This window comes from Moschus berezovskii, chromosome 25, assembly GCF_049115385.1.
Source record: "Moschus berezovskii isolate FMDL1 chromosome 25, NW_MosBer_1.0, whole genome shotgun sequence".
Taxonomy (NCBI): domain Eukaryota; kingdom Metazoa; phylum Chordata; class Mammalia; order Artiodactyla; family Moschidae; genus Moschus; species Moschus berezovskii.
Genome location: NC_142484.1, coordinates 50,848,657 through 51,092,172, shown reverse-complemented (window position 1 = coordinate 51,092,172; position 243,516 = coordinate 50,848,657). Strand labels below are relative to the sequence as shown.

The following is a 243,516-nucleotide window of genomic DNA, read 5'->3' as shown; positions in this document are numbered from 1 at the left end:
GTCAAATTTCAGCTGCTGTCAGCATGAACCACTTAAAGGAACCTGGACCAAACTTGGAGCATCTCAAGCTTGTCAATGTCAAAGGCTACCCAAACTGAGACCAGTGCAGGGGCTATGGTAGGTATGGAATGCAAATTGCTCACCTGTTGGATTTCTCATGCCTCCTGGGGCATGTGCAGAACGGCTAGTCCTTTTTGTCCTCAGAACACCTTATTTAAAATTCTCTAAATCATAACCACAGGTTTGCTTAGAATGATTGGGGAATTAAACTTCCACTTAGGTGCATCCTTAATATGTACTTAATAAACATTTGCTGACCTGTGAATGAATGTCAACCTGCTTTTATTGAGAGAACTGAATGTTTGAATGCTAATTTATTGCTTTTGAAAGTTTTTTTGATGTAGACTAGTTTTAAAGTCTTTATTGGATTTGCTACAACATTGTTTCTGTTTTATGTTTTTGGTTTTTTGGCAGCAAGACACATGGGATCATAGTTCCCCAACCAGGAATAAAACTCATACCCCTTGCACTGGAAGGCAAATTGTTAATCACTGGACCATCAGGGAAGTCCCGCTAGTTTACTCTTAATTTTTAAGAATAATCATGGTTTTGATCCCTGTTTTGTGACTGTATCACTTTGCTGTACCTCTAAACAAACACAACACTGTAAATAAAATATAGTACAATATAAAATAAAAATAAGTAACAAAGATGCCTTTTTAATTTGAAAAAAAGAAAAAGTATCGTGGTTAATGCTCTAAGTACCATATTCTCTACTCAGTAATTCCGCAGTGGGTGGGAGCAAACATAAGCACCAGAACCTCATCTCGTTAGAAACTCCAAGAGTCTTTCTATACAGCATTGCAAAGAGCCACCAGAACTGGCCAACGTCTGGCACCAAACTACGGCTATACCAGTTCAGACTGGTAGTGAGAGCTCCGACATTTAACCTAAGAAGTCGTTTCTGCTGGCCCAGTCCCCCTCATTCAGCCCCTAGCGTAATGCGGTGAGTGGACCTAAGACACCTTAGAGTGGAGTATGCGAGTCGCTCAGTCATGTCCAGCTCTTTGCAACCCTGTGGCCAAGTTCCTCTGTCCATGAAATTCTCCAGGTAAGAATACTGGATCAGGTAGCCATTCCCTTCTCAAGGAGATCTTCCAGACCCAGGGACTGAACCCAGGTCTCCTGCCTTGTAGGTGAATTTTTTACCATTTGAGCCACCAGGGAAGCCCAAGGCACCTTGGTTGGTCACAGTGATTAGGTTCTTGACTGGCGGGTATTAGAGGCCTCCACTTGTTACATTTCACCACCAGCTGATATATTGAACCATTCTCAGGCAGTTCCTTCACATATACCTCTATTAGCAGGCATAAAATGATCACATGTCTGTTGTAGAGTTTGATGAAGTCTCTGAGCTTCTAGAGACCTTTCAGTCTCTGCAGCGTGTAAGTGACAGCATTCTGGCACTACATTTCAGCTGGCCTTCTTTTGGGGACAGAATTCCCCAAAATTACTCAAGATAAAATACATTATTCAAGATAAAATACAGCCCTTAGGTGCTGACTGCCCCCTCAGAGGCTGCTGGGTTCAACTGTTCATCCAGGGAGATGACTATGCAATAGTTTCTGTCAACCAGTGTGTCATCTCTGCTCGTTTCACCCATGAAACACACTTTACTATTACCCATTAAAGCAAGCAGCATGCCCTCGTGCTGACTGGAGATCAATATGGTTGAGACTGGTAAAGCTGTGCTCTCCCCACCGAATCCATCAGAAGGGCTTCTGATTACTCTTTCCAATGCTGTCTTAACCAAAAGCTCTATGCTAACTAAGAAGAAACTGCTTTTTAGTTTCTGCTGGTTAAAATATTTCTTAACCAGCTCTAGAGTGTGTTGTCTCAGGGTACTTCGAGTATTAAGCTATACTATTACTATTACTATTACTATTACCCTGCAGACTACATCTCACATCAGAGCACTCCACCTGGAGCCCACTCTTCCCTGAGTGATCATGTTGCTCCATCCCAGCCTCCTTGCCCACTTCTCGGGAAACCTGCCTTGCTTTCCTGGCAGCTGCTTTCCTTCCAGAAGTGGCACTAGTAGTAAAGAATCCACCTGTCAGTGCTGGAGACACAGGAGATCCAGGGTCAATTCCTGAGTCAGGAAGATCCCTCAGAGGAGGAAAGGGCAACTCACTCAAGTGTTCTTGCCTGGGAAATTCCACGGACAGAGGAGCCTGGTGGGCTCCAGTCTGCGGGTCACAATGAGTTAGGACAGAGCGTGTGCATGCGCGCTCACACACACACACACACACACACCCCAAAGATGGAATCGTCCAACAGGCACAAACCCCAAAGGAAGCACCCTGACTTCAAGATGCCAGTGTGCCCTCTGTCAGTGTCCAGGGCTCTAAAACGCTTCCTGCCCGGGCACCTGTGAGCCCATCTTCCCAGGCAAACAAGGAGGCTCTGCCGCTCCGCACGCCCTCCTTGGGGTGGTCTGCGCTTCCGTGAAGGGAGCTTGTTCTGGGCTGACACTCAGCTCCCACTGGGTCCCAGCCACTCCATGCTCCAGACTGCGGCTGGTAACCCCCGATTCTGAAGACTCTCTGTGGACACGCGGCCTCCTTCGTGGAGTGAGGCCAGGAAGACATGAGGTCACTGATTGCTTCACTCGTCCGACCCTCTTCCACCAGATGTTCACTGATGCCACATGGGATGGAACTGGAGTAAGCGCTTCATCCTGCTCGCCTCGATCTCACCTGTCTGGCAAGGGAGACAGACAAGTGACTAGAAAATTCTAACAGTGTAAGAAAGGCTGTGACAGGGCTCACCTCAGGAGGTTGTGGAGAACACAAGAAGGCCAACAACAGGGCTTGAGGAATCAGAGAAAACTTATTGGAAATATTGACCTCTTAAAAAAACACATGTGCCAGAGGGATGGGATGGGAAGGGAGGTGGGAGGGGGGTTCAAGATGGGGAACATATGTACACCCGGGGCGGATTCATGTCAATGTATGGCAAAACCAGTGCAATAATGTAAACTAATTAGCCTCCAATTAAAATAAATAAATTTTAAAAAATAAAAAAGAAAAGAAAAGAGAGAGAGAAAAACAAAACAAAACAACACATGTGTAACACAAAGGACTTCCTTGGCTACCAGGAGACTCTGCCTTTCCATGTAGGGGGTGTGAGTTCGATCCCTGGGCAGGGTGCTTAAGGTCCCACATGCCTCGTGGCCAAAAACCAAAACATGAAAAGCAGAAGCGATATTGTAGCAAATTCAATGAAGACTTTAGAAGTGGTCCATGTCGAAAAAAAAAAAAAGCACAAAAGTCCAGAGGGGAGTGGAAGCTGGGAGGGCAGGATGGTGGGTCTGTGGACTGGGTATGCCAAGAATAGTCAGGCCTTTGAAGAGCCTTGATGTCAAACTGGGGTGTCTGGACTGGGTGGTGAGCAGCCAAGCTCAGGGGCATAGTTTTTCTCTGAATGAGAGGTGCGGGCTTCGGGCTGACTCAGAAACTTATCTTAAGCCCTAGTGCAAAGAGAACACAGGCAGTAGATTTGACCTGACACTTCCCTCTACTGCTGGGCGGTCAGGGTACTCCTGCCCGCTTTCATCAAGCCTGAGCGGCCCAAGTAGTGAGGGCAACCAGCTCGTTGGCATGGAGATAAAGAAATACGACTCCACCAGACTCAGACGGTCCCTGCTCAGGGTGGAAGTGAAATTGGAATTCTGAAAAGACTCTCTCGTCATTTGTCTCAATACAATGGATTTCTTCTTGTTATATTAAACCAAGGCCCAGACTCCAGAAACAGAAAGCCAAGCTGCCATTGCCCGTTCACACACACGACTGGTATTTTGGCCTTGTCGGAAGGCACACCAGCTCATGTTTACATAGTTGCTTGCATTTAATGACGACAACATAACACAACTGAGAAAAGTCACCCTATGGAAAAATCTGTTTTCCTTCTGTTCTGAAAAGAAAAATCCCACCACATCGGAGAGAATAGACATATCCGGCTTTCACAGATAGACGAAGACCCTCAAAGAGAAATCTACCCCGTCCTGTTCACCTATAGGCCAACTGGGCATTGGGAGTATTTCCAGAGAAAAATTTCATACCTTACTCACTCACATTCCCATGTCCCATAATTAGCCGAGTTCTAATTATTCCCTGTATTGTCCCCGTCGCATTCCTTTTGTGAGACAATGGTGGGTAAGACAATGGTGCATAATTCAAACACAGGGCCAATCTAAATGAGAAACTGGCAGAGGGCTCACGGGACCATTGCATTATTCATGAAAAGACATCAGAACAATTGGAGGATAACATTAGATTTTAAATCACAGCGGCAATTACAAGACAATTATACCAAATGGTGTAATTGCCACAGCTACAGGGTGAGTGGCAGAACCTACACAGCATTCGTGCCACTTTCTTTTAATACCATGATGAAGACTGGTTTGTTTATTGTAAGAGGAAATTCTCCGGAAGGAAACATCTGTATTCCCTCCTTTTGTGCCCCGTAGACCTGGCAACCGGAGCCTGGGTGAGAAAAGGAACCAGAGGCCACCCTTGAGTCTTTCAGGCGCCCTGCCTTGCCTACTCCAAGACATGCAGCGCTCAGCGCCTCTACCTCGTCCTTGAACTTCAACCCAAGTACAGAACCTGGGTTCCACTCCTTCTAGATGATGTCCCTCAGCCAAGGACTCCCCATGTGCGGCAGTGGGGAGTTCACTTGCTTTTCAGGCAGCAAACTGGGCTTTACTCCCTGTCCCACTTCTTATTGACAGCACAGTTTAGTTGGCTCAGATGGTAAAGAATTTGCCTGCAATGCAGGAGACCCAGGTTCAGTCCCTGGGTCTAGAAGTCTCACTCCAGTATTCTTGCCAAAAAATTTCATGGACAGGGGAACCTGGTGGGCTACACTCCATCGGTGGCCAAAGTCAGACATGACTGAATGACTAACACTTTGCCTTTCATTATAAAGGCAGCTACAATGTACTGAGTACACATAATGAGCAACATGCTTCTCACATCTTTTATTTATTTATACTGAGGCAAAGCTGATTTACAATGTTGTGTTCAGTTCAGTTGTGCAACAACGTGATTCACATATATATATATATATGTATATACACACATACATACACACGCACACAGCACACATACAAATGTATTCTCTTTCAGATTATTTTTCATTATAGGTTATTATCAATTCAGTTCAGTCGCTTACTCATGTCCGACTCTTTGCGACCCCATGAATCACAGCCCACCAGGCCTCCCTGTCCATCACAAACTCCCAGAGTTTACCAAAACTCATGCCCATAGAGTTGGTGATGCCATCCAGCCATCTCATTCTCTGTTGTCCCCTTCTTCTCCTGCCATCAATCTTTCCTAGCATCAGGGTCTTTTCCAATGAGTCAATTCTTCGCATGAGGTGGCCAAAGTATTGGAGTTTCAGCCTCAGCATCAGTTCTTCCAAAGAACAGCCAGGACTGATCTCCTTTAGGATGGACTGGTTGGATCCCCTTGCAGTCCAAGGGACTCTCAAGAGTCTTCTCCAGCACCACAGTTCAAAAGCATCAATTCTTCAGTGCTCAGCTTTCTTCACAGTCCAAGACTCACATCCATACATGACCACTGAATAAACCATAGCCTTGACTAGACGGACCTTTGTTAGCAAAGTAATGTCTCTGCTTTTTATATGCTATCTAGGTTGGTCATAACTTTCCTTCCAATGAGTGTCTTTTAATTTCATGGCTGCAATCAGCATCTGCAGTGATTTTGGAACCCAAAAATATAAAGTCTGAGACTGTTTCCACTGTTTCCCAATCTATTTCCCATGAAGCAATGGGACAGGATGCAATGATCTTAGTTTTCTGAATGTTGAGCTTCAAGCCAACTTTTTCACTCTCCTCTTTCACTTTCATCAAGAGGCTTTTTAGTTCCTCTTCACTTTCTGCCATAAGGGTGGTGCCATCTGCGTATCTGAGGTTATTGATATTTCTCCCGGCAATCTTGAGTCCAGCTTGTGGTTCTTCCAGCCCATCATTTCTCATGATGTACTCTGCATAGAAGTTAAACAAGCAGAGTGACAATATACAGGCTTGCCCTACTCCCTTTCCTATTTGGAACCAGTTTGTTGTTCCATGTCCAGTTCTAACTGTTGCTTCCTGACCTGCATACAGTTTTCTCAAGAGGCAGGTCAGATGGTCTGGTATTCCCATCTCTTTCAGAATTTTCCACAGTTTATTGTGATCCACACAGTCAAAGACTTAGGCATAGTCAATAAAGCAGAAATGGATGTTTTTCTGGAACTCTCTTGCTTTTATGAAGATCCAGTGGATGTTGACAGTTAGATTGCTGGTTCTTCTGCCTTTTCTAAAATCAGCTTGAACATCTGGAAGTTCATGGTTCACACATTGTTGAAGCCTGGCTTGGAGAATTTTGAGCATGACTTTACTAGCATGTGAGATGAGTGCAATTGTGTAGTAGTTTGAGCATTCTTTGGCATTGCCTTTCTTTGGGATTGGAATGAAAATTGATCTTTTCCAGTCCTGTGGCCAGTGCTGAGTTTTCCAAATCTGCTGGCATATTGAGTGCAGCACTTTCACAGCATCATCTTTCAGGATCTGAAATAGCTCAACTGGAATTCCATCACCTCCCCTAGCTTTGTTCGTAGTGATGCTTTCTAAGGCCCCCTTGACTTCACATCCCAAGATGTCTGGCTCCAGGTGAGTGATCACACCCTCGTGTTATGTGGTTCGTGAATACAGTTTCCTGCATTATGGAGTAGGTCATTGTTACTTATCCGTGCTGCTGCTGCTGCTGCTGAGTCACTTCAGTCGTGTCTGACTCTGTGTGACCCCATAGACAGAAGCCCACCAGGCTCCCCAGTCCCTGGGATTCTCCAGGCAAGAACACTGGAGTGGGTTGCCATTTCCTTCTCCAAAGTGCTACTTATCCGTAGCAGCACTATTTACAATAGCCAAGATGTGGAAGCTATCTAAGTGTCCATTGATGGGTGAATGGAATATTACTCAGCCATATAAAAGGATGAAATAAAGCCATTTGCAGCAACATGGACCTAGAGATTATCATGCTAAATGAAGTAAAACAGAGAAAGACAAATATGGTATGATATGGCTTATATGTAGAATCTAAAAAAATTACAAAAAACTTATTTATAAAACAGACAGACCTAGAGACATGGAAAAGAAACTTATGGTTACAAAAGGGAGAAGAAGGGGTAAATTAGGAGTTCGGGATTAACAGTGTATATATATTAACAGATATACACTTCCACATATCTTTTCTTGTTTAACTTAACCTCAGAGGCTCTTGGTTTTCTTTGTATTATTTACTCAACAAGTATTTCTCTATCTAGTCTCTTCTTTTTGACTGAGATCTGTTTTAAGAGCCTGGGTTGCATCAGTGACAGAACAGAGCCCTCCCTTCTGGGAGCTTACCTTATGGGAGGCATTTTGCACAACCACGGGGCACAATGTTCTGCCTGAAGCACAGGCAGAACCAAATGAAGGTTGGTTGTCAAACACTCTCCACCTCTTCCCTAGCCTCCTTTCTTTCCTTTCCCTTCATTTTCTCTGTCCTTTCCTTCTAGGCTGAATTTGCTGCAGAACTCTGAGTCTTTTCAAACCAACTCAACAAACACTCCTTAAGCATCTGTTAATTCGATAAGATCTAGCAATATTTAAATGGCAACCCACTCCAGTGTTCTTGCCTGGAGAATCCCAGGGATGGGGGAGCCTGGTGGGCTTCCGTCTATGGGATCACACAGAGTCGGACACAACTGAAGTGACTTAGCAGCAGCAGCAGCAATATTTAAAATGAGTTCATCTTTTGATCTCATAATTTCACTATTAGTTCTTTATCATATAATATTCTTGCATAAGAGTGCTAGAATATATTCAATGATACGCATTGCTGTGTTGTTTGTGAGAGTTCCAAACTGGGAACAATGAAAAAATCCATCAGTAAGGGAACTGTTAAGTAAATTATGGTGCATCCATGTAGCAGGATATTATGCAGCTGCTAAAAGAATGTACTGATTATAGGAAGATGTCCAGGGACTCCCTTGAAGTGAAAAGGGCATGTTTCAGAACAGTGTGTACAGTTGGGTCCCAAATTTGTAAAACAAATTTCACACATTTACATTTCATTATTTAAAAAGACCAGAAGGATATGAATCAAATTATTATACGAGGTGCCTCCAGGGAGTAAGTTGAAAGTAGGAAAGATTTTACCTTTCTTCTTCACTTGTTTTCTGATTTAAAATCTGTGTAGATTACTTTTTAGTTAAAATAAAAACCCATGAAGAATGTGGATTATCTTCCTAGCTCTGAGCACTGGGTAATCAGAGATGACCAAGAGGGTATGGATTTCTGCCCTGGAGGACGTTAACATTATGCATCAACTTGGCTGGGCTACGGTGCCCAAACATTTGGTCAAATATTATTTATTATGTTTGGTTAAACATTGTTTTGGTCAAAGGGTATTCTCTGAAGCTGTTCTTTTTTTATGAGATCACTATTTAAATCAGTGGGCTTTGAGTTAAGCAGATTATCCTCCATAATATGAGTGGGTTGAATCAGTTGAAGACATTAAGAGACAAGGACTGATCTTCCCAGGTGGTCTAGTGATAAAGAACCCGCCCACCAACACAGGAGATGTAAGAGATGTGGGTTTGATCTCTGGATTAGGAAGATTCCCTGGAGGAGGAAGTGGTGACCCATTCCAGTATTCTTCCCTGGAGAAACCCCTGGACAGAAGAAGCTGTCAGGCTACTCCATCCATGGAGTCTCACACAAGTCTCTCAAGAGTCGGACACAACTAAAGGGACTTAGCACACCTAACCAGGTGAAGATAACAGAACAAAGACTGACCCTCCCAGAGCAAGAAAGAATTCTGCCAGCAGACTCTCTGGACTTGAACTTTAACCCTTGAGTCTCCAGACTGATTGTCTACCCCATCACATTTTTGGACCCACTAAATCACCATGATCACATGAGTCAATTCCTTAAATATCTCTATACCTCCTGTGTTCTGTTTTCTGGATAACCCTAATACAAGGCGAATATGGTTTAGTGAATTAATGACTCTCTCGGGGAGGGCTGGTTCCTCCTGGCAGTCATTAAGGTTAAACATGTAGTCAGCCTGAATACCAAGGGGTAACTTGGGTCGGGGGTTGCTTCTAAGTCATGTCAGTCATGTCCGACTCTGTGCGACCCCACAGACGGCAGCCCACCAGGCTCCCCCATCCCTGGGATTCTCCAGGCAAGAACACTGGTGTGGGTTGCCATTTCCTTCTCCAATGTGTGAAAGTGAAAAGTGAAAGTGAAGTCGCTCAGTCATGTCTGACTTGTAGCGATCCCATGGACTGCAGCCTAGCAGGCTCCTCTGTCCATGGGATTTTCTAGGCAAGAGTACTGGAGTGGCTTGCCATTGCCTTCTCTGCTAAGAGAAGGGGTTAGAACTCCATAATTGTCAGTCACCCCAAATAAATGTGAAAACTATGAGTGTGCTTGGCCTATAAAAGAAGCTTTCAGAATTGTAGTGATTTCCTCTGGAAAACAAGGCATGGAGCTTTAGAAAGCACTTAAACCCATTCCTCATGCCCATAAGGGCCCTGGGCTTTGGTCTTGAGGTCTCCCACGGCCTTGTGGAAGCATCCATGTTACCAAGGGGGCTCATTCTCAAACACAAGGCTCTCCCACCCCAGCGGACAAACCCCATGTCCAGAGGGAAGAGGGCTTCCTTCTTTCTGACACCAGCCTCAGAAGATTTGAGACGCTTCTCATTGCCCTCTCTCCTCAGCTTTCCCAGCTCAGAAGCTCCATCTTCCATGGATTCATCCATGACCCTCAACTACAAAGAAGGGAAATTATCAACACTTAATTATGATTAAGTAGAAACAAGAAAAATGCTTAAATATATAGAGTGAAAAAATAGAATCTGAGATGATGTCTATACTCTGATTACAATTATGAAACGTCTATGCAAATGAATGAAAAACTATAAAGTAATCATAGAAAATACAAACAGAAATTGCTAAGGAAGTGGAAGTGTGATGAGTCCTCCTCTCCTACAACAAAAGCTTGTTACATGTTGCTATTTTGGCCTAGGAGGACAGGGCTGGTTATCTCTGCTGGAAGCGTTTCTTACCTCCAGATCTCCTGGAACCAGAATTAGAATCTTAGCATGTGCCAAACATCTATCATATTTGTGCCTATAAGCAGCATCTCCTTTAACCGCCACCCTAATTCTGTACAGGAAAGGAAATGGCACCCCACTCCAGTGTTCATGTCTGGAAAATCCCATGGACAGAGGAGTTTGGCAGGCTACAGCGCACGGGGTCACAGAGTCAGACATGACTGATCGACTGAGCATGCATGCTAATTCTGTAAGGTGGATATCATTTTGTAACACCAGATTTCAAATCCACGTGTCAGCTGGGTTGGTTCCTTCCAGAGTTTCTGAGGGTTAATCTAGTCCGAGTCTCTTTCCTGTTTCTAGTGGTTCCTTGGTGTCTACTGGCTTGTAGTCATGCTACTTCAATCACTGTCCCTGTATTTTTATGGCATTCTCCATGTGTGTGTGTGTTCATGTATCTTATCTTCTTATGAGGAATATAGCCACACTGGCTTAGAGGCCACCCTAATCCAGGGTGACCTCATTTTAACTTGCTTACATCTACAATGACCCTATTTCCAAATGAGCTCATGTTCACAGGCACCAAGGGCTAGGACTTCAACATCTTTCCAGGAGACAAAATTCAACCCACAACCCAGGTCTCTGTGCAACCAAAGCTACGTTCTGGGGTGGGACACTCAGAAATCTTGATAGTACAATTAGAGATTTTTATTGGTACAAAATGAGGCAACACATAACAGAATATCATTGTAATCGTCTTGAAAATTCATGCTGGATAAATGGTGTATTAATAAAAAGCATCACAAATACCCCAGGAAATATTTAAATAGGCAATGACCAAAATAATGTAAAAAACGGACAATTTAAACACAGTAGGTTATAGCACATCTTCTGTGAATGCTGGGTTCATAAAAAGTGAATTTAGCATATTAAAAAGCAGAGACATTACTTTGCCAACAAAGGTCCGTCTAGTCAAGGCTATGGTTTTTCCAGTGGTCATGTATGGATGTGAGAGTTGGACTGTGAAGAAAGCTGATCACCAAAGAATTGATGCTTTTGAACTGTGGTGCTGGAGAAGACTCTTGAGAGCCCCTTGGACTACAAGGAGATCCAACCAGTCCATCCTAAAGGAGATCAGTCCTGGGTATTCATTGGAAGGACTGATGCTAAAGCTGAAACTGCAATGCTTTGGCCACCTCATGCAACGAGTTGACTCACTGGAAAAGACTGTGATGCTGGGAGAGATTGGGGGTGGGAGGAGAAGGGGACGACAGAGAATGAGATGGCTGGATGGCATCACCGACTCAATGGACATAAGTTTGAGTGAACTCTGGGAGTTGGTGATGGACAGGGAGGCCTGGCATGCTGTGATTCATGGGGTCGCAAAGAGTCGGACACGACTGAGCGACTGAACTGAACTGAACTGAAACTGATGACTAAAAGCTGTTGACAACCTCTTCCTGTTAAGGAAAGCAAGTTTAATTTGGTGGTAAGTAAACATAACCTCCATTATATATAAGAATAATGTATTCATCCCTTTTGTCCCAGGGAAAATCATGAAATAGATTTACACACACACACAGTAATTACAAAGAGAGCAACATGGGCAGCTGAGTGTTAGAGAAGATGCCAGTCAGTTGTAATTTGTACATTTTTTTTCAAATATTTTTCAGCTCCGACAACCATTTCCATGATTTAGATTCAATCACTTGATCCTAATTTTTGCTGGAAAATCAAAATCAAAAGAAATAATTTAATTTACTGACTGCACTATATGAACATTGCTCTTTACATTATCTAAATTCAAAATTTCTGCCACAAGACAAGAAAATTAAATTTTCTCATTGTTAAAAATGATCAGAATAATTCAGCAGAATGCCTCCAGGTTATGGTTTCTCTAATTACCTTGTATCCTGAATTCTTAATTAATTATATTCTGAGACATGAAAAAGTTCCATTGTGCTCAGAGCCCATCCTGAGCCTTTTTCCATGCTAGGTGAATTATTTACACAGTAAATCTTATCACTGCGTTTCAGTTTTGTGCCTGAAGTTGCTGCCTTTTTGGTCATTTTAATATCATTCCTCTCAGAGTCAATTTCCCACCGTTTAGAACAAGCATCCAGACCTTTAGCTTCCCCTACACGCCAAGACCTTGTCGCCTGTCACTGAATTCCTTTGTGACCTAGCAAAATGACACTTTTTTTCCTGGGTCACAGGAATGATACAGCCTTAAAATCTCTGCCTGGAGAAGGAGCTCCTGAAATTGGCCAGGGACTCGGCTTCATCAGAAAGTGGCCAAGATAGAGGACGAGCCTCCACACAGATGGGCAACCACATCAAAGTCCTGTACCTCCTATCTGTGCAAAACACATTTATTTAAATAAGATGATGGATAACGCTCCAAAGAGTTTTCCCGCAAAGCTAGACTCCAGAGACCACCTCAGCTTTAAACTCAAAGGATTTTTCTTTTGTTATTAATAGCTTTAATCATTATGAACCGAACTGTTCCTCCAGCAGCCACTAGTTGGAGCTCTTGGAAATGATGAAAGCTCCTTCTATACAAACGGACCTGGATGAAAATTAGGAAAAATCATCTGTGGCTGTGATCTCAGTACTTCGTATTTGTCACTCTTTGTATGTGTTACATCATTGTCTTCCTGTAACCTGCCTGTCTTACAGATGAAGCAACTGAAGCGCAGAGTGACTCAGTAACTCACCCAAGTTCACACAGCTGGTACATATCAGAGTCTGAATCAAAGGTCCAGCCAAGCTTCCCAGACATTCGTGTACAGATGTATGGATCACCTGGAGAACTTGTTAACAAGCAGATTCTGATTCAGTGTGCCGGGATTCTGTGTTTCTAGCAGGCTCCCTGGTGAGGTCAATCCTGCTGGTCCCTGGACCACTGTCTGAGGAGCAGGATGCGTGCATGCTAAGTTACATCAGTCATGACCGACTCCATGCGACCCCATGGGCTGTAGCCCGCCAGGCTCCTCTGTCCATGGGATTCTCCAGGCAGGAATACTGGAATGAGTTGCTATGCCCTTCTGCAGGGGATCTTCCAGCCCCAGGGATCGAACTCGCGTCTTCTGTATTGCTGGCAGATTCTTTACTGCTGAGCCACAGGGGAAGCCCAAGGAGCAGGGTAGTAAAGCCTAATTTCACAGCCTCTAAGGCAGTTAGCATAGTTTCTGTCAATGGTACGTTTTTGTTTCCAATGGAAAATCCACATTTTAAGACTTCCTTTGAGCATTTCTACATTGCAAATATAAACAATCTCAAAGAAGTTTGTGGAATCACAATGGCTCAGATGTGGCCTGATGTTATGAGAACCTCAGCATTCAAACTCTTTAGAACCTGCTTACATTTTTCTTGCTAAAATCTGTCTTGCCTGGACAAGATGCTCCTGTTGGAACATACGACCTGAGAGCTGGGCATTTAGCATTTCAGTGAGAATGAGTTCTGCTAGTCAGCTGTCTGGCCCTTCTCAGAGAGCCCTGCCCTGAACAGGCAGAGAAGAGTGGCACACGGGACAGTATTTATAGATGATATCGAGACTTGATGGGTCGGTTCCAATGGAGGCAGCGAGTTTGTTTGCTCAGTTGCCAAGTCGTGTCTGATTCTTGGCAACCCCATGGACTGCACGCCAGACTTCCCTATCCCTCATCACTTCCCAGAGTTTGTCCAAGTTGATGTCCATTGCATCAGTGATGCCATCCAACCATCTCATCCTCTGTCATCCCCTTCTCCTTCTGCCTTCAGTCTTTCCCAGCATCAGGGTCTTTTCCAATGAGTTGGCTGTTTGCATCAGGTGGCCAAAGGTCTAGAGCTTCAGCTTCAGCATTAGCAGTTGCCATAGCAGTGCCTAACCTGGATCTCCTGAGAATCTGGAGCAACAGTATGGCTTCCAGAACAGAGGCCAGCTCTGTGCACTTGGTGGAGAGAGTAAGTTATAAGTTGCTGCATGTTGGGTGTTACTGTTGGTGGAATGGGGCTTCCTAGGTGGCGCTGGTGGTAAAGAACCCACCTGCCAGTGTAGGAGACAGAAGAGACACAGGTTTAGTCCCTGGGTTGGGAAAATCCCGTGGCAACCCACTCCAGTATTCTTGCTTGGAGAATCCCATGGACAGAGAAGTCTGGCAGGCTGCAGTCCATAGGGTCTCAAAGAGTCGGACATGATTGAAGTGACTTAGCATGCATGAATTGGTGGGATTATTATTTGATGAAACCATTTTGAAATCAATTAAAATGGGAGAAAGGTTCAGACTTAAAAGTGGAGGTCTTCTTTGACTTAAAAATTGTGCTTGCAGAAATCCATCCTTCAGGAATCCTAACATGTGTACACATTTATACAGGAATATTCATGGGAGTCTTGTCTGTAATATCCAAACATTAAAGCATTCAGTCTAGAAGGGCATGATTGATTTATATGTGGAATCTAAAAAACACAAGGGATGAATGAATATAACAAAACAGAAAGACATTCACAGATACAGAGAACAAACTAGTAGGGAGGGGGAGGAACAAAGGGGCAAGGCAGGGTGTGGGACTGAGGGATAAAAACTGTTTGAAACAGGTGAGCGACAAGGGTGTATTGTAAAGCACAGGGAAATAGAGCCATTATTTTGTAAGTAACTTTAAATGGAGTATAATCCTTAAAAGCACTGAGTCACTATGTTGCACACCTGAAGCTAATATAATTTTATAAATCAATCATATTTCAATTTAAAAAGAAGGGCATGAGTAATAAAATTATGGAACTATCATGACATGGAAAACAATGTCATTAAGCAGAATACAGCACGGACCTGTGAAGGTGTCTAAGACAGACGGTTAAGAGAACATAGTAAGTTTCAGAGCAACTCAGAATCCCATCCTGTGACTCTTTCTCATCTACATGTGTGTATTTGTGCTGTGTGTGCTAAGTCGCTTCAGTCGTGTCTGACTCTTTGCAACGCTATGGACTGTAGCCCGCCAGCTCCTCTGTCCATGGGATTCTCCAGGCAAGAATACTGGAGTGGGTTGTCATGCCCTCCTTCAGGGGATCTTCCCCACCCAGGGATCGGACTTGTGTCTCTTCTGTCTCCTGCATTGGCAGGCAGGTTTTTCCCACTAGCACCATCTACACAGAAAGTCACCATTATCTGAACCCCTCACTGTTAGGAGGTTGAACGGTAGGGCATAAGTATTCATACTAAGAAAATATTCACCAGTGAACCGAAAATTTGTAAAAGTAGTGTCTGCTCCAACTTCCTGCTTTCTCCTGAAGTCAAGGTCTGTGCCGATCTGGCTCTAGCCGATCAAGGGCTCTGCACACTGTGTGTCAGTTCAAAGCAACTTGCTACCAAATGAAAGGGCACATCTGGGAAAATGGATGGAAGGAAGGACTTCAGAAAGCCTGGGAAAGTGACCTGGAAGGAGAGAGATTTGAATCTTGTGGAACCCGGTAGACCAATGAGGGACTCGTAGATCAGAAAACATCTAAAAGGGAAATCATTACAAAAGGTCACCAAAAAACACTTAATAGAGAATAATTTGAACATAAAGAGTTTTAAAAATTTCCCTTACATTTTAAAGAAATGATCCTGTTTGTTTTGGAGGGAACATCAGATGAAAAGTGCAGGGGAGACAGAGGTCCAAGGGGACATGTGTGTATCTACAGCTGATCCAACTGATTCATGGCAGAGACCAACACAGTATTGTACAGCAATTGTCCTTAAAATAATTTCTCAAAAAGAAAAAATGTTCAGGGGACCATTCACGCTTTGTTTTGGATGCCTTTATATTACATCTGTCTTTGTGTGGAAAGCACCTATCTACTACATGGGGCAATATTTCTTAAAATTCCAAAAAGTATATTCATAAAGATTCTCCTTTAAAAATATTAATCTATGTAGACAATGTCCTAAAACCATACACTCTGAAAAACAGATGACCATTTTTAGAGACATATGCAAGCATTCTATAAGCCCTTCTTTTGCCTGCCTTCCTTTTTCTCAGTTTTGTGATGAACCTGCACTGGTTTGGAAATAAGAAAAAGGAAAAGATAAAGAGAAGAATAAACGAAGCTAGACAGGAAGAAAGGAAGAAGAAAAGGCAGTACAAAAATTAAAGGAACATGAAAAAATGTTTTAGAGTTTTTTATTTTTAATCCCCTTATTCTTACTTGATTTATTCAGTTCAGTCCCTCAGTCGTGTCCAACTCTTTGTGACCCCATGGATCACAGCACAACAGGTCCCCCTGTCCATCACCAACTCCTGGAGTTAACTCAAACTCATGCCCATCGAGTCGGTGATGCCATCCAGCCATCTCATTCTCTGTCGTCCCCTTCTCCCCCTGCCCACAATCCCTCCCAGCATCAGACTCTTTTCCAGTGAGTCAACTCTTCATATGAGGTGGCCAAAGTATTGGAGTTTCAGCCTCAGCATCAGACCTTCCAATGAACACCCAGGACTGATCTCCTTTAGAATGGACTGGTTGGATCTCCTTGCAGTCCAAGGGACTCTCAAGAGTTTTCTCCAACACCACAGTTCAAAGCATCAATTCTTCAGCGATCAGCTTTCTTCACAGTCCAACTCTCACATCCATACATGACCACGGGAAAAACCATAGCTTTGACTAGATGGACCTTTGTTGGCAAAGTAATGTCTCTGCTTTTTAATATGCAATCTAGGTTGGTCATAACTTTCCTTCCAAGGAGTAAGCGTCTTTTAATTTCATGGCTGCAATCAGCATCCACAGTGATTTTGGAGCCCCCAAAATAAAGTCTGACACTGTTTCCACTGTTTCCCCATCTATTTCCCATGAAGGGATGGGACCGGATGCCATGATCTTCGTTTTCTGAATGTTGAGCTTCAAGCCAACTTTTAAACTCTCCTCTTTCACGTTCATCAAGAGGCTTTGAGTTCCTCTTCACTTTCTGCCATAAGGGTGGTGTCATCTGCATATCTGAGGTTACTGATATTTCTCCCGGCAATATTGAGTCCAGCTTGTGCTTCTTCCAGTCCAGCATTCCTCATGATGTACTCTGCATAGAAGTTAAATAAACAGGGTGACAATATACAGCTTTGACGTACTCCTTTTCCTATTTGGAACCAGTCTGTTGTTCCATGTCCAGTGCTAACTGTTGCTTTCTGACCTGCATACAGGTCTCTCAAGAGGCAGGTCAGGTGGTCTGGTATTCCCATCTCTTTCAGAATTTTCCACAGTTTATTGTGATACACACAGTCAAAGGCTTCAGTTCAGTTCAGTTGCTCAGTCGTGTCCGACTCTTTGCAACCCCATGAATCACAGCATGCCAGGCCTCCCTGTCCATCACCAACTCCCGGAGTTCACTCAAACTCATGTCCATTGAGTCGGTGATGCCATCCAGCCATCTCATTCTCTGTCGTCCCCTTCTCCTCCCACCCCCAATCCCTCCCAGCATCAGACTCTTTTCCAGTGAGTCAACACGTTGCATGAGGTGGCCAAAGTATTGGAGTTTCAGCTTTAGCATCAGTCTTTCCAAGGAATACCCAGGACTGATCTCCTTTAGAATGGACTGGTTGGATCTCCTTGCAGTCCAAGGGACTCTCAAGAGTCTTCTCCAGCACCACAGTTCAAAAGCATCAATTCTTTAGCAATCAGCTTTCTTCACAGTCCAACTCTCACATCCATATATGACCACGGGAAAAACCATAGCCTTGACTAGACGGACCTTGGTTGGCAAAGTAATGTCTCTGCTTTTTAATATGCTATCTAGGTTTAGGCATAGTCAATAAAGCAGAAATAGATGTTTTTTGGAACTCTCTTGCTTTTTCCATGATGTTGGCAATTTGACCTCTGGTTCCTCTGCCTTTTCTAAAACCAGCTTGAACATCTGGAAATTCATGGTTCACGTATTGCTGAAGCCTGGCTTGGAGAATTTTGAGCATGACTTTACTAGCGTGTGAGATGAATGCAATTGTGCGGTAGTTTGAGCATTTTTTGGCATTGCCTTTCTTTGGGATTGGAATGAAGACTGACCTTTTCCAGTCCTGTGGCCACTGCTGAGTTTTCCAAATTTGTTGGCATATTGAGTGCAGCACTTTCACAGCATCATCTTTCAGGATTTGAAATAGCTCAACTGTAATTCCATCACCTCCACTAGCTTTGTTAGTAGTGATGCTTTCTAAGGCCCCCTTGACTTCACATTCCAAGATGTCTGGCTGTAGGTCAGTGATCACACCATTGTGATTATCTTGGTTATGAAGATCTTTTTTGCACAGTTCTTTTGTGTATTCTTGCCACCTCTTCTTATTATCTTCTGCTTCTGTTAGGTCCATACCATTTCTGTCCTTTATCGAGCCCATCTTTGCATGACATGTTCCCTTGGTATCTCTAATTTTCTTGAAGAGATCTCTTGTCTTTCCTATTCTGTTGTTTTCCTCTATTTCTTTGCATTGATCGCTGAGGAAGGCTTTCTTATCTCTCTTTGCTATTCTTTGGAACTCTGCATTCAGATGCTTATATCTTTCCTTTTCTCCTTTGCTTTTTGCTTCTCTTTTTTTCACAGCTATTCGTAAGGCCTCCTCAGACAGCCATTTTGCTTTTTTGCATTTCTTTTCCATGGGGATGGTCTTGATCCCTGTCACCTGTATAATGTCACAAACCTCCGTCCATAGTTCATCAGGCACTCTATCTATCAGATCTAGACCCTTAAATCTATTTCTTACTTCCACTGTATAATCATAAGGGATTTGATTTAGGTCATATCTGAATGGTCTAGTGGTTTTCCCTACTTACCTCAATTTAAGTCTGAATTTGCCAATAAGGAGTTCATGATCTGAGCCACTGTCAGCTCCTGGTCTTGTTTTTGCTAACTGTATAGAGCTTCTCCATCTTTGGCTGCAAAGAATATAATCAATCTGATTTCAGTGTTGACCATCTGGTGATGTCCATGTGTAGAGTCTTCTCTTGTGTTGTTGAAAGAGGGTGTTTGCTGTGATTGGTGTGTTCTCTTGGCAAAACTCTATTAGCCTTTGCCCTGCTTCATTCCGTGCTCCAAGGCCAAATTTGCCTGTTACTCCAGGTGTTTCTTGACTTCCTACTTTTGCATTCCAGTCCCCTGTAATGAAAAGACATCTTTTTTGGGTGTTAGTTCTACAAGGTCTTGTAGGTCTTCATAGTACCATTCAACTTCGGCTTCTTCAGCGTTACTGGTTGGGGCACAGACTTGGATTACTGTAATATTGAATGGTTTGCCTTGGAAACAAACAGAGATCATTCTTTCATTTCTGAGATTGCATCCAAGTACTGCATTTCGGACTCTTTTGTTGACCATGATGGCTACTCGATTTCTTCTAAGGGATTCCTGCCCACAGTAGGAGATATAATGGTCATCTGAGTTAGATTCACCCATTCTAGTTCATTTTAGTTCACTGATTCCTAGAATGTTGACGTTCATTCTTGCCATCTCCTGTTTGACCGCTTCCAATTTGCCTTGATTCATGGACCTAACATTCCAGGTTCCTATGCAATATTGCTCTTTACAGCACTGGACCTTGCTTCTCTCACCAGTCACATCCACAACTGGGTACTATTTTTGCTTTGGCTCCATCCCCTCATTCTTTCTGGAGTTACTTCTCCACTGATCTCCAGTAGCATACTGGGCACCTACCGACCTGGGGAGTTCCTCATTCAGTATCCTATCATTTTGCCTTTTGATACTGTTCATGGGGTTCTCAAGGCAAGTATACTGAAGTGGTTTGCCATTCCCTTCTACAGCGGACCACATTCTGTCAGACCTCTCCACCATGACTTGCCTGTCTTGGGTGGTCCCACACAGCATGGCTTAGTTTCATTGAGTTAAACAAGGCTGTGTCCCATGTGATCAGATTGACTAATTGTCTGTGATTATGATTTCAGTGTGTCTGCCTTCTGATGTCCTCTCGCAACACCTACCATCTTATTTGGGTTTCTCTTACCTTGGTCGTGGGGTAGCTCTTCACCGCTGCTCCAGCAAAGTGCATTAGGCTGCTTTAATTTTGAGGCCAATTAGTTCCTAATTATCATTATTGTCAATTATTTAGGTTGTTCCAAATCTTTATTAAGAACAGTACAGAACAAGTATAAGTGGGTGAAAAGTAATTGGAAAGTAAAAGAATGGAAAGAAAAACGTAAGAATTTTGAGAAACAAGCCAAAGTGCTTCAAGATGAATATCTAGGTTGGGAAACTGCCCTGCTGTGCACCAAAAGAGAACTAGTGACCACAGATGAGAATTTTTACAGAAATCACAACTGAATAGTATCATCTGTTGACCAGCGTGATTTCACCCAGATGTTTTGGTGGAAGTGTTTTGTCTGGATCTTCTGTTCACACAGAGAAGGGCAGGTCAACGTGTGAAGAGCTGCAGGCTGCACGGAGGGGCCAGTGGAGACTGGAAGCTGCTAACTGGTAGGAGCTTGGACAAACAGGAGGGCATCAGTCTGATAGAAACTTCAGAGGGTCTGTGCAGAGACTCGCAGGCCTGACACTGTCCTCTGAAAGCCCTGCTCACGTCAGCGTTTGACGTGAGTTTGGAAAAGTGAATTGAAGGGTGAGTTCCTACCATTTTTGCATCATTTATGCTGAACTCTTACATTTCTTCTGGGAGTCTGGAATTGTGGTCCATCCCAGGCAAAGGTGCCAACAGGACCAGCCTTCAGTGAAACCCTAGATGTTGAATGTCTGTTGAGCTCCCCCCTGGTTGACTATTTTATAGCCATGAGTCGAACTCTGTGCTGAGTCTCCAGTTATCTCAGGGAATCACTGAACTCAGGTGTGCCTTGGGGATCCCTGACCCAGACAAATAAAGTGGCCTTTCCACAGAGACCTGTTTCCAAGCTAAGAACCAGTCCCATTATTTCAGAGGAACAGCAGAGAATGGAGATTGACATAAAAAAATCTCTTTCTTTTCCTCTTTCCCCAGCCAGCCCAATGTTATTTCTTAATTGACAACTCTGGGTGGCCCTACCATTTTGGAGGTATGGATGGAGATTTAAACACATTCTCTTTCTGCGAAGGGTGGCCACAGGAGAGTCATGAACACGAACATTTCCTTGGTGCTCAATTCATGAGCATATCTCTGTGTTGTTGGATTGAAAGGCAGGCCACTTCGAGCATTCTCAGTGCTTCCCTCTCTTGACATCTTTCTTATTGCAGTTACTAAATTCACCAAAATGATGAAGGATATATAAGATCAAGGGAATTGAGTTGGAGATGCCATTGATTTTTTCAATCAAGAATGTCTAGTGAGGGTCAGTACTGCACTGTGCATGTGTGCTAAGTTGCTTCAGTCATGTCTGACTCTTTGCGACCCCGTGGCTCCTCTGTCCATAGGATTCTCCAGGCAAGAATACTGCAGTGGGTCCCCACTTCCTCCTCCAGGGATTGAACCCTCATCGACTATCTCTCCTGCACTGGCAGGCAGCTGGTTTACCACTAGCACCATCTGGGAAGCCTGGTATTGTCCTGGGAACCCAGGAAACAAAGACAGTAAAGACTCAACTCTGTCCTCAGGTAGCTTCCGATCCAGTGGGGGAGCCAGGGCTCTACTGACATTGGCTCCGACTGGGTTTCCAGAGCCCAGCAGTTTGCGAGCTGGTTCACATTATCCTGGTGGTCTGAAGCCAGCCATGACACAAGTGGACAGAGCAGGACCTTGCAGGGCTCCTGGGCATGGAAGCCTCTCTGTGTCCCCTGTTCCTAGTTTGTAGGGAATGGATTTAGCCCCACGGCCTTCCCTGAGTGCCAAGGGTAGGTTCAGTTATTAATCTGGCAAGGGAAGGGATGCAGAGACAAAGGAGCAGCAGTCAAGAAATAGTCGCGTAGCCTTGGGGCAGGATCCTGGTTCCACCTGAAGGGAAGAACACACGGTCTCTGAGCTCTTCCAAGGAACTGAAGATGCTAACTACTTGATGAAGCAGTCTTCATTCCAGAGAGAAGGCCACAGATTGATAACTTGGGAATCACAGAAGCTCATCAACAGATCACCTGAGACCAGATTAAAGGAGGGCAGGCCCCGAACACACTCTGATCCTTATCAGCAACCCTATCCTTGAACCATTGCTGTAAAACTCCTCACCAAATCCCAGACATACAGTGTGGAGGGCATAAGCCCTCTGCGACCTCCTTTGCCTGGCAAAGCAATAAAGCTATTCTTTTCTACTTCACCCAGAACTGTGTCTCTGATTCAGCACCAATGCCCAGAGGTTAAGTTTTTGGCATCAGTACCACAGAAGTGGGCAAAGCTAGCAAATTGCTGCAGACGACCCCTAGTTTATCCGATTGTTTATCTGCCTACCGATGCGTGGATGAGTTAGGGGAAGCACACTGAAACCGCCCACCCTGGTGGGCACCATAGTAACTATTTGCAGGAGTCGTTTTACGACAGGAGGTTCTGGTTCGGAACATGGAACTGATAAGTCCCCACCAAACAGAAGCGTTCAGGAACGGTCAGAAGGAGATACTGTGTGTCCAACCACCTCCCAGAATCCTCACTGGCATCCACCTTGGCTGAGTGATGCCTGCGCCACCAGAAAGGACTCCGAGGCAGAACGATTGGCTAAATACAACCCAGAAACTAATAATAATACCCTAGACTGCAAGTCACGTGGCAGAGCAGTCCTCCCGGGTTGCCTCAGCCCTCCTGCTCTCCGCCTGGGCGCCCCTTCCCAGTAAAACCTCTTGGTTTGTTAGCACGTGTGTCTCCTCGGACAATTCATTTCTGAGTGTTAGACAAGAGCCACTTTCGGGCCCTGGAAGGGGGCCCCCTTCCTGCAAGAGATGGACAAGTAACTGGAGGATCACAGCATACCTAACACTGCCCCCTCGGTCAGGAGAGACTGAAAGCCCAGCCAGGGGAGCGTGGTGCAGGGGCTCCAGCGTCCTGGGCATGGAGGGGCCGGCGGAGCTGGGCTGCTGGTGTGGGCAGGGCCAGCCCTGGGGCCTCTAAGTGCCAGAGGAGACGCCTTTGTGCCACTGCTGCTCAGACAGGGATGCTCTCACAGCAGGCCTGGCCCTCCTGCACTGAGGCGGGGTGGGGACTGTCCCTCCCCTTTTGTAGTTTCTTCTGGTTTCAAGTTCAGTTCAGCCACTCAGTCGTGTCTGACTCTTTGTGACCCCATAAATCACAGCACGCCAGGCCTCCCTGTCCATCACCAACTCCCGGAGTTCACTCAAACTCATGTCCATCGAGTCGGTGATGCCATCCAGCCATCTCATTCTATGTCGTCCCCTTCTCCTCCTGCCCCCAATCCCTCCCAGCATCAGACTCTTTTCCAGTGAGTCAACTCTTCGCATGAGGTGGCCAAAGTATTGGAGTTTCAGCTTTAGCATCAGTCCTTCCAATGAACACCCAGGATTGATCTCTTTTAGAATGGACTGGTTGGATCTCCTTGCAGTCCAAGGGACTCTCAAGAGTCTTCTCCAGCACCACAGCTCAAAAGCATCAATTCTTCGGCAATCAGCTTTCTTCACAGTCCAACTCTCACATCCATACATGACCACTGGAAAAACCATAGCCTTGACTAGACAGACCTTTGTCGGCAAAGTAATTTCTCTGCTTTTTAATATACTATCTACGTTGGTCATAACTTTCCTTCCAAGGAACTTCCTGTAATGTTATTTCTTCAGAAGATCAATTTGGCACTCCTCCTCAACTTCTCTTCTATATATTTTGACTTTTAGTCTGTATACAAAATTGTCTACAGCTCTGCTTTTTGGAGGAAAATTCAGGTGCTAATTGTGCCCCCAATTTTTGGATTTATTTATTTAGGAAGAGGCTTGCTGGTAAAGCTGCCTAGAATGCATGGGGATGAATTTACAGAAGATTTCTGCAGAGATGAGGCTCAATGATCCAGCACTGCGTTCATCCCCATCAGGGATAAAACCCTACAGGCGATGGCGTCCGGTAAGAAGCTACATCAAATTTCAACGTAGGCGCGCACCAGAGCCCATGGAAGTCTTTATAGCAGAAAGAAGTTTCTGAGAAAACTAATATCCCTACAAATATAATTGCCACGTGAACAATTAACTGAAGACAAATGAAAGGCAACACTTAAAAAAAGCCAACACAACTGATAGTTTCATTTTTTTCTTTTTACTTGAAAATTTGTTTTAACCATCAAATTTTGGCAGTTACAAACCTGTACAGTTTGGGTTTTTTTGTGTGTTTTTTTTTTTGTCTTCTTTTTTGTTTTTCTTTCATTTTTTTAGAAAAAGAACACAAGACTGAATACTGCCAACAGCATTATATGCAGAAACAATTCATTTCCATAAGGGACAGGATCCACTTTAAGTGTTAGCTTTCCCTTTGCATAAGGTTTGGTGTGTGACGTGTGCGCAAGTTGAGGTGAGTGTATGTGAGTGTGAAGAAATGATGTTCTTCATTCTGAATCTGAAATGGCATACAAATCAGGACTGGGCAGAACACACTCGACTTTTAAAATGTCAATAAAAACATTTTCTTGGAAACAGAGAAAGTCAAATGAAAACAGTAGAACCAAAGAAAGGCTACAGTGTATTTGGAAATAATTCAAAAACACCATTTTCAAATCTAAAATGCTTTATGTGTGTGTGTGCAGTTACCTCAATAGTTTGCAGACCAACAGCATGGGTGACTTAGAATTATATTCAACCCCCAAATTAAAGAATCCTGATAGGCATCAAATACAGTATATCTACAAAAACCTGGAAAATTGAAACCATTATATACAATTTTATAAACATTTTAACACCGAAACATACATCTTTTACAAACCAGCCTGTTTGTATCAGGTAAATTTACATGACAATCTCTCTGATACAGTGCTTAAAAAGAACTGCTTCCATTTCTGAACACATCTGAACACACTTGTCACTTCCCGGAATGCAGTAGTATGGGCTCATAAAATTGTTCAATAGTAGCAATTCAGGTATTTGTTTGCCAGAAGGGTACTACAGTACATTCTGATGGGTCCAAACACACTCCAAGCGACTCTACGATTCCCGAGTGCATTCTAAACACTGGAAGAGACTAATTATGGCCTTTGTGTAATATTACATACCTGTAATTATTGCTTTTCATTATTACATAAGGAAAGAAAATCTTATTCTTTTCCTATCTCTTAGCCAGCTGGCTAAATATTAACTGATGCCAAATCCACATATGGCAACTTTAAACCCTAGAATTATACAACCAGAAGCTTAAAGACATTGTGGATTTCCACCAGAATAATGTGCAGTTGAATGCTGCAGGACAAACCCCAGCAAAAACACAGAACCCGCCTTCTCACAGACCACACAAAACGATGACGCTAAAAAATGCCTCTTCATATCTCCCTTGCTCATGATTGGAAGCTAAAAACAAAAAACGTAAAACCTAACCACTCTGCTAGCAATATCCATGCACTGGGACGGCAGCAGAGAGGAGAGACCAGATGATTATCTGGACAACCCATGCCAAAGGAACACCAGAGCGCCCTGAATTCTCCCATGGAGGTGTCCCTGGGTCCTAAATGATCTAGTTTGCTTATCTCTTGTCTCCCTGATGCTGATCATGTAGTCTCAGGCATTGGTGCCGCAGCGGGTGGGTGAGGGTGGGAAGCAAACAGGAATTGGCCGACAGTGTTTTCCTTGCTTTCTTTCCCCAGGCTCTGCTACTGATTCCCAAGAGTGGTTCCAGGTAAGTTCCAGGAACGCACCAATCCCCTTTCTAAGTTTTCACCCCAGTTGTCTGATGGGATAAATCTTAAATGCATGGACTTGACTTGTTCATATCACTAAGTCTTCTACAATGGCATTTCATGAACTGGCAGGATAGGAGTACATGGAAAGTTGGCATGGAATGAAACTCAGTAACAAAATCCTCACAGAAGAAAGCAAATAAATTAAACACCTACTTTCTTTATATTTTACAGCCCCAGAGCTTCTGCTGACTGTATGACAAGCATCACTAGTCCAGCTACTCTCAACCTAACCAGATTGTGTGCAATACAAGTAAAGTGCCTACAACGGGCTATGGAAAACAGCTTCCAGAGGCAGCACATACAGGTCAGGAAAACATTGTGGGAAAGACACTAATGGCTTAAATCTTTCCCATGTGGTTCATCGGGGTGAATGGGGTAGGAATAAATACCAGGGCTGGGAGGAAAGAAAAACAAATGGACCCGGTAGGTAATATAATCAGAGCTTTACTGTACTTATTGATCAGTTTGAGTTCCATTTTATAATTATCATTCCATCCTCATTTTAGAAAACATTCATTTGGTGAAAGCAGTTTTGATCCATGTCCAAAGAAATGTATGAATTCTGTAACTGCACCTTTTCTATGGGGTCTGCAAAATACATCTAAGATCATGAGGCTTCCAGAGAAATGCTCTCCATAAGTTCTCTCTTCTAGTATATTCCAAAGCAGGAATGGGGTGAAATCAAAAGCTCCAGCAGAAGCAGGCAGATACCATGCCCCAGGCAGGTTAGTGGTGAATAATAGTAATAGAAAGAATACTGGTCAAACGGATGAATTCTAGTTCTTGTTCAGCTACTTAACTTCCTGTGCGAGCTTGGTGAGTCCCTTCCCCTCTCTGGGTATGTTTCCTCTTTTATAAAATAATGGGATTGGATAATCAGATCTTAAAGACTCTTCCAGTTCTTGAATCATTGGTCACCCCACCTAGTTCCATCTTGGCCTGGCTGCAAACTATTTCAGAATCTACAGGAAAAGCTAATTATCCAGAAAGTGAAAAGATATCCTGTGTTTGTTTAAAGGTAATTGATCAAAACATAACACGCGCTTGTCTGGGATACATTAAGCTGCAGAGCTACTCTGCAGAAAACCAGGGGACGATATCCTGAAGAAAGAGGTATTTTATACAGGTCAGAGCCAAGAGTGGGCACAATTTTCTTGGGTGACTTCACAACAGCATTAGGATCTATTTATTCCTTCATTACTGGGTTCTGAGGGCACTCTGCCTGGAGGGTATGCTGTGCAAGCAGGAGTGACTCACCGGCATTAATCTCCTTCTAATATTTCCTGGGGCAAGAAATGAATTGTTGGTTTTACTTTGATTATTTTTTTATGCCACTGCATTATAGAAAGTGTAGCAGCGATTCTATTCTAGACCATTAGTTTTTCTTGCAAATGGGTTTCTTACATAAGAAAAATACCAAAGATTTCATTCTCCCAAGCAGCCTTAGTGAAATTCATTTATTTCAAGACCACGGTGCAGATAATGTTTCTATGAGTAGGTCTGACTAAGAGATAGGAAGAGGAGAAAAGCTGAAAATTCTGTGAAGTGTATGAGTGTACAGTTTACTCAGGAAGCTTGAGAATGAAAAGGAATTTTTGTTTGTTTTAACCACAAACTTTTGGAAACATTGACTCCTACAAAGAAGTGGATTGAACATACCTGAAACAACTGAAAAATACGTCTGAGTGGATGATACACAGATTCAGGACAGTATAGTGGATACACCAACGCCATATGTCACCAGAAACTGTGGACACAGAGATTCGCTCATATGCAGAGAGTGCAAATATGCATTTATTTGACCATGGCCTCTGTGCACGTGCCCATGATACAACTGAAGCACGAGAGTAAAGTTACTCAGCTCATCAACTTTAAGCTTCGAGTTACTGTATTCCCAGTCAGATGATTCTCCTGGCAAGTTTGGAAACTCAAGGTCAAAGCCCGCATATCGGAAGAGAGGAGAACCAAAAGGCAGGGTGTAATGAAACTTTATGCTTTTTTCAAATAAGAGTTTAGTTCTGAAAAATTATAACAAAATACTGTTTTGTCTTCTTCCTTAAAAAAGCTCAGTTTTGCTTCAAGTTAATATAAACGGCAATACCAAAATAAAGTTAACTGAATCGGAAAAAAATATGGCATTTGGTGTTTCTCTAATATCATCAAGATCAGAGAAACTGGAAGGTTGGCTTTGCTGGCAGGATTTTTAACATAGGTTGTATCCTAAACCTTCCTGTCACTTTTCCTCAAGAGCAGCCTTACTGAGTGCAAGCACATATCTGTACATAGGCCCAGATACACACACTATTATAATTTATACACAATAACTAATCTTTCTTCTCCTTTTTTAAAAAACAAAATCGCATCTATAGTGATGATGCTACCAATTTAAAACACACACCTTTTATCTGCATTATCAAGAACTGTGATTATCTAGCTGAAAACTTTGAAAGTATTTTCTTTTTTTCCTTGAATTTGTGAATTCTGCTTAAACCTCTCAATATCTCTCATTCTAGGGAACAATGTACTAAAATATTCCTTTTTTTGTTGTCTCTTTATTTCCTGATTCTCAGAACAAAGACCAATTTCTGCCGCAATGTTAAAACTGTAGTTACAGCCAAGAATATTTACTGGAAAACACAAAGACAGATAATCACATTCTTTCCAATGTTTGCACAATGTTAACTTTCCCCTCAACCTACAAAATGGGACCCAGATATCTCAAGTATTCCTCTTCATTGATATCTTTCTCAATGATCATAAAATATAACTATATTATTTCGGATGCTTAACACAAACAAACAAAAATAACTGAGTATACTAAACATTTTACCCAAACCTAACTTTATAGCTGAAAATTGGGTAGCTTATTTTAAAAAAAAAAAAGTTGATTTGAAAGGCTTCAGCCCATTTTCTTAATAATGGTTGTTCCTCTTTTCTTTTGCCTAAGAGACTAACTTTTCCAACAGTCATAACTACTATTTTCACTTCCCCCCATTGGCTCAAAATTACATGCAACAAAGCCTCTTGGCTTGCTGCCAGTTATTAATACTGCAAGGACCGGAACGACGCTGTAACACTTCCCAGGGCACAAGGCTGCACAAAGCAGACGGATGGGCCATCTAACGTCACAGCGGAGCTTGCTTCCCCTTGAAAAACTCGGTGCACCTTCTGGGTCATCTAGGCAGGCACGCGCTGCCCCGGGCGATGGGTCACCTCTCAGAAACCATTTCTGAGCCTTTCCTTTTCACTCAAGGGGAGTCGAGCTTGCTCGTGACAGTACGACTCGGGGAAGGAGTTTCCAGCCGAAAATACTGCGTTGCTGCTGCGCGGACCGAGCCGCGCCGGTCTCTGCGCGCTGTGCCAGCCGCGGGCTCCGCGCCTCCTCTACACCTGGGTCTGCTGCTGGGTCTCCAAAAAGGGCATGTGGAGGCCGGCGAGGCTGAGCTCCCCGACGCTCTCATAGTCACTCACGGCCGCCTCGGAGTCGTCGAAGCCGCAGCTGGCTGACACATCGGAGGACGAGGGGCCGCGGGAGTTGTGCAAGGAGAGGGCCACGCCGTCCGCGGGGCCCGCCGCGGCCGCCGCGCCCGCGCTCACGCTCACGCCGAAAGTACTGAGCTCGCCGGCGGCGGGCGGGCCCCCCGCGTCCGTCTCGTGGGGGAAGGGGTGCGGAGGGAGGTACTGGCTGGGGTGGAACTGCGGCCGCCTCCGGCAGCGCGGGCTCAGCGTGCCGCCCAGCGAGCCGGGCCGCGCGGGCGGCAGGCCGTCCAGCTGATCCGCGAAGTCCTCGGGCAGCGGCGGCGGCAGCGGGTCCTGCCCCAGGAAGTCGTCGTCGTGCGGCGGCGGGTACTCGCTGTCCACGTCGTAGCCCCCCAGGTAGTAGTCGCTCTCCAGCCCCCGCTCGCTGCCCGGCGGCGCCGCGCCCTCCTGGCTCTCGTAGGTGGGCACCTCTTCTATGTCGGACAGGCGGGCCCCGGGCATCCAGTCGGACGTGTCCCAGTGGTAGGCTGTGAGAGGGAAGCCGGGGCAGTTAGTTTCCTCCAGGGCGGTGCTGGGCACAGGGCGCAGACAGCCGCGGGCAGGGGACCTGGCATGCAACTCTCAATGCCCAGGAGACTGCTAAGAAGCCAGGCGCAGCCCCATGCGTTTTACAGGGCCCTTCTCAGGCCCAGCCGTGCTCTTGCCCGGGGGGTAGAGGCCTCGGCAGCTCTGAGGAGGAGGCCTGATTGCTGCCGCGTCTCCCACTCAGCCACGGCATAAGCCTTGGTGAGCAAGGGCACGCTGTGGAAACACAGTTCTAGAAGGCTCTCCCCTCCACTCCCTCTTTCTAGCTGCAGGCTAAGTGCAGAGCCAGGCTGGCAACATGCTCTAAGAGGGAAGATGCACCAGCCTTCCCGTGGGCCGCAGGAGGGCGGGAGGTACCCGTGCAGAGGAATGAATGACTGGGGCAAGGGAGAGGCTTGGGGAGGGAGATGTGGGCGGGGCTTTCACCCCTAGTGCCGAGCACACAAGACACCTGGAACATGCAAAGGTCAGGTCAAAGACGCTCGGAAACGATGGAGGGAGACGGACAGGGTAAGAGCAAACTCAAAATTTCTAATGCATAAGGAACATCTGGTGCTGGGGGCGTGGCAGCGTCACCTCGGTTGAAGTTCTGTCCTTGATCCATGACAGACACTGTTTAAATACAAAGTGAGAAGTGAAACTGACAGTCCAAGGCACGTGAAGAGGGTACAACAGGGCATTTAGGGTGACTTTTAACAATGCTCCTATTTCTCCCTGTTGTTATTTTCAAAACAAACAAACAAAAAAACCCATCTGTAGCAGGTCCTAACAGTTTAAAATCACTAATGAAAGTTACTTGATTGAAATCAATCCCCATAATATTGTAGCTTTGAATGATTTCTTAAATATCCCTAGCTCATGGTAGGTGCTTAATCATGTTGAATGTAAGAATAAACTTAGTATTAATCTGGATTTCAACTAAGTGGCTATTCTTCTCTGGGAAGGGATTTTGTAAAAAGAGTACCTCACATACTGGACTTTTTTTTTCAAAATTGTAAAATTCACTCTAATTCAGAGAGAGACATTCAGTGTCTCATTTGAAACCACCTTTTTACTATTGCCAGCTGATTAAAATCACCCTTAGTTCATAAAATAAAGAAGCTACAAGGATGTATTATACAGCCCAGGGAATATAGCCAATATTTTATAATAACTATAAATGGAGTATAACTTTCAAAAAGTATTAATCACTATGTTGTACATCTGAAACATATATAATACTGTACTACTTGAAAAAAAAATAAAATAAAATCATTCCTTTTTCAAAGTAACAAGGAAACAGTATTTCCTAAAAAGGTAGTTGCACAAAGAAATGCTATGGAAGAAAACAGTAAATACCTTCATTCTCTATAGTGTCAACTACATTGTTGACAAGCTGAATGACAGTCACTATGGATGCTTGTGGCCAGGAAAGAAGACAGGAGGGAGGAGAAGGACAGTCTCAGGTTAGTTATGTCTTCTGAACATACACTCTTAACAACAGCACAGCAACAACAAAGGTACAGCACGCAGATACCCAAAGTTTCCCATAGTCCATCTCCTAGACTACAGTGGACACTGTTATCCCCTGGGATTCTCGGAGGAAGGGAAACAGTAGCAAATCTAGGGCCAGTCCTCCTGAAAGCCATGGTCAGCAGGAATTGCCACTCCATAAATTCACACCTTGTGGCCCAGTGAAATCAATCTAGGAAGGCAGAGGCTCCTAAGCTCATGCTAATTTCTCATTAGTAACTCCCAAAGTCTCTGAGGAAGATCTCACTATTCCCAGGGATAATTAATAAGTTGTGCTGCTCTGAGCCGAATGCCAGTGATGGGTGATAACCTTTGCAGGACTGATGATTTCATACTCAGATGGTGCTATCAGCAGACTGGGACGACCTGAAGCCTGGCTCCCACCCGCAAAGTGTAGATGGGAGCTTGGCCTCTGAAACAGTCAGAAAATGGGGAGGAAATTTCTGTGCCCACCTGGGTTGCCTTAGCATCTGATACCAGAAGCTTTTGGAGAGGTGATCAGGCTTAAACCAATTGGTAGACGGCTAAGTCAGAGATCTCTTTTGGTAAATGTCACATTACTCTTGAAAATATATGGATTATTTTCAAGTGTCTTTTGATATTGATTTCTAACATCATTCCACAGTGATTAAGAGGACAGACTCTGTATGATTTCAATACCTTTAGACCTTGTTTTATGTCCCTGGATATATTCCAGTGTCTCCTAGTTTATAGTCCATGGGAACTTGAATAGAATTTGTATCCTCCTATTGTGTGAAAATTGTATAAATCTTAATTATGTTGAGTTGGTTCATGGTGCTTTTCAGGTCTACTTTGTGTGTGTTAGTTGCTCAGTTGTGTCTGACTCTTTGAGACCCTGTGGACTGTAGCCCGCCAGGCTCCTCTCTTCATGGAATGCTCCAGGCAAGAATACTGGAGTGGGTTGCCGTCTCCTACTGCAGGGGCTCTTCCTGACCCAGGGATCCAACCCAGGTCTCCTTCACTGCAGGCAGATTCTTTACCATCCAAGCTACCAAGGAAGCCCTCAGGTCCACTGTATCCTTCTGCTTTTCAGTATATTCATTCTATTAACTTTTGAGAGTTTGATATTGAAACTCCAACTAAAAATCTTAATTTACTTAACAAATTGTAATATATAGCGAAATTATCTGTAATTTTGTTCTGTATTTTCCAAGTCTCCTGTAAATGTGTTATCATACTTTATAATTTAAAAAACAAGAAAGAGGAAAAAAAAAACTAATTGGTAGAAAATTCCTACCACTTTAGGAAGCCTGCTAGAATGAACCAGCCTAGAATGCTAAGCGTGAAAGCCCAAGGGTGTGATGAAGCAGACACTGTGAAAGTAGTCAACCAGACATCATCACTGGAGTTGCTGTCGGGAGTATGGAAACACTATGTTCTTGGGTGCCTCTAGATAAAACACAAACCAGAAACAGCTTTTCTTCTGGTTAGGGATGAAGAAGGGGGTAAACAGCAAGGCAAACAGATCTGGAGACTTGCCTCTGACCTTCTGAGAAAGCTTGGAAGAAGTCTGCTGTCAATGAGGCTTGCTGCCCAATGGTTTCTGCACCTCTCAGGAGGGCCAGGGATTTGGGAAGGAAGTGGGAGGGATTGGGGGTAGTGACGGGGAAAGCAGACTGTTTTACTTCTGTGATTGATGTTATGGTCTTGGGGCTCCCCTGCTTCTATCTTTACCTGTGGGGTGGGAGTTGGGGGGGTGGCAAAGACTGTGTTGTTTTCATTTTGTACTTCATGGTACAGAACGCCCAGTGTAGGAGTCAGCGCTCAAGAAAAACTCTGCAAGGGTTTATGGGTTGAATGATGACATACATTAATACATATTCTGTTTTTAACAGTCAACAAATGGGAAAATGGCATTAGGTGTAGACTAAGATAAGGTTGCCTGTGTGGTGATGACTACTGGAAATTATTCTTGGTTCACCACCATGTGGTAAATTCTGTTTCACGACCATTTCTGCTCCCCTCCCCTTCCTGGGGCAATCAACCTAGTTTCCAAGCCTGGTTCCTCAGGTTGGAAGACTGAGGCCAGAATTAACGTCCTCTCCATAAGCAGGGGCTCATAAGCTGTGGAGGCAGCGGTCGTGGAGTCAGGGGTCTCATGAGCCACATGTTACTGGATGCACCATTTTGGGTGTGTGTGCATGTTTCAAAGGAGCGGGTTTATCATGTCTACTAGAGTCTCCAAAGGCTCATGACCCCACGCGATCATAAGGGGTCCTCAACTGAGTGAAGGCACCGCCTCTCTGGGAAGCAGGTTCTACTGGAAGGAGGTCTTGCCTCTGAACAAATTTCTAATGATGGGTAGGTTGGATGTAGAGTGAAGACATCATCACGAGTTAAAACAAAAAAGGAAATACGTCACAGTTTGCTGGAGAGTATTCTTTGGGAGAAGGTAGTTCCATCATGAGCCAAATCAAAGAGGACGCATCACTGGAGGTCTGGGGGAACCTTGTCTCCTTCTGTTCCTGCTCACAGCTGGGGCAGCTCAATGAGAGCTTTGCTTTTTCTGTGAAAACACCCAGCAGTGGAGTTCACCAAAAAGCTGTGAGCATGGGCAGAAGTCCAAGATCAGGTCAGGAAACGAAACAGGTCCCATCACCCTCCCCTCAACCAGTGGCTGCCAGCACAGGAAACACAGTCCTCCAGGGGAAACAAATCCCGGGACTTCTTACCATTGTCGTCGCCCGAATCTGACTGGAAGGAACTCAGGGACTGAACTTCTGAGTTGCTGCCTTTATTACTGCCTGCAAAGCAGGTCACTTCTCCTGGGTCATCAACCCCTTTGTCTTCATGGACAGCCAGAGAGAAAGCAGAAATGACACTGGTTACCTTGTGCATATTTCCAGCCCCGTCCCCTGCCAGAGTTCACTTCTTGGGGCGCTTTCATCTGCTTAGAGAAAAGAATTTAGCTACACAGTAGAAAATTGATTGTGCCATCGGGGGCAAAGGTCTGTCAATCAAGAGATTTACATTATGGACTCGAAACCCTTAACCCGTGGCAAATGAGCTTCCAAATAGCTGACAGCTGAAAGTCGCTGTTCTGCCTTCAAAGGGGAGCAATTGAGTGAGGAGTGAAGGGAGGATGGAGTGGGGTGGGTTTTGCATTCAGAGTTAATTTAAATCATTTGCATGGACCAACGTAGTGTCAACACCAGGTTAAGTGAGATTATTTTTAAAATAGGGGTATAAATATTTTATAGGCAAGAATATCATTACAGGTCTCCAAACTTCATCTCTGGGGAGTGAGTGAAGTTTTCCGCATTGCCTTCTAGAGGGCAGCGTCACACCATGTTTGGGAATGACAGCACGCGGCACTCTGGCAGGAGGGCAGTCAGTGGTGTGGATGTGCTGTTAGCCACACACTTCCCCTTCCTTTGCCGCACAAAGACAGTCTGCACACACACACCAACAGACACCCACACAGCCACACACACACTACAGTCTTATTTGATGGACTAAGGAAGCAATGGAAAACAACCCGTATCTCCAAGTTGTCAAGTGAAAAATGAATTAGTTGCCCAGAGACTCGCCAGCTAGCGCTGCCTTGCTTAACAAAGGAGGAAATGTATTCATAAAAACTCAACAATACTTTGGGGGGTCGTGTGAGTTTTGGCCTGAGGTGGAGTCTGGAAATAAAGCTGTCACATTCCGAAGTAGGGAGAGGGATCAGCAGGATCCTGATCAGCAGGAAAACTTCAAATCATTACAGAGTGTGATGGCTCCAAGAGAGGGGCCTCATGCTTCAGGAATGGCTGTTCTTCTCTGTGACTAGAGAGATCACCATTTCTTCCACACTGGATGGTGGTGGGAGCGGGCACTGCGGTGTGGCCTCTGCCACCAGATGCTGGAGCCACAGCAAAACAATCAGTTGATAAACAGCTGATCTAAGTGGAGAGAGACGCCAGGGAGAAATTCACCTGTCAGTAGCCACACCGCAGAAAACAAGATGTGCCTTGGAAAAGCACAAAGTGGGCACCAGGCTCATCTGTGAACACAGCTGACGGGAGGGAGGAGATGCCAGGTGACCCACCCTGGTGAGCACAGTGCTGGGCAGAAACTCCTCTCTGCACTCCTCCATTTATTTAAGCCCCTCACTTTTCATTGCTAAGTAATAGGAGGCTTTCCATTAACCAGAGGATTTAGCAAGGCTGCAGTGAAGTCTAACTCTATAGATAATTTGAGAGGGAATATATTTACAGGTAAAATCCAAGGGCGACTGCTGCAGCTGCTAAGTCGCGTCAGTCGTGTCCAACACTGTGCGACCCCATACACGGCAGCCCACCAGGCTCCCCCGTCCCTGGGATTCTCCAGGCAAGAACACTGGAGTGGGTTGCCATTTCCTTCTCCAATGCATGAAAGTGAAAAGGGAAAGTGAAGTCGCTCAATCGTGTCCGACTGTTAGTGACACCATGGACTTCAGCCTACCAGGCTCCTCTGTCCATGGGATTTTCCAGGCAAGAGTACTGGAGTGGGGTGCCATTGCCTTCTCCCAAGGGCAACTACTTGAAGTATAAGTGTGTCTCCTTAACGGTGGACTCAGCAGTGGGGGTGAACTAGAATGGCATGCGTAGAGGCTCTCTTCCATCGTCAGCAGACCCTCCCTCTCCTGCGCCTCTTCCTCCTCCCTGTAAAAGTTCCAGGAGTAGTCTTGGAAAAAGAACCTGATGCACCAGGTTTGAATCCCATCCCTCCCTTTCCTAGTTACTGCTTGTGATGTGAAGTGAAGTGAAAGTCGCTCAGTTGTGTCTGACTCTTTGTGACCCCACGGACTATACAGTCCATGGAATTCTCCAGGCCAGAATACTGCAGTGGGTAGCCTTTCCCTTCTCCAGGGAATCTTCCTGACCCAGGAATTGAACCCAGGTCTTCCGCATTGCAGGCGGATTCTTTACCAGCTGAGCCACCAGGGAAGTCCAAGAATACTGGAGTGGGTACCTATTCCTTCTCCAGAGGATCTCCTGACCCAGGAATCAAATGTAGGCAAGTTATTTCACTCATCCCTCCTCCAAATGGTGCCCATGTGGGGCAGCGTGGGATTTAAGGAAACGATTCAGCACACAGCAGGGGTGACTTTTCATGATCATTTGCTGCCTCTGTTTTCTCACCAATCTCTTCATCCTTAACCCTTGCACACTGGACTCTGTCTTGAAGACTCACTGAAACATTCTTGAGATCACTAAGAAACTTCCAGGTGGTAAGCATAGTATATCTATTTTTTTCTGTGTAAGACTGTATCCTCCTGGATGGCTTTATGGGACTGAACCCTGCTGCCCCTGCTGATACCCTTAACTTCTGCTCGCTGCCCTTTCCGCTTTTCCGGCTCTGTCTGTGTGGCCCGTGTGTGTTTCCCTTCCTGGCCCTAGTCCCTGCCTACCTCCCACATGCAGGCGTTTGCAAGTGGCCCAGATTGAGCATATTCTCTGCTCCTGCTCCCTTGGTGAGCTCACACTCTCAATCATCTTGAGTGTAGTTGGCATCCAAACTTTTACTTCAAGCCTTGCCTTCCTCCTAAACAACAGAGCCAGACCCCCGTCAGGAGACCCCTTCTGTGTCCCCTACACTAACTAAGCCGCTTCCTGTTTCTAGAAGGCCCTCTCAGACAGTTTCCTCCCAAATCTTACTCAAGCTTAAAGACACCAGGAGGCATGCCCCCTCCCTCCATGGAGGAACCGTTTATCTCCTTGACTACAGGTGCTTTCTAGCTTCATTTAAAACCTGCCTCCCCGCCCCCTTCAGCTCCAACATATATAAGAGTACTGTATCCCCAGCCTTTGGAAACCAGCCACCCAGGGTGTTACTGCTGCCTGAATATAAAGCCACTAGGCCTGATGAAAAGTCATAGGATACAACAGAGCTTGCCTGACTGAGCAAGGAAAGCAATCACCACCTCTCTCCTAGATGTTCGTAGAGGCCAACTAACTGCTTCCTTATCGCTTACTTTCTGCTTAGTCTCTTTTCCATGGATTGGTCTGAACCATCTTTTAAAAATGGAAATTATATTGTGCTACTTTCCTCTGACCTTCCAGAGCACACTTCCTGTATATTGCCTATGTGGCTACCCTGCTTGGTTTACTGCCAAGAGTATGTTGTTAAGAGAAAAGCATGGGTTTTAGTGGCTGGCAGCCCCAGGTTGGAATACCAACAGCCTCTTAGGAACTCCGTGATGGTGGGCACCTTATGTATGTTCTATAAGCCTCATTTTCCCCATCTGTAAATGGGAATAAGAACCAGAGCAAGACTTCAGGGCTGGTGTGAACCTTCAGTGTCAAGGCCTGTCCTCAGGGGAGCTCTGTGCCTCTGGGGTCGCTCTCCCTCCCAAAGTTCCACTAAAACACTCCTGGAAGCAACGCTGCTGAACTCCTCCCACGGACTCACTCTCAGTGCCCGCGTCCCAGCCGTTCTTGCGGATGGAGTCGCAGTTGGAGCGGCAGGGGGACACGGCGGGTAGGTTGGGGGCCACGCTGCACACCACCACGCCCCGCCGGGCCGTCAGGATGCGCGGGGACTCGGGGTGGAAGGTGGTCATCTCCTGCGGCTCGCCGCCCAGCCCGTCCCCGATCTTGTCCAGGTTGCTCCTGGAGTCGCCCTGGAAGCAGGGGGTGTAGGCCATGGGGCGCACGGGCACCTGCGGGGGCCCGGCCTCCTGGTACACGTGGCGGCCGTCCCCGGCGCGCAGGCTCCGGAAGGGCACGCCATTGCTCTTGCGGAGCAGGGCGGCCGTGGCGGGGTCCTGCACCAGCGTGATGTTGTTGCGGGAGTAGCTCTTGCGGAAGACCTTCTTGCGGAAGACGACGAAGAGGACGATGAGGGCGACGATGACCAGGAGCACCGCGGCGATCCCGATCAGCTCCTCCCTGCCCACGTAGGCGTGCCCGGCCTGGATGTTGGGCACGACCACCGGCCGCAGCCCGCAGTACTGGCCCACGTAGCCCGGCGTGCAGTTGCACACGAAGGAGCCGAACACGTTGACGCAGGCGCCGCCGTTCTCACACTCCTCCCGCTCGCACTCGTTGACGTCCTCCTCACACCTTTGCGACAGAAGACAAAAGGCCCCTCTTAAACAGCAGGGCCGGCGGGCGTCCGCCCTTACACGGACGTCTTTCAGAAAGGTAAAAAGCCCCTGAGCAGAAATGACGTGATGCAGGGTACACGGGAGATGCGTGGGCTTTATCTGCCCAGCCAGGACGTCCTCATCACCCGAAGGGCTTCCTACCAACCAGCCAATGCCATCTCTCCCATACCCTGAGCCTACCCGGCTGGGTGGGGAGGAAAGGGGTCTCCTGGGAGAGAAGAGAGAGCGTGGAAAAAGAAACCAGAGATGCTGTTGAAGACATACTGGTCTTCACATGCTCGGGGCCAGATGGATCTCAGAATGCAAAATTTAGCAATTTTCGAAATGACATACACTACGTGTCTTTCATATTATGTAAAATACCCACCCCATCCCACAAACTGGCATAGGACCTATCACCAAATATACCAGCGTTTCTATAGTGAAACATATGGATAGTCACGCTAAATGAGGGAAATAAAGACTAGAATAGCCTCGGGATGGTTTGCTTGGTTTTGCCAGCAAATGTTTGCCACGATTATGTTCTCAATCTTTTTACCTCTTAGAGCTTTGGGGATTGTAGACTTGCAGATAAAGACCTGTGAACCTAGACGCCCTATACAGAGCTTCCCAGGAGAAGAAAGGTTCTGATTCTGACATTTCCCTCTAATGAACACAGTAATTTTTGGTCGCTCTGGGAAGCAAGGGTAATGGGGCATATGTAGGCGGTGGGTGGAGGGATGCATAGCAGTGTTTATCTTCCAGATTCTGTGCTTAGGTTTTTTTAAAACTTCTTTTTATTTATTTTATGTGGGATCTAGTTCCCTCACCAGCGATGGAACCCCGGGCGCCTGCATGGGGACCGTGGTCTCTCAGTCACTGGACCACCAGGGAACTCCCTGTGTTTCTGTTAAAGGCTAACGCTAACTCAGATTACCAGGGGAAAAAATGATTAAAGCATTCTAATGAAAAAAAAATTAACTTTATTCTCTTTAAAGCAATCCATGACTTGCTTTGAGTTTAGTTAAAATAGGTAAACATGTAAGTCTTCCTGAGTTTAACATTATTTAAGAATATAGTCTTTCCTCTTCCTTGTCCTCTAATTCTGCAGTTGTTCCGACATGTTCATTTTAAAAGGTCCGATCACGTATATCTTTGGTAATCCACCTTTTAAAATGTAGTCAAACGTCCCTAATGTGAACAGATTGAGGCCAGGTCAGCTGGAAATTAGTCAGAATCACAGAGTATTTAAAAATAAATGCAGCTTTATTACTTTAAATTACATCCAACGATTCAAAGTCAGCTAAGTATTTCCTGGTAAAGTCCTCAGGAGATTTGCTTTAATGAATACATAAGACTGATCTGTAATTAGAATATCACTTTGCTTGAGATTTTATATATATATATATACTTCTAAAACCATCAAGGATGGTTAAAGTGGTGTTTTACTCAGAACTGAAAACATTCCCTTTCCATTTGGCTAACACTTTAATTTCCCTCATTCTTGGGGGAATAAAAGATTTTCATAGGAAAGGTAAGTCTTTAGTTTCTCAGGATGATCATAAAACGCTAGGCAGTAAAGTCCAGTTGATGAGTTCTGGGGAAATGCATAGCATATCTGTCTCAGAATTATACTGGAAACATTAGGGTCATAGATGACTTTCTTTAAAAGAATTGCTTCCAGATTATATAACACATAGTAATTATATAACTTTTTGAAAATATAGAGAAGAATAAAGTAAAAATGTAATTTGCCCATAACCGCACTCCCCAGAGATAATCCCTGATACCATTTTAGTCACTGGTAAGCACTCTTCATGTTCAGGTATTAACCCCTTGCCCATCCTATCAGTAGTGGATATTTTGCCCCAGTTAGTTTTGTTTATTTAGCAAGAAGAGGCAGTGTAGGAAAAGACTAACTGTACAATCACACTTACGTGACTCCAGTGAGCCCAGCTTTGCAATTGCAGATGAAAGTGTTTCCTATGGGGTCGCAGGAGCCTCCATTCCGGCAGGGGTTTGGGAAGCAGGCTGTGATCTCAGATTCACAGTTCCTCCCAGTGAACTGGGAGAGACAAGTACACTGATAACCTGGAGAAACAGAGCAGCTCGTGAGCCACGGATGCCGCTGCTGCTCAGCGTGCACAGACTCTGCCGCAACCTGGACTCCGGATTCCTCTGAACAGGGTCCACATTCCAAAGATCGTTGGCAAATTGGTTATTTTGAACTTGGAACACATCTTGCTGCAGAAATGCCATGTAATGGTTTGTAACTCCTGCTAGTCCACAAAAAATTCATCTAATTAACCACATACATGAAATAAGAATGGTAAAAAGACACCCAGGGACCAGATCCCAAGTACAGAGATCAGGATGCGAAGGAAGATGCTTTCCCCACCACACGGCTACTGTACAGACAGGCTGCCTCTCTGTAGGAGTTTATCATGGGTGCTGTGCTAATGTCATTCGAACTCTTCCAAGGCAGCTTCCTGAGAGGGGGTGTGAATGAGGTCAAGTGAGACCTCACACAGCTGAACATATTTTTACTCCATCATTATGCTTTTTTAAAAAATAATTAAGTCATGTATGGAATTCTAAGCAATTCCTTCTGTGTTACTTTTGAGAAATCCAAAGTCATTTTGGTTCCTGTGTGTGACCTGGTCTCTTTTCCTCTCTTAACAGTTTGGAAGATCTTCTCTTGCTCCCAGTTTTCTGAGCTTTCACAATGACGTACACTTTCATGTGGGTTTACCTCAACCAGTCCTGGGTAGTCAGTGGGCTCTCACAAGCTGTCAATGGTAACAACTTTGGGAAATTTACTTTATTTCATTGATTTCCTTTCCTTTATTTTCTCTGTTCTGTCTTTATGGAAGTTTTATGGTTTGGATGTCAGATCATTTGGATTTTCTTTAATTTTATTTTTCTCTCTTCTATTACACCTCTGTGGGGTTTTGCCTTACTTTCTGAGTTTATCATCTTTTGAAACTTTAATTGACATTTTCAAATATGTTGAATTTTTCCAGAGGCTCTTACTTTGTTTGCTGAGCTTTTATTTTCTTAAAACACATAACATCCGGCTCCTGTTTTGAGGTTATAATATCTTCTCCTATTTCTCTAAAGATATTAATAACATGTTAATGAAGCACTCTCCCTGTATAGTTTCTTCCAAGACACTTTTATCTGTTTCTGTGGTTTGGTCTCTGTGAAGGCAGACTTCCTATGTCCAGTTGACTAAGCTCTAGTGCCCAGTTACTGGTCAAACTCTAGTCTAGATGTTGCTTTGAAGGTATCTGTGGATGTGACTAATACTTACAATGAGTTGGCTTTAAGTAGAACAGACTGGGCTTCCCAGGTGGCGCTAGTGGTAAAGAAACACCTGCCAATGCAGGAAACATAATGAGACATGGGTTTGATCCCTGGGTGGGGAAGATCCCCTGGAGGAGGGCATAGCAACCTACTCCAGTATTCTTGCCTGGACAATCCCATGGACAGAGGAGCCTGGTGGGCTGCAGTCTATAGGGTCGCAAAGAGTCAGACATGACCGAAGCAACTTAGCATGCATGCACAAAGCAGATTATCTTATATAATGTGGGTTCAGTTCAGTTCAGTTCAGTTGCTCAGTCGTGTCCGACTCTTTGCAACCCCATGCACTGCAACGTGCCAGGCCTCCCTGTCCATCACCAATTCCCGGCATTTACTCAAACTCATGTCCATTGAGTCAGTGATGCCATCCAACCATCTCATCCTCTGTCATCCCCTTTTCCTCCTGCCCTCAATCTTTCCCAGCATCAGGGTCTTTTCAAATGAGTCAGCTCTTCACATCAGGTGGCCAAAGTACTAGAGTTTCAGCTTCAACATCAGTCCTTCCAATGAACACCCAGGACTGATCTCCTTTATAATGGACTGGTTGGATCTCCTTGCAGTCCAAGGGACTCTCAAGAGTCTTCTCCAGCACCACAGTTCAAAAGCATCAATTCTTCAGTGCTCAGCTTTCTTTATAGCCCAACTTTCACATCCATACATGATTATTAGAAAAATAATGTGGGTGGATTTTACCTATTCAAAAGAAAGACTTAAGAAGGAATTCTGCCTCAAGACTGCAACACAGAAATCTTGGCTGAATTTCCAGCTTTGAGGATTTCAAATCAAAGTCTGAAAAATCAACTCTTTATGAATTTCTAGCCTGCTGTCCTGCCCTATAAATTTCAGACTTGCCAGTCCCACAATCCTATGAGCAAATTTCTTAAAAATCAATCAGTCTCTCTTTCTCTGCTTGTTTCTCTCCCTCCATACCTATCTATAGTCTATCCATCAATCATCGATCTATCCGTTCATCTATCCTATAGTTTCTGTTTTTCTGGGGAACCTTAAGACAGTCCCTATCTTCCAAATGAGAGGATTTCATTCCTTCTCTGATAATTCTGGCTTATCAGTTCATACTGAAGAATGGGGTGGAAGAAAACTAGAAATCTGATAGGAAGCTCTAAGAGCATCAGTGGGGCTTGTCAACTGTGATACTGTGTCAGTATCCTTGGGTCAATTTCCACAGTAATGACCTTTATCCCCTGTTTAGAGGGCAGGTGAAGACCTGGTTTCTAACACTTGGGGGATTGAGCAGTAGTAGAAGTGTGTGGGTCTCGGCATGCAATGAGCACATCATGTTTACTATAGTCCACAAATAGCCATCCTCACTGTTATTAGAAGGGCTCTTGGGTTAATCTCTGCTTCCCCCAGTGGTCAGTGATTGATATTAGAATACTGTAGATTGATCTCTGCAGGTGTAAGATAATTAATAATCTGTAGATTGAAATAGTGTATGCTCTCTGTACACAGTGACTTGTGAGAAGGAACTCAGTTCCTTTTTAGACTAAAGGAAGGGGCGGGAGAACCAGGAATCCGCAGAGTGCAGCGGTGATGAGGATGGGGAGGGCGATCAGGAGGGGAATCTAAGGCAAGGGGGTCAGCGCAGGTGAGAGTCCTCCTCTCCAGCGCGTATTTAACAAGCTTCTGGCTGTTTCTCAAAGTATAGCGAAGTAAGTGGGGGCCAGGGAGAGGCACGGAGGGAGTCTGAAAATCAGGGGCATTCGACTCACTATCATGGAAACTGGATTCCAAGGAGGGACACGGGTTTGATTTCTTTGATTTGGCGTCTCTGACCTTGGGCAATCAGAATTTACAGTGAGGCCCGCCCTCCAGGGCACCGTTGTACTCCCACACATTTCCTCCTGCTTTTCTTCATCTAGCGCTACCTGATGCGGCCGCCAGCCTGACTGGTTAACCTCCTCACTGCCACTGCATGTCTAAGCCATTAGCAGTGGTGTGCTGAAGCTGGCTCATCTAAGGTTGGGAGGATTGACTTTAAGTGTTCAGGAAGTTGGCAGACAGTTATTAAATCACAGGGAGCCTGATGCCAGCCAGGCTGGGAAGAGTTACACCGCAGAAGTCAGCAAACACTCAGATCAGGGCTTTTGTGTTTAGAGACCTGGTTTACCAGCACAGCTGGGGACAGGGATACAAGGACAGAAAAAAACCAGCTACGAGCACAGAGATCACTACAAATCCTGCACAAGGAGAAGCCCTGTTCTATAGCTGAGAAAACGAGATGTCTCTTTTGAAGGTGAGGATGATGATGGGGGCAAACACTTGGTGACAGCTCTTATGGACCAAGGACAGTCGCTTTCTAACCGTGGTGCTGGAGAAGACTCTTGAGAACCCTTGGACAGTAAGGAGATCAAACCAGGTAATCCGAAAGGAAGTCAACCCTGAATGTCCATTGGAAGGACTGGTGCTGAAGCTGAAGCTCCAATACTTTGGCCACCTGATGCGAAAAGCCAACTCATTGGGAAAGATCCTGATGCTGGGAAGGATTGAAGGCAGGAGGAGAAGAGGAGGGCAGAGGATGAGACGGTTGGATGGCATCACCGACTCAATGGACGTGAGTCTGAGCAAACCCTAAGAGATAGTGATGGACAGGGGAGCCTGGCATGCTGCATGCAGTCCGTGGGGTCGCAAAGAGTCAGACGTGACTGAGCGACTGAACAGCAACTAAGGACAGTTCTAAGCACTTTACTTGTAGTAACTCATTTAGGTCTCAAAACAAGCCTACGGTAAAGGGACTATAGTTATTATTCCAATTTTGTAGATGGGGTACAGAGAAGTAGATTATGTAGTCATGAAACTAGAGCGGACTTGAACCCCAGCAGTCTGGCTCCAGAGTCCTGAGTTGTTCAGTTTTCTCCTGAATTGCATGGAGAAGGAAATGGCAACCCACTCCAGGGTTCTTGTCTGGAGAATCCCAGGGACAGAGGAGCCTGGTGGACTGTCATCCATGGGGCTGCACAGAGTTGGACATGGCTGAAGCGACTTAGCAGCAGCAGGTGTAACAATCACACTTCATCGCACTCTCTATCTGGATTTCTCTGTTTATTAAAGAGAGAAGCAAACTCTCCAGGATCTGCTCTCCTGATCTCAAACCCATGGGACAAGAGAGGCAGAGCCCTTCGGAAGGCATCTTGCTTTTGTGTGTTCATCACTCAGTCACGCCGGACTCTTTCTGATCCTGTGGACTATAGCCCACCAGGCTCCTCTGTCCATGAGATTTTCCCAGCAAGAATACTGGAGTGGGTAGTCAGTCCCTTCTCCAGGGGATCTGATTGACCCAGGTTGGAACCTGTGTCTCCTGCCTTGCAGGCAGATTCTTTACCATCTGAGCCACCAGGGAAGATTTCAGAACTTTAAATTTGGAGAGATTTTTACATTAACATGCTGAAAGGGAAAAGCAATTGGATTTTAAAAAGTAGTCGGTTTTTTTTTTTAATGAAAGAAAAGTTATATTTGCTATTAAGACTTTGTGAAAGTGGCTTGTTAATATAATTAACTCATTCTAACAAAGTATTATTTATGATCTCATTACCGTGGCCTGAGCCCTATTATTATTAATATTAATTTTTATAATATCAGTGAGTCTGCCATAATGATATTAAGTGATGTAATGTTTTAGTGGCTTAAAATCACTTTGTCATTCTATGAAGGATCGCAATAATTCCATGAAAGGAAATAAGAGGCTCCATTAACACCTTAACTCCCTGGGAGTGTTGGAGAGATGAGTAGCTTGTTCAAGTATGTACAGCTAGTAAGTGATGAATTTGAACTTGAATCCAGACTTTCAGATTCTCAGATATTTCTGTAAGACTGTATTGGCATTGGGACTTGTCAGTAAGCTAGAACTCGCCACTTACGAGGCTCCCCACAGCTCTCCAGGGAGCCAACCAGATGCAGGGAGATGGACAGCACCAGGCACCCTTCAGGGGGCCAGATAATCATAACAAAGACAACAGCATGTTAAAGCTTCTGCTTTTCCAAAGCATTACCGTATATTGATATAAAATACAAACAGAGGGAAGATAATTCAAAAGGTGGCTAGGAATTATTTGATCACAAATAATACTTTAACACTTTTATATACATAAAAGAAAACATTCAGAGGATTATCTCAAAGTTTTATTCAAAAGAGTGGATTCTTTTTCTTGGGTTGGAAAATATCAAATAAGGAAACTGTTAGCAAGAACGACAGCTTCTTACATGCTAGGAAAAATGCTAAGAGCTTCCCATGCATTATCTCACTTAATACTTGATAAGAACCCTATGCTGAAAGTACTATTATTTTTAAAAATGGGAAGTGAATCTTACATAGGATCATTTGCCCAAAGTTACATAGTCAACAAGTGGGAGATGCCACTTTATACCACTTTCCAGATTTAAAAAAGATAATTGAGTCTGCTTCTGTTTTGTAAGTAAATTCATTTGTATCATTTCTTTTTTAGATTCCACATATAAAAGAATGAGCTTCTGGCTGTAAGCGGGAAGGATGGGAGGAAGGGATAGGTAGGGAGTTTAGGAGGGGCATGTACTCTGCTGTATTTAAAACAGATAAACAACAAGGGGCTTCCCAGGTGGTGCTAGTGGTAAAGAACCCACCTCCCAACGCAGGAGACGTAAGAGATGTGGGTCTGATCCCTGGATCAGGAGGATCTCCTGGAGAAGGAAATAGCAACCCACTCGGTATTCTTGCCTGGGAAATCCCATGGACAGAGGAGCCTGGCAGGTGACGGTCCATGGGGTCGCAAAGTGTTGGACACGAATGAGCAACTAAATAACAACAAGAACCAACAAAGACCTACTACTGTATAGCACATGGAACTCTGCTCAATGTTATGTAGCAGCCTGAACAGTAGGGGAGTCTGGGGGAGAATGGACACACGTATATGTATGCCTGAGTCCCTCTGCTGTTCACCTGAAACTATTGCATTGTTTGTTAATTGGCTTCACGTCAATACAAAATAAAAAGTTAAAAAAAAATTAGGTAATTGTCCTGCTAGCACTGAGATACACATGTAAAAAAACAAACAAACAAACAGTTATCACCTCGCAAATCCTTATGAAATAAGAAGTGTATTTTAAAGCCTTGCCTCAAAGCTATGCTCTTGCTTGCAATACTAGTTACAGCTGATGCAGATGATTTTGAAATCTGCACCCAGAAAAACTTAAAATGCCCTCTCCTTTCCTTGCTCAAAGAAGAGCATGGCAAAACCTATTTCATGCAATACATAGAAATGGTTTGAGCAATTATAGAGTGAATATGGACTGTGTAGGCAAATAATCAAGATCATTTCCATCTTACTTGTTTGACTTAGTAGTTGTTTTCCGACCTGATTCATCCAAGTGATGACTTCCACCTTCTGCCCCACTCGGTTGGTGGAGGTGAACATTATCCTGATTTGGTTTTGCTTCCTTGATAAGGAAACATCTGCCTTCTGCACAAAGAGGGGAATAATGGCAAATGTGCACCTAGCACTTGGGACCTGAAGTCATGATTGACCACTGTGCTTGCTCAGTTATAGACTGCATTTAGACCCTCCAGGAACTTTATGATTCGGGGAGAGAGCTGTGATGTGGTGGGTATGCATCTAAGTTCTGGCTGTTTCCCATCAGCTGAGCTGCCTGACCTCTAGGAACCTCCGTTTTTATCTGATAATTAAGCCTCACTCAGTCCCACTCATAGAGGATAATGAGGTTTCTGGATTCATCAACCACAATGCAGCCCACAAACATTAGGTGCTTTTTTGTTGTAATTACTGTAATTAGAATGGATTCAGAAATCAGCTTCGTTTCTCTTGCTCATAATCAAACAATGGAAAGCCATGAGTTTTGTTTTTTTTTAACTCTGACTTGTAGGCAGTATCTGGAGAAGGGAATGGCACCCACTCCAGTATTCTTGCCTGGAGAATCCCATGGACAGAGGAGCCTGGTGGGCTACAGTCCATGGGGTCACAGAGTCAGACATGACTGAAGTGACTTAACATGCACGTAGGCTATTTATTGGGAAATATTGAAACTTCTGTCCATGTGAGTCTCAGTGAGCTTGAGAAAACTGCTGACCACATTATTAAGTGGGATGCCACCCAAAAGTCTACATGTGGCTTACGGACTCTGTCACTGCTTCACCCCCTCAACTTGAAGTCACTCAGACGTTCTTCTTCCACCAAGCAGGGCCCACACAATACCTTCAGACCTCATGAGATGAAAACCTTTGAAAGGGAGTTCTCTAACTTTCCCAAGGAAAGCTGGCTCACAGTTCCCACACTGTACATTGGGCTGAGCCTCTAACACTCTCCTCAAGGGTCCAGAACACTTACTGTGTTAACAACATTAAGCACACTGTAATATTTCACAGAAGCAGAAGATATTAAGAAGAGGTGGCAGGAATACACAGAAGAACTGTACAAAAAAGATCTTCACGACCAAGATAGTCACGATAACGTGATCACTGACATAGAGCCAGACATCTTGGAATGTGAAGTCAAGTGGGCCTTAGAAAGCATCACTACTAACAAAGCTAGTGGAGGTGATGGAATTCCAGTTGAGCTATTTCAAGTCTTGAAAGATGATGCTGTGAAAGTGCTGCACTCAATATGCCAGCAGATTTGGAAAACTCAGCGCTGGCCACAGGACTGGAAGAGGTCAGTCTTCATTCCAATCCCAAAGAAAGGCAATGCCAAAGAATGCTCAAACTACCGCACAATTGCACTCATCTCACACGCTAGTAAAGTCATGCTCAAAATTCTCCAAGCCAGGCTTCAGCAGTATGTAAACCGTGAACTCCCAGATGTTCAAGCAGGTTTTAGAAAAGGCAGAGGCACCAGAGATCAAATTGCCCACATCCGCTGGATCATGGAGAAAGCAAGGGAGTTCCAGAAAAACATCTATTTCTGCTTCATTGACTATGCCAAAGCCTTTGACTGTGTGGATCACAATAAACTGTGGAACATTCTGAAAGAGATGGGAATCCCAGACCACCTGACCTGCCTCTTGAGAAACCTGTATGCAGGTCAGGAAGCAACAGTTAGAACTGGACATGGAACAACAGACTGGTTCCAAATAGGAAAAGGTGTACGTCAAGGCTGTATATTGTCACCTTGCTTATTTAACTTATATGCAGAGTACATCATGAGGAACGCTGGGCTGGAAGAAGCACAAGCTGGAATCAAGATTGCTGGGAGAAATATCAATAACCTCAGATATGCAGATGACACTACCCTTATGGCAGAAAGTGAAGAGGAACTCAAAAGCCTCTTGATGAAAGTGAAAGAGGACAGTGAAAAAGTTGGCTTGAAGCTCAACATTCAGAAAACAAAGATCATGGCATCTGGTCCCATCACTTCATGGGAAATAGATGGAAAAACAGTGGAAACAGTGTCAGACTTTATTTTTTTGGGCTCCAAAATTACTGCAGATGCTGATTGCAGCCATGAAATTAAAAGACGCTTGCTCCTTGGAAGGAAAGTTATGACCAACCTTGATAGTATATTAAAAAGCAGAGACATTACTTTGCCAACCAAGGTCCGTCTAGTCAAGGCAATGGTTTTTCCCGTGGTCATGTATGGATGTGAGAGTTGGACTGTGAAGAAAGCTGATCGCCGAAGAATCGATGCTTTTGAACTGTGGTGTTGGAGAAGACTCTTGAGAGTCCCTTATACTGCAAGGAGATCCAACCAGTCCATTCTAAAGGAGATCAATCCTGGATGTTCACTGGAGGGACTGATGCTAAAGCTGAAACTGCAATACTTTGGCCACCTCATGCAACGAGTTGACTCACTGGAAAAGACTCTGATGCTGGGAAAGGTTGGGTGCGGGAGGAGAAGGGGACGACGGAGAATGAGATGGCTGGATGGCATCACCGACTCTGTGGACCTGAGTTTGAGTGTACTCCGGGAGTTGGTGATGGACAGGGAGGCCTGGCGTGCTGTAATTCATGGGGTCGCGGAGAGTCGGACACGACTGAGCGACTGAACTGAACTGAATATTTCACTTTCTAGCATGTTCTTTTGTGTCTGCACAAAATTTGACTGCTTTAGGGTTTTGGGTTTTTCTATTAGGATCAATAAAATATTATTAATACTATTACCATGAGGTTTTTCTAAAGTAATCCCCAGAAAGTTAATTCAGTATTTAGAAGAAAGACACCCAGAAAAAAAAAAAAAACTTTTCCCCTCATAAGCTTCAAGTCTTAGTCAAATTTATCCACAGTATATTATCTGGGAGCCTGGCTTTTTTGTCCCCCAGTGCTAAATGGGTCAGTGGACTGACCACATACAGGAAACCTGTCCAATTCCTTTAAGCCAGCCATGAAGGGAGGGAGGCCACATAAGTGGATCCGCTGATCACAGAGACATCAACAGGACCCTAGAACTTAACACAGAGCCTCGCACAAGTCAGGCAATTGATTAGAGCTTGACAGACTGAATTAATCTAGACACTTACAAGTTAGGGGCCCAAAACATCACCCAAAGTAGCACAGGTCACCCTGTAACTGAAGATCCTTCTGTGCCCAGCTATTTACAACATCTGGGAACTTGCTGCCTCATGCACGTTGCTTACAGGGGGAAGGTACACACTATTACTTCTACCTTTGAAAGGGAGCTCAGGGTGACCGCAAACTTCTGAGGAACAAAGTTCAATCTTTACACTAAAGCAATTATCACAAAATGCAGGCTGTGTACCTGACATTCAATTTCTGAATGTCCTTTGTCTCCTGGAATTCACTGATTCACATTCTGGCAAATACAGAATTTATTGGGATTCTCAAATGTCAGTCGTTCTCAAGTTCAGAACTGCATAGACTTTGGAGGCTTATTATAAACAGAGATGCCTGAATTCTACTCTTGCAGATTCTGAGATTCTGATTTGTAGGTTTGGGTCTTTTTCTTTCTCCAAACTTTTAACTAATAATTTTTCTTTTTTTGGTGGTAAGTTCAGGAATTTGCAAAATACAACTCAATGACCTAGCAGAAGGTTCCTCTGATGTGGACAGAGAATGACTGGGGCAAGTCAACAGATTTTCCTTTCTCCTTAACAAGCAAAAGAGTCTTCTAGAACAAGGGCTCATTTTAATCAGGTTCTCAGGTGGTGCAGAGGCACCTTGGAGTTTGAGAAATACTATATGCAGCACACAAAAACAGAATAGAACTTATTTTTGGGGAGTGTTTCAGGGCAGTTCGGAGACAGAGAGATAAAGCAGCATATCACCGTGGGATCTTGTTAGAAACACAGATTCTGACTTGTTCTCAGATGCTGCATTTTTGACATTTCCAGCGATGCTGCCTCTACTGTTGCTTGGAACCCATTTTGAGTAACAAAGGTTAAGAGCATAGGCTGGGGGCAGGGGGCAGGAGTTCCACAAACCTGCATCAAGTCCTGACTTCCCGACCTTACTAGGTGTGTGACAGCAGGCTGGTTACTTCTTTATCAGAAAAATGAGAGTTGAGGGGAGCAAAGAATAGCACTGATCCATGTACAGGTGTGAGAGCTGGACCATAAAGAAGGCTGAGTGCCAAAGAATTGATCATTTCAAACTGTGGTGCTGGAGAAGACTTTTGAGAGTCCCCTGGACAGTAAGGAGATCAAACCAGTCCATCCTAAAGGAAATCAACCCTGGATATTCATTGGAAGGACTGATGCTGAAGCTAGAATACTTTGGCCACTTGATACAAAGAGCTGACTCACTGGGAAAGACCCTAATGATGGGAAAGATTGAGGGCAGGAGGAGAAGGGGACGGCAGAGGATGAGATGGTTGGATGGCATCACCTACTCAATGGGCATGAGTTTGAGCAAACTCTGGGAGATAGTGAAGGACAGGGAAGCCTGACATGCTGCAGTCTATGGGGTCACAAAGAGTCAGACACACTTAGCGACTGAACAACAAGAGTATTCGGGTGAGAACTGTATCTCAGCGCAGAAGCACTTACAAGGTGCTTACCGCAGCGTCAAGGACACAGTAACAAACTGACACGCTAACAAATGGGACTCTATCACTGAAAGTTATCAACTTCTCATTTTAAGATTAAGCTGTAATAGCCTAGGGGGGTGGACAAAGGTGGGAGGTGGGAGAGAGATCTGAGAATGAGGGGACACATGTACACCTGTGGTTAATTCATGCTGATGTATGACAGAAATCAAACCAATATTGGAAAGCAATCATCAATCAGTTAAAAATAGATAAATATTGTTTAAAAAAAGAGTTAAGTTTTCAGTCTCATGAGAGCCACCTGAATGAGTGTTTCTGGCCTGGCAGTCTCGGTTGCCACACTGCTCTGCCAAATTGTAGTTTAGCTGAAACTGTGCTTTCTGGTCGCGGGCTTCAGCCGAGCAGGATGAGACTCCAAGGACTGAGACCTGCATATTCAGACCGTGGGTGCTCCCTGGGCTGCTGCCGACCCACTGGGTCTGGAAGCACAGGGGTCACAGTGGGACTAGGCTAGTTCTTTTCCATGGTGTTTGCTATTTCCAGCTCATGTTTATGAAATACATATAATTTTAAGGCTTCACCACGAGAGAGCCTTCCCTCTGTGGTTGATTTCCAGAGTCATAATTACTGTCTTATTACAAGTCAGTGTTCTGGGCTCTGACTCCCCTGGGTTCTCGTGGCTGGCTCGTGGGACAGCCGGAGGTATAACACTGGTCAAATCTGCTGACCACGCCGTTCCGAGCTGGCAGACTCAGCAGCCTTGTTAAGGGTTTGAGTGTGTTTGGAAGTGGCTCGAGCAGAATCCTGCTTCTCAAAAAGAAATCTGCTTCATGCTCTGGGTTGCCCACTTTTAAAACTCTGAATGCTGTGAACAAAAGCTTGGTGCTAAGATTGTCACGACTTGAGAGTAGAGGATTACCAGGACAGCCAATGACTAATATCCTCCAGCATCCTCTAAGGTCCAAGAGAATGACTGTAGAAACATATGCGTTGTAGAAGTTTAGAGTGACACATAACTCAGGGTTGCAACAACAGCGAGATGCTCAGATAACTGTGTTATCAGCATTCTACTGTGCAAGGAGTCATTAAAGCACCTTGCTCTACTTTCTCCAGCTCAAATTCCTTCTTTGACTGCTCCTTGCATTCTAGCCTTTGATCTGGGGAAGGAAGACTCTTTCCCTGTGATTAGATACCCTGGTAGCCAGAGGGAATTCTCCCAGGCATGAATATTCTTTCATTAATGACAGTCTCCTTGTTCTTTTTCTTCTTTTTCTTTCTTGTTCTTTTTAAATTGTCACTCACAACTGAGATGATTTCCCCTTATTTTAAATAACCTTATAATTAGCTAAATAGTTCACAGATATGAGTTAAAGGCCAAACTATTGGTTCTGCCTTTTCTTGCTCCTCCCCACACCTCCCTACTATATAGCACCAATTCAGGGCATGCATGCATGCATGCTAAGTCGCTTCAGTTGTGTTCAACTCTGTATGACCCTATGGACAGCAGCCCACCAGGCTTCTCTGTCCATGGGATTCTCTAGGCAAGAATAGTTGAGTGGGTCACCATTTCTTTCTCCTCAATTTAGGGCTGCTGCTGCTAAGTCACTTCAGTCGTGCCCAACTCTGTGCGACCCCACAGACGGCAGCCCACCAGGCTCCGCCATCCCTGGGAATCTCCAGGCAAGAACACTGGAGTGGGTTGCCATTTCCTTTTCCAATGCATGAAAGTGAAAAGGGAAAGTGAAGTCGCTCAGTCGTGTCTGACTGTTAGTGACCCCAAGGACTGCAGTCCATCAGGCTCCTCCATCCATGGGATTTTCCAGGCAAGAGTACTGGAGTGGGGTGCCATCGCCTTCTCCACAATTTAGGGCAGCAGTCCCCAAACTTTTTTGGCACGCAGGGATGGGTTTGGTGGAAGACAAGTTTTACATGGACGAGGGGTGGTTTGGGGATGATTCAAGCACATTACATTGATTGTGCACTTTATTTCTATTACTATTACATCAGCTTCAGCTCAGATGATCAGGCATTTGATCCTGGAGGTTGGGGGCCCCTCATTAAGGGAATTTGCAGATGGGATATTGAGACCCAGCAAAAAGTCCTCTCATGTGAACAGAGAGTGGGGCAAGAAAATGGATTCTCTCTCCTCTTTTCTAGAAGCCAAGACCCCAATCCCAATAGCCAGGCAGCAAATAGGTACCTCCTCAGAAGAGGGCTCTGTGGTCTCCATGGAAGCAAGTCCTCTTGGATTTCCTGGTGAGTTGCCAGCCGGGCTCAGCACTGCTGAGCACAGTACTGCCCTTTCTGGACCAGGCCCAGTGGGGCGGGTCCTGAGATAAGGACCACCGGGTTCTCTCAACTACCTCTCTCATCAGAGGTAGTAGGTTTGGGAGAAGGGAGATGGGGAAAGATACTTTGTTTTAGGAAAACATGAGCTCCCAGTAGAAAGGAAAGACTTGAGCTGATAAAAGAAAGACTTTATTCCCTTGGAAGAAAGAATACCTGACACAGAATCCCAATCCAAGTCCAAGTGTAGGGGGAAGCTGGGGAGCAAGGGACAATGAGGTGTCTGACAGCGGATGCAACCCACAGGCAAAGTTGGGTACTTGGGGAAGGGAAAGCACATTCTTTAGACCATGTGAAAAAATATCAATATGTGGCAGGTCGGTCCTCAGTCCTGAACTTTGGTTAAGCCAAATGAGGTTTTACAAAGGAAAACTGCTGTTTCTGATGGGGGTCATAGATATTTAATGAACATACCTGCACCGAAGACTTAGCTCAGGGATTTTTATGGTAATTAGAGAAGGATGAGCCCTGAAGAATTGTTGCTTTTGAACTGTGGTGTTGGAGAAGACTCTTGAGAGTCCCTTGGACTGAAAGGAGATCCAACCAGTCCATACTAAAGGAGATCAGTCCTGGGTGTTCATTGGAAGAACTGATGCTGAGGCTGAAACTCCAATACATGGGCACCTGATGTGAAGAGCTGACTCATTTGCAAAGACCCTGATGCTGGGAAAGATTGAAGGTGGGAGGAGAAGCGGGTGACAGAGGATGAGATGGTTGGATGGCATCACTGACTCAATTGACATGAGTTTGAGCAAACTCTGGGAGATAGTGAAGGACAGGGAGGCCTGGCATGCTGCAGTCCATGGGCTGGCAAAGAGTCAGACATGACTTAGCAACTGAACAACAACAAAATTAAAATATACACTGAAGAAAAAACAAGCTCCCTTAGTCTTTTCCCTTAACACAATGATTATTATTATTTTCATGCTAACCCGTTGTGGAAGCCCATAGCTTGGCCAGTAAAACAACATCCTGCCACCGTTAAAAGTATGTTACAATTTGTGGCTGTGGACCCAGTATTTGACATGGAGTGGTGTTCTATTTCAACCCAATTTAATTATATGCTCCTTTTATATATCGTGGATAGCTCACACTAGCAGAATTGTTTTGGCTGGTGAAAAACTGGCCATGACTTGTCATAATAGGCTGGTTTATAGAACCACTGAAGTATAGTTACTGCCCATCATTCGCAAATTATGGCACCATAACAACCCTTTATTTACATATACTGCTGAGACAGTCAAAAAAGCAAATGGATTTCTTAAATCGAGACGGCAGAAATCTCCCCCCAGGGCACATGGCCCTCATTGTGGCAGTAACATATGCAAGCCTGAATAACTTTGGAGTCCGTGTTTCAGCAGCGCATCATTTCATGGGCAGTTCGCAACATTCTAATAATAAAATGGAGTCTAAATTTGGAGTTGGGCTTCACCAACAGTAGATGGTAATGTACACAGCGGAATCTCTATGCGATTTGTGAGGAAGGTTTACATTTTCTAATCACACTCCCACTGAGAGATTCTGCAGAGGGCCTGAAGTGGAATCAGATGGCAAAGCCTTCAGCCAGGAGAGCCTGACCTAGTTTACGTTAACTCAGATCCTGCATCTGAGTAAAGTCAGGGATTCTTTCATCTTCAGACTCCTAGACTGAAAGAGTCTTAGCTTTCCCCTCGTACAACAGAAACCCGCTATAAATCCACACCATCCCTGCCTCCCTTCCCCTTTTTTTGCCTGATCCATTCTGTCCTCTTCATGATCTCTGGGGAAAATTTTACTGGGGTAAAGCATCATTGCTTTCATTGACCGTCTTGATAGTTCATGGAAATTGCCTTCTTGTTCTTTTGGAGTTGCACTAGACTTATTTGTAATAAACACATTTTAAAAGCTTCCTCCAAAATATCTCGTCTACACTTCCATTTCTAGGGTGGCATATTCACCCTCAGGTACCCTTTCAGTTCAGTTCAGTTCAGTCGCTCAGTCGTGTCCGACTCTCTGCGACCCCATGAATCATAGCACGCCAGGCCTCCCTGTCCATCACCAACTCCTGGAGCTCACTCAAACTCATGTCCACAGAGTCGGTGATGCCATCCCTTCAGCCTCTAGTAAAGCCCCATGTCTGCCTGTGAAAGGGTAGTGCATGGTCATTACACCTCTGATTGTTACCAGTCTTTCTGTAGAGACATGCAAGTGGTCCAAAGGGGGCACATACTTCAAAGGGCATCCTGTTCCTCCGGGCTGCTGAGACCTGGGAAGGTGTGGAGAGGGCGGGGAGAGGGCACTGGACAGCACCTTCCAGGGCACTGCAGCTGGCCCTCTGCAGCCTTGGGATTCTGCAAAGCGACTGGCTCCTGTAATTGCCAACTGCCATCAGGGGGTTAAACGAGGCTGAGCCAGCATGGAATCCACCTCTCTGGGAGAGCACTCGGGTTGGTGATGCTTGAGAGAGCGGTCCGGCAGGTCTGCCTCCCACCCCCCGTCACCCCCTATCCCTCCCGCCCCGCCCCATCCCCGCTCCCCCGGCAGGGACCCAGAGCGCTCACCTCCGGAGGCCAGGCCGGCGCAACTGCCTCCGTGCTGGCAGGGCCCGTGCTCGCAGGCGTCGGGGTAGAGCACGCAGCCCAGCTTCAGCTCGGTCAGGCCCACCACCTCGGCTAAGCTGCTGCGCTTGTTCTGCAGCGGCAGCTCGTTGTTATTCAGCACCACCGAGTCCAGGCAGCCCTGGAAGCCGCTCAGCACCTGCGTGACCCGTGCATCAGTCAGGCTGCGGATGCTGTCCGCCTGCACCAGGGCACCGAAGTAGATGGCACTCTCGGTGCCCAGCGTCTGGAAATAGAGGGGCGCCCGGCGGCGCTCCACGTAGCTGTCGTCCAGGGCCAGGCTGGTGAAGTTGCGGTTGAGCTCCAGGAAGACCGAGTGCCAGCTCCCGTCATTAACTGCACGGCCCGAGATGCCCAGGATGCCGGGGCCGCTACCACAGTCCAGCTGAAACCACAGCCTGCCGTCCACGATCTGCGTGGGAACCAACATCGGGGCATTTTTCAATGTGCATCTGGCCATGCACTCCTGGGCACCCCGTTCCCAACCAGCCTAGGCTTTTAATCCACTCACAAATCTGCTATGGTTTGACTTTTAATAATCACGCTTTCTCATTATATGCCATGCAGATGCATACCTGAGATTTCACAAATTGCCTTGTAATTAGCAATAGGAGCGCAGGTTCAGAAATCCACACTAATATTTCAGAATGTTCCTATTGTGTTCATCTTCATCCTTTAAAAATTCACTGCAGTTTTCTGTTTAGGGGGGTCATTTATTCTGTGCGCCCTTCCAAACTATGACCAGTACAGAGTGATCTGTGAACTCATTAATATTCATTTACAAATATTCATTGAACATCTACTGTGTGCCAAGCAGTGTGGCAGGGCCTGTGAGGACCACTGAGGAGAGTTGTTGCTTCTGTCCTCCCGGGGCTTCTGTTTGAGCGGCGGGCACGCCATGAATCAAATAAGCCTAGAAACACATGTATATGCCCCAAGAAAGTCTGCGCAACTGTTCTGTAGGGAGAGAAGGAGGCCACGTGGATTTCTTACTTCCCAGCTTCATGCATGTGTAAGGTTTAAAAACTCTCTTATTAAATACTAGCCATCTGCTCACAACAGTTTTTCAGGGTTGCTGTTCATCATTTAGGTTACGATTATCTTATGAAGTCCTCAGGGCTTGGCCTGTTGTTAGGAGCATATGTATATTCACTGCTACATTTAAAATGGATACCAACAAGGACCTGTGCACAGCACAGGGAACTCCGCTCAATGTTATGTGGCAGCCTGGATGGGAAGGGGGTTCGGGGGAGACTGTATGGCTGAGTCTCTTCCCTGTTCACCTGAAACTATAACAACACTGTTAATCAGCTATATCCCAATACAAAATAAAAAATTTAAGAAAAAAAGAATGGATGAGTATTTCATGACCTTGGGAACTCCAGAAGGATCTGGCTAACTGTGCACACCTTTCAGATACTCCCAGCCCCTGGTCTGGGGTCAGCTACAGAGAGCTGCCTGCTGTTTTGTTGCCCTGGTGAGGGAAGGCACCCAGGTCTCCCCTGCCCCTAGCAGGCTAACTCCAAAAGGACAGCAAACTCAGGGACATGTGCTATCGGAGGATGCTAGCGGGATGAATGCTGCTGGGCAGGTCCTGGTCCTCCAGGGAGAGCCAGGATCAGCTGCTGTGGAGGAGACAGGCTGGCCTTTCCTCTGTCACCACCCTCATGTGCATTTCTCAGAGATGCGAGATGGTGGAAGGGTCCAGGGAATGAAGGCTAGAGCACTGTCTTGTCAGCAAGTCAGTGCTGGGCCATGAAGGGATTCACGGCCAGAAAGCATGAAACAGAAGCTATGGTTCTGTCCTTTGTGAACCAGCAGAAAACCCTGTGAAGGCCAGCCTCTGAGTCAGGCTAGGGCAGCCAGCCTTCACCTAGGATCTGCTGACAGGTGCAGTCTGGTGCCAGGACCTGGGTAGAAAGCAGGAGCTTGTAGAGAGAGAGACGGAAATGGATGGAGGGGAAGGCATGGGGGCTCTCAGGGCACTGGTGCCAGGGAGGTACCAGTGTCAAAGAAATAAACTGAATCCATCTTTCCAAGATGCATTTGGCTCCTGACAGACCTGTTAGGGATGGGAACACCACCCGCTCACCCTCACAAATGAGATACTTTTCTATGCCTCAGCATATTTTGCAGATAACTAATTCCTAGGGACTCCCACTTCTGCCACTGAGACTCCATGAGTTCACTGGCACCCTCTCTCCCTACGTATAAGGTTTATGCCACATAAACATGTGTGGATGAAATGCAGGGGGCTCTGTGAACCAGGTAGAGCCGTGGGGATTCAGGAATGAGAAATCAAAGTCCAGCTTTGCGTGTACCATACAGCTTCCCTAGAGAGGACTGGCTTGCGTCTGGGTTTGAAAATGGAGAGTCTTAGTGTTTCAGTTGTGTCTGACTCTTTGCGACCCCGTGCACTACAGCCTGCCAGGCTCCTCTATCCATGGTATTCTCCAGGCCAGAATACTGCAGTGGGCTGCCATTCCCCTCACTGGGGATCTTCCCAACCCAGGGATTAAACCTAAGTCTCCTACACTGTAGGCAGATTCTTTACTGTCTGAGCCACCAGGGAAGCTCTGGGTTTAAGGCCCCTTATAGAGAAAGCAAAGAGAACTGCCGTGGCTTATTTTACAAGGAGAATGAGTCCACTACAGAATTGTCAGCCACCTTGTACACGGTACATACATCCTGTGCTTGGTAATACAAATATATGCAGGCAAAAAGACTGGAGACAAATTTTTATTTTCAGAGATCATTCATGTGTAATCTATGCTGTTGTTTTTGTCATTTTTTGTTGTTGTTGTTCAACAAAATGTACTGAATGAATATTGTAAATCATGCCAGAATACTTGCTCAGTGACAATTCCTGGATAATATCCATATTTTTATTTCAATGTCAGTAATAAAACAATCAAATGTGACTTTGGGGACTACCTGCCTCTGGCACAGTCCATCTGTTGTAGTGTTCAGTGGCTGTAGAGTCTACAGGGGTCCCCAGTCTATCAAGGAAAATCTTGGGGTGAGGGTGCAATTCATCTAAGGCTTTGTAAAAGGATGTATTTAATTAACATATTACTTGGTCCATTCCCCTCCCTAACCCTAACCTACATCTCTTGGGATAATAATCAAGTTATAAATTCATCCAGGAGAACTGATGAGGCTCTGATGTAGTCACATACACAGATGTTCTATCACGAAGGAAGATAAAATTATCCCATGGTAATACAGTGTATGGTTAAGCTTTCTGTATTGTTTTTCCTGTTGAAAAAAATAACAGCAACTACACAGCTGAGTGAATAGAAAGCCAGACACCTGCATGACCCCCAGCTTTTGAAAACAAAAGTGACTCATTCCTTCTAAATTCTAAGAGTTTGGAGTTATAAGCCTTGTCTAGATGACAAACTAGAATGCTGATACCAAAAGCTACCTTGTAAAAAGTCAATATCTGTCTATTTTACAAGTATATTATGCCAGGAGGAGGAGAGAAAGCTTTCATATCTGAGTCCTCTCTCCTTGGAAAATTATACTCTGATCATATTTAGTTTTTCTGTCTTCAGAATGGGGTTTATCCAGTTTTAGAGAATCTCTCTTTTAAGAGGACAAAGCTTCTTCAAAACAGAGGGCAAGCTAGTTTAATAGAAACTGAGGTGTACGTGAAACTGTAAGAAAAGTCTACAGCAAGGATCTGAAATGGTGTGTGTTTTTGGGGTGGAAAAGTGGAGATAGGTACGCAATGTGTTCAATTAAAGCATAATGTCACAAAAGGTGCAGGTATTCAGGGTTGTCTGAAATCAGCAATGTGCTTTAACCTGGATCTTCAGTGGCTTGGGGTTAGGGAGACAAATTATCAGAGCTATAAGTCACCTTGTAAGAAAGCAGGATTTTGAATAAGAAAGTATGAATTACAGTGCAAAGTCTGACTGCTTCAGACTGTTGGTGTGCAGCTCTGGAAGTGCACATCATCATATACTTGTAAGAAGCTTACAAATACTCTTTGAAAGGGAATGTTTAGAAAACCTATTTTTAAGACGGCCATTAATAGCTATCTGGCATACAGTAGGATGGACACAATAAAGGTAAGGACCTAGTAGAGGCAGAAGAGATTAAAAAGAGGTGGCAAGAATACACAGAACTGCACAAAAAGGTCTTAATGACATGGATAACCATGATGGTGTGATCACTCACCTAGAGCCAGACATCCTGGAATGCGAAGTCAAGTGTGCCTTCGAAAGCATCACTATGAACAAAGCCAGTGGAGGTGACGGAATTCCAGCTAGGCTATTTCAAATCCTAAAAGATGATGCTGTTCAAGTGCTGTACTCAATATGCCAGCAAATTTGGGAAACTCAGCAGTGCCCAGAGGACTGGAAAATGTCAGTTTTCATTCCAATCCCAAAGAAGGGCGGTTCCAAAGAATGTTCAAAGTACTGAACAATTGCACTCATTTCGCATGCTAGTTGGTTATGCTCAAAATCCTTCAAGCTACAGGAACTGAGAATTTCCAGATGTACAAGCTGGGTTTAGAAAAGGGAGAGGAGCCAAGGATCAAATTGTCAACATTCATTGGATGACAAAGAAAGCAAGGGAGTTCCAGAAAAACATCTGCTTCATTGACTATGCAAAAGCCTTTGACTATGTGGATCACAACAAACTGTGGGAAATTCTTAAAGAGATGGGAATACCAGACCACCTTACCTGTCTCCTGAGAAGCTTGTATGCAGGTCAAGAAGCAACTGTTAGAACCTTATGTGGAACAACAGACTGGTTCAAAATTGTCACCCTGTTATAGACAGAGTACATCATGTGAAATGCCAGCCTGGATGAAGCACAAGCTGGAATCAAAATTGCTGGGAGAAATATCAACAACCGCAGATATGCAGGTGATACTACTTTAGTGGCAGAAAGCAAAGAGGAACTAAAGAGCCTCTTGATGAAAGTGAAAGAGGAGAGTGAAAAAGTTGGCTTAAAATTCAACATTCAAAAAATGAGATCATGGCATCTGGTCCCATCACTTCATGGCAAATAGAAGTGGAAAAAGTGGAAACACTGACAGATTTTATTTTCTTGAGCTCCAAGGCTCCAAAATCACTGTGGACAGTGACATCAGCCATGAGCTTAGAAGACACTTGCTCCCTGGAAGAAAAGCTATAAAACCTAGACAGAGTATTAAAAGGCAGAGACATCACTTTGCTGACAAACATCCATATAGTCAAAGCTATGGTTTTTCCAGTGGTCATGAATGGATGTGAGAGTTGGACCATAAAGAAGGTTGCTGCTGCTGCTGCTAAGTCGCTTTAGTCGTGTCCAACTCTGTGACCCCATAGATGGCAGCCCACCAGGCTCCGCCATCCCTGGGATTCTCTAGGCAAGAACACTGGAGTGGGTTGCCATTTCCTTCCCCAGTGCATGAAAGTGAAAAGTGAAAGTGAAGTTGCTCAGTCATGTCTGACTCGTAGTGACTCCATGGACTACAGCCTACCAGGCTCCTCCATCCATGGGATTTTCCAGGCAAGAGTACAGGAGTGGGGTGCCATTGCCTTCTCCATAAAGAAGGTTGCGTGCCAAAGAATTGATGCTTTCGAATTGTTTTGCCTGAGAAGACTCTTGAGAGTCCCTTGGACAGCAAGGAGATTACAGCAGTCAATCCTAAAGGATATCAACCCTGAATATTCATTGGAAGGACTGATGCTGAAGCTGAAGCTCCAATACTTTGCAAACATCTGACTCACTGGAAAAGACCCCGATGCTGGGAAAGACTGAAAACAAAAGAAGAAGAGGGCGACAGAGGATGGGATGGTTCTATAGCATCACTGACTCAATGGACATGAATTTGAGCAAACTCCAGGAGATGGTGAAGGACAGGGAAGCCTGGCGTGCTTCAGTCCATGGAGTTGCAAAGAGCTGGACATCACTTAGTGACTGAGCAACAACAACATACAGTAGATGCTCAAAAAATATAGTTTTAATGAATACACAATGAATAAATCTCAGTCCTCTGAATCTCTTCTTTTGATAAACAGTCATACTCCTGACCTGCCTGCCACTGCCAGAGTCCAGGTCCACTATTGACTAGTTTAGGTAAGTCATTGATGCTCTCTGAACCTCAGTTTTCTTAGAGGTGAAAAAGTAGGCACTCACATGTGTACACGAGAGTGAGAATAAAAATACACAGAAGCTGCTGTAAAGCACAGGGATTTTGCCTGGTGCTCTGTAATGACCTAGAGGAATGGGGGATGGGAGGGAGGTTCAAGAGTGAGGATATAGATATACATACGCTATTCACGTTGTACAGCAGAGCTAACACTACATTATAAAGCACTTGTCTGGGCTTCCCTGGTGGCTCAGATGGTAAAGAATCTTCCTGCAGTGCAGAAGATTCATGTTCGATCCCTGGGTAGGGAAGATCCCCTGGAGAAGGAAATGGCAACCCACTCCAGTATTCTTGCCTGGAGAATTCCATGGACAGAGGAGCCTGGTGGGCTACAGTTCACAGGATTGCAAAAAGTCAGACATGACTGAGTGAAAAGCAGTTAAACTGGGCTCCCCAGGTGGTGCTGGTGGTAAAGAACCCGCCTGCCAACGCAGGAGACTTAAGAGACTCAGGTTGGATTCCTGGGTTAGGAAGATCCTTTGGAGAAGGAAATGGCAACCCACTCCAGTATTCTTGCCTGGACAATCCCATGGATAGAGGAGCCTGGCTACAGTCCACAGGGTCGCAGAGTCAGACATGATGGAAGCGACTTAGCACACACACTAACGAGCAAGTACTTCTTGTACTTTTGCTATAATATTGGACCTGAAAGACTAACATAGGGAAAAATATTACTTGTGTCTCGGGAATCTCTCCTAGTGATCCAGCATGTTTCTTTTATAGGTTTGAGGAGAGCCACGGAACCTATCCCACCATTGTCATCATGACTTTGGCTGCCAGGAAATTCAGAGCTATGGTCTGTGTTCAACGTATCCCTGGTCTAGATTTTTCAATGTTCTGTCCATCCCTATTTTACTAGTTAAGTCTTAGCCTTTTGTTTTTTATCTTTTTAAAAGTTCAAGTATAATTAACTTAATATATTAGTTTCAGGTGTGCCACATAGTGAATCAATATTTCTATACATTACAGAATTATCATCAGTGTTGAGTCTAGCTACTATCTGTCGTGGTACAAAGTTATTACAGTATTATTGACCACATTCCCTATGCCGTACATTACATCCTCACAGCTTATTTATAACTTGAAGTCTGTCTCTCTGGATCCCCTTCCCCTAATTCACCTATCCCTGTTTTCATCTTAATGGTGCTTTGATTTTATCACTTTTGAGTTTTTAGAGTGAGCCTGGAATCTCTTTTGGAAGAGACAAAGTATCAATCGTAAACAGAAGGATGGGCACCTCCTTGTCCATGAGAATGTTCATTTCCTGAGGTCTCCATGCAATTCTTCAATGTCTTTGAGGAGTACCCTCTACCTTGCAGATCATCATAAGTACTTTTTAGAGCATGTGCTTTATCTGGGAAAATACAAACAACCAAGAGGTGCGATTTAAACAAAGCACTGCAGCGTAGGCATTGAACCAAAGTACAAGGCACACACTGAACCTAGAGCCGATGAAATTAAATCTTGCATGAGGCTGAAAATGTTGAGCAAACAGATTCAAATCCCCTAAGTGGATATTCGTGGCGACTGCATGGGAGTATCCGCAATAGTTTAGTACAGCTGTGTCCTGCTTTGGGCAAAGCCAATATATGAAAAGCAAACTTACCCAACAGACAGATTGGGGCGGAGGTGATTATTCACATCACAAAGGGATTGATGGAAGGGTTCCTTCAAATAGAAACCGTCCCTGGTTTATTAGAATTCCATTTATAGAGATTCAATTTACACAACTCTCAGAAACACGCTTGTTTCATGAAATACAATATACCTTAGGAGCTAGAGCCGCATAAAACCCATCCCTAGGGTTCTGCACATTTTAGACGTTTGCAGTGAAGTGTCAAATGACATGTTCCATTTTAGGATCAAGCCATTCATGTCCCATATTTTTGCTCTCTCTCAAATTTAACGCTATTTAAAAGAATTGCTAATAGAAAGTATTTGCTTCCTAAGGATGTTCAGCAGCTGTCCTGTTACAGCTGGAAGGAGACAGAGGGAAGGTCAGTGACACCCAGGTAGGGCCCCTGGCAGCTGCGACCTGTACATGAGCAGAGTGCCTTCCCAGTAATCATACAACCCTGCCTCTCAGGGCTGTTTAGGATGGAGGGGACACATGTCTACTTATGTCGATGTATGGCAGAAACCATCGCAATATTGTAAAGTAACTATCCTCCCATTAAAATGAATAAATAAATTTACAAAATAAAATTAAATAAAAAAAAGTGAGCTAAGGATGCTAGGCAGCTTGCTTCAGTAGCCAGGAGGTTAAGAATACAGGACTTAGCTTTTTGAATTTATCGTCTTCCATCATGAAGATCTGATTTGAATTCACTGGTTTCTAAAACTGTGTATCCTGAGTGTCTCTCTCTCTTCGGGAGGGGCCATCGCATCTCCTCTTCTACATGCTTTACCCCCTCCAGGATTAAAGCCTGAGCCATCTAATCAACGAGGGTGTGATCTAACCAAGAGCCAAAGCACAGGCGCTAACACGGCCCACCACCGTCCCCGTTGAGCCGAGTGATAGAGCAGCAGGAAGGAGAAAACCACCTGCCATCTCCCCATGGATGAGCGGGTACTGTTGGACAGATGCCACCCACTTCTGAGTGCACGTCCAGAGGAAAACAGTGTTCCATTAAACATGGCTCCCTCCTAGGCCCTCTTCCCCTCCCATCCGGAAGGCTGAGTCTTGTCTACAGAAGCCCACGTGATTTTGGATGCAATGAGTTGTAGTAACAACACTGAAAGCTGGGGACAGCGTGGGGATGGAAAGCGTGGTGTCAGCGAGACTGGAGGAGGGGCCAGGCTTGGCACACTGTAGCTGCACAACCTTGTAAGTAATCCAACCTCTCTCAACCTCTCATGTCCGACTCTTTGTGACCCCATGGACTGTAGCCCGCCAGGCTCCTCTGTCCAGGGATTTCCCAGGCAAGAAGACTGGAGTGGGTTGCCAGGCCCTCCTGCAGGGGATCTTCCCGACCCTGGGATTGAACTTGGGTCTCTTGTGTCTCCATATGGATCACAGGTGGCACTAGTGGTGAAGTACCTGCCTGCCAATGCAGGAGACGCAAGAGACTCGGGTTCAATCCCTGGGTCAGGACGATCCCCTAGAAGTGGCAACCCACTCCAGTGTTCTTGCCTGGAGAATCCCACGGACAGAGGAGCCTGGCGGGCTATACAGTCTATGGGGTTGCAAAGAATTGTACATGACTGAGTGTGTGTGTGTGTGTGTGTGTATATATAAGTCACATATATTATATTAACTTCATAACACAAACCAAATGAGGCATGTAAGCTGTTAGTACTATTGCTGCTGTTATTTTTATGAAGGCATCAGAGGCTCTGATGTGAATACAAATGCCAGACTTGCTCTAAAGGAAATCTAGTGCCTTTGGAGAGTTTCTGAGGCTGGGAATGATTTAAAAATTAGGCTACTTGGGCCAGAAGAGGGCATATGAAATCTTCTATACCCCAGATCTCCAATGTCCTTCTGGGGCAAGAATAGAAGTGACCTTCAAGGGTCACTGGGGATAGACCCATGTGGTATAAGAGGATACAGTCAGCCTTTTGAAAGGACCACCCCTGCCGTGGAATTGATTAGGAAACACTCTGATGAACTGTTGAGTGACTGCAGCTCATAGGAGGCCGGCCCTTGAACCCACTCTAGAGAGAGGTACCCCAGTCTCCAAAGAGGCAATTCTGAAGCTGAATGTACAAAAAGAAATGGGGTATTGGCACACTTCCCAGTTTGGCTGCTGCTCCCCTGGCCCTAAACTCAGGTTCAGGTTTCTGAACTTAAAAGACAAAATGATTTCAGACTCCAATCCAAGAGCCAAAATACTAACATGAGAACTGACTGCAGGAAAAGATAACCCATTTTAATTACCTTCAGTATGATGCAGGGGTTTGCTCTGGTATACATTATAATCCCGTTGCTTTGTAGGGTCCGCAGACGCAGGGCCAGTTTAAAGTCTTCTTCTTTGCTGTTTTCAGAAAGCCGGTATTTGATGTAACTGTTTCCGGCAAAGCTGAGAGAAGTGTGCCCTGAAAAGACCATGATGAGGAGACATAGATACTTTGAACATCCAGAAACCAGAAGGGACCCATGGGATCACCGAACAACTACCAATCAAGTTGATTAAAGACTGTGGGAAGTTGGTTAAGGCACTGAGGACAAACAATGTTGGACTAAAAACTGGTTCTCCATTTTGGGTCACATTCCAATTTCAAAGTAAAAAAAAAAATTATTTAACTAGTCAGATGCCCCAAATCTGAGTTCTCTCATGTCAAGGGCAACTTGGTATGTTCTCTAACCTGAATTTTCCTGGAGTCACTAAAATTCCAATTCCTGCTTTCTAAAATTAGCATTTGTAAAAAAATATTCCTTCATGCCCACCCACACCACTTAGACACTAGAAAACTTTCACTTCCATGAAACAAGGGAAAGATAAACCATTTTCAAAGAATATCCACATTTCCGCTGAACAACAAACTTAGGGCATTTGCACAAATGTTGAAAACGGCAATGATACAAAGGAAGTTCAAGTTTTGTGCAGTCACAGCTCTACTTTTGACCATGAATTTCAGGCTCTCCTGCCTAGAATGTTTAGTAGCTACCCATATCGCCCAATTCTGAGTTCATTCTCTCTTTTTCTTTCTTTACTGCCTTCTACTTTATGTTTTAAGAAGCAGAGTGATGGCTGAAAAGCTGTCTCACTGGAGTGAAAGTGTGGAAATACACCAAAATGGATGATAATCATGGACAATGAAGAATTTTCCATATAGAAAGGAGGAGGGAGATGGGCAAAAAGGGACATCTGAAATTAGAAGTACCCTACTGTCACCCTGCAGACCCACCTGCAGTGCATACAGCAGGCGTTTTGTGGGTGGGGCAGCATAAGTATCTTAGAGCCTTCAGTTCAGTTCAGTTCAGTTGCTCAGTCGTGTCCGACTCTTTGCAACCCCATGAATCACAGCACGCCAGGCCTCTCTGTCCATCACCAATTCCTGGAGTTCACTCAAACCCATGTCCATTGAGTTGGTGATGCCATCGAGCCATCTCATTCTCTGTCGTTCCCTTCTCCTCCTGCCCCCAATCCCTCCTAAAGATTTCAAAAGCAAGTATGTGGATTCAGGGACAGCTCTGTTCTTGAAGTCAACTCTGAAAGAGCTTTGGCTTCCATTTTTAAGAATGGTGCTTGTCTTTGCAAAGCCTGAATTTTTAGAACCCAGTGCTTCGCAAGTGCCTTGCACATACTAGATATAATAATTTTTTATTCCCATTGTAATTGCTATTACAATCATCACTCAATAAATATTTCTTGGATTCTAAAACCAGTATCAGTATGCTTATATCTGCACTACATCCTCTACTAAAAAGGGTTCTACTGGTAACAAAAGTGAACATTACTCTTTTTAGAGGAAAGAAATGGTAGAACATATATGAGTCAAGAGAAGTACTGAAATTGAGTGATGATTGGAAATGGAGGATCATCTGGATTGGAATGACAGAAATATTGATTTTTTCTTTTCTTTAAGACACAGAGGTGATCACCTCGCCTTTCAGGAACATGAAGTTAGTTGTACATTTGCAGTGGGGAGTGTTACCTGGTCTAGGGTGGGCTTACCCTACAAAGGTCAACTGAACTGGCTCAGCTTTACTTGCTGTTGAGAGGTATGGGTCAGAACATGAAAGGCCATGCCACAGATACTCCAACTCCTCTGCCTAACCAACAGCCTTTTATTTATTTTCTATAATTTCACAGTCTTAGCATCCACATGACACAACTGAAACACAGGCTATGGTCTCCCATTATATAAGGAACCCACAGGCATTGCATGTTTCCTGAGCATAGGCTGCAGCTGCAACAAATTCCAAGTATTTGAGGGGGATGCTAGCTGGGGTTCATTCTGAAGGAAAATGTTACATGCAGACAGAATGTCTTCTGGAAGGGCTAGAGCAGTGTAATTTACTCAAGGGCAAGGGCCTCCAGAATATGAATTTAGACCCTCATCATCCCACCGCACTCTGCACCTGAGCACTCTCCGAGCTTTCCCGGTGGACACTGGCAGAGGAACGGTCTCCTGCTGGCTTCGTAACCAACACACTGCATATCCCCTGGACACGGCTTCTCCACGCAAGGATCGTTGGCCCCTGGGCACAGTCCTCCTGTGACAGAGGGGAACACACATGGTCAGTAGAAAGGAAATCACTCTACACTCTGTAAAGTCCAGGAAGCACAGGATGGTTTGAGAGCTGGGCTTGATGGGCTCTGAGCTGAGAGACAAAGTGCTGCCCAGAAGCAGGAAGGCCTGAGTGGGCTCCACCTGGTGCAGGTGCCCAGTGGGGCTCTCTGCGTCTCCCACAGCTCACAGCCAGACTGTGGTAGGATGAGGGCAAAGAGTCAGTGGAGCTCCTCTTTTTAGGCTAAATCAAATATCAGATATACTAAGGTTGTGAAGTTACTGCTTGTAACTTCAGCTGAGAAAGATCATGTGACACAGGCTCTGGCAGTCTTTACTGGCTGGGACTCCTGCATGTTGTTGCGTTTAGTTGCTAATTGGGTCTGATGCTTTTGCCACCCCATGGACTGTAGCCCACCAGGCTCCTCTGTCCGTGGGATTTTTCAGGCAAGAATACTGGAGTGGGTTGCCATTTCCTACTCCAGGGGATCTTCCAGACCCTTGGATTGAACCCACAACTCCTGTGTTGGCAGATGAATTCTCTACCACTGAGCCACTAGGGAGGTCCTGGGGCTTGTGCATATTGGGGGCCACTTGAATGCACCACTTGTGTTTAGATTTCTTCTACAACTCCAAGAGATATTAGCTGTTGCTTTCAGAGGGAGGAAAAAAAGACTTTTATAAAGAAAAGTGACTCATTCTAAATCATGCAAGCACAACTCCCATTGTTTCTGAATCCCTTCTGCTCCCTGCTATTGTATTGACTGGCTGTAAATGTGCCCCATTGGCTATCAAACATGGTAGAATTATCCTTGGCAAAGGAAGACTTCTTTTTCACCTGTTAGATGTTCACAGCACACTGAGATGAAAGGTTAATTCCTCAGAAACGAAATTCTGGAAAGCAGATTAGCTGATTAAAGTAGAATGCAGGACCCAAGGGAGATTTTCAGAACTGTGAGGACGGCAAACACGGGTTCCCTGAAGGAAATGCACTTCCCAAAGGTCTTGGGTATTTCAAATGCAATTAGGTGAGAGTGTAAGTGGTAAAATACTGTAGAAAAGAAGACACAAATTGAAAGCAACCTACAGCTGGGTTAGGCAGTGGCCGAAAGAAGCCCCTCTTCTCTGTGGACCGAGAACACGCTGGACCTTAGCAGAACCTTTCCTCAGCAAGATCTGGTCCATTATCATCTTCCTTTCTAGTCCAACTCTTTCTTCCTCATTAAGCATATTGTTCCATTATACAGTCATTTCTTTGTCCAGGAGAAAGTGTACACTTAATGCCCATAACAGATTAACATTTTAGGAACTTTAATCCTGGAGGGGAGTGATGTAAGAAGCACCAGCAGACTCAGAATTCATAAATCCTGTTTTCCACCAGTTGAGAGCTCAGCCATAAAAGATACTCCTGGCAAGGATCCAGCTTACAAAGTCTTAGAAGATGAAGGGATTTTTAACTGAAAATTTGAAGTGATCTTCACAAATGGTTCTGAAAGACCTAAGTGCCCTGAAATATATCTTCCTCTGTTCGTTCCAAAAAAATCTTTATTCCTGCTGCGTTTTTATAAATATTTATGGAATTTAAGACAGGTGTTCAACCACCTTATGATCTGTTTCAAGGCACTTTTGATAAGCAGTTTTGGAATTTTTGATGCATTCACCCAACAAGAAAAAAATTTTCAGGCCAATGAGGTGATAGGCCTGGGCATATAAAGATGAAAACAAAAATTATCCCATCTCTTCCTCCCCCTAGGAAACAACACACAAACACATGGTTAGAATACAGTAAGGTAACTGCTTTGCTAGGGATTTGTGAGCACAAGGGAAGCCCTAGAGAAGGAATAACTATGCTTCCTGGGAGAATGTCAAAAGTCTTTATAAAGGAAGAAAGCATTTTAAACTCAGGTTTGAAGGATGAGATCTTTTGAGTAGTAAGGGTCTGTGCTTCTTGGGAATGAATCAACCATGCATGCATGTGTGCTAAGTCACTTCAGACGTGTCCAGCTCTTTGTGACCCTACGGGCTGTAACCCACCAGGTTCCTCTGTCCATGGAGTTCTCCAGGCAAGAATACTGGAGTGGGCTGCCATGCCCCCCTCCAGGGGATCTTCCCGACCCAGGGACTGAACTCATGTCTCTTATGTCTCCTGCACTGGCAAGCAGGATTTTTACCACTAGTGCCACCCAGGAAGCCCTTAATCAACCATAGTTAGTGGTTTAATTGCAAGCATGTTTACTCATGGCATGTTCACAACTCCCCCTGCCCACTCTGTGCTGTCCTCATGTGTGGCTTCACTTCTGTTTCTGAGGCCTGCACACCTCTAGGTAGCTCCCTCTTGTTGGCTAGTTAGCACACGCTCAAAAGTGCCAACAGAACCCAGTTGCCGATGTCAGCAACATGGAGGCGGTAACGAGCATAAATGAATCACAAAATGCACTCCAAGTAGATCTAACTCTGAAGTTACTGGACATTAACTTCCAATTATACATAGAAACAATGATTTATGTATTTAAGAAATCTGTTCCTTTCTATTCCATGGAAGTGTCTTTTCCTATGTCCTATTTTAGCCAGCCAAAAGATGTCCTTTCTATAAAAGTCTGTGTTTCAGAAACATTGCGACATATACTACATTCATAGTCTTTTCTACACTAATGCAATAGCTTCACTGCTTAGAAAACTTGCATTATCAAAAATGCAGTTTAAAAACCTCTGTTTCAAAGGGGAAAAGAGGACTAGATAATTTCCAGACCCATGATAGCAAAGCTATTTACTTCTTCAGGAGCTATGGTAACATTAAAAAAAAAAAGCTGTTAGGGCATATAATAAAGGCTGCTGCTGCTAAGTCACTTCAGTCGTTTCCGACTCTGTGTGACCCCACGGACTGCAGCCTACCAGGCTCCTCCATTCCCTGGGATTCTCCAGGCAAGAACACTGGAGTGGGTTGCCATTTCCTTCTCCAATGCAGGAAAGTGAAAAGTGAAAGTGAAGTTGCTCAGTCCTGTCCGACTCTTAGCGACCCCATGGACTGCAGCCTAGCAGGCTCCTTCGTCCATGGGAGTTTCCAGGATGGAGTGAGGTGCCATTGCCTTCTCCGATAATAAAGGCTAGACACTATATTTCAGAATAAACACAGCATTTGAATCCTTTTCCCTTCAATTCACATGTTTTGATCTTTTCTTTTGCCAGAAGTCCTGCCCTGCTAATTAGCACTGGGCTTCTCATTTTATCAACCATATCACTTATATTGGGTTACAGCAGAGTCACTTAGACCAGCAACTGGAGTTCAAATTCACAGTTCTTTTCTTCTTCTTTCCTTATATTATAACCATGTGTGTGCTCAGTTGCTCAGTAGGGTCGGATTCTTTGTGACCTCATGGACTATAGCCCACCAGTCTCCTCTGCGCATGGGATTGCCCAGGCAAGAATACTGGAGTGGGTTGCCATTTCCTTCTCCAGGGGATCTTCCCAACCCAGGGATCAAACCCGTGTCTCCTGCTTCTTCTACACTGGTAGGCAGATTCTTTACCACTGCACCACCTGGGAAGCCCATGTCATAACACTAGAACCTAGATAATTAAATCCATCAAATTAATGCATTATGTTAGATCCAGTCCCCCTTATAAATACTCCAGCTGGTGGACAGATAGAAACTATATTAATACCTTATAATAAGTGCATTCTAAGATTAATATAAATGTTAATATATATAAATAGACATATTTCTATTCATTCCAGCAGCCATTGACTTTGATAGGTTAGTGCTCCTTCTCTTTCTTTTTAATAGGTTTCTTAAGGCAGAAGGGAGAGTTCTGGCAAGGGGTCAGTTTCTTGATGCTTTAAAAATCCCAGGGGGCCACCTCCCTGCCTCCCAGCCTGGGACAGGAAGAGCCATAAACGTTTGCTCCCCAGCTGCTGCTGTCAGTTCGCTCTGCTCACAGTCTGCTCTCTTGTGGCTCAAGGAGGTACGAAGGCAGATTAGAGTCTGGAGGTTAGTGTGAATGTAATGTCCTCCTGAGCTGGGGACAGATGTGAGCAAGTGTATAAAACGTAGTCTCTTTCAAGCAGAGAAAGAGTTCTGATTACTGAGAAACAACTTTCCCCAAACCAAATACTCCCCATATACAATATTGTATTTCTTTCCTCTCTATCAGCTATGATAAGTAGTTAGATCCTTTCTGAAATATTTATGTGAGAAGGACTTGACCTTCGTACACCAGCCCTGAACAATGCCACATGTCCTTTGACCTCCGATGGATGTCAGATCTTCCCAACCCATGGATTGAACCCGTGTCTCTAGATCTGGGTCCTGGGGACAACAACCTTCTTCCCAGCCAAAGCCCTAAAATCTCTAGCAACATAAAATGCAGCATGATTTCAGTGGATGAGGAGGGGTTAACTTGTTTTGCAAAGCTTATGCTTGTTCAGTTCACTTCAGTCACTCAGTCGTGTCCAACTCTTTGCGACCCCATGGACCGCAGCACGCCAGGCGTCCCTGCCCATCACCAACTCCTGGAGTCCACCCAGACCTATGTTCATCGAGTCGGTGATGCCATCCCGCCCTCTCGTCGTCTGCCGTCCCCTCCTCCTCTTTGAACAGAGGTCCACCAGGGGTGTGGGCTCTAGCTTTACATGCTCTGTGTCTTCAGGCATCCATCAGTTTGGGGCCAGGGTGAGCGTGAAGGGAGAAGTGCCCCCTTTATCAAAGCAACTGACGCCATTTGTGGCGAGTCGGGGCAGGACAGAAGGATCAGGTGCTTTTAGCAACTGTCAGAGCAGGAAGCAGGCGGAGAAGTCTCTGTCCCCCACTCCTAGGTCCCCTCTAGAAGGCAGGGCAGTGTAATAGGAAATGGTGTGACGCTGACAAGCGGCGACCCTGAATTTTCTTCCTGACTATTCAATGCATTTCCTGTGTGGGACCTATCAAAGTTAATGGCTGCTGGAATGAATAGAAGTATACATTACTATATGTCTAATACTTACATTAATATTAATTTTAATATTATTAAAATATATTATGCATTAATATATTTCTTTGTGTCCTTCAGTTAGAGTTTTTAAGGGGTCACTTCACTTCTCTGAGTCTTGCTTCCCTTTCATGAAAAATGAGGATAATTACTCTTGGAAACTTGTGAGCATTAGATGGTTTAATGTATGTGGAAGCAACTTGTAAAGAAAAAAAAATTGAGGGTAAAAACAAATTACTGCAGGGTCCCTAAACTGGAGACCCTCGCCTGACTGGGAAATGGAAGATCTGAGCTGCAGTATAACCCCTTCTTTGCTGTCCTTTTTGGGTCAGATTCACGATTGGTAAACCGACGGATGATATGAAATACCACGTGCCTGGGAGAACTTTGTGTTAATCAGCATCACAAGCAACGTGCAGCGGGGCCAGCCCCTTCATAACTGTCCCGGGCAGAGGGATTCTTTTCACAAAGACTCCACCAGGAGGGGCGTGCACACGATGTGGCTACTCAGCACAAGGCTCCCCACCTCCCGAAGCTTCGCTCAGGTGGACATTTCGGTCACTCGCCACAGAGCTGAAAGCATAATTCACTCGAGCAGAAGCTCAGGGCTCTGGAACCTGCAGGGAGGAGAAAGGCAATCCTCTCATGGTTTTAGAAGGGTCTCACTGCCCCATGTATGTCTCTCCTCGCCTTAGTGAAAGTCGCTCAGTCACGTCCGACTCTTTGCGACCCCATGGACTGTCCATGGAATTATCTAGGCTAGAATTCTCTAGGAAAGGAGTGGGTAGCCTTTCCCTTCTCCAGGGGATCTTCCCGACCCAGGAATTGAACTGGGGTCTCCTGCATTGCAGGTGGATTCTTTACCAATTGAGCTATGTGCCTTATTTCCCCAGGATTCCCACAGCCCCCTGGGTTAAGTCTGTCCCTTTAGCTAATGCATCAGTATCCAGGTCTGATTATTACTGCTGACACTTTGAGCTTACTCAACCTCTTGACTTATATCTCTGCCTTATTATACTGAGAATCTAATAACTAAAGATAAACATCCTACACCCTGAATTCACATGCTTTGCCAAGGTGCCATGTCTCAGCCAATGCCACATACGTCAGTAAGCTCCCTTCATAATTCCTGGTTTGCATGAAATTTTAAAACATATTTTCTTAAGGTCCCTTGGCTTTGAAATGGTTTCCTGTGATTTTTCCCATAGCACAGAATCACCTTGATTTGTGTTTGCTTTGTTCAGCCCTATTTTCTGGGATGATCTTGCTAAAGGCTTAGTGTCATTTAAGACATCCTCTCTGGGGCAGCTGTGTGTGGATGGAAAATATAAGGGATTATCTACACGGTAAGAAGTTGGTATCTCCTCCACAGTGGACATGCCCAGACCACTCCTGGCCCTTCAGGACTCCATGCATGCTAAAGATAAGGGATCTGCAGACAGACATCTAACATGAATGAGGAATAGAAACTTCCCAGTTTGTAGGGAAATCTGGTTAAGGTTCAGACACTGAATTATACAGAATTCCTTTGGGTGGGACTATGGGCTCTGTCCTCAGAGAATTGGAATGAACAGTCCAGGCCTAAGTGTAAACCAGATCTCAGATTTCCCTATGCTTTTTAAATACTCGTTGAGTTTCAAGTATCATCCTGCCTCGTGGAAGCCTTCATCGTTTTACTTCACTGTGTGTGTGAGAAGCGCGTCATTGTGGCTGCCTATCGCAGGCCCGTTGACCTGTCCCAGCACGTTCCCTTCGGGACTGTCTCTCCACCAGCCAGTCCAGCTGAGCTCCCTGTCACCCGCCCAGTGCACGATGCTGCTTCACGGGCCATGAGGATGGGGCCAGGTCAGCCTCACTCACCGCTCTAACTCCAGCAGCCCACCCGGGGCTTGGAAAAGCATTTGCTTCACTGATGAGTGAATGAGAAAATAAAAGTGGTAAAGAAACATTCCTTTACTACTTTCTCTGCTCAGAAATGCCTTCCCAGGACAATTCACTGCTTCCAGTATCTTTCACGGACTCCTCCAAGGAAGACAGAGAACTCCTTCCTTTACGCTTGCTCTCTATTCCAACTACACCGCCTATGACTCTTTCTAGCTCCTGTTCTTGATGGCCAAGGAGCAGAGGACCTTCTGCTATTTGTCTCGAAAAAGAGGATTCAAGGGGTCCTAGTAACTATCCTTAGATATCTGGAGGGCGGTTTGTACAGGAGGGTCAGACAGGTCAGGCTCCGTGTGGCTTTAAAAGGGCAGCAGGTGACCTCACAGGAGGGAGACTTGGTGCCCACAAAGTCAGTTGTCTCAGGTCCATCTTGAGAGGTATTGAGTGCTAGGACTGGGCTCAAACCTTGGCTGCGTTATTGTGGCAGGAGGATAGTAAATAGGATGTGGGAAGTTGCAGTCAGTTAATTTAAAGTTTTCTCAAACCTGTGCGGAGGTAGGAGAGTACAGTGTTTGGGACAGCCCGGTGTGAATCCTGGCTTGACCTGCACTAGTTCTGTGGGACCCTGAGCAAGTCAACTGACCATTCTGAGCTGTGACTTCCTTAACTTCTGAGGAAAGTTAATGATCCCAATCCTTGAGGGTGATTGTCAGGGTTAACTACAACTACACACAACCAGTCCATTCTGAAGGAGATCTGTCCTGGGTATTCATTGGAAGGACTGATGCTAAAGCTGAAACTGCAATACTGTGGCCACCTTATGCAAAGAGTTGACTCACTGGAAAAGACTCTGATGCTGGGAGGGATTGGGGGTGGGAGGAGAAGGGGACGACAGAGAATGAGATGGCTGGATGGCATCACTGACTTGATGGACATGGGTTTGAATGAACTCCGGGAGTTGGTGATGGACAGGGAGGCCTGGCGTGCTGTGATTCATGGGGCCACAAAGAGTAGGACACGACTGAGTGACTGAACTGAACTGACACACGCGTGAAAAACAAAGCGGTAACAAGTTGCCGCTCAGTAGGTGTGAGTTGCTCCACTGGTCCCTGCCTCCACTGAGCACTGGTTGCACAGGGCTTCTCACCTCCATCGCTTGGCTCTAAAGCTTCTCAGCCTGGACTGACTCCTCCCTGTGTCCCGTCTGATTCTAGGCATCCTTTCAGACCGAGTGTGGCGGCCTCAGCCTCAGGCCTTCTCCTACCACCCTGCACAGCCTTCCGACAGCGGGCTGCCCCCGGCTGAGGGCCCGGCGCTGACTCCTTACCCCGCCAGCACCGAGCTTGCCCATGACAGACGCGCCACGCATTTGACTGGAGCTTCAGTTTCAAGTCTGGGTTCCATGTCTGAACCAAGGCTGGACGAATCAGGCACCCACTTCCACCGACACTCATAAACACACCAGTCTTAAACGCTAATGGTCTCATGGCAAATCCATTCTCTTGGACAAGTCTCTCATTTTTGATATGTATCTAGATCAGATTTTTGAAAAATCAATGAAAATCTTCCCTAACAGACCATGACCACTGCCCCACGGCTTGCCCCGATACTCTGTCCTCTGACTTCCTCATCGGAGCTCAAGGGAGTTTATCATTCCCCAGGCTTTCTTACCCAAGTGCCAACATCCCCTGAACATCCAAGGTTTACCAGGAGCCATCTCAGGACAGCAGAACCCTTAAACTTCTGCTCAGACATGATGCTCGATGGGGGCTGGAATGTAATAAACCTCTTTGGCACTAAATTTCAAGCCTGCTTTCACTGTGTCAGAGCAACCCAGCATTTTAGTTCAAGGTGCTTAATGATGTTAATTCAACCCAACAAAAGTCTCCATGAGAGAAAGATGACGTGGAAGTTGGGAGGAGGGTAGACTACTGAGGCCAAATTTGTGTAAATACTTCTACACAGCCCAGAATGGATCACTACCTCTATTTATCTCCTAATTATTCCACCAAGTGGTAGGAAAGTCCACTTACTACATCTGCCAACCTTCCAGGCTAAACAGCAGCCAACACTATGGTGTGTGTGTTGGGGGAGGGGGAGTGGACTAGGAGCATTTACTGGCCTCAATTATCTCTCCTTTCCAATAAATGAGAAAATGTCTGCAATGCTTCATGCGTTCCTTAACAAGTTGTCACTGTATTTTCATTTGAGATTGTACTTTTGGAAAAGTGACAGAACTATTACTAATATAACGAGGAGCTCACCCCCTGAACCCCGAGAAAATTTTTTCTATTGTATCTTACTGTGAGATTTATTAGAGTTTGGTTTCCTAACCACCAGAATTAGGGTCACCAGGCTACATATATATTGACTCCATGGCTTCACTCAAAGCCTCCCATTATATTTGAGTGTGGGGCTCAGTAGTGGGCCTTTCTAGTAAGTCACAGGCCTACTGGAGTCCAAGACCCTCTGCCGTCCTGACGTGGGTCTGTGAGACTGGTGATCAGTCTGTCAGGAAAAATGGGGTTATCTGAATATTCTCATAGTGTACGTAGCACTGGGGTTATAAGTAATATACAAAATGGAAGAGCTCCTGTTCTTAGGATGCAATTAAACAAGGACCTAAGAATAAAATATGGAAGAGCTCTTATTCTTAAGATGCAAGGAATAAAACAAGGACCCAACATGAACCTACATTGAATCAGTATGCCATTCTCACCAGCTGTATGCCCTGGGCAAGGCAGGGAGCTATTGCATTTATAAAATGGAGATAATCATATAAAGTTTCTGAACATGAGAACTGGACCAGATGGTGTTTTGAGGTCCTTTTACCACTAAAATTCAGTATTTTATTTCACAGCTTAATTACACGAGTGACTTAAAGGTGGCAAGAAGTTGAGAGGTGGGCCCTGAGTCTGCAGCATTACCACTCAGGAAATGCTTCCTTCTAGACTGAGAAACACATTGGAGAAGGAAATGGCAACCCACTCCAGTGTTCTTGCCTGGAGAATCCCAGGGACGGGGGACCCGGTGGGCTTCCGTCTATGGGGTCACACAGAGTCGGACGCGACTGACGTGACTTAGCAGCAGCAGCAGACTGAGAAAGCCTCCTCCTGGGATGTCTGGGACTGAATTACAAAAACTTCCAGAATTCTGGGTTTCCTGTGAGTAGAAGGGTTTATGGGGACTTGAGAACAAGAGTCCTGGGCAAGGCTATCACCTTGAAACTCACCGCATTTAAAACATCAGTGTCTCTTTAAGTCTTAGCCTTAAGGCTGAGAGTGGTGGTAGTTTAGTCACTCAGTCATGTCTGACTCTTTGCGATCCCATGGACCATAGCCCACCAGGCTCCTCTGTCCATGGGTCCCAGGCAAGAATACTGGAAGGGGTTGCCATTCCTTTCTCCAGGGGCTCTTCCCAACCCACGGATCAAACCTGAATCTCCTGCATTACAGGCAGATTCTTTTACTGCTGAGCCACCAGGGAGAGGTCCCCACCAACAGCAAACTAACAGTATCCTTAACCCTACAACCAGAAGGAACTGAATTTTGCAAACTCTGAAGTGAGCCTGGAAGATTCTTCCCCTGAGCCTCTGACCGGAGAGCCCCAGATGTCTGACAGCTTGACTTCATCTTTGTGAACGCTTGAGCAGAGGAACCAGATGACGAGCTGTGCTCACCTGCACCTCTGACGTACAGAACTGTGAGATAATAAGATCTTGTTGCTTTAAACCAAAAAATAAAGTAAAATAAACCATCATTGTCTCTGGAGACTTCCCTGGCGGTCCAGTGGTTGAGACTCTGTGTTTCAACTGCAGGGCTCACAGGTTCGATTCCTGGTTGGGGAAGTAAGATCCCACATACCGTGCAGAGTGTGGCCAAAAGGTAAAAATAAAAAATAAAACATCAGTGTCTCATGAAAAACGCAGAGGAAGATCCCTCTCTCCAACAAAATCACCCCTCTAAATCCCTGCTGTAAAGAAAATCTGCCAAGCCTGCCCTCTGCCCATCTCTGCTTGATGAACTCATACTCATCCTTCAAAACCCAGAACACAAGTGGTCCCTGACATCTAAATGTCACTGAAAGCTTTCCTCTGGCTGTGACAGGGACTCTGTCCCTTTTTCCTCCCCAGCATTTCTTATAACACTATTAAGGCAAACAGGGACTTGAAAAAGCTGAGCTCACAACAGTCAGCTCCTAAGAGAAGGGACTGTGTCTTTTATTCACTTTGAGCTTATAGCACCTAAGACATTGCTGATGGGCTTCCCTGGTGGCTCAGATGATAAAGAAACTGCCTGCAATGAGGGAGACCCGGGTTCAATCCCTGGGTTGGGAAGATCCTCTGGAGAAGGATATGGCTACCCACTGCAGTATACTTGCCTGGGGAATCCCATGGACAGAGAAGCCTGGTGAGCTACAGTCCAGGGGGTCACAAAGAGTCGGACACGACTGAGCGGCTAACACAAGATATTGCTGCCACTGCAGATTTTTACCGAATGAAACGAATTCTCAGAGAACAAGGATTAATTAGCTGGTTTAGCTTCTCCTGCAGGGTCTGTCCTGTCCTGTCTTGAACTTCTTTTGAACTGTGCTGTGAATCCCTGCAGGAAGGCTCTAGCAGACCTTTGGTGCATAAATCAATTTGCCTACAAAGGAAACCTAGGTGCGGTCTGGACAGCTGGCATTCATAAATCCTGCATGTTAGTGGCATCTGCCAGAAACACATTTCCCCTAGCACGCATGCTTGGAGTTACTTTGGAGCTAACTTACATACTCAACAGTTTGGACATCACTGTATCTCCACCTGATGGAAACACAAACAGAGCTCACTGGGAACCACAGAGGGAGTGGCTTGCACGCTTCTGGGCTGCATGGGGGTCATGGAAAGGTCTCCCGGAGGGAGCTGTGATCTCCAGGGCTTTCTTCTGATGAACTCATTCTCCAAAGGGCAAATCTAAACTCTCTGTAAGGGGAGAGGGTGAGGGCCCTGTCTGTCCTCAACCATCTAAAGGGGTGTTTTAAGAATGGCTTCTCTTCCGGCCACAGTCCCTTTGGGCCAAGTTCATACTGGCTAGGAAAATTCCGGGTGCAATTTTCTTCACAGAGGGCAGTGAATTTATAGCACCACGTGTCAGAGAGTAAAAGAGGGAGTGAGCAATGGTTTTTGCTGACCACCGTGGTTGACTCTGTGTAGCTATGGCCTCTGAGCAGGGAAGGTCAAAGTTCAGTGGCTCCAGTTATACCAACAAACAGGAACCATCCATCTCTGCCACTCTGGAGGTCAAATCCACCCCCGATCGTGCTCCCTTGCATCTGGCCCTCGGGTTTCACTCAAGCAAACCCAGCTGCCCTTATGCACCCTGGTAGCTTCTGAACTTGCTTCCCTGCCTCTGGCCTGGCCCGTCTAACCCATCCCCTCAGCAGTCAGCAAGCTCTCTGTGAAAGACAGACCTGATTCCATGACTTCTCCACTTCAAATCAGTCAATGGCTCCACTGCTTTGGGATGATTTCTAGGACTTCATCCTAATGGCTCTTGTGTGATCACTCCTCAGAAGTCTTTGTCATCACCAGAGAGCTCTTTCAGCCCCCTTGGTGTAGGCTACTATTGTGCCCTTAAGCCTCATACAAACACCTTCTCCATTGGAATGCTGTCCCTCCGCTACCTTTTCCACACATCTAATTCCTACTTTTCCTTTTTTTTTTTTTTTTAAAAAAAGGAAATATAGTTGATTTACAATGATGTGTTAGCTTCGGGTATACAGCAAAGTGATTCAGTTTTATATGTATAATATATTCTTTCTCAGGTTCCTTTCCATTGTAGGCTATTTTAAGATATTGAATACAGTTCCCTGTGCTACACAGTAGGTCTTTTGTTGTTTATCTGTTTTTTATGCAGCGGTGTGTATCTGTTAATCCCAAACTCCTGATTCATCTCCACTGCCTTTCCCCTTTCATAACCATAAGTTTGTTTTCTATGTCTGTGAGTCTATTTCTGTTTTGTAAGTTCACTTGTCATTTTTTTTAGATTCCACATGTAAGTGATATCATATGACATATGCTACAGCCACTATGGAGAACAGTATGGAGATTCTGCAAAGAATCTAAAAACAGAATCTAAAAATCTAAAGCTAAAAACAGCCACCATATGATCCAGTAATTCCACTTCTGGGCATACATCTGGAAAAGGTGAAAACTCTAATTTGAAAAATACATACACCACAATGTTCACAGCAGCACTATTTACAGTAGCTAAGACATAGGAGCAATCTATGATCAACGGATGGATGGATAAAGATGTGGGGTGTGTGTGTAACAGAACATTACTCAGGCATAAAAAATGAAATAATGCCATCTGCAGAACACAGATAGACCCAGAAACTATCATGCAAAGTGAAGTAAGTCAGACAGAGAAAGACTAATTCCTGCTTATCTTTCATCTCAACCTAGAGAATAGTCCCTTCAGGAAAGCTTCCCCCTTGATTGGGTCCCCTAAGGAGGCTCATCTCAGGGACAATGCCTGCCCACTTGTACGTCTGACTGCCCATAAGCTCCCCGCTCCACCCAAGGGGGGCTGAGCTTGTCTTGTTCACCCCGCAGCCCCGGCATCTCTCACGGTGAGGAGGCACATCGCCGGTGGTCCAGTGAGTGAATGAACGGATACGAGCCGGCGGGGACGGTAGCCCAAGCCGCCTCACACAGCCCGGGCCGCGGAGGGTTCGCTCCAAAGCGCACTCACCGTCGCAGGTGCAGCGCACGTTCCGGTAGAAACGCGGGCACACGAAGCTGATGCGGGCCGTGCTGTAGGTCATGAGAGCGTGCGAGTCCAGCGACAAGCCCTGCTCGCAGTGCTGCTCCTGACAGTCCAGCCCAGAGCAGTTCTTCTCCAGGATGGCCGAGATGCGCATGGCGTTCTCCAGGTGTCTCCTGGCATTGGACAGCTTCTGGATGAGGTAGGCCGGCTTGTAGAACTCGCTGCTGTGCGTCTCCACCGCGAACAGCATGTCCAGTTCGCTGGTGCCTGCCACGGGCTGGATGCTAATGATGTGCAGGCTGTCCTGCTTCTGGGTCAGGACCGCGTTGCGCAGGGTGCGCCGGAACCCGTGCATGTGGAGCCCCACGAAATCCTCGGGGGACACGTTCTCGAAGCGGATGGTGACAGTGTTCTGCAGCATCTCCTGCACCAGCTGCTCCACGTGCACGACCACGTCGATGGGCACCTGGAAGCGGCCGTCGCTCACCGACACGTTCAGGACGTACTTTCCACTGTCCAAGCCCCCCAGGGCGATGATCTTCCCATCGTGACTGTTCACCTTGAACAAGCTCTTCTGCTCAGATTTCAGCGCAAACGTGAGGACGTCATACACGTCCTGATCTGTGGCGTGGATCTTCCCGATGACCCCACCAGGAAAGTCGTCCTCCATGGTAACAATGAAAATCTCCAGGGGGATGGCTGTGGGCTTGTGAATACTCTCCTCGATGACCCGCACTCGGACATAGGAGTGAGACACTTGCTGAGGTTTGCCGGAGTCTTTCGCCTAAAATCACCCAGCAGGGAGGGAAGACGAGGAAGTAAGGTAAAAGCCCACAGTAATTTTTTAAAGAGCAACAAAACCCAGATAGAAAGTGTCTGCTCCTTTAGCCACATGGATGCTCCCTCCATCCCTTGTCATTGTTCTACAGAATTTGAGCATGTACATATAAGTAAGAGGAGTGATTTATCACTTTTGGTGCCCATTGAACTGTGGTGTTGGAGAAGACTCTTGAGAGTCCCTTATACTGCAAGGAGATCCAACCAGTCCATTCTAAAGGAGATCAATCCTGGATGTTCATTGGAGGGACTGATGCTAAAGCTGAAACTGCAATACTTTGGCCACCTCATGCGACGAGTTGACTCACTGGAAAAGACTCTGATGTTGGGAAAGGTTGGGGGTGGGAGGAGAAGGGGACGACGGAGAATGAGATGGCTGGATGGCATCACCGACTCTGTGGACATGAGTTTGAGTGTACTCCGGGAGTTGGTGATGGACAGGGAGGCCTGGTGTGCTGTGGTTCATAGGGTCGCGGAGAGTCGGACACGACTGAGTGACTGAACTGAACTGAACTGAAAGTACACTCTGCTATGAGAATAAAATGTGTCAACATAATAAAGCCAGTGAGGGTGAACTGGGATGGAGGGATGCAGGGTGCTGAGATCCACAGTGCCCCAAAGAGGCTGGCTGTGTTTTAGTTCTGGACAGAAGCCACAGGGGAGCCTTGTAAAGTGGCATTCCCACTTAGAAGAGAAATTTTAGTTGTCTTTGGCTTCTTTGCTTTGGATGGGACCAGACAGCGACATGCTTTTTTGTATATTTAAGAAACAATGTTATTTCAAGTGAGAAGGACACAATACTGAGGCTTAGAATAAAGGGTGGTACAATGAGTAAAGCCTGAAAAAAGCCATTTTGTCTTCCTTCTTTCTGTAAGGACTGACAGAACCACCACCTGACATATCTTAACTGAGGACCTGCCACATACAACGTGAAGGTGGTCAGTGCCAGAGGGCTTCTGAGAAGGGCAGATTCTCAGTGGCTGGGGCCCCAGGGTGGGCATCTCAGGATGTGGATGGCCAGGTGACACCTCAGGAGATATGTCCTTGTACGTGGAAGCAGTGTGAAAGCAGGAGTTTGGTCATCACATGGACCCGAGTTCAAATCTTTGCTCCGTCTCTTACTATGTGTCTGGTAGGAAGTAAGTCACTTAACTTCTTCGAGCTTCAATTTTTGTATCTTATTTGAGTGAAACAGTCCTATCTACCTCACAGGATTCTTGTACTGTGGGGATTAAGACTCATGTGGTTGCTACATACTCGGCACAGATCTGACCCACAGAAGTACTTGGTGCATGAGAGTTAATATGATTGTTGTTATCTTTATTATTCCCACAACCACATGCTTTTTAAAATGGACTGTATAAACCAGAGATGCTAGAATGGAAAATTCACTTAGGGGGTGATCAATTTAGCAAATAGGACTGAACTTGAAGTCAAATTGTGTAGAATCTTGAAGGACAATGATGAGTTCAGACTCCACAGGTCAGAGGTTGCCCACTCAAAGATCAGAGACCAGAAAGGCAAGAAGCCACTGGGTGTAAGGTAACAGACCCATGGGCCTGTGGGCTAAGAAGGACTGGACAGTCATGTCTTCCTATAAACCCTAAAATTCACCATCTGAACAAGCCAGAATTCACAAGGTTTCTGGCAGTAGGGAGCTCAGATGTTTTTAGTTTAGGGGTTAGCACCCATTTTCTGTAAAGGGTTAGACAAGAAATACTTTAGGCTTTGGGGTTATATGATCTGTATCAACTATTCAACTTCCAGCAGGAAGGCAGCCCAGAGCATATGTAAGTGAACCGGTGAGGCTGAGTTACCATAAAACTTTATTTATAAAAACAGGTTGAGGACAGGATGTGGTTCAGGGGTTATAGTCTGCTGACCTCTGGTTTAGTGGAATGAAATAATCAAAGTGGAATGGTTAGCCTGGAAAGGGTACAGAGATAGATCAGAAAGAATAAAGCTGAAGCCAGAGGAACACCCAGGAGGTTTTGCAATAGACTCAGTATGGGACAATTTAGAGTAAAGAGGGGAGATTGCAAAGGGTATATATCTGATGCACGCTGAGGCATTTTGGAGACAGAACGTGGGCCTCGGTGGTAAGTTTAATATAAGGGACCAGGAGCAGAAAACTCTCCATGGTGTTTAGAAAGTCTAAGATGTGAAATGTGCTCTCTAACAGCCAGAGAACTGTACTGGCTTCTGTGCACACTCGAGTCACTCAGTCGTGTCCAACTGTGTGACTCCATGGACTACAGCTCTCTAGGCTCCTCTGTCCATGGGATTTTCCAGGCAAGAATATTGGAGTGGATTGTCTTTTTCTCCTCCAGGGATCTTCCCTATGCAGGAATTGAACACAAGTCTGTTGCATCTCCTGTATTGGCAAGCAGGTTCTTTACCACTAGTGCCAGCTGGAAGCCCCAGTAGCTTCTGTGAGAAGGTACTAAAACTCTCTCCTTGCCCTTGAGGACCTCTAACTGTGATATAAAGTCATTCACATAATATTGTTGGAGGAGTGGGTGGCAACTGAAGAGTTTATCAATATGCTTCGAGCCAAAAGTCATTAATTTGAAAGGTTTCGTGGGGTAGGGTAGCCATAACTTATCCAAAGAGATAAGGTGCACAATTAAACTCTATATAAAGACTGACTATTCTCATCATTGCCACTATTATAATAGGCTGCTCTCTGTGCCAACTGTGCTTAAAAGACAGCCACTCAGTCTCACTGATGGGACCCAAGTCTCGGGACTGGCAAAATCTGCAACCAGGGACTTTTTGGCACTCTCTTGCTTCCTGCTTCTGTTCATGCCCTTCCCGTAACTGCCACGTCTGCCTCTTGGTCTCCCTTCATTCGACATCATGACCTTGAGGAAGCTGAAATGTTGGGAGGTCACTGCCACCTGAGTCCCTGTTCCTGTTTCCCCTCTCTGGGAAAACTTACAAAGAAGTGTGGTGTGCCAAGTCTCTTTATTCGTGTCCAACTCTGCTACCCTCTGGACTGCAGCCCTCCAGGCTCCTCTGTCCATGGCATTCTCCAGGTGAGAATACTGCAGTGGGTTGCCATGCCCTCCTCCAGGGGATCTTCCCAACCCAGGGATCGACCCATGTCTCTTACGTCTCCTGCATTGGCAGGCAGGTTATTTACCACTGGGAAAGTGGTAAAGTTAGTGCCCCCTGGGAAGCTCAAGCAGAGGTCTCTTAAAAAGCAGAGGTATTAAATATTAATATGAAATATTAATAGCTTTAAAACACCAGCACAAGGATTGGTCATTTCCCCGTTGGGGTGATCCGGGAAATACTTCTCAGGAAATGGCAACCCATTCTTGTATTCTTGCCTGGAAAATCCCATGGACAGAGGACCCTGGCAAACTATACAGTCCATAGGGTTGCAATGAGTGGGACATGACTTAGCAACTAAATGACAACCACCCCCGAGCAGTAAATCTTGACCAGTGAGTTGTCTTTGGGGCTCATCTGGAGCCCCAGGAATGTTCAGAATACAGATTTAAGCCAGAGACTGTCAGTCTGGCACACCCTACAGGAAGGTCCCTTCTCAACAATGATATTTCCTTTCCTTCCTGTTAGGTTTCACACACAGAGGCCGCTTTTATTGGTGTGAAATTGAAAATGAGATTAAAAAGGGAACACTCCTACATGGTAATGAATTATGTTGACTTGCTCAACAGAAAAAAAAACAAAAACCAAACCAAGGGGCAGAGCCCGTAGTGGGAGAGAAAGCTGGCCTGCAACAGGTAGAGGATGAAGTCGTACCTGGACACACAGCACGTACTCCGGAGACTCTGTGTGCTGGAAGACCACGGCTGACCTCAGGATCCCGTCTGAGTCCAACACGAATGCCTCCTCTTCATTTCCCGACAAAATAGAGAAGGAGAAGGGAGGCCCATTGTGAAAGGAGTCTTTGTCTGTCACCATGAGCTGCAGAACGCTGGTGCCTACTGGCTTATTTTCCTGCATAAGAGAGTATATTAAAAGGGAAGATAAAATTACACCTCTCTGCACATTTAAAAAAAAACCCATCATTACCAGCTGAGAGTGCTGGGCTAGAAAACAGAGCTTTTAATGGAAGGGATTCCCTGTGATATTATCTCGTCTTCTGAAAAATGCTGGTGTCTGTAAGCATCACCCCATCATTGGCTGCCTCCCCAGATTGCCCCGTGAGACAATAAGCTGCAGGTGAGAACACAAGGACTTGGCCTTGAACTGCTTTGTAGGTTCCAAGGACGCTGCCTGGCTCTATCTGTCCTTGAAAGGCTGGAATTGCCCTGAGTTCACCCAGATGGCTCTAGAAAGCCATGGTGCTCATCATCCTTCATGACGGCACCAGAAATCCTCTGGGGCCAAGAAAACATCAACCTTTTGGGATGGAAAATCCTTCCTCACACCTGTCACAACACAATTATGCTGAGGTCCAACATGGTGACACAGTGTCATGATACTGGACTTTTAGGGAGACATCCTGGCAACTTCCTGGTAGAAATACAAAGGCATGTTTTGGGTGGAAAATAGGGCTTTAAATCCCACCCATCAGAACACAGTTCCTCTGTTTCTCAAGGGAAGAGAAAGGGGATGGGATATTCTTCAATCAGAGAATGAAGAGAAAAGACATCTACAACTCCATCAGAAGTTTAGGAAGCCCAGATGTCCTTATGCCAAAGTTACATTGCAGAAACTCTGCCTTCTGTCTCAGATGGAAACACAGAGACTCTTAGTCATTCCTTCTGAGGGTCCAAGGTTGTCCTCTGAAAACACAAAATTAAATTCCTCAGTGGCTTGGGCATGGGTTTCCTTGCTCCGCCCTGTTTGGACTTTAGCATTACCAGAGCGCGGACCTAGAGTCAGTTTCATTAGTTCAGGCCTTCTGATGAGACTGACTTCGGATTAACTGAGTCTGTGTCACAGAGATGGAGAGAGTGACACCCTGCATGATGGGAGTCACGCACACGGAGGGTGCACTCACGTTTTAGGTGCTGAGTTTGTCTTATAAGAACCGTGTGTTGGAAAAAAAAATTATTCTGGGGTGAACAATGGGAGGAGCATTATTTTTTTTTGCAAGAGAATGAGGTGAGGAGAACCTCAGAGACCTCTCATTTGTTTCTCCTCTCACGTGGCCTTTGGGTCACTGGGAACCAGACACCATCTCTCTGGGATCAGAGGTGGAAACCCCCAGCCCCCCACGGGTTTACTGGTGCACAGACAGCAGCCTCAGCACCACACCAAACAGATTGGTGGATTTGTTTGCTCTCTCCATAAAAGCCATTTCCTCCACAGAAGAGAGAGGGAGAGAGGATGTGTGCCCAAGGGGTCTCACATGAGGAAGGAGGGTGAAATACAGCGCAGACTGCTGCGCTGCAGACAGGAGCCATGATCACCGCTCAGGGCTGAGTCTCTGTTCCTCCCTGGCTGACTTCCTGGAGCACGGTGAGGACAGGCCATCAGGCTGATCAATCGTGTCATAAAAGCACAGGTTGCAGTGGCAGAGCCCGTTTTGCATGGGGCTAGGGCGGAGAGGGGGAGGGGGAGACAGTGGCCCCGAGGGGATGGGGGTGGTGGGGAGCCAAACCAACGGGGGACAGGGCGCCAGGGTGAGGGGAGGGCGTAGGAGCCTGGGCGAGCTCTGCGGAGCCGTGGAGGGGCAGGCATGCACAGCTGCTAGAAAAGGCATCAGAGAGGAGAGGAAAAACAAACACCCCCAGAGAAGGGGTCCGGTTCTGCTAAGGAAGTGCTGACAAGGAAGCAGGGATGCTCAGCCTGATCCTCGGGGGCCCAGTGCTGTGGGGCGGGGTGGGGGTTGGGGGCTATGGACGGCCAGACTCAAAATCTTGAATGTTGCTCCAAAGGCGGTCCCTCGAGACCTGGCTCACTCTCATCTCACCTTCTACCCACAAAGCCCTGGGAACCCATGGGGGTGACTCTGAGGCTGATTTCCTAAAATATTTGTGGCCATCCCAGTACACATCTGTCCACCCCTGTCTCCAGTAAATCCTGCATGCTGACAGTATTCCTGGACCGGGTTTCCTGATCCTCCTGAAGTCGGGCTTCCAGCTTCTAGAAATGCTAGGCAATGGAGGTAGCTCAGTGTTTAGGACTTGTGTTCATGAGATATCTTTTGAATAAAAATAAAAAAGGTAGGATGAAAAGTTGTTCTCTCTGAGAGCAGAATACCAGCAGGAAGTCACTGTCTCCTGCAGTCTACTTTTAGAGAGAAGGTGGGCTTAAAGTGCTAAACAGACTGCTTATGGAAGACTTATTTTAATGAGGAGCAGTTCTAGCCTGATGGCCAATCCCTCTTTGACAAACGAGATGTCTCCTATCAATAGCCCTTCCCTGCTAGAACAGCACAAAGTGTTTAAAGGCAGCTGGTCATTGTGGGCAGAGAATACTCTCTTCTGAAGACAGACCTGAATTCAAATGCTGACTCCAGCACTTTACAGTGGCCTGACCTTGGGTGAGCTACTGAACCTCCCAGATCCTAACCTCCTTCACTCTAAACCAGGGGCTGGGCCACAATGGGGACAGATGTACAGAAAGCACTTGACACTTGAGAGAATCCCACTGGTGAAATTTTTATCAATGTTTATTAATCAGTTGCAGAGAAAGAATCAGGCTCTTTTTATACCAGCTGGGAGAAATACCAACAACCTCAGATATGCACATGACACCACCCTAATGGCAGAAATTGAAGAGGAACTAAAGAGCTTTTGATAAGGTGAAAGAGGACAGTGACAAACTTGGCTTAAAACTCAACATTCCAGCCATAGAAGGAACATACCTCAACACAGTAAAAGCCATATATGATAAACCCACAGCAAACATTATCCTCAATGGGGAAAAATTGAGAGCATTTCCCCTATAGTCAGGAACAAGACAAGGGTGCCCACTCTCACCACTACCATTCAACATAGTTTTGGAAGTTTTAGCCACAGCAATCAGAGAAGAAAAAGAAATAAAAGGAATCCAGATTGGAAAATAAAGAAGCAAAACTCTCACTGTTTGCAGATGACATGATCGTCTACACAGAAAACCCTAAAGACACTACCAGAAAATTACTAGAGCTAATCAATGAATATAGTAAAGTTGCAGGATATAAAGTTAATACAGAGAAATCCCTTGCATTCCTATACACTGACAATGAGAAAATAGAGAAATTAAGGAAACAATTCCATTCACCATTGCGACAAAAAGAATAAAATACTTAGGAATATGTCTACCTAAAGAAACAAAAGACCTATATATAGAAAACTATAAAACAGTGATGAAAGAAATCAAAGATGACACAAACAGATGGAGAAATATACCATGTTCATGGATTGGAAGAATCAGTATAGTGAAAATGAGTATATTACCTAAAGCAACCTATAGATTCCATGCAATCCCTATCAAGCTGCTGCTGCTGCTGCTAAGTCACTTCAGTCGTGTCTGACTCTGTGTGACCCCATAGATGGAAGCCCACCAGGCTCCCCCATCCCTGGGATTCTCCAGGCAAGAACAGTGGAGTGGGTTGCCATTTCCTTCTCCAATGTGTGAAAGTGAAAAGTGAAAGTGAAGTCACTCAGTCGTGTCCGACCCTTAGCGATCCCATGGACTGCAGCCCACCTGGCTCCTCCATCCAAGGGATTTTCCAAGCAAGAGTACTGGAGTGGCTTGCCATTGCCTTCTCCGCTATCAAGCTACCAATGGTATTTTTCACAGAACTAGAACAAATAATTTCACAATTTGTATGGAAATAAAAAAAAACACCTTGAATAGCCAAAGAAATCCTGAGAAAGAAGAATGGAACTGGAGGAATCAACCTACCTGACTTCAGACTATACTACAGAGCTACAGTCATTAAGACAGTATGGTACTGGCACAAAGACAGAAACACAGACTAATGGAACAAAATAGAAAGCCCAGAAATAAACCCATGCACCTATGGGTACCTCAGTTTTGACAAAGGAGGCAAGAATATACAGTTGGGCACAGACAGCCTATTCAATAAATGGTGCTGGGAAAACTGGACAGACGCATGTAAAAGAATGAAACTAGAACACTTTCTAACACCACACACAAAGATAAACTAAAATGGTTTAAAGACCTAAATGTAAGACCAGAAACTATAAAAATCCTAGGGGAAAACATAGGCAGAACACTCTCTGACATAAATCACAGAAAGATCCTCTATGCCCCACCTCCCAGAGTAATGGAAATAAAAGCAAAAATAAAAAAATGGGACCTAATTAAACTTAAAAGCTTTTGCACAACAAAAGAAACTATAATCAAGGTGAAAAGACAGCCTTCATAATGGGAGAAAATAATAGCAAATGAAGCAATGTACAAAGAATTAATCAAAAATATACAAGCAACTCCTGTAGCTCAATTCCAGAAAAATAAATGACCCAATCAAAAAATGGGCCAAAGAACTAAACAGATATTTCTCCAAAGAAGACATACAGATGGCTAACAAACACATGAAAAGATGCTCAACATCACTCATTATCAGAGAAATGCAAATTAAAACCACAATAAGGTACCATCTCACACTGGTTAGAATGGCTGCTATCAAAAAGTCTACAAATGATAGATGCTGGAGAGGGTGTGGAGAAAAGGGAACCCTCTTACACTGTTGGTGGGAATGCAAACTAGTACAGCCACTATGGAGAACAGTGTGGAGATTCCTCAAAAAACTGGAAATAGAACTGCCATATGACGAAGAATTGATGCTTTTGAACTGTGGTGCTGGAGAAGACTCTTGAGAGTCCCTTGGACTGCAAGGAGATCCAACCAGTTCATTCTAGAGGAGATCAATCCTGGGTGTTCATTGGAAGGAGTGATGCTAAAGCTGAAACTGCAATACTTTGGCCACCTCACGCAACGAGTTGACTCACTGGAAAAGACTCTGATGCTGGGAGGGATTGGGGGCAGGAGGAGAAGGGGACGACAGAAAATGAGATGGCTGGATGGCATCACCAACTTGATGGACATGAGTTTGAGTGAACTCCGGGAGTTGGTGATGGACAGGGAGCCCTGGCATGCTGCGATTCATGGGCCGGACACAACTGAGTGACTGAACTGAACTGAACTGAACTGATGACCCAGCAATCCCACTGCTGGGCATACACACTAAGGAAACCAGAATTGAAAGAGACACGTGTACCCCAATGTTCATCACAGAACTGTTTACAATAGGTAGGACATGGAAGCAACCTAGATGTCCACTGGGAGACGAATGGATAAGAAAGCTGTGGTACATATACACAATGGAATATTACTCAGCTATTAAAAAGAATGCATTTGAATCAATTCTAATGAGGTGGATGAAACTGGAGCCTATTATACAGAGTGAAGTAAGTCAGAAAGAAAACTAACAATATAGTATATTAATGCATATATATGGAATTTAGAAAGATGTTAATGATGACCCTGTATGCAAGACAGCAAAAGAGACACAGATGTAAAGGACAGACTTTTGGACTCTGGGAGAGGGTGACGGTGGGGTGTTTTGTGAGAATAGCACTGAAACATGTATATTATCATATGTGATTGCCAGTCCAGGTTCGATGCATGAGACAGGGTACTCAGGGCTGGTGTGCTGGGATGACCCTGAGGGATGGGATGGGGAGGGAGGTAGGAGGGGGCTTCAGGATGGGGGATACATGTACACCCATGGCTGATTCATGTCAATGTATGGCAAAAACCACTACAATATTGTAAAGTAATTAGCCCCAAATTGAAATAAATAAATAAATTTTTAAAAAACCTCAACATTAAGAAACCTAAGATCATGGCATCTGGTCCCATCACTTCATGGCAAATAGATGAGGAAACAATGGGAACAGTGAGAGACTTGATTTTCTTGGGCTCTAAAATCACTCTGCTGATAAAAGTTTGCATAGTTAAAGCTATGGTTTTTCCAGTAGTCATGTGTGGATCTGAGAGTTGGACTATAAAGAAGGTTGAGCACTGGAGAACTGATGCTTTCAGACTGTGGCTCTGAAGGAAACTCTTGAGAGTTCCTTGGACAGGAAGGAGATCAAACCAGTCAATGCTCAAGGATATCAACCCTGAATATTCATTGTAAAGACTGATGCTGAAGCTGAAACTCCAATACTTCGGCCACCAGGTGTGACGAGCCAACTCTCTGGGAAAGACTCTGATGCTGGGAAAGATTGAGGGCAGGAGTAGAAGGGGCAACAGACATGGCTGGATGGCATCACTGACTCAATGGATATGAGTTTGAGCAAACTCTGGGAGACGGTGAAGGACAAGGAAGTCTGGCATGCTGCACTCCATGGGGTCGCAAAGAGTCGGACGCGACTTAGGGACCAAACAAGAACAACAAATGATGCGATGAGTTGATATTAGGCAGAAACAAGAGTAAGCCATGACAAGGAAATCACAGCAGAGGATGGAGGCTGAGTGCAACAGCACAGGTGCCTGGCAGGCCAGGTTTGCTTACCTGAATCACAGCAGTAGCGTTAGCAGGTGTAAAGACTGGGCTGTTGTCATTCACATCGGAAATATCGATGTTGACAGTGGCAGTTGAGGACATCGCAGGCATGCCGCTGTCTACTGCCTGGATGAGCAGGGAGTATCCAGACACCTGCCAAAGCACAAAGGGCCCACAGTAAAGATCATGGTGCCTGCTTCCTTCTGGGCCCATGCAGAGGTGCTGTGGGCTTGCTATCCTCTGCTAAAGATGAGCTGTCTTTGCTTTGAGTCTTTGGACCAGGTTTCTCAACCAGGCGTTTGGAGCCAGATCATTCTTTGTTGCCAGGGGATGATCTGTGCATTGTAGGATGTTTAGCAGCACCCTGGTCTCTACCCACTAGAAGTCAATATTGCCTCTGACCATTTGTCAGAAACAAAAATGTCTCCAAATATTGCCAGATGTCCCCTGGAAGTACCTCGCCCCTGGTTAGAAGCACAGCTCTTGGCCTTTGTTTAAATCACAACAGTTGTCACCACTGATCTGTCTCATGGATCAGTTTTGATACTTCAGGAGTATCTTATGTGGCTCTATCACACAGTAACATCTTTCCATTTCTAAGCATCATGCCCATGGCATCTTTTTCCACATTTTAACTTCACTTTGAAGACATATTTTTGGTCAAAAAAGACAATGTTTAGGAACTTGGTTTCACCTTGACAGAGGAATCTGCTGGATCATTCCTTCTGACCTAGATACCTTTAGGTAGTCCTTTTGTGTCTGCTCACTTAGGGCCAATGCTGCTCATGAAATCAGGACCACAGAATCCCAATGCTGAATGTACTTTTCTGCCTTCTTGCTTTGGAAGGACAGAAATTCAAACCATTCAGAAATATACACTTTTTCTTTTTCTTTAAAACCTCCCTAAATAAGAAACCATCAATATCTATTGGCAGCAAGTTCTTTCAAAGGTTTTAATGAAAATATTCCCTGCTGCATTTCAGCCCATTTCTATTTACTCCCATTATTTAGAATGGAGAGTGCTCGCATGCTCAGTTGCTCAGCTGTGTCCAACTTTTTGCCGCCCCATGGACTATAGCAGTCCTGCGTCCTATGTAGCCCGCCAGGCTCCTCTGCGCATGGGATTTCCCAGGCAAGAATACTGGAGTGGGCTGCCGTTTCCTTCTCAGGGGATTGTCCCAACCCAGGGATCAAAATCGTGTCTCTGCAGCTCCTGCATTGACAGGTGGATTCTTTACCACTGAGCCACCTGGGAAGCCCATTTAGAATGGAGAACCACCCTACTTATACTCACAGAATCCATGCCTGATTACAGTGAAGGGACAGGGGGTTGTGGATGGGAAGGGAGCAGGCCTGAACTAGCTTACCCGTTCCCGGTCCAATTTCTTCTTAACTTTCACAAGTCCCAAGACAGGATCCACAGCAAATTCATTATCCTGATCTCCATTGACAATGGAAAAACGAATCTGTCCATTGGGCTGGCTGTCTGCATCTTCTGCTATTAGCTTCACAGGACACAAACAAAACAAAGACATGACAGGGGAGACTGAGAAGAGGTTTACTCTTAGGGTCCAGCTCTATACAAATGGGCTCTGCTCTGACAGGTTTCTGAGGTGCATTGCTCACCAGTGCCAGCAATCAGGCCCCAGGGGGAGAGATTCTGGGTCAACCTAAGAAGGAAAGCACCATTACTGGAACTGTTGTTTTATTTCTCTTCATTTCATCTGAATGCAGCCTGATGCTTCTTAGGCCTGATTTCCCTCAGGCCTTGAGCCAGTTAAGACAGACCCCAAACTAACTGATGGGTAATTCTTTCCCAATTCTGCAAAACAATGATCTCTGCCACTGAGTTGAACTTTTTGTAAACCGATGCACTTCCAAGTTAAGGAAGTCCAAGAGAACTTCCTTTCCCACACGGCTAACATGCAGACCCACTGTCTCCTGCTCCACGTTGCTGACTTGGCATTTGTACGTACAGAAATAGTCTCATATAGTTCCAGGCCCCAGGAGAAAGGGCCTGGGGGGTCTACTCGGGAGGTGTAAAGAAGGAACATCCCCAACCTGGTGCTGCAGGAGCCAGGAAGGCACCCCTCCAGCCTAGGGGTGGTGAGAGTGCTAAGGACAGGGCTCCCTGTTTCCCGACGTAACTTTCATATTTAAGAGAACCTGTGTTCTCCTAACACATGTTCTTACTGCCATTAGAAAAAAGTTCCTTCCAGAAAGAGCTCCTCTAAGAGTGGCCAATCGATCTTAAGCTTGATCCTATTTGTAGCTGCCTTACTCTGTGTGTGTGTGTGTGTGTGTGTGTGTGTGCATGTTTGGTGTGGGGGAGGTGGAAATAATTTTTTTCTGTCCTTAGACTTATCATCTAAGTTACAAACTAATAGCAGCTATTAGGAATTAATTCCACGTTCTGTTTTGTTTCCTTGAAAAACACACTCCTGGGAGGAAAGTGGTGAAAGATCGCCTACCCTTTGCTGTAAATGAACTTATCAGACCTTCTCTAACAGACAAACCAGGGAGGAGCAGCTGAAAGACTAGTGTCTGAGTAGAGTTTCTGGGGACCAAAGGGAGCCTGAAAGGAGAAAGTGTGAAGAGAATCCAGGATGGACTTTGCTCACTTTTCCACTCTCTTGAAGATCATTCATCCGAAATACCTAGACTTCCCACTGGCACCTACCAAAATGACTGAGTCCCCGACCAAGGCATCTTCACTTATGACAGCACTGTACACATCCTGGCTGAACTCGGGAGGGTTGTCATTCACGTCTGTGAGGTTGATGCCGACAGTGGTCACAGCGCTGAGGGCAGGCGTCCCCCCATCTTTCGCTTCCACCACCAGGTAAAACTTTCTGCATAATTCATAGTCCAGGGCCTCAGATACAGAAATACCCCCTTTGAAGAAAAATGGGGAGTTTTAGATTTAATTAGGAAACAAGAAACACTCTGGTCAGCAGCTCCACAATCATGGTAATATCTATGACATCATCGCCAGCCAAGACTCTGAGATATTTGGGAATTCGTTTACTTAACGCCTGCTGAAAGTACCCCAGAGTCTGATTAACGCTGTCAGTTAAAACACAGCTACCCACCAGACACAACACTGAAGAAATCGAGTCTTTGTGTATTTCTGAAACAGTGTCAGAACCCCTCAAGCAGCCAGAAATCTCTGGCATTATTCACCCTTATGGGAAGTGGGGCGGGAGCAAGCGGCCCCTGGAAAAGTCTCCCCAGGATTCCTCCAGAAGACCCAGGCAGACGGAGACTGAGCCAAGATGCATTAATATGATTCTGTGACCTCAACTCTCATCAGTTAGTGTATGTGTGCTAAGTCACTTCTGTCGTGTCCGACTCTTTATGACACTATGGACTATAACCCACCAGGCTCCTCTGTCCATGGGGTTCTCCAGGCAAGAACACTGGAGTGGGTTGCCATTTCCTCCTCCAGGGGATCTTCCCCACCCAGGGACTGAACCCATGTCTCTATGTCTCCTGCATTCACACACAGGTTCTTTACCAGTAGCACCAACTGGGAAGGACCAGTTAGTATATACTTGCGAACTTCGCCTGTCTTAAATTGAATTACTCACTAAGGTGCCTTGCTTACTTACAGTGTGCTTATCTAAAAATTTTAGGTCACAAAGAGGACAAAGAAAGTTGAGGACACTGTAACATTCTGGGAAAGGAAACACCTGGGAATCTGTAACCAAAAGAAGTGTGAGTTTAGTGCCCACAACTACAGAGAAGAGCTAACACTCATGAAAGTGAAAGTTGCTCAGTCGTGTCAGGCTCTTTACGACCCCATGGTCCATACAGTCCATGGAATTCTCCAGGCCAGAATACTGGAGTGGGTAGCCTTTCCCTTCTCCAGGGGATTTTCCCAACCAAAGTCTCCCGCATTGCGGGCAGATTCTTTACCAGCTGAGCCACAGGGGAAGCCCAAGAATACTGGAGTGGGTAGCCTATCCCTTCTCCAGTTGATCTTCCCGACCCAGGAATCGAACCAGGGTCTCCTGCACCGCAGGCAGATTCTTTACCAACTGAGCTATCAGGGAAGCCCAACACTCAAGGTACAGAGTAATTTAAGCAGATAAAACAGGTAAAAGCAGCTGGCTGGGTGGCACCCCTGCAACCAGCTCCCTGAGGTCTCTTTCCCTCCCGTCCTAGTCCTTTCTGGTGGACAGCCCAGTCCTGAGTTCTGCAGTTGGTAGCTGATCACTGTGCCATTTGCAGGAACGTTCTCAAGGGCATTTCCCTGGTGACTCATGTGGTAAAGAACCCGCCTGCAATGCGAGACCTGGGTTCCGCCCCTGAGTAGGGAAGATCTCCTGGAGAAGGGAACGGCTACCCTCTCCAGTATCCTCACCTGGAGAATCCCATGGACAGAGGAGCTTGGTGGGCTATAGTCCATGGGGTCGCAGAGTCGGACACGGCTGAACAACTAACACTTTCCCCTGGAAAACAGTCACTGAGATCAAGGTGAGTACATTACGTTCGTTCTCTTTCCAGACAGGCAGCGTCTCTAGCAGCTAAGGCTGCCCTCTACTTAAGGTGAGACGCAGAAGTCATACTCATAATAAGGGCCTCTTTCTCGCCATAATTAAGTTTTCTTAGCAATTACAACCTCTAGCGCTTTATTTTACATCCCAGTCTCGTTATCCAGAGCCATATTTAAACAGTACTTAACTGCTTCCTCATGGTATTCATATACAATGGCCATAACTAGACAAGCTAAGGCTAACACATATTTAAATGAGGAAAACCCTCATACATTTTAATTTGAAGTAATGACCTTAATAAACAGGGTTACTGCTGGGAGAAGCAGCTAGCTACTGCAATTCTTTCATTAGTTTTCACCCTCCCATTCTAAGGGCGGGGACTATATCTCCTCCAGTTTTTTCACCCTCGCGGCATAGCTGTGTTATACAGAGGTTAGAGCATGTATCCCAGAGTCAGGAAGATCTGAATTCAAATCCTGGATTCCCCACTCCCATCCCCACTTACTCTCACTGGAAGAATTATTTAACCTTCCCGAGCTGATTTTCTCATATGGAAAAAGGGGGAGATAACTATCAGGAATAAGTAAATAACAGGAGTCTGGCATATTTGCCATGCTAGATGACAGTGCTAATTATGATAGTTTCTTATTCTGGATTATCCAACAGAAAATAGACCTTTTTTACCCTCTGGATCAAGAAGCGCACATTCTTTGAGTGATAAGGGAATTATGTCCAATGGCCAGAAGGTGTGAGAGACTCACCTTTCTTACCTGTGATTAAAGGACTGCCTTGCTCATTCATGGAGGAGAGGTAAACAAATGAGAATAGCCATGAAACAGCTTGGAGAACATTAATATAAACACTATGAAAATACAAGGATGAGCATGTCTACTTTTCAAAGATCAGCTAAATTTTTTTCTGAATTACCACCTTCATGTACTCAAAGTAGCCTTAATGCATATTTACTTCCTCAGGAAAAGAAAGCCCTGGGGTTCTATTTTTGTTCTTTCGGTTTCTCTCTAGATGTCTTTTCCCCAGGGGACGCCGCATCATATCCCGAGTTTGAAAAGGGTGTGGTGAGAAATGGAAGTGCTTTGGCCAGGAAGAGTGAAAGTGAACATGTTAGTTGCTTAGTCATGTTCAACTCTTTGTGACACCATGGACCAGCCTTCTCCATTCATGGAATGTTCCAGGCAAGAATACTGGAGTGGGTTGTACCCAGGAATGAAACCCGGGTCTCCTGCATTGCAGGCAGACTCCTTACTGACTGAGCCATGAGGGAATTTCTAAGGATGCCCCCTGCTAAATTTCAGCTCTATGCTGTGGGCTCAAGGGGAAAATCCTTGGTCCCTAGGTTTGCTCCAGGATTTCTCAGAGACTGGTTCGAGATGGGGAGATAGTATTTGAAGATGGAGCCTAAGGGTTTGACTGGGTATCTCTCTTTTCTGTAGGCTTGTTGTGTTACTTGGGCTGTATGTCTCTCTGTGTGAAGTGCTCCTGGAGATTCACCTCCAGGACTTAGGCTGTGGGTCTCTGGTCACCTCCCAAGGCAGATGTTAAAGAGTGACCAGCATGGTCACCTTGAGGCCTTCTCAACTCAGCACCCAGCCGGCTGGAACGGCCACTGTATTTGATTCTAGCCCCTGGAGAGGGAAATGGCAACCCACTCCAGTATTCTTGCCTGGAGAATCCCATGGACAGAGGAGCCTGACATGGGTTGCAAAGAGTCGGACATGACTGAGCAACTTCACTTCATCCTTAGAACAGAGCATCAGAGGGCACTCTGGAGTCTGGGTGTAGGTCCTGCTAGGAGATTTGTTGGTCCACCAAGAAGGGCGATTGATTAGAGGGCTAGGAGGAGAAGCAGGGTATGGCAAAGCCTTGTATTCTAAGTAGGTTGCTGTTTACCCACCTGTCTTTGGATTGATCCTAAATTTCCCCTGCTCATTTCCAGACCGGATGAGATATGTAATTTCAGCATTTGTTCCTATATCTTTGCTGGTGGCAAAAACAGTGAGGACTTGGGTGCCAGGGGAGGTGTCCTCAGGCACCGACACCAGGTAGTCCCTCCTCTCGAACACTGGGGGGTTGTCGTTGACGTCCAGGACAGTGATGCTGATGGTGGCCAGAGAGGACAGTGCCTGGCCTGGGCTCTGGTCGGTGGCCCGCACACGGAGGGTGTAGGAGGACTGCTGCTCTCGGTCCAGCGGGCGCTCCAGGACGACGATGCCTGATGAGCTGTCCACAGAGAAGAACCCGTCGGCAGAGTCGGCCAGGGAGTACACGACCTTCCTGTTGACGCCTGCAGGAGACAGAGGGCGGGCGTGAACAGGGGCGTGGCCGGATGCTCTCCACAGAGGAAGACAGCTCTGCCGTCTAAGGGCCACACAGAGGAGCGTGGGAACTGTAGGTCGGTTCCTACAGCTTCCGTCCCACAGCAACTTCAGTTTGTAAACTATATACAACCAGACCAAATGGAAAGGAAATGTAAAGTACTCGCCACGAATATCAGAAAGAGCTGGATCTAAAGCAGAATGCCTTGCATGCATCACGCTGCTGAAAGTCTTTAACTAATGTTTTCAAATAACTGACTAGCTGTCTTGATCATGTTAGAGACTGACTTCAATTCTTTTGGCTCATGTGGTTTGCAGAAGTCACAATCTTTCTTACCTGCCTATGCCAAATAAGATGAAAATGATTTGGACAGAGGAAAGAATGATTCAAACCCTCGACCGATTTCTTTATATATTTATAATCCCCATCTGAAACTATTCTACTGAGGATTACCACATATCTCCTAATAAGCCAGGAGCCTAAAAAAAAAGAGAGAAATAGTTGAATCTTATTAATATATTAAAGAATCCCATGAATATAAAGAAAAACTCTAAGATACCAATAAGTATAAGGATCAAGATGTGCCACAGAAAGAGAAGTATAAATTAATGAACTAATTACTTTGACACATTTTTATCTAGAATCTATCACACACTATTCTAGGGGCTAAAGAGTCCCATAATGGTAAGGGTCTAACATTTCATGAAGGAAAATATTACATTCTGGTGAGCGTAAATAAGAACAAGACCAATGAATCAGTAAAATATATGGGGTGTGAGGGAGGAAAGGGAGAAAAATGAAGCCGTGAGTGGGGGATCATGAATGCTGGGGGAGAGGGAGCTTGGGAGCTGGAGGGAAGGGGGTGGTTATTTCAATACAGCGGTGGGAAGTCTGCACTTGAGTGAAGATGCGAAGGAGGGGATGAGGGGGCAGCACAGACGTGGGGAAGCAGACGGCGGGCAGGGACCCCTGGGAGCAGGGGTATTCATGAGTCTGGCTAGTATGACCGAGGAGATGCGGGAGTGGATCTGCGTAACCAGAACTGAGGAGAGACACGCAGAGGGAGAGAGACGCGGGAGGAGGGAGATGTGGGAGGAGGGAGACGCGGGAGGAGGGAGACGCGGGAGGAGGGAGAGGCGGGAGGAGGGAGACGCGGGAGGAGGGAGACGCGGGAGGAGGGCGAGGCAGGAGGAGGGGGACGTGGGAGGAGGGAGAGGCGGGGGGATGTGTGGGGGGGACACGGGAGGAGGAGGAGAGACGCAGGGGGAGGGGGGCACCGGGGGAGGGGAATGGAGGGGGAGGAGAGGGACGCAGGGGGAGGGGCACGCGGGGGGAGGGGCACGTGGGGGAGGAGCATGCGGGGGGAGGGGGAGAGAGACAGGGGAGGCGAGAGCAGGGCACTGGCAGCGTGGGGAAGATTTCATGGACGGTGGTCCCGGTGGTGAGGTGGGAGGCCTGGCGTCTCTGATGGGGCACGTGATGTGACTCAGCTATTCACAGGCGTTCAGGCGGCTGATGGTGAACAGAACAACAAGACAGAAGGCAGAAGAGACACAGGCCTCCCAAAGTCCAGAGCAGCGCTATGTATAACAGCCAGGACGCACAGGAATCCGAAGTCGGCATCAAGAGATGAATGGATAAAACAGATACAGCACATATATACAATGGAATATTCAGTTCAGTCAGTTCAGTTCAGTCGCTCAGTCGTGTCCGACTCTCCGCGACCCCATGAATCACAGCACGCCAGGCCTCCCTGTCCATCACCAACTCCCGGAGTTCACTCAAACCTATGTCCACAGAGTCGGTGATGCCATCCAGCCATCTCATTCTCTGTCTTCCCCTTCTCCTCCCGCCCCCAACCTTTCCCAGCATCAGAGTCTTTTCCAGTGAGTCACCTTGTTGCATGAGGTGGCCAAAGTATTGCAGTTTCAGCTTTAGCATCAGTCCTTCCAATGAACACCCAGGATTGATCTCCTTTAGAATGGACTGGTTGGATCTCCTTGCAGTCCAAGGGACTCTCAAGAGTCTTCTCCAGCACCACAGTTCAAAAGCATCAATTCTTCAGCGATCAGCTTTCTTCACAGTCCAACTCTCACATCCATACATGACCACGGGAAAAACCATAGCCTTGACTAGACGGACCTTTGTTGGCAAAGTAATGTCTCTGCTTTTTAATATACTATCAAGGTTGGTAATGGAATATTACTCAGCTGTAAAAGGAATGAAACTGGGTCATTTGTAGGGGTGTGGATGGACCTAGAGACTGTCATACAGAGTGAAGTGAATCAGAAAGAATAATATTGCATATTAATACATATATGTGGAATCTAGAATTATGGTAAAGATGATCTTATCTGCAATAGAGAAACAGAGATGCAGACATAGAAAACAAATGTATGGATGCTAAGGGGACAAACGGGGGTTGGGGGTGGGATAAATTGGGACTAGGATGGACATATACACACTAGTGATGCTATGTACAAAACAGATAACTAATGAGAACCTACTGGATAGCTTGGGGAACCCTACTCAGTGCTCTGTGGTAACCTGAATGGGAGGGAAATTCAAAAAAGAGGGGATATATGTATATAGTGAAGCAACTGTGCCCCAATGAAATGCAGAAACAAGCAAAAAGACAGGAAGTAGAGACCTGCTGGTGGTCCCTGCAGGAAGACAGGCAGAGACAAGGGCAGCTGGGACAGATGGTGGAGCTGGGGAGTGAGAAGCAGTCAGGTTCCAGGTGTACTCTGAACAGGCAGGAGTGAGAAGTGAGGGGCCCAAATGAATTCAGAATTCGGAGATGGGGAGAATAGATTACCTTCTCATCATGGAGCTGACAGGGCGTGGATGTAAATGTCAGAGAAGATCCCAGAATGACTCGGGTTTTCGTCTGAGCCACTGAAAAGACAGAGTTTTCATCAGCTGCCATGAAGGGCTTCCCAGGTGGCACCAGTGGTAAAGAATCCGCTTGCCAATGCAGGAGACGTGAGAGACTTGGGTTTGATCCCTGGGTTGGAAAGATTCCCCTGGAGGAGGAAATGGTAACCCACTCCAGTGTTCTTGCCTGGAGAATCCTATGGACAGAGGAGCCTGGCAGGCTACAGTCTATAGGACTGTAAAGAGTTGGACACAACTGAAGTGACTTAGCACACACACATGCCATGAAGAGGGCTGCAGGAGGACTAAAATCTGATCAAAAGATCATGGGCCCCATTGGGATAGACTGAGTGTGAGATGGGCATTTTATATTTAAGTGGAAATTCAAGTAGAAAGTTTCTTCAGGAGGCTGCAGATCAGAGGAGAGGTCCAAACTGGAGTTATATTTTGAAAGGTCATCAGCATTCAGAGAGCCAGCAGAGCCATAAATGGATGTGGTCGTAAGGGAATATAAAAAAAAAAAAAAGAAATCCAATGGCCAGTAAGCCTAGAGCAGTCCATCAAAGAAGGAAGAGATTTCGTCAGAGGGTGGTTTCCAGTTCTATGACTCAAAGAAATGTACTTCCTTATCCAAATGTCATTTTACCTTAATATATACTAAAGTTAAAACATACAAACCAGGAAATGTCCATTAACAACCAACAAATCAGTGAATGATGATTGGATTGACTTTCGATTCTGAAGATTTATTAAACTATTTTTATCCTAGGACCTCAGCACTTCAAAATGGTTTATTATTAGCCTCCAAGTTTCTATGAGTTATAGTTTATAAGCAAAATAGAACAGCTTCATGGGTGGAAAAGCATCATGTTGTCCTAAATGCTCTTAATGAAGACAGTATGACAGCTACCTGAAAATGTTTTTTGTGAATCACAGATCCTTAGAATATAAGCTCTTAGAGGGAGGGCCTACATATGTGCTGTTTTCTATTATAGCATCTCACCATGGGGACAGGCCTATGGCATTAATAAGAGTTAAACACTTTATTCCCTCAGTGTACAATTTCCCTTAAGCCAAAATTCCCAGCAAACCAATAAAATCACGTATCTGGAGGGAATGACATAAACTGCATTATGTGGCTTTAACCAAAAGGTCAACATTGAGAGTCTGCTCTTGGTTCCATTCCAGAGAGCCCATTTTTCCCAAAGTTTCATCATTTACTTTTATTTCTCTTTCAAAACCATTACCCTGTGATATATAAACACCAACCTCTGCTTTTATTGGTGCTGAGATTAAAAACAAGAAGTCATTCCTATTTTCTCGCTGCCCCTTGAGATAAGGCCCCAAAGCAAAGCTTTAGGGATGCTTTCTGGCTATTTTTAGAAGTAGCTGCAAGACTAAATTTTCCATCATACACTCCTGGGGTGAATACATGGAGGACTGCAGAGGTGATCAAGCTCACATATGAAAGACAATAACCCTGCCAGGGAGTCTGAGTGACTGTGTGTCCTGGAAGCTGCCCTGACCGATCTGATGGCCTTGGGACACCTCTCAAAGGGCACAAAGATGCATTTATGGAAACACACCAGCGGTTGACATAAATATACCACTTCCTTCCTTGTTAGTTGCTTAGTTGTGTCCGACTTTGTGCAAACCCGTGGACTGTAGCCTGCCATGCTCCACTGTCCAGGGGATTTTCCAGGGAAGAATACTGGAATGGGTTGTCATTCTCTTCTCCAGACGATCTTTCTGACCCAGGGATAGAACCCAGGTTTCCCTAATTGCAGGCAGATTCTTGACCATCTGAGCCACCAGGGAAGACCAAGAATACTGGGTGGGTTGTCATTTCTTTCTCCAGGGGATCTTCCCCACCAAGGAATCAAACCTGGGTTTCCTGCGTTATAGGTAGATTCTTTACCAACTGAGCCATGAGGGAAGCCCAAATATACCACATGGGCTGCAAATTCCCTGGGAATTTGACTCCCGGCCGCATATGGAACACCACTATCACAACAATAAGGCGTGGCAGGCTATTCACGCAGGAACTTTGATCTCATTAGACGACAAGATCACCCCCTTCAGTGACGCGCAAGCTGAGGGCTGGGCGATCCGCCCACTGCCGCAAGCATTTTTAGGTAAGCACAAGGGACAAGGTCCTTTTCCAGGAGATCTGCTTCTGGATAAGCTTCCTCTTCAGGCTTGAAGACCACGCAGGAAGAAAGCAATTTCTGACTCTGTTCTGAAAGCCACCGTGCTCTGACCTGCTGAGCTGAGAGAGGCAGGGGCTGGGTTTGTGCCCTGGAGCGCTCAGAGGCAGCAAGACCTGAAGATAAGGTGCTTCTCATGGCTGCCTGTGTCCTACACTGAGACCGAGAGCTGAAATCTAAAAATATTCCCGTGTTCCCAGCCTGCAGATTTCTCTCCCAGCCTTCGGCTCTGCACAGACACCCATGCAGGAGAGGCGGTGTTCTCTGAGCATCCAGCCCTGTGGCGGGAACCCTGCGTTTACAAGGCTGACATCAATCAGTGACGCAAAGACCACGGCTCCTCTTCGTGCAGGTTCTGTTAATTTAAAACTTGGTGACAGGGTTTTTCTGCTTTCAGTTCAGTTCAGTTCAGTCGCTCAGTCGTGTCTGACTCTTTGCGACCCCATGAATCACAGCACACCAGGCCTCCCTGTCCATCACCAACTCCCGGAGTTCACTCAAACTCATGTCCATCGAGTCGGTGATGCCATCCAGCCATCTCATTCTCTGTCGTCCCCTTCTCCTCCTGCCCCCAACCTTTCCCAGCATCAGAGATTTTTCCAGTGAGTCAACTCGTCGCATGAGGTGGCCAAAGTATTGGAGTTTCAGCTTTAGCATCAGTCCTTCCAATGAACACCCAGGATTAATCTCCTTTAGAATGGACTGGTTGGATCTCCTTGCAGTCTTAGTACAGCAGAAAACCATCCCCTGCCCGACACGTCCGTCCCCCCATACGTTGTTTCTGACGGTATCCTGGGCATGCACACCAGGAGCAGGGAGAGTTATGGTTGACCTCGCCTTTCTGTACCAGTCACACGGACATGAAAGCAGCACTGGAAAAGGTGGGAGTAGGGCACCGAAGCCACAAACCTGCTCAGAGGAGTCACTTACGATCTGGTAACTGAAGAAAAGAGCAGGGTATATTTTTGGAATGTATTAAAATTCCAATTTAGACACAATTGAAACAGATTTTAGTAGTTTCTAGCAATGAAGTCAGATGCATAATGCCAACATGCAGGCAATAATTTGGTGGAGCCCTTGAATCTCTGCTGTATTACTATGTGATGGGGGTGGTCTTTGTTAAATGAACCCATGTCCTGTCACTAAAATGGAAACTTTCTATCTAAGGGCATTTGATAAATGCCATCCTTCAAATCTCGATCCTTTCCCTATGTACCCGGCAGAAAATCTGAACCTGAGCAGAAGACTCGCTTGCTAATTGGCCTTCTGCTCTCACTGCATGTCACGACATGTTATATTAAGGTATAACATTAACCTATCGTTTTGCATCTGTGTTTTTCAGTATGTAATTCTCTTCTCCAATTTGCACCTAATTTAATGAGGATGGAGCTATTTAGCTTCTTAAGATGCTGAAGCGCAAGACTACCAACTATGATTTTCATTGCATGTGAAGTTTCTGCACGTTAACTATGGCAAATGGAGCAGGCAGGCCTTCAGAGGATTAAAATCAAGTAAAAAGAGAATGACTAAAATCCCGATCTGTGCAAGGAAGTAATAGGTAGTGGCATTTTGTGGAGTGGGCTGGGAGGAAAGAAGTACCACATACAAGTTCCCAGGAGGGAAGGCTGTGAAATCCTGGGGAGGGTGGGTTGCCAAGGGCTTCTATATTCACTTCCTTTGAAGGTTTCTAAGTGGAGGTTAGGTTCCTCTCATTTGGGCCAAATGGAAATGGATTATTTGGATGGGGGGCATGGATTGTATGGGGAAGGAAATGGCAACCCACTCCAGTATTCTTGCCTGGAAAATTCCATGGACAGAGGAAACTGGCAGGCTGCATGCAGTCCATGGGGTCACAAAAGAGTCGTTTATGAGTTAGTGACTAAACAATAAACAAATGGACAGTATATAAAAGTCAAAGTTTAAAATGAGAGCAATGTGGTCCAATCCTGAAAGACAGGAGACCTTGCTTGTAACACAAATACACTTGTGTAGCTTAACCTTGTTGGGTCTCAGGTGTCTTCATTTTTAAAATGATAGAACCTAGGTCCATTGAGATCTAAAATGATCTTCCAGCACTATTTTTTTATTTGCAAATTAAATTGGTGTTGGTTTCATTTCTGTTTTCAAAGGGCTCATCCTCTCAACTGGCCATTAAATCGCTGGACCTCGGCATTCCTGGGCAGAGTTAGCAAAGGAAAACTCCATGATTAAACCTGATGATGACGAGCTACTGGAATCTTCTGGATGGAATGAAAACGTAACACAGCAGATTCATGCCATTTAGTTACGTGTTGAGTGTTCACACATATACTTTACAGCAAGGCTTTTACATCTCAGCGAGAAATAACGTCCACTGCCAGGATCATCTGCAAGGATCTCACGAATAACTCAGCTGGATAGTTGAGATTGTTAAAGGTGTTAGAATCAGCACCAAAACCAAACGGCCAGAGCAATCAACACAGCAAGATTGCTGAGATAGTTTTAATCTGGTCTTTAAAAAACATTGTCTCCTCTCCTTGTGAGAGCAAGCTCCCTGAGCTTCGCGAACCTACAAGAGCGCTGCTCTTACTCTGGGGTCTCGTGTGGCAGCTGCGCTGACCCTGTCAGGGCAGGGCCTTGTCTGTGGCATTCACCTTCCACCCTCCAGCGGCTGCACAGGATCTGATCTGTCTGCAGCACACAGAAAATGTGAACTCTACTAAATTGCTATAAACTGACTTTTATAAACAGACATGAATTTATACAGAATAGATATCTGGGGAAAGATAATTTGAAATAATCTCAGCAATCAGACTCTAGAACACTTTACATTTTGGTTCTAATCACCTATTTTTATATCAGCTTGATATACAGATGTCATAATTTATATACAATAATAGGAACGCATTTGTCTGACCAACATACACTTTCATGGAACCAGTGTCCTCAGAGCATTTCAAGTGCCCCCTAATGTTCCTTATATGCAGAGTACATCATGAGGAACCCTGGGCTGGAAGAAGCACAAGCTGGAATCAAGATTGCTGGGAGAAATATCAATAACCTCAGATATGCAGATGACACTACCCTTATGGCAGAAAGTGAAGAGGAACTCAAAAGCCTCTTGATGAAAGTGAAAGAGGAGAATGAAAAGGTTGGCTTGAAGCTCAACATTCAGAAAACAAAGATCATGGCATCTGGTCCCATCACTTCATGGGAAATAGATGGAAAAACAGTGGAAACCGTGTCAGACTTTATTTTTTTGGGCTCCAAAATCACTGCAGATGCTGATTGCAGCCATGAAATTAAAAGACGCTTGCTCCTTGGAAGGAAAGTTATGACCAACCTTGATAGTATATTAAAAAGCAGAGACATTACTTTGCCAACCAAGGTCCGTCTAGTCAAGGCTATGGTTTTTCCCGTGGTCATGTATGGATGTGAGAGTTGGACTGTGAAGAAGGCTGATCGCCGAAGAATCGATGCTTTTGAACTGTGGTGTTGGAGAAGACTCTTGAGAGTCCCTTATACTGCAAGGAGATCCAACCAGTCCATTCTAAAGGAGATCAATCCTGGATGTTCATTGGAGGGACTGATGCTAAAGCTGAAACTGCAATACTTTGGCCACCTCATGCGACGAGTTGACTCACTGGAAAAGACTCTGATGCTGGGAAAGGTTGGGGGCGGGAGGAGAAGGGGACAACCGAGAATGATATGGCTGGATGGCATCACCGACTCTGTGGACATGAGTTTGAGTGTACTCCGGGAGTTGGTGATGGACAGGGAGGCCTGGCGTGCTGTGATTCATGGGGTCGCGGAGAGTCGGGCACGACTGAGCGACTGAACTGAACTGAATGTTCCTTCATGTCCCATGGATGTCTGCCCCCAAATTCCATGACCCAGGCAAGCTAATAACTTGTTTTTGAACCAATACTTTCTCCCGCCTGCATGAATGCCTATTCATCAGTGCTTCAAATCCCACAAGTACATTTAGATTTCAGTCTTTATGACCCAGGCTGGATGATTAAGCCACATTCTTATTTAAGCTATAAGGATTATCTTTCGAAGAAAAATGCTAAACAAAACTTTGGTTCTTGAATATGTCATTACATTCCTTTGCGACAGCCTTATCCTTAAAATATAGCACTTTTGAGAGGCGCAAGAGTTCTGTCTGTCTCACTGGAGACCCTGGTTATGACCCTCCCATTTAACAAGGATTTGTCGAGAGCCACTTGTTTGACTATCACGGGCACCCTGTTGAGAGAAGTAGAGCCCAGAAGACACCTCCTTAACTCTAGGAGCTTAGCAACTTGACAAAGAATTACTCATACTATTAACTATGTATTTAAGGAATACCTAAACTATCTGCTTAGGGTTGCTGCTGCTGCTGCTGCTAAGTCACTTCAGTCGTGTCTGACTCTGTGCAACCCCATAGACCGCAGCCCACCAGGCTCCCCCATCCCTGGGATTCTCCAGGCAAGAACACTGGAATGGGTTGCCATTTCCTTCTCCAATGCAGGAAAGTGAAAAGTGAAAGTGAAGTTGCTCAGTCGTGTCTGACTCTTAGCGACCCCATAGATGGCAGCCCACCAGGCTCTTCCATCCACGGGATTTTCCAGGCAAGAGTACTGGAGTGGGGTGCCATTGCCTTCTCTGTTCTGTTTAGGGTTAGAATGCCGAGTTCTTTGGATTCTACCTCTGAGAGCTGTCCTGAGTGTTTGTGTCTGGGGCTTAAAGTCAGGTAAGGCTCCACCCTCTCTCACCTATCCAGCTGCAAAAGACTCCTAATTGCAAACTCAGACTCCATCCTCTCCTGACTAAATTTAACCAGAGTTAAGCTCCTAAAACTCTGGGTCCAGTCCTGCCCCAGCTGCTCAATATTGTCACTGCCTTACCACTTCTTACAGCAAGAAGCAAAAGTGAGGCACTTCCCTAGTGGTCCAGTGGTTAAGATTCCATGCTCCCAAAGCAGGGGTCCAGGTTCCATCCTTGGTCAGGGAACTAGGTTCCACATGCCATGCTGTAACTAAGAGTTTGTGTGCCTCAGCTGATTTTGCATGCTGCACCTAAAATCCAGAGTGCCACAAAGGAAGATAGAAGACCTGCGTGCTTTAACCTGAGACCCGGCACAGCCGAGTAAATACAAACAGATCATTAAAAAAAACAAATAAAAGATTGAGAATGGCTTTGCAGTCCCTTGCAGTCTGGTCCCAACTCACACTCTCCATGTCCTTTCCAGCTCCAGTTCCAGGGTGGACGGTCTATTCCAGTCTCTCCCGAGGACACACGCGCGTTTACTGCAGGAGGTCTCTGCTCACGCTCTCACTTCTACTCAGATCATTGTCTTCCCCTCTTGTCAAAATCCCGCATGTTCCTTGCGGGTTCTCCTCTGGGATGGCCTCCTTAATTTCCCTTCTTTCTGCTTCCTGACATCATTTTCGCAGTCTCAGTAGCTATATTTACATCCTCCTTCCCACTAGATTAACATATCATTTAGGCAGAGGGGCTGGGTCTTTTCTTTCCTTTACATTTTATTTTTCCCCAGTTGAATTGAGATATAATTGACATACAGCCTGTATGAGTTTAAGGTATAAAACATAATGATTTGACTTAACGTAACTCATGAAATGATTACCACAGTAGGTTTAGTGAACATCCATCATCTCATATAGATGTAAAAATTTTTAAAACGAAAACAAATATTTTCTTTGTGATGAGAACTCACGGAGAGTCGGACACGACTGAGCGACTGGACTGACCTGAACTGAACTGCACGTAAGTCATGGCATTGCACGCCTGCTCAGTTGTCCAACTCTGCAGCACTCTGGACTACGGCCCGCCACACTCCTCTCTCCTTGGGACTCTTCAGGCAAGAATATCGGAGTGGGTAGTCATTCCCAACTCCAGATCTCCCAACCCAGCGATTGAACCCATGTCTCCTGCGTTGCAGATGGATTCTTTACCTGCTAAGCCATCAGGAAAGCCCATATATTACATACAGTGATGTTCATTATATATGTCATGTACATTATATCCTTAGTACTTAATCTTCTTATAACTGGGAGCTTCTATCTTTCCACTGCTTTCATCAGTTTTTCCCATGCCCACCCACGACCAAAGGGCTGTATCTTATCTTTGTACCCTGGTACTGAACCCAGGGCCTGGCACATAGTAGGAGAGAATGAATGCTGAATTGCAGAGGAAACAGCCAAGGGACCATAGCAAGTGTGTGATGAGCCTGCTAATGTGACGAAGGCAGGGTGGTGTGCACACTGCTCTTGCACGTCCACCGCAAGTGCTTGTGCCAAAGAACTGAAGGGCCTCACAAAAGTGCCAAGTAGAGAAGTCAGGGATATTTAATACTAAAAACGAACATAAAATACTCACATATATATACAAGGTTTTTACTAAATAGATATATCTGCATTTGTGAAAACGAAACCGGTAACTACTCAATTTTCCAAGAATAAAAACTGGTTGAATAAATTATATACATTCAGCTAAAAAAAAAAGTGAGTTATAAAACAGTATTGAGTTTAGGAACACTTGTGTAAAGGAAAGGGCAGAAGAGACCTCTATCAAAATGGCAACAGTGATTAGAATTCACTTATTTTTTCTTTCTGCCTATCCTTCCAGACTTTACACAGTGGTCACAGACCATGCTTGCAATAAGTAAAAGAACAACTATAAAACTCACGTACATAGAAAACAGTTCTATATATCAATCTTAGCGAGTAGTCATATTTTCATGTTATTTTCAAATCTGTTTAATCCTTAACATACACATTATGTGAAATAATTGTAGAAAAAGATGCTCATCTATTCTATAACATTCTTTTCCTGGATATTCCCATTCCTCATTTTAGCTTTTATAGAAAAAGATTTTTTGGTCAAGGTTCTCATCATAAAGTTATTTCAAGGGATACATTTTTAAAACCATTTTTTATGCTTAATTAAGCAGTTGAATAAAATTGCTTGCCTAAAATTCTTCTCTCATTTGTGGGAGCCAAATAAAATCCCATCACAGTGAAGGAACTCAAGCTGACCATCCTTTTCTGTCTTTAATATATGCCTTCAGATGATAGGAAATAAAACAGAAAGTTGCCATGAGGAGGTCCATGGAATTGCAATTACTTCTGAAGTCAGAAATGACTTTTAAATAGACTCTCTAATTAGGTCTGTTTTAAGTGTCTTTTAAAAGTTTTTCATTGGGTGATAACTAACCCTGGCACATTCCCACAGGCAAAATACCAACCCTGGGGGTCAGTAGTCCCTTTTTACTGTCGTTTTGAATTAAAAAAAAAGACAGAAGGCAGCACCAGATGCAGAATCAGGGAAATCCTGACTGTACCATAAACCTCTTGGGGACTTGTCACTTGGGCTGGCACCAGCTCCGCCGGGCAAGACTGGCACACCATGTGAGGTCTCGGAACATAAAAAAGCGGGCGCCCTTGTTTAACAAATGCTAACAAACGAGCTTATTTATGAAACAGAAACAGGCTCACAGACATTGAAAACAAACATGGTTATCAAAGGGAGAATGAGGGGGAAGGATAAACAGGGAGTTTGGGATTAACAGATACACACACTATATGAAACAGATAAACAAGGGCCTACTATTCTTACAGCACAGGAAACTGTATTCAATATATCCTAATAACCAACAATGGAAAAGAATCTGAAAAAGAATATATATACACATACACATGTATATCTATCTATATCTATATATGCACGTGTGCTTAGCCATGTCTAACTCTTTGTAACCCCATGAACTGTAGCCCCCCAGGCTCCTCTGTCCATGGGATATCCCAGGCAAGAATGCTGGAGTGGGTTGCCCTTTCCTACTCCAGGGGATCTTCCTGACCCAGGGACTGAAACCAGATCACCTGCATTGGCAGGTGGATTCTTTACTACTGAGCCACCTGGGAAGCGCGCGCACACACACACACACACACACGAGCCACCTGGGAAGCGCACACACACACACACACACACACACACACGAGCCACCTGGGAAGCGCACACACACACACACACACACACACACGAGCCACCGGGGAAGCGCGCGCGTGCGCACACACACACACACACACACACACCCCACCCCACCCCCCCAATATCTGTATATGTCTCTGAGTCACTTTTTTGTACACACCTGAAACTAACGTAATACTGTGAATCAACTATACTTCAATTACAAATAATCTCAAGGCATCAAGGCAGCCAGAGCAGAGCATTAAACCAACATGGGGCCTTTCTAAGCTGGAGGCCCTGCACAGTTGCAAAAGCCACACACTGATAAAGCTGGCCCCATTCGGAGATTGCTTTCCATGGCCCCTCAAAAGCTGCAGCTCATTAGGCTAAACTCAAGCATCTATGGTTTGAAAGTTTGCTAACTGGGATAGCCAATAAATAAATAAAATTAACCCATCAACCAAGTACTCAAAACTGCATCCCAGGTGGGGCACAGAACTTCTAAACTGAACAGCTCCTCAACAACAATATTAAAACTGACTATGGCCATTTATCCATTCAGTAAATGCTCACAGGACTTTCCTGTAAGGTAGGCAGTGGGGATATGAAGCAGACTGGACCACAGCATCTCGACCCGCAAACGTCTCTATTTCTAAAGAGACAAACATGTATACAGTAGATTGTTGGAGAGGGGTGGCCAAGGGAAGTTTCCCAGAAAAGGAAACAATTGCATTGATCCATGAAGGAATTCAGGAGTTGAAAGGAGTACCAAAGTGGGAAATTGACAAGAACAAAGGGCATTTTGGGTGTGTGAACATATGTGAAGTTAAGAAAGATGTAATAGTAAGCAGAGCACTCAGAGAAGGGTTAAGGGATCAGTATTTCAAAATTCTAAGTTTAGAATGGCAGGTTTTGAAGCTTTTTGTTTTTGGAGCCACTAGGAAATTACCAGAGCTGCTATTAACAATTATAACTAGGGAAAATAAAAATCTGGCACAAGTTAATGGATACATCAGCAGAGAGAGATGAAGGAAGATTGGAAGGAGTGAGATGGAGTGAGTGTGGAGGCGGGAAGCACTATGTAATATAGGGGAAGTTATTCCAAAAGCTCCTCACAGATGATGGACAACATAATTGCACCTGTCAAGGAGGCTTCACAAGGTGAAATGATACCATGTATCCTGAGGCAAAGCTGATAAGCACACCTGACTGAGCTTCAGTATATCCTGCAGAGGCACCAAGTCAAAGCTGGGGTCCTCAGATTCTGCCTAAGTTACTCGGGGCAGATGAAAATCCCCCGACACTCTAGCACTCCCTTGGTCCTGTCCTGCGTGCTGCTGCGTGTTGGAGCAGGGCTGACCCAGACAGCTCAGAAGCCGGTCCCCGGCGTGTGGCGTCTATGGGTGAGGCAGCGTGTGGACTGGGAGCTCGCAGGAATGAATCACTGAGGTCAGTTCTTAGAAATCAGGATTCCCTGCCGGTGGGTGCTGCTGGAATACGTCACTAAGATACTCCTTTTTGAAATGAATGTGCTGTTTCATTTGACTGTTTCGACCCCCTGCTTGGGAGATGTTAAAAAGAGTAATAATAATAGCTTGTATGTGTCCAATGCAAAGACTCCTAAACCAGGCAAGACATCCCAGTCAACTCCATAAAAAAATGCATGCCTAGCCCCATCCCAGACTTTCCCGAACAGACTCTGGAGATGCAACGCTCCCTGTCTGTTTATTTTTAAAGGCTCTCATGGGGATTCTGATACGGACCCTGAGCTGACAGCCAGTTTGTCTTGCTTTTGTGCATCATTTTATCTCTGCTGCTGGATCCTGGATTTGGGACGGAGTGGTCCCTAAGGCCCTCATCAACTGAAAGCATCCTATTTTCTTGGGCACATCACTCTATTCTCCTGTGTGATTGGCCAAAAAGTTTGTTGGGGTTTTTCTATAACATCTTATGGAAAAACCTGAATGGACTTTTTGACCAATCCAATATTGTCTCCGATGGAACTGGAGAGGGGAATTTCCAGCCTCTGAGATTCCTACACAAGGGGGCACAGGCCATATGTATGAGAAGCCCTAAGGAAGGAATCCACCTATGTTCTAGACATGACATTAGGGAATTGGGCTGGAATGTCTTAGTTCTCACTGGGGAAGGAAACGGCAGCCTACTCCAGCATTCTTGCCTGGAAAATCCTGTGACAGAGGCACCTGGCGAGCTATAGTCCATGGAGTCACAAAAGAGTCGGACACGACTGAAGCACCTGAGCAAGTACCTCTTGCTTCTCCCCACCCCGGCAGCTCAGCAGACCCGCACTGAGCACGTACTGGGCGGCTGGGGCCCGGCCCCTGCTGGGTCACAGAGGTGGAAAGGCCAGCACATCAGCCCCCCTGAAGCTCGCGGTCTGAAGAGAACACAACGAGCTCATATCTCGTTTTTCCAGGGAGGAAGAGGAATTCAGAGGGGCGGGAAGACTTGTTTACGGCTAGAGAGTTAGCAAGGATTGGAACTAGGATATTCAATCTGGCCTCATCCCAAAGTTACTGTGTGATGTCAGTTTTCAAAGTGACAGGACACGTGACCCAGAGATGACGGGGTGTCGCAGCCTGCAATGTCGCCGGATGTCCTGCGGAAGATGTGCAGATGCCGCTGGCGGGTAGAGAGATCAGGGAGTGAGTTACGGGCTGGGAGTCCTTCACTCAGGACCACTCCTCATCTCACAGATGCTTGAGAGGGGCCACCATGCCCCTGTGAGCTGCACTCTCTCCATCTGCTGGCAGGAACATCAGGGTCTGTTCCAGCTGTAGCAAGATGACAGGTGTGAGGGTTTGGGGCTCTGCGGACTAAGGCTTCACGCCTGAGATTATCCGTTATGATGTCTGTATGACAGACTAAGGCTTTTGCCCACAAAGTGCTCCAGAGAATGGTTCATGTCTCTGTCTTTAGGGGCAATTATTTAGCTTTTACAAACATTTTAATAGTCTCTCAGCTGCCTTCAAAGATGTAAGACTTCAGAAAATAACAGAGCTTTGGGGAAGGAAAAAAACATATTAAATCACTTGACTTGTACAGCTTAGAGGTAATAATTTCTAAGGTGTTAAGGAAAGACATAGAATACACGATACTTAAAAGAGCAGGCAGGTTGACATCAGACTTGAATCCTTCTCATAACATCTTCAGAAACATTTATATTTATATGGATATATGTATAACTGAGAGGCTTCCCAGATGGCTCAGGGATAAAGAATCTGCCTGTCAACAAGGAGACATGGGTTCGATCCCTGGGCTGGGAAGATCCTCTGGAGAAGGAAATGGCTACCCACTCCAGTATTCTTGCCCAGAGAATCCCGTGGACAGAGGAGCCTAGTGGGCTACAGTCCATGGGATCACAAAGAGTCAGACGCGACTGAATAACTGAATAAACATGTATAACTGAACCACTTTGCTGCACACCTGAAATTAACACAACGTTGTAAATCAACTGTATTTCAATAAAGAATTTTTAAATAAAAATAAAATTCTCACTTCCGTCAGAAAAACTGATGATTGTATTAAAAGCTATTAAAATAGAAAAAACAACAACACAACTCCAGTATTTTCTGGTAGCTATTACTAGAGCATAGAAAAGCAGTTTGTACTGAGATGTCAGGGGACCCTTCTTTGAGATCCAGCTTTGCCACTAAAGAGGTTATCTTGGGTAAGTTTCTTTATCTTTGATCCCCAGCTTTCTTCTCAGAGAAAGAAGGGTTTGACTGGATCTAGCCTTGCAAGCATTGGAGAAGGAAATGGCAACCCGCTCCAGTGTTCTTGCCTGGAGAATCCGAGGGACGGAGCCTGGTGGGCTGCCGTCTATGGGGTCGCACAGAGTCGGACACGACTGAAGTGACTTAGCAGCAGCACCCTTCCAAGCATAGCACCCCGAGATTTACAGGGGCTGTGACTCACAAGGGCAGTGGGTCAGGTGCCCCAGGGGGGAGGCGTGGATCCATGAGAACAGCCGCAAAGCGCAGCCAACAGCTGTTACGTCATCTCTCCCGCCGTCCGTGTCACTGCGGCTGCGCGCAGTCTGGCTGAGCCGCTCCGTCTGGAGGGAGAGCCCTGAGCCGACTCACTGACCCGCATGCAGGGGCCCTTCTTCCTTCAGGGTAAAGCCCTTGAAACAGAATGGCCATGGGAGAATTCTTAGGGCTATGTGGGTAGAATTCAGAAGGCCCATGAACTTGCACTAGTCTGTTAGTTCTCTACTGCTCCATGCCAAACAACCCCAGAACTTACCTGCATAAACAATAAATATCTAGTATCCTATGGTTTCCATGGAGCAGGAATAGCTTAGCTGGCTGTCTGTGGCTCAAGGCTTCTCATGAGGCTTCAGTCAAGCTGCTGGGCTGGGATGTGGTTTCATCCGAAGGTCCCAGAGGAGACCGTGTTCTCTCGAGTTCACTCATGCAGTTGTTGGCAGGCCTCAGGCCCTGGAGCTATAGGCCCGTCACAGGCCGGCCTTTCCATGTCCTAGCTCTCTCCCCAGGGGAGCGATCCAAGCCAGAGTCAGAGGGCCTGCTCTGCCCTGAACTGTGTCCCTCTCAGATAGACCCAGGACCTGGGGTTCCTGGCTGCAGTGCTGCAAAGCTTGTACCTGGATACACCTCTGTTTGAGTTGAAAAATACAAAGAAACCATATGCAACTAAAAATAACTGCGTGCATGTGTAATTGGGGCAAATTCTGGACCAAAAAGATTAAAAAAGACACACACACACACACAAAAACGGACAAGAACAAGCCGATTGCCATTTCTGAGAAGCTGGGACCAGGCATGTAAGAGGGTGCTGTGCCTGTTCCCTGCACTCAGCAACACAAAGGGGAGGGCACGCAAGCCACCACTCTGGCCCAACCCCTGGACACACCCCTTCCCTCACTCCATGTAATGCAGCAGTCCGCAACCTTTTTGGCCCCAGGGACGGGTCTTGTGGAAGCCAATTTTCCATGGATGGGGTGGGGGATGGTTCAAATGGGGTCACGTTAGCAATGGGAGTGATGGGGAGCAACAGATGAAGCTTCAGCCAGCTCACCTGATGCTCACCTTCTGCTGTGACCCCGTTCCTAACAGGCCACAGACTGGTACCCATCCTCAGTCTGGGGGTTGAGGACCCTGATATAAGGAGAAGTGATGCTCACCCCTCCTCGGGAAGCAAGCAAGGGAGGCTGTTGCTTGTTTTTGTTCCCTTTTGCAGCCCCAGTAAAAATTTGCCTGAATTTCTTGTTTGGCCTTTAGTCAGCTTCCTCCAGGGAGAACCAAGAACCCTAGTTGGTATCACCCCCACCCATAAATCCATATGTTGAAGAGCTAACCCCCATGTGACTGTATTTAGAGCCAGGGCTCTTCAGGTGTTAAGGTTAAAGAAGTCATAGGGTGGGGTCCTAACCCAAGAAGATTGGTGGTCCAGAAGAGGGGAACAAAGAGTGCTCTTTTCCTCCCTGCACTCACCAAGGAAAGGTCACGTGAGCGCCCGGTGAGAAGGCAGCCACCTGCAGGCCAGGTACAGACTGTGCTGGCACCCTGAGCTGACATCCAGCCTCAGAACCGAGACAGAGAATTTCTGCTGGGTAAACCAGTCCATTCTAAGGGAGATCAATCCTGGGTGTTCATTGGAAGGACTGATGCTAAAGCTGAAACTCCAGTACATTGGCCACTTCATGCGATGAGTTGACTCACTGGAAAAGACTCTGATGCTGGGAAAGGTTGGGGGCGGGAGGAGAAGGGGATGACCGAGAATGAGATGGCTGGATGGCATCACCGACTCTGTGGACATGAGTTTGAGTGAACTCCGGGAGTTGGTGATGGACAGGGAGGCCCGGCGTGCTGTGATTCATGGGGTCGTGGAGAGTCGGACACGACTGAGCGACTGAACTGAACTGAACTGTAGCCACTCAGTCTATGGAATTTTGTTATGGCAGCCCGAGCAGACTAAAACAGAGAGCATGACCAAGAGGGAAGGGACAGTCTGTAACCTGATCTCAGGAGGGATACCAGCCATCACTTCTACCATATTCTATTCATCAGAAGTGAGCCAGGGGACTTTCCTGGTGGTCCAGTGGTTAAGACTCTGTGCTTCCAATGCAGAGGAAGGCTCAGTCTCTAGCTGGGGAACTAAGATCCCACATGTTGAATGGCTTGGCTAAAAAAAAAAAAAATTATTTAAAAAGATTTTAAAATTATAAAAAGAGGTGAGTTTGGAGTCAGTTTAAGTCCATTCAACTTTCAGTGAGAGACATGGGACTACCCAGAGGTGGGGGTCACACAGGGTCGTCTTAGAAGCTGCTATAACACTGGGAATAGTTTCCATCTTTACTGTGATTAGCCTCTAACTGGACTTAGCATCCATTCAAGTGTAAATGCAGGCAACCAGCCACCACAGAATGAGGAGCACCTGCGATCTGGTGACCGATCACTGCTACTTTCCTGTTGTTTCACAGTTGTGGCACATATCCCAGTTTACCACCACTCCAAAATCTCGAACTTATGAGATCTACCGTGTCAGATTGTATTTAATCTACTGTCGCAGACATTCATTTTACTATGCACTAAGAACAAAAAATACCTGTGCACACCATTTCATTTCTGACCTTTGCATTTTACTTTATGAGTGTAAAACATTATTCTGATAAACAGTCTGTAGGTGTCACCAAACTGTCAAGGTATTGGTGGCACAAAAAGTTTAGGAATCCTTAAGCAAGTGGCTCTGCAAATATGACTGTGGCTCAGATCATGAACTCCTTATTGCCAAATTCAGACTGAAATTGAAGAAAGTAGGGAAAGCCACTAGACCATTCAGGTATGACCTAAATCAAATTCCTTATGATTATATAGTGGAAGTGAGAAATAGATTTAAGGGACTAGATCTCATACACAGAGTACCTGATAAACTATGGATGCAGGTTCGTGACATTGTACAGGAGACGGGGATCAAGACCATCCCCATGGAAAAGAAATGCAAAAAAGCAAAATGGCTGTATGAGGCGGCCTTACAAATAGCTGAGAAAAGAAGAGAAGTGAAAAGCAAAGGAGAAAAGGAAAGATATAAGCATATGAATGCAGAGTTCCAAAGAATAGCATGGAGAGATAAGAAAGCCTTCCTCAGCAATCAATGCAAAGAAATAGAGGAAAAAAACAGAATGGGAAAGACTAGAGATCTCTTCAAGAAAATTAGAGATACCAAGGGAACATTTCATGCAAAGATGGGCTTGATAAGGACAGAAATGGTATGGACCTCACAGAAGCAGAAGATATTAAGAAGAGGTGGCAACAATACACAGAAGAACTGTACAAAAAAGAGCTTCACAACCCAGAAAATCACGATGGTGTGATCACTCACCTAGAGCCAGACATCCTGGAATGTGAAGTCAAGTGGGCCTTAAAAAGCATCACTACGAACAAAGCTAGTGGAGGTGATGAAATTCCAGTTGAGCTATTTCAAATCCTGAAAGATGCTGCTGTAAAAGTGCTGCACTCAATGTGCCAGCAAATTTGGAAAACTCAACAGTGGCCACAGGACTGGAAAAGGTCAGTTTTCATTCCAATCCCAAAGAAAGGCAATGCCAAAGAATGCTCAAACTACCGCACAATTGCACTCATCTCACACGCTAGTAAAGTTATGCTTGAAATTCTCCAAGCCAGGCTTCAGCAATAGGTGAACCGTGAACTTCCAGATGTTCAAGCAGGTTTTAGAAAAGGCAGAGGCATCAGAGATCAAATTGCCAATCCGCTGGATCATGGAAAAAGCAAGAGAGTTCCAGATAAACATCTATTTCTGCTTTATTGACTATGCCAAAGCCTTTGACTGTGTGGATCACAGTAAACCATGGAAAATTCTGAAAGAGATGGGAATACCAGACCACCTGACCTGCCTGTTGAGAAACCTGTATGCAGGTCAGGAAGCAACAGTTAGCCCTGGACATGGAACAACAGACTGGTTCCAAATAGGAAAAGGAGTATGCCAAGGCTGTATATTGTCACCCTGCTTATTGAACTTATATGCAGAGTACATCATGAGAAATGCTGGACTGGAAGAAGCACAAGCTGGAATCAAGATTGCCGGTAGAAATATCAATAACCTCAGATATGCAGATGACACCACCCTTAGGGCAGAAAGTGAAGAGGAACTAAGAAACCTCTTAAAAGTGAAAGAGGAGAGTGAAAAAGTTGGCTTAAAGCTCAACATTCAGAAAACTAAGATCAATACATCTGATCCCATCACTTCATGGGAAATAGATGGGGAAACAGTGGAAACAGTGTCAGACTTTATATTTTTGGGCTCCAAAATCACTGCAGATTGTGACTGCAGCCATACAATTAAAAGATACTCCTTGGAAGGAAAGTTATGACCTACCTAGAGAGCATATTAAAAAGCAGAGATATTACTTTGCCAACAAAGGTCCATCTAGTCAAGGCTATGGTTTTTCCAGTGGTCATGTATGGATGTGAGAGTTGGACTGTGAAGAAAGCTGAGCACTGAAGAATTGATGCTTTTGAACTGTGGTGTTGGAGAAGACTCTTGAGAGTCCCTTGGACTGCAAGGAGATCCAACCAGTCCATCCTAAAGGAAATCAGTCCTGGGTGTTCATTAGAAGGACTGATGCTAAAGCTGAAACTCCAATACTTTGACCACCTCATGTGAAGAGTTGACTCATTGGAAAAGACCCTCGTGCTGGGAGGGATTGGGGGCAGGAGGAGAAGGAGATGACAGAGGATGAGATGGCTGGATGGTATCACCAACTTGACGGACATGAGTTTGAGTGAACGCCGGGAGTCAGTGACGGACAGGGAGGCCTGCTGTGTTGCAATTCATGGGGTTGCAAAGATTTGGACACGACTGAGCGACTGAACTGAACTGTAAGTATGGTCCTGGGAATAGCAGCATTAACTTGCCCTGAGAATTACTCTGACACCCAGATGATCAAACCTCCTCCCAGACTGGATCAGAAACACTGGAGGGGGGCTAGTAATCCCCAGGTTAACAGGCCCTCTAGATGACTGGTGCACACTGCAGGCTGAGACCCACTGGTCTAGAGGCTTTCATTCAGAGTTTGCATTTCCAACAAGCTCCCTGTTGAAATTAGTCTGGGGACCACTTTTTGAGAGCAGTGCTCTTGACTAAAACATAAAACATCCTGACTATTTGCTGGATATCTGTTAACCAAGCCTCCTTTGGTGCCACTAACTAGTCTATTGTTCATGACAAGTTAACCCTTCAGAGTTTATTCATATGTTAACTAGACCAATAACAAAAAATATCTTCCGACTTTTAGAAGTTGCTGTGAGAACTGGAAATAATATATCTGCAGTACTTGGCATCATGCCTGGAATGTAATAGAAGCTCAAAAAGCAAATGTCATTAGTCATATTATGTTTATTACCATTTAAAATTCTTACCAAACCCCAGTTTTGCTTAGCAGGGTTTAACAGTAGGAGAGAAGAGGTATGTGAGCAGTTCCACATAAGGAAACTCTCGAGATGCTGCTGGAGACCCAGCTGCAAAGAGGGCTGGGTTGGCAAAGCAAGCGTTACTCCTGTGCTTCTAACATTATAGAAGAGCAAACAGTCTGAGAGAGACCAGTGACTGGCCCAAGGTCACACGGCCTGCATACTGCAGTGCACTAATCACCCAAGGCTTCCTCCCGTCCATGTGGCCTCTTGATCTCTGGATATGAGATGTGTCCCTTAAGGATATTTGGGAATCATCATCATGATATTAAGGGTCCAGAGGAGTCAAGGGTTGCTGGCTCAGCTGGGGTATGATGTCACCAAGAAGCTGTCTGCTTGGGAAGTCCTAAAACAGAAAAATGACAGTTCACCTGCATACCTCCATTGTGGGGTACATGGGCACACCTAACCTCCTTCACAGACTCCACACCCTGGCCCTTTTCTCTCACACAGCCAGGTGAAAAAGAGGCGCTTCAGAATTTACCTGTTTGGTCAGGTGTAACATTTTTCTTTTGCTTTTGGGGTGGGCCCAGTGCAAAAGTAAGCTAAGCCCTTCCAAGAGTACACACTGAGTGAATACTTGTTTTCCTCCATGAGACCAGAAGGTGATGATGAAAGATTTAAAATCAAACCCCATTATGGGGATCTCCATGAGACCAGAAAGGCAATGAGGGAATACTGAAGATCTAACTTCATCCCAGGGACTGAAACTTTGGCCACCACACTGAAGGTAAGGGAGAGCTCCAAATGGAGCCAAATGTTTCTGACTCTGACAGACTGGTGGCATGCACGACCCTCCCTCAGACTTCATCCCAGGATAGGAGACAGCCAGCCTGGAGCGCTGGACTGACGTGCGTTTCCGTCAGCCTCCTAGCACTTCACAGTGGACTTCACTCGCCTCTTAGCTGTTCCTCCTGAGTCTTCTCATGGTTCTAACAAGTGAGGGACACAAGGCGTGGACCGGTCAGCAGAGGCAAGTGGTGACTGGAGAGACTCAGTTAAAGCAGTTTGGTGAGGAAGACCTCTCTTTAACAGCTCTCAGCAGTTATTTTTGTGAACACTCCTCTCAGATAAACAATTTCCTGCTCCTTCATGGAGCACAACATACTCAGATCTAACGGTGCTCTCAGACACTGGGCCAGCCTTTTTGTCTGACAAGATCTGTGCATTGGAAAACCAAGTTCACTCCAGTTTTTGCCCCATGAGAGCCCATGTGGGGTCAGGATGCCATCTGTCTCCCTCATGAAATATGCAGAAAATAAATCCCCAACAAGAACCACAAGCTTACATCACTACAGTGAATGGCAGTGCAAAATTAATGAGGTTGAGGGCTGCTGGAAAACAAGCTCTTGGGTAAAAATGGAAAAGTTCTGTCAAGAAACATGTTTTCTCTGTTTCTTTCCTATTCTCTGCTAATAAGAGGATCTATTGACGTTAGAGGGAAAGGCACCATTCTGGAAGACTCTGAGAGAGAACTTCTATCTTTTCTATTCATGAAATTAACTCTACTGGTTGGGTCTGTGCACTTCTGCAACCCAGTACCTACAGAGCCCTCAGTGGGGGAGGAACTTCTCTTCCCCATTTTTCAGTGACTCCCTCTCATGTTGCCTTCAGTCCCTGAAACTAACTCCCTGTGCTCGCTGCAGAGTGCCCAGCCTGGCTGCCGCCATGTTAGTCTCTTTAGTTGACAGACTCTCTTACCACATGGAGATGTCCGAAGGCAGATGTGCGCCTCCCAACTGGGTTTTCCTCAGCCTCTCCCTCTTAGTTTCTTCCTTTGAAAGTCAATCTTTTTTCTTTCTGCTTCTTTCCTTCCTTTCGCATTGAGGATTAACTGGTTGTGGTCTCTCCCTGTTGCTGAGGCTCACCCTCCCTAACCACATGAGGAACTCCATCTTTTCCCACTTCTTTGAAATGTGATGGGGCAGTTTCTCTTTCCTGCTTTCATTGCTGTAGCAGAGACATGAGTGCTCACCAAATACCCCATGGCCTCTCCTATACCTCCTAGTTCTAGTCAATGGACAGTGACAAAGTGACGTGGGTCTCTCCCAGGCTGAGGCAGCAAAGAGCTGACATGCCGTCTTCATCCCTCTCTTCTGCTGCAGTGACCTTGGGAAGCAAAGGTCATGACGGTGATATTGACCCAATGGAGGGACTAGATGTCCTCATCGCTGAATGGACTTGCACTGACCTGCTCCCCACAGGAGCAAGAATTAAACTTTCACTGCACTAAGAACTGAGATTTTTTGAAAAGTTACCTCAGTTTAGTCAAGGCTATCTTAGCTAATACAATCCTCTTTTGCTACTAGATCTTTCCCCTCTTCTTGCCCCAACATCAAGCCCCAACCCTTAAAACCTGACTTGAATTCAAATACCATTTTGTGAATACTTTCTGATTTGTCCCACTCAAAAATTCACTGCTCATGTTTTCATGTTTCCACAGAGACCTGGGCTAGCATTTTACATGTATCTGACTAATCCTCAGAAAATCCCTACTTTTACAGATGAAATGACTCTGTTATAACATTGATCCCACTTTCTTTGAATGTTCATTTGTGCTTGTCTGTTTCCCGTAATGACTGGAAGCCCCTTGAAGGCAAAGCCTTCCTACTCTGTCACGATTAGCAAACTTGTCTTCACTCCTGAAGGACTGTACTTTAATTTCCGATGTGTCTCCATTTTTTAAATCTTTTTTACACGAGGTCCTGCTTCAGGCCACCTCGGCTATCTCTGTCCACCTTGTCCCCGAATTTGAGTTCTTGCCTGGCCTGTCCACTGTGCCTTCAGTCCAGTCAGTTGCCAAACTTGGCAGAATTCACATGTAAAATCTCTCTCTGCTTCTTCCTTTTAAATCTCAAGTTACCACTTGCATTTCGGTCCTTGTGGACTTTCTCAATGATCTCCCGGAAGCTGTCTTCACATCCGTGTTAGGGGTGCCCATGAGATCGGCGGTTCCCAAACCCAGAACTGATGCATTTCTTTTGTCCTCCGTGTGCAGCGGTTCTTTCCCATCTCTGGGTTTAAGCACAATCCCTGGCTTTTGTGAGCCCCCACAATTGGGCCCAGATGCCTTCCCTCACCTCACTGTCAGCTTTCTGTCCTGGACCATGTGATGCTCTCCCAACTATTTAGTTGGGTCTAAAGAGATGGGACGGAGAAGGCAATGGCAAGCCACTCCAGTACTCTTGCCTAGAAAATCGCATGGACAGAGGACCCTGGTGGGCTATAGTCCATGGGGTCTCTACTAGTCAGACATGACAGAGCGACTTCACTTTCACTTTTCACTTTCACACATTGGAGAAGGAAATGGCAACCCACTCCAGTGTTCTTGCCTGGAGAATCCCAGGGACGGGGGAGCCTGGTGGGCTGCCGTCTATGGGGTCGCACAGAGTCGGACACGACTGAAGTGACTTGGCAGCAGCAGCAGCAGCAAAGACATGGGAATACCAGACCACCTTACCTGCCCCCTGAGAAGCCTGTATGCCGGACAAGAAGCAACAATTAGAACCAGACATGAAACAACAGACTGGTTCAAAATTGGGAAAGGAGTATGTCAAGGATGTACATTGTCACCCCACTTATTTAAATTATATGCAGAGTACCTAATGTGAAATGTTAGACTGGATGAAGCTCAAGCTAGAATCAAGATTGCAGGGAGAAATATCAATAACCTCAGATATACAGATGACACCACCCTAATGGCAGAAAGTGAAGAGGAACTAAAGAGTTTCTTGATGAAGGTGAAAGAGAAGAGTGAAAAAGCTGCCTTAGAACTCAACATTCAAAAAACTAAGATCATAGCCTCCAGTCTCATCACTTCTTGGTAAATAGATGGGGAAACAATGGAAACAGTGACAGACTTTATTTTCTTGGGCTCCAAAATCATTGTGAATGGTGACTGCAGTCATGAAAGATGTTTGCTCCTTGGAAGAAAAGTTATGACAAACCTAGATAGTTTTAATACTAAAAAGCAGAGACATCACTTTGCAGACAAAGGCCCATATAGTCAAACAAAGCTTTTTCAGTAGTCAGATATGGATATGAGAGCTGGACATAAAGAAGGTTGAGCACTGAAGAATTGATGGTTTTGAACTGGGGTGCTATAGAAACTTCTTAAGAGCTCTGTGGACAGCAAGGAGATCAAACCAGTCAATTCAAAAGGAAATCACCCCTTAATACTCATTGGAAGAACAGATGCTGAAGCTGAAGCTCCAATACTTTGGCCACCTGATGTAAAGAGTCAACTCATTGGAAAAGACCTTGATGCTGGGAAAGACTAAGGGCAGGAGGAGAAGGGGCAACAGAAAATGAAATGGTTTGTTGGCATTACAGACTCAATGGACATGAGTTTGAGCAAACTCAGGGAGACTGTGAAGGACAGGGGAGCCTGGAACGCTACAGTCCAGGAAGTCACAAAGAATCAGACACAACTGCACAACTCAACAAAAACAGCATGTTCCCAACTTTGCAAATTTATCCTCCTGGTTCCTGTCTTCCTGAAGGCCTTCCTCCCTCTGTCTATTGAATCCCATTCGTTATGGATTCTGGAAGCTCCTCCTTTTATGCTAGGTTTGTGTGTTCCAGATTTATGCCCTTCACTACTGCACAGACCCTGGGCCTGTAACTGCATATTGCTCGTATAGTTCCTTCTATAATAGCTGCTATGTACCTACTCATTAAATATCAGCTATATTGGATGGAGAATAATTTCAATGTGTGTTACAAGCTTCCAAGTTTCTCCAAAATCCCTGAAAACAGGTCTAAACTGTGTAGGAAATATTTTACAGGAAAGGAGTGAACATGTTCATTAGAACATTTCCTTGCTTTATGTCCCTAATCTATAAAAGCAAAAATATGTCCTCTTGAATCTCAAATTTCTGGACATTCGCCTCTCAATAAATCATGGGCTCTGACACATTTTCCAGTGTAAGTTTACATTTGATTTTCATGTTACTTTGCCTAAAATGGTCACAGATTTTAGCTCTGATTTTTATCACTGCATATTTCCTTTGTTAGCTTAAAGAACCCTCAATACTGAGAACCTGGACACCTAATCTTGCCTTACGAGGCAAAGTAAATAGCAAAATATGAACCCCAAAGAGGTGGTACAACAAAACGTCTCCTAATGTTTACTGAGAGGATTAAATTTTTATAAATATTAGGTCATAAAGTCATGTCATTAGTTCATGGGATGGAGGATGTTTCCATTTTACATGAAAACTAAGAATTTAATGCTAAAATCTAGACAATTGCCATGCTATTGCTTAGAACTCATAAAATGGGTGCTAAAGTGGTCTTGTCTTCCTGTTTTTATTTTTCCTGATCTAGGCGGTTACTCTAACATTAGCATTGATTCATTATGAATAATGAATTTGGCACAGCAAAGAGTTGTTTGGCTAAAAACAATGATATAGATACATATACATATACATATATATATATATATGCTAATTAGAAAACCAGGATATGAAAGGTTGGCAAGAGATTGTAAGAATTTTGAATTTATGAAGTAATGGAATCAGACTTCAGGTTAATATATCTTTGTCTTTTTTCTGCAATTTATAGTGGCTTAATACATGCTTTAGCCAAATACTGATGAAATCGTTTGTAACTTTAGGTAAAGGAATATGCTTGACAAAAGAAGTTTCATGAACCAAATAGCCCTGTCATTTATACAAATGGAGGTAATGTTCTTCACTGGGATCAAAAACCAATTAGACAACTTGGATGGATCTCAAGGGAATGATGCTGAGTGAAAAAGGACATTTGGAAAAGGTTACAAGCTGCACAACTCCATTTAAATAACATTTTTGAAATAACTAAATTATAGATATGGAGAGTAGTGGCTGCCAGGGATTAGAGACTGGGAAGGAAGTGTGGAGAGAAGGCGGGTGTTGTTAAGAAGGGGCAGCGAGAAGATGAATGGGGTGGTGGTTACATGAAGCTACACAGGTGATAAAACTGCACAGAACTACATGCACGCACACTCACACACACACACACACACACTCTCACACACTCACACTCTCACACACACACACACTCACACACTCTCACACTCTCACACACTCACACACACGCTCACACGCTCACACACACACTCACACAATCTCACACACACACACACACACACATACACCTGTGTGAAAATCTGAGTGTACTACAGTTATGCAAGATGGTATCACTGGGAGAAAAGATTGTGTGAAAGGTACATGCCACCTCCTATACATTTTTTTGGCAAATTCCTGTGAACTTATGATTATTTCAAAGTTAAGAGTTCTTAAACATCAGAATTTCCTTGTCACTTTAGAGAAGGGGCCTACGCAGGTCAGGAGATAACCTAAGTGGGTTGGCTGGGAAGCTGAGAACTGGCTGATGGCAGCTTCCATCAGGTTCCTACCACGGTGGGACTGTGTGCCTGGAATTGCTGAATCTTCTGAGTGCTGTTTTTACAAAATGCCAGAAATTGAAAATTCAAATCTCTTGACTTTTATTGACAATTAATTCAAACTGTTTGGAACACTCTATATAAGCCAGACTAAAGACACGGGATGGCTGGATTCAGTAGGGTTGGATTCAGTCTTAATGATTCATGAGCAAAGTCAGCTTTAGGCCAGAGGTTAGGTTTGGCCTCCAGATGATTCACCCAGCCCTGCCCACCCGAAACTGCTCATCTCAATGTGTGGCTCACGCTCCTCTGTGTTGACTTACAGCAGACTGAGAAGTGGGGATCAGGCCACTGATGAAAACGGCATAAGCAGCCCCCAGTCACTGATACATACCCGGGACTCTGGAGAACATGGGTTTGACTCTGGTTCTCCCTACAGGCTCTGAGCAAGCCCTCCACCCCTACCTCCTGAGCACAGTGCCTAGAAACAGCAGGTGCTCAGTCTGCCTTTTAGAGAAGCTCATTTGTTCCTTCCCAGCTGTCTTAGTTTTTATTTTTAAAGCTAAATGAGATCTAAAAAACCTGAGAATATGACCTAGAATCTGGTATCCTATGCTAGAGTTTTCTGGAAGCGAATACAATGGCTTGATGAACACACAATACAAACAGCACTCATAACCTCTGTGTTGGTCTGAAGCCATGAATGTAAGCCTTTTGCTAATTGGTGCAAAGAGCAGAGAGAGGTACTGATAGGTTATTCTGGGTCTAGTGTTTGAAGGGCTTCCTCATCTCTGCCCCTGCTAATGCACAGAGTCTAGTCAACCTTTCTTCCCCAACTGCCAACCTGGACAGCTGACTCGGCAGAACTGAATAGCACAAAGCTAGTTGCCTGCCCTCTACCTCAATCACATGTGTCAGTCGGTAACCCCCTGCCTCCTGTCTGAAGCATAACGTACTGACCAGCCTCTCTCCATGCTCATTCTCTAGTAGACAGAGCACACCCAATTCCTTTAGAAGGAGGTAAATAGAAAAACTCCAATTTTTTAAATTGAAAATTTAATTTAAAATATTTTCAATCTTAAAATTTCATCTGTGGCTCAATTACACATTCTCAAAGTTAAATTATTAATGATTCATCTGTACAATTTCTGTCCTTTTTTCTCCAAAAGCTTGCTATCATGAGTCCAGGGAATGTTTTCTAATCCTCCTTTAAAAGGGAGTATTTGTAAATAATTCATCATTATAGGTCAATAAAAGAGTCTTTTCCAGAATTCCCTGGTAGTCCAGGGTTTTGGACTCCATGCTTTCACTGCCAAGGGCCTGGGTTCAATCCCTCTCAGAGAACTAAGATTCCATAAGCTGCAAAGTGCAGCTGAAAAAAAAAATTATTTTCCTATTTACTATGTTTTTTACCAAGCTTTACAGTATGTAGATTTTTAAAGGGTTGGTTCTCAGCCTCGAAAATTATGCTAATAAGGTAAGAACAATAATTCATAGTATAGTCACAAATTTCTCTAAGGGGAAATATGCAGAGACCCTGGCCTCTATGTTTGTTTTCAACTAATTATCATGTATTTACTTTTCCATTAGTCCAATAATTTTTCTTTCAATTCAGAATTAAGCAATAAGACACTGAATTACATAAAGGCCTGTTTAGCATAACAGACACACCCCATGATTCCCCAGTCCTCTGATTTACAGCTCTTAAAATGCACAGCCAAGAGGCTGTCTATATGCCCTTTTGTATTTAGACTCCATCATGCAGTCACCTCAATAACTTGTGCATTCTCAGAAAGGCTACCTAGCAATTAACTCCAGTCTTTTCTAACTCACCATCTCATTATGTAAAGTGGATCTGAACACAAACTTTATCAGCAACTTTCAATTCTATTTCCTTATTCCCCCCCTGCCACTCCCACCCCTCCGAGTAATGTCAGTTTATGTGATCAAAATACTCTGGAAAATGGCAGTTAGAAAAAATCCACATTGGGCTGGCAGCACATTTAGTAATCGGTCTTTGCATTATGGGACACCACCATAAATTGAGACTGTCATATTTCAGCTATAGCATGGGCTGCAATTCTTTATAGAAATAGAAACGAATTCTCCCTACCACACAACATTTAACTATGTTCAAGAGGAATGCGTAAGTAGGAAAGCTATTATTTTTATTCTAAAGGTTAAAAAAAACACAAACTCAAAACCCTTTGTTAAAAGTTAAAGGAATTCACAGTATCGCTTCTTTAACTCCTACAAAAAGGGGGAAGATGTCTTGCAGATTTCTTTCATGTGTATGAAGTACATCAGCCAAAGAGCCGGCATGTGGTTTACTGTACTTGTCCTAACGGAAAGGAACCCAGGTGGGCTGATGGAGCTAGAAGACAGGCAGCACCTGAATGTGTGAAACGTACAGACAGGGAGGCGCCCCATCGGGGCGGCTGACTTACCAACATCCGGATCCACCGCTTGAACCCTGGTCAACAGAGCCTTGGTGGCCGTGTTCTCATAGACACAGGCGTTATAGTGGTCGGACGAAAACACTGGGGGGTTATCGTTCACGTCCTCCAGGGTCAGACGGATGTCGGATTGGCAGAATCGGCCGCCCCCGTCAGTGGCCCTGGCAATGAGGCTGTACGCAGGGACCCTCTCCCGGTCCAACGGAGACAAAGTTTTTAACTCACCTGTGAAAATAAATGGCCTGGCTTTTCAAAAACTGTCTTTCTTCATAGAGCAGAGAATCAATTACAAACAGAACCCCAGTGTAGGAAGGACTGCTGATGTTTGGCTTAAGAGCTTCATACTTTGAAAAATAGAGCAAGTTCAAATTTTTTAAGCATCAGGGAAAAACTTATGGGATTCTGGATGCAACAAGAAACCAACAGCATGACCTTCAAAGGAATTAATTCCACTGTGAAGTCTCTTGTGTCAGGGATTCCTTCTTTTGGCAGGATGGAGAAGCTCCACACCTCTTTAAATCTCTCAAGAACTGCTCAGTTCTCTGATGGTCAATCAGGTCAATGGTCTTTAGACCCAGAAGTGTTAGTCTCTCTGCTTCCAGACACTTAAATCTTTTTTTATCCCGTCTTCTAGAGGAAAACAAACAGTCCAAACAGGCTGGCTCCAGCAGAAAGAGGTTACAAAGGAGTCCTATTGTGCCAGGCAAACCCCACTTGCTGGGAGAGTGGAGGACCAGCAGTTGTTGGGGGAGGTCCCAGTGGGGGATAACTGAGGAGCCTGGAGCAGACATTCAGGAAGGGGACTTCATAACCATGGAAGGATTATTATTTTAATCACTGAAATAGCTATACTGGTCCTGGGTGTCAGTCCCTGTGGGGATTTCTTTGTTACTTAAATTTCAATGGATAATGGCAATGACAGACCTGAATAAATGCTGTTTGGTGAAAAGTCAGACTCATGAAATATTATTATGTATTCTTAGTAAAATTAGCAGGTATCACTGGGAGCAAGTCATCAGTACTTACAAAGCTGTTTCTCCTACAGCTTCCTGAAGGCAGGCAGTTCTCAAATACAGACTGGATCATTTCCTCCTCCACAAAAACATCCAGGGAGTTTTCAGCTGGGCTTTCAGGACCCTCCAAGATCTGACCTAAAGTTATTTTTCCCACCACATTTCTGGCGAGTCATCCTGTGGCTCCTCGGACCAGTGACAGTGCTGTACACGGCGTTTCCTGGAGGCGCCGTGCTCTCTGCCCACGCCGTGCCCGTGGCCACCAGTGACCCACTTTAGCCCCTATAATCCTGCTGCTGCTACTAAGTTGCTTCAGTTGTGTCCGACTCTGTGCGACCCCACAGATGGCAGCCCACCAGGTTCCCCCGTCCTTGGGATTCTCTAGGCAAGAACACTGGAGTGGGTTGCCATTTACTTCTCCAATGCATGAAAGTGAAAAGTGAAAGTGAAGTCGCTCAGTCGTGTCCGACTCGTAGCGACCCCAAGGACTGCAGCCCACCAGGCTCCTCCATCCATCGGATTTTCCAGGCAAGAGTACTGGAGTGGGGTGCCACTGCCTTCTCCGCTAGAATCCTGGCTCAGTTCAAATGCCAGTTCTTCTTTACAAGCTTCCTCTTCCCTCTCGTCGGAACATTACCTGCTTTTTCCTCTGTGCTCAGATATAACTCTTTTGATATCTCTCGCAGGCACTCGTGTCACTCTGCCTTTCATTACTATTATTATTTCTGTTGTTATTATTACTGACTCACTGCTCTGTCTTATCCACCGGGTTACAGTACTGCTCAGGGATGCTTTGAGGGGTTCATGTCAGAGTCTATCACAAATATTCCATAAAGTGTTTTTAGGTCTAGTAGTTAATAAATGCTAGCTATTCAATAAAAAAGTACCAGGCCTCTATATTCAAGTAGTATATTGTTATGCATCTAAGCCCTTCCCAGTAAGATATAGCTGACATGGGAGTAGGTTATTGAGAAGCCAATACCTTCTGGAAACTCAGTAGTTAGTGATTATTCACTGCAACCAATACAACGCTGGAAATATGCAAATTATTTAATCATTATACTTCAATTAAAAATTGTCACCGGATGGGCCAATCCAGTACATAGCACTGTAATAATTTACCTCCATAGAAAATGTCTTTTCCTTAAGCTTTGGCCTTCAATGCGGGCATCTCCCTCAGTGTACATAAGCTTTCACCTTATAAACTTTACCTTAACATGGAAGCAAATCTGAGGTCTCACAACTAAGCAGACAAGTGTGTTAATAAGCACAGGAACCGACAAAGGGTTTCAACAAGGCAAAACTCTCCTTACTGTGCACTGCTGTCTGGTTTGCATGGAAACCTGCATTTTGATATATTCTATATATACACTTAATAGGGAGCTGCTTTAACTCATGGATACGAGAAAGAGGAAAAGCACATAGACACATCTGATCCCCTGGTGCTACCACATGTAGGTAAAGTCAGGGCAAGTTTATAAGTCAAATGAGGTTTGTGTCTTCCAGACACAATGTGCCACTGGTATTTCTTAAGAGTCCAAGATAACAGGGTGTCACATTAAGGTTCTTAGATACCAACTACCCCCTAGTGATAAGACCATGTGAAAATTTAACTTCTCTTGTGGATTAACAATGGCATTTCAGAGAATAAATTTTACCTTACCACTTTCTGGGTCTAGAAAAAATTCATTGTTTCCAGGTCCATAGAGTGAGAATCGTATATCTCCATTGGGTCCAATGATGATTTTGTTTGATGGAATGTCTTCGGGAAGTAACGCTGTATACGCAACCTGGGCAAAGGCAAAATCATTAGTATGTGTGGGGCAATTGCCATAGTAGCCTTATAAATCATTTCTTTAAAAAGGCACTTGCATAATTTATCTTCAGTTATGTTTTTCCTTTACTGCAGAATCATCTTACACCATCTGATGAAACATAGAATATCTCTTGCCCTGCACCTCCCATTCTCATTCATTCAACAAATGCTAACTGAGCCGCTACTATCCCTGCCCCTGTGGAACTGTGATGCACATCAGATAATTATCACATCAGATAATTATCACATCAGATAGTGATCAAGCACCAGGGAGTCCTTGGGACCCTTCAACTTCAAAGAGCCACTACTAACATCTGGCATTAGTAAGATTTGCAACAATTTTCTAAGCTAAAGAACACCAATATTGTCTCGCAGTCCACATGTAAGGAAAAGGTAAATGAAGGGTGATTTAATTTTGGTAAGAAAGAATATAAAATCAATAACTGACACCTTGCATTGGCTCTCATGCTTTGAACTATGGGGGAAATGACACTTCATGAGAAGCCTGGAGACCCAGCTTCATTACCAACACTGCTGCCAGCCAGCTGTGTAAACTTACACAACAAAAGTAATCCACACTTTTGAGTGGTCCATTTTTCTTTAATGAAATCAGTAGTTTAGATATGAAAAAAATCACAATATTCTTTAGGATTCCTTAAAAAGCTTTTTAAGAGTCCCGATTTTTTGTTTGTATTTTTTAATGGGCAGAATTAGGTACTAATTGTGCTACCTATACTCTTTCCATGTTTATAGTATTTCATCCTCTTTCATGCTTATATAAAATTGGACTGCACTAATTAAGGTAAGGAACAGAATGTAGCCAGGTCTTAAGGAAAAAAATGAAATGGGTTTTGACTTAATTTTAGAGAAGCAGAGTGAAAAGCAGCAATCCGACATGGCCACAAGTCTCACCTGATCACACACAGGGCTATTGTCATTCACATCACTGACAGTCACTTCCACCCTGGCCTGAGTGACAAAGAGCCCATCGGTGGCAGTAATATTGAGGAAGTAAATGTCTTGTTCTTCTCTATCCAGATGTCTCTTCACGTAGACCTTCCATTCGCTCTGTACCAGGCCCAGGGCAAACCGTCCTCGGGGGTTCCCTCCTGCAGTGAAAAGAGAGTTTCTGAAGATGAGCAGTGAACAGCTTTGATCTCCACCTACAGTGAGAGGCCTGTGCGAGGTCAACCAGGTGCCTCTCAAACTGCATCATTTACGAGACTGGAAAAAAATTGACACTTCCTTTTGATTCTCCTGCAACAAAGCATGATATTTATATGCTTGGCTTGTGTGGAAAGTAAAATGGTAACTTTCCAAGGGAAGAAAATGCACTTAGAGATGCCAGAGATGATCTCTTGTTTAGCTCCCCTTAAGGACAATCAAATTCAAACTGTGAACAATCAATCTTCTCAGATGATACAATTGTCTTTCCACTCCGTCTCAAGAGAGGATGTAATACACTATAGCTCTTGTTACCCAGACAATTTCATTAGCCGTTGATTATGCAATCAAGGAAAGGCAGTCAGCTCTATTAAGGAATGTTTTAATGAAGGCATTATCGTACTGTGGCTCTTCTAAAGACTAAAATCTGGGGGAGAAAAGTTTGTGTGACAGAGGAAGACCCATTTGGAGTAAAGAGCCCCAATGAGGGGTTATTGAAGGAGGCACTCAAAGATAAGCACTGAAATTAGATCAAATTTATCAGAGGGAAGCTGGTGAAAATGGAAGAAAAGGAAAAGAGTTGGAGTGGAACCACTTTTGATGAGGCTGAAACAATGAAAGTGGTCCCAGCAATATTCCTTTCCCACATCGCTGAACTACACGGAGACAAAAGCAGCTTGGAGGAGGGAAGAAGAAAACCGTCTTGACCTTCCAAACCTGAAGAAGGAGAAAATGTCACTTCAAACATGGAGGAAGACTGGACAAAACAACTGGCCTGATGCCCAGACTCCAGTTAGATCTTCACTGTTTCTTTGATTTGGGGGCATTTAACACATATTTGTCACCTGCTTTGGACCATGTGCTGTGCCATGCAGTGGGTTACAGCAGTGAACAAAATTGACCAAAATCCCTGCTCTTGTGGTGGAGTTCACTTTCTGGTGGGAAAGACTGACAATAAATAAATAAGGAAAGCCTACTGTCTTCTGGCTGCTGCTGCATTGAAAAAGTGGAGCCATGTCACCTTCTTACAACAAATCTTTAAAAGAGTGCAAGCTAAGAGTCAGCTGTGCCTGACTCTTTGTGACCCCATGGACTATAGCCCACCAGGCTCCTCTGTTCATGGGATTTCCCCAGGCAAGAATACTGGAGTGGGTTGCTGTGCCCTCCTCCAGGGGATCTTCCCGACCCAGGGATCAAACCCGTGCTTCTTTGTGTCTCCTGCACTGGCAGGAGGGTTCTTCATCACTAGCACCACGTGGGAAGCCCTGGCCTGGACGCGACTGTAACCAAGCAGGTCCCACGAGGCCTTCCCAGAATAGACCCCACCCATGTCCTGTCCTCTGCCTGCTTTTTTAAATTTATTTTTTTATTGAAGGATAATTTGCTTTACAGAATTTTGTTGTTTTCTGTCAATCTCAACATGAATCATCCATAGGTTTACATATATCCCCTCCCTTTTGAACTTCCCTCCTATCTCCTGCCCCACCCCACCACACCCCTCTAGGTTGATACAGAGCCCCTCTTTGAGCTTCCTGAGCCATATGGCAAACTCCCATTAGCTATCTATTTTACATATGGTAGTTTTCTGGAGAAGGCAATGGCAAGCCACTCCAGTACTCTTGCCTAGAAAATCCCATGGATGGAGGAGCCTGGTTGGTTGTAGTCCGTGGGGTCGCTAAGGGTCGGACACGACTGAGCAACTTCACTTTCACTTTTCACTTTCACACATTGGAAAAGGAAATGGCAACCCACTCCAGTGTTCTTGCCTGGAGAATCCCAGGGACAGGGGAGCCTGGTGGGCTTTGTCTATGGGGTCGCACAGAGTTGGACACGACTGAAGTGACTTAGCATCAGCAGCAGCAGCAGCAATGTAAGTTTTCATGTTACTCTTTCCATACATCTCACCCTCTCCCCAGGTCCATAAGTCTATTCTCTATGTCTGTTTCTCCATTGCTCTCCTATAAATCTGCCTGCCTTTTCTCTGTAGGAGTACTTTAGTCAAAGAATAAATTTAATCTGAGAAGCGAGAAAATGCAGAAAGGAAAACAAGCAAGAAAAAATGATGATGCATTAGCCATTAAACAAAGTAAAGGAACTTTAGTTCCTCCTTGGAGACTATAGATAACATTCTGAGCCATGTCTTTTGAGTTGTTTTGCAGATAATGAACCTTCCAGGTCTAAGAAGTTTACTATGCTACCCACAAGCACGCAGACCCCAAACCAATTGGAACCAGAAGGTTGATGATGCTGACTTGTCATCACCATCTCAACCAACTGGAAGAATGTCCACAAGCCTGCTCCTTAAACACTGTAAGACTCCTCACTGCCCACTCCCCAGGGTGGAACACACATTCTTGGGGGCATTAGCCCACTGTGGCCCCCTTTGCCTGGCAAAGCAATAAAGCTATTTCTACTTTGCCCCAAACTGTCTTTGAGATTTAATCTGTCACTGGTGCACAGTTCAGTTCAGTTCAGTTGCTCAGTCGTGGCCAACTCTTTGCGACCCCATGAACCACAGAAAGCCAGACCTCCCTGTCCATCACCAACTCCTAGAGTCCACCAACACTCATGTCCATTGAGTCTGTGATGCCATCCAACCATCTCATCCTCTGTTGTTCCCTACTCCTCCTGCCCTCAATCTTTCCCAGCATCAGGGTCTTTTCAAATGAGTCAGCTCTCCACATCAGGTGGCCAAAGTATTGGAGTCTCAGCTTCAGCATCAGTCCTACCAATGAACATTCAGGACTGATTTCCTTTAGGATGGACTGATTGGATCTCCTTGCAGTCCAAGGGACTCAAGAGTCTTCTCCAACACCACAGTTCAAAAGCATCAATTCTTCAGCGCTCAGCTTTCTTTATAGTTCAACTCTCACATCCATACATGACCACTGTACACGGACTTTGTTGACAAAGTAATGTCTCTGCTTTTCAATATGCTCTCTAGGTTGGTCGTAACTTTCCTTCCAAGGAGTAAACGTCTTTTAATTTCCTGGCTGCAATCACCATCTGCAGTGATTTTGGAGCCCAGAAAAATAAAGTCAGCAACTGTTTCCACTGTTTCCCGATCTATTTCCCATGAAGTGATGGGACCGGATGCCATGATCTTAGTTTTCTGAATGTTGAGCTTTAAGCCAACTTTTTTTACCTCCCCTGTCACACTGGTGCACAGAGGCTAGATATTGGTGATTCAACCATGGGCTAAATGAACCATAGTGGACAGACAGTGCAGAGAAGCTGAGGGCTGCACATTCCTCCCGGGCAGTGATTCTCAACTGAGAGTGGCTAGTCCCATATCCTCGGGACATTTGTCAATGCCAAGTGACATTTCTGAATGTCCCATTAGGGGTGATGCCAATGGCCAGGCTACTGGAATGTATTGGATAGAAGCCAGTGGTGCTGGTAACCATCCCATACTGCCACCTGCAGCAAGAAACAGCTGCCCACAGCAGAGACTTATCTGGCCCTCAAGGCCAATCTGCTGAGGTTGAGAAAAATTATGGTGAGACATGGGTTCTCCCTGGGATATCACTTTCCTCCACCACTGACTAGGATTCAATTAGGCTTCAGTCGAATATGATTTCAGCATGCACAAATGTAACCTCTCTATTAAATGCTTTCAGTGCAGGCCCACACTGCTCTTTTGTGAAATAAAATGATTAATGGTCCTTTGTTCATCTGTGGCAGCACAGCCAAGTTGTGTTACATCAAGAGCAAAAGTTAAATCTAATTAAAATCAGTTGGTGGTTGGCACGGCTAATAGTAACAGTAGCTTGAAGCTATTCTGTTCTCATTACTTTGGTAAAGTCGATGGGATGGTCCCTTAAACCATCCACTGAGAATTCAGAGACAACGTATAAATAATTAAAGCTGAGTATTTAACTGTTCTTCCAAATAGAAAAGTATTCCTCCGAATGCCTAAGAAGCTTTTTGTCTGAACCTGAATGCAAATAAATCAAAGTGATACTGTACTCACCTTTTTTTCCTCACCATGATCGCTCATGTCTTTACTGCAGAAATATACATTTTAATGAAAAAAAACCACACAATGGAAGGTATCAGAAAAAGCATCAATGCATTAAGACCTTTAAACAGAAAACAGCCTCAAGAAAGCAGCTGCGTAAAGAAGAGGAGTGTGCGGGGAGGTGCGAGGGTCCCGAGCACAGGCACAGATGCTCTCCTATGGGTCTTTTTCTGCGGTGATTGACTAACTTTCTCACTAAGGTACTTAAGAAGATTCTGCGTCCTAAGGGCATTCTAATTAATTCATTTTTCACTTTGAATAATGTTGTTTTCCTAAAGGGAAGCCACCTGACTACAAGTATGGATGGAGTCTTTGAAATCTTTTGGCACTTGGCTTATGTTCTGCCTTTGAATGGCACAACATCAAAATATTAGCTTTAGAACCCCCAAACAGGAAGACTGCTCCCACACCACCAACCTCTCCTCTTAGAAGCTGAAGGCCATCACCCCTGGAAAGCTATCCCTGATCAGTGATACACCATCTTCACTCTGACACAAGATGCTCAGAGCAATGGTGACATGTGTGTGTGTGCATTCTGTGTGACCTCACTTGTCTATTTTGGCTTTCCTATTGAACTGCTGTTTACTATTTGGAAAGACAGAAAAGGGATCCAAAAAATTTGCCATGTCAGGAGACATACCCTTTGACTTGGAGTTATAATTTAAGATTTTTCAGGGAAAAAAAAAATTGCCCTCTGATTTGTATGTGTGCATGCGTGTATGTGTGTGTGTATGCACCTGAGTTTTTATTACCAGGAAAAACTTACAAATAAAGCTATTCATTTTCTTACCATTACAAAAAGTAGGAAAAAGGAATATACTTAAAAATAAATTCCTCTTTGAAAGCACAAATGCATTAAGACCCTTAAACAGAAAATAACATTAAGAAAACAGCTCCATAAAGAAAAAGAAGAGTAATGTGGAAAGGAAGTGTTGGGTTTTTTTTCCATTAAAATGTATATTTCTACAGTAAAGACATGAGTGATAATGGTAAGGAAAGAAAGGTGAGTAAAGCATCACTTTGATTTCTTTATATTCATTTCAGACAAAAAGCTTCTTAGGCATCCTGCTATTTTTATTTCTTCAACTGGGATATTGGGCTGGACTCTTTTTAAATTTTATTCCTTTATTTTGGCTACTCTATGTGGCATGTGGGATCTTAGTTCTCTGACTGGGGACCAAACCTTTGTCCCTTAGAGTGGAAGCAAGGAGTCTTAGCCACTGGACCACCAGCAAAGCTGGACTTTTTTTCAAATGATAAAAATTGAGTATCAATCTGGGTCATCTGTCACAAGCAAACCAATGAACTGCAAAATAAGGCTGAGTTAGTAACAGCTAAAGAACTGAGTCGTCTCAGCCCCAAAGAGGAAAGGGAACTCCTCAAAGCCTCGTCTCACGTCTTTCTCCCCTACTCTTACCCCTTCGCCGTGCATGCGTGCGTGCTAAGTCGCTTCAGTCATGTCTGACTGTGGGACCCCATGGACTGTAGCCCGCCAGACTCCTCTGTCGGTGGGATTCTCCAGGCAAGAACACTGGAGTGGGTTGCCACACCCTCCTTCAGGGGATCTTCCCGACCCAGGGATGGAACCCGGGTCTCCTGTGGCTGCTGCATTGCAGTTGGATTCTCTACCGCTGAGCCACTGGGGAAGCCCGCCCCCTGTCACCTTCCCTCTTTCTTTAGGAAGCGAAGCACAGAATGAACCCTGAGGGTGGCAGACGTACCTGTAATATGGTAGCTCACTTGGCGATTGACGTCAGACGTGTCTCTGTCCCACGTGCTGAGGACGGCTACCACCTCGCCCGGAGGGTCGCTCTCCTTCACATTCCCTCGGTACACCTCGTGGGCAAAGACTGGAGCGTTGTCATTTATATCTGTCACCCTGACAGACACCAGTGCCGTGGAAGAAAGCGAGAAGGCTTCCCCGAGGTCGGAGGCCACCACGGAGAAGGTGAACACGGGGTCTGTCTCGTGATCCAGGTCCTTCAGGGTACTGATCCAGCCTGTGTTGCTGTCGATGCTGAATGCTTCCATCACCTTCTCGGGCTGGGAATCCGAGTGGAGGGAGTAGGTGACCTGCCCGTTGGCTCCCCAGTCCATATCCATGGCTCTCACCTGTGTTAGTTTGGTGCCCACGGGCATCCCTTCCATGATGATCGTCTCGTAGTTTGAAGTTTCAAAGACTGGCTTGTTGTCATTCAGATCCAGTACCTTGATGTCTACATCCACCGTGAACACAATGTCTACTTTGTCCAGGGGTATAGTGGCTGCCACTTTGAAGTGAAAAGCTGGACTGACCTCATGGTCAAGACGCTTGTCCAGCTTGATCGTGCCTGTTTCCTGTTCTATGATGAAGACATTGCCTTTGTTATTTTCCAGCCGCTCCCCATTAACTGTGCTGAATTTGACCTTCTGAGTGGGCAAAATCTTCAGAGTATCCACCGTGCTCCCAATGGCCGTATCTTCTGACACGGTGAAGGAATACTGAGACTGGGGAAAGGAGGGCACGAACGTTTCGGGGGGTAAGACGTGGATGTAGACAGGAATGAGCGAGTGCTTCACTGGGATGCCCCCGTCCACTGCTTTGACAAAGAAGGACAGCACTGTGTTCTTCAGCTGGTTAAAGTGGCCCTTGGTGACCATCCAGCCATTGTCAGGGTCGATTTCCAGGAGATCGGCCACTGAGACCGAGGCCTCGCTATAGAGGGAGTAAGTAATCCTTGCATTTGCTCCATCATCTGGGGCCATGGCTTGGACCTGCGTGACCAGGTGGCCCCGCCCGACATCTGCCCTGACGCTGGCTCTGTATTCCACTGTCAAGAACTGAGGGGCGTTGTCATTTTCATCCACCACAATCACCCTCACCGTACAGAAAGTTGTTCTTCCTCCACCATCAAGGGCCCTCAAAAAAATACTGATGTCTCCTTCCAGAGGGTTTTCCCTATCTAGCCTTTCTGTTGTGGTGACCTGTCCATTGCTGTCTATGAGGAATCGATCCTTAGCAAAGTCATTGATGATGGCATAGCTGACCTGCCCATACATCCCCGGGTCCCCATCCGTGGCCCGAACGTGGATTACCTTCGTCCCAGCGGCTGCGTTCTCTCTCACCTCTGCTACGTAGGTGCTCTGCGAAAAGGCAGGGCTGTACAGGTTGGCCCCGAGGACCCTGATATGCACCTGGGCGGTGCTCGTGAACAGACCATCGGAGACTGACACGTTGAGACTGTACAGAGGCTCCATCCGCTGCTTGCGGTGGTTGGACAGTGCAATGATGCCACTCTTGCTGTCCATCAGAAAGCTCGTCCGGTCGTTCCCAGATAAAATGCTGTATTCCAACCGGTCCAAGTCAGTGCTGTCTGCATCGGAGGCTTGCACACAGGTTACAAAATGGCCCCGGGGGGCTAATTCACTCACGTATGACTCATAAATGAGCTGATTAAAGACTGGAGGGTTGTCGTTTACATCCGAGATATAGATATGAACCAGGACCTCGCTGCTCAGTGATGGGAAGCCATTATCTGTGGCTCTGATTTTCAAAGTGCAGTGTTGCACTGACTCGTGGTCCAGCATTCGCGCGGTTAGGATCAAGCCACTTGTGCTATCTATGTGAAAATAATCCGTGCTGTTGTAAGTATCCTGGACAATCTGATAATGGACCATTTTATTGTTTCCTGAGTCTGCATCAGTAGACACAACTTGTAAAACAGGTGTCCCGATGAGGGATGCTTCTGATAATGTTGTATTGTATGTGGGTTGACTGAAAATAGGGGGGTTGTCATTCACATCATTAACAAGCAGGTCAATGGTAACTTCAGCCCTGGCCCCAGTAAGTGCATCACTGGCTCTTACTGTCAACTTGTAAACGGATGTCATTTCATAATCCAAAGGGCTAATGACTTTCAGAACCCCAGTGTCAAAGTCAATGTTAAATTGTTTATACAGATCCCCATCAATAATGATATATATGATGCCTTGGCCTTCTGGACTGGTGGCGTTGATGCTTAGAATGGGGGTGTCCATGCCAATATCTTCATTGACGGACGCTGTATAAAAGGGCTTATCAAACACAGGCATCGCTTTGTTTATACAATAGTGATGGGAAGTTCCACAGATGTGGACAAAGAGGGCTTTCCACCATCTCTGGCTAGGATGGTGACTCCATACTCAATGTTGGACAAGTCTGAGTTGAATGCTTCTTTTAAGATAACGTTCCCTGAATGAGGGTTAATTTCGAAGTGGCCATAGTCATTCTGTAAGATGTAGGTCACCTCTCCATTGGCACCTTTGTCTTTGTCAATGGCGGTCACCCGGTAAATCAGAGTGCCAGGCTCAGCGTCAACCTGTACGGCAGCATAGTAAGGGAGACCCACAAAGACCGGAGAGTTGTCGTTGATGTCTTCGATGCTAACCCTGACCACCACCCTCGCCACCCGTAGATGGTCAAGCTCTCGGCTGGCTTCCACCACCAGCTCATAAACCTCCTGCTCCTCACGGTCAAAGGGGACTCCGGTGGTCTGAATGACCCCTGAGGTAGATTTTATCTTGAACTTGTTTCCTGGGTTTAAGATGCTATATTTTAAGGGCTCATTAAGGCGATTTCCAACTGCATTGACAATAGCAACTTTGGTTATGTTAGTGTTGTTCTCTGAGATGGAGGTGGAGTAAAAGTTTTGAGTAAAGTGGAGGCCACTGTCCATGGCTTCTTTAACCAAGATGCTGACCATGGATGTACTATAGAACTTTCCATCAGACACCCTCACTATCAGCACGTAGTGATCTTTGGAGAGGTTGTTATTTTTTATGGTGAGCACGCCACTATTCGAGTCAATTAAAAAATGATCCAAGCTGCCTTCCATTAGGCTGTACGTCAGTTCAGGGGGTACCTCGGAGTCAGGATCTGTGGCACTAACTTTCAGAACCTCCACTCCGACATAGGTCGGAAGGAGTAAGACAGTCTCAAACACAGCCTGAGTGAACACAGGTGGGTTGTCATTCACATCTGTCATCTCTATGTTGACTTCAATGGGACTGTCCGCGGTCAGCTGGGGGCTGCCACTGTCTCTCACATGTACATGGAAATGGAAATGGGCGATGGTCTCGTGGTCCAGGCTGGCAATTGTTCTGATTGCCCCTGTGCTGGAGTCCACCGTGAAGAACTTCTTGGCTGTGGACTCCACAATCTGATACACAAGCAGAGCATTCCGGTTGCTGTCAGCATCAGTGGCTCGAATCACCAGTGGGCTGTTATCCAAGCTCCTGACAATGCTATTGATGGGGGCCGCCTCGCTGAGGCTGCCTGAATATTGAGAAAAGAGAAAAACTGGCGCATTGTCGTTTTCATCAACAATCTGAATATTGACGGTGACATTGGAAGCCATTCCTGCCATGTTGGTGGCCTGGACAATGAGCTGATAAGAGGAAGTCCACTCGTAATCCAGTGCCTTCCGAGTGGTGATGACTCCTGAATAGGGATTTATGGTGAAGATCCCATCAACATTTCCATCTTTCACTTCATAAATGAGAGTGGATTGACTGATGGCAGAGATTAGAATGACAGATGTTCCAACATCAACATTTTCATTCACTTCTGCTTGGTAGTCTTTGTGAGTGAACCTGGGGTTAGAATTATCAGACATGGTGACAGAAATGCGTACAATGGCAGTGGCAGACATCGGTGGGGAACCCTGATCTGTGACTTTGACTGACAGGACAAACTGACCCATTGTCGTCATGTCTGGTTCTTTGGAAACTGTGATGATGCCCAGGACCGGTTCAATCTTAAATGTGTTCCCAGTGTTCCCTGCAAGAGAGAAATCAACAAGAAAATGAGTTCAAGTGGGTCATTTTCTGAAGATTAACTCTTCATCTTGAGGCTACTTTACACAGAATGGCAAATAGAAGCAATTATTTGTTTTCACTCCACCTTATCCTGAAATAAAATGAAAAACTTCCCTAAAAGGATATTCAAAAGACTTTGAAATGAATTTTCCAGTACATTGTGAATTTCAGATTAGTATCTTCTTAATCCAGGTAAACAAGAAAAATAGCACAGCACTTATGTAGTTTCCAACCGGGAAATAAGAGTTTGTATGAAAGACTTTTCTAGTAAGAATGCTTGCTGCTGCTGCTGTTGCTAAGCCGCTTTAGTCGTGTCTGACTCTGTGTGACCCCATAGATGGCAGCCCACCAGGCTCCCCCGTCCCTGGGATTCTCCAGGCAAGAACACTGGAGTGGGTCACCATTTCCTTCTCCAATGCATGAAAGTGAAAAGTGAAAGTGAAGTTGCTCAGTCGTGTCCGAATCGTAGTGACCCCATGGACTGCAGCCTACCAGGCTCCTCCGTCCATGGGATTTTCCAGGCAAGAGTACTGTAGTGGGGTGCCATTGCCTTCTCCAAGTAAGAATGCTTAGGACTTTCTTATTCCCAGATTGGGCTGGCACATGCCGGTGACACTGGTAGAATGGCATTTATCCTGAAACCAGCACCACAACTCCATGTTCTATGCTGTGAGAAAGAAGGTCATAGGAATCGCGTCCGAACAGTATCAAATCACCATTTGGTTTAAGATTATCCCAAAGGTAAGTTTTGCTGCATGGAATTGGTATTGTTTCACATCATCAGGATCAACTTCATTCCCAACATGACCTGGGTGAGGGGGAGGGGTTTGCTGCTCAGGCATGGAGGAGTCTTCTCAAGTCATCACTTGCTTTGTAAGCTGTGAGAAGTTTTTCCAAATCCCCTATACTCCAACACACACACACACATGCACACATGGACGTACAGTGGACATAACGAATGACAAGGCAGTGTTTCAATCTGTAGCCATTCTACTTGCTAAACTTCTGAGAGGTTTCTGGTGAAGCTCAGAACTGTTCATCAGAAGCGGCACTGAAACCAAGAACTTGCGTAAACCTCAGGAGACGGGGAGGCTGCACCCCGCTGTGCACCCCGACACTGCGGAAGCTGAGAGGCCTTCCTCTGAGGCAGGTGGGGGGTGACGCCCGGGACTGTGGAGGGTGAGGAAAAGAGGAGAGAGTGGGGGACACAAAACGCGCAGAGAACGCGGCTCACAGGTCATGAACAACGGGAAGCAGCCTCCTTCACCATATGGCTTTCTTTCTGGCTGTCCCCTACTGCTCAAACAACACACATGCTTCTGGGTCCCCATTCTTTCACACATTAAAAATCTCGGTTATTCAAATATATCAGAGTTTTTCGTACTGTGTGAAGTTCTACAGTATGGCAACATACAGAGAGTTTAAATGTTATTATCATTAGGATAGGCTTCAGAATTGAGAAGGTAGGCAAGTACAGTGCTTATTGAAATATGGAGCTTCCCTGGTGGCTCAGTGGTAAAGAATCTGCCAGCCAATGTAGGAGACATGGGTTCGATCCCTGACTCAGGAAGATCCCCTGGAGTAGGAAATGGCAACCCACTCCAGTGTTCCTGCATGGGAAATCCCATGGACAGAGGAACCTGGTGGGCTACAGCCTATGGGGTCACAAGAGTCAAAATATACAATAGCTACAGCTATTTACACACTTCTTACTGCGTACTTGTTCATTAAACTTTTCCAAGTCTGAAAACAAAAATGTCATGTTCCTGTGAAGTCTATTTGTATGCTAGTTTATTTCTTGAGAGGGAGCAAATCTAACAGAGGTAAAGAATTTGAATCTGACCCCAAATGTGGACATGCCACCTGAACATGACCATTTCATGATGACAACAAGAAGGCCAATGAGCTCAGGAACAAGCTTGCAAATTTTCAGTGAATGATACTGTGGAATTGACTGTGCTCCAAAATTTGATTCACAGACCCTCACAAGAAGGCAGGAATCATTTCACTGTAGCATCTCAGGGGAGGCAAATATAGAGACACCTGACATGCAGGCCTGAATGCTACATCTTCATTACGGGGCCCCATCTGGAGTTTTCAGGTGAGACTTTTCTTCCTCCCGGCTCAGGGCATAACAGCAAGGCACACGGCAGGGCTGACCGAGGCCCCAGCCTTTGGCCCTGAGCAGCGTGGCCCCGCTCTGTGGCCCTGTGGCTGCTGGCCTCCTTGGCGCCCCGCCCCAGGACGCTGTGCAGCGGCCGCTTTGCCTCTCTCTCTTCAGTGCGCTGTCCTGCTTACTTGGAATCCACTTCCTGCCTTCGCTCTTCTGCTCTACTTGAATCTTTGGAAGCTAATCTCTGCTTGTTTTCTTGGAATCTATACCAATGCAGGGAGATGTGGGTTCTATCTCTGGATCGGGGAGATCCCCTAGACAAGGAAATGGCAACCCACACCATTATTCCTCCTAGCAAAGCCCATGGCTGGAGGAACCTGGTGGGCGACATCATGGGGTTTCAAAGAGTCAGACACGATTTAGTGACTCAGCAATAACAATGGCATGGCTTCTTATAGACTTTTGGCAACTGGGCAAAAGCTGTGCTGACGTTACCTACCATTATGAATCTGGTATACAGCACAGTGCCTGGCACAAAAAAGGAGCTCAATAAATATTTGTTGAATGACTGAGGTAGACCCAAAAAAGATTAACTCTTCATCTGTATCCATGTTGGGGTCTAATACGCTCCCTCCCGTCGTAACTTAGCTCTTTCCTAGTGCTTCTCTCCCCTGTACTGCCCTCTCTCCAAGCCACCTGTGAACCACTGCTGGCGCCAAACGTCAACCCTGAAGTTCTGCACTTGAGTCTACCTCAGGCCTTTGGGTGAAAACAAAAAGCTTCTGGGACTTCCTTGGAGATCCTGTGCCTGGGACTCTGAGCTGCCAAGGCAGGGGCCCAGGTTTGATCCCTGGCTGGAGAACTAGATCCCATATGCCGTAACCAAAGATCCCTCAGGATACAACCGAGACTTGGTGCAGCCAAATTAATTAGTTTAAAAAAAAAAAAAAAAGCTTCAGTAGTTACTTCAGGCCAGGCAGGGGACAGGAAATGTATTGCTGTTTAGTCACTCAATCGTGTCCGACTCTTTGCGACCCCATGGACTGTAGCCCACCAGGCTCCTCTGTCCATGGCATCTTCCAGGCAAGAATACTGGAGTGGGCTGCCATTTCCTTCTCCAGGGGATCTTCCTGACCCAGGCATGGAACCCAAGTCTCTGTGTCTCTTGCATTGGTAGGCAGATTCTTTATCATTGAGCCACCAGGGAAGCCTTAAATATGGACCACCAGTAAACAGAGTGAAATCTTGCTTATTGAGCTTTGTGAGAGGGGCATGACTTAGCGACTAAACAACAACACTTTACACCAAACTTGCTATTTACTTCAAACTCCTGAACTAGCTGGGATCTGCCTGTCTCCTACCATGATCTCCAAAGAAACTTGGCTTAACCAGAACCAGTTCAGGTCAAGCATAGGTCTGTCTGTCCTGTAATTCTCATTAGTTTTTTACACACCTAATCAAAGGTTATTCTTTGAGATACGAAGCATGCCTTGGGTTTTCTGGAAATTCAAGTTTTCTGTATAAAAGAAATTTTAAGGGAAAAAAAAACTTTTCTCCCTAGCTTTAATTGAAGAAATGACTGAATTCTTTCTCCATGATTAGCACTTGGCTACAGTCTTTGGAAGCTGAAAGATAAACGACGCAGAACTTTCAGCTGGATGGTAAGTTACCCTTAAATTACTCTTTGAGAACCTCCAAATTGGTTTTGAAATTGTCTGGCTATCTGAGAGGAGAAGTAGTAGCCCTAATGACAAATATAAAAAACAAGTAGACACACAGACAAATACTTAGAAGATGTTAAGAAAAGTAGAAATAAAACCATATACCTAAATGATTACAATGATATAAAAGAAGGTATATGCATAAATAAATGAGGAGAAAAGAAAAAAACACACATGATTAGGGGAGATGGTGATGGACAGGGAGGCCTGGCGTGCTGTGATTCATGGGGTCGCAAAGAGTCGGACACGACTGAGCGACTGAACTGAACTGAACTGATAGAATGAATATAGTTATTGAATTGCCACGTTTCCTGTGACAGTATTTAAACATTTATTTTTTAAAGTTTCCCTATATTATTTGTGAAACTAAAGGAACAAGGACTGAATAACAAAATAATTAAAATGGCCTGTGATAAACAAGAAATGCAAAATAGCGTTTTAAGAAAAGGACTGTCAGGCTTGGCCTTCCCAGGTGGCACTAGTGGTAAAGAACCCACCTGCCAATGCAGGAGACATAGAAGACACGGGCTTGATCCCGGGGTCAGGAAGAGCCCCTGGAGGAGGACACAGCTCCCCACCCAGTGTTCTTGCTGGAGGATCCCATGGCGGCTACAGTCCACAGGGGCCCAGAGTTGGACACGGCTGAAGCGACTTAGCACACATCTACATACACATGCACCGTCAGGCTTTAGCCTGAAAGGAAACTCTATGGAAAACTGGAAAAGAAATGGACTAATTCTCTTGAGGCACCTGGCTGTTATGAACCCATGTCTTTTCTTGTTTTTTTTTTTTTGGTATAGAGTTTACACAGACTCATGTAAAATGTCAGTGTCTCATACAGGAAATAGTTTTATATTGTCATTCAATAGAGGGGCTATTTTTAAAGAAGGTTGTTGGCTTTTTTTCCTAAAAATTTTTAGTCCAAAGTTGTCATTCTAACATTCATATTTTAATTCAACCACTCTCAAAAATGCTCCTTATTTAAATCAAGAGAAAGCCTTTCCAGCGCTAGCGTGAAAGGAGACAGCATTTGGCATTATGCACGGCAGACATAATGTTGCAGAACATTATGGAAATATGTGGCCTGAATGTTCAAAAAAGACAGAACAGGGACAGGGAAAATTGAGCAGAAAAAGGATCTTTGTAGTTTTTAGGCTTACGGTCCTCTCCTTGCTTGGACATTCATCTCTTCTGTCATAAGTGTTTTCTAAGTGTCCATCTGCAGACCATCAGTAAACTATGGTCTTGCCTTCTAGATATTAAAATTGAATTTTTAAAATACTCTCAAGTTTTAACAACACAAGAGCCTGTATTCATTTATCTGTCAGGTTAAGCAGGCTGTTGAGTCACTACCCACTACCATGCCACTCATATCAACTCCAATGAAGGGAGTTTGTGAGAACCAGGGTGTGAGGGGTGTAGGCATTTTTGAAGTCCACAGCCCACAGCCTACCTACTGACAAGTAAACAATGATCTTTAAGATTCAATTCACAGAACTGTCTGGCAGCCCTCCTATAATGGGAGGCTTTGGTTATTTCAGTCTGAGGCCACGGACTTGTTGACCCATCAGAAAAAGCCACAGAGTTTATTACGCAGTCTTCTCTCTTCTCCATTCCAGAAAAATCTGAGATTGAACACAATAAAAGGAAACTCTTTCTTTGCTGTCAATGATGGAAAACATATTACTGAAATGCCAAGAACTTAATACACCATCATTGAGCAAATAGGGCAGTTGCTTGGCCAAAAAATCCATTTGGAGACATGGTAACTATGAGAATTTTACACGGTGGTAAACACCACTGAGAGTCCAGTGCCATGCATGACGCTGCCGTCTGCAGCAGCTCTCACCTGCTTCTATGGTATATGTGAGTTCTGCATTTTCCCCTTTGTCTTTGTCCAGAGCCGTCACCTGCAGTACAGCTGATCCCAGAGCAGCCGATTCAAACACAGACGCTTCATAGAGTGGGTTGGTAAAATAAGGGCTGTGATCGTTAGCATCTTCCACATTCACGATGACTCGGGCCAAGTTTCTTCGATAAGGAAACTCCTGATCTCTGACCTTGAGGCAAAATACAAGAAGCAATAGAACTAAAATCTTTAAGTTGCAAAGAATTCACATGGCTGTGCCTACAGTGAAATCAAAATGAAATCATGCATGGAAAGTGCCTGACCCATTCCCAGGCCGAGTAGGTTCTCAGTAACTAGCAGTGCGTCTAGCAAGTGGGGACACTGATTGTGAACATGGTGAGAGCTGGGGCCACACTGTATTGCTCAGCATTAAGCCTGGCCTCTGGCCTGTGTCCAGTTCGTGCTTGTGGAACTGAAGCCTGAATATCACAAACACAGCATTTCCCTCTGATCTCCCTCACCCAGCCCTCTGTAATTTGCCTGAACAGTTGCTAATGGAATGGTGGATGGCGGCTCTTCTAAAGGGGAAACTGAAATGTGGAAGTAATTAATGCAATGCAGGCACTGTCATTCATTCCTTCACTCAACAAACATCTATTACCCTCTATTATCTATTAAGCCCCAGGATGGCCCCAGGTGTCTCAGCACTGATTAGACACAGTTCCCGCCCTCAGTAGTTGACTAGGGAATGCAAACAAGTAAGTAGTCAGATAAAAGGCAAAGAGATAAATGCCAAAACATGAGTAAGCAGTAAGAAGAATGTAGCCTAGCTTACAAAACCAAGTAGAAGTGGTAAAAGGCTGGGGGAGGTGGTGTGTGGCATATATTTCAGGCAAGAGGAACCAATATAAATAAAGGTCCAGAGCTAAGAGAGAACCCTAACCACTGGGAAGATGAGCCAAATCTTAGTTTCTAAAATGTGACACCCCTACACAGTGAAATACCAAAGAATCTTGCCTGACTGCTTTAAAGTTCTCCTTGGTTTTCATACGGCAGGAGCTTAGTTCAGTTCAGTTCAGTTCAGTCGCTCAGTCATGTTTGACTCTTTGCGATCCCATGGACTTCAGGACACCAGGCTTCCCTGTCCATCACCAACTCCCAGAACTTAGTAAAACTCATGTCCATCGAGTCAGTAATGCCATCCAACCATCTCATCCTCTGTCATCCCCTTTTCCTCCCAACTTCAATCTTTCCCAGCATCAGGGTCTTTTCCAGCAAGTCAGTATTTCGCATCAGGTGGCCAAAGTGATGGAGTTTCAGCTTCAGCATCAGTGACTTTCAAGTCTTCTCCAACACCACAGTTCAAAAGCATCAATTCTTCGGCGCTCAGCGTTCTTTATAGTCCAACTCACATCAGTACATGACTATTGAAAAAAAACATAGCTTTGACCAGATGGACCTTTATTGGCAAAGTAAAGTCTCTGCTTTTTAATATGCTGTCTAGGTTGGTCATAGCTTTTCCTCCAAGGAGCAAGTGTCTTTTAATTTCATGGCTGCGGTCACCATCTGCAGTGATTTTGGAGCCCAAGAAAATAAAGTCTGACACTGTTTCCACTGTTTCCCCATCTATTTCCCATGAAGTGATGGGACCAGATGCCATGGTCTTAGTTTTCTTGATGTTGAATTTTAAGGCAGCTTTTTCACTCTCCTCTTTCACTTTTATCAAGAAGCTCTTTAGTTCTTCTTCACTTTCTGCCATAAGGGTGGTGTCATCTGCATATCTGAGGTTACTGATATTTCTCCCGGCAACCTTGATTCCAGCTTGTGCTTCTTCCAGGCCAGCTTTTCACATGATGTACTCTGCATATAAGTTAAATAAGCAGAGTGAAAATTTACAGCCTTGATGTACTCCTTTCCCAATTTTGAGCCAGTCCTTTGTTCCATGTCCAGTTCTAACTGTTGGTTCCTGACCTGCATACAGATTTCTCAGGAGGCAGATCAAGTGGTCTGGTATTCCCATCTCTTGAAGAATTTTCCAGTTTGTTGTGATCCACACAGTCAAACCAGTCTACTTTGTTGTAGTCAATAAAGCCGAAATAGATGTTTTACTTTAACTCTCTTGCTTTTTTGATGGTCCAATGGATGTTGAGCTTGTGAGATGAGGGCAATTGTGCAGTAGTTTGAGCATTCTTCGGCATTGCCTTTCTTTGGGATTGGAATGAAAACTGACCTTTTCCAGTCCTATGGCAGAAGTTTGCAACTAATCAATTATACAACACATGATTTTGCTATAAATGTATGTAGCATTAATCCAATGTGTGCTTTTTTTCTTGTTCAGGTGCAGATCCCCTAACTTCAGAGAGATCTGAAGAAATCAGAAAATCTACCAAGAAAGGCCCTATCCCTTACCCTACCTTTAGATATAAGGGGAAGGGGTTTTCAGAAATAGTCCCTGAAAGGAGTTGAGCAAAATGACTAAAAGGGCTTAGCTTGGAGAAAGGCAGCATAAAGGAGTTGTTTGCTCTAAACACTCAGTTACATAAATAATAAATGATACAGGGTGAGCACACTGAACTCTGAGTTATTTAAGGAAAGAATGAACAGACATGGCTTGAAGAATGGTAAGAATGGTGTTAGTCGCTGGAAGGGGATTTCTGTTCCTGAAGAGATACATATAAATGCTAGCCAGTGAGCATGCTGAGTGCCCTGTCTATAGACCAGCCTGCCCCACCTAAGGACCAAGCTGGGCTCTGTATTTTGGGATTATGGAAATCTAGGTCTTTTCCAATAGAATGTCCAAGGGTGCAAGGACTTTGTCTCTTTCACATCCTCAGTGCCTAGAACAGAATGTAATACACAGTGGGTGCTGGAGAAATATCTGTTCAATGAATGTGTGAATGAGCAGCCAGAGGAATGCATCTGATGAACCTGAGTCCCTCCTCCACTCCCCGCACTCTCATCTGAAAGCCACAGCCAACGCCATGGCACTCGGCTTTCCTCTTGCCCACAGAGGTTTCCAGACGTGGAAAGAAAGAGCAGCACTTACTGGAAATTACTGCAGCCACTTGTGAATTGATAGCATCTTAGTGCATCTTAGAGTCAATCGGTACAGAAATGAAGTCTCTGCCCTCCTCCCCAGCCTTAAGGAACGCAGGGTCGCTGATAGGCAGTAGCTGTGAAATTGCCCAGGGGGCTCTTGGGTAGTTAAAGGGACATGTTCTAGGTCATAAACAAGGGTGTTTTCTTACTAATCTTTACTTCTCATTTATGCAAATTCTTCGAACTTTGCTTTAAAATGAAAGTGACTTCTACATAATTTGGAGACCCTATGAACCCAAATTTAGACTTATTTCTCCAGGCTTTGGTGAGTTCTGAGATCTCTTTTGTGAGCCAGTATTTATTGCTAGGTCCAATGCCAGTGCAATAAGTAATAAATCAGTCCTCTAAATGCTTCTAAGGACTAAGGACTGTACAGGTCAAATAAAGGATTACCCTTGTGATTATCTTCTCAAGGAACTTCTTTTAAACTTTTCCACCAAATCTTCTGGACGCGAACCAATACCACAGCCTCGGAGATTTATGGAAACACAGCCTATTCCTTCCCTCTCAAGTCAGGCTGTCATGAGCTTTTACTATACAATTCGTCTAATATTTCAGTTTGGCAAAAATAGGGAGTCACTACCTAACGACAGTAATTCTTCACTGAAGTAAAAAGGCAAGAATGAAGGCAACCCTGCTGTGAAAAGATCAAATTTACTACTACTTACAAAATTCAAGGGCCCTCCCTGCCTGGCGGCTAAGGCGTGTGGCTTAAGAAGATGCTTCTGCTAGGAAAGCGTTAAGCAGTCTGGTCCTACCATTATGTGCAGGATGTGCTTGTCTTGCACTTCGTGGTCCAGCCTCTCGGCCGTGTAGAGGACGCCTGTGCTGGGGTCTATGCGGAACTTCCTCATGCTGACGGAGTCTATGCTGCTGTGGACGGTGTAGCTCAGCTTGTGCTTCTCGTCTCTGTCTGTGGCTTCAATCTGCAGGATTTCTGTATCGGGAAGCACATCCTCGGAAATGGTCACATCGTAATTTGGCTGAGAGAATTCTGGGCCATTATCATTATTATCCAGCACTTTGATAAATACCTATAGTTAAAAGAAGACAAGAGTGATGACCGTTGCCAATGTACTCACTGATAAGAGGCCCCTCCCTCTCTCTTCCCTCTGTGTCCTTGGATCCTTCAGTCGTTTTAATAGGTAGGGAGATTCTTACGAAAGCGCGCTGTAATTAGAGATTGACAATAAACCAGCAGTTCACATGAACAGGAATATAAACTGTGAGGATCAACATTCTCACTATTAATTGAACAGATGAGACAACCCCAGGAGGACGATAGTTCGGAAGATTATCGGAGGCTCAGTGTAGGACATCCCAAGGTGACCTCGGTTTGTTAAGTTCCCATTAGCTTACATTCTGGTTATGTGCTCTTCCTGCTCTATGGTGGACTCGATGTGGACGCAACGGCAGGATAAGCAGCAAGGAAGAGGCAAAGGAAAAAGAGGAGCGAGCAGAGGCGCTTCTCCTTGGGACAGAGGTCTACCGAAGAGCGCGGTGCGAAAGCTAATGGTAGCTGGAGCGGGGTCCCAAGTTGTTCCTTTCTGGAAAGTACTTTGTTTCCAAACTTTTCAGGAGAATTTTATAAAAGTTATAGCTTGATGAACCCTTGAGGATTCATCACTCAGCTGTGGCAATGATCAGTTCATGACTAATCTTGCTTTATCTTTATGCTCCTTCATTTTTCCCATCTACTCCCTTGTATTATTTTGAAACACATCCTAGCCATCATGTAATTTCCGTGTACATCTCTGAAAGACAGGGAGTCAAAGTAAACACACACATATCACACACACTCATAATACCACTATTGCATCTAAACAGAGAAAACAACAACTCCTTAATGTCTTTAAATATTCAGTTGGTGTTCATACTTCTGTAATTGTTTTTTAATGAGGTATATATGCTTGCGTACTTGTGAATATATATTTTCATAGTTTCTTTTAACCAAGATGTGCAAATAAGGCACACGCACTGTACCTGATTGGTGTCTCCATCAGTCATCTCTTAATCTATAGCTTCTCCCCCCACGTCTCCCTTGCAGTTTTCATGTTGCTGTTGCTATTAATCAAAAAGCTGAGCTCTTTCTTATTTTGTTCCCACAGTCTGAATTTTGCTTATTGTATCCCTATAGTTTTGTTTTACATGTTCCTCTGTCCCCTGTATTTCTTATATTGGCAGTTTTATACAGAAGACTTAATAAAATTCCCATTTAATTTCCTTCTTCCCTTTTTTTTTTTTTTTTGACAAAAGCCCCTCATGGGTGAAACTGTGTATTTCCATCTAGAGATACATAATGTCGGGTTCTCATCTTATTCTGTGATATTGGCCACTCTGATCATGAAGCGATGCTAATTCGTTAAAGTGCAAAACAGCACCATTTTAATTCTATGATTTCTTCCTCAATTATTAGCTAGAATAGTTCTAATAAGAAAGTTCTGTTTAATTATTTGGTTACTTTGAAGTACACTTCATGTAAGGGCTTTCTCGGTGACTCAGCAGTAAGGAATCTGCCTGCAATGCAGGAGATGCAGGTTTGATCCCTGGGTTGGGAAGACCCCCTGGAGGCTGGCATGGCAACCCACTCCAGCATTCCTGCTTGGTGAATTCCATGGAAAGAGGAGCCTGGTGGGCTACAGTCCGTGGGATTGCACAGAGCTAGGACATGACAGAAGTGACTTAGCATGCACACATGTATACACACTTCATGTAGAAAAGGACTATATTGATGCACACACGGTGCTTTCTTAAGTGGGCTCTTGTGATGTTTTGACACTACCCAAGCAGTCTTTGATAGTTTTCTTGCTTTCCAGTAACTGCTACTGGTAATTTTTTCAGTCATCTTATATATATCCCTGCTCCATTATTGATTTATCTATAACTTCAAGAAGTGTTGGTTTCTTTTTAGTTAGAAGTGGCATTTAGAAACCATGATCTGGTGCTAGGAATGCTTATTGCTGTCAGCTTTGGTATTTTTCAGCAGAGTCAGCAATGCAATTCTAATAATTATATCATGAGTTCACATTGACACTACCAATTCAAAACTATGCTGTTAACAACTCTGTCCATGAGTGGACTGGCACAGCCCAGGCCCATTCCCCCACCCCCACCCTGAGCCATGTGGCCAGCTACTCTGGGATCCAACCTGGTCCACAGTGGGCCGTCGGCCACTGCATGTGGCAGGGCCTGGCAGCTACCAAGGATGACAGCCAGCCTGCCTGCCAGCACACCCACAGTAGCTGACTGTCACAACAAAAGAGCCCGTGCAACCCACACAGGAGGCATCGCTAGAACACACAGCCCTCGTAACAAGAGGCTAGTGTGCGGCTGGGCTGCAAGGGCCCTCTCCTGCCCAATGCGACGTTTCCAAGGTTGAGAAACACAACTGAACTACCGAACACATGAAACAAATACAGAAAATATAGAAAACAAGGAGATGGAGAATATTCCCTAGATGAAAGAACAAGACCAAACCCCAGAAGAACTAAGCAAAGTGGAGAGGAGCGATCTTCCACCATCGAGTTTAAGACGACAATCATAAAGATGTTTAATGAGCTTGGGAAAATAAAATGGATGAGCAGAGTGAGAAGTTTAACGAAGATTTAGAAAATATAAAGAACCACCAAACAGCTGAGGAATACAATAACTGAAGGAAAAAAATACTACAGAAGGAATCAACAGTAGATTAGGTGATGTGGAGGAAAGGATCAGGGAACTGGAAGAAAGAGCAGTGGAGATTCCAAGCTGAACAGAAAAAGCAACAACAAAAAAAGAGTTAAAAAAAAGAGGATACTTTAACAGACCCCTGGGGCAACATAAAACACACTAATAAACACACTAAAGGTCCCATCTGAGAACAGAGAGAGAAAGGGGGAAGATGGTATATTTGAAGATATACTAGCTGAAAACTTTCCTAATCTTGGAAGGGAAACAGACATCCATGTGCAGGAAGCACAGAGAGTCCACAGCAAGACATATTATAATTAAAGTACCAAAATTAAATATAAAGAGGGACTCTTAAAAGCAGCAAGAGAAAAGCAACTAGTTATAAACAAGAAGACTCTAATAACACTATCAGGTGACTTTTTAGCAGAAAATTTGCAGGCCAGAAGTAAATGTTAGGATATATTCAAGTGCTGAAATGGAGAAAAAATCTACCACCCAAAATAATCTATCTGGTAAGGTATCATTCAGAATTGAAGGAAAGTTTTAAAAGACAATCATAAGCTAAAGGAGTTCATCACCACTAAGACAATTGCACTCATCTAGTAAAGTCATGCTAAAAATTCTCCAAGCCAGGCTTCAGCAATATGTGAACCGTGAACTCCCAGATGTTCAAGCAGGTTTTAGAAAAGGTACAGGCACCAGAGATCAAATTCCCAACATCTGCTGTATCATGGAGAAAGCAAGAGAGTTCCAGAAAAACATCTATTTCTGCTTTATTGACTGTGCCAAAGCCTTTGACTGTGTGGATCACAATAAACTGTGGAAAATTCTGAAAGAGATGGGAATACCAGACCACCTGACCTGCCTCTTGAGAAACCTGTATGCAGGTCAGGAAGCAACAGTTAGAACTGGACATGGAACAACAGACTGGTTCCAAATAGGAAAAGGAGTACGTCAAGTTTGTACATTGTCACCCTGCTTATTTAACTTCTATGCAGAGGACATCATGAGGAACACTGGGCTGGAAGAAGCACAAGCTGGAATCAAGATTGCTGGGAGAAATATCAATAACCTCAGATATGCAGATAACACCACCCTTATGGCAGAAAGTGAAGAAGAACTAAAAAGCCTCTTGATGAAAGTGAAGGAGGAGAGTGAAAAGTTTGGCTTGAAGCTCAACATTCAGAAAACGAAGATCATGGCATCAGGTCCCATCACTTCATGGGAAATAGATGAGGAAACAGTGTCAGACTTTAATTTTGGGCTCCAAAATCACTGCAAATGCTGATTGCAGCGATGAAATTAAAAGACACTTACTCCTTGGAAGGAAAGTTATGACCAACCTAGATAGCATATTAAAAAGCAGAGATATTACTTTGCCAACAAAGGTCCGTCTAGTCAAGGCTATGGTTTTTCCCGTGGTCATGTATGGATGTGAGAGTTGGACTGTGAAGAAAGCTGAGTGCCGAAGTATTGATGCTTTTGAACTGTGGTGCTGGAGAAGACTTTGAGAGTCCCTTGGATTGCAAAGAGATCCAACCAGTCCATTCTAAAGGAGATCAATCCTGGGTGTTCATTGAAAGGATTGATGCTGAAGCTGAAACTCCAATACTTTGGCCACCTCGTGCGATGAGTTGACTCACTGGAAAAGTGTCTGATGCTGGGAGGGATTGAGGGTGAGAGGAGACGGGGACGACAGAGAATGAGATGGCTGGATGGCATCACCGACTTGATGGACATGAGTTTGAGTGAACTCCGGGAGTTGGTGATGGACAGGGAGGCCTGGCGTGCTGTGATTCATGGGGTCGCAAAGAGTCAGACATGACTGAGCGACTGAAGTGAACTGAACTGAACTGAAGACAACTTTATAAGAAATGTTGAAAGGGTTTTTCTAAGTGGAAAAGAAAAGGCCACAAATAGAAACTTAAAAAAAAAAAAAAAGCTATGACTGGAAAAACCTCACTGGGAAATGCAAAATATAGGAAAGGTAGTGGATCAAAACACTTATAAAGCTCAGTAGGAAGGTGAAAAGACAAAAGTAATAAATCGTCTTTATCTATAATAAGTAGATAAGTAATACATAGAATAAAATGATGTACAATGTGTTGTCAAAAATGTGGGAGCAAAAAATGTAAGTCTGTTAAAATGCATTCAAGCTTAAGAAATAATGAACTTAAAATCAATACCCACTCATAAAGATGTTGTATATAAATCTCACGGTAACCACAAATCAAAGGCCTAAAATAAACACACACACAAAAATAATAATAAAGAGAAAGAATCCAAATAAACACTAAAGATGGTCATCAAATCACAAGGGAAGATTGCAAGGGAAGAAAAGGAATGAGAACTACAAAAACGATAAAAAACACCATTAACAAAATGGCAATAAGTACATGTTTATCAATAATTAAATGAAAATAGACTAAACACTCCTACAAAAGACATAGAGTGACTGCATGGATAAAATAAGACAAGACCTACACACATGCTGCTTACAAGAGACTCATTTCTTATCCAGAAATACATACACACTGAAAGTGACAGAATGGAAAAAGGCACACCATGCAAACGGAAATCAAAAGAAAGCTGGAGTAGTAGTACTTAGACAAAATAAACTTCAAAACAAAGACTGCAACAAGATACAAAGAAAGACAGTACATAATGTTAAGGGAATCAATCCAAAAAAAGATAATAAATGCAAACAGGTATTTACCCAACATGATGTTGCTATTGTTTAGTTGCTAAATTGTGACTGACTCTTTTGTAACCCCATGGACTAGAGTCCCTCTGTCCATTGGATTTCCCAGCCAGAATACTGGAGTGGGTTGCCACTTCCTTCTCCAAGGAATCTTCTCAACCCAGGGACTGAATCCACATCTCCTAAATTTTCAGGTGGATTCTTCACCACTGAGTCACCAGGGAAGCCGATTAAGCACATAAATACATATAGCAAATATTAACAAACATTAAGGGAGAGAATAGTAGGAGACTTTAACACTCCACTTAAATCAATGGATAGATCATCCAGACATAAAAGCAGTAAGGAAACATTGACTTTAAATGACACATTAACCAGATGAACTTAATTGACCAGATGAACTTAATATTATATATATCAATCTCTCTCTCTATATATATATAGAACATTCCACTCAAAAGCAGCAGAATACACAGTCTTTTCGCGTGCACATGGAATATTCTCCAGGACAGGTCACACACTGCTGCTGCTGCTGCTAAGTCACTTCAGTCGTGTCCGACTCTGTGTGACCCCATAGACTGAAGCCCACCAGGCTCCCCCGTCCCTGGGATTCTCCAGGCAAGAACACTGGAGTGGGTTGCCATTTCCTTATCCAATGGATCACACACTAGGCTAGAAAATAAGTCTCAACAAGTTTAAGAACACTGAAACCATATCAAGCATCCTTTACAACCACTACTGTATGATACTAGAAATCAACCACAAGAAACAAATTGCAAAAAAACACAAACATGTGGAGTTGAAACAGTATGCTTCTCAACAACCAATGGTCACTGAAGAAATCAAAGAGGAAATTTAAAAATGCCTGGAGACAAAGGAAAATGGAAACACAATGATCCAGCACATCTGGGACACAGCCAAAGCAATTCTAAGAGGGAAGGATATAATGATATAAGTCTACCTCAAGAAGCAAGAAAAACCTTTGACCAGACTAATCAAGAAAATACGGGAGAGGGCCCAAATAAATAAAATTCAAAATGAAAGGGATGTTACAACTCATGCCACAGAAATACAGAGGATCATAAGAGATTACTACAACAAATTTTGTGTCAGTAAAATGGACAACGTAGAGGAAATACATAAATTCCTAGAAACTTAAAGTCTTCTAAGACTGTATCGGAAGATAGAAAATATGAACAGATCAACTATCAGCAGTAAAACTGAGTCAGTATTGAAAAAACTGCCAACAAACGAAAGTGTAGGGCCAGATGGCATCACAGAACTCTACATTTCAAGAGTCAGTATCTATGCTTCTCAAAATATTCCAAAAAATTGAAAAGGAAGGAATGTTACTGAATTCATTCTATGAGGCCAGCAGAACCCTGGTACCAAAACCAGACAAAGACACCCCTCAAAAAGAAAATTACAGGCCAATATCACTGGTGAGCAAGGATGCAAAAATCTTCAATAAAATGAGCAAAATGAATTCAACAATAAATTAAAAAGATCATACACCATGATCAAGTTAGATTTATCCCAAGAATGGAAGGATGGTGGTTCAATAACCACAAATCAGTCAGTGTGATCTACCACATTAACAAATTGAAGAATAAAAATCATATGATCATCTCAGTAGATGCAGAAAAGGCTTCTGACAAAATTAAACATAAATTATAAAAAAGGTCAACAAAGTGAGTATAGAGGAAGCACACCTCAACAAAATAAAGACTATCTTGGACAAACTTACAGACAGTATCATAATAAATGGTGAAAACGTGAGAGCATTTCCTCTGAGATGAGGAGCAAGACAAGGATGCCCACTCTTGCCACTTTCAAAATTGGAAATCCTTTTACATCTTAGAAATCTTAGCCACAGAAATCAGACAAGAAATTAAATACCTCAGATTGGAAAAGAAGTGTCACTGTTTACACGTGATATGATACTAAATCCAGTAAAGTTTCAGATACAAAATTAATGTAAATAAACCTGCATTTCTATAAACAATGAACTATCAGAAAAAGAATGTAAGAAAACAATCCAATTTACAATTGTATCAAAAAGAATAAAATGATTAGGAATAAATCTAACTAAGGAGGTAAAAGGCCTGTACTCAGAAAATTATAAGACACTGACAAAGGAAGTTGAAGATGACATAAAAAGATGGAAAAACAAATCATCTTATTGGATTGAAAGAATTAATATTGTCAAAATGACCATATTACCCACGTCAATCTACAAATTCAAATGCAATCCCTATATAATTGGCATTTTTCACAGAACTGAAACAAATACTTCTAAAATTTGTACAGATAGCCAAGACAATCTTGAGAAGAAAGAACAAAGCTGCAGGCATCATATTTTCTGACTTCAAACTATTCTACAAAACTACACTAATCAATGAGGTATGGCACCTCATCAAAACAGAGACAGAGAGATCAATGGAACAAAACAGAGAATCCAGAAATAAATCTATGCTTATATGGTCCATTAATCTATGACAAAGGAGGCAAGACTGTACAATAGGGAAAGGTCAACCTCTTCAGTAAATGGTGTTGGCAAAACTGGACAGCTATATGCAAATCAATCAAACTGAATTATTGATATTTTCTCATACCATATAAAAAATAAGCTCAGAAGGATTAAAGACTTAAATGTAAAACCTGAAACCATAAAACTCTTAGAAGAAAACATAGGCAAAATACCCTTTGACACTGGGCTTAGCAATATATTTTTTTGTATATGTCTCCTTAGACTACAGGAATGAAAACCAAAAAAAGAAAAACTCTAAACAAATTGGACTGCACCAAACTGAAAAACATTTGTGTAGTGATGGAAACTATCAACAAAACAAAAAGACAACCTACAGGATGGGAGAAGATATTTGCAAATGATATATCTCATAAGGGGTTAATATGCAAAATATACAAAGAACTCATACCACTCAACATCAAAAACCCAATCTGATTAAAAACTGAGCAGAGGACCTGAACAGACACACTCCAAAGAAGACATACAGTAGGCCCACAGACACCTGAAAAGGTGCTCAACATCACTAATCGTCAGGAAAATGCAAATAAACCACAGTGAGATATCACCTCACACCTGTCAGAATGACTTATCAAAAAGACCACAAATAGCAAACATTGGTGATGAGGTTGAGAAAATGAAATCCTCACACACTATTAGTAGGAATGTAAACTGATGCAGTTGCTATGGAAACAGTATGCAGGTTCCTAAAAAAATTAAAAATAGAACTGCTATATGACCCAACAATTCTTGGTATTTTTCTGAAGAAAACAAGAACACTAACTTAAAAAGTCATATGTTCTCTTATGCTCATTGCAGCATTATTTACTATAGCCAAGATATGGAAGCAACCATATATATATACACACATACATATATATATATATATACAGATACTGATTGTTTTAATGGAATACTACTCAGCTATAAAAAAATAATGAAATCTTGCCCTTTGTGACAATATGGATAGCCATAAAGAATATTATACTAAATGAAATAACTCAGAGAAAGAATAATACCATACAAGTTCATTTAGATGTGGCATCTGAAAAACATTACAAAACAGAAAAAACAAACAGAACAAATATAAACACACAAAAACCAACCATAACAAAACAGAAACAGACTCACAGAAACAGAGAATAAATTGGTGGTTGCCAGAGAGGAGAAAAGAGGATTTAAAGGAAATAAGTTATGGGGATTAAGAGGTACAAACTTCCAGTAACAAAATAAGTCACCAGGGTGTAATGTGATGTAATGCAAAGGGAATAGAGTTAACAATATTATAGCAACTTTTCATGCTGACAAGTTGGAAGTAGACTTACTGTGGTGGTCATTTTGTAATGTATAAAAATACTGAGATACTATGTGTACACCCGAAGTTAATACAATAGTGTAAGTCAATTATACTTCAATAAAAAAAAAATCAAAACAATATTAAGGTGCCTGTCAAGGTTTTTACATAATCTTGTTCTTTTTACATGTGTATCTTCTTTCTCCCGTGATGACATTTCTCATGCTCAATGACATCATCATACTTATTCACCTGTCTGAATATTCACTTATCTGAAATACGTGCCACAGTGTCTGAATAACACCAATATTGCTATTATAATTACAATTATGGTCATTCCAATTGATCTAATATTCTTTTGCAGTTCTTTTTGTCCTTTAGATTTACTCCACTAGGAATATATAGTCAAATTAGTACGTGTAGAGTCATGTAGAATAGTGTACCCTGGGCATACATGCTTCCAACTAGATACACATATAAATTTGTTTGCTTCCATTTACTTTCAAATTTTTGACTTGCTTTTTTAACATTTAATTTCATTTTATATGTAAAATTACCAGTGCTAAATTTACAGAAAAGTTATAATCAAGCTTAGCTTCATTATTTTTCCTTTTCTTGTATTCCCTTCTCCTACAAGCAACCATTTTTTTCCAGTAATTTTCTATTTTATCCATCTACTTCATCAGTATAAACATATTGCATACACTCGCCCTCAACAAGCTATTTCACCTAACATTTTATCAGTAGTTCCCAGCAAGGAGGACTTTGTCTCCCAGGGTCATTTCTCAGTGTCTGCAGATGGTTTTGGTTGTCAGAACCTGGGGGGAGGGGTTTTCCTAGAACCTGGCGGGTAGAGGGCAGGGAAGCTGAGCAGCCTTCTGTAATGCATAGGCTAGCCCTGAGACAGGAGGCAGACGGGCCCCTCCGCAGCAGGGTGAAGGGATTAGAGGCTGGTTCCCTATGGACTGAAACCCCGAAACAGCAATAGCAGGACGGCTGAGAGAGGGGGCTGCCCAGACAGAATATAATGGCCCACACACTTCTAATTCTCACAGTCAGGAAACCTCCCCAGCTACACAAGCACAGAAGGGCTCCTTGCAGGTCCAAGGGTAGTGATGCTAACTTATGCCAAGCTAGGCCTCTTTAGTGGAACCCACCTTGGCTAAGAGACATGGGTGCACACGTGGGAGGACCCTGAGACATACCAGATATGTACTCTGAACCAGGCAAGTCAGAATGGCTGGCCAGGGGAAACCTGGAAGAAATGCCCCATTAAGTCACTTAAACTGTCACGAGGGCGTGACTCTGAGTCCGCCCGTGTGTCTGTCCACATGTACTGTACACTTTTTCCTCCTAAAAAATACTTGCTCACCACTTTCTTTGTGGGAATTCTTTTCAGCAAAGCCAAAGGGTGAGGGCCTTGTCACTGACTCTTGATCTAGTGGCTAGGATGCAGCGCTCTGACTGCCGCAGCCCAACCTCATCTTTGGCCGGGGACCAAAGCCCTGCCTCAAGCTGCTGCAGGCTGCGGCCACCTGAAGTCAGCCGCTCGCAACAAAGAGCCATCTGACTCAAAAGGTCAATAATGTTGCTGCTTTATATCATGAAGACCATGCCACAACAGTGCAGAAATAATCTTCCAAGGGTAGATGTATTATAATTAATCCAACCAGTCCTCTACTGACGTTCATTTAAGATGTTTCCTATTTTTGCTCTTAAAATGAGCATGCAATAAAGAGCCTTGTGCCTGTGTGTTTTCATAGTTTTGCTAACATATATTTGCGACCCCAAAGTTGGGATTGCTAGCTCAAAGGACGGAGAAGGCAATGGCAAGCCACTCCAGTACTCTTGCCTGGAAAATCCCATGGATGGAGGAGCCTGGTAAGCTGCAGTCCGTGGGGTTGCTAAGGGTTGGACGTGACTGAGCAACTTCACTTTCTCTTTTCACTTTCACGCATTGGAGAAGGAAATGGTAACCCACTCCAGTGTCCTTGCCTGGAGAATCCCAGGGACGGGGGAGCCTGGTGGGCTTCCGTCTATGGGGTCACACAGAGTTGGACATGACTAAAGTGACTTAGCAGCAGCAGCAGCAGCTCAAAGGAAAAGTGCTTATGATTTTATGAAACACTACCTATATTTCCATGCCCATAAGTTTGATCACTTGGCATTTCTATGGTTATATACAAGAATGACTACCCTCTCACAGCCTTACCAACAGAGCATGCAGTAAAATTTTTGGCCAATCTAATAGATGAGAAATGGCAGCTCAGTGTTATTTAGGATTTTCCTTTCTCTTATTACAAGTGAGGTTGAGCGTCCTTTCACATGTTTAAGAACTGTTTGCTCCACTGTCTCCGAGAAAGGCCAGAGCCACAGCAGCACTTTCCCGCCTCAGTTCTCCCATCCCGAGCTAAGGGGACATCCCTGATGGTACCCCTGGGGGAGGCCTGGAGGAGGGGGTGAAGGTTTTTGTTCCTGGCTTGCAGGACCCTACATCCAGCCAGATGCCCCCGCCCCCCGTCACTGTTCTAGTGCCCTGTCCACAAGACCCCAACCTACCCTCAGGAGCATGCCCACCTTACCCTCAGGAGCACACATGCACTTCTTTTCTTGTTAAAACTATCAGCTCATTCTTCTATGGGTTAGATAGTCCTTTTTTTCTGTTTATTTTGGAAGCATGATATAAATTCCCAATGTTGTCAACTTTGTCATTTGTTTTTATTTTGTTCATGGAAACCTTTTTTTTTTGTCACGCAAAAGTTTTTATTTTATTTTCATGTAGTTGAATATGTCAATCTTTTCCCTGAATGCTTCTCGATGTTAAATCATAGTTTTACATTTCCAGGTTTTGGTGATTACACATTTTTCAAAAATGGAATTTAAATGCTTCTTTTTCTTACATTTTTATCTCTAATCCATTTGGAATTTCTCCTAGTATATTATGTGAGGAATGAGTCCAGTTTTATTTTTTTTCCACATGGCTCTCCATTTATTTCAATGATAATTTTTAGAAGACTACCACTTCCCCATGGATCTGAGTAGCCACTTTTACTCTATACTAAATTTACATATGCAAGTAGTATATTTCTGGCTTTTCGCTTTCGTTCCATTGGTGTATCTGTCTTCCTGCATCAACATCAAAATGTTTTAATTATAGAGCCTTCGTATTTTTTTTCCTTCCAGTTTCTGGAGACATAACTGACATAAATCACTGTGTAAGTCTAAGATGTACAGTATAATGATTCCACTTCATGGAAGTCATGCAGTGATTATCAGAAAGAGTTTAGTGAACATCTATCATCTCATCTAGATACAAAGCTAAAGAAATAGGAAATACATTTTTCTCCGTGATAAGAACTCTTAGGATTTACTCTCAACAAATTTCATGTATAACATATAGAAGTATTAATTATATTTGTTGCGTTGAACATTACCTCCCTAGTACTTATTTATCTTATAATTGGAAGTTTGTACCTTTTTTCTTAGGCTTCCCAGGTAGCTCAGTGGCAAAGAATCTGCCTGCCAATGCAGGAGCTGCAGGAGACGTGGGTTTGATCCCTGGGTCGGGAAGATTCCCTGGAGGAAGAAATGGCAACCCACTCCAGTGTTCTTGCCTGGAGAATCCCGTGGACAGAGGAGCCTGGTGGGCGACAGGCCATGGGGTCGCACAGAGCCAGACACGACTGAGCGACTGAGCACACACAGGACAAGGCGAGACCTGTTTTGTACCTTCATCCAGTTCCCCCTCTTCCCACCACCTGCCTCCTGTAACCACAAGTACGACCTACTTTTCTACGAATTCCTTTCTTTGTTTCTGAAGTATAATTGACCTATGGGGCTTCCCCAGTGGCTCAGCGGTAAAGAATCCGTCTGCAACGCAGGAGCCACAGGAGACCTGGGTTCGATCCCTGGGTGGAGAAGATCTGCTGGAGGAGGGCATGGCAACCCACTCCAGTGTTCTTGCCTGGAGAAACCCATGGACAGAGGAGACTGGTGGACTACAGTCCTTAGGGTCACAAAGAGTCAGACACGACTGAAATGACTTAGCATGCATAATTGACCTACAGCACCATGTTACTTCCTGGTGTGTAAATAGTGATTCAATATTTTCTTTATATACATTTTAATTATTTGGAAAAGCTAAGCCCTCTCTAAGGTTTTTTTTTTCTTTTCCCCAGGATTTTCCTGGCTATTCTTGCTTGCTGCTTTTCTAAATTAATTTATAATCAACTTATTGCATCTGACAAAACGATAGCATTTTAAATTTAGATTATGTTAAAAGTATAGGATAATTAAGGGAGAACTAATTTCTTAACGATAGAGTCTTTCTATCAAATAATATAGTTTGTCTTTTTTCTTTTGTTCAAATCTACTATTTTTTCAGTAGTGTTTTAGTTTTCCACAAATAGGCTTTGAACACTTTTAAACTTTATATATATATGTGCTAACCAAAATGTGTTCTTTTTCATTATACATTTTCACTGTTTTCTGTTTGGGGGGTGGGTAAGGTGAGCTGTACATGTAGGCTATTAATGTTTGTTTGTTAAATTTATAACTTGTTACTTTACTAATTTTCCTATCTTTTAAAGTAGCTCCATTCACTCCTTGGAAATTTTCAGATACATAATTACACTATATACAAATAGAGATCAGTTTACCTTTTTCCTTACAATTCTTATAATACAAATTGCTTTATCTTAGCTAATTGCATTGGTGGATACTTATAGCATACTGTTAAATAGCAGTAAAAACAGTGATATTCTTGTCTTATCCCTAATAAGAAAGCCTTTAGTTGGTTCTCCATTAAACAATAGGCAGGCTTTTGGCTATAGTCTAAAAAATTACTTACTTTTAGAAATAAATTTAGTCAGACCATGGTTGTTCTTATAAATACCTGTACTATACATCACTTTGGTGGAGATGGTTTTTGAGTGAGAGGAAAAGGGTGGTATCATGACTTTTGTGCCAGGATGACTTGCCATGGGGGTGAGCTTGACATGCAGACAATCTTTGCTTCTAGTTTATGGTAGAAAAATTTCAGAGAAGTGTGATGGAGGAATTTTGGGCATTGCTTTATCTCCACTGTATTTGGAAAGCCATACTAGATTCTTTGAATGCCATTTATTTCCTTTAAAAAGTTCCAGTTAACTTAGCCAAGATGCTAAAATATTTGTGTTCACAGAAGCTGTTATATTAATGGCATAAAAGAGCCTTTCCGGCCAACAAGCCTGCCCTGACCTTCCTGAAGTTTCAAAGTCGATGTGCTCTTGAAAAGCTTGCCTCTTTCTGCTTGCTTTGTCCTGAGCCTAATCTACAGTCAGAACAAGTGTTTCTCTGTAAAAGACTTCCTTTTCCTCATTTGTTTTTTATTTCCCACAGTTGGGGCCATTTGTGAGCTCCTGAACAACCAAACAAAGCAAAGTAACTTTCCAAAGATGCTGTGTTCAAAATGGTAATTGAAAGGCCTAAAGAAGCACAATGGACTCCGAGCAGGAGGGACCCTGAGTGTGGGAAGTCTCTTCGGTGCTAGTTTCAGTGCCGCCCACCACAAACACTCCAGGTTTTGCAGGCTCCTCTGAGTTAAGTCTGGGTAGATGCCGAGCCTCGCTTTACGAAGACTCATGGCATGAAGTGTCCATGGCGTGAGCTGAAGGGTAAGGCCTCTGTCTTTATTAGAACCAATTAAATCCTGAATTACTGAAAATTCTGCCTCTGTTTGCATTCAGAACAATATTTAAAACACTCCTGTTGCTGCTGCTACTGCTAAGTCACTTCAGTCGTGTCCGACTCTGTGTGACCCCATAGACGGCAGCCCACCAGGCTCCCCCGTCCCTGGGATTCTCCAGGCAAGAACACTGGAGTGGGTTGCCATTTCCTTCTCCAATGTGTGAAAGTGAAAAGTGAAAGTGAAGTCGCTCAGTTATATCCGACCCTTAGCGACCCCATGGACTGCAGCCTACCAGGCTCCTTCATCCATGGGATTTTCTAGGCAAGAGTACTGGAGTGGCTTGCCATTGCCTTCTCCACAGTTGTAATTTCAAGGATGATGCCTCTGGTATCCCCTCCAGGCTTGCAAGACCTGTTTCTGAATGCATTAAGAAGAAAAATCACATCAGCATGTGCTTGTTTTCCAGTTTATCTACTTATATCATATTCATTTCTTCAACTGTGCTATCTTTAGCTTATCAACATGACAAATGAGAGAGAATCAGAGATGTTAAGCAATTTGCCCAAGTCATAATGGGAAGGCCACACTCAAACCTAGGTCTCATGGAGCCAAATTCTGTAGTGTTCCATTATACCATTTCCATGTGTGCTTAAATTCTTGTTGCTTAGTTGCTTAGTCATATCTGACTCTTTTACAACTTCATGGACTGTAGCCCGCCAGGCTTCTCTCTCCATGGGATTTCGCAGGCAAGAATACTGGAATGGGTTGCCATTCCACCCACCAGGGGATCTTCCTGATCCAGGGATTGAACTCCTATTTCCTGCATTAAGAGGTAGATTCTACCGCTGAGCCATCAGGGAAGCCCACACTTAAATTATATACGCATTAATTATAAATGCACAAACATAATGTTCCATTATACAAAAATCCTAATTTACAAAACAGCTAACTGACATGACCATTCTCACTTCAGGAACATTAATCTTGAGATTATTCTGAACAGAAAGTGTCCTGTTGCCTTTAAAATTGGAATCCATTTTCACGAATTGATTTGCTGCATAAGTTGTCAGGCATGGATCTATTACATACAGTGAGGTTTTATCATTATTATTTTAACATAAAGTCTCACAGTAGAGTTGGCTTGCTGCCTTATTTCATCTATTTAATTGCACTTGTTCCAGCATTGTCCTAACCTAAATACACAAGGAAGCTTTGGGCCCCTGCCCTTTTCATCTGCTAAGGAGATGATGTTAAAGGAAACAAAAGATGTACCCAAAAGAGAGCATCCCTCGATCCAGGGGGTCATGGCGCAGCATTAGTTGCTGTCATTTTTGTTGTTCAGTCACTCAGTTGTCTCTGACTATTTTGTAACCCCATGGACTGTAGCCCACCAGGTTCCTCTGTCCATGGGATTTCCCAGGCAAGCGTACTAGAGTAGGTTGCCATTTCTTTCTGGGGATCTACCTGACCCAGGGATCGAACCGGAGACCCCAGCATTGGCAGACAGATTCTTTACAACTGAACTACCAGGGAAGCCCCAAAGCAGCATTAACAAAAGTGATCTGTTTCTACCTTCCACTCCCTTTTAAGCAGGTGCAAGTTGGAAGAAAAGGCTAAGGCAAAGTTCGAATCTTTAAGGTGAAAAGTGAAAGTGTTAGTCGTTCAGTAGCATCTGACTCTTTGCAACCCCATGGACTGTAGCCTGTCAGGCTCCTCTGTCCATAGGATTTCCCAGGCAAGAATACTGGAGTGGGTAGCCATTCTCTTGGCCAGGGGATCTTCCCAACCCAGGGATGGAACCCAGATCTCCTGCGTTGCAGGCAGATCCTTTACCGTCTGAGCCATTCTTTTCAAGGAAGGAGGCCAATCAGGAACTCCCAACATCACCTAGAGATAAAAGAGGAATGGGATACCTGTGGTTGTTAAGGGCAAGGCTAACCTAGGAATGCACATCATGGACCTCCCAGCCCCAGAGAGCACAGACCCGCCTGTAGGAAGACTTAGCGGTCAATCTCAATTAACTTATTTGTGGGGCTTAAGAAATGTGGGGATGATCTGAAAGAGACTTTTATTTATTTATTTATTTTTGAAAGAGACTTTTAATCTCAGGTTTGGCTGTGGAGCAAACAAACACAAGCTGATTTTCATATCTTTATAAATCAAAGCAGGACTCAAATAAGGAAAGCATATTAAAACCACAAAAGCACATATCATGAGTCCCTGAATCAAATCAGTGTAATTTTGAGATTATTATTTGGGCATGCATATCTCTGTTGCCTTTCATAAGTAACAATAAAAGCCCCCACACATAGGATTTTATAACTAGTATGTATATTATTCAATTTTAAGTTGAGCAAAAATTATAATAATAAAACCAACATGTGTTTGGCAAGTCACAGATCTCAAGATATGTCATAGTATCTTATTTTATTCTTAACAATCACCCATGAAGCATGTAAGATCTTATTCCCATTATGCCGGAGAAACTGAGTCTCATAGAGATGAGGCTCCTTTCTGTGGTAAGAAACTGGTTTAGAGCTGACTTTGAACAAGGGTCACCAAATTTAGGGTCAGTGCTCCTTCTACTGGACAGTTCAGTTCAGTTCAGTTCAGTCGCTCAGTCGTGTCCGACTCTCCGCGACCCCATGAATCACAGCACGCCAGGCCTCCCTGTCCATCACCAACTCCCGGAGTACACTCAAACTCATGTCCACAGAGTCAGTGATGCCATCCAGCCATCTCATTCTCTATCGTCCCCTTCTCCTCCCGCCCCCAACCTTTCCCAGCATCAGAGTCTTTTCCAGTGAGTCAACTCGTCGCATGAGGTGGCCAAAGTATTGGAGTTTCAGCTTCAGCATCAGTCCCTCCAATGAACATCCAGGATTGATCTCCTTTAGAATGGACTGGTTGGATCTCCTTGCAGTATAAGGGACTCTCAAGAGTCTTCTCCAACACCACAGTTCAAAAGCATCGATTCTTCGGCGATCAGCTTTCTTCACAGTCCAACTCTCACATCCATACATGACCACGGGAAAAACCATTGCCTTGACTAGACGGACCTTGGTTGGCAAAGTAATGTCTCTGCTTTTTAATATACTATCAAGGTTGGTCATAACTTTCCTTCCAAGGAGCAAGCGTCTTTTAATTTCATGGCTGCAATCAGCATCTGCAGTGATTTTGGAGCCCAAAAAAACAAAGTCTGACACTGTTTCCACTGTTTTTCCATCTATTTCCCATGAAGTGATGGGATCAGATGCCATGATCTTTGTTTTCTGAATGTTGAGCTTCAAGCCAACCTTTTCACTCTCCTCTTTCACTTTCATCAAGAGGCCTTTGAGTTCCTCTTCACTTTCTGCCATAAGGGTGGTATCATCTGCATATCTGAGGTTATTGATATTTCTCCCGGCAATCTTGATTCCAGCTTGTGCTTCTTCCAGCCCAGCGTTCCTCATGATGTACTCTGCATATAAGTTAAATAAGCAAGGTGACAATATACAACCTTGACGTACCCCTTTTCCTATTTGGAACCAGTCTGTTGTTCCATGTCCAGTTCTGACTGTTGCTTCCTGACCTGCATACAGGTTTCTCAAGAGGCAGGTCAGGTGGTCTGGGATTCCCATCTCTTTCAGAATGTTCCACAGTTTATTGTGATCCACACAGTCAAAGGCTTTGGCATAGTCAATGAAGCAGAAATAGATGTTTTTCTGAAACTCTCTTGCTTTCTCCATGATCCAGCGGATGTTGGCAATTTGATCTCTGGTGCCTGTGGCTTCCCCTAATGAATTAGCCTTTGCATATATAGCTATGTAGCGGAAAGTTCCTGAGATGGTACCTGTTTTTGAGTAGGAAGAAAGGGGTTTGTATGGTATCTCTTTAACTGTGTCCACAGAGGGCAGCCGCCTAACCTGTCTGTGCCTCAGTTTCTCCCTGGAAAATCAGTGTCACGATAAAACTTGATTTCACTACTCCCAGGATGTCAGGCAAATGAAACTTAGAATGATGCTAATTAACTGTGCAACTAACAAATGTTATATATTACTATAAATTTTTATCCATTGGTCTTTTAGGAGAGGCAGGCTCTCAGTTCAGTTCAGTTCAGTTCAGTCCCTCAGTAGTGTCTGACTCTTTGCGACCCAATGGACTTTTGCACGGCTGGCTTCTCTGTCCATCACCAACACAGTGGTTATAAGATCACAGGCTGCAGCAGGAGAGGGCAGGAAGAACTGAGAGAGAAGCACTGAAATACATGCAATACCACATGTAAAACGGATAGCAAATGGGAAGTCGCTGTATAACATAGGGAGCTCAACCCGGTGGTCTGCAATGACCTAGAGGGGCAGGATGGGATGGGAGGTAGGAGGGAGGCTCAAGAGGGAGGGAACATATATGTACCTGTGGCTGATTCATGTTGATATATGGCGGAAACCAAAACAACACTGTAAAGCAAATTTTGTTGTTTGTTGCTGTTCAGTCACTTAATCGTGTCCAACTCTTTGTGACCCCATGTATTGCAGTACGCCAGGCTTCCCTGTCCTTCACTATCTCCCGGAGTTTACTCAAACTCATGTCCATTGAGTCGGTGATGCCATCCAACCATCTCATCCTCTGTCGTCGCCTTCTCCTCCTGCCTTCAATCTTTCCCAGAATCAGAGTCTTTTCCAGTGAGTCACTTCTTTGCATCAGGTAGCCAAAGTATTTGAGTTTCAGCCTCAGCATCAGCTCTTTCAAGAATATTCAGGACTGATTTCCTCTAGGATGGACTGGTTGGATCTCCCTGCAGTCCAAGGGACTCTCAAGAATCTTCTCCAACACCACAGTTGAAAAGCATCATTGCTTTGCTGCTCAGCCTCCTTTATGGTCCAACTCTCACATCCATATATAACTACTGGAAAAAACATAGTTTTGACTAGACAGACCTTTGTCAGCAAAGTAATATCTGTTTCTTAATATTCTGTCTAGGTTGGTCATAGCTTTTCTTCAAGGAGCAAATATTTTTTAATCTCATGACTGCAGTCACCATCTGCAGTGATTCTGGAGCCCAAGAAAATAAAGTCTCTCACTCTTTCCATTGTTTCCCTATCTATTTGCCATAAAGTGATGGGACTGGATGCCATGATTTCAGTTTTCTGAATGTTGAGTTTTAAGGCAGTTTTTTCAGTCTCCTCTTTCACTTTCATCAAGAGGTTCTTCAGTTCATCTTTGCTTTCTGCTATAAGGGTGGTGTCATCTGCATATCTGAGGTTATTGATATTTCTCCTGGCAATCTTGATTCCAGTTTGTGCTTCATCCAGTCCAGCGTTTCTCATGATGTACTCTGGATATGAGTTAAATAAGCACGGTGGCAGTAGACAGCCTTGATGTACTCCTATCCTGATTTGGAACCAGTCTTTTTTCCATGTCCAGTTCTAACTGTTTCTTCTTGACCTGCATACAGACTTCTCAGGAGGCAGGTCAGGTAGTCTGGTATTCCCATCTCTTGAAGAATTTTCCAGTTTGTTGTGATCCACACAGTCAAAGGCTTTAGCATAGTCAATGAAGCAAAAGTAGATGTTCTTCTGGAAATCTCTTGCTTTTTCTAAGATCCAACATATGTTGGCAATTTGATCTCTGATTCCTCTGCCTTTTCTAAATCCAGCCTGAACATCTGGGAGTTCTTGTTTCATGTTCTGTTGAAGCCTGGCTTGCAGAATTTTGAGCATTACTTTGCTAGTGTGTGAGATAAGTTCAATTGTGCAGTAGTTTGAGCATTCTTTGGCATTGCCTTTCTTTGCAATTGGAATGAAAACTGACCTTTTTCAGTCCTGTGGCTACTGCTGAGATTTCCAAATTTGCTGGCATAGTGAGTGCAACACTTTCACAGCATCATCTTTTAGGATTTGACATAGCTCAGCTGGAATTTCACCACTCTACTACTTTTGTAATGATGCTACCTAAGGCCCACTTGACTTCACATTCCAGGATGTCTGGCTCTAGGTGAGTGATCACACCATCATGGTTATCTGGGTCATTAAGATCTTTCTTGTATAGTTCTTCTGTGTATTGTTGCCACCTCTTCTTAATATGTTCTGCTTCTGTTAGGTCCATACCATTTCTGTCCTTTATTGTGCCCCACAAGAGACTAAGCCAGACTTGCCTGTGAGTGTCCAGGAATCTCTGGCAAAGGCGTGGGTTGACAGTGACTTATGGTGGGGTCAGGGGCATTGAATACAACAGTTCTGGCATAAGTTCTTTTGAAGGAGGTCACTATTACTACCATTACTCCTCAGGCCAAACTACAGGTAGGGAACATAGCCCCACCTATCAACAGAAAATTGGATTAAAAATGTACTGAGCACGGCCCTGCCCATCAGAGCAAGCCTCAGATTCCCCTACAGCCAGTCCCTCCCATCAGAAAGCTTCCACAAGCCTTTTATCCTTATCCACCAGAGGGCAGACAGAATGAAAACCACAGTTATAGAAAACTAACCAAACAATACTTGAATCACAGCCTTTTCTAACTCAATGAAACTATGAGTCATGCCATGTAGGGCCACCCAAGATGCATAGGTCATTGTAGAGAGTTCTGACAAAATGTGGTCCACTGGAGAAGGGAATGGCAAACCACTTCAGTATTCTTGCCTTGAGAATGCCATGAACAGTATGAAAAGGCAAAAAGATGACACTGAAAAATGAACTCCCCAGGTCAGTAGGTGCCTGATACATTACTGGAGAAGAGTGGAGAAACAGCTCCAGAAAGAATAAAAAGGCTGAGCCAAAGAGAAAACAATGCCCAGTTGTGGATGTGACTGCTGATGGAAGTAAAGTCCAATGCTGTAAAGAGCAATATTGCATAGGAACCTGGAATGTTAGGTATATGAATGAAGGTAAATTGGAAGTGGTCAAACAGGAGATGGCAAGAGTGAACATCGACATTTTAGGAATCAGTGAACCAAAATGGACTGGAATGGGTGAATTTAATTCAGATGACCATTATATCTACTACTCTGGGCAAGAATCCCTTAGAAGAAATGGAGTAGCCCTCAGAGTCAACAAGAGTCCAAAATGCAGTACTTGGGTGCAATCTCAAAAACAACAGAATGATCTCTGTTCGTTTCCAAGGCAAACCATTCAATATTACAGTAATCCAAGTCTGTGCCACAACCAGTAATGCTGAAGAAAGAAAGTGAAAGTGAAGTTGCTCAGTCGTGTCTGACCCTTTGTGACCCCATGGACTGTAGCCCACCAGGCTCCCCCATCCATGGAATTTTCTAGGAAAGGGTACTGGTGTGGGTTGCCATTTCCTTCTCCAGGGGATCTTCCCAACCCAGGGATCAAACCCAGGTCTCCCACATTGTGGGCAGACACTTTACCATCCGAGCCACCAGGGAATGCTGAAGAAGCTGAAGTTAAATGGTTCTATGAAGACCTATGAGACCTTCTAGAACTAACACCAAAAAGAGATGTCTGTTTCATCATAGGGGACTGGAATGCAAAAGTAGGAAGTCAAGAGACACCTGGAGTAACAGGCAAGTTTGGCCTTGGAGCACAGAATGAAGCAGGGCAAAGGCTAACAGACTTTTGCCAAGAGAATGCACTGTCATAGCGAACACCCTCTTTCAGCAACACAAGAGAAGACTACACATGGTCATCACCAGATCGTTAATACTGAAATTAGATAGATTATATTCTTTGCAGCTGAGATGGAGACGCTCTATACAGCCAGCAAAAACAAGACCAGGAGCTGCCTATAGCTCAGATCATGAGCTCCTTATTGCAAAATTCAGACTTAAATTGAAGAAAGTAGGGAAAACCACTAGACCAGTAAGGTATGACCTGAATCAAATCCCTTACAACTGTACAGTGGAAGTAACAAATAGATTCAAGGAATGAGATCTGAGAGAGAGAGTGCCTGACGAACTATGGATGGAGGTTTGTAACACTGTACAGGAGGCGGTGATCAAAACCATCCCCAGGAAAAAGAAATCCAAAAAGTAAAATGCTTGTCTGAGGAGATCTTAAAAATAGCTGAGAAAAGAAGAGACGTGAAGGCCAAAAGAGAAAAGGAAAGATATATCCATTTGAATGTAGAGTTCCAAAGAATAGCAAGGAGAGATAAGAAAGCCTTCCTCAGTGATCAGTGCAAAGAAATAGAGGAAAACAATAGAATGGGAAAGAGTAGAGATCTCTTCAAGAAAACTGAAGATACCAAGGTAGGCTCTAGATTTGTTAAACCACTTCCCTGGTGGCTCAGAGGTTAGAGCGTCTGCCTGGAATGCAGGAGACCGGGTTCGATCCCTGGGTCGGGAAGATCCCCTGGAGAAGGAAATGGCAACCCACTCCAGTACTCTTGCTTGGAGAATCCCATGGAGGGAGGAGCCTGGTGGGCTACAGTCCATGGGGTGGCAAAGAGTCGGACACGACTGAGCGACTTCACTTTCACTACAAAGATAATGGCAACCCACTCCAGTGTCCTTGACTGGAGAATCCCATGGACAGAGGAGCCTGGCAGGCTACAGTCCATGGGGTCGCAAAGAGCTGGACACCACTGTGTGACTACCACTTCACTTCATTTCCCTATGAAGACACAGCAGTTCATATTGTTTGGTAGATGCACAGAAAAAACTGTTACGAACTGTTCCTTTCTCTTCCTTGCTAATGTGTGTCTCCGTGACCCGTAAGCTCAGTGGGTGCAAAGCAGGGCTCTGAGGTGGTTGGCATATTTTGCTCTCTTCCTAGCATATATGACTGGCTATGAGACAGTCTAATGGCCAAAGGTAGTGCCATGTTTACCAGGCTGCTGCTACTGCTGCTAAGTCACTTCAGTCGTGTCCAACTCTGTGTGACCCCATAGACGGCAGCCCACCAGGCTCCCCCGTCCCTGGGATTCTCCAGGCAAGGACACTGGAGTGGGTTGCCATTTCCTTCTCCAGGCAGTCATCTTTAAAAGGCATTTCCGTCATCTTTAAAAGTGTCCCCCCTCATAACAGCAGAGCTAGTTGAGTATCTCTTCCTGCCTTAGAATAATTACAAAGACGTCACCTTCCTTTTGAGAGGCATCACAGTATAGTGGTTGAGAACACAGAACAGGTTCTGGAATCCAACTACCTATATCTGAACCCTCATACACTGAAGTTACTTAAAGCGATTTTGCTTCAGTTTCCTTATCTGTAAAATGGGGATGATAATAGGGGGTTATTTTCCTATTTCCAACATGAATCATCACAGTTTTATCAGTTTAAAACAATACTCATTTATTATTCCTAGTTCTGCAGGCCAGACGTTGGGGTATGGTACAGCTTAGAGTCTCACAAGCCCCAAATCAAGGGGTCCTCAGAGATGTGTCCCCTTCTGGGAGGTCTGAGGATGAATCAGTTCACAGGTCACTTGGGTTGTTGGCTGCACTCAGTTTCTTGAGGTTCAAGGACTGCGGTCCCTGCCTCCTTGCTGGCTTTCAGCAGGATCGGAAAGGCTGCCTCCCTTCCTGGCCTACTGCATCTTCCATATTCAGACGGAGGCTTCCCTGGTGGCTCAGATGGTAAACTGTCCGCCTGAAATGCGGGAAACCTGGGTTCAATCCCCGGGTCGGGAAGATCCCCCGGAGAAGTCAATGGCAACCCACTCCAGTACTCTTGCCTGGAAAATTCCATGGATGGAGGAGCCTGGTGGGCTACAGTCCATGGGATCACAAAGAGCTGGACACGACTGAGCAACTGGTTATCCAGACTAGCGATGATATTTCAAATCCTTTCCCCTTCGGAAATCTCTGGTTTCTAATTTTGCTGCATCGCTTCCAGCTTCAGCTGGACAGAACCGTCTGCTCAAGGGCTCACGCGATTAGACTGGGTCCATCGGAGTCATCTAGGCGAGTCTCACAAGCGAAGATCTGTAACCTTAAATACATCTGCAGTGCCCCCTTTGCCATGGAATGACATATTTACAAATTCTAAAGGCTGGGAGGGCACAGGCACCTTGGGTGTGGGATGGCAGTACATTCTGCCCACTGCAAATAGCACCTGCCTCATGGAGGGATTGTGAGAGTTAAATGAGTTTGTTTTTGATTATAGTATAAACACAGGTTTTATCTATTTCATATGTTTCAGTTCATTGTAGTCATAATTCTTTTTGTGCTGAAACATTTCCATCTTGAACTAGTGGAATGCTGTTTGAATTGTCTCTTGTTACCGTCAAACAACATTCCACTAGCCTTTTCTGGCAGGATGAGATGCCAAGGCTTCTGTCCCAGACCTGGAATCAGCTAGTTCCACAAGGAATTCTAGCTTCCTCCCATGGGAAATGTGTAGAGACCACAGTCTGGGTGCTAAGAACTGAATCTCTCTTCACACGGATCTGCAGTGCTCGTGTATATACGGACAGTAACCTCATCCTCCCAGCAGCTCATCACTTCTGCTCCTTGTACGCGTCCGGTTCCACCCGATGCTCCTCCTTCCCCTCTTACAACAGCCAGTTTTCCTGTGATGCCTCAGCTTCCCACCAGCCAGGAGGCCCCCTTCTCCTAATCCTCTCATCATCCTCTGCCGGGTCAGACACCTCTGCTCACCTCTGACCTGGCATGACATCAAAGTGGGGAACACTTCCATAACGCTGAAGAATACCGCAACCCCCCACTTTTTTTTTTTTTTTTACAGAATGTTTCTATTTTTAAAAAATTTCTTCAGGGGAGCTAACTTCCTATTTGCTACTGAGAAAGTCAGTTCCTAGGCAGGTTGATAAGAAGTCCGGGGTCCCTGAGGAGGAGAGAGGGTTCTGGGGTTCTCCAGGAGGAGACAGGGATCTGGAATTCTCAAGGAGAAGGAAAGGACAAACGTCTTTTTTTTCCTCTACATTTCGTAGTCACATAAAAGTCTTTTTTCTTTAAGCCCAGAACTGATGATTACACAACAAACAACTCAGTTTAAATTCTGTACTATAACAACAATGCATCCTGCTTGAGGACAGTTTCTCCTTCCTGAAAACCTGGCTAATCCTGTTCTCTCAAAATGTAAATTATGAGCGTGGGTCTAGTAAGCTCTTTACAACCTGGAGACACTCTTTTGATTTACTGTAATAACGAATTAAAAAGTATATAACTCCCTTGCATAGACTAGTGAGGGGGCACTCTCAGTCCCCCTTCTGGTGTCTATGTCAGAAGCTTTCTCTGTGCCTTTTTATACTTTAATAAAACTCTGCTACACAAAAGCTCTTGAGTGATCAAGCCTGGTCCCTGGTCCCAAAGCTGCATCTTCTTCAAAGATCATGAATCCGACACTGTTTACCATAGGCTATCACTATTCAGGGCTTTGGTAAGCAAACTGATTCTCTTTCTTAACCCAGAATGACAGTGCTTTGAAATAGTATGTCAAGAGCCAGCCCCATCACCAGAGCAGGAAGGTATTACAAAACCAATAACTCCCTCAGGTATGTGTACTTCCCTGGTGGCTCAGTGGTGAAGAATCTGTCTGTCAATGCAGGAGACACAGGAGATGCAGTTTTGATCCCTGGGTCAGGAGGATCCCCTGGAGGAGGCAATGGCAAACCACTCCAGTATTTCTTGCCTAAAAAATCCATGAACAGAGGAGCCCAGTGTGGTATAGTCCATGGGGTTGCACACACAATGTATGTTTCCTAGGAAGTCTGGGTGGTTGCATGTTGAAATTTTTAACTAGAGTTTCCCAGTAATGGAAGTGTTGAGTTAATTTACCTTAACCATTTTTAGGGCAACTACCCATTAAAAAACCCTATTAATACTGAGGAGCTACTCTCTGAAAATATGTACAAGCATACCAAAATTTATCAACTCTTTCATGAGTTTCAAAGACCTGTTGGATAGTTTCCAACAAACTATCTTGGAGAGTTTAGTTTTGTTTACACTAGATTATTTTTTAATGTAGACCATTTAAAAAGTCTTTATCGAATTTGTTATTATATTGACTCCTTTTTGTTTCTTTGCTTTTGTTTTTTGGCTGCAAAGCATGTAGGAGTTTAGCCCCCTGACTGGAGATCTAACCTGCACCCATTGCATTAGAAGGCAAAGTCTTAACCACTGGACCCTCAGGGACGTCCTGACAACTAGGTTCTGGTTTGCATTGGCTTGTTGGAGGCAGCTGGATGTGGAAGCTGGGAGGGGTGTGGACAGATGGGAACACAGCTGGAACTAGGGTGGAGGTTTTAAATTTCTCCATTCATCATTATTCATGCTCTGGTCTATAGCAATGAAGGCTATTTCTGGTGCCAGTCATGAATTATTTGCTACCATTCCACGATATTTTATGTGTAGAAATTGGAAGTCAGCTCTTAAAACTTGGTATAATTTTGGAATACAGACAGCACTAAAAAGTGGTAGCTGGTTTTAGGCAAAGAGAAGACTGTCAAAGAGCCATCAAAGGTAGCCATCTTACAAGGGAAGGGAATGGCACCCCACCCTAGTATTCTTGCCTGGAGAATCCCATGGACAGAGGAGCCTGGCGAGCTACGGTCCATGGAGTCACAGAGTCGGACACGACTGAGCTTCTGAGCACACATGCTCTATTATGTACAGCACAGTAATATCAGCACTTCTTAACACATAAAATCAACGCTTCTTTTATACAGAGGACCTTGTCCATCTTGGCAGGAGGTTTTTGTAAAGACGATGCTTTGTTCTTTTGTTTAGTACATCTGAGTCTTTATAACTTGAAGTCCACAGCACCTTTTTACATTCTGTACTTGTGCTGGAGAATCTCAGAGAGAAAAAGATGTTTATTCGTCACCAGATATTATAGCTCTGAGGCACAAGAATCCTGGGAGAACTGGACAAAACCGCAGATGAAGGATGGGCTTTCATGTAGACACAGAGGCCCCTGAGGCTCTGATTCATGTGACGTTTGTGAAGTGAAACTCAACAGGTTGTTTATGGCTGATTTGAAGCCCTTGTCATACCACATTTTATGGTTCCAAAGGAACAAAGTAGAGAAAAGTTCCCTAAAGAAAACTGAACAGGTGTTTTGGGGCTACAGGACATTTTAGTTACAGGGTGAAGAATCTCCGTTTGATGGTAAATCATTAAGTTGCCTTGGGTCGTGGGTTGGAGTATGCTTTAGCGGTTGCTAAAAGAAATCTAGGATGCTTTTCTTTTCCCCAAATATCCTTCTTATAAAAACGTCTTTGATATCGAGGGCTGTGACTAAGCCAGAAATTGCCCCTGTCGGCTCTACCAGGAGCCATGGCTCAGGTGGGCAGAGGCCTGAACATCAGAGGCTGGAGAGGTCTTCATCCCAAATACAGCCAGAGAGGCAGAGGACTGGTTTTCTGATGGTAAGAATGATGGCAATCAAATCTGTACCTTGAATACTATTCTCACTTCTTAAGAAGCCCACAGCTTCCCCGGAGGTCCAGTGGTTAAGACTCTGAGCTCCCAATGCAGGGGGCCTAGGTTCAATCCCCAGTCTGGGAACAAGATCTCACATGCCACAGGTAAGAGTTCATATGCCTCAAACACAACAACAACAAAAACATAACAAGAGTTTGTATGCCACGATTAAGACCTGGTGAGGCAAAATAAATAATTTTTTTTTTAAAAGAAGAAGCTCACAACCCTAGAGACACAGAGTAACTTGAAAACTTTTGATAAGAAAATCTCTCGATACACTGTAGTAACCTACTGAGCTTGGCTTTGAAAAGAGGAAGCACCAAGTTTGCCCCAATGCTCTAATTTCTGAACTGCCCTAGTGAAAAGTGAAAGTGAAAGTCACTCAGTCATCTCTGACTCTTTGCAACGCCATGGACTGTAGCCCACTAGGCTCCTCTGTCCATGGAATTCTCTAGGCCAGGATACTCGAGTGGGTAGCCATTCCCTTCTCCAGGGGATCTTCCTGACCCAGGGATCAAACCTGGGTCTCCCTCATTGCAGGTGGATCCTTTACCGTCTGAACCACCAGGAAACTGCCCTAGACACAAGTCTAACTAACTGTACACCAGTCTGAAGTAAGATCAACAAAAGCAGGATGTGAGCAATGTGCCCATTCAAAGGCTTGTAACACATTCTCTCAATTAATTTTTTTAAAAATAGGTGCATATCTGGATTTAAAACTCTGAATCACTCTGACTTCAGGCAGGTAGTAAGCTCCCTACATATGGCATGAACTCAAGAAATATTCATGGAATAGATGCTACTGAATGATTTATCATTTGGTCCTACTGAAATTCTGAAATAAAAGTTTCTAGCTAACTTTTGTTTTAGGTTAACATGAATCAGTTGTGTTCTCTGGACATCCAGCATACACGCCACTCAGACCCTATTGAAAATGTAACATCTACTATTCATTAATTTGTTATGAAATATTTACATGTATCTATAACATTCTGGGCACAATGAATCACCATTTAATTCAACTGTTACAAAACTCTAGAGAGAAGTACGTAATGAATCGGGTTCCACGCTTTATTTGTATTTTATTTAAATATATCCTATGTTTTTAAATGGTGCTAGGGAAGGATTGGGGGTGGGAGGAGATGGGGACGACAGAGAATGAGATGGCTGGATGGCATCACCGACTCTATGGACGTGAGTTTGAGTGAACTCCGGGAGTTAGTGATGGACAGGGAGGCCTGGCGTGCTGTGATTCATGGGGTCGCAGAGAGTCGGACGTGACTGAGCGACTGAACTGGACTGAACTGAACTGAAGGAGTTGAAGTTGGATATGCTAAGACAGGTTGCTGCTGCTGCTGCTAAGTCACTTCAGGCATGTTCAACTCTGTGTGACCCCATAGATGGCAGCCCACCAGGCTCCCCTGTCCCTGGGATTCTCCAAGCAAGAACACTGTTAGCCACGTCTAATTTAAAAACTCTAAATTCTCATTTAAAGTGAATTAGCACTAAAGACTTAGCACTACTACACGTGGGTTGTTAATTAGTCTTTAGAATGTGTGATTCCTGCAGGATCTCAAGGTCCCTTTCAGTTCTCACTATCTTTTGAAGATACTCTGAAGCAGTCTGGGTTTAGATGGGGTGACCACATAGTTTATTATTCCAACCGGGGCCACTTTGAGGGTGCTGTTGCTGATTACACCAGTACAACAGGTGTAAAGGGGATTCTCTAGGACAAACAGGGTCTTGGGTTTACCTTAGGAAAGAACACTGGTGGAAGGATCAGGAGCTGATACACACTGGCTGCCTTATCAGTGCCTGTCATGTCCCCTTTCTGGGTTTCAGTTTATCGGAATGAAAAGGAAAAGTGTCATACTAAAACTGACCAACAGAAGATGAGATGGTTAGACAGCGTCACTGAATCATTAGACGTGAATTTAAGCAAACTTGGGGAGAGAGTGGACAGGGGAGCCTAGAGTGCTGCGGTCCATGGGGTCGCAAAGAGTTGGACACAACTGAACAACAACAAAATCAACCCTGCTGCTTCGTTCAAACTTCCCTACTTTACAATTACAAATAGACTCAAAGGAAAGAATCTCATCATGTTTTTGAAACAGCTTCAAATTCAGAGATAGCTGGCTAGACAAGCACATGAAACATTTTTTAAAAACTCGCCCCTTTTAAAATCCACAATGTTACCAAAGCTTACATCATATTTTAAATAATATTTATTTAAGATATATCATATTTTAAATAAATCAGCTTAAGAAATCAATAAGCTGACTTCAGGGCTGGCAAACATTTCATCACACCACCTGAAGCATCGTGTTGAGAAGGATTCTGAGGCTACACCTGGGCTCATGAGGAAAAAAAAAAAACAAACCTCAGTCAGTTAGTGATGGTTTCTGGGGTCATGGGGACATCTGCTGCTGCTGCTGCTAAGTTGCTTCAGTCGTGTCCGACTCTGCGCGACCCCATAGATGGCAGCCCACCAGGCTCCCCCGTCCCTGGGATTCTCCAGGCAAGAACACTGGAATGGGTTGCCATTTCCTTCTCCAATGCATGAAAGTGAAAAGTGAAAGTGAAGTTGCTCAGTCGTGTCCGACTCTTTGTGACCCCATGGACTGCAGCCCACCAGGCTCCTCCATCCATGGGATTCTCCAGGCAAGAGTACTGGAGTGGGGTGCCATTGCCTTCTCTGCATGGGGACATGAAAGAGAGGCAAAGAGGGTAGGAGGGGTTACGGGCTACGTGTGTGTGCTTGTTCTCTGCCAGGGCTGGCCGAGGGTCTCTGGTACTAAAATATAAAACGCAACGAAAACCAAACCCAGGTTTAGGGTAAATCTGCTTCATACTGGCATCTAACACAGTGTGAGTCTCACCCAGGCAGTCTTGTCCTTTTCCCTGCTCTCAGTGGCCTTCCATAAGCACTCAGGTGGCAGAGCATAAGTGACGGTCAGCAACCTTGGCGCGTGTCGCGATCACACAGGACTGCTGGGAATGGGCCAGGCTTCGCTGGGTTTAACAGCCCTGCCTCGGCAGCCAGAGCTTCCGCCGGGCAGGGAGGACAAAGGCCCGCCGGCAGCGGGGCTGGAACGGGGAGGGAGGGCAAGGCCCCCTGCCCTCAGTCCTCATTTTTATAAAAGCCGTGTGACCTTGGACATGTTACTTTTCCTAGTTTGTGAAATGAATTTGGATTCAGGGATTTTCTAACTTTAACTTTCTGTGACTAAAACATGAAGAGGTGAAGAATATCATGGTGTGTTAACTCCATGCTAGATGTCCTTCTCTTTGCAAATTCAAGGAAAGCTCCTTTTGTGGTCAAACAGATAAATCTTGCAGTAAATGATCAGGAAACAAACACACATAACTCTTTCATGCATCTGTGTGTCACTTGCTCAGTCATGTCCAACTCTGTGCAGACCCACTGACTAGCCCGCCAGGCTCCTCTGTCTGTGGGATTCTCCAGGCAGGAATACTGGAGTGGGTTGCCATTCCTTTCTCCAGGGGATCTTCCCGACTCAGGGATCAAACCTGGGTAAGCAGGCAGATTCTTCACAGACTGAGCTACCAGGGAAGCCCATTTATGTATAAACAGTCATAATTTTTTGAAAGAGGAAGCTCAGTTATATAACACAGTAAGCCCCCTACACGTGAATTTTCAAGTTGCAAACTTTTGAAGATGCAAATGTCCCCCTGTATGCCAATTGTTGTACTGCACTACTGTACCTTTCAAGGTATTGTACTGTAAAGTTAAAAGTCTTATTTTTTATGTTTGTTTTTTACATATTATTTGTGTGAAAAGTATTACAAACAGTATAGTACTATACGGGGATTTCTTGATGTCTCAGATGGTAAAGAATCTGCCTTCAATGAGAGAGATCCAGGTTCAATCCCTGGATCAGGAAGTACCCCTGGAGAAGGAATTGGCAATGAACTCCAGTGTTTTTGCCCGGAGAATTCCACAGACAGAGGAGCCTGGCGGGCTACAGTTCATGGGGTTGCCAAGAGTTAGGCATGACTGAGTGACTAACACACACTGTATAGCAGACCGTGTTAGTTGGGTCCCTGGGTTAACTTTGTTAAACTTACAAACAAACTGGACTTGTGAACATGCTCTCGGGACGGAACTCATTTGTATGCAGGGGGATTTAACTGTACTGTTGATAGAATCCTTTATCTAGGTTGTTCTTGCAACTTGTTTTTTTTTTTTTGACACATGGACATAATTTACTACTTCAACATATATTTTAGTTGCTTGCATCTCTGACTTTAGCAGATTTCTCAGCATTCTCACTGTTTAATAGGTTGACATCTTACCTGAGTGACAGCAACATTCGTCCCGTCGGTGACTTCCACACTCATATTGTAGATGGACCTCTGCTCTGCATCCAAAGGTTTTGCAATGACAATGGTCCCAACACCCTTCTCTGCATCAAAAGAGCTGTCAAAATTGCCCCCTGACGAGTTCACAGAAACAACATGAAATTAGCATATCTGAGAAGTCATTACACGTGCTGAGCGTGTCGCTTTAACGGGCGCTCATTCACAGAAACGGTTTTCTGGACAGGCAATCCTGTGGCTCAATCTGTACTTCTTAAATGAACCCTTTATTTTCTCACTTAACTCACATTTCAAAACACAGCCTCTACAATGCATAACAAATGCCACCAAAAAAATGTATTGCCAAAAATCCCCTCAGCACTAATGTTAGAGCAGTAAAACATAAATTGACCCCCTAAAATATTTAGAAAGCTAAAGCCCCATTCAACCCCTTGTGGCTTCTGGGCTAGGAATTTGTAGACCTTTTACTTTTTCAAAGTAGATTAAATTCTAAGTAAACAAACAGTCCAATCATTATTAACAAAAATGAGTAGGCACTTTGAAATCTGTACCAGGATTGATGGTAAACATGTGGTTGTTAGAGTTCAGATTCCCTCAATCTGATGTCAGAAATGAAGTTATAAATACTAGAAAATAAGGAAAAGCAACAAAATTGGATTTCATATTAAAAATTCTCTATCTGTAAGTTGGGATATTCATAGAACAAAAATTTTCTTTTGCCATCTTGACAGTGTGAGTTATCTTTCTCTGCCCAAAGTAGAAAGTTTACAGGAGATTTACAAAATGAAATCTGCAAAGAATGAGAGGGAAACATCAGCTATGGAACAACTGATAAAATATTTCATATGAAAGTTTAGGAAACTTTACTTTCTGCCACTGGACCAGGTATAATCCATAATCTATGGCTAATGTGCTTAAGACAATATAGACTTTGTTGAAATTACTGTAGATGTTTTCATCTCTGTGAATCAAAGTGTGGTTCATGATCTTTTTCAAAATGAAAGTTCTTTTTCAAGGGGGAGAGAAGATATTGGTAGAAATGCTGGAACAATGTTAAGTATCATTCACGAGGTCTATTTACTCTAGCTTGAAATTTCACTATGTCAATTAATTTTGTTCCTGGGCAGTAATTTTATTTAACTATAGCACATAGGGCAATATGTTTACTGAATTTCATATTTTAGAAAGGTAATCTTGGCTTCTGTTTTCTGCATTGCATTTTGCTGATCAATGAACAATGTTATGTACAATTTCTATGATATTACAATTAGAAAGGGCAGATGAGTTAAAGGAAAGAAGAATTTTATGTGAACTAGTAGAATTTGATGTATAATGACATAAAATAAATAATGTGGTGTACTTACAAAAAAACTGGTCATATATATTTCAAATACTTATTGCTTGCAGCTGCCATATACACTTAAGATTATTTAATTGCTAGAGAGAACATAATTGCCCTTGACATTTAATTAAAGCTATGAAGATACGGGGTACCAGAGAATTGCTTAGAGATGATATATTTTTCGAAAATTTCATTTAAAAAGAGACTCATCTTCCAATTAATATCTTTAATTGATTTACTGAGAAATAGTAAATGTTAACTCTAGAAAAAAAATGTCTTTTGAAGAACAGGATAAAGAGAAAGGGGAGGAGATCTAGGCTGGAAGAGAAGCAACCCTTAGGTCACCATGCCTCTTTCAAAGGAAATGTTTCATGTCGATAACCACATGAAATGAAATGTATGGCTGATTCAAGTGTCCTGAATAACCATCCTAATGAGCAAAGAAAAATCATTTGCTATCAAGTGGTACATTCTGAAAAAAAACTTTGTCATGGAAACTTTCAAAAGAAAGATGAAAAATCACCTCAGACTGTGTAGAAGGAAAGATGAGAAGGCAACTTCTCAAGCTATTTCTGGTGGGCATTAAGTCATATTTTAAACCACATTAAAAAATCATCTTTAGAATGCCTCCTTACCAAGATTTTTACTTTTGTAAATCTTAGGACCATGATTTTGGGGGGGGTGCGGGTTAAGAGTGGGCCAATAATTTTAGAAGGTGAAAATTTGTAAGTCAATGCAAATTGGAAGCTCTGCAAATGATAAAGCTTTGGTTTGCTCCAAAGACAAATAAAAATGAAATTTAGAGGATATGCAAGCAACGACTTTCAGTTTCAGTTACTATTTCAGTTGGACAATTATATACCCTTTCCCTCACTGCCTAAGGCTCACGTTTTCCTCGGGGCCCTCCCTATGCAGAAATACATCATCATTATGCTTAGTGGCATAAAATTTACATATTTTACATATGGCATATAGATTAGGTGCATCATTAGTCTTTTTTTGTATCAAAAACCATTTTTGACTACTTTTATGGTAGTTTAAAAGCCTTATTTTATATTGGAGTGTAACTGATTAACAATGCTATGTTAGTTTCAGGTGTACAGCAAAGTGATTCAGTTATACATACACATTTGTCTATTCTTTTTCAGATTCGTTTCCCATTTTGGTTATTATCAAACACTGAGCAGCGCACAGGGAGTGCTGCTCAATGTGGGAGTGATTTTTTACAGTTCTTTCTCTTCTTGCGTGTGCGTGCATGTGTGTGCGTATCTCCCTCATCCACCTTTGTTGTTTCAAAGACTCTAGACCTTGAAAGGAGCAGGGGAGATAGACAAGGAGAAAGCAGATCACGGTGAGCTGGAGAAACCCTGTGAGTATCTCTCCATGCATCAATAAGGCTAGCAGCCTCTGATGCTCACTTCTAGGATTTTTGCTCCTAGTGAAACCAAGATTTCATGTAAAACCAGGTTCCCCAAATTGTCCCTGAGTTTTACAATGAATTTCTGACAAGGGATACAGAATCTAGACCAGCAGTTTACCATCAACCCTCCCGCAATTTCATAACCTACCACTTAAGCCTCCCATTTCATGAATGACTCTGTCTCTCTCCCCCAGGCCTCATTTCTCAGGCTCCCTTCTAGCCTGAAAGGTGATTTCATTTCATCGGATCCCACATCCAATTCATCTGGCATGAGCCTATTAGATGGAATGAGTCTGCTTTCACTAGCAGTGCCCGTTTAAAGAAGATGTGCTTCCTCAGAGCCAGTAACAACATGCAAAGCCAGAGTGTGCTGGGGCGGCAGCGCTGGGCTCAGCACAGGGTGGGGAGGGGGAGACACCGCCAGCTGGGCTGATCAGCAACGTGGGGATTAAGAGAAGTCACAGCCTGAGCGTTGCTGCAGGGGCGTGCGGCAGAGACGGTCATAAGCGAGGTTGTGAACAGCCCACATAACAGAGAATTCATGTCAGGGGATGTTTCTCTTTGACCATTTTCGGTCAAGACAGGTGCAAAGGAGTAAACAGACAGCCATGAGAGGTGTGTTGGATCTCTGCTGCTGCTGCTGCTAAGTCGCTTCAGTCGTGTCCGACTCTGTGCGACCCCATAGACGGCAGCCCACCAGGCTCCCCCGTCCCTGGGATTCTCCAGGCAAGAACACTGGAGTAGGTTGCCATTTCCTTCTCCAATGCATGAAAGTGGAAAGTGAAAGTGAAGTTGCTCAGTCGTGTCCGACTCTTAGCGACCCCATGGACTCCAGCCCACCAGGCTCCTCGGTCCATGGGATTTTCCAGGCAAGAGTACTGGAGTGGGGTGCCATTGCCTACTCCGTTGGATCTCTACTGGATTCTAAAGTTAACATCAAAAGTTGGAGGGTCCCCAAAAAGCTTTGAAAAATGGGATGGGAATGAAAATACTTGGAGCCAGCAGCTACTGCTGGAATGTGCGGGCAACAGGGTGTTGGGCCATGAACCAGTTAAGTTTTCCTTTAAAGAAATCACCGTCTCTCCATTACGAGACCCAGGGGTGACTATCTCAGAGCTTTTCTTTTAGAAAAGCTTCCAGACCCCTCCCCTAGCTCTGATTCCAATCCACCCTACTCACAATGGTAAAACTATCAACCAAAATTTCAAAATCAATCAAGGGAGACGAGCTATGGGAGAAGCTTCCCAAACACTGAGCCACAGAATCTCAGTGAATTACGGGAATTGTTTGCAAGCTGTTCATTCAAGTTCAGCGTGCACACCGAACTTGAGGGAAAATACTACACACTATTTCTGTGGTTTGATCATGAATAACTGTCTGCCTTGGAAGGAAGAAAGCACAGTACAGGGCTAAAATGGATATTTACATGGGAGGCAGGAGAAGCAGGCTGGAGGTTAGAAACAGTGGTAGGAAGGAAAATCCCTTCTAGAATCTGGTTTAAAATTCATTTTCTTACAATAATATCTGAAGCAGTTGTAGGCTTTTTATTATTTTCCTAAAGTTTCTTCAGGTGTTTTCCTATAGACCACATGGTTGCTATGGAGATGAGAGGCTTGTTGGGGATCCAGTGAGAAGAAATGATGTCGTTGATGACTCTGAGCAAGTGTCACCCTGATGGAGGGAGAGCTGTATTAGAAATGGGACAGCCCTCTTGGGAGGGGTAAGGGGGAGTTCTGTGATTAAGAAATGTGGCCATTGAGTTAGAGAAGACCCAGAGAGGTTAATGCTAGTCAGGGTGACATCAAACAGTTTAACTTGCCTACTTGATGGAACCCCGGGGCTTCCCTGGTGGCTCAGTAGTTAAGAATCCACCTGCCAATGCAGAAGACACAGGATCAATCCCTGGGTCAGGAAGATTCCCTGGAGGAGGAAATGGCAACCCACTCCAGAATTCTTGCCTGTGAACTCCCATGGGCAGAGGAGGCTGGCAGGCTATAGTCCATGGGGTTACGAAGAGCTGGGACATGACTGAGCACACACACACTTGATGGAACCCTAACAGGGAATGGCCCCATCAAGGGTGAGGTTCTAGAAGGACAGGTCTAAGCTTGCAAGACAGAAGCAGTCAAGAAACCAAATTCCTCAAGAAGCAATGACAGACTAAGGGCCCAGGGTGTCTTCATGCTCCTGCAACACAGAAATGTGTTTCAGCTGAGCTGGACCCACATGCCACCTTATGCCATCAGGGGATTATTTTCAAAGAACAACTTTTCTCTTCTCTATGCATTGCTGCTGCTGCTGCTGCTAAGTCGCTACAGTCGTGTCCGACTCTGTGCGACCCCATAGACGGAAGCCCACCAGGCTCCCCTGTCCCTGGGATTCTCCAGGCAAGAACACTGGAGTGAGTTGCCATTTCCTTCTCTATGCATTAGGTGGGGCAAACAAACAGAGATAGGTTAAGTGGTTACTGCCTACCAGAAAAACAGTTTTCCTAGTCTAAGTCAGGGGAAAAGCTAGAAAAGTGGGTGGTAGTATCTCCCATCAGACTGGAAGTAAAGAGGAATCGTTTGGAGTGTGTAGTAATGGCGGTCTTTACAATACAAATATTTGTCAGCAGGATAAAGAGACAGGGACTGTGAACCAGATTGCGTGCACATCAGAGAGTATGTAAATCGAGACGCTGCCGAGTTGAAATCATAGTCTCCCGAGAAGTGTGAAGATACGTGAGAAGCCACAGAGGATTGTGGGTTAGCTTTGTTCCTTTCGTCTTCTCTCCCTTTTAGCGCAGGGAAGGAACATGCTGTGCAATGGGCTGTTTAAACACAGAACAGCTGAACTCTATAACGTTTCCTTTTAATTACAGCTTTCTTAACTTGGTTACAAGTGGGCTTCTGTTTCTGGAAGCTGAAGAGAGTCTAGCTCTGTGACACTGTAAGCCTTTGGAGGCACAAGAAAGTATCTGGCAGGTCCTTGATGCAGGGGTCCCGGCTTGGGAACAAAATCTTGCTCTCTACACAGCTTTTGTGAATTCATATGATAGTAGGAGGAAAAGAAATGCAGTTAAACAAGAATCAAGATTGGGAATTGGGAAGACTGGGAATATGGAAATAAGGAGACAATACTCTCAGGGGAAAAGGCATGCTGGAACACTATTTCTGCTTAATTAATGTAAATTCATTAGTTAGAGCATCTGGAAGCTGTGTTAGGCTGGGAGGAGGTATGGTCTGTAACCGTGAGTGTGTGTATAGGTGTCCATCCCGCTATAGCACCCTGCTAAGTTTCTTAGGCATTGAGAAGCCCTTTCCCTTATCTCCCCTCGATCTTAGCTTGGCCAAGAAAGATACTTGGGTAAGGAAGAAGGAAAGAGACAGAGGAGAGTGCTGGGGGCCAAGGACAAATAAGAAAGAAATCTTGAAAGAATGAAACATCTGAATATGATAAAGGAAACAATAGGTTTTTAGAGAAGAGGAAAAGATGTTGTCAGCAGGTTGGAAAAATATGGCTCTCTGAGATCAGAAAAAAATTTCAAAGTGGGGATTTGGTGGAAGGGGGACCATATCTATTCTGAACGCAGCCAGCACCTGGGGAAAAGTTTGTACTTTCTCCATGACTTAAAGAGTTGACATTTCAAGAGGCTGGCTGGATGCAGGGATGGAAATAAAATCAAGTTCTGTTTGGGCATCTGGCCCAGTGAATTTAATTTGCAGGAGAAGCTTGACTGGATGTTACCAGATACACAGTGAGATCTGTGACGGAAGCATCTAGGCTAGAGGGACAACCTAGTAGGTCCATATTAAGAGAAGTGCATGCATGCAGGCTCGGTCATGTCTGACTCGGCTGCATGCACGCTCAGTCATATCTGAGCCTTTGCTGCATGCACTCTCAGTCATGTCTGACTCTTTGTGGCCCCGTGGACTGTAGCCTCCCAGGCTCCTCTGTCTACAGAATTCTTCAGACAACAAAACTGGAGTGGGTTGCCATTTCCTATTCCAGGCATCTTCTGGACTCAGGTATCAAACCTGTGTCTCCCAAGTCTCCTGCACTGGCAGACAGATTCTTAACCACTGAGTGACCTGGGAAGCCCATAAAGAGAAGCATCTGAGCACTAAAACTGGAAAGATTCTATAAAAGGAGCATAGATTTAGGAATAAAGATGGAGAAACATGAAAATGGATGCTATGTTTCTGATCATGACTCCTAGATATGATTTGGAGCAGCCTAAAGGGACTCCTTCCTGGAAGGACTCTGGTCTGTCAACTGCCTGTCTCTTCTTGGACCAGTTCTCATTTGGCCAAAGACGCTGTGGTGGCTGAGGCTGAGAACACGGTGGAAGGTCACAGCGACTCTGGATGGGTCTCAGGAGGCATCAGTGGGGTTAAAACACGGGCTGCCTGGGGCATCTCCATCGGCTGGCATCATTACCCCACTCACCCTGGGTGGAGATCAACAAAAGCAATGGCAGGAGAAAGGGTGAGGGCGCAAAGACCTTGACCTTAAGGGTTTAGATTGAAGCCTAGATAAACACCATGAACATGTACGCCAGCACGAATACTGCTGAATGGAATTCATGCAAGTCAGGTTACATGTAGCATCATCAGGCATGCTTTCCTATACACAGTCACACACACACGCAGGCATGCTAAGGAGTCGCAAAAATGACTTGGATAACTGGGGTCCGGTGGCCGGTCAGACTGAGCATCAGAGAAAGGTGTGCTTGTGAGATTTCTGAAGAGGGGTGCATGCAAGGGCATCCTGGGGTTGGTGGGATGTGCCGCGTGTCAAGAGGTTGTATGCACGCATCATGCAAGGGAGAGGAGCAGTGCTGTCAGCCCGTAGAGGCGCTTGCAAACTGGAGTGTCGGAGAAGGACGGAGACGAAGTGATCACTGATGGCAGAGGGCAAGTCCTCCCATGGCTCAGGACAGCGCAGCAGGAGCCTCGGCCTTTGGCTTTCCACTGCACTCTCCCTCGAATTACCGAAAAGAAGTCATGGTTGCACTGGAGACATGCTGAAACTGAGATGCATCTTCTGTGACCCTGACGGGGCGGTGGTGAAGGAATTACCAAAGGTGATGGGGCACCGACAGCCAGGCGATGCCTGGGGTGCGAGGACACAGCTGAGAAGATGGAGGAGCAGAGAGATCTTTCATGGATCAGAAGAGGTGCCATTTCAAAGGCGTTAAGTGGAAATGAAGATGGAGTGGAAAGCTGGGAATGACGATGGTCATGCACAGGGATGGTGTGATCCATGCCCATTAAGTGAAAGAAAGCCGGTCTACCAGCATTCTAGAAAATGAAATAGGTAGAGAGCAAGCCTTTTCTTTGGGGGAAGTTCAGGGGACCCTCTACTGATGTTCCATTTGGGGGCCACGGGGCATTCATTCTTTTCTGTGCTTCATTAAAACAGATGTGGAATGTTCTAAATGCTTTCCCCAGACCCAGTCATTCCTGGGAAGTGAGGCAGGTTCCTGCCCATCCTATCCAAGCAGTGACACGTGAAGGAAATGATTCCCCCAGACCAGCTCTCCAGAGTCACCGCCTCCCACGGAGGACCGTGGGAAGTCAGCTTCAGCTGGACCCAGCGTCAGACCCAGGGCTGGGACGCACTCTTCCCTTCGCTTGGATTCCTGGTCCTCAGCACTCGTTTCCTCTCCGCCGCCTCTCCCTGCCGGGTGGTGAAGGGGCAGTTTTGCCCTGTCATTTTGCAGCCTGGTGTGCTTGCTTGCTTTCTTTCAAGGAATTTAGAGGTTGCTTTTAAGGTCTCCCCTGCCTGCGTCCATCTGCTTTTTGTATTTGGCTCTCGCAGGAAGCTCTCGCTGGCTGTACATCTAGGCTCCATTTCCTGTCCTTTCTATTGTGGACAGCAGCCCGGGACTCTCCTGGGGGGGCTTTTGGTCTACAAATGGCACTCCTACAAAACTGAGGGGCTGGGATCTATTTGAATTTACTTTTCAATTGGAAAAGGCCCAGGTAAACTAACCTATGAAAAGATCAAACAACAAAAAGCCCACATACCTCAAAAACAGAGAAAAAAGTTTCTCTAAAGAAATCAGAACAACCCCCCCCTCCACCCCAAATCCAAACCCCATCGAACCTCAAACAAAGGAGTCATTGGATATGAGTAATGCAATCGCTGTTAGAGGCGTGTATGAAATCTGTGGGCTGCACTTCAGCCTGTCACAGGCAGTTATGAAAGATGTAATTTAATTTGCTTAAAAAGAAAAAAAACCCGTAAAAGGCAGATTGGATAGCTGTATTTTAGCAAATGTGTTTGCACTAAGGGTACCTTCTGTTGAACAGTTCTGCCCACAAGCTGTCTGTAGAATATAGAACATCTCTTGAGCATGCTTGCCACCTTGAAGCAGGGCAGTCGGGAGCAGAAAAAAAAAAAAAAAGAACAGAATGCAGAAAAAAGGTGAAGAAAAAGAGAGAAATGAAGGACAGCAAGTCTAGTACCATCAATACATTTAGAAATGAGATTAGCCAAGTGTGACAATAGAATTTAAATGACACACAGAAAGACATTTAGATTGCAGTAAATAACGTACTATGGAAACTCCAGCCAGAGCACTTTCGGTTCAGCTTAGCTACAGAACTCAGAACGAAAGCACAGGTCGACTATTCATTTTACTGGCTCTTTTGCATTCCAGCACTATACATCTTTTCATCTTAGCATAGTCTTTAAGTGTTTTTTTTGTTGTTGTTGTTATTGTCTTTTCTTTTTTGCTAGTTGCTCTGAACAATCCGTGATTACATTGCCCAATACTGCCCTTGGGGACTCAAGCTTACCGACGATGTCAAACCACAGAAGGGTGTTAGCTGGCTGCACAGACACCACCCCGACAATCTCGGTGACTCTGTCATTCTCCATGACTGTGAAGTTGTAAAACGGCTCATCGAAGGTCAGCGGTACAGGCGAAGGAGGCGGCTTCTTAATCCACTCAATGTGGAGGCGGGCCGTGGAAGACTTCTGAGGGCGCCCGTTGTCCACAGCCTTGATCTACTCACACACAGAGAGGACAGAGAGCTGTTTCAGAGCCCAGGTCCTGGTGGAAGCCTGCATCTGTCACTCTTATGCTGTGGGGCTCAGAGTCCATCCTCATGACGGGGTTGGCAAGGGGAAGACGGGGGAGCGATCTGAGGACAACAGGCTCAGGGACTGTGGGAAGCAACTCGGGCACATGGGGCCCCAGAGCACATTTGCCAGAAGGTGTTTTGAATCACTGCCAACCTTGCAGATGTGGAAAACTTGAAAAACAAATGGTGTACTTGCAAATTTTAGTGTTGTATGGACATGAATGACAGCTACAAAAGTAAGAAGAGCTAATTTGATTTCTTATGGCTATGGTGGTAGTGTTGCAAAAGGAACAAATGCATTGTCATTGTCACATAGAATAGTCACATGGGATTCCAAAAGTGAGATGGGAGGAGGCAGGGGAAAGGCATCAACCTTGCAAAATTCATCTCAGAGGCCCTCTGGTTAAGCCAACCTTGAAGATGATCTCTCTTGGTGGAAACGTGGCCCCCTCGAGGCAGTGGAGTAAGGAAGGGGGTGTTAATGACTCTTCTCTGTGGTCAGATATAAGGGCTGAGAAAAGCATGTTTCCCTGCCCAGATATGTAGGGTTAACTGCTATGCTGTCCTGGACTTAAATGTATGTGTGTGTGTGTGTGTGTGTGTGTGTGTCGGGGGGGTGGGGTGGTGGGTTGCAGTTAAGTCTAACAAGCAAACCATCAGTGACAGAAAATTTAAAAACCAAAATAAAAACGGATTGTAAACAGTTGCATTAAAAATACCATTTCCAGATGCACTGCTATTAGCTGTAGCCTTTAAAAACAGTGACGACTCAGCTCCCTTGTGCTGTGTTCATGAGTGATCACTTTGCCTGTTTCTGTGAGAGGAAGGGCCCTTGAAGACAGATGTCTCAGGCTGGGTTTCCCAGGAGCAGAGTCTGAGACAGGGATGTGAGTACAAATGATTTCAAAAGGAAGTGTTCCCATGAGAAAGGGAGTGAAGAAAACGGGATAGACAGAGGAGGAGGCTAAGCAAGGATGTGGTCTCAGCTGAGGTCTAACCTCAGCCTGATTCCAAAGGGAGCTCTGAATCATTCACTGCACTACTGAGTTGGATCCACCTGGAGGCAAGGAGGTTGGGCTTTTATATCTGGTGTCAGTTAGGAATTGGCCGTGGGCTGCTGGGCTAGTGTAGGCGTATAGATCATCTTGGCTGAGAAGTGTAGCCAAGGATGACTCTCTGAAGAAGGAATCAGCTTTGAGCCCTTAGCAGTCAACACTCACAGCAGTTGGGGGACGGCTGGACCAGCCTGATAAAGGGGATCTGGGCAGGGTACCAACAGTATCCACTGCAATCCACCTGTTCCTCAAAGACTTCCACCGGCAAGTCTCAGACAACTGCAGCAGCACCTGTTACATCAGAACTGCTGACGGTAGAAACAGGACTGGTTTTTATTTTCTTTTCTGTATTCACTCTTGTGAATACACTGCTGAGCAGGGAATGGAGCCCAAGACCAGTCCATAGGTAAAAAAAATAAATGGACTCAGACCATCCTTTAAAATAACAAAGGACTGACCATACACAGCGGAGAAGACTGAAGACTGAGAGAAAGATGGCAGATGGCGATAACTCTTGATAGTTGTCGGGACCCTGGAAAGTGCCCATCACGGGTGGGGCTGACCAGTCTCCTTTTAGGCATAGCTGCTACATGTCTAAAGTGGTTGGGGTTGGGGGAACCCCAAGGATGGTGCCTTAGGCATGGTATTAACAGCTTAAGTCTTTATTTGAGACGGTGCTCATACTTGTTTTTATTTTTGATTTTCTAACAACGAAAAATGTTATGTTTTACTTAAGATTTTTCACTTTTTGCAGAATAAGCCTAGCTGTGATTCGTGTCCCTCAATTTATACAGTGAAATTCATGTTCTATCACATTGTCAACAATTACAAGAGTTGTTTTCATTGGGAGGTCTTCAGGACATGTTGAGTGGTGGGCAGGTTATGTTATTCTGCTGCTCCCCTCCCCTCAGTTTACAGCTATGCTCAGGGCCTCGAAATGATCTGGGGTTACAGAAAGTGTAAGTGAGTAAATGATGGAGTAGGCTGTGCACTGGAAATGGAGAAAATGGCCTCATTATTTAGGAATGTCACTGCAACAGAAAGTAGCCTTCCATTGTTATGTGGCTGCACATTTTAGTCCAGAGATTTTTTTTTGTTTTTGCTTAAAACATATATATGCATAAGAAAATAACTTCCTCACCCTCATTAATGTTATTGAGGTTCAGTAAAATCTTACCGTGAGAATGTCGTAACTCCCTGCTGTAAACTGCTTTCTGGAAGAGACCATGCCGGTTTTAGGGTCAATGAAGAACCTCCCATCATCATTCCCGTCCACGATACTGTAGGAGATCTCAGCGTTGGGGCCCTCGTCTCTGTCGAATGCAAACGCCCTGTAGATGGGCTCTCCCCGCTTCTTCCGGTCACGCTCTGGCAGCTTGATCTGGTAGACCTTCTCTGGGAACTGGGGCTTGTTGTCATTTTCGTCCAGAACCTGAACCACCACCCAGATGGTCGACTGTTTCGGGGAGAAGCCACCATCTGTCACGGTCACCTGAGTTTGGAAAGAGAAAGTGTTTTACAATCAGAAAAGAGAAAAACTTTTCTCGCCGCTCCTCCCCTTGGCACCCCATGAAAGGTCCGTTCTGGGCAGGGGGGCATCTCAGCTTCTCTTTTTCTTATGGTTCATGTCAAATGCATAACGCTTCATTGTTCATGCATAAGAGCAGGGAAGACTCTCAATCTGGTAATGGAAATCACTGATAAAAATGTAGGAAGGAAGGAGGCTCTTGTTGTGGTGTGAAGAGGAGAGGCAGAAGAAATATGATTGACTTTACAAAATGTACCAGGTTACAGAGACTCAGCAGACCTAAAACGTGCCCCTCTCTGCTGAAATTTGCTCAGTGGCATCCAACTTTTTGCGACCCCATGGACGGTAGCTCGCCGGACTCCTCTGTCTGTGGAACTTTCCAGGCAAGAATGGTTTGGAGTGGTTTGCCATTTCCTACTCCAATGCCCTTCTCCACAGACACCAAGAACACACTAACCATTATTATGTGTTAAGCCATGGGTGTTTTGTCTAATCCTCGGGCAATGCCATCACCATCCAAATTCTTTCAGTATTCATGCTCTTTTCTTTCTTTTCCATCTTCATGTAAAATTTGTGATTTTTTTTACATTGTCACTGAACAAAAGGAAAACTCTGATTATAACTTACAATTTTGATGGCTGCTCGTTAAGTACATTTGACAGTTACAATATGTTTTTAAGAGTCATAAAATATTTTTTCTTCCTCTCTGGGAAGTAGAAGAGAATGGCCACCCTTTTCGATAGCCCTGAGATGCTCTTCTTATGCACGTCTGTGGAAATGGAGAGCGGAGAGAGAAGAGGAACTTGTAGATAAAGAATTTGCATGGCAGATGTAAACTGTCTTTGAGTCTTAGGATGAATTATCTTCTTGGTCATAGTGATGATAGTTATTATCTTATTAATACTTAACATGTGGATGGTGACCTATAAAGCACTCTCCTATCTTTCCTCAGTAAGGGGAACAGGTTTATTTATTCCCATTTTACAGATGAGAAAACAGAGGTCCCATTGTTACTAAGTCTAAAGTCAGGTACTGAACTTTTGGCAATACTTGGTATTGTGTTTAATTACAAAACCTGGAGGAAACTCTATTCAATCTTTCAATCGTTATCTTGATTGAACTAACTTTAAGACTAACTATAAGATAGTTTATTATTTCAAAATACATAATTGGAGGCTGGAAGGTATATAAAGATGCACTTGGCATCAACAGGAGAAAAACAACAGTGAGCTACAGCCCCTCATCATCCAGTTTTTCACTTAATGAAGCAACCTGATAGGAAAAATGAAGAGAATAGAGGCCCAAAGTGTGAGAAAACAAATTAATGGCTTTCTGCAAAATGGGACCCCAATCTAGTCTAGTTTCTCTTACAAGCTGCTTTAGAGGATGGCTTTAATAGACTTCAGGTAAATTTTCATAGGAGTTCTTGTTTTCTTTGAAAAATCAATCAAGGTTCCTTCCAAGGTTATTTCCCAATTGACTTGTTATGTTTCACAAAAGAAACACCATTAGGGCGACTATGTGCCAAGGCTGGATTTTGACTCTTGAGTTAATTCCTGGACATGACGAGTTCTGAAGAGGCACGTTCTGCTGCTGCTGCTGAACTAAATTGTTACACTCCCAGGTGAACTGTGTTGACCAAAACACATTGATTTCTTGGCACTCAACTCCTCCGCCTCTCTTTCTGCTTGAACGGCCCCTTTCCAAATCCAGGTAACTCCCACTATCTTCCCTGTGCTCAGAATCACCTCCTCACTGCTTGTCAACACCTGCCCCGCAGAGGGCTCCAAGTGGAGCTCTGGGGCTACTTCAGGGCCAGGAGGCTGCAAAGGAATGGACAGGCCCTCCTGGGGCCACTCACCTGAGGATCCTGCCGCTATGAAGCTGCCTCCTTCTGGAGTTCGCCTGAGTGTACAAACCCAAGTCCTCGAGGTGTCTGCTTATAGGCGGGAAGGGCGGCAGCTGCACAGGCTCATGAACAGCCTCCAGGCTCACCTGCATCACCACCTCTCCATGGGTACCAGCCCCCATGCTCCCCCAGGCACACGGGCATCCTTCGGTACTTCCAGCATACTCGCTTCCATCTCAGGGCATTTGCCTATACCATCCTCTTCCCCTCTTCACTGACGTTGCCTACACATCCTTTGGACCTAGCTGAAATGCCGTTTCTTCAAGGATGCTCCCCAACTACACGGATCAAGTACCAGCTGCCCCTCCCCCCCGGCTACTCTATCTCCTTCCTGAATTATACACTCTTGAAATACCTTATACTCTTCTTTTACAGCACCTACTGTCATGGAAATTAATTAAGCACACGATTCTCCAGCAAGCTGATCAGTTCAGTTCAGTTCACTCAGTCGTGTCTGACTCTTTGCGACCCCATGAATCACAGCATGCCAGGGCTCCCTGTCCATCACCAACTCCCAGAGTTTACCCAAACTCATGTCCATCAAATCGGTGATGCCATCCAGCCATCTCATCCTCTGTCGTCCCCTTCTCCTCCTGCCCCCAATCCCTCCCAGCATCAGAGTCTTTTCCAGTGAGTCAAATCTTCACATGAGGTAGCCAAAGTATTGGTGTTTCAGCTTCAGCATCAGTCCCTCCAATGAACATCCAGGATTGATCTCCTTTAGAATGGACTGGTTGGATCTCCTTGCAGTCCAAGGGACTCTCAAGAGTCTTCTCCAACACCACAGTTCAAAAGCATCAATTCTTCGGCGCTCAGCTTTCTTGACAGTCCAACTCTAACATCCATACATGACCACTGGAAAAACTACAGCCTTGGCTAGATGGACCTTTATTGGCAAAGTAATATCTCTGCTTTTTAATATACTATCTAGGTTGGTCATAACTTTCCTTCCAAGGAGTAAGCATCTTTTAATTTCAAGGCTTCAATCACCATCTGCAGTGATTTTGGAGCCCCATAAAATAAAGTCTAACACTATTTCCACTGTTTCCCCATCTATTTCCCATGAAGTGATGGGACCAGATGTCATGATCTTAGTTTTTTGAATGTTGAGCTTTAAGCCAACTTTTTCACTCTCCTCTTTCACTTTCATCAAGAGGCTCTTTAGTTCCTCTTCACTTTCTGCCATAAGGGTGGTGTCATTTGCATATCTGAGGTTATTGATATTTCTCCCAGCAATCTTGATTCCAGCTTGTGCTTCTTCCAGCCCAGTGTTTCTCATGATGTACTCTGCATGTAAGTTACATAAGCATGGTGGCAATATACAGCCTTGACGTACTCCTTTTCCTATTTGGAATCAGTCTGTTGTTCCATGTCCAGTTCTAACTGTTGCTTCCTGACCTGCGTACAGGTTTCTCAAGAGGCAGGTCAGGTGGTCTGGTATTCCAATCTCTTTCAGATAAGTTGGTTAAGGGCTAATAAGTTGGTTAAGGGCAAAAACTGATCTTGCCTGTTGTGTTCACTGCTTTTGGGCATGTCAAGTCACACAGGACATGCTCCCTGGGTATTTACTTAAAAAATTAGACTCTAACTCGGGTCCTATTTGGACAGTCTCGTTAGCCGAAGCAGTCTCACCTCGTAAGACTTTTGTGGATCATTCAAGGAGTAACCCTAAGCGGCCTCTCTGCCCAGAACGCCTCCATTTCCTCATCCCCCACTTTAAGCATCACCCCTATGCTGATCATTCATGCTCAAACCTCGTCTCCTGACTCCAAACCAACACGTTCAGCTGTTTACTAGAAACGTACTCTTTGGACCTCACACATGCACCCCAACAAGAGCCCCATCCTGAAAAAGATCATCCTCACATCTCCTCCTCCCTTTTGCATTGTCTCAACGAATGACAGCCCCCACCCCTCAGCCACTCACACACCGGTCTGCACCAGGACCTGGGCGTCCATGCAGGGTGCCTGCTCTGCCCAGCTATTCACATGGAAGCAAACGTGGCGGCCAGGAGGCATTTCTCATGTGCACCATTCGCGCCTGTCTCTTCTGGGACAGGCCTCATCTGCATCTTGCTTGGAGAACCTCAGTGGCCTTCTGGTCTCCCTGCCTTCAGCCTTCACCTTTATTGTACAGCATTATTTCTTCCTCAAAAGAAATAATTTCTTCCTTCCGTCTGATCACATCACTGGCCTGCCTAGCATTTTTCAGGGACTCTTGAGGCTGAGGCTCTGGCCTTCCCTGATTATCACCGCATTCTACCTTCTCCCCTCCACTCTCCACGCTCAACTGCACAGCTAGCCTGAGGTGGTGCTGAGTACGCTGTGCTCGCACACCTCCATTCCTCTGCGTATGTGTCAGCTTCCTTGGCAGCCTTTCTCTTGAGAATACACTTGACTCATTCTAGAAGCTTCAATTCAAGCACTGCTCTTTGTGCAAAGCCATTCCTGCCCCCTGCAGACAGCTGCATGCCCTTACCATGTTCCCACTCCACTGGGTGTACCATACCAGGACATTAATTTTCATCGTGCAGTTTTAAGTGTCTGTTGCCTTGCTGGTCTGTGCTCAATCCTTCCAGATTGTGAGCAAGTTGAGGTCAGGGACCGTCTCATTCATTGTTCTGTTCTGACACCCTGTACAGCTCTAAGTGCCAAATAAATGTTGTTAAATGAAACTAAGAAGTAATCCACTCCCAACTCTGTCCTATGATAATGAATGGAGGAAACATTCAGACAGTGAAAGGGTCTGCTTCTTTATCTGCAGGAAGTGAAGAGACTGGTAACGTAAGATCTCCCAAGTGCTCTATGATTCTGTGAATGGGGTCAGGTAGAGGAAGACAGAATTTTTGTTGTTGTTCTGTTTTGGCTGGCACCATATGGCTTGTGGGATCTAAGTTCCCTGACTAGCGATCAAACCCTGGTTCCCTGCATTGGAAGTGTGGAGTCAACCACTGCACCACCAGGGAAGTCCCAGGTAGACACAGTTTTACCCATACACTGGGGTTCATTACATTGCTGCTAAGCCCAAGATTACTTATAACAATTTCTGCTGCTGCTGCTGCTAAGTCACTTCAGTCGTGTCCGACTCTGTGTGACCCCATAGACGGAAGCTCACCAGGCTCCCCCATCCCTGGGATTCTCCAGGCAAGAACACTGGAGTGGGTTGCCATTTAACAATTTCTAGCTACTTCCAAAACTCTGCTGATCACTGTGGACACTTGTCTACAATTTATTCCAAAGATACTTTGTGTACTGGCGCCCTCAGGACAGTGTGAGCTACTTGAAGGCAAGAACTTTGTCTTCTTCATCTCTTTCCTGGGACCTAGCATACTCCTGGAGAAGGCAATGGCAACCCACTCCAGTATTTTTGCCTGGCAAATCCCATGGACAGAGGAGCCTGGTGGGGGGCAATCCATGGGGTCGCTGGGAGTTGGACACGACTGAGCGATTTCACTTTCACTTTTCACTTTCACACATTGGAGAAGGAAATGGCAACTCACTCCAGTGTTCTTGCCTGGAGAATCCCAGGGACAGGGGAGCCTGGTGGGCTGCCGTCTACGGGGTCGCACAGAGTCAGACACAACTGAAGCGACTTAGCAGTAGCATACTCCTAATAAATGTTTGCTGAACTGAACTACATCCCCTATAACCTCAAAGTCTTCATGTATGTTATCATTTCTCTAGACCGACTCATGTCTCCAGCCACGCTGGCATCTGGAAGATTGAAAGTGAAAATGAAGTCGACCGGTCAGTCGTGTCCCACTCATTGCGGCCCCATGGACTGTAGCCTATAAGGCTCCTCCATCCATGGAATTTTCCAGGCAAGAATACTGGACTGGAGTGCCATTTCCTTCTCCAGGGGATCTTCCCAACCCAGGGATCGAATCTGGGTCTCTCATATTGCAAGCCGACGCTTTTACTGTCTGAGCCATCAGGGAAGCAATCACTAACAATTCCATCAGATCCTCAAACTTCACACTTCATGCTTCCCTAGATCTCAGTCCATCACGTGGAATTAGCCTAAATGGAAGAAAGAGCAACCCTGGAGACTGAGCCCAAGTGAGATAAATCCTCATCACCTCCTCTGCATCGCTTTTCGTAAGTGATGTGTAAGGAATTAGCCATTGTTTAGAAACTATCCACGTGTCCTCTCTCTCTGCCACCCTAACCCAGATTTTCTACACTCACAGTCGATCAGTAATCAGTGGTTCAGCAATCAATCACAGTCCTGAAAGTTTCATTTCTTTCATTATTTACAGCTAACAAGGAACCAGAAATAATGTAGTTCCACTGAAGGACAGCACAGCCCGTTTCAACTTTCTGCGCTCCCCTTGTGATCTCTGAAGACCCGGCAGAGCCAGAAGGCCGGCAGCATGGCCTGGTGCAAGATGCTGATGGCAGGACACAGAGGAGTCTGGGTTGCGTCTCTCCACGGAAGAGGCAAGCGCTTCATGGGGTCCACGGTGGGCGAACACTGCCGAGGGAAGGCCACCCTGCTCTCACTCTCCTTCTAAAGAATATTTCATTTGTTTATTTGGCCACGTTGGGCCTTAGTCATGGCACGTGGATCTGGGTCGCTGTGGCATGTGAACTCTTAGTTACGGCACATGGGGTCTAGTTCCCTCACTGGGGGCCAAACCCAGGCCCCTGCTTTGGGAGCACAGAGTCTTAGCCACTGGACCACAGGAAAGTCCCAGAAGGCCATGCTTCTCCATCATTTAAACTGCATGTATTTACTTTTATCTCTCCACATAGCAGAAAATAAGTTAAGTACGTAAGCTGCCTGAGAGCTGAGATGTGTCTTGTCTGCAGTCTTGTCCCAGGGATTATAAGAGTGTCTGAGAATATATTCAACATTTCTAAGATGAAGAGTTTAATTCTGTCATTCTCTTCAACTCTTGATTTATCAAGAATGACTACTTCCAGGCCACTAACCACTGAACTGCCAGGGAAATCCCCTATATTTAAAATTGTAAACATTTCTTCAGAGACTACATATCTCCCCTGCTCCACTTTACATTTGTCTTGGAAGCTTTATTTTCATCTGATATATTAAATACACATCACATGTAAGCTTGTTTATTGCATGTCTGCTTATTTAAGAATATAAGCTCCAGGAACCTCCCTGGTGGTCCAGTGGCTAAGACCCTGTGTTCCCAATGAAAGGGGCCTGGGCCTTCCATCCCCAGTCAGGACACTAGGTCCCACATTCTGCAATTAAGACCTGGTGCAGCCAAATAAACAATAAATGAATATTTTTAAAAAAATAATACAAACTCTACAATGCATTCATTTTCATCTTTTTTGTTCATAGATATATCCTGAGTATCTACCATGGTGGATGTAATAGGCATTTAATAAATACTTATTAAATTAATTAACAAAATATTCATCCAGTGCCTTCTAGGTACAAAACTCTTTTTTTATTAAGGCAAATTGGGAAATCAACCAACCAACAGGCATGGATTCCTATCAAATTCACCCCTTCCTGATGACCCCAATCCTTCTTGCTGTTCCTGACCTCTGGTCATCTGGCCTTATTCAGATATTTTCAATAAGAACTAATGCCTTATGAAGCAGTCCATGTGCTCTTTGATAGGTTCAGTCTTCCCAAAGTTCTTCTTATTGAACCTGGATCTATCCATCTATTCTTAGCCTAGACAGATGGTAGCTTCCTACAGACTACCTTTGTTTTGCTCTTTGTAACTTTACAGAAAGACTCACGTTCCTCCTCCACACCGTGCCAGTTATCTACTGCTGAGTAACCCCAAACCGGGTGGCGTAAGATAACCAGAATTCTGTTATTAACTCGCTTCCTGCTAGGGCTTGCATGGAGCACTTCTTCCTTGGAGTCTCTCAGGCAGCTGAACTCATCAGTCACTCGGCCTGTGGGCACTGGTGACGTCTGTTGGTGGATGGCAGTCACTGGCTGGGGCCTCAGCTGGGGCTGAGGTCAACAGAGGTCAACAGGCCCAGGATCTACCAGTGGCCGCTTCGTGGGGCCTGGGCTTCCTCACAGCGTGGTGGCTGGGTTCTATGAGCAAGAGGCCTGGAGGACAGTAAGTGGCAGTTTCTTCAGGCCTGAACCCAGAAACTGGCATGGATCACTTGATCCATGTTCTGTTGGGCAGCAGTCCCAGAGTCCAGATTCACGCAGAGGGGTCATAAATCCCACCTCTAAATAAGGGAGGGTTAAGTAATGTGTGGCATTGGAGAAGGAAATGGCAACCCACTCCAGTGTTCTTGCCTGGAGAATCCCAGGGAAGGGGGAGACTGGTGGGCTTCCGTCTATGGGATCACACAGAGTCGGACACGACTGAAGTGACTTAGCAGCAGCAGCAGCAGCAAGTAATGTGTGGAGGGGTATTTTTAAAAAATATTCATTTAGTTGGCTGCATCAGGTCTTACATGGGATTTCACTTCAGAACAGAGGCACCAGAAAGGTGAGGGGTGCCCACCCCACGTGGGGTCTCAGTTCCCTGTGCTCAGTCCCTCAGTCCTGTCTGACTCTTGTGACCCCATGGACTGTAGCCTACCAGGCTCCTCTGTCCATGGGATTATTGTGGCAAGAATACTGGAGGAGGTTGCCATTTCCCCCTCCAGGGGATCTTCCCAACCCAGGGACTGAACCCACATCTCCTGTGATTCCTGCATTGGCAGGCAGATTCGTTACCACTGAGCCACCTGGCAAGCCCAAGGATCAAATTCATGTTCCCTGCATTGCAAGGCAGGTTCTTAACCACTGTACCCCCGGGGAAGGTCCCATGGTGGCGGGGGAGGGTGCATTTTTAAAACTACCATACTCTTCATTATCAGAGAAATGCAAATCAAAACCATAATGAGGTACTATCTCACGCCGGTCAGAATGGCTGCTATCCAAAAGTTTACAAACAATAAATGCCGGAGAGGGTGCAGAGAAAAGGGAACCCTCTTACACTGTTGGTGGGAATGCAAACTAGTACAGCCACTATGGAGAACAGTGTGGAGAGTCCTTAAAAAACTGGAAATAGAACTGCCATACGAGCCAGCAATCCTACTGCTGGGCATACACACCGAGGAAACCAGAATTGAAAGAGACACGTGTACCCCAATGTTCATAGCAGCACTGTTTACAGTAGCCAGGACATGGAGGCAACTTAGATGTCCATCTGCAGATGAATGGATAAGAAAGCTGTGGTACATATACACAATGGAATATTACTCAGCTATTAAGAATGCATTTGAATCAGTTCTAATGAGGTGGATGAAACTGGAGCCTATAATACAGAGTGAAGTAAGCCAGAAAGAAAAACACCAATACAGTATATTAACACACATATATGGAATTTAGAAAGATGGTAACGAAGATCCTATGTGAGACAGCAAAAGAGACACAGATGTAAAGAACAGTCTTTTGGACTCTGTGGGAGAAGGCAAGGGTGGGATGATTTGAGAGAATAGCATTGAGACATGTGTATTACCATATGTGAAACAGATCACCAGCCCAGGTTCGATGCATGAGACAGGGTGCTCAGGGCTGGTGAACTGGGATGACCCTGAGGGATGGGATGGGGAGGGAGGTGGGAGGGGGGTTCAGGATGGGGACATATGTACATCCATGGCTGATTCATGTCAATGTATGGCAAAACCACTACAATATTGTAAAGTAATTAGCCTCTAATTAAAATAAATTAATTTAAAAAAAACTACCGTACTGATAAAATTCTTAGGGATATTTGAGAATCCTCACCCCAGATTGAAAAAATTCAAATTCATATAATCATCTCTCAGGTCATTCATCATGTGTAATGAATTTCTATTAATTATAGTGCTTGCCTTTGTCAGGATATTTTCTTATAAATCAGCTTCATTCTTACAACATGATAGCCAAGACAAAACAGGACAAATAAGCGCATCAAACTTACTCATATCCGTGCAAATTGCTGTAGTCTTAGAGACAATCTCAAGTCTGTTTATTCAGCTCATCATTCTACCCATGCTAAGTGGCAGTCCTGTCACACAGCTCTGAGACATGATTGAGTTAAACCATTTAGGTCTTTTCCTTCAGAGAAGCAATAGTGTGTGGTTTCCTTATGAAGGCCAAAGTGCTGGATTTTACAGTCCTTCCTATTGAACTTCATCGTACTGAGAGTTTTAGTTCCATATTCTAGGCTGCTGGGACAGTCACAGTGATGACAAAGAGCAGGTATCAAAAGCTTGCTGTGCTCGGAGGGCTCACTCTGAGAGGCACAGTCCATGCTCCTTTAACTGCTCCTTTTGCTGTTAAAACAATCTCATGAGGACTTTCCTAGTGGTCCAGTGGATGAGAATTGGCGTGCCGATATGGGAGATAAGTGTTTGATCCCTGGTTCTAGAAGACTCCACATGCCATGGAGCGACTAAGCCTGTATGACACAACTACCAAGCCTGCTGCAGGCACTGAAGTCCAGGTGCCTAGAGCCTGTGCTTCACAACAAGAAAAGTCACCACAACGAGAAGCCCGTGAGTGCAATGGAGAATAGCCCCCATTCACCACAGCTAGAAAAAGCCCTGTAGCAACGAAGACCTAACACAATCAAAAATAAATAAGTCAGTCAGTTCAGTCACTCAGTCGAGTCTGACTCTTTATGACCCATGGACTGCAGCACACCAGGCTTCCCTGTCCATCACCAACTCCTGGAGTTTACTCAAACTCATGTCCATCAAATCGTGATGCCATCCAACCATCTCATCCTCTGTTGTCCCCTTCTCCTCCTGCCTTCAGTCTTTCCCAGCATCGCAGTCTTTTCCAACGTCAGTTCTTGGCATCAGGTGGTCAAATATTCGAGTTTCAGCCTCAGCATCAGTCCTTCCAAGAATATTCAGGACTAATTTCCTGTAGGATGGACTGGTTGGATCTCCTTGCTGTCCAAGGGACTGAAGTCTTCTCCAACACCACAGTTCAAAACCATCAGTTCTTCAGTGCTCAGTTTTCTTTATAGTCCAACTCTCATATCCATACATGACCACTGGCAAAACCATAGCTGTGACTAGACGGATGTTTATTGGCAAAGTACTGTCTCTGCTTTTTAATATGCTGTCTAGTTTGGTCATAGCTTTTCCTCCAAGGAGCAATCATCTTTTATTTCATGGCTGCAGTCACCATCTCCAGTGATTTTGGAGCCCAAAAAATAAAGTCTGACACTGTTTCCATTGTTTTCCCATCCATTAGCCATAAAGTGATGGGACTGGATGCCATGATCTTAGTTTTCTGAATGTTGAGTTTTAAGCCAACATTTTCACTCTCCTCTTTCACCTTCATCAAGAGACTCTTTAGTTCTTCTTTACTTTCTGCCATAAGGGTGGTGTCATCTGCATATCTGAGGTTATTGATATTTCTCCCAGCAATCTTGATTCCAGATTGTGCTTCATCCAGACCAGCATTTCCGATCATGTACTCTGCATGTAAGTTAAATAAGCAGGGTGACAATATACAGCCTTGATGTACTCCTTTCCCAATTTGGAACCAGTCTGTTGCTCCATGTCCAGTTCTAACTGTTGCTTCCTGACCTGCATGCAGATTTCTTACGAGGCAGGTCAGGTGGTCTTGTATTCCCATCTCTTGAAGAATTTTCCAGTTTGTTGTGATCCACACAGTCAAAGGCTTTGCCATAGTCAATAAAGCAAAAGTAGATGTTTTTCTGGAACTCTCTTGCCTTTTTGATGATCCAACGGATGTTGGCAGCTTAATCTCTGATTCCTCTGCCTTTTCTAAATCCAGCTTGAACATCTGGAAGTTCATGGTTCATGTACTGTTGAAGCCCAGCTTGGGGAATTTTGAGCATTACTTTGCTAGTGTGTGAGATGAGTGCAATTGTGCGGTAGTTTGAGCATACTTTGGCATTGCCTTTCTTTGGGATTGGAATGAAAACTGACCATTTCCAGTACTGATGCCACTGCTGAGTTTTCCAGATTTGCTGGCATACTGAGTGCAGCACTTTCAAAGTGTCATCTTTTAGGATTTGAAATGGCTCAATTGGAATTCCATCACCTCCACTAGCTTTGTCCACAGTGATGCTTTCTAAGGCCGACTTGACTTCACATTCCAAGATGTCTGGTTCCAGGTGAGTGATCACGCCATCATGATTATCTTGGTCATGAAGATCTTTTTTGTACAGTTCTTCTGTGTATTCTTGCCACCTCTTCTTAATATCTTCTGCTTCTGTTGGGTCCATACCATTTCTGTCCTTTATCAAGTCCCTCTTTGCATTAAATGTTCCCCTGATATCTCTAATTTTCTTGAAGAGATCGCTAGTCTTTCCCATTCTATTGTTTTCCTCTATTTCTTTGCATTCATCACTGAGGTAGGCTTTCTTATCTCTCCTTGCTATTCTTTGGAACTCTGTGTTCAAATGGGTAGATCTTTCTGTTTCTCCTTTGCCTTTAGCTTCTCTTTCTCAGCTATTTGTAAGGCCTTCTTGGACAGCCATTTTGCCTTTTTCCATTTCTTTTTCTTGCGGATGGTCTTGATCACTGCCTCTTGTATACTGTCACCAACTTCAGTCCATAGTTCTTCAGGCACTCTATCAGATCTAATCCCTTGAATCTATTTGCCACTTCTACTGGAGAAGGGAATGGCAAACCACTTCGGTATTCTTGCCTTGAGAAACCCATGAACAGCATGAGAAGGCAAATAAATAAAGGAATGGATAAATAAATAATTATTTAAAGCCAGGATCTATCCGTTAAAAAAAAAAAGAAACAACATCTCAGGACACACACACTACTATTATACCCATTTGATAGATCAGTTCAGTTCAGTTCAGTCGCTCAGTCATGTCCGACTCTTTGCGACCCCATGAATCACAGCACGCCAGCCTCCTTGTCCATCACCAACTCCTGGAGTTCACTCAAACCCATGTCCATCAAGTTGGTAATGCCATCCAGCCATCTCATCCTCTGTCGTCCCCTTCTCCTTCTGCTCCCAATCCCTCCCAGAATCAGGGTCTTTTCCAGTGAGTCAACTCTTCGCATGAGATGGCCAAAGTATTGGAATTTCAGTTTTAGCATCAATCCTTCCAATGAACATCCAGGACTGATCTCCTTTAGGATGGACTGGTTGGACATCCTTGCAGTCCAAGGGACTCTCAAGAGTCTTCTCCAACACCACAGTTCAAAAGCATTAATTCTTCAGTGCTCAGCTTTCTTCACAGTCCAACTCTCACATCCATACATGACCATGGGAAAAACTATAGCCTTGACTAGATGGACCTTGGTTGGCAAAGTGATGTCTCTACTTTTTTATATGCTATCTAAGTTGGTCATAACTTTCCTTCCAAGGAGTAAGCATCTTTTAATTTCATGGCTGCAATCACTATCTGCAGTTATTTTGGAGCCCAAAAAATAAAGTCTGACACTTTTTCCACTGTTTCCCCATCTATTTGCCATGAGGTGATGGGACCAGATGTCATGATCTTAGTTTTCTGAATGTTGAGCTTCAAGCCAACTTTTTCACTCCCCCTTTCACTTTCATCAAGAGGCTCTTTAGTTCCTGTTCACTTTCTGCCATAAGGGTGGTGTCATCTGCATGTCTTGAGTTATTCATATTTCTCCTGGCAATCTTGATTCAAGCTTGTGCTTCCTCCAGCCCAGCATTTCTCATGATGTACTCTTCATATAAGTTAAATAAGCAGGGTGACAATATACAGCTTTGACGTAATCTTTTTCCTATTTGGAACCAGTCTGTTGTTCCATGTCCAGTTCTGTTGCTTCCTGACCTGCATATATTTTCTTAAGAGGCAGGTCAGGTGGTCTGGTATTCCCATCTCTTTCAGAATTTTCCACAGTTTATTGTGACCCACACAGTCAAAGGCTTTGGCATAGTCAATAAAGCAGAAATGGATGGTTTTCTGGAACTCTCTTGCTTTTTCGATGATCCAGCAGATGTTGGCAATTTGATCTCTGGTTCCTCTGCCTTTTCTAAAACCTGCTTGAACATCAGGAAGTTCACGGTTCACGTATTGCTGAAGCCTGGCTTGGAGAATTTTGAGCATGACTTTACCAGCATGTGAGATGTGTGCAATTGTAAAGGAGCTCAATTTATGAACTTGCCCAAGGTCACACTGTTCTTAGTGGAAAGGTTTTTATTTTAATCCTGGCTGTTTGTTTTTTACACCCTGGAATTAGCACACCATGGCCAAATCTGGCCACTTGTTTTTGTAAATAAAGTTTTATTGGAATGTAGCCATGCCCATCCACACCATCTAAGAACATATTATCTACAACTGTTTTCCTGCTTTAAAGTACAGTTGAGTACTTGAAGCAGAGAGTATATAGGCCACAGAGCCTAAATTATTTATTATTTTGTCCTTTACAGAAAACTTTTGCCAATCTCTGTTCTCAGCCTTATGTTCTGCTGCCACTTTGGTTCATGGAAATCACGGACTGCATGTTTGTTTTGCTCAGTCCTTGGCGTGATCATTTACACCGTCACTATCTTTCACAGGAACCCTGGAGACGCTGCCATTTCTATTCTACAGCTGGAGACAGTAAGACTCAGAAGTGATGTAAGTTTTGCAAGGCCACTCAGTCAGAAAGTGTTGGGACTTGGGTTCGCACCCAGTCAGCTTGGCTTCCCAGTTCCTGCTCTTTTGCTACCCTGCAAGCATCTGTTAACCATCTGTTTAAAATTCCCTCCTCAAGCGTGGCTTTGGATCAGCATCAAGCTTGTAGCTGTGCTTCTAGAATCAAGCTTTTCCCTCCTTTAATAATTGGGGCCATCCCCATCTCCAGCCTTGTGGCACCCTTCCTGTTATCCTCAATTCCTAACAGACTGTCACCAGACCATGGGCCACGGCTGGAACTTGTTTCAGCTCTCTAAGACTTATTTAGTGGAGATCCCGCTTCTCCTCCTATTTCGCTGTGTCTGCACCTTCGGCTCCCCTCTCACAGAATTCGCCAGGCCCTGCTCCCTGGTAAAGGCGATGGGAGGAAGGAGGGTGAAGCTGAGTGGGCCCCAATTTCTGTTCTCTCCTACTCATCAGGCACTTAGTGCATATTCTGTGCACACACTCTTCTAAATCTTTAATAAATATTAACTCATTTATCCTTACATCTGGCTTCCCAGGTGGCTCATGTGGTAAAGAATGTGCCTGCCAATGCAAGAGAAGCAGGTTCAATCAATCCCTGAGTCAGGAAGATCCCCTGGAGGAGGAAATGGTAATCCTCCAGTATTCTTGCCTGGAGAATTCCAAGGACAGAGGAACCTGATGGGCTATAGTTCACGCTTGCATGCCCAGTTACTTCGGTCGTGTCTGACTCTTTGCTCCCCCATGGACTGTAACACTCCAGGCTCCTCTGTCCATCGGATTCTCCAGGCAAGAGTACAGGAGTGGGTTGCCGTTTCCTCCTCGAGGTGATCTTCCTGTCCCAGGGATCAAACTTTCGTCTTCTGCATTGAAGGCAGGTTCTTTATCCACTGAGTTACCTATGGGAAGCTTGGGCTACATCCATGGGGTCACAAAGAGTCAGACACGATTGAGTGTGCGCTCGAGCATGCGCGCGCGCGCGCGCGCACACACACACACACACACCCACCCACCCTTGAATAAGCCCTGGGGCAGGTGGGATAGTCACCTCACTCCGCACATTACACGATTGAGCGCGCGCTCGAGCATGCGTGCGCGCGCACACACACACACACACACACACACACACACACACACACACCCTTGAATAAGCCCCGGGGCAGGTGGGATAGTCACCTCACTCCGCACATTACACGATTGAGCGCGCGCTCGAGCATGCGTGCGCGCACACACACACACACACACACACACACCCTTGAATAAGCCCCGGGGCAGGTGGGATAGTCACCTCACTCCGCACATTAGGAAGCGGCTTGGCGTGGTGAAGTAGAGTGGACTCAGCCCGCGCCAGGGTCTGTGCTCCCCACCCCTCTACCCTATGCTGCCTCTCAGCTAAAGGCTTGCTCCAACTCCTTCCTGCGAACACAGCTGCCACATGCGCTCTCACAGCCCTTGGCACCACAGTTCAGCCTTGAGCAAAGGTGGCAAGTCTATGGCATGAGGGCTCTGCTTCTCCACTCTGGCAGCCCGCAGCCTGAGGCCACCGTGGGCGTCAACCGGTCACTATTCACGCCGCCTGTGCAGCCTCGCACAGCCAGGGTACAGCTCTTCAAGCACCATCCCATCAAGCCAGCGGCCTCCATCCCGCTGAACACACCCCCGTCCCCACCTCTCGGCATCCTGCCCGTCTGGCAATATCCTTTCTTCTTCACAAGTACTCTGTGCCCTTTTTCTGAGTCTCCTGAGTGCTCTGAGGTGTTTCAGCACCTGATACTCTTCTAAAGTGGAAGACAAAGCTTAACAGAAATTTATTTTTCCCTCCCCTTATTTCATCATCTAAAGTCTCAAGGCCTGCCTAATAGATTCTATGCAAGGAAGAAATCTAAAGACAAAGCTATTTAAACTAAGGCAGTTTCCAACCACATGTGGCAAGTCAGTGTCAGACATACTGCAATATGGGTCCTCCTAACTTTTTGGTAGGTGCATGTGACCTCCTATAGCTGAATCTAAGGGCTAGTCACCTCGAACCTCGGGTTAGCCTTACCTTTTACCCAAAGGTATCGTACATATGTTATCATCTTAAAGCCTTGTTCAGTTCAGTTCAGTCGCTCAGTCGTGTCCGACTCTCTGCGACCCCATGAATCACAGCACGCCAGGCCTCCCTGTCCATCACCAACTCCCGGAGTTCACTCAAACTCATGTCCACAGAGTCGGTGGTGCCATCCAGCCATCTCATTCTCTGTTGTCCCCTTCTCCTCCCGCCCCCAACCTTTCCCAGCATCAGAGTCTTTTCCAGTGAGTCAACTCGTCGCATGAGGTGGCCAAAGTATTGCAGTTTCAGCCTTAGCATCAGTCCTTCCAATGAACACCCAGGATTGATCTCCTTTAGAATGGACTGGTTGGATCTCCTTGCAGTACAAGGGGCTCTCAAGAGTCTTCTCCAACACCACAGTTGAAAAGCATCAATTCTTCAGTGCTCAGCTTTCTTCACAGTCCAACTCTCACATCCATACATGACCACGGGAAAAACCATAGCCTTGACTAGACGGACCTTTGTTGGCAAAGTAATGTCTCTGCAATACTAATAATGCCACCCTTCTTTGGATCTGATTATATTCCAACACAATATGTCTAGAGGTCCCTGGATTCAAAAGACATGTGCTCCATGGATAAGATATTAGATGCTATTGACAATAAATTCTAGCGAGGATGCCTATGTGTTTTCACTGTTTGAATCCAGGGCCCGTTGTGGATGGCACAATTTTCACCACTTATGTGTGCTGGGTGTCTGTCACTACACGGTCACTACACAGGTAGACAAACGGATGAAGGAACCCATTGCAGAGTATTTTCTTACCCCTTCCATGTTGTTTTATGGACTTCAGAACCTCAGGCTAAGGAGAGACTGGCTTTCCTCACTTCTATTATATTCAGGAAGGCATGGTCACTAGACATTAAGAGAACTCAAGAGTCCTTGGAGTTTAGACACCATTCTGGCTCCATCTGCTCACTTTACAGATGAGGAAACAGATGCAGACTGATGTGTTTCTTAACCCAACATCATATTACTGGCAATAACCTCAATGTTTCCAAGAGATTAGTTCCATGACTCCAAGCTGCCCTTTGAGCTTCAAATGAAGCATGCACTCAGAAATTCTCAGATACAGATATCTGCATGATTTAAGTATGGCAGAGGCTTTAATTTAGGTATTTTTCAAAATGCTAGACTCTTAAAAAAAATAGAAGTGTGTGTAGAGTAGATGTCATGTTTATTTTTCATGTTTACTTATTATCTTCAAAATGTTCCACAACCATTAAATCCTTAATCCTTCCAAGACAGTAGAGAGGTTGAAAACCAGTTTATCTCTTCCTCACAAGGGAAGCAACCTTCTCAAAAATACTCAGGGGCTGATATGAAGGCAAGGGCTGGAATTCAGACCTGTCTGCCTATGTGTTCAGACTACTGCATTGCTGGGAAGAACAGGGCTTCCCACCATTTCTAGAAACGAAACTATGAGCAAACAGTAAATTAAAGGGTACTTCTCAAAGGAGGAGCAACCTGAAGATAGACTTTCTGGAACCTCCACAGTCACTCATACTTTCCATGGAAGAAAAGAAATAATAATTTTTAAAAAATGCCCGAAGCCATCTGCCTTTGAATTTACTACATGCAATTTCTCTTATCTGACCTTTAACTTGGCATTAGGGCATTAATAAGCCAAGTGGGGATGGGAAAGTGTCGTGGTCCCTTCCCACCCTGTCTTCCCCATCCCATGTTGCAGGACCTATTCTTGGGCATTTCAGGAGAAGTATACTCAGTAGTTTGCATACATTTACAGAGAGGTTTATTTTATATGGAAAAATCTTTACCTGGAATTTTTAAAAAGAAAGGAAATGAGTTTATTTGTGTGTATGGTGTTAGGAAGTGTTCTAGTTTCATTCTTTTACAAGTGGCTGACCAGTTTTCCCAGTACCACTTGTTAAAGAGACTGTCTTTTCTCCATTTTATATTCTTGCCTCCTTTGTCAAAGATAAGGTGTCCATAAGTGCGTGGATTTATCTCTGGGCTTTCTATTTTGTTCCATTGGTCTATATTTCTGTCTTTATGCCAGTACCATACTGTCTTGATGACTGTGGCTTTGTAATAGAGCCTGAAATCTTGCAGGTTGATTCCCCCAGTTCCATTCTTCTTCCCCAAGATTGCTTTGGCTATTCGAGGAGAACATAGGCAAAACACTCTATGACATAAATCACAGCAGGATCCTCCATGACCCACCTCCCAGAATATTGGAAATAAAAGCAAAAATAAACAAATGGGACCTAATTAAAATTAAAAGCTTCTGCACAGCAAAGGAAACCATAAGCAAGGTGAAAAGACAGCCTTCAGAATGGGAGAAAATAATAGCAAATGAAACAACTGACAAAGAATTAATCTCTAAAATATACAAGGAGTTCCTGCAGCTCAATTCCAGAAAAATAAACGACCCAATCAAAAAATGGGCCAAAGAACTAAACAGACATTTCTCCAAAGAAGACATACAGATGGCTAACAAACACATGAAAAAATGCTCAACATCCCTCATAATCAGAGAAATGCAAATCAAAACCACAATGAGATACCATTTCACACCAGTCAGAATGGCTGCTATCCAAAAGTCTACATGCAATAAATGCTGGAGAGGGTGTGGAGAAAAGGGAACCCTCTTACACTGTTGGTGGGAATGCAAACTAGTACAGCCACTATGGAGAACAGTGTGGAGATTCCTTAAAAAACTGGAAACAGAACTGCCATATGATCCAGCAATTGCACTCCTGGGCATACACACCAAGGAAACCAGAATTGAAAGAGAAACGTGTACTCCAATGTTCATTGCAGCACTGTTTATAATAGCCAGGACATGGAAGCAACCTAGATGTCCATCTGCAGACGAATGGATAAGAAAGCTTTGGTACATTTACACAATGGAGTATCACTCAGCCATTAAAAAGAATACATTTGAATCAGTTCTAATGAGGTGGATGAAACTAGAGCCTATTATACAGAGTGAATTAAGCCAGAAAGAAAAACACCAATACAGTATACTAATACATATATATGGAATTTAGAAAGATGGAAATAAAAACCCTGTAATGCTGCTGCTGCTGCTAAGTCACTTCAGTCGTGTCTGACTCTGTGCGACCCCATAGACGGAAGCCCACTAGGCATACGAGACAGCAAAAGAGACACAGATGTATAGAACGGTCTTTGGGACCCTGTGGGAGAGGGTGAGGGTGGGATGGTTTGGGAGAATGGCATTGAAACATGTATATTATCATATGTGAAACGAATCGCCAGTTCAGGGTCGATGCACGTTACAGGATGCTCGGGGCTGGTGTGCAGGGATGACCCAGAGGGAGGTGGGAGGGGGGTTCAGGAAGGGGAACTCACGTACACCCGGGGCAGATTCATGTCAATGTATGGCAAAACCAACAAATATAATATGGTAAAATTTTAAAAAAATGCCAAAAAAAAAGGAAATGAGGAATGAAAGGAAGCAAAGCAAGGAAGGGAGGAAGAGGTGAAGTGGAGGAGGAGGAGAGGAGGGAGGAAACATCACAGTTTGGTGTGAGGCAGGGGAGGAAAGAGGGGAAGGAAGGAAATAGCAAGGTCGAGTACGTGGGTAACCTTTCACAGGAGGTGAGTCTGGAAGGAATAAGCAGAATTCTTTTCTGAAGAGAATGGGGGTGTATTACCTTCCATGGGCTTCCCTGATAGCTCAGTTGGTAAAGAATTCACCTGCAATGCAGGAGACCCTGGTTCAATTCCTGGGTCGGGAAGATACCCTGGAGAGCAGATAGGCTACCCTCCCCAGTATTCTTGGGCTTCCCTTGTGGCTCAGCTGGTAAAGAATCCGCCTGCAATGGGGGAGACCTGGGTTCGATCCCTGCATTGGGAAGATCCCCTGGAGAAGGGAAAGGCTACCCACTGCAGTATTCTGGCCTGGAGAATCCCATGGACAGTGTAGTCCATGGGGTCGCAAAGAGTCGGACACCACTGAGTGACTTTCACTTTCACTTCACCTTCCATACAGAGAAAGCCATTGAGAAAGTCATGGAAACAACAAAGTCCCATCACGAGGATACAGAAGATGTGCTATACATACACGATGGACTATTACTTAGTCACAAAAAAGTTAAATGGTGCCATTTGCAACATGAACCTAGGGATTATCATACTAAGTGAAGTAACTCAGAGAAAGACAAATACCACATGATATCAATTATCTATGGAATTTTTTAAAAAAGCATACAAATTAATTTATTTACAAAACAAACTTACAGACATAGAAAACAAATTTATGGTTACCACAGAGGAAAAGGAGGGGCAGAAGGGATAAATTTTGAGTATGATGAAAACAGATACATGCTGCTGTATATACAATAGATAAGCAACAAGGATTTACTGTATAGCATGGGGACTATATCTAATACTTTGTAACAACCTAAAGTGGAAAAGAATCTGAATTTATATATATGTGTGTATATATATACACATATAACTACATTACTTTGCTGCACACTGAAACTAACAGTATTGTAAATCAACTATATGCCGAAGAATTGATGCTTTTGAACTGTGGTGCTGGAGAAGACTCTTGAGAGTCCCTTGGACTGCAAGGAGATCCAACCAGTCCATTCTAAAGGAGATCAGTCGTGGATGTTCATTGGAAGGACTGATGCTAAAGCTGAAACTCCAATACTTTGGCCACCCCATGCAAAGAGTTGACTCACTGGAAAAGACTCTGATGCTGGGAGGGATTGGGGGCAGGAGGAGAAGGGGATGTCAGAGGATGAGATGGCTGGATGGCATCACCGACTCAATGGACGTGAGTTTGAGTGAACTCTGGGAGTTGGTGATGGACAGGGAGGCCTGGCATGCTCTGATTCATGGGGTCGCAAAGAGTTGGACATGACTGAGCAACTGAACTGAACTGATACCTCAATTAAAAAAAAAAAATCCATTCACTAAATGCTGGGACTGCCAATCTTTGGGAAAAATCTGATGAGTTTGCTCTGAACTTTCTTTCAGAAAGTTTTCTTTTTCTAAAAAGTTGTTTTTCAAATGGCACAAACCAGATGGGCTCCGTGACCCACAGAACTACGGAACATAGGCTTTCAGGTCACTGAATCATACTCTTGATTTTTGTGCTATTTCTCTCTGCATAAAGATGCCCATTATCAGGCAGCCATAGGACAGTCTGCTCACAGTCCACCCAGAGAGTACAGCGTGCTGATGCCCATGAGTCTGTGAGCCGCTTTGGGACTGGTGCAATGCTACCACAGAGCTGGTGCTCAGGAAATGTTTGTTGGCTGAATGCACCTTTGAAGCTTGTATCTCAGGACAAGAAGGCACTTTTTCCTCACCATGTTGAGACCCAGCAAAAGGTAAATGGCAGCTTTTTTTAGAAAGATCCTTGACCAATTCACTTTGGCAGTGGCTGCTAATATTACAGCTTTGTCCAAATCTCTTCTTTGCACTTCAGGAAATAAAGTATTTCTCAGCCTGACATCCCTTAGAGCTTTTTTTTTTTTCCCTGCAGTGAGGTATACATCAGCTACTAATCTCATCACATTTCCATTTCCTGCCAGGCTCATCTGCCCATCATTTTCTATTCATAAAACTTGCTTGATTCTAATCTTCCCTATCAGCAGGAACTAAACACCTCCTCAAAGTTTCTTTAGAGTGATGGTGATTACCACACATGTGCTAACTCCCCCTTTCAAACAGATGGGTCCAATCTGTGTGCTCACATGCGGGCCATTAAGAAAGTTCTGCCAGGAACCAAGAGGTGACATCATATTAGCCCCAGGACTAAATCCCCCTGCACCACTTCACAATCTCCCTGACATCAAGGCCTTAGTCAGTCAATTCATGATTCCACACTCCCCATTCTGTGAAACAGAATCCACGAGGTATGAATTACGATGGGAAGTGTGTATTAGTAGCCTCCCCTCTCTTTCATAGCACCGGACATCACACTTTATATTACTTTTATCCTGGCAGACTCTCATGCCTTAGCGCCACTGGTGATGCGATTTGAATGAAAGCTCTCTAACACTCTCCAGGCACCAGATTTTGGGACTTTCTTTCTATGGTAAAGACTTAATGCAAAAATAAGGACCTTGTTCTAATTATCAGCACAGGAAATATGGCTTTTCTCCTCCTGGCAATTCAACCTAGGTTTGCAGGGCAACTTAGCAGGTCATTTAACACCCTGTCTACCTAAAAGTAGATCCCATTGACTGCAATCTACCAGGCTTGTCCATCCATGGCATTTTCCAGGCAAAAACACTGGAGTGGGTTGCCATTTCCTTCTTCAGGGGATCTTCCCAACCCGCGGATCGAACCCAGGTGTCCCACATTGCAGGCAGATGCTTCACCCTCTGAGCCACCAGGGAAACCCACCCAAAAGTATATGAATTTTAAATTTATCAACTTAAAAAAACGGGGGGGTCATGTATATGTGTACAAAGCACATATGGGCTAAGAGAGGAATCATGGACTGGGGGGGCCCAGAGATATGCTTTTATTTGGCCCATACAGACTATTGAAAGTTTTCTGTCTACATCAAAAACTAGAGAGATATCACACAAAAAATCAAATACCCATTCTCTCCTGAAAAATCACAATAACTGGCCCACTCTTCTCTATATTTCTTACACCATGTCAGATGTCATTCATCATCAATACTGTGCAGACACTTTTCATGGAGTAGAGAAATATTTCTCACTATCTACATTCCTATCAAAAATGGTTATAAAATATAGATGGTGGAGATTGCATATTCAAAAGCAAGAGCAGAAGACAGCATGTCTTTTGGTAAGTGAAGGACATTTCTGTAAGTTTAACATGCAAACACTCAGCTTGCTCCATACTTCACTCACTGAACATGCCTGAGTGGACTCTGGAGACATTTGGGTTGGCAATCCTTGGTTTAAGGTGTTGGTAAAAATCTCTCCATAATGGGGATATTTAATTTCATGTGTGGTGGAGAGGAAAATGTAACTCTTGGGAGAGGCTGTTCAGAGCCAATAGAAACGCATCTTCATCATCATTCCTTCTCCAGGTACTGTGATTGCAGATATCATAGTTTTAGAAATATTACAAGTTTGCAGAAGACATCTTTGGCCACACCATCATTTAAACATGAAACACGAGTCATCGTGAATGCTCTCCATGCTTTCCCCCCACATCTCATCAGTCATTAACTAGGGACCCCGCAGCTGTAACACACCCTGTCCTTCCTCTGGACGGGCACAGCCCTGCTCGTGGAGGCTCAGCTTGGTAACAGAGTACAGACCAGATTCAGTGCCCAGGGACCTTGGCCAGGAGGTCCTGGGCAGCGTACAACGTGTCTGACTCCAGTGACAGCTCTAACAAGTTCTACCTCTGAAATGTCCTTGGTGGCTCTTGGTTCCTTCTCCTTGCTTCTTGGGGTTCAGGTCTCATTATCTCCTGCTGAAACTATCATGTCTATCATCAAACTGCCTCCTCTCAGTCCATCCTTTGGAAGACCAGTGCATGCTAAGTTGCTTCAGTTGTGTCTGACTCTTTGCAATCTCATGGACTGCAGCCAACAGGCTCCTCTGTCCAAGGGATTCTCCAGGCATGAACACTGGAGTGGATTGCCATTTTCTTCTCCAGGGGGACTTCCTGACCTAGGGATCGAACCCGTGGCTAAGTCTCCTGCACTGGCAGGCACGTGCTTCACCACTAGGGCTACCTGGGAAGCCCACAATTTTTAGAAGACCAGAAAATCTTCTAAAATGAAGTTCAGATCAGTCCATTGCTGAAAGGTCTTTAAGTCCCTCTGTTAGGACACTTTTCCATAAAATGTGCCATGGAGAACTCCAGTCCTGCAGGGTGGAGAGGGTCTAGGATTCTAGAAGTTTGAATTCTATAAATCTTTCTTGGAGCTTCACAATGCACATGAGCAGAGACTTGGCTCAGAAGAAATTTAAGCAAAGAAGCTACTGTTGAAACCAGTATTTCCCAAGCTTATTTGAAAACAGAATGCTTTTGTTGAGAGATGCTTATTACTGTCCTTCAGATTTTACATTTTAAGGGACATACTTTGATAAGTACTGAATTACAGGATAAAGTCCATACTCTTTAGTATTAAATTACAAGATTCTTTAGTACCGATACAGCCTATCTACTGCGTTCTTCTCAGCTTCTAGTTTCCATCCACTCTCTACCTAAAGTTTTAATTACACAATCAGATTACATATTCAACAAATATATACAATGCTTACAACGTGCAGGGTTTTAGACATGCAGACGCGAGAGACACCGGCCGTGGCACAACCGACCATGCAAAGAAGCGTGGCCGTGAGGAGCTACCCCACGCCTGAGGCCAGGGCCAGCAGCCGAGAGGAGCTACCCTACATCCAATAGGCAGTGGCTCCACGGGCGCAGGAGGGCCGAAAGGAGCTACTCCACGTTCAAGGTCAGGAGGGGCCGCCTTGAGGAGATACCCCTCGTCCAAGGTAAGGTGCAGCGGCTGCGCTTTGCTGGAGCAGCTGTGAAGAGATATCCCACGCCCAAGGTAAGAGAAACCCAAATAAGACGGTAGGTATTGCGAGGGGGCATCAGAGGGCAGACACACTGAAATCATAATCACAGGAAACTAGTCGATCTGATCACATGGACCACAGCCGAATGTGGTCCACTGGAGAAGGGAATGGCAAACCACTTCAGTATACTTGCCTTGAGAACCCCATGAACAGTATCAAAGGGCAAAATGATAGGATACTGAATGACGAATTCCCCAGGTCGGTAGGTGCCCAGTATGCTACTGGAGCTCAGTGGAGAAATAACTCTAGAAGGAATGAAGGGATGGAGCCAAAGCAAAACCAATACCCAGTTGTGGATGTGACTGGTGATAGAAGCAAGGTCTGATGCTGTAAAGAGCAATACTGCATAGGAACCTGGAATGTTAGGTCCATGAATCAAGGCAAATTGGAAGTGGTCAAACAGGAGATGGCAAGAGTGAACATAGACATCCTAGGAATCAGTGAACTAAAATGGACTGGAATGGGTGAATTTAACTCAGATGACCATTATATTTACTACTGTGGGCAGGAATCCCTTAGAAGAAATCGAGTAGCCATCATGGTCAACAAAAGAGTCCGAAATGCAGTACTTGGATGCAATCTTAAAAACGATAGAATGATTTCTGTTCGTTTCCAAGGCAAACCATTCAATATTACAGTAATCCAGGCCTATGCCCCAAGCAGTAACGCTGAAGAAGCCAAAGTTGAATGGTTCTATGAAGACCTACAAGACCTTTTAGAACTAACACCCAAAAAAGATGTCCTTTTCATTATAGGGGACTGGAATGCAAAAGTAGGAAGTCAAGGAACACCTGGAGTAACAGGCAAATTTGGTCTTGGAGCACGGAATGAAGCAGGGCAAAGGCTAATAGAGTTTTGCCAAGAGAATGCACTGGTCATAGCAAACACCCTCTTCCAACAACACAAGAGAAGACTCTACACATAGACATCACCAGATGGTCAACACCGAAATCAGATTGATTATATTCTTTGCAGCCAAAGATGGAGAAGCTCTATACAGTTAGCAAAAACAAGACCAGGAGCTGACTGTGGCTCAGATCATGAACTCCTTATTGCGAAGTTCAGACTTAAATTGAAGAAAGTAGGGAAAACCACTAGACCATTCAGATATGACCTCAATCAAATCCCTTATGATTATACAGTAGAAGTGAGAAATAGATTTAAGGGACTAGATCTGATTGATAGAGTGCCTGATGAACTCTGGACGGAGATTCATGACATTGTGCAGGAGACAGGGACCAGGACCATCCCCATGGAAAAGAAATGCAGAAGAGCGAAATGGCTGTCTGAGGAGGCCTTACAAATAGCTATGAAAAGAAGAGAGGCGAAAAGCAAAGGAGAAAAGGAAAGATATAAGCATCTGAATGCAGAGTTCCAAAGAATAGCAAGGAGAGATAAGAAAGACTTCCTCAGGGATCAATGCAAAGAAATAGAGGAAAACAACAGAATAGGAAAGATAAGAGATCTCTTCAAGAAAATTAGAGATACCAAGGGAACATTTCACGCAAAATGGGCTCAATAAAGGACAGAAATGGTATGGACCTAACAGAAGCAGAAGATATTAAGAAGAGGTGGCAGGAATACACAGAAGAACTGTACAAAAAAGATCTTCACAACAAGATAGTCATGATAACGTGATCACTGACCTAGAGCCAGACATCTTGGAATGTGAAGTCAAGTGGGCCTTAGAAAGCATCACTACGAACAAAGCTAGTGGAGGTGATGGAATTCCAGTTGAGCTATTTCAAGTCCTGAAAGATGATGCTGTGAAAGTGCTGCACTCAATATGCCAGCAGATTTGGAAAACTCAGCGCTGGCCACAGGACTGGAAAAGGTCAGTCTTCATTCCAATCCCAAAGAAAGGCAATGCCAAAGAATGCTCAAACTACCGCACAATTGCACTCATCTCACACGCTAGTAAAGTCATGCTCAAAATTCTCCAAGCCAGGCTTCAGCAGTATGTAAACCATGAACTCCCAGATGTTCAAGCAGGTTTTAGAAAAGGCAGAGGCACCAGAGATCAAATTGCCAACATCCGCTGGATCATGGAGAAAGCAAGAGAGTTCCAGAAAAACATCTATTTCTGCTTCATTGACTATGCCAAAGCCTTTGACTGTGTGGATCACAATAAACTGTGGAACATTCTGAAAGAGATGGGAATCCCAGACCACCTGACCTGCCTCTTGAGAAACCTGTATGCAGGTCAGGAAGCAACAGTTAGAACTGGACATGGAACAACGGACTGGTTCCAAATAGGAAAAGGTGTACATCAAGGTTGTATATTGTCACCTTGCTTATTTAACTTCTATGCAGAGTACATCATGAGGAACGCTGGGCTGGAAGAAGCACAAGCTGGAATCAAGATTGCTGGGAGAAATATCAATAACCTCAGATATGCAGATGACACTACCCTTATGGCAGAAAGTGAAGAGGAACTCAAAAGCCTCTTGATGAAAGTGAAAGAGGAGAGTGAAAAGGTTGGCTTGAAGCTCAACATTCAGAAAACAAAGATCATGGCATCTGGTCCCATCACTTCATGGGAAATAGATGGAAAAACAGTGGAAACAGTGTCAGACTTTATTTTTTTGGGCTCCAAAATCACTGCAGATGCTGATTGCAGCCATGAAATTAAAAGACGCTTGCTCCTTGGAAGGAAAGTTATGACCAACCTTGATAGTATATTAAAAAGCAGAGACATTACTTTGCCAACCAAGGTCCGTCTAGTCAAGGCAATGGTTTTGCCCGTGGTCATGTATGGATGTGAGAGTTGGACTGTGAAGAAAGCTGATCGCCGAAGAATCGATGCTTTTGAACTGTGGTGTTGGAGAAGACTCTTGAGAGTCCCTTATACTGCAAGGAGATCCAAACAGTCTATTCTAAAGGAGATCAATCCTGGATGTTCATTGGAGGGACTGATGCTAAAGCTGAAACTGCAATACTTTGGCCACCTCATGCGATGTGTTGACTCACTGGAAAAGACTCTGATGCTGGGAAAGGTTGGGGGCAGGAGGAGAAGGGGACGACGGAGAATGAGATGGCTGGATGGCATCACCGACTCTGTGGACATGAGTTTGAGTGTACTCCGGGAGTTGGTGATGGACAGGGAGGCCTGGAGTGCTGTAATTCATGGGGTCGCGGAGAGTCGGACACGACTGAGCGACTGAACTGAACTGAAAGGTAAAATGAAACAAGTGAAATTAATTTTAATAATTTGTTTCATTTAACCCAATGTATCCAAAATATTATCACTTAATGAGTAATCAATATGAGATATTTTATACTCTTTTATCTCGTATGAAGTCTTCAAAATTCAGTATTTTACATTACAGCACATCTCAAGTTAGACGAGCCTCATTTCAGTTGTCAGTAGCCCCTTGTGGCTAATATTGGTGTGTAGTTCTAGTGTAGTTTATATCCACTGGATATAAACATTTTGGAAAGAATACTTCATAGACGACATTGTATACTTTCACATCAAGAGACCCAGGATGACACATGATTAGTGACATAAATTTTATCATTTGATTAAGGGGGTGATCGTCAGATGTGTTCATTACAAAGGTGTACTTTCATTTGTATATTAGTGAGAAAAATGTAGGCTGATACTTTGGTGCCATGCAAATATCCTGTCCCTAATCAAATTTCACCTAGAGATTTTAGCCACCAGGGATAATGTTTGCCTGAATGAATTTCCATAATAGAGGCTGGAAACTACTGACTCTAAGTCCGTTATTCTTTTATATTCATTAACTTTATATTTGTAAAGAAGAGCTTTTTCTCAACCTTTCCCATTCTTTTGAGAATCACTATGGCTTGTGGGTTTTTATTTGGTATGCCACGATTATATCAGTTTTTAAAATATTCAAATAATTGTAAATTTTGGCCCCTTAAAACTTGTTTCTGTAAATTAACTGATAAGTTTGTCTTTACTTAGATACTTGCCTAAATAATATATATTTTTTTAAATTTCATAATCTAAGGTAAGATACTGATAACATTTTAGAATAGGAATACTCCAGGGTCTGTAACATATAGCTGTATCACAGTTGTTTTTAAGGTTCATTTCTTATACTAACATGGCAGGGATTATCTGTGAGCCAGAGTGTAAAATAGATTCCTTCTTACTCTGTCTAAATAACAGGGCTATTTATTTCATAAATAAAACACTGGTGCTGGGGCAATAACAGACTGCTACTGCCAATCTTTCACTCTCTATAGACATATGTCTCCCGACAGGAGTTCCATCAAATGTGGTGATAAAGAAGATTGTGATCTGTCAATCATAAACTGATTCATGGTGTTTTGTTTATTTCATGTTACCTTATGAGTGATTTTTCACTCTTTTTTCAAACTCATACCTTTCATCACGCTAATATACTAAGAAATGTATTTCATGTCATTTTAAAAAAAGAAAAGCAGAAATCACAAAAATGCTCTTTCGTCTTATAAAGTAAGCCAGACTTTTCCCATGTGAGCAGCTGTCTTCGTTCAATATTAGGATCACCTGTACTTGTCCAGATTCACCAGACAAGTGTGTTTGGGAAGTTGCTCATCCTCTCTTGCCTCCACGTTTCTTCACCATAAACAGTGGGCTGTGTTGTACACAAGCAGTGATGGTGACTCCATTTTCTTGGGCTGGTGCTCATCTCTGCCAAGCTACATGGCAAAGTGGTCTATGTAATCAGAGCTGGATGAAATTTCATCATCAGTGCTGTCCAGTAAAAATATTATGTTAGCTACAAATGCAAGCAACCTATGTAATTTATAATTTGCTGAGAACCATATATTAAAAGTGAAAATGAACAGGTGAAAGTATGTGCCAAGATATAGTTTAGTTAATAAATATACAAAAAAAATTGAAGAAATAATAAACATAAAAAAATCATTAATGGGATATTTTATGTTTTGTAGAAATGATGTGTTTGAAATCTGGTGTGTATTTTACACTTACATCACATCTTGCTTTGGACCAGTCGCATTTCAAGTGCTTGGTGACCCTGTGTGGCTAATGACTGCATTGAACAGCACATGTCTGACCATATTTTCCCCTGAGAAGGAAAATAGAAGCATATTCTTCATCTGTTCCATCTGATGAGAGTTCAGCAGATACAATTTCTTGTTATATTCCACTGAATATAACTGGTGTGAAGTCTCAGAAGCAGACAGAGAACAGAACTGGGTAACATAAGCAGAGACATTACTTTGCCAACAAAAGTCAGTCTAGTCAAAGCTGTGGTTTCTCCAGTAGTCATGTACAGCTGTGAGAGTTGGACTATAAAGAAAGCTGAACACCGAAGAATTGATGGTTTTGAACTGTGGTGTTGCAGAAGACTCTTGAGAGTCTCTTGGACTGCAAGGAGATCCAACCAGTTCATCCTAAAGGAAATCAGTCCTGAATACTCATTGGAAGGACTGAAGTTGAAACTTCAATACTTTGGCCACTTGATGTGAAGAACTGACTCATTTGAAAAGACCCTGGTGCTAGGAAAGATTGAAAGTTGGAGGAGAAAGGGATGAGATAATTGGATGACATCACAGATGTAATGGATATGAGTTTGGGTAAACTCTAGGAGTTGGTGATGGGCAGGGAGGCCTGGGGTGCTGCAGTCCATGGGGTCGCAAAGAGTCAGATACAACTAAGTGACTGAACTCAACTGAAGGTAATCTTTTCTACCTATTTTAAAATTTTTATTTTTTATCTTTGATTTTACTGGCTGTATTTTGAGGTATCTAAGTGTGGGTTTATTTTTATTTATCATACTTGGGGTTTGCAGAACTTTTTCATTATCTCCGAATTGAAAAATCATTCATCTGTTTGACGAATTGAGATATTCTCAGCCATTATCAGTTCACACATGGCATCTGCCCGTTCTTTCTCTCCTTTCCTTCTGGAAATCCATTTAAGCACATAATACACCTTCTGACTACCTCCTCTCTTTCTCTTTTTTTGTATTTTTCACCCTTTTCTTTCCCCATGTTCCATTTTGTATAATTTCTTCTAGCCTATCTTCCAGTACTTTAGTTTTCTATTCAGCTGTGTCTAATCTTTTGTTAAACATAAACTCTGATTTATTGATTTTTGCTATTGTATGTTAACATTCAAATTTTTATTTAGTTCTTTTATATTTTTTCAGTTCTAGAATTTTAATTGAATTATTTTATATTCCAAAGCTCTAATGAAAGTTTACACCTTTTCATTTATTTTATTTTCCCCTCTATTTAAAAAATATATTAATCATGTTTCTTGTTAAATCCTTGTCAGCTAGCTCTTTTATTTGGATCACCTGTGGGTCTTCTATAACTATTTTCTCTTGATTTTAGTCAAAGGGTTCTGTCTTTGGCATGCCTAATAACTTTTATTTATTGCCAGGCATTACGTGCAAAACTGTGTTTAAGCAGTCAATCCTAAAGGAAATAAAAAATCCCTGACTATTCATTGGAAGGACTGATGCTGAAGTTGAAGCTCTAATACTTTGGCCACCTGATGTGAAGAGCTGAATCATTGGAAAAGACCCCGATGCTGAAAAGATTGAAGGCAGGAGGAAAAGGGGATGACAGAGGATGAGATGGTTGGATGGCATCACTGACTCAATGAACATAAGTTTAAGCAAACTCCAGGAGATAGTGAAGGACAGGAAAGCACAGTGTGCCACAGTTCATGGGGCTGCAAAGAGTAAGACTCAGCGACTGAACACAAACAATGAAAACTTCAGGCTTAACAGGTAGCACTAGTGATAAAGAAGTCGCCTGCCAATGCAGGAGACATGAGACACAGGTTCAATCCCTGGGTCGGGAAGATCCCCTGGAGAAGAGCATGGCAACCCACTCCAGTATTCTTGCCTGGGAAATCTCATGGACAGAGGGGCCTGGTGGGCTACAGTCCACGGGGTCTCAAAAAGAGTTTTACATGACTTAGCAACTCAACAACAACTTGATAGATGGCGTTATTGTTTTATCAATTTAATCCAACTAGGAATATCTGCATTTGGCTATCCTGGGTTTATAACTAAGAACGTCATGTAGTTACAGGATCTGTTTCCCCAGTGGTCCTCAAGCTCTAACCTTGCCTCAAAAGATTGTTGAGGCAACTCCACTGCCCTTTTCAAAGTTTTCTCACTAAAATTTTTAACATTCTACCCCATTCATCCCTAGTATTCAGGAAATGTCCAGAGGAATAAACCAGCCGTGTGCTTGACCCCCTGCCCCCAAAATCTCTGCCAAAAGTTTTGCTAATTTCCTTGTTCTGCTGAAACATCTTTCCCAAGCTTTGCATCAGGCTTTTCACCAGACTCTCAGCCTCCTTACAACACTCAGAATTGACAAATGCCTTTAGGAAAATGTGGCTGCAGCAGTCAACTCACCTCTCCAAGATCCTTCCCTCTTTTGAGTCTTAGGCCCACTAATGGCCATTGCTTCAGCTGCGCTCCACTGCCTTAAAGAAAAGACTTTTGAATTGTATCCAAATTTTCTCTTTGTTCTAAGTGGGATGCTGGTCTGCTGCTAGTTATGTCACCCTTCCTTGATGTAGAAATCCTTTGAAAATGTACGTGTCACTTTTTTAATAGTTTCCAACAGTTGGCTGAAATTTCCAAACTTGCCCTTTATCTTTATAAACATAATAAGCATTCGTTTTAAAGTCTGTATCAAATAATTCAAGTGTCTGGAGTTATGCCTTGTTGTTCCAACACTCAGTTGTGTCCAACTCTTTGAGACCCCATGGACTACCGCAGGTCAGGCTTCCCTGTCCTTCACCTATCTGTCTCTGTTTTCTATTATTTATGCTGATGTTTGTTCTAATTGTTTCATGTCCTCAAATGCTTGTTTATCATTGATTATATGCCAGACATAGTATATGAAAGAATTACTCAGAGTAATGTTTAAAAGTCAATGATTATTTTGTCTTCCTCCAGAGAGAACTTTTATTTGCTTTTGCTAATAATCAGGATCATCTGAATGTTGTAGTTTTTCAGTCACTCAGTCGTGTCTGACTCTTTGCGACTACAGCACCCAGGCTTCCCTGTCCTTCACTATCTCCAGGACTTTGCTCAAATTCATGTCCATTGAGTAGGTGATGCCATCCAACCATCTCATCCTCTGTCGTCCCCTTCTCCTCTCACCTCCAATCTTTCCCAGCATCAGGGTCTTTTCAAATGAGTCGGCTCTTCACATCAGGATGCCAAAGTATTGGAGCTTCAGCATCAGTCATTCCAGTGAATATTCAGGGTTGATTCCCTTTAGGATGGACTGGCTTGATTTCCTTGGTGTCCAAGGGACTCTCAAAAGTCTTCTCCAACACCACAGTTCAAAAGCATCAATTCTTCAGCACTCAACCTACTTTACGGTACAACTCTCACATCTTTACATGACTACCAAAAAAAAAAAAAAAAAACCCATAGCATTAACTATCTGGACCTTTGTTGGCAAAGTGATGTCTCTGCTTTTTAATATACTGTCTAGGTTTGTCATAGCTTTTTCTTCCAAGGAGCAAGTGTCTTTTAATTTCATGACGGCAGTCACCATTTGCAGTGATTTGGGAGCCCAAGAAAATAAAATCTTTCACTGTTTCCATTGTTTCCCATCCATTTTCCAGGAAGTGATGGGACCAGATGCCATGGTCTTGGTTTTCTTGATATTGAGTTTTAAGGCAGCTTTTTCACTCTCCTCTTTCACTTTCATCAAGAGGCTCTTTAGTTCTTCTTCACTTTCTGCCATAAGGGTGGTGTCATCTGCATATCTGAGGTTGTTGATATCTCTCCCAGCAATCTTGATTCCAGCTTGTGCTTCATCCAGCCTGGTATTTCACATGATGTACTCTGCATATAAGTTAAATAAGCAGAGTGACAATATACACCCTTGACGTACTCATTTCCCAATTTGGAATCAGTCTGCCCGTTCTAACTGTTGCTTCTTGATCTGCATAAAGGTTTTTCAGGAGACATGTGAGGTGGTCTGGTATTCCCATCTCTTGAAGAATTTTCCACAGTTTGTTGTGATCCACACAGTCAAAGGCTTTAGTGTAGTCAGTGAATCAGAAGTGGATGTTTTACTGGAATACTCTTGCTTTTTCTATGATTGAACGGATGTTGGCAATTTGATCTCTGGTTCCTCTGCCTTTTCTAAATCCAGCTTGTACATCTGGAAGCTCTCAGTTCATGTACTGTTGAAGCCTAACATGTAGGATTTTGAGCACTACCTTGCTAGCATGTGAAATGAGCACAATTGTGTGGTAGTTTGAACATTCTTTGTCATTGCCCTTCTTTGGGATTGGAATGAAAATCCCAGTCCTGAGGCCACTGCTGAGTTTTCCAAATTTGCTGGCATATTGAGTGCAGCATCACAGCATCATCTTTTAGGATTTTAAATACCTTAACTGAAATTCCATCACCTCTACTAGCTTTGTTCGTAGTGATGCTTCCTAAGGCCCACTTGACTTCACATTCCAGGATGTCTGGCTATCTGGGTCATTAGGACTTTTTGTTACAGTTTTCTGTGTATTCTTACCACCTCTTCTAACTATCTTCTTCTGTTAGGCCCATACCACTTCTGTCCTTTATCGAGCCCATCTTTGCATGAAATGTTCCCTTGGTATCTCTAATTTTCTTGAAGAGATCTCTAGTCTTTCCCATTCTATTGTTTTCCTCTATTTCTTTGCTTTGATCACTGAGGAAGGCTTTCTTATCTCTCCTTGCTGTTCTTTGGAACTCTGCATTCAGATGCTTGTATCTTTCCTTTTCTCCTTTGCCTTTTGCTTCTCTTCTTTTCTCAGCTATTTATAAGGCCTCCTCATCTTAATGTAGCTCCATAGATTAAGGCATCTTTCTCATCCAGTTGATTTGGACCTGGTGTTCAAACCTGAAGGCTTGCATTGCTTCTCATTTACCCTTACGTCTATGGCATTTTTTTGTGGGAGCCTGCCTCTGGTCTTCCTGCCTGCGGTAACCTCATTGTGTCACACGGGCTCTTCGTTGCATTGTTCAGGCCCTGTCCCTGCAGCACATGAAGTCTAGTTGTGGCCCACAGACTTCAGTAGTTGCAGCGCCTGTGCTTAGTTGCTCCTCTGCATGCGGGATCTTCGTTCCCCAACAAGTAGTCAAATCAATGTCCCCAGCATTGCAGGGCGGATTCTTAACCACTGGACCCCAAGGGAAGTTCCCACAGCTGTGAAATTTTTAACTGAAATTAGAAAATTGAGACAAACTCCTTCCAGCGAAGAAAATAATACCATAAAATCTAAAAGCTAATGAGTACCTATGTTTCCTGTCATGTAGAAAAAAAAAAAATCTCACCAGAAAATGAGGTTGACATGAGAAACAGAGGTATCATAATAATAGCTGATGCTTATGCGGGGATTACTACATGCCTGCCTGTTTTTAACATTACCTATATCAGCTCATTTATTCTTGTCACAACCTGAAGACGGAGCAAGTTCTGTTGTTGTTCGAGGCCCTGGAACCAGAGGCTCCTCATATCTGGTCAAACCCCTGACCTTCTCGTAACAATCCCAGAGATGGAAAGGCAAGGTTCCTCAACTTGAGCCTTGGGTTTTCTCAGATTTTTATAAACCGCCTCAGGAGTCATCTCTTCATGTCCCTTGTTCCAGCTCCAGGTCTTTGGGCTGCCAGATCTTTTTTATTATTATTTTTTTGGTAAATAATGGCATTGCTTACCAATTTCTTCATTTGTATCCATCAAACTAATTGCCTGTGACTGGCAGAAACTACTGCAAGCCTTTCCCCAAGTAGGTCACTAAACAACCAGAGCACATGGAGCTTTTTTTGGGGGGGACACTTATAGAGTACACTTTTATACAATGCCCCCAGAAATGTATTTTGTAATTCAAATTTGCTGCACATAAAACATTTTACTAACTATAAATGAAATTATAAGGAAAGAAAACCTTCACCATCCCTTTACCTTAACAGTTCTTACATTTTATTTGTAATTATTATCCATATTTTAAAAAAATGATTGTCATTAGTCCACATATGCATTATCAAATGAACTTTACAATTAATTGGTATTTCTCAAATTAATGATTAGCAACTCCCAGAAAAAAATGCTGAGTGTTCATGACACAGTAATGAGAATTGTTCACTATAAAAGGGTAGGTTAAAGCAGGAGAAAGGTGAAACCTGCAAAAGAACCAAAACTTACTGAGTCTCCACCATTTGTCAGGAGCCTAACTTACTTTACCTGGGAGTTCTTCAATCTGGCCCCTAGAACTCGTACGGTTAAATGTGCCACCCACTATATTAGCTTTATTTTTCACTCTATTTCACATTTTATTTTGGAACAATGTAAGTAATTATCTTACCTAATGATTTTTCTTTAATAAGATAATTATGCCCATTTTGAAACTTGCATTCAGAAGATTGTAGGATTCAAACTTGTTTCATATAGCAAAGCTGACATTTGCCCTTGACTGAAAGACAAAAAGTGCTCTTGAAAAAGTATTGTTTCCTTAGTCCCTATGGTAGACTCCCTCAGAGTGCCCCCTAAAGGGTTGCCAGACTTAGAAAATAAAAATATAGGTCAACCAGTTAAATTTTAATTTCAGGGAAATAAGAAATTAGTTTTTAATGTAAATGTGTCCCCAATATGCACGACCACCTCATCCCCACAGACCATACTAAAGGAATGAGCCAAAGTGGCCACAGGACCGGCCCTTTATGCCAAGGGACTCCACCTTGATCACACAGCTGCTTGCTCTGACTAACTAGTTAACTAACTAAACTAACCAGCACAGGAAGGGTGGTCTGAAGTAATGGAGTTGTACTGGAACTGTACTGTCTTGTCAAGCTGGGGTCAGCACCATGGTGCACCAAGCCACATTAAGGCTGAATTTACAGGACAGTAAAGAAAGCTGTGTGCTGAGAGGAGACCAGAACAGAAGTGCAGAGAGAATCCCAGATAAGAAACGATGTGGTCAGGGAGAATGAAGTGGAAAGGGCAGCTGCCCAGCAACCTTCCAGACTCCATGAGGCACAGTTGCACATGCTACACTAGGGTCCAAAAGATTCTCCTTTATCTGCACTAACTTGAGAGAGTTCCTGTTCTTGTCACCTGAGTCCTGACTAAACCACCTTTCTGCAGTGATGGGAATTCGTGATTGGGAGCAGCATGATTCATACCTCTGGCTGGGTCTGAAAGGCACCCCTGCACCTGGCTTCATGATGGTGTGCAGTGGCAGTGTGTCCATGCGGGTGTGTGTGGGCACTGTGTGATCTGTTCCATCTATTTCCTTCCTGCTCGCCCTTTTAGCAACTTAATGTCTAGGTGACTCAGACCTGTAGACCAGACTCTTCAGACAGACCAACAGAAGAAAACTAAAAGGACACACAGAGTCAGGAAACTCTCTGGGATATGCCTAGATTTAGTCCCCAATAAGTCATTGATTAATCCACATCTACTGGTCCAATCACATCTAATACACACATGTGCTCATTACCACCCCCCCACACACACAATCCAGCCATGCTTCCCTATCCTTTGCATCACATTCATTATCTCCCCTACTCTCCAGCTTCTTAAATATTGATGAAAGATAATGACGAAACCCAGGAGTCATGACTTGGCAAATCCTTCTTGGGACAAAAAGTGGCTCAAAGCAAAGGTGGGCGCCAGGCAATGAGGCCAAACCTCTGTAAGGCACTCTTTCCCCCAAGGTCCAGGCTTCCTTTCCCAGGTCAGGATATTGCCAGACATTTGGCTTAAGCACTTTTCTGACTTCTGAGATCTTCTTGTGAGCCTCTTTGCTGCAAAGAAGCAGAACCTCAAGCTGTTATTTTCTCTATGCCCTGGGAAGGCAAATCAGCCAACACAGACAGCATCACAGACTGTGCTGCCCCAGGAAGCCCAGTGTTTTATTCTCCCTTGCTCTCAGCCAAGCTGCTTTAAGTCCAGGAGAAAACTCCCCAGCCAAGGGAAGAGGTCATACTCAGACATGGCACAATTTCAGATCTTACTCCCCTATATAAGGATTTCTAAAAATGAACAGGCCCTCACACTTTGTGACTGTCCTTGGCTCTAGAAGGAAATGCTCACTCCAGTTTTCTGTTGATTTCTATTTGCATGACATATTCTTTTCCTGATTAAGTGATCCCACTCCTGGGCATATATCAAGGAAAACTCTAAAATACATACACCCCAATGTTCATAGCTGCACTATTTATAATAGCCAAGACGTGAAAACAACCTAGGTGCTCATCAACAGATGAATTGATATATAAGATATGGTATTTATATGTATATATCAGTTCAGTTCAGTTGCTCAGTCGTGTCCGACTCTCCGCGACCCCATGAATTACAGCACGCCAGGCCTCCCTGTCCATCACCAACTCCCGGAGTTCACTCAAACTCATGTCCACGGAGTCGGTGATGCCATCCAGCCATCTCATTCTCCGTCGTCCCCTTCTCCTCCTGCCCCCAACCTTTCCCAGCATCAGAGTCTTTTCCAGTGAGTCAACTCGTCGCATGAGGTGGCCAAAGTATTGCAGTTTCAGCTTTAGCATCAGTCCCTCCAATGAACATCCAGGATTGATCTCCTTTAGAATGGACTGTTTGGATCTCCTTGCAGTATAAGGGACTCTCAAGAGTCTTCTCCAACACCACAGTTCAAAAGCATCCATTCTTTGGCGATCAGCTTTCTTCACAGTCCAACTCTCACATCCATACATGACCACGGGAAAAACCATTGCCTTGACTAGACGGATCTTGGTTGGCAAAGTAATGTCTCTGCTTTTTAATATACTACCTAGGTTGGTCATAACTTTCCTTCCAAGGGGTAAGCGTCTTTTAATTTCATGGCTGCAATCAGCATCTGCAGTGACTTTGGAGCCCCCCAAAATAAAGTCTGACACTGTTTCCACTGTTTTTCCATCTATTTCCCATGAAGTGATGGGACCAGATGCCATGATCTTTGTTTTCTGAATGTTGAGCTTTAAGCCAACTTTTTCACTCTCCTCTTTCACTTTCATCAAGAGGCTTTTGAGTTCCTCTTCACTTTCTGCCATAAGGGTAGTGTCATCTGCGTATCTGAGGTTATTGATATTTCTCCCAGCAATCTTGATTCCAGCTTGTGCTTCTTCCAGCCCAGCGTTCCTCATGATGTACTCTGCATGTAAGTTAAATAAGCAAGGTGACAATATACAGCCTTGACGTACACCTTTTCCTATTTGGAACCAGTCTGTTGTTCCATGTCCAGTTCTAACTGTTGCTTCCTGACCTGCATACAGGTTTCTCAAGAGGCAGGTCAGGTGGTCTGGGATTCCCATCTCTTTCAGAATGTTCCACAGTTTATTGTGATCCACATATATGTATATATATATATATATATGTATAAATCTGCCCTGGTGGCTCAAATGGTAAAGCGTCTATCTACAATGCGGGAGACCCGGGTTCGATCCCTGGGTTGGGAAGATCCCATATATATATGTATGTGTGTGTGTGTACACAATGGAATATTACTCAACTATAAAAAGAATGAAATAATGTCTTTTACAGCAAAATATCTACAACTAGGGTCTTCCCAAGTGGTGCAATGCAGGAGATGCCCGAGTCAGGGGTTTGATCCCCAGATCAGGAAGATCACGTGGAGGAAGGCATGGCAACCTACTCCAGTAGTCTTATCTGGAGAATCCCACGGACAGAGGAGCCTGGTGGGTTACAGTCCAGAGGGTTTCAAAGAGTCAAACACAACTTAAGGGATTTAGCACACACACAGATGCAACTAGAGATTGTCATACTAACTGAAGTAAGTCAGACAGAGAAAGACAAATACATGACAACAATTATATGTGAAATCTAAATATATATATATATATGAACTTATTTACAAAACAGAAATAGATTTACAGACATAGAAAACAAATTTATGCAGCGTACATCATGAAGAATGCTGGGCTGGAAGAAGCACAAGCTGGAATCAAGATTGCTGGGAGAAATATCAATAACCTCAGATATGCAGATGACACCACCCTTATGGCAGAAAGTGAAGAGGAACTCAAAAGCCTCTTGATGAAAGTGAAAGAGGAGAGTGAAAAGGTTGGCTTGAAGCTCAACATTCAGAAAACAAAGATCATGGCATCTGGTCCCATCACTTCATGGGAAATAGATGGAAAAACAGTGGAAACAGTGTCAGACTTTATTTTGGGGGGCTCCAAAGTCACTGCAGATGCTGATTGCAGCCATGAAATTAAAAGACGCTTACCCCTTGGAAGGAAAGTTATGACCAACCTAGGTAGTATATTAAAAAGCAGAGACATTATTTTGCCAACCAAGATCCGTCTAGTCAAGGCTATGGTTTTTCCTGTGGTCATGTATGGATGTGAGAGTTGAACTGTGAAGAAAGCTGATCGCCGAAGAATTGATGCTTTTGAACTGTGGTGCTGGAGAAGACTCTTGAGAGTCCCTTGGACTGCAAGGAGATCAAACCAGTCCATTCTAAAGGAGATCAATCCTGGGTGTTCATTGGAAGGACTGATACTAAAGTGGAAACTCCAATACTTTGGCCACCTCATGCGATGAATTGACTCACTGGAAAAGACTCTGATGCTGGGAAGGATTGGGGGTGGGAGGAGACGGGGACGACAGAGAATGAGATGACTGGATGGCATCACCGACTCAATGGACATGAGTTTGAGTGAACTCCGGGAGTTGGTGATGGACAGAGAGGCCTGGCATGCTGTGATTCATAGGGTCACAAAGAGTCGGACACGACTCAGCGACTGAACTGAACTGAAGGGGAAAGGATGGGGAGGCAATAAACTAGGACTTTGGGATTAACAAATGCACACTATTATATATGTGAAATAATCAACAAAACCTACTGTATAGCACAGGGAACTATATTCAGTATCTTATAATAACCTGTAATGGAAGGGAATGTACAGGAAATAGTACATATATATATATATATATATATATATTAATATACCTGAATCACTTAGGTGCAAACTTGAAACTAACACAACATTTTTTATCAATTATGTTTCAATAAAAAGTTTTTTTTCTTAAGAAAAGAAATGCTCACAACAAGCAGAGCCAGCATTATTCTACTTCTACTCCTGGTTTCATTTTGTGACTCTTGATTGATCGCTCTTAACATCACAGTTCCCATGCAGTGTCCATTTTTGGAGGGTCTATCCAGCACTAGTCACCCCTCCCTTCTTGCTTGAGTACTCAGGTTTCCAGCCCCGCCCCTTGCAGACCCTTTACTTGGGGAGACTAACCTCCCCTCCAGCCTGCAGCGAGCCTCAACACTGGGTGCTGAGCATTGCCTGTGACCATGAGACTGTCTTCACCTTGGTCAGTTTCCGCACGTGATCTAATCTGGTCTAATCTGGATTCCAGCTGGAATGCTGATACAAAAGCTGTGCCTTTCCTCCTGCAAGTCTTCAGTTAGAAGTCACGCAGCTTCCAACTTACTGGGATGCACTTGAGAAGGAAACGAATACTCTGGGTGGCAGAGCAGAAAAAAGTGAGAGAAAAGTGCACCCCTGACCATAAAATTGTTGAGCTGCTGAATCAGGCAGGCTGATGGCCACTCTTCTGCTAGACTTTCCAGGCACACAGACCAACAAATCCTTTTCCTTCTTTATGCCAGTTTGGATTGCATTTTCTATTATGTGCAACTAATTGGAAAAAGACAAATAAATGTTCTAGCAAATATTCTAGGGAGTAATGAGAAGTGGCTATTCCAACACCACTAGTATATGTGTGTGGTGGCCCCTGACACCATGCAGCACGTATTTGTTTTGTGCTAGTTTTAGCCTATTGATGATAATACAGGAAATGTAGGCTAGAAATGCCTGGAAGCACCCACCTGGGCCCCAGTGAGCTCCCCACAGACTTCTCCTCATTCCAGTTCAATATTACTACTGGACCAACCCTTGTGATTCTTATTATGATTGCAAGACACCCTTCAGCAATAAGTATTAGCAAACTTCGGATAAAAAAGAATGCGTTAGTTACAAGTCTTGGCATATACAGGGCAGGCGGCCGATGGAGTGGGTAGAGGGGAGAGAGGGAGGGAGGAGGGGCTGGGGGAGGAGCGATTGCAAGGGTGGGGGTCGAGGGGGTGGGTGGGTAGGAACAGGCCTGGGGTTCTACTTTTATTAGGATGAGGGTCGGGGATCTAGGGTTTCACGGACTCAATCTTTATTGGCAAATTTAAAACAGAAGAGAGGGAATTTGTAATGCTGTAAGAGAGGAAATGGCAACCCACTCCAGTGTTCTTGCCTGGAGAATCCCAGGGACAGGAGAGCCTGGTGGGCTTCCGTCTATGGGGTCACAGAGTCGGACACGACTGAAGTGACTTAGCAGCAGCAGCAGCAAGAGAGGAAAAGAAAGCAAAAAAAAAAAAAAAAGTAGTTCAAATAACCAGTTATCTAAAACAACCAGGATCTCTAAAACAAAGGAGTTTCAGGGAGGCAGCAAGGGGCTTGTGATCTGGCTCTGTCTGGCCCTGTGGTGACCAATGCGCTTGCAAGGCAAGTGCAGAGAAGAGCGAGCCAGACAGTCAGGCAGAGAAAAGCTTATTACAGGAAGAAAGAAAGAAAGTGACTGGCTTTATAGAGAAGCCAGTGCTCTCTGTATAGCCGACCCTTCTTATACCCTATCCATGGGAAACTGTGCCCTGGAGGGCGGGGGCCTCAGTTTATCTTTAGCCGAACCTGGGGT

General features: G+C 44.4%; 1 pseudogene; it reads right to left on the bottom strand.

The window, feature by feature from the left end:
* Window positions 1-28,094: 28,094 nt before the first annotated feature.
* Window positions 28,095-209,441, bottom strand: LOC148773947 (protocadherin Fat 3-like; annotated as a pseudogene).
* Window positions 209,442-243,516: the final 34,075 nt, after the last annotated feature.